The sequence below is a fragment of the Ranitomeya imitator genome, chromosome 5 (assembly GCF_032444005.1).
Source record: "Ranitomeya imitator isolate aRanImi1 chromosome 5, aRanImi1.pri, whole genome shotgun sequence".
In the NCBI taxonomy this organism is placed as follows: domain Eukaryota; kingdom Metazoa; phylum Chordata; class Amphibia; order Anura; family Dendrobatidae; genus Ranitomeya; species Ranitomeya imitator.
In genome coordinates, this window is record NC_091286.1 from 346,614,268 (window position 1) to 346,902,625 (window position 288,358).

The following is a 288,358-nucleotide window of genomic DNA, read 5'->3' on the forward strand; positions in this document are numbered from 1 at the left end:
TGCCTTTCCTGAGCTTCGATCTTCCGGCTCTCGTTTAGTAGTTGTTGGAAACTACGCTGCATTAGGCCTACAAATTGGGTATGGGGTGTAGAGAGATGGTGTGTTACACTCCAAGGTGTTCTCCAGGTTGCCTTTCCTGAACTTCTATCTTCAGGCTCTCATTAAATTGTGGTTAAATGGAACAACTGCATTTGGCGTACTAGTTGGTTTGGGGCCTACTATCGGTGTCTGCCACTCCTTGCTGTTCTCCTGGTTTCCTGTCCTGAAATTCCATTTTCAGGCTCTTGTTAAGTAGTTGTTAATGTTAGACTGCATTTGGCCTACTAGTTGGGTTGGGGCCTACTATCGGTGTCTGCCACTCCTTGCTGTTCTCCTCAACTGAACAAAGCTGGGCCGCCTGTTTACTACGGTTGCCAATTTTGAACTGCATGTCGACTAGTTACTGATTTGGGCCTACTCTCTGTGTGAGCCTCTCATTCCAGTTGTCCTCCACTGCAATGCCCCCTGGTTAGTCCTGTGTTACCAATTTTGAACTGCATTTAGCCCACTTTATTCTTTGGGCCTATATCTGTGTTTCCTCCTCATCCTGCCCATTGCCCAGCCAGTGATAGATTAGTCTGCTGGTACATTGACCCATAACGCAAAATTCCCTGTGCACGCTACACAGCAAGATTGTGACCCTGCTGAAAGTCAGGTTCCTCTTCCCGCATACCATACTACCTTACACGGGGACAAAGAGGAAGGTGCAGATGAAAGTGCAGGTTCCTTCATCAGGTGTGGGGAGGAATACTAGTTGGCGACGTCACTGGCACAGGGCCTCTCATAGTACGTAAAAGTGTTGCTGCCGGTGGGAGGCGCCCCCGCCGTGCAAACACACCACTGTACTTTGAGGGGCCCTGTGCCAGTGCCAATGCCAACGAGTGGGCCCCCCCTGCTTGCTCAGGATCACAGCACTTGCAAAGTTGAAATACTTACCTCTCCCTGCTCCACTGCCGTGACGTGGTCCAGATTTCCTGGGCCCACTAATTACTTGAACCAGCCCTACCCCCCACAACTTTAGCCAAATGACCCCCAATTTCAAATGCCTTCCAATTATTATAAGGTAAATTACGATTGACAAGCTTCTTTAACAAGAATGGATGTTTTTGCCATTAAAATGGGCAGTGTAGGTGTTTTCCTGGCCTCCACTCACTGCCGACTATGCTCCCCCATTGACTTGCATTGGGTTTCGTGTTTCGGGCGATACCCGACTTTTCGCGATAATCGGCAGATTCCACTCGACTCGACTTCTAAGATAGTCGGGTTTCGCGAAACACGGCTCGACTCTAAAAAGGTCAAGGTCGCTCAACCCTACTGGAGACAGTTCGGAGAAAAAAGCACAAGAGACAGACTTCCACAAGGAAGTTCTTTGCAGAAGCATGGCCTCAGCACAGTCTCTCTCCAAGAGAAACTGTTTGTTGGGATTGGGATGATGCAGCACGAGAGCACTAGCGAAGGCATCTTTCAAATGCTGGAGGGCCAACACTGCCAACTCAGACCATTGACCCCTTTCTTGGTTAAGGTGGAGATAGGTGCCATAAGGGACGAGAAATGCTGGATAAATTGATTGCATATAAAAGTTGGTGAAACTCATGAAGTGCTGCATGGCACGCAGACATTGAGGATGAGGCCAGCATACAATAGCAGGTAGAAAGAAATCATCTCAGTATGCAGGACTCCGATCCACAGCATGACTAGCAGCCTGATGAAACAAACAGTTTCTGCAGAGAGTTGTCCATTAAAGGAGGAGTCAGACAGGATGATCCAGCTGTTGTGTAGGGAGATGAAGTCAACGGACTAGATCCAGCTAAGTGAAGTTGCTAGCAGAGCCGGAATCCAGATGAGCAACAGCAGCTGACTGAAGGGTCAGAGGCATGGGTACATGGTACAGAAGTGCAAAGATGTTGTCAGACATTCTGAGGTGTAGGCAAGCAGCAGAGGTTCAATACATGTAGTGGAGGTCAGGAGCAGAGAGGTCAGACATTAAGAGTGAACGAGCTGGGTCGTTAACTGGAGACAGAATATGGTGGAATGCATAAACTAGGTGTTAGCAAACTAAGAACCAATGCTTTGGCAAGGAGTGGTGGGAGGAGCTGTCTAGTATAAGGCCATTTGGCACGGAATAGGCCGGGGGACCTATTCTCTGCCGGACTCAGCAGTTTTAAATTCCTATAGAGACTGGCCATGCCCCCTGAGGCCAGATGCTGTTGCAGCAGTGCAGAAGAGTGCTGCAAGCGACAAAACTCAGCGAGCCAACCTAATGTAAGGAGAAGTCAAACAGTTACTACGGTGAGTAGGGCGGTGCAGAGGAGGGATGTAAATTAGAACCGTGACAATCTCTTTATTTTATGGGATACTTCAGAAACTGATATCCAAACATTCATCTCCTAGATAATTGGGGTCTGACTTTTTCTCGTACTGTCAGTGATTTTCTCAATCTCACTATTTTCCATACCAATAACCGCATTTTGACAAACCTTTTTTCAAAAAAGTAGATGCCAATTGATATGTCTACTTTAAAGGTGGTCATTACTCTAAATGGTTGATAAATACAGTTGTGCTCAAAAGTTTACATACCCTGGCAGAATTTTTGCTTTCTTTGCCTTTTTTCAGAGAATATGAATGATAACACCAAAACTTTTTCTCCACTCATGGTTAGTGGTTGGAGGAAACCATTAATTGTCAAACTACTGTGTTTTCTCTTTTTAAATCATAATGACAAGTCAAAAAAAAATCCAAATGACCCTGATGAAAAGTTCACATACCCTGGTAATTTTGACCTGATAACATGCACATAAGTTGACACAAATGGGTTTGAATGGCTACTTAATGTATGATCCTAACCTGTGACCTGTTTGCTGGTAATCAGTGTGTGCATAAAAGCTGAGTGAGTTTCTGGGATCCAGACAGACTCTTGCGTCTTTCATCCAGCCATTGACATTTCTGGATTGTGAGTCCTGCGGAAAGTAAAAAAAATGTCAATGAATGTACGGGAAAAAGTAATTGAACTGTATGAAACAGGAAAAGGATACAAAAAGATATCCACGGAATTTATAATGCGAGTCACCAGCGTTCAAACTGTGATTAACAAATGGAAAATCAGGGGTTCTATTAAAACCAAACCACGGTCAAGTAGACCAGCAAAAATGTCATCCACAAATTCCAGGAAAATTGTTAGGGATGCAAAGAAAAACCCACAAATAACATCAGCTGAAATACAGTACTCTCTGAAAACTAGTGGTGTGGCTGTTTCAAGATTCACAATAAACAGGTACTTGAAGAAAAATGGGCTACATGGTTGAGTAGCCAGAATAAAGCCATTACTGTGCAAATGCCACAAAGTATCTCACCTACAATATGCAAAACAGCACCAAGACAAGCCTCAAAATTTCTGGAACAAGGTAATTAGGAGTAATGAGAACAAAATTGAACTTTTTGGCCACAACCATAAACATCACATCTGGAGAGAGATCAACAAGGCCTATGATGAAAGGAACACCATTCCTACTGTGAAGCACGGAGGTGGATTGCTGATGTTTTGTGGATATGTGAGCTACAAAGGCACAGGAAACTTGGTACTTGGTCAAAGTCGAAGGAAAGATGAATACAGCATGTTATAAGCAAATACTGGAGGCAAATTTGCACTCATCAGCCCGGAAGCTGCGCACGGGACGTACTTGGACGTTCTAACGTGACAATGATCCAAAACACAAGGCCAAGTTGACCTGTCACTGGCTACATCAGAACAAAGTGAAGGTTCTGGAGTGGCCATCTCAGTCTCCTGACCTCAATATCATTGAACTGTGGGTTGGATAGCAAAGCTAACAGTCTCACCTGCATATCTGGGCTGGAACCCAAGAGATTGTGGACCAGAGCAGTTCAGGGCACCTGACTGAAGGGGGTGGCTTCGACATAAATAGCAGTTTGAGCGGCAAGATGGGACATTTTTTGGCGGGGACCGAGCTTGTGAGTAGTAAGACGGTTAACTCCCTCTTCAGGGACCCATGCCCAATAGCTGTGCCTATACCCCCAGCTAGCCAGACTTCCAACGCGTCCTACCCTCAGCCAAAAGAGACTTCGTCACCAGGTAATGACCAGGATAGAGTATGGACCTTTGCTCTGCTCACCACCACCACCACAGAGGCACCGCTTAGTCCCATCCTTGCGGTGTCTGCTGAGGACCGGCCCGTGCCCATGGCTATGTCCGCTGGACTGTGTGCTTCTACTGCGACCTTGCTCACTGAACTTTCTGCTTCTTCTGTGCCGCCGACCATCACCCCTGCCTCACCGTGCGCACGGAACAGGAGATCGCATGCCAAAGAACCCAGAGGATTCGTTGTCGCAAGGAGAAAGTGCATCGCTCATCTGCAGGACCGGATCGGAGATATCTCCCGCCGTCGGAGGCATCACCGAGGGATCTTCCAGCCACCTTCCTCCAGCACACAGAGACTGATAAGTTAACCTGTTATATTCATATGCATTTGACTTTCCTCATCCTCCTGTCTTGTACCATTACTGTTCCTATACATAAAGAACTGTTAACGCACCTGCTAGCATCCTACAGAGCCACTCTGGGGAGATCTCAAGTGCACAGTTCATGCTAGACAGCCCAGGAATTTACAGGAACTGGAGGCTTTTTGCCAAGAAGAGTGGGCAGCTTTACCATCTGAGAAATAAAGAACCTCATCCTCGACTACCACAAACGACATCAAGCTGTCATTGATGTTGGAGGGGGCAATACACAGTATTAAGAAATGGGGTATGTGAACTTTTTATCAGGGTCATTTGGATGTTTTGGGTTGTCATTATGATTTAAAAAGAGAAAACACAATAGTTTGACAATAAATGGGTTTACCCAACCACTAACGGTGAATGGAGAAAAAGTTTGGTGTTATCATTCATATTCTCTGAAAAAAGGCAAAGAAAGGAAAAATTCTGCTGGGGTATGTAAACTTTGAGCACAACTGTATAGTCTTTGACCAATATAAAAGAATTAGAAAAAAAATGCATTTTAGATTCTGATTTTAAACCACAAGCAGATATTCTATAATCACGTTTTTCCTAACTCAGCTATCCCAATGAATTAGTACATAGACCATTTTGATAAAGGAAAGATATTTATATCTTGGTACCGTGTTAGCCAGTGGATAGAAAAATATTTAGAATTGAGAGTCCTCAGTGGTTGATACCTTTTAATGGCTAACTGAAAAGATGGTAACAAATTGCAAGCTTTCAAGACTACTCAGGTCTCTTCATCAGGCATAGAATAATAGAAATTCTGAAGAATCACATATTTATGCTCAACACAGCACAGAAAAATGCCATAGATAAGACAGGTGACGTGAAGCAGAACTACCATTATGTGAGTGATAAACAGATATGTCCATAAATATTGAAACAGTTCATAGATAAGGAGTATGAATGTTTTATTGTCCTCTGATTGGGGTCTGGTTCTATGTTATGATGACCCCACATGGTCTGAGGAGAAAATTCCTTAATTGATGTAAAAAGACATAAATCCATGCGAGACATTCATTCCTGCACTGAGTGTGTCAAAGGTCATCATCAGCTTATATTCCCAGACTCTTCTGTCTCTCGTAGATTTGATGTTACCTTTTAATACAAGTAATTTCATGTCCATAATGCTATGATGAGGGAGACAAAAATATATTGCCACAGGTAAATCCATTCTTTTTTCTTGTATGGCGATGAGAGTTCATCCTTGTTGTTACACCCGGTCTGTTTACTGTACCTCCAGGGGGTCTCCATCAGGACTCTCGCTTTGTGCCGGCTTCACGCTGTCTGGACGCAGCCCCCACCCCTCCTTCCTCTCCTGCTTCCTGGCGTGCGGCCAGCGGGTTCCCTGGCAGGGTTCTTAGGTCGCATGCGCGCTCGCTCCCGGTCTCTTAAAGAGACAGTGTGCATTTTCCAAATGTTGCCTCTAACCAATGGCGTGTGTTTGTCTATTATTTATAGCCCTTCCACCATAGGGAGGGCGCCGGAGCAACTAGTATCTACTGTTTCTAACTTCCGGTTCCTGTTGTTCTGCGCTTCTGTTTCTGAAGTATCTGCATGGAACTCCGCTTATTCTGTCTGTTTCCACAGATCTTCTGCTACCAGTTACCCGGCTAATCTGGACTGCCTCCGCAGTATCTACGCTTGACCCGTCTAGTCCTGCCAGTCCTCCAGCCTCACTTCCGGACCACGCCAGTACCACCGGCACCAGCTTCTATACCCGGTATCCTCCAGTCAACTCTGCAATACCCGCTAACCTTGCTGGCCCGTCTTTCCGCTGGGATAGCCGCCACGAGTACGGGGTTTAACTGAAGGTAGCACCCGTGTCCTCCAGGCACTCCATTCTGTCCCTGTTCAAGGGGACTTACTACGCGTGTCTGGGGCTCACGCAGTAATGCCCCCTTCGGAGCCCCCCGGACTGTGGTCTAGTGGTTCCACATCAAACCTTAATAAATACGAATGTGAACTTCTACATCTGTGCCTCCGTTTCCATTCATTACACTTGTTCTCAGTTTCTGCCCTGTCTCCCCTACATACAGACCCCCAGTTGGACATTTAGTACAAATAATTAGGTACACCACATTAGATGTGATGCAGCTGAAAGTTCCTAGGTTCTTGTAGTTCTGATGTGAGTTGGGGATCTTTATCTTGTCCGTGGTCATTATAAACGGACAGGTTTTACATTTTTTCTGGTTGCAAGGAAAGGTTCCTGCAGCTGTTGGAGAGGACAGGGAGCTTCTGACAATTATGCTTCTTAGATTTGGGGGCTGCCTAAAACACAGTAGTGGGGGGTCTGGAAAAAGGGATTGTAAGCGCGCATGTTTTTGTAGTAAAGGTTGTAATTTCCGTGCAGCTCCCCTTAGCACCTCCAGATTTGGATTGTAGGTGACTACTAGAGGCACCCGATTATTTTCTCCTTTAGCTTTGTAATGTAGCAGGTGATTCCTTGATATTCTGGTGGCTCTTGTAATCTGGTTTTCAATTGTTCTTGGATTGTAGCCTTGATTCAAAAAGGTCTTTCTGAGGCAACCAAGGTGTTCATACCTATCCATGGGGTTGGAACATATACGATTGTATCTGATGGCTTGGCTGTAGACAATAGAGTTTTTTATGTGTTTTGGATGGAAACTGTTTTAATTAGATTTAAATATAGTACCAGGGAAGAAAAATCAAAGTGTATATCATGTAATCCCTTTTAAAAATATCTTTAATGAAAAAAGTATTAAAAATACCCTCCCAGTGCAAATCACACAGTATATATATGGTCTAGCATAACCTACAAAAGCCCTAAACTTGCCTGCTATCCCTTCCTATTAGCAGGGTTTGGCGCCCTAAGAGAAACGATTTTTTGGCGCCCCCACTCCTCGGCGGCTGTCCCAAACTAGCCCTAATAATTCCCTAATGTACTATAGGCGGGAAAACAGCAAGCAAATAAAAGAGATGAAGGGATAGTACTTATTATTAAAAAGACATAGGTTATGTGCCATTTGACACCCTTATATATAGATAATGCGTACTAGGTAGCTTATACAGGACCCATATAGCATAGATTCACCTCACGGACCCTTCACAGCTAGTCAGAACCTGCACGCCAAAACCAAGGGGCCATATGTCTAGCCTATCAACACAGTTTATACATAATAAATTTGCCACATTGACTGCAAAAAAGCAAATGGCTATACAATTCGTGGCTATAAAGAACAGATAAAAAAATAAATATACACAGTTGGGGTTTAGCCCAAACTTAGCTTCCAGCCTCGACGCGTTTCCCCGTCATTACGGTTCATCAGGAGGCACACAATGCAGAGCCAGTCAATAGATATGAGGTGTCATGATGAGAGGACAGACCTGATGGAATGGAATGGAAACTATCCCATTTAAGGTATGTTGGATGGTCGATTGGCTTCTGATACAGGGATGTCTCTCTTTCATTGTTCTGCAGCTTAATGATGGTGTCCAAAAAGTTAATTTCAGTGCAGGAGTAGTTCAGTGTTAAGTTGATGGTACGATAAAATTGATTAAACTGATCATGGAACGTCTTTAGCTGTGGCTCAGACTCCGTCCAGATGATTAAAATATCTTCAATATAGCAGTAGTAGGCCAGAGGCCTGATGGGACATGAGGACAAAAAGTCACTTTCAAGCTTGGCCATGAAAAGATTTGCATACTGTGGGGCCACTTTACTTCCCATTGCTGTGCCAATTCGTAATATGATACAGGATCATTGGCATATACTCCTCATGACCCTATTTTAGGTAAATACCATCCCCCCAAAAATGCTATTACTTTTAGAACAGCCCCCTATCATAGGAAATCTAGTAGCTCCTAGTAGGTTGAGATTACTCAATAATAATACTAATAGTACTGTCCCTTTAATATCAAATCGACCTTAAGAGGTTTTCAAATGCAGTACACAAAACTGTTTATGTTGTTTTTCTGTATCTCACAAAAAACACATTTTGTTCCGTTGAAGAAAAAATGCCAATAAAAAGCTGTATGACATGTCTTTTGTTATGCTCTCCAACATACTTTTAACCCTCTAGTTGGAGAATTCAGTGATTTTTCACAAAACCTGAAAAAGTAAAAAAAATCTACTACCCGACCAAGCCAAAAATGGCTTATTTTCAGCTTAAAATTTTTTTTCCCACAAATTCAAAACACACTATACCCCCTCTTTGGGGACTCTTTTGGTATGCTCTCCAACTTTTTTGGTATGCTCTCCAACATATTTTTAACCCTCTAGATGTAGAAGTAGGAGAATTGAGTGATTCTTCACAAAACTTGAAAGTCAAAAAAATCGAATACCCAGCCAAGCCAAAAATGGCTTATTTTCAGCCCAAAACTTTTTCCCACAAATTCAAAACACACTATACCCCCTATTTGGGGACTCTTTTGGTATGCGCTCCAACATATTTTTAACCCTCTAGTTGGAGAATTCAGTGATTTTTCACAAAACCTAAAAAAGTAAAAAAATCTAATACCCAGCCAAGCCAAAAATGGATTATTTTCAGCCAAAATTTTTTTTTCCACAAATTCAAAGCACACTATACCCCCTCTTTGGGGGACTCTTTTGGTATGTTCTCCAACATATTTTTAACCCTCTAGATGTAAAAGTAGAAAAATTAAGTGATTTTTCACAAAACCTGAAAAAGTAAAAAAATGTAATACCCGGCCAAACCAAAAATGGGGCTTATTTTCAGGGGAATTTTTTTTCCACAAATTAAAAACACACTATACCCCCTCTTTGGGGACTCTTTTGGAATGCTCTCCAACATATTTTTAACCCTCTAGATATATAAGTAGGACAATTCAGTGATTTTTCACAAAACCTGAAAAAGTCAAAAAATCTAATACCCGGCCAAGCCAAAAATGGCTTATTTTCAGCCAAAGATTTTTTTCCCACAAATTCAAAGCACACTATACCCCCTCTTTGGGAACTCTTTTGTTATGCTCTCCAACATATTTTTAATCCTCTAGTTGGAGAATTCAGAGATTTTTCACAAAACCTGAAAAACTCAAAAAATCTAATACCAGATCAAGCCAAAAATGGCTTATTTTCATTGAAAAAATGTTTTTCCCACAAATTCAAAACACACTATACCCCCTCTTTGGAGACTCTTTTGGTATGCGCTCCAACATATTTTTAACCCTCGAGATATAGAAGAAGGAGAATGAAGTGATTTTTCACAAAAACAAAACCTGAAAAAGTAAAAAAATCTAATACCCGGCCAAGCCAAAAATGGCTTATTTTCAGCCAAAAAAATGTTTTTCCATAAATTAATTAATTAATTAAGCACAAAATTATACATCTTATTTGCTCTACCCAAGTGCAAGGTGATCGATGGCTTTGGGGAATTAGACGTGGTTGTAAGTATGGTGAAATTAAGAATATTAAAATACTTTTTTCTGGCTGTGTCTTTACTTAACCCTTTCGCTACTATAGGATTGGTAATGGATAGGTGTCTTATTGACGCCTCTCCATTACTAACCGGGCTTAATGTCACCTTACAATCAAAGGTGACATTAACCCCTTATTACCCCTTATGCCACCGCTACAGGGCAGTGGGAAGAGGGAAGCTAAGTGCCGGAATTGGTGCATCTTACAGATGCGCCTTTCTGGGGCACCTGGGAGCTGGTGTTTGTAGCCAGGGGGCAATATCCATGGCCCCTCTCTAGGCTACGAATATCAGCCCGCATCTGTCTACATAGCCTTTCTGGCTATTATTTATAGGGGGACCCCCACGTAAAAAAATGTTGGGGTCCCCTATTTTTAATAGCCAGTAAAGGCTAAATATACAGCTGCGGACTGAGATTCATAGCCTGGAAGATCCTTGGGTATTAACCCCTTTCCAGGCTATAAACATTGGCCCCCGGCCGCCGGTTTTCCCTCTCTGGCGTAGAAAATTGCGTGGGAGCCATTTTTTTTTTTAAATTAAACAGATAATGCGTTTAAGGCCGGGGACACACTTAGTAACATAGTAACATAGTAACATAGTTATTAAGGTTGAAGGAAGACTTTAAGTCCATCTAGTTCAACCCATAGCCTAACCTAACATGCCCTAACATGTTGATCCAGAGGAAGATTTGTGAGAAACTCGCACGGGTCTTGCACCTTGATACTCGTCACTGCTGCCGGCACGCGTGACCGGAACATGTGGCTGCATGTATTTCTATGCAGGTGAACGCTCCGGTCCCAGTGCCGGGTATTGAGGTGCGAAACTCGTGCGAGTTTGTCGCAAGTGTGACCCCGGCCTAACGCAGATTTTATGTGTGTGTGTCTTTATTTAGCTCTTTAGTACATTTTATTATGTTTATTAGTAAACATCGGTCTTGCCATTATCTATCCATATATCTATAGATATACAGTGGGGCACAAAAGTATTTAGTCAGTCAGCAATAGTGCAAGTTCCACCACTTAAAAAGATGAGAGGCGTCTGTAATTTACATCATAGGTAGACCTCAACTATGGGAGACAAACTGAGAAAAAAAAATCCAGAAAATCACATTGTCTGTTTTTTTATCATTTTTTTGCATATTATGGTGGAAAATAAGTATTTGGTCAGAAACAAACAATCAAGATTTCTGGCTCTCACAGACCTGTAACTTCTCCTTTAAGAGTCTCCTCTTTCCTCCACTCATTACCTGTAGTAATGGCACCTGTTTAAACTTGTTATCAGTATAAAAAGACACCTGTGCACACCCTCAAACAGTCTGACTCCAAACTCCACTATGGTGAAGACCAAAGAGCTGTCAAAGGACACCAGAAACAAAATTGTAGCCCTGCACCAGGCTGGGAAGACTGAATCTGCAATAGCCAACCAGCTTGGAGTGAAGAAATCAACAGTGGGAGCAATAATTAGAAAATGGAAGACATACAAGACCACTGATAATCTCCCTCGATCTGGGGCTCCACGCAAAATCCCACCCCGTGGGGTCAGAATGATCACAAGAACGGTGAGCAAAAATCCCAGAACCATGCGGGGGGACCTAGTGAATGAACTGCAGAGAGCTGGGACCAATGTAACAAGGCCTACCATAAGTAACACACTACGCCACCATGGACTCAGATCCTGCAGTGCCAGACGTGTCCCACTGCTTAAGCCAGTACATGTCCGGGCCCGTCTGAAGTTTGCTAGAGAGCATTTGGATGATCCAGAGGAGTTTTGGGAGAATGTCCTATGGTCTGATGAAACCAAACTGGAACTGTTTGGTAGAAACACAACTTGTCATGTTTGGAGGAAAAAGAATACTGAGTTGCATCCATCAAACACCATACCTACTGTAAAGCATGGTGGTGGAAACATCATGCTTTGGGGCTGTTTCTCTGCAAAGGGGCCAGGACGACTGATCCGGGTACATGAAAGAATGAATGGGGCCATGTATCGTGAGATTTTGAGTGCAAACCTCCTTCCATCAGCAAGGGCATTGAAGATGAAACGTGGCTGGGTCTTTCAACATGACAATGATCCAAAGCACACCACCAGGGCAACGAAGGAGTGGCTTCGTAAGAAGCATTTCAAGGTCCTGGAGTGACCTAGCCAGTCTCCAGATCTCAACCCTATAGAAAACCTTTGGAGGGAGTTGAAAGTCCGTGTTGCCAAGCGAAAAGCCAAAAACATCACTGCTCTAGAGGAGATCTGCATGGAGGAATGGGCCAACATACCAACAACAGTGTGTGGCAACCTTGTGAAGACTTACAGAAAACGTTTGACCTCTGTCATTGCCAACAAAGGATATATTACAAAGTATTGAGATGAAATTTTGTTTCTGACCAAATACTTATTTTCCACCATAATATGCAAATAAAATGATAAAAAAACAGACAATGTGATTTTCTGGATTTTTATTTCTCAGTTTGTCTCCCATAGTTGAGGTCTACCTATGATGTAAATTACAGACGCCTCTCATCTTTTTAAGTGGTGGAACTTGCACTATTGCTGACTGACTAAATACTTTTTTGCCCCACTGTATCTATCTATAGATATAAAAAAAAGAAGAAAAATTGGAGCTATTTAATCAGCCCAGAAAGCGATGTTTCGGTCCCAACAGGAACCTTTCTCAAGGTTGGGACAGAAACGTCGCTTTCTGGGCTGATTAAATAGCTCTTTTTCACTACAAAACGGTGTGCTGCCTCCAATTTTTCTTTTTTATAATTGAGGTTTGGCATTTGCCTGGGGGGCTTTGCACTCAGACTCTTTCTTTGTGCTGCTCTAATTCTCTTTTTATCTATAGATATATCTATCCATCTATCTATAGGTATATCTATAGGTATAGTCTTTGAAATAGCTACATGGGCATATACATTGATGCGGACCCCTTACTCACTCCCTATGGAACTTGCGGACATGTGCGGCACTTGAAGTTTTGCACTTGCGGTGAAACAAAAAAAAACACTGCCAGCAGCGTTTTTTTTTTTGCTGTTGCTGCAAGTACCGCATTTGTGGGATCGCGGGAAAACCGCAAGTGCCGCACATGTCTGCAAGTCCCATAGGGAATGAATGAGGCCGAACGCAGTATTGCCATAAGCGATCCGTTATGCGGCAGATGTAGAGAAACTGCCGAATGGCAAAAATCGCCTAAGGCTACTTTCACACATCAGGCTTTTTGTTTCAGGCAGAGTCCGGCTAATGTTTCAAAAAACGGATCCGTTACAAATAGTGTAAAAACTGATGCAACAGATCCATTTTTCTGCCGGATCCAGTTTTAATTTTTAACATGGAGTTTACATTGACTTCCTGAAAAAAAAAAAAACCAGGGAGAGAGGGAGAGAGACCTCAGAACGGAAAATCTGCATGATTTCAATGAGAAATGCTTGGAAAACCGGATTCGGAGGCCGGATTCAATGTTTAACATCTCCATTTCACACGTTTTTGGCCGGTTTTGTCACTGTGCGCTTTTTTTGTCGGACGAAAAAACGTTCATCTGGACGTTTTCTCCATCCGCCGGAAATGACTATTTGGACGGATCCAGAAAAACCGGATGAAACGTGAGGCCATCAGGCGCAATCCGGCGCTAATACAAGACTATGGGAAAAAAACGGATCCGGCGTAACAGAAAAAAAAATTGGATCTGAACCTCAAAACCTAGCATCAGTCTCCTATCAATCCACCAAAAGGCGTCTCAAACTGCTATAACAAGGTGTTATATCTCACCTGGCTAGCAAATTTAAACAAGAAAATTGTTATGATAAAACTTTAGAAAAAAAACTGCTAAAAAGTTTAAGCCAAAAAGGTGATGTTTGCAGTCATAACCATGTGCACAAAAGGTTATTTGTGGGACGTAGCGGTAGTCTACTAACAACTGATCGTACTGTTGCATTAAACAGAAGCTACCACTAGGTGGTGCTCTCACGAGAAGTAATATCGATGCTCCAGCGCCTCACTGTGGGGAGAACAGGAATATGCAATGTAATGAATGCTATAAGCAGAAATGACGTCGAAGGGCAGCTCCGCCTTCAATATCAGGCGTGACCGCCATTATCCCAGTCAGTTCTCGCAACCGAATGTACGTCATCACGTTCTGCCGTCTGTACAGTGTACAGTTGTGGGTGGTGGGAGGGATTAACTTCCGGAATCTAAATTTGGTTTTGATTGGCACTGCAATTGACCAATGAAAGAAGAACTAGTGGGACGTTTCTACCAATAGTCGGAGGAGTAGCATACTTCGTGCCAGACGATTGGTGCTGGGGTTTTGTATATCGTTTCTCACCTAGTTTTAGAGACTAGCAGCAGCCAATGGTGTGGTCGCTTACTGCCGGCGATCTAGAGCTGAGGCTGCCGGCTGCTGTGCTGTGTGTCTGCTCATCATGAAGATCGTATTGTGTGTCGTGTCCCCATCTGCCCCCAGATCTTCAGTCTTCAACTAGCGACCGGTGAGAGGCACCTGCCATATAGTACAGCCTGGTATAGGGGGCGTCATATGCCACACAGGGGTCACCTCATACATGGGACACAGCCTGGTATAGGGGGCGTCACATGCCACACGGGGTCACCTCATACATGGGACACAGCCTGGTATAGGGGGCGTCATATGCCACACAGGGGTCACCTCATACATGGGACACAGCCTGGTATAGGGGGCGTCATCTGCCACACAGGGGTCACCTCATACATGGGACACAGCCTGGTATAGGGGGCGTCACATGCCACACGGGGTCACCTCATACATGGGACACAGCCTGGTATAGGGGGCGTCATATGCCACACAGGGGTCACCTCATACATGGGACACAGCCTGGTATAGGGGGCGTCATATACCACACAGGGGGTCACCTCATACATGGGACACAGCCTGGTATAGGGGGCGTCATATGCCACACAGGGGTCACCTCATACATGGGACACAGCCTAGTATAGGGGGCGTCATATACCACACAGGGGTCACCTCATACATGGGACACAGCCTGGTATAGGGGGCGTCATATACCACACAGGGGTCACCTCATACATGGGACACAGCCTGGTATAGGGGGCGTCATATACCACACAGGGGTCACCTCATACATGGGACACAGCCTGGTATAGGGGGCGTCATATACCACACAGGGGGTCTCCGCATACATGGGACACAGCCTGGTATAGGGGGCGTCATATGCCACACAGGGGTCACCTCATACATGGGACACAGCCTAGTATAGGGGGCGTCATATACCACACAGGGGGTCTCCGCATACATGGGACACAGCCTGGTATAGGGGGCGTCACATGCCACACGGGGTCACCTCATACATGGGACACAGCCTGGTATAGGGGGCGTCATATGCCACACAGGGGGTCTCCGCATACATGGGACACAGCCTGGTATAGGGGGCGTCATATGCCACACAGGGGGTCTCCGCATACATGGGACACAGCCTGGTATAGGGGGCGTCATATGCCACACGGGGTCACCTCATACATGGGACACAGCCTGGTATAGGGGGCGTCACATGCCACACGGGGTCACCTCATACATGGGACACAGCCTGGTATAGGGGGCGTCACATGCCACACGGGGTCACCTCATACATGGGACACAGCCTGGTATAGGGGGCGTCATATGCCACACAGGGGGTCTCCGCATACATGGGACACAGCCTGGTATAGGGGGCGTCATCTGCCACACAGGGGGTCACCTCATACATGGGACACAGCCTAGTATAGGGGGCGTCATCTGCCACACAGGGGTCACCGCATACATGGGACACAGCCTGGTATAGGGGGTGTCATATGCCACACAGGGGGTCACCTCATACATGGGACACAGCCTAGTATAGGGGGCGTCATCTGCCACACAGGGGTCACCGCATACATGGGACACAGCCTAGTATAGGGGGCGTCATCTGCCACATTGGTGGTCACAGTATACATGGGACACAGCCTAGTATAGGGGGCGTCATCAGTAGAGTTGGGCAAATGTACTCGGGTCAGTTGGTAAGCTATAGCGCTAACTGCAGAGGAGCCCTGGATACCTAGAGTGCTCCTGCTGCTCAGCCGGCCGATCAGTGCCGCAGCTGCATATGTGTGCGTCTGTGTGACTGGCATGACACATTCATGCAGATCCCAGCAGGCTCTCCATGCGTTATGCCTGTCACACAGCCGCGAGACATGCAGCTGCAGAGCTGATCAGCAGGAGCACTCCAGGTATCCAGGGATCCTCTGCAGATTAGCGCTATAGCTTACCGAATAAGCGTGGACCCGAGTACATTTGCTCAACTCTAGTCATCAGTTACATAGGTGGTCACCTTCCTACATGGTAGGGATACAGCTTTGTAGACCGGCTGTTAACAGCCACATACAGGTCATTCTCACAAAATTTAGAATATCATCAAAAAGTTATTTTATTTCAGTTCTTCAATACAAAAAGTGAAACTCCTATATTAGAAACACTTGAAATAGATCACTCTGTAATGACTATATAATATGAGTCTCACTTTTTGTATTGAAGAACTGAAATAACTTGCGGTAACTCTTTGATGATCTTCTAATTTTGTGAGAAGCACGTGTAGGTCCTGCAGAGGTGATCAGCTTCCTACATGGCAGGGACAATGTCCTTGGCTTAGAATACTCTAGAGCAGGGGTCCCCAACTCCAGTCCTCAAGGCCCACCAACATGTCATGTTTTCAGGATTTCCTTAGTCTTGCCCAGGTAATAATTGCATCACCTGTGCAATGCAAAGGAAATCCTGAAAACATGACCTGTTGGTGGGCCTTGAGGACTGGAGTTGGGGACCTCTGCTCTAGAGCTTGTGTTCAGATGGGGCGGATATGCTGGCGATTTGTGTATAAACTCTGCCCTATTTGTGATCACTATGAGGACTGATATGGTGGCGCGCGGCTGATGTCATCTTTTTGTCTAGGAGAAATTAACCATATCACGCCTAGGCATACAATTTTTGTGGCATCACTTGGAGTGTTGTGGTTGATTTTTAGTGACTTCAGCCCCCTCACTGACCTGATTGTGCCCAACCACATTTGGTGATATTTCTGTGTCTATAACGCACTGTTTACACCATATTGTGCCCTTATTCTCCTGAAACAGGTCAGCATGGTCTTCAGTTCTGTGACATGAGGATTTATATCTGCACTATGCAAAAAAAGACCCCGACCCGAAACTGTAATGTATGAGACGCTGCAAACCCTACTTTAAATTGTAGGAATATTACCACCCCTGGCCATGTGTTAGCACACGGTGGACGGCATTGTTTTGGTGGACGTTGAACTCCTTGTAGACACCTAATATTCTCCAGTAGGATTGTCCTGGGACATAACTTATCTGGACGTTTTGCAAATGGACAACAATTCAGTTTGCTAACATACCTTTATTATGAGATGGGCACTGATGGAGACGGGGTTAGCCTGTTAGCCAGCCCCCTTCATCACATATCTATTGTCTCAAAGGTAGTGTGAAAGTTGGGTTCCTGGACCTCAGGACGAACTTTGAAATCCAAACAGTAGCGCCGCTTGCATAATCAAAGTTCAATTTTCTTGTTTGAAAACATCCAAATCACTTTCTATGTCCCAGGAATAAATACCCCCTTTAATAATTTCTAATAGGGGGTCTATTATCTCTTTTGATAATCAATTCATCTACTGCAGAACTTCTGTTTGAAGAGTAATGGGCACTTCCTCCATCTTGCTTTAACTGAGTGATATGAACCCCTCTGATTCTTTTCTTAACGAAGTTCTGCAGAAGCTGTATTTTTGTTTTGTAGCAGATGGGGTACAATATCGTTAAAAATTTATTGCAAATGAAGCACAAATCATGATTTTTTTTTTCAAGGGTATTATCATTGTGTGATTTTTAATTTATTTATTTTTATGTTGAATAACTGCCTCAGGCCATGGTTACACGTTCAGTATTTGGTCAGTATTTTACCTCAGATTTGGTCAGTATTTTACCTCAGTATTTATAAGCCAAAACAAGAAGAGGAACCAATCAGGAAAAGTAGAATAGAAACACGTCACCATTTCTCACCCACTCCTGGTTTTGGCTTATAAATACTGAGGTAAAATACTGACCAAATACTGAACATGTGACCGTGGACTAAATGAGCTGCAGATCAGTGGGGTTCCTGAGACCCCCAACAATCACGGAATGCTCACAAATTCTAATTTTTAATAGTTGCAGAACTCCGCTCCTGCATGACCTCACAGACCAAGCGGTGTAGCGGCTGATTAGTGAGTGCTTGCGTGCAATTTTCTGCGAGATCGGGGAAGGCTCTGGACCCTGTCCTCCAAATATCGACAGCTCATTTAGAGAGTTGTAACATGTAAAAAAAAAAAAAATAGGTGCCCTTTGAAGAGAGGGGTAGCATTACATGCCAGTCAATCAGTGATTGGCACAGGAGCAGAAAGTGGTGTGTGATAGAAGGCGGGCATGAGTAGTGCCTCAGTAGTTTGAGACCTCTTACTTTAGATTGTGAAGTGTATACCAATATTTATAGCTATGTCCATATTTAGTTTGTGAATAGACTAGCAGAGGTTTTTTGGAAAGTATATATTATTGCCTTCTGTTACATGGTTTACACCAGGGATCCCCAACCTGTAGCTTGGGAGCCACATGTGGCTCGCGGTCCCATGAACCGTGGCTCGTGGCTGTCTGCCAGCTTGGTGCATTAGCTCCAGTTCTAGCAAACAGATATGAAGAGCACATCTGAAAATGGTGAATTTTGTGAGCAGCCCTGCACAGAAGAGCAGATCTGGATGCACATATAATGGTCTTGGGGTATGTTTCCACGGTCAGGAAACGCTGCGTGTTTGACTCTGCATAGAGCCACAGCATCAAACGCGCAGCGTCCAGATGTTACAGCATAGTGGAGGGGATTTCATGAAATCCCGTCTCCACTATGCATTAAAAGACGCATGCGGCAGACCTGCGAAAACACACATGCAGCGCGTCTTTTAAGAACGCAGCATGTCCTTACAATGCTGAAACAACGCAAGAACAGCGCAGGTGACCTGCCAGTGACCTCAGGTGCAGATTTGGTCAGGATTTTACCTGCGTAAAATCCTGACCAAATCCTGATGCAATCTTGAACGTGGACACATACTCTCAGGGGTTTTGACATGATTTAATTATGGTACACTGGAGACAAGATGACACCACCTGTCAGAGGAGATGTTTGAACCTGGATGTGACAGTGTGTTGGGAGTGCTTTATAGGAGAATACTGAATGGGGGGTATTGTAGGAACCCCTGAATCTCTGCTTTGGGGTGATTGATTTTTGAGGAAAAGCTTTGGTTACCATTATTCCTGTAATGGGGGCTTTAGTTGCCACTATTGTGAGGGGGGCGGGAGCTGAATGTGGCTCGCGACCCTCTCTGAGACAGAGACGTAGCTAGGGTGTTGGTTCAGGGTGGGCGAAGCATTTATGAGTGGGCCCCTAACCAGGTATCCTTGATGACAGCTTGGTGATGCGCTCTAATAGTGGAGGAGAACCTCAGCAGATGACCGCGCTTATTACTAAAGATAATCTCTATACAAAGACCAACATGGATATTGCCGCCATATGGTCAGTGGTAGATACTAGTCCTACAGAGCATAGATTACAGCGCAGTTACAGATAATAACTTACCGCTGATGTTCTTTATGATGGAGTCGTTCACTTTTCCCGTCTCTTCCATCTGGCCCAGACCGACATGACAACTTCTTCCAGCAACGACTTGGCTGCGGAGAATACAACAAAGACACATTTCACTTCTCACATTCCAGCCATCACCATCTATTCCCAACCTGCACAAACTCCTCATCCTGCTGATACCCCAATACTGAGCCACTGCTGCCATATGTGACCCTATTACTGCACCTGCTGTATGGTTCTCTGTGCCCTCTAAATTCTAAAGCACCCCTCTATAATATAGTAATGCCGGGTGCAAGTGCCCTAGAAAACACTGCCCACATTTTGCCCCATAGAAAGTAATATTGCCCTGTGTGCTCCTTTGATAGTCACAGTAACCTGAGTTCCCCTATAACAATAAGTGTCCACTTTACATTTAATAATGTCCAGAGTCTGCCCCCTGTACAGCTACCTTATACACAGTATGATGCTCTTATGCACAGTATACTGACCCCTTAGTAGCCTCCAAACTGTTTGATGGCTCCAACACTAATCCCCACACTGTATGATGCCCCTCTAGATAGCCTCCATATAGTATAATGCACCAGATAATCCTCAATATAGTATAATGCACCAGATAGTCCTCAATATAGTATAATGCACTCCCCATAGGCAGACTCTGTAGTATAAGGCAGCACCCCATAGGCAGACCCTGTTGTATAAAGCAGACCCCCCCCCATAGGCAGACCCTGTAGTATAAGGCAGACCCCTCCCATAGGCAGACCCTGTAGTATTAGGCAGACCCCCCCACAGGCAGACCCTGTAGTATTAGGCAGACTTCCCCACAGGCAGACCCTGTAGTATTAGGCTGAACCTGTAGTATTAGGCAGACCCCCCCAGAGGCAGACCCTATAGTATAAGGCAGACCCCCCCACAGGCAGACCCTGTAGTATTAGGCAGAGCCCCATAGGCAGACCCCCACAGGCAGACCCTGTAGTATTAGGCGGAGCCCCATAGGCAGACCCTGTAGTATTAGGCAGACCCTCCATAGGCAGACCCTATAGTATAAGGCAGACCCTCCCCACAGGCAGACCCTATAGTATAAGGCAGACCCTCCCCACAGGCAGACCCTGTAATATTAGGCAGAGCCCCATAGGCAGACCCTGTAGTATTAGGCAGACCCTGTAGTATTAGGCAGACCCCCCACAGGCAGACCCTGTAGTATAAGGTGCACACCTCCCCGCCCAGAGGCATATTCTGTAGTATTAGGCAGGCCCCCCCCATAGGCAGACACTGTAGTATTAGGCAGACCCCCCACATAGGCAGACCCTGTAGTATAAGACAGAACCCCCCCCATAGGCAGATTCTGTAGTATAAGACAGCACTCCTTAAAAAAATGAATAATCACCTCTCTTCTTCCTGGTTCCTGTGCTGCTCTGAGCTCCCACTTGTCTCCTGACAGCGGGCGCCGGACAGTGACTCATCGCGCCCTCTGTCAGCGTCGCCGACGTCAGACGATGATGGGGGAAGGAGCGTAACGCTCCTTCCCTCATCATTGCGATCAGCTGTATCGGCTAAATGCCGGTACAGCTGACCCTGCGATGACAGGCGGGGGGGCCCACTGCTGGCACCGGGCCCCTCCCGCCTGTTCAGGGGCCCCATAGCGGCAGAGCTATGAGCACCGGTACGGCTGCACCCTCCTCCTTACAGATACACGAACCAGTATCGAGGTTCTCGAACGAGTATAGAGCAGTGCCGAGTATCGCGTGGTGCTCAAATCTCCGTAAGCAGCTCATTTGAATCATCTGAGCTGTGCTCCTCGCTGAAGCGGGGTATTCACATGCGGGGACTCAGGGACTCCTGTGTTAGCCGGACTGTTTGTGAGCTGTAGAACTCGAGAGACCACGTCCTCTGGAAAAATGCTCGAGTTTCACATTGACTTCCATTATACTCGGTACTCGAGTCAAGCGCGTTCAGCGTCTGACCTGCTCGAATCAAGTACCGGACACTCGAGCATTTCCGTGCTCGGTCATCACTAATCTTTACTCGTATGTATGTGTGCTAGTCTGAGCAGGTCGTATTCTGATCCGTGTTTGTGGATCCGAATCGTCTATTCAAATCTATGGAGAAACACACACGTAAATTGGAAGGTTCTGGTTTGTATCCTTGTAACATAGTAACATAGTTAGTAAGGCCGAAAAAAGACATTTGTCCATCCAGTTCAGCCTATATTCCATCATAATAAATCCCCAGATCTACGTCCTTCTACAGAACCTAATAATTGTATGATACAATATTGTTCTGCTCCAGGAAGACATCCAGGCCTCTCTTGAACCCCTCGACTGAGTTCGCCATCACCACCTCCTCAGGCAAGCAATTCCAGATTCTCACTGCCCTAACAGTAAAGAATCCTCTTCTATGTTGGTGGAAAAACCTTCTCTCCTCCAGACGCAAAGAATGCCCCCTTGTGCCCGTCACCTTCCTTGGTATAAACAGATCCTCAGCGAGATATTTGTATTGTCCCCTTATATACTTATACATGGTTATTAGATCGCCCCTCAGTCGTCTTTTTTCTAGACTAAATAATCCTAATTTTGCTAATCTATCTGGGTATTGTAGTTCTCCCATCCCCTTTATTAATTTTGTTGCCCTCCTTTGTACTCTCTCTAGTTCCATTATATCCTTCCTGAGCACCGGTGCCCAAAACTGGACACAGTACTCCATGTGCGGTCTAACTAGGGATTTGTACAGAGGCAGTATAATGCTCTCATCATGTGTATCCAGACCTCTTTTAATGCACCCCATGATCCTGTTTGCCTTGGCAGCTGCTGCCTGGCACTGGCTGCTCCAGGTAAGTTTATCATTAACTAGGATCCCCAAGTCCTTCTCCCTGTCAGATTTACCCAGTGGTTTCCCATTCAGTGTGTAATGGTGACATTGATTCCTTCTTCCCATGTGTATAACCTTACATTTATCATTGTTAAACCTCATCTGCCACCTTTCAGCCCAAGTTTCCAACTTATCCAGATCCATCTGTAGCAGAATACTATCTTCTCTTGTATTAACTGCTTTACATAGTTTTGTATCATCTGCAAACATCGATATTTTACTGTGTAAACCTTCTACCAGATCATTAATGAATATGTTGAAGAGAACAGGTCCCAATACTGACCCCTGCGGTACCCCACTGGTCACAGCGACCCAGTTAGAGACTATACCATTTATAACCACCCTCTGCTTTCTATCACTAAGCCAGTTACTAACCCATTTACACACATTTTCCCCCAGACCAAGCATTCTCATTTTGTGTACCAACCTCTTGTGCGGCACGGTATCAAACGCTTTGGAAAAATCGAGATATACCACGTCCAATGACTCACCGTGGTCCAGCCTATAGCTTACCTCTATATAAAAACTGATTAGATTGGTTTGACAGGAGCGATTTCTCATAAACCCATGCTGATATGGAGTTAAACAGTTATTCTCATTGAGATAATCCAGAATAACATCCCTCAGAAACCCTTCAAATATTTTACCAACAATAGAGGTTAGACTTACTGGCCTATAATTTCCAGGTTCACTTTTAGAGCCCTTTTTGAATATTGGCACCACATTTGCTATGCGCCAGTCCTGCGGAACAGACCCTGTCGCTATAGAGTCACTAAAAATAAGAAATAATGGTTTATCTATTACATTACTTAGTTCTCTTAGTACTCGTGGGTGTATGCCATCCGGACCCGGAGATTTATCTATTTTAATCTTATTTAGCCGGTTTCGCACCTCTTCTTGGGTTAGATTGGTGACCCTTAATATAGGGTTTTCATTGTTTCTTGGGATTTCACCTAGCATTTCATTTTCCACCGTGAATACCGTGGAGAAGAAGGTGTTTAATATGTTAGCTTTTTCCTCGTCATCTACAACCATTCTTTCCTCACTATTTTTTAAGGGGCCTACATTTTCAGTTTTTATTCTTTTACTATTGATATAGTTGAAGAACAGTTTGGGATTAGTTTTACTCTCCTTAGCAATGTGCTTCTCTGTTTCCTTTTTGGCAGCTTTAATTAGTTTTTTAGATAAAGTCTTTTTCTCCCTATAGTTTTTTAGAGCTTCAATGGTGCCATCCTGCTTTAGTAGTGCAAATGCTTTCTTTTTACTGTTAATTGCCTGTCTTACTTCTTTGTTTAGCCACATTGGGTTTTTCCTATTTCTAGTCCTTTTATTCCCACAAGGTATAAATCGCTTACACTGCCTATTTAGGATGTTCTTAAACATTTCCCATTTATTATCTGTATTCTTATTTCTGAGGATATTGTCCCAGTCTACCAGATTAAGGGCATCTCTAAGCTGGTCAAACTTTGCCTTCCTAAAATTCAGTGTTTTTGTGACTCCCTGACAAGTCCCCCTAGTGAAAGACAGGTGAAACTGTACAATATTGTGGTCGCTATTTCCTAGATGCCCGACCACCTGCAGATTTGTTATTCTGTCAGGTCTATTAGATAGTATTAGGTCTAAAAGTGCTGCTCCTCTGGTTGGATTCTGCACCAATTGTGAAAGATAATTTTTCTTGTTTATTAGCAGAAACCTGTTGCCTTTATGGGTTTCACAGGTTTCTGTTTCCCAGTTAATATCCGGGTAGTTAAAGTCCCCCATAACCAGGACCTCATTATGGGTTGCAGCTTCATCTATCTGCTTTAGAAGTAGACTTTCCATGGTTTCTGTTATATTTGGGGGTTTGTAACAGACCCCAATGAGAATTTTGTTACCATTTTTCCCTCCATGAATTTCGACCCATATGGACTCGACATCCTCATTTCCTTCGCTAATATCCTCCCTTAAAGTGGACTTTAGACAAGACTTTACATAGAGACAAACCCCTCCTCCTCTCCGATTTTTACGATCCTTTCTAAACAGACTGTAACCCTGTAAGTTAACTGCCCAGTCATAGCTTTCATCTAACCATGTCTCGGTTATTCCCACTATGTCAAAGTTACCTGTAGATATTTCTGCTTCTAGTTCTTCCATCTTGTTTGTCAGGCTTCTGGCGTTTGCGAGCATGCAGTTTAGAGGATTTTGTTTTGTTCCAATCTCCTCGCTGTGGATTGTTTTAGAAATGTTCTTACCTCCCTTCTGAGTATGTTTTCCTGGATCTTCTTTGTTCAAGTCTAATGTTTTTCTTCCCGTCCCCTCTTCTTCTAGTTTAACGCCCTCCTGATGAGTGTAGCGAGTCTTCTGGCGAATGTGTGTTTCCCAGGTTTGTTGAGGTGTAGTCCGTCTCTGGCGAGGAGTCCATCGTACAAGTAATTCACACCGTGGTCCAGGAATCCGAATCCTTGTTGTCTGCACCATCGTCTTAGCCAGTTGTTTGCATCAAGGATCCTGTTCCATCTCCTGGTGCCATGCCCGTCTACTGGAAGGATAGAAGAAAAAACTACCTGTGCATCCAGTTCCTTTACTTTCTTCCCCAACTCTTCAAAGTCTTTGCAGATTGTCGGTAGGTCCTTCCTTGCCGTGTCATTGGTGCCAACATGTATCAGAAGAAATGGGTGGACGTCCTTGGAGCTGAAGAGCTTTGGTATCCTATCGGTCACATCCTTGATCATCGCACCTGGAAGGCAGCATACTTCTCTTGCAGTTATGTCCGGTCTGCAGATGGCTGCTTCTGTGCCTCTCAGTAGTGAGTCTCCCACCACCACCACTCTTCGTTGCTTCTTGGCTGTACTTTTTGCTGTCACTTGTTGCTGTGTGCCCTTTTCTTTTTTGCTTGCTGGTATTGCTTCATCCTTAGGTGTGCCATCTTCATCCTCTACAAAGATTTGATATCGGTTCTTCAGTTGTGTGGTTGGTGATTTCTCCATGGTCTTCTTGCTTCTTTTGGTCACATGCTTCCACTCATCTGCTTTTGGAGGTTCTCTGACACTTTTTTCACCTTCTGTGACCAGTAGAGATGCTTCTGTCTAGAAAGTCTTCATTCTCTTTGATGAGTTTCAAAGTTGCTATTCTTTCTTCCAAACCCCGCACCTTTTCTTCTAAAAGGGCCACTAGTCTACACTTCTGACAGGTGAAATTTGATTCTTCTTCTGGTCGGTCTGTGAACATGTAGCACATGCTGCAGCTCACCATGTAGGTTGTCACATCTGCCATGTTGCTCCTAGATCCTGCTGACTTGCTGTGTGTTTTCCTTCTTGTGTAATCTACTCAGCCAAGCTCTCTTGCATTAATGTCCTACAGGCAAAAATTTACGGCGCGCGGTTTGGTGATTCTTTCCAAGCAGCTGGTCCCGGCTGTACCCAACGATCTTCTAGCTTAGGGAGACTCTTCGCTTTTCCCAGAAAATTGTCTCACAATTTGAATGAAAAAATGATGTTCCAGGGTCTCTACTTTTTTTTTTTTTTTATTATTTTTTTTTTTACATTCCTTCAGTGAAAAAAGCCGCATTCCCCCACACATAGCCAATATAGGTGACACATGAGAGAAGAACGGTCTTTTTCATGGATGGTAAAACTCACACATGTGTGAAGGTAGCCTAAAGTTGGCCAGAAATATTAGATTGCTGCTGTGTAATCGATTCTTCGGCTGCTCGTTTTGCCGAACATCATCTCCGCTCATTCATGGAAGCGTTCCCTCAGCCGAGACGCCTATATTCGCAGTGAGAAACTGCCAACTAACACTTTGGTGGGTGGGTTATCTCAGGGAGAAAAATGCGATAGGCGGTCCGAAATAAGACATGTCGACATTTCTCCTGACCAACAGTCAGATGGCACCCCTACGTACATTAGACTGTCCATCAACCCTGTCCATATCGGCGCTTGCAGACAGCATTACACTAATGTGTATGGGGCCTTTTGGTTCCATACACATTGGCTGTGTTATGGCTTCTGGCATGAATCGCAAATTGGGTGACCATGACCATTGGGCATCAGATCTTAGATTACAAAGTATTCAGCGCTGATGGTGGATTTACACTGCACAATTACCTGAACAAGCACCCATAGCAACTTTTGCGTCATGACAACCTTGCAATCGAAATGGGTTGACAATAACTCGACCAAAATGCTCAATCGTTGAGTGAAATGACCTTTAGCGCTGCACAAAAGCTCCTCATTCTTAGCAGCGTATCGTCCTGTGTAAACAGACTATGGCAGTTTCTACAGACTGGAGAATCTTTTGCATATCATCCGGTACACATCTGAAGCACGGTCTGCCTGTGTAAACCGGCTAGTAAATGGCCACTAACCGACTAACATGTACCCAATTGGTGGTCATATAGTACAGTGCCTCGCGCTGTATAATGGCCTATGAGGCTCTAGACAGCCTGTGCATGAGCTCTCGGTGTCCTTTGCTAGTGATGTAGCTTATTTTAGTCTTGTAATGAACCTGCATCAATACTTACTAATTATTTGTGTCTCTTTCTCCCACACAGGGGGACCCTGCAATCATGGAAATTTAAAGGACGTTCTTCTCGGAGTGGGGGGGTGGACCCCCTCCCTCTGCCCTATCTGCCTTCTCTCCCTTGCTGCGGGACTAATGGCAGGAACTTAATAAAGGACTATATTACAGAGATCTATTTTTGTATACACGTGGGCTCGGGGACAATTTATATGGATATTTATAATTAACATTATAGTGCCAAAGGAGTTTCAGCCCTCACAAGGGAAACCTTTTGTTGTCCGCCCGAGGCTCACTTTTTTGATTTTTGTTTATTTTTTTTTCCGGTACCTTGTGAAGGAATTCTCAGTATTGACGTGCACTAAGTATGGATGTGGTATGGCCAGAATGTACCACGCGCTGCCGCTCACTTCAGCACGCGCTGGATGTCATCTCTGTGGTCACGAGAGGAAGTGAGCAGCAAATCAAGGCCTTCCTCTCGTCTTATTGCTGCAACGCTACGACCCTGAAGGATGATTTGGGGCGCAATGTGGGTCATATTTCCGCATCCTGTGGGAAGAAAGCCGTCCTGGATTGGCTCGTTGCCAAAGGAGTAGATCTGTCTGTCAAGGACAAAGAATCTGGATGGACGGCATTACATAGAAGTGTTTTCTATGGCCATATCGATTGTGCGCTGACACTGTTAAAGGTAAGCCTATCAGGGTGGAAATGGTATTCTGGCTCAACCATAGATCACGTCCTCTCTTCAGGTCCACTGTGTCACTGTCTTTGGCAGTGAAATCTTGGACATGTGGCATACGTTCTTCGGCAGGCATATTCGTGCTTTTTGCACTGCCCATTGCTTTCAATGGGTGAAAAATGCAGCAGAAACGCTGAAAGAAGTGACATGCTGCATTTTGCCAAAAACAAGCTCTTTGACAAAACAGTCTGGGGAAAAAAAACCCAAGTTGTGTGCATGGGATTTCGGAAATTTTCTGGTACTATGAAAATTTTCATAAAAAATGCAGGTAGCTGTTTTTTTGGTGCCAAAACCTAATGAAGTTGAATGAGTTTTCTTTTTTTTTTTTTTTTTTAAAGCACTTAACTTCATCAGCATGGGCAAGTGACAAATGTACCCTGAGAAAAAAGCACCAAAAGCTAAGGGAAAAAACACAGCAAAAACTATACAAAACCTGCTTCTTGTATGCAGCTGAAACACAGCTTAAACTTGGTATAAAAAAAAGCAAGGTGTGAACATAGCCTAAGTGTACCGCAGTCATCACTAGGGCTTTAAAGGCAACATTCAAGGGACATAGCCACTCATACTGTGTGTACTCTAATGCAGAGTATGGACCATGTGCATTAAGCGGCCAATGACCCAGATGAAGTTCGGGTCCATAGACTTGCAGGGAGTGCGTGTATTGTGGTCCGCACTCGGAGGTCTGAATGAGGCCCTATACTGGATTCACACAGTGCTTTATTTCTGGCTTTTGCTGGGGTGTTTTTAACTGACTTTTTGCGGGCTGTTTTTTCCCCCCCAAAATTCAGCATTCTGTAGGATTGGCATTTTTTTTATCTGATATTGTACCTATAGGCTTCTCTATAAGACTTGAAATACACAAATACATGTAGAAACGCTGGGATTACATTAGGTGAAGCCCTCGCGGTCCGTCCATTCTCGCTATGGCATTCATTGTGCAAATATGGCGGATATGGCAGACATGGCATCATCCTCCACTGTAAATTTCAATCCCACTAGTGCTACTAAATGTAGCACAATCTTTTCTACAATGCTGCTGTTGCCACGCGTAACTCCACCGCAGAGAATCTGCCATGTGTGGCCAGTGGGAAGAAAACACTTGGGGTACATTCACTCACGGCAAATTTGTGTGACCCTCGGAGTAGAAAAGTTGCTGCAATTTTTGTGTGAGTTCCCCATTAAACGTTTCCCCAACATGCTGGCAGCATCCCACAGTGGGAGGTTTGTGCTAATTTGAGAATTCTGCTGGATTCCTGTCACCAGAGAGCAGTGCATTGTGGGTACTCCAAGTGTTCGGCTGAGCTGTGTATACAGATAAGCTGTATACAGGTGATATTGTCAAAATTACTGTTACTGTGAACAGGTAAGCAAGTTGAAAATAAGATATCTTAAAGATTACACATTTCCTTTGTATTTTGGGCAAAAAATAATACATTTTCATCTTTTAAATTTTAAAAATTACAAAAGGGAAAATGGGCTGATAAAAAAAGTTTGGGCACCCTGCATGGTTAGTACCTATTAACACCTCATTTTTGAAGCGTCACAGCTTGTAAATTCTTTTTGTAGCCAGACAAGAATCTTTCAATTCTTGTTTGAGGGATTTTCATCCATTCTTCCTTGTAAAATTCTTCCAGGTCTGTGAGATTCCAGTGTCATCCTGCGTGCACTTAGAATTTGAGATCTAGCCACGGTTTTTCAATAATGTTCAGATCAGGGGACTGAGAGCCATTTCAATATGATCGCTTGCTCAGTGCTCCTTGGGATGTTTTAAAGTTTTGGAAATCATTTTGTATCCAAATCCGTCTTTAAACTTCTCCACAACAGTATCACGGACCTGCCTGTTGTGTTCCTTGGTCTTCATGGTGCTCTCTGTGCTTCAAACAGAACCCTGAGACTATCACAGAGCAGGTGCATTTATACGGAGACTTGATTACACACAGGTGGATTATATTTATCATCATTAGGCATTTAGGACAACATTGGATCATTCAGAGATCCACAATGAACTTCTGGAGTGAGATTGCTGCACTGAAAGTAAAGGGGCCAAATAATATTGCACTCCCCACTTTTCAGTTTTTGAATTTCCACAAACATTTAAAATAACCAATAAATTTTGTTCATCTTCACAATTGTGTTCCACTTGTTGATTCTTCACCAAAAATGTACATTTGGTATCTTTATGTTTGAAGCATGATATGTGGGAAAAGGTTGAAAAGTTCCAGGGAGCCGAATACTTTCGCAAGGCAATATATACCCTCCCTCTCTTCATTTTTTGGAGCTTTACGCAACAATGATGATCGCTTTTTCATCTTCTGTTTTTCTTTAAGCATGGAAGTAATTTCCACATCCAAGATAAAGATGGATTCACTGCACTGGACCTCATAATGAAAGACCGTCCTTCTTATGTTGTTTTCCAAGCAAGTGGTAAGCGTACCTATCTAATCTATCTATCTTTTTCTTCAAAATTTGACTGCTTAGGTAACAACTTAGTGATTGTGGTTCAATTTATTAAATTGTTAGAGTAACCTTTGTCGTAGTTTTTATTTCAGAAATTACAAGTCTATGAACATAAGAAACTTTGGAATATATTTTAGTAGAGAAATCTGCTTCTTTCTCCTCCTGTACTGATCTTTCCCTCTCAATTTATAGATAAAATCTGTGTTCAGTGAAAACAAAGTTTTTCTCATTATTTACATGACAGTTGGTGCTCATAAAGTTCTATAGAGAAAGAGGGAGGAGCTAGATGCAGACAAGTAATTCCACTGCAAATTCTCCATAAACGACAGGTGCAGTTCTCCATAGAACTTTATGAGCACTAATTGTCATCTCCTTTCTCAGTAATGGGTACATAAGTGTTGGCTAATTATAGATTTTTCCCTTGAATTGAGAATTCTAAGAATGAGTAATCGATCTAGGATGTTTGGCCTAAATGGGGCATAATTGGGATCTGGAATCTGGATGGTATTGGGGGTGGCTGACAGGTTCCCTTTACAGATGTTTGTGAATGAATAAACTTACTGTATTACACAAACGTAATAAATACTTTTAGGATTTGTCTTTTTTATTGCCTTAAAGTTCTACATACGGTAGTATATTCTCTCTACATATATACTAGTTTATTAAGTTATTCTTTAAAATGCTTTGCTGCAAACAATAAATGTGTGTGTAGCATCCATAAAACATGATTTTTTTTTTGTTTGTTTTTTTTCTTTTCAGATCCCACTGAACTTTACACCTGGGGAAATAATATTAATTTTACCTTGGGGCATGGCAACCAGCAAAGCAAACATCATCCTGAACTGGTTGATATGTTTCCTCGCTGTGGCATATATATAAAACAGGTAAAATCACTGCTTATAAATGAGTGGGAAAGGGTGCAACCGATAATAGTTAAAGTTAAATATGACTTCTTTTTTTTTTTTCTTTATATGTAGATGGTACTATGTAAATTTCACTCAGTCTTCTTGTCTCAGAAAGGCCAGGTCTACACTTGTGGCCATGGTCAAGGGGGTCGGCTTGGTCACGGAGATGAACTTACATGTCTGGTATGTTTATACTCCATGTTGTCATTTGTAAGTGTATATGTAGCCTAAATCTAATGTCCCCACCCGTCCATTCACGTAGAGTAAACTAAGACCTCTGAGGAGGAGCTGTCCTGCGGAAAGATAGAAAGTTCTTCCCTTGAGCCCCACATCCTGTCTCCAGCAAAGCCATTCCTGTTGGTTATATGTGCATTGGTCGTTGTTGCTGCCAAAACCAGGATGATTGACACTAGCTCCATGCCTGAGACTTTCCGTCTGCCGATCACTAGAGCCGTGCAGGAGAGCTCTCCACCTCCGGTATATCTGGCCTCCTTGTAACCATGAAGAGCCGTTTCCAAGTCGAAGCTCTACCGTGGGAGATCCTTGTGCCCATTTTGTATTAGACAGGACACAAGTGAGACAAATGTTTGTATCAGTAACGGCAGGTATAACAGAAGCCTCAATCAGAATATGCATTTCAATGCTATTGCTTACAAATATGTGGTAGGCATGTCTCATTTAAAGTAATTTAATTTAAGGGTCCCTTTTGCTTTTCTAAACATGGCAGATGGTTTCTGGGTTCGTACAAGCAGGATGGCTTCCAAGTCTTGTGCATACCTCGTGTAGTTCCAGTGTACTCTGTATGGCACCCTACTGGTGGCTGAGCCTGGAGAACAGGATAGTGTAATGTAACTGTCACGATTCCACTGCTTATGGGGTCTTGGACGCAGTGACTGACAGCTTAGTCGTCCAATCTACTGCAGGGGTGTGCTAAGCTGTTAATGTTTTCATTGGCAGCTCTGCCGTCCAATCTGAGACTGAGATGTTCTGAGCTTCCTTCAGGTGTTCCCTGTTCCAAGTGATTACCCAGCTACTTAATTAGGCTGTCAGTCCCAGATAGCTGCTAGTCTTAGCATTCAGCTCAGTGTCGTCTGTACTCTGTGCTCTGAATTCAGACATTGTGATCTTCTGTTGCCGGACCCTTAATTTGCCTGTTGACTACATGTTTGTATTGCCCCTTTTGCCTCGACAAACTCTTACCTTGGAATTCTGACTCTGGCATAGTATGACCTGACTACTCTTTTGTCTCTTCCCTCTGTTTATGACGCACCCTCCTGGCTCTTGACCTCGGGCTCCTTGACTACCCTGACTCATGGCTAGTCCGTGAGAAGTGACTCGGTGTCACAGCATGGCCACAGTAGCAAGTACTGCTAGATTACAATGTAAAGTGTGCCTAGTTTTGATGATTTCTTTTTCACTTTGAATTTAATAGGTCCCAAGATTGGTGGAAAGTTTGACTACCCATTCATGTAGTCAAGTGGCTGCTGCCAAGGACCATACCGTGGTACTAACAGAAGATGGATATGTTTACACTTTTGGCTTAAACACATTTCATCAACTGGGCATCCTCCCTCCTCTGTCAAATTATAACGTTCCAAGACAGGTCTGTGTTAACCGCCACATGGTGTTGTATCTAACGTATTATAGGATTATTCACAGAATGTTAGGGGCTGGGATGAAACAATGTACAGTCATGGCCAAAATTTTTGAGAATGACACCAAAATTTATATTTTCACATGATCTGTTGCCCTCTGGTTTTTATTAGTGTTTATCTGATGTTTATATCACATACAGAAATATAATTGCAATCATATTATGAGTACCAATAGGTTATATTGACAGTTAGAATGAGTTAATGCAGCAAGTCAATATTTGCAGTGTTAACCCTTCTTCTTCAAGACCTCTGCATTTCTCCCTGGCATGCTCTCAATCAACTTCTGGACCAAATCCTAACTGATAGAAGTCCATTCTTGCATAATCAATGCTTGCATTTTGCCAGAATTTGTTGGTTTTTGTTTGTCCACCTGTCTCTTGATGATTGACCACAAGTTCTCAATGGGATTAAGATCTGGGAAGTTTCCAGGCCATGGACCCAAAATCTCTGTTTTGTTCCATGAGCCATTTAGTTATCACCTTTGCTTTATGGCAAGGTGCTCCATCATGCTGGAAAAGGCATTGTTGGGCGCCAAACTGCTCTTGGACGGTTGGGAGAATTTGCTCTTGGAGGACATTCTGGTACCATTCTTTATTCATGGCTGTGTTTTTAGGCAAGACTGTGAGTGAGCCGATTCCCTTGGCTGAGAAGCAACCCCACACATGAATGGTTTCAGGATGCTTTAGAGTTGGCATGAGACAAGACTGGTGGTAGTGCTCACCTCTTCTTCTCCGAATAAGCTGTTTTCCAGATGTCCCAAACAATCGAAAAGGGGATTCATCAGAGAAAATGACTTTGCCCCAGTCCTCAGCAGTCCACTCCCTGTACCTTTTGCAGAATATCAGTCGGTCCCTGATGTTTTTTCTGGAGAGAAGTGGCTTCTTTGCTGCCCTCCTTGAACCAGGCCTTCCTCAAAGAGTCTCCGCCTCACAGTGCGCGCACAAGCACTCACACCAGCCTGCTGCCATTCCTGAGCAAGCTCGGCACTGCTGGTAGTCCAATCCCGCAGCTGAAACAGTTTTAAGATACGGTCCTGGCGCTTGCTGGTTTTTCTTGGGCGCCCTGGAGCCTTTTTGACAACAATGGAAGCTCTCTCCTTGAAGTTCTTGATGATGCGATAGATTGCTGACTGAGGTGCAATCTTTGCAGCTGCGATACTCTTCCCTGTTAGGCCATTTTTGTGCAATGATGGCTGCACGTGTTTCTTTAGAGATAACCATGGTTAACTGAAGAGAAACAATGATACCAAGCACCAGCCTCCTTGTAAAGTGTCCAGTGATGTCATTCTTACTTAATCATGACTGACTGATCGCCAGCCCTGTCCTCATCAACACCCACACCTGTGTTAATGGATCAATCACTAAAACAATGTTAGCTGCTCCTTTTAAGGCAGGACTGCAATGATGTTGAAATGTGTTTTGGGGGTTAAAGTTCATTTTCTGGGCAAATATTGACTTTGCAAGTACAGTAATTGCTGTTAAGCTGATCACTCTGACATTCAGGTGTATATGCAAATTGCCATTAGAAAAAATGAAGCAGTAGACTTTGGAAAAATTAATATTTGTCTCATTCTCAAAATTTTTATCCATGACTGTTGTGTTGGGTGCTACTCATTAAATGAATGTAAGAGAGGGTTCCAAAGAAAATAATTATTTAATACAAAAAAAATAGAAACAACGTGTTTCAGTGCAGGATTTTCAAATCCTTCACTAAAATACAAGGTTTTATATTCTTTTTCAAGACATTTTTTTGGAGGAATTTGCATTCAATAACGGAGCAGAACCACAAGGCTTTTACCATATTTCCCAGCCATCGACCTTCATTCACTTTCAGACCAGAGGATTTCAGTCGAATGGAGCAGCAGCTCACACCTACTGGGAGGTATTCTAAGTCCCAGCCAAACACATAGAATTGTGCCTATAATGTACACAGCTCTATAAGGTTAATAATCTTTAAAGAGGTTGTTCACTACTTTAACAGTGATGGGCTATTCTTAGGATAGGTTTCCTATGTCTTATTGGTGAAGGTGCGACACCTGAAACGCCCACGTATCCGCTGTCCTCAGTGTCAGCGGCAGCCGGAAGTGCTCAGTTACTAGCTACTCAATCTACTGATAGTGGCCGCCGCGTCCGGTGCTGCACATCCGCTCCTATTCAAATCAATTGGAGGCAGATGTGCAGTACCTGGCTGCTAATACTATCAGTAGACAGAGCATCTTCGTAAGAGAGAACAGGTGATCGGCGAGGGTAGTTAATGTCATTTTAATGACTAACTATCACCGTGATTTATAAAACCTTTTTTTCCCTAACAGGTTCAGGCCAAAACATTGAAAGGCAAGTCTGTTATGGGGGTGGCTGCTGGACGGTTTCACACAGTGCTGTGGACTAAAGATGCTGTTTATACAATGGGACTTAATGGTGGTCAGTTAGGTACGTACCTGTTGGAAGTCTCCCTATGTCCTCCATTATGAGATCCTTGTGGTCATTTTGTGTTTTGTTTTAGGGTATTTGCTAGATCCTAATGGAGAAAAGCACGTCAGTTGTCCTCGCCAAGTGTCTGCGCTGCATCATAAAGATATTAATATATCTCTGGTATCTGCGAGTGATGGAGCTACAGTTTGTGTCACTGAACGTGGCGACATTTACCTCCTAACCGAATACCAATGCAAAAAGCTTGCATCAAAGTAAGAGGAACATGTTCCTTCCATTCTCAGAAAATTTCCATTAGTTGCCATATTGCTGTTAATTGCTCATTTTGTTCTATATAATTTTTTTTGTGACTTAGGCAATTGAACCTTAAGAAGGTTCTCGTATCTGGAGGAGTTCTGGATTACAAGACAGATCCACAAAATCTGAAAGAAAGTGGTGGCCAGCCCGTTCGGTTTCTGGCCTTGGATCGAGCTGGAAGAGTAAGTGTATAATATTAGGTTAGCATTGCCTTAGTGAATTCTGTGCAGACTAATGAATCATTGTCTTGGTTTAAGGTTTTTTGCTGGAAGTCCACCTCCACCTCCATGAAACAGTGCCGCTGGGTGTACGGACGTCAAGTGTTTGTGTCTGACTTTGCCCTAAATAAGAATGAAATGCTGTTCATCACCCAAGATGGTGAAGGATTTAGTGGAAAGTGGATGCCTGAAAAGAAATTCTCCCCAGATAAAAAGGGTATTTTTCTTTTTCTTGTAAATGCATGCCATTTAAACTTGAGAAGTTGTAATTTGCTGGTATAATGATAGAAGTTTTAGCCTTTCCAACATTAGAACAACATTGAATCTTGTGAAATCCATATATCCATGGTTTGCCGCCATCTTTCAAATTGCAGTATTCACATTGCTTAATTCGTGGATGTTTTATGTAATTATTGCTGAAGTGGTCCCATTAGGATAAGTTAGAAAAAGACTGGCCCGGCACTCGTCTATTAACAAAACGCCACCATGGACCACCGCCTCACATAAACACCACCTAACCTTGGAAAAAGAACCGGCGAATAAGCTTGTTTGTGTATATTTTTTCTTTTTTTTCATTACAATGCTTCGGTCACATTTTTTTTTTCTCTCCGCAGACCACTCAGTATCTGATTCGGTTCTCTCCAATACCCATAATGTGTATGAGAGGATCGGCCTGCAGAAGCTAACCTTCATCCACAGGGCGGTTGGTGTCGCATCAGATCCTAATGGATGTAACTTTGCAGTTTTGCAGTCAGATCCTAAAAGCAGGTGACATGTATTGTTTTTTTAATCTTTTTTAATTATTTTATTTTTCATACTGTGCGATCTTCATTTGGTGGCCTTATTGTAGAAAAATACTGTAGAGTGTTTTGCTACATAAATGTGAATAAGATTTGTAAATCTCTTTGGCACTGTGTAATAGAAGTAATCTTACCCATATAGACCAGGTTCATTTCTGTTGGGCCAGGCTCAAACGGGCATATTTCATGGTCCCAATACGCCGTGCTTGTCCACAGGTCTCCCAAACTGATCCTCCAGCCTCATAGACTTATTTGGCCTTCTGAATCCGGCCTTCCTATGTGAGCGTTGTGAGTTTTAGCAGTGGCCTGGACGGCGTGTTCCATGATTAACCCATTGGGTTGGCTCCATTCAGAGGTTTCACAACGGGAATAAGTATGTACCACGTGATGCATCAGAAGGTCCCATGCTCTTAGTTTGAAGTAGATCTTTGATGGTAATAGATTGTCTACAGCTTCCTAACCTCAGTGTTGAAATGCCAATAAGAACCCAATACGTTTAGTGCGATTTCATTATTTTAACACTTTAATGTTTGTTTTTTTTGCCTGATAGCCTATTTGAAATCCCAGTTGTGTCGTCATCCATTTTTGTAGAAGCTTTTGAGAAGCTATTGAAAGAAGTAGATGAGATGGACTCCATCCACGACGTGACCTTCTTGCTAGGTTCCCAAGCTTTCCCCGCACATAGGTACATACTGGCTCTGAAATGTGACTTCTTCCGGAAGCTGTTTCTTTCAGCAGACAGTAACCAAGCTGACTTTACAGCTATATACCAAAGTGGTGAGGATTCGGCTGGATGTGACATGTTTGTCATGGAAAAGGTTTCGCCAGTTCTCTTCTCCTACATCTTACAATTTCTCTACACTGACACATGCGATATGCTAGTCCATGGTCACAAGCCAAGATGTATTCAAAAAGAAAAAACAGAAGAAAATCAAGATGCCGTCATTTCTGATTTTCAGAAGATAAGTTTTCATGAAGATGTTAAAGGCAAGTCTGCCTACGAGGTATATAGGAACAACCAGATCTGTGCAGACAATAAGAAGAAAGGCAAGATGAAGCCTCCCAAGAAAAGCAAATGTGTGAGCGAAGAGAGTAGCCCTGTTAAAATGCTGCAAAATCTGGCCAAGAAATTTGGCATGAGTACTCTGAGTGCAAGGTTTGTTAAGTTCTCTTCTTTCATTATTAAATCCAGTACATTGTTAACCATTTCTCTCCTTTGACGAGTCGTAGAGGGACGTTAGGAAACCGTATTGGTGACTGTGTAACAGTAGGACAGCTACAGCCAAAAAGTACCAGACTGTTGCACAACTCTTAGGGTAAACAGTAGAAATAGCTAGAAGAGCATAACCCAATAGAATAAAACATAACTTTTACTGATAATGTTAAAAAGTGGACAAAACTATACAGAAAGAAATAAACAAGTGCTCACGCCGAAAACTGTGCTCAGATAAAAAAATGGTTTGATCTCACCAATCATGGACAAAGGGTCCCACTGCCAATGCTGAAGGTCCCTATAAGGTTCCAGTAGTTGTGGGCTAGAGAGATGGGGGGGGACGGGGGGCCTGTTCCCTAAACCACTGTCGTGCCCCAGTAATAACTCCTGTCCTCACAAGGACAGGCCCAAATCAGTCCCACTACGGACACCCTCCAAAAAGTGTTAGTTGCAGTAATAAATAGCGTCTCCCAACGCGTTTCTTCTCCGATCACAGAGATTCATCAGGGGAGTATTTCATGGCCAACCGGCCCAGATACAGCTAACAAGTCCGTAGGAAAATGAATAGTCCAAACGAGCAGAGCCCATACGCAGTGGCTGTATGGCTTCCCAAATACAGGCAGACCTGTGTGCTGTCTGCCGGCAATGGACGAGTGAGTCAGCTACACATGGCGTCTGCTGTTTCCTTATAAGCCAGAAGTCCCTCCCCCCTGACCAGCTGTAATAATCAACAGACACCCCCACTAACCTCTCACAGAGTCCCTAGTTGGAACAGGGTCCCAGCCGCACTCCCTTCATACAGCACACGTGCAGATTTCCCCATGTCCACAAGCCGCTACTTACGGCGAAACCGGAAGTGTCCGCGCCATATTCAGAATCCGGCTTCCGGTGTACCGCTGGTGTCCTGCGCTCCACCGCCGGAACACAAGCCAGGGCCGCTCAGAACGGCGAAGCCGGAAGTGTCGGCGCCATATTGAAAATCCGACTTCCGGTGCGCCACCAGTGTACTGCGCTCCACAGCTGGAACGCAAGCGCCGGGCGCCTGGATATGACCTCGGCGCACCCAAAAGTAGTGCCAAAATACGGCGCTACTCAGAACACCCACCCTGAGCATTCAAATCCGTACCCGAATAGCGGTGCGCCATAACTAAAGAGCGCTCCAGCGTACACAAGACTGGAGAAGGTTAACCCATATACGGCCAACAAAAGAGCACTTAAAAGTAATGTTGGTACACGGGGTAACACTTATCATTAGAGGGGGGGGAAGAGGACTATAAGAACCCTGGTTCCTTATATCTAATGCACCAATATAGGATAGGTAAAAGCGGGGAGATAGTAATAACAAAAGGTGCCTCCACTAAAATGCCTGCTCCACTACAAGAAGCATAATGTAATATCAGCGGATGTCACTACCATATGCAGATTATCATGGGGATGCTTCCCGGAAGTGTCCGGACTAGAAGACCCCTATAATACATTCACAGCAGTAATAATTAAAGGGTATATAAGAACCTATAAAAACCTTGGTTCCTAATATCTAATGCATCAATATAGGATAGGTAGAAGCGGGGAAATAATAATAACAAACGGTGCCTCCACTAAAATGCCTGCTCCACTACAAAAAGCATAATATAATATCAGCAGATGTAATTACCATATGCAGATTGATAGGGGGATGCTTACCGGAAGTGTCCGGACTAGAAGACCCCTATAGTACATTCACAGCAGTAATAATTAAGGGGTATATGTATCTGCTGACAATCACTGGAAGTGTCCAGAAATTATAAAAGAAAAAGAAAAGGGAATAATGGCCGGAAATGTCCAGACCAGAAAACCTCCCAGGTGAATTCCCAGCCATGATTGCTTAAAGGGAGGAGCAAAGTATATGTATATGCCAACTATAATAAAATTCAAATCCAGCTGGAAAATCATTGATGCAACATAATATACCCATGAGATCCCCATATATAATAAGATCTATATAGATTATCAAAGAGATATCTGCTGGAAATATTCAGATGAAAAAACTAGGGTGCAATAGGGACAATGGTGGATAAAGAAAGGGAACGAGGTATAGTGGAGGGGGCCGGAAAGGCCTAGCGGAGGAGAAGATAACGCTAGTCTAAATGCAAAAAATGCTATCGCCAGTTGGCGACAATTACAGACGCCATGAAATAAAAACGCTGTAAAGATTGCCCACTTAAGGCCAAGGTACCCCTTCCTTCCTGAAAATTCCATCAGAGAGAAAAAGATTCCCAAAATATGATGTCAGGAGGAGATCATAAGGGGTACACCGTTACAGGGTAGTGACCCTATAGCGACATTTTGCAATTGTTTTGTTTATTATGGCTGTTTCTAGCACAGAGGAACCGAGCACCGACTTGTAATACATACTATATAGGAAGAAGCCCAGATAGACAATAAAGGTGATCTGAGGGAATAACCATAGAATGCTGGGACAGTCTACAGGAAACAACTAAAGTTGAGCTGATCGTTTAGACCGTGAGGATGACATGTGTCCAATATAAAAATCCACCTTGTTTCTTTTTGCAACAAGATCTTATCAAAATCCCCTCCTCTCAATGGAGGGGCAACCTTGTCAATCCCCATGAAACTCATGACTCTGGTATTTCCATCATGGCAGGTGTTAACATGTCTCGCAATGGGGGTATCCCTCAAATTCCGGATATCCCCCAAATGCTCGCCCACTCTTCTTCTGAGTTCTCTGATGGTTTTACCAATATATGTCATGCCACAAATACAGGCTGCTCTATATATGACACCTTTTGATTTGCAGTTAATGAATTCTCTTATAGTATAGGTTTTTTGCGTGTGGATATTGTGGAACTCCCTGCCCACCTGTATGCTTTCACACGCTAAACAAGTGCCACATCTGAAGCACCCCTTAGGTCTATTTGGTAGCCAGGTCGTCTTGCTGGGTGTAGTAAGATGGCTATGCACCAACCGATCCCCTAATGTTTTGCATTTTCTGTATGTAATTTGTGGTTGTGTGCCCACAACATCCTTCAAATCATCATCCATAGCGAGTATACCCCAATGTTTCTTGAGAACCGTCCTAACCAATGGAGCCCCATTGTCAAAGGCACAGATCATTCTAATAGTCTTGTCAATCTCTCTCCTCCCCTCTCGTGGTACCAATAGATTATTTCTGGTTTGTCCTCTGGCATGATGGTATGCCTCCCTCAGCACCCGGTCAGGGTAACCCCTATCAAGAAACCTAGATCTCAGGTCCCTTGCCTTGGATTTAAAATCTGTATCATCCGAACAGTTCCTCCTCAAGCGAAGGTATTGCCCTTTCGGGATGCCCTTCCGGAGAGAGTATGGGTGATGACTATCCCATCTTAGTACGGAGTTTGTGGAGGTGGGCTTTCTAAAAATGGTGGTATCCAGGCCATCCCCCCTACTCGTCTTGGAGATCATAATGTCCAGAAATGGTAGACTGTTCTCCTCCATTTCGAAGGTGAACCTCAGACCTATATTATTCTGATTCAATGATGTCATGAATCTCTGAAAGGTCTCTCTCGTACCTCTCCACAAGACAAAAACATCGTCTATGTAACGAACCCATAGGTCGACATAGACGGTGAACTCCTCATTCTTTTCCGAGAAGACGATACTGTCCTCCCACCAGCCCAGGAACAAATTTGCATAACTGGGCGCACAAGGGCTGCCCATAGCAGTGCCCCTGAGCTGGTGGAGGATCCGCCCATCAAAGCAGAAATAGTTATTATTGAGGACAAAGTTCAGCAAATTCAACACAAACTCGTTATGGGGGGCATGTTGCTGACCCTTCGTCCCCAGAAAGTGCCGCACCCCCTGAATGCCATGAACATGAGGAATAGAGGAGTACAGCGACTCTACGTCAATGCTGACGAGCAATGTCCCTGGTTCTAGAGAAATCCCCTCCAATCTCCGCAAGAGATCCATAGTATCCCTGATATAGGAAGGGAGGGAGGTGACGAATGGTCTCAAAATCTGATCGATATAGGTCCCTACATGCTGACAGACGCTCCCTATCCCCGAAACTATGGGCCTTCCTTTTAGGGGGTCAACCCCCTTATGCACCTTTGGAAGGGCATAAAAGGTCGCCATGACCGGGTGCTGGGGGAGGAGAAAAAGAAACTCCTCTTGGCTAATGAGTTTATCACTTCTGGCCTTTTCCAAAATGCCCTCTAGATTTCTCTTACAGCAGACTGTTGGATTATGTGCAACCCGAGTATACGTAGTCTGATCGTTTAATAGGGCCAGGCACATGTCTTTATAGTTCTCCACATCCATAACAACCACATTGCCCCCCTTATCAGAGGGCTTAAAAATTATGGTTTGATCAGTTTCCAGGTTGCGGAGAGCTGTAATCTGTGCTTTACTCAGATTGTGCCTTGATTCTTTCTGTGTAATTTGTTTCATATCCCTCATAGCCAGATTAAGGAAAACATCAATAGCAGAGACATCTCCTCCTACAGGTGCCATTCTTTTACTAGGATTCCTCAACTGCGTGAACGGACCGAGACCCCTCTCTGTCTGTGGTATGGTGTCCAGGTCCGCCAGCAGTCGAACATCCTCTATCATATCAGGAGGAATACCTAGATCAGCTGCAGTCTTTTTGTCCCTCTGCTTGAAGAGCTTATGCCATCTCAGTCTCCTCACAAAGAGGTGCAGATCTTTTACCATGTCAAATAGTGCAAAATCCGTGGTAGGTATGAACGACAGTCCTTTGGATAAGACCGACATTTCTAAAGGGTCCAGTGGTCTCTTAGATAGATTAATAATCTGAGGGGCTATTCCCTGCCGTATATGTTGTGACTCCTCAGCTGGTATGGGCGATCTAAAAAACCAGGCCTGGGGTTCACGGAATGGTATCTACCTCCCCTCTGGTAACCTCTACCTCTCCCCTTTTGTCGTGTCTTGGATGGACCAGCCCTCCCCTCAGTGTCAGACAAATCAGTTTCCGTAGAGGAGAGCTCCACGTCCCTATCCACCCTCTCCTGTCGTTCTCCCACCACTTGATAAATTCTATTGTCCTTAAAGTCCTGTAGGTCTCTAAGGTATTGCTTGTGTTTCCTTTCCTTAAGATTGTACTGGAATTTTTCAATGGTATTTTGCAGCTGACTTTCTTTGACGGAAAAGTCGCTCTCTGTATTGAATTTCTTTGTTATATCAATCTGTTCCTTTAATTTAAGATTCAATCTCTCCAAATTGGCCTTTTCCTCATTCGCCAAAATACGCATAAGTCTAAGAGAACTAGATGTGGCCTCTTTCTCCCATAAACTCAAAAGCTGTGGTGTTCTACAGCGTACTGCTGGTAATAATGAGATACGAAGGCCCCTAGGTACAATGTTGTTAGCTATATAGTTCTCCAAACTCTGCAACTCCCACCACGACACAATTTGTTCTTTATACGTTCTAGTCAGATCTTTAAAGACAGTACTATACGTGGGTGTATACTTTTTCTGCGCAAAGGTCTTTTCAGAAAAAATGTCTCTTGCTTCGGTGAGCCACAAATCCGTATCCGGCCCTGTTGCCAGAAAACCAGCCATACCAAAACTAGATCAATAATAGGACAGCTACAGCCAAAAAGTACCAGACTGTTGCACAACTCTTAGGGTAAACAGTAGAAATAGCTAGAAGAGCATAACCCAATAGAATAAAACATAACTTTTACTGATAATGTTAAAAAGTGGACAAAACTATACAGAAAGAAATAAACAAGTGCTCACGCCGAAAACTGTGCTCAGATAAAAAAATGGTTTGATCTCACCAATCATGGACAAAGGGTCCCACTGCCAATGCTGAAGGTCCCTATAAGGTTCCAGTAGTTGTGGGCTAGAGAGATGGGGGGGGACGGGGGGCCTGTTCCCTAAACCACTGTCGTGCCCCAGTAATAACTCCTGTCCTCACAAGGACAGGCCCAAATCAGTCCCACTACGGACACCCTCCAAAAAGTGTTAGTTGCAGTAATAAATAGCGTCTCCCAACGCGTTTCTTCTCCGATCACAGAGATTCATCAGGGGAGTATTTCATGGCCAACCGGCCCAGATACAGCTAACAAGTCCGTAGGAAAATGAATAGTCCAAACGAGCAGAGCCCATACGCAGTGGCTGTATGGCTTCCCAAATACAGGCAGACCTGTGTGCTGTCTGCCGGCAATGGACGAGTGAGTCAGCTACACATGGCGTCTGCTGTTTCCTTATAAGCCAGAAGTCCCTCCCCCCTGACCAGCTGTAATAATCAACAGACACCCCCACTAACCTCTCACAGAGTCCCTAGTTGGAACAGGGTCCCAGCCGCACTCCCTTCATACAGCACACGTGCAGATTTCCCCATGTCCACAAGCCGCTACTTACGGCGAAACCGGAAGTGTCCGCGCCATATTCAGAATCCGGCTTCCGGTGTACCGCTGGTGTCCTGCGCTCCACCGCCGGAACACAAGCCAGGGCCGCTCAGAACGGCGAAGCCGGAAGTGTCGGCGCCATATTGAAAATCCGACTTCCGGTGCGCCACCAGTGTACTGCGCTCCACAGCTGGAACGCAAGCGCCGGGCGCCTGGATATGACCTCGGCGCACCCAAAAGTAGTGCCAAAATACGGCGCTACTCAGAACACCCACCCTGAGCATTCAAATCCGTACCCGAATAGCGGTGCGCCATAACTAAAGAGCGCTCCAGCGTACACAAGACTGGAGAAGGTTAACCCATATACGGCCAGCAAAAGAGCACTTAAAAGTAATGTTGGTACACGGGGTAACACTTATCATTAGAGGGGGGGGAAGAGGACTATAAGAACCCTGGTTCCTTATATCTAATGCACCAATATAGGATAGGTAAAAGCGGGGAGATAGTAATAACAAAAGGTGCCTCCACTAAAATGCCTGCTCCACTACAAGAAGCATAATGTAATATCAGCGGATGTCACTACCATATGCAGATTATCATGGGGATGCTTCCCGGAAGTGTCCGGACTAGAAGACCCCTATAATACATTCACAGCAGTAATAATTAAAGGGTATATAAGAACCTATAAAAACCTTGGTTCCTAATATCTAATGCATCAATATAGGATAGGTAGAAGCGGGGAAATAATAATAACAAACGGTGCCTCCACTAAAATGCCTGCTCCACTACAAAAAGCATAATATAATATCAGCAGATGTAATTACCATATGCAGATTGATAGGGGGATGCTTACCGGAAGTGTCCGGACTAGAAGACCCCTATAGTACATTCACAGCAGTAATAATTAAGGGGTATATGTATCTGCTGACAATCACTGGAAGTGTCCAGAAATTATAAAAGAAAAAGAAAAGGGAATAATGGCCGGAAATGTCCAGACCAGAAAACCTCCCAGGTGAATTCCCAGCCATGATTGCTTAAAGGGAGGAGCAAAGTATATGTATATGCCAACTATAATAAAATTCAAATCCAGCTGGAAAATCATTGATGCAACATAATATACCCATGAGATCCCCATATATAATAAGATCTATATAGATTATCAAAGAGATATCTGCTGGAAATATTCAGATGAAAAAACTAGGGTGCAATAGGGACAATGGTGGATAAAGAAAGGGAACGAGGTATAGTGGAGGGGGCCGGAAAGGCCTAGCGGAGGAGAAGATAACGCTAGTCTAAATGCAAAAAATGCTATCGCCAGTTGGCGACAATTACAGACGCCATGAAATAAAAACGCTGTAAAGATTGCCCACTTAAGGCCAAGGTACCCCTTCCTTCCTGAAAATTCCATCAGAGAGAAAAAGATTCCCAAAATATGATGTCAGGAGGAGATCATAAGGGGTACACCGTTACAGGGTAGTGACCCTATAGCGACATTTTGCAATTGTTTTGTTTATTATGGCTGTTTCTAGCACAGAGGAACCGAGCACCGACTTGTAATACATACTATATAGGAAGAAGCCCAGATAGACAATAAAGGTGATCTGAGGGAATAACCATAGAATGCTGGGACAGTCTACAGGAAACAACTAAAGTTGAGCTGATCGTTTAGACCGTGAGGATGACATGTGTCCAATATAAAAATCCACCTTGTTTCTTTTTGCAACAAGATCTTATCAAAATCCCCTCCTCTCAATGGAGGGGCAACCTTGTCAATCCCCATGAAACTCATGACTCTGGTATTTCCATCATGGCAGGTGTTAACATGTCTCGCAATGGGGGTATCCCTCAAATTCCGGATATCCCCCAAATGCTCGCCCACTCTTCTTCTGAGTTCTCTGATGGTTTTACCAATATATGTCATGCCACAAATACAGGCTGCTCTATATATGACACCTTTTGATTTGCAGTTAATGAATTCTCTTATAGTATAGGTTTTTTGCGTGTGGATATTGTGGAACTCCCTGCCCACCTGTATGCTTTCACACGCTAAACAAGTGCCACATCTGAAGCACCCCTTAGGTCTATTTGGTAGCCAGGTCGTCTTGCTGGGTGTAGTAAGATGGCTATGCACCAACCGATCCCCTAATGTTTTGCATTTTCTGTATGTAATTTGTGGTTGTGTGCCCACAACATCCTTCAAATCATCATCCATAGCGAGTATACCCCAATGTTTCTTGAGAACCGTCCTAACCAATGGAGCCCCATTGTCAAAGGCACAGATCATTCTAATAGTCTTGTCAATCTCTCTCCTCCCCTCTCGTGGTACCAATAGATTATTTCTGGTTTGTCCTCTGGCATGATGGTATGCCTCCCTCAGCACCCGGTCAGGGTAACCCCTATCAAGAAACCTAGATCTCAGGTCCCTTGCCTTGGATTTAAAATCTGTATCATCCGAACAGTTCCTCCTCAAGCGAAGGTATTGCCCTTTCGGGATGCCCTTCCGGAGAGAGTATGGGTGATGACTATCCCATCTTAGTACGGAGTTTGTGGAGGTGGGCTTTCTAAAAATGGTGGTATCCAGGCCATCCCCCCTACTCGTCTTGGAGATCATAATGTCCAGAAATGGTAGACTGTTCTCCTCCATTTCGAAGGTGAACCTCAGACCTATATTATTCTGATTCAATGATGTCATGAATCTCTGAAAGGTCTCTCTCGTACCTCTCCACAAGACAAAAACATCGTCTATGTAACGAACCCATAGGTCGACATAGACGGTGAACTCCTCATTCTTTTCCGAGAAGACGATACTGTCCTCCCACCAGCCCAGGAACAAATTTGCATAACTGGGCGCACAAGGGCTGCCCATAGCAGTGCCCCTGAGCTGGTGGAGGATCCGCCCATCAAAGCAGAAATAGTTATTATTGAGGACAAAGTTCAGCAAATTCAACACAAACTCGTTATGGGGGGCATGTTGCTGACCCTTCGTCCCCAGAAAGTGCCGCACCCCCTGAATGCCATGAACATGAGGAATAGAGGAGTACAGCGACTCTACGTCAATGCTGACGAGCAATGTCCCTGGTTCTAGAGAAATCCCCTCCAATCTCCGCAAGAGATCCATAGTATCCCTGATATAGGAAGGGAGGGAGGTGACGAATGGTCTCAAAATCTGATCGATATAGGTCCCTACATGCTGACAGACGCTCCCTATCCCCGAAACTATGGGCCTTCCTTTTAGGGGGTCAACCCCCTTATGCACCTTTGGAAGGGCATAAAAGGTCGCCATGACCGGGTGCTGGGGGAGGAGAAAAAGAAACTCCTCTTGGCTAATGAGTTTATCACTTCTGGCCTTTTCCAAAATGCCCTCTAGATTTCTCTTACAGCAGACTGTTGGATTATGTGCAACCCGAGTATACGTAGTCTGATCGTTTAATAGGGCCAGGCACATGTCTTTATAGTTCTCCACATCCATAACAACCACATTGCCCCCCTTATCAGAGGGCTTAAAAATTATGGTTTGATCAGTTTCCAGGTTGCGGAGAGCTGTAATCTGTGCTTTACTCAGATTGTGCCTTGATTCTTTCTGTGTAATTTGTTTCATATCCCTCATAGCCAGATTAAGGAAAACATCAATAGCAGAGACATCTCCTCCTACAGGTGCCATTCTTTTACTAGGATTCCTCAACTGCGTGAACGGACCGAGACCCCTCTCTGTCTGTGGTATGGTGTCCAGGTCCGCCAGCAGTCGAACATCCTCTATCATATCAGGAGGAATACCTAGATCAGCTGCAGTCTTTTTGTCCCTCTGCTTGAAGAGCTTATGCCATCTCAGTCTCCTCACAAAGAGGTGCAGATCTTTTACCATGTCAAATAGTGCAAAATCCGTGGTAGGTATGAACGACAGTCCTTTGGATAAGACCGACATTTCTAAAGGGTCCAGTGGTCTCTTAGATAGATTAATAATCTGAGGGGCTATTCCCTGCCGTATATGTTGTGACTCCTCAGCTGGTATGGGCGATCTAAAAAACCAGGCCTGGGGTTCACGGAATGGTATCTACCTCCCCTCTGGTAACCTCTACCTCTCCCCTTTTGTCGTGTCTTGGATGGACCAGCCCTCCCCTCAGTGTCAGACAAATCAGTTTCCGTAGAGGAGAGCTCCACGTCCCTATCCACCCTCTCCTGTCGTTCTCCCACCACTTGATAAATTCTATTGTCCTTAAAGTCCTGTAGGTCTCTAAGGTATTGCTTGTGTTTCCTTTCCTTAAGATTGTACTGGAATTTTTCAATGGTATTTTGCAGCTGACTTTCTTTGACGGAAAAGTCGCTCTCTGTATTGAATTTCTTTGTTATATCAATCTGTTCCTTTAATTTAAGATTCAATCTCTCCAAATTGGCCTTTTCCTCATTCGCCAAAATACGCATAAGTCTAAGAGAACTAGATGTGGCCTCTTTCTCCCATAAACTCAAAAGCTGTGGTGTTCTACAGCGTACTGCTGGTAATAATGAGATACGAAGGCCCCTAGGTACAATGTTGTTAGCTATATAGTTCTCCAAACTCTGCAACTCCCACCACGACACAATTTGTTCTTTATACGTTCTAGTCAGATCTTTAAAGACAGTACTATACGTGGGTGTATACTTTTTCTGCGCAAAGGTCTTTTCAGAAAAAATGTCTCTTGCTTCGGTGAGCCACAAATCCGTATCCGGCCCTGTTGCCAGAAAACCAGCCATACCAAAACTAGATCAATAATAGGACAGCTACAGCCAAAAAGTACCAGACTGTTGCACAACTCTTAGGGTAAACAGTAGAAATAGCTAGAAGAGCATAACCCAATAGAATAAAACATAACTTTTACTGATAATGTTAAAAAGTGGACAAAACTATACAGAAAGAAATAAACAAGTGCTCACGCCGAAAACTGTGCTCAGATAAAAAAATGGTTTGATCTCACCAATCATGGACAAAGGGTCCCACTGCCAATGCTGAAGGTCCCTATAAGGTTCCAGTAGTTGTGGGCTAGAGAGATGGGGGGGGACGGGGGGCCTGTTCCCTAAACCACTGTCGTGCCCCAGTAATAACTCCTGTCCTCACAAGGACAGGCCCAAATCAGTCCCACTACGGACACCCTCCAAAAAGTGTTAGTTGCAGTAATAAATAGCGTCTCCCAACGCGTTTCTTCTCCGATCACAGAGATTCATCAGGGGAGTATTTCATGGCCAACCGGCCCAGATACAGCTAACAAGTCCGTAGGAAAATGAATAGTCCAAACGAGCAGAGCCCATACGCAGTGGCTGTATGGCTTCCCAAATACAGGCAGACCTGTGTGCTGTCTGCCGGCAATGGACGAGTGAGTCAGCTACACATGGCGTCTGCTGTTTCCTTATAAGCCAGAAGTCCCTCCCCCCTGACCAGCTGTAATAATCAACAGACACCCCCACTAACCTCTCACAGAGTCCCTAGTTGGAACAGGGTCCCAGCCGCACTCCCTTCATACAGCACACGTGCAGATTTCCCCATGTCCACAAGCCGCTACTTACGGCGAAACCGGAAGTGTCCGCGCCATATTCAGAATCCGGCTTCCGGTGTACCGCTGGTGTCCTGCGCTCCACCGCCGGAACACTGGACATTTCCGGCCATTATTCCCTTTTCTTTTTCTTTTATAATTTCTGGACACTTCCAGTGATTGTCAGCAGATACATATACCCCTTAATTATTACTGCTGTGAATGTACTATAGGGGTCTTCTAGTCCGGACACTTCCGGTAAGCATCCCCCTATCAATCTGCATATGGTAATTACATCTGCTGATATTATATTATGCTTTTTGTAGTGGAGCAGGCATTTTAGTGGAGGCACCGTTTGTTATTATTATTTCCCCGCTTCTACCTATCCTATATTGATGCATTAGATATTAGGAACCAAGGTTTTTATAGGTTCTTATATACCCTTTAATTATTACTGCTGTGAATGTATTATAGGGGTCTTCTAGTCCGGACACTTCCGGGAAGCATCCCCATGATAATCTGCATATGGTAGTGACATCCGCTGATATTACATTATGCTTCTTGTAGTGGAGCAGGCATTTTAGTGGAGGCACCTTTTGTTATTACTATCTCCCCGCTTTTACCTATCCTATATTGGTGCATTAGATATAAGGAACCAGGGTTCTTATAGTCCTCTTCCCCCCCCTCTAATGATAAGTGTTACCCCGTGTACCAACATTACTTTTAAGTGCTCTTTTGCTGGCCGTATATGGGTTAACCTTCTCCAGTCTTGTGTACGCTGGAGCGCTCTTTAGTTATGGCGCACCGCTATTCGGGTACGGATTTGAATGCTCAGGGTGGGTGTTCTGAGTAGCGCCGTATTTTGGCACTACTTTTGGGTGCGCCGAGGTCATATCCAGGCGCCCGGCGCTTGCGTTCCAGCTGTGGAGCGCAGTACACTGGTGGCGCACCGGAAGTCGGATTTTCAATATGGCGCCGACACTTCCGGCTTCGCCGTTCTGAGCGGCCCTGGCTTGTGTTCCGGCGGTGGAGCGCAGGACACCAGCGGTACACCGGAAGCCGGATTCTGAATATGGCGCGGACACTTCCGGTTTCGCCGTAAGTAGCGGCTTGTGGACATGGGGAAATCTGCACGTGTGCTGTATGAAGGGAGTGCGGCTGGGACCCTGTTCCAACTAGGGACTCTGTGAGAGGTTAGTGGGGGTGTCTGTTGATTATTACAGCTGGTCAGGGGGGAGGGACTTCTGGCTTATAAGGAAACAGCAGACGCCATGTGTAGCTGACTCACTCGTCCATTGCCGGCAGACAGCACACAGGTCTGCCTGTATTTGGGAAGCCATACAGCCACTGCGTATGGGCTCTGCTCGTTTGGACTATTCATTTTCCTACGGACTTGTTAGCTGTATCTGGGCCGGTTGGCCATGAAATACTCCCCTGATGAATCTCTGTGATCGGAGAAGAAACGCGTTGGGAGACGCTATTTATTACTGCAACTAACACTTTTTGGAGGGTGTCCGTAGTGGGACTGATTTGGGCCTGTCCTTGTGAGGACAGGAGTTATTACTGGGGCACGACAGTGGTTTAGGGAACAGGCCCCCCGTCCCCCCCCATCTCTCTAGCCCACAACTACTGGAACCTTATAGGGACCTTCAGCATTGGCAGTGGGACCCTTTGTCCATGATTGGTGAGATCAAACCATTTTTTTATCTGAGCACAGTTTTCGGCGTGAGCACTTGTTTATTTCTTTCTGTATAGTTTTGTCCACTTTTTAACATTATCAGTAAAAGTTATGTTTTATTCTATTGGGTTATGCTCTTCTAGCTATTTCTACTGTTTACCCTAAGAGTTGTGCAACAGTCTGGTACTTTTTGGCTGTAGCTGTCCTATTATTGATCTAGTTTTGGTATGGCTGGTTTTCTGGCAACAGGGCCGGATACGGATTTGTGGCTCACCGAAGCAAGAGACATTTTTTCTGAAAAGACCTTTGCGCAGAAAAAGTATACACCCACGTATAGTACTGTCTTTAAAGATCTGACTAGAACGTATAAAGAACAAATTGTGTCGTGGTGGGAGTTGCAGAGTTTGGAGAACTATATAGCTAACAACATTGTACCTAGGGGCCTTCGTATCTCATTATTACCAGCAGTACGCTGTAGAACACCACAGCTTTTGAGTTTATGGGAGAAAGAGGCCACATCTAGTTCTCTTAGACTTATGCGTATTTTGGCGAATGAGGAAAAGGCCAATTTGGAGAGATTGAATCTTAAATTAAAGGAACAGATTGATATAACAAAGAAATTCAATACAGAGAGCGACTTTTCCGTCAAAGAAAGTCAGCTGCAAAATACCATTGAAAAATTCCAGTACAATCTTAAGGAAAGGAAACACAAGCAATACCTTAGAGACCTACAGGACTTTAAGGACAATAGAATTTATCAAGTGGTGGGAGAACGACAGGAGAGGGTGGATAGGGACGTGGAGCTCTCCTCTACGGAAACTGATTTGTCTGACACTGAGGGGAGGGCTGGTCCATCCAAGACACGACAAAAGGGGAGAGGTAGAGGTTACCAGAGGGGAGGTAGATACCATTCCGTGAACCCCAGGCCTGGTTTTTTAGATCGCCCATACCAGCTGAGGAGTCACAACATATACGGCAGGGAATAGCCCCTCAGATTATTAATCTATCTAAGAGACCACTGGACCCTTTAGAAATGTCGGTCTTATCCAAAGGACTGTCGTTCATACCTACCACGGATTTTGCACTATTTGACATGGTAAAAGATCTGCACCTCTTTGTGAGGAGACTGAGATGGCATAAGCTCTTCAAGCAGAGGGACAAAAAGACTGCAGCTGATCTAGGTATTCCTCCTGATATGATAGAGGATGTTCGACTGCTGGCGGACCTGGACACCATACCACAGACAGAGAGGGGTCTCGGTCCGTTCACGCAGTTGAGGAATCCTAGTAAAAGAATGGCACCTGTAGGAGGAGATGTCTCTGCTATTGATGTTTTCCTTAATCTGGCTATGAGGGATATGAAACAAATTACACAGAAAGAATCAAGGCACAATCTGAGTAAAGCACAGATTACAGCTCTCCGCAACCTGGAAACTGATCAAACCATAATTTTTAAGCCCTCTGATAAGGGGGGCAATGTGGTTGTTATGGATGTGGAGAACTATAAAGACATGTGCCTGGCCCTATTAAACGATCAGACTACGTATACTCGGGTTGCACATAATCCAACAGTCTGCTGTAAGAGAAATCTAGAGGGCATTTTGGAAAAGGCCAGAAGTGATAAACTCATTAGCCAAGAGGAGTTTCTTTTTCTCCTCCCCCAGCACCCGGTCATGGCGACCTTTTATGCCCTTCCAAAGGTGCATAAGGGGGTTGACCCCCTAAAAGGAAGGCCCATAGTTTCGGGGATAGGGAGCGTCTGTCAGCATGTAGGGACCTATATCGATCAGATTTTGAGACCATTCGTCACCTCCCTCCCTTCCTATATCAGGGATACTATGGATCTCTTGCGGAGATTGGAGGGGATTTCTCTAGAACCAGGGACATTGCTCGTCAGCATTGACGTAGAGTCGCTGTACTCCTCTATTCCTCATGTTCATGGCATTCAGGGGGTGCGGCACTTTCTGGGGACGAAGGGTCAGCAACATGCCCCCCATAACGAGTTTGTGTTGAATTTGCTGAACTTTGTCCTCAATAATAACTATTTCTGCTTTGATGGGCGGATCCTCCACCAGCTCAGGGGCACTGCTATGGGCAGCCCTTGTGCGCCCAGTTATGCAAATTTGTTCCTGGGCTGGTGGGAGGACAGTATCGTCTTCTCGGAAAAGAATGAGGAGTTCACCGTCTATGTCGACCTATGGGTTCGTTACATAGACGATGTTTTTGTCTTGTGGAGAGGTACGAGAGAGACCTTTCAGAGATTCATGACATCATTGAATCAGAATAATATAGGTCTGAGGTTCACCTTCGAAATGGAGGAGAACAGTCTACCATTTCTGGACATTATGATCTCCAAGACGAGTAGGGGGGATGGCCTGGATACCACCATTTTTAGAAAGCCCACCTCCACAAACTCCGTACTAAGATGGGATAGTCATCACCCATACTCTCTCCGGAAGGGCATCCCGAAAGGGCAATACCTTCGCTTGAGGAGGAACTGTTCGGATGATACAGATTTTAAATCCAAGGCAAGGGACCTGAGATCTAGGTTTCTTGATAGGGGTTACCCTGACCGGGTGCTGAGGGAGGCATACCATCATGCCAGAGGACAAACCAGAAATAATCTATTGGTACCACGAGAGGGGAGGAGAGAGATTGACAAGACTATTAGAATGATCTGTGCCTTTGACAATGGGGCTCCATTGGTTAGGACGGTTCTCAAGAAACATTGGGGTATACTCGCTATGGATGATGATTTGAAGGATGTTGTGGGCACACAACCACAAATTACATACAGAAAATGCAAAACATTAGGGGATCGGTTGGTGCATAGCCATCTTACTACACCCAGCAAGACGACCTGGCTACCAAATAGACCTAAGGGGTGCTTCAGATGTGGCACTTGTTTAGCGTGTGAAAGCATACAGGTGGGCAGGGAGTTCCACAATATCCACACGCAAAAAACCTATACTATAAGAGAATTCATTAACTGCAAATCAAAAGGTGTCATATATAGAGCAGCCTGTATTTGTGGCATGACATATATTGGTAAAACCATCAGAGAACTCAGAAGAAGAGTGGGCGAGCATTTGGGGGATATCCGGAATTTGAGGGATACCCCCATTGCGAGACATGTTAACACCTGCCATGATGGAAATACCAGAGTCATGAGTTTCATGGGGATTGACAAGGTTGCCCCTCCATTGAGAGGAGGGGATTTTGATAAGATCTTGTTGCAAAAAGAAACAAGGTGGATTTTTATATTGGACACATGTCATCCTCACGGTCTAAACGATCAGCTCAACTTTAGTTGTTTCCTGTAGACTGTCCCAGCATTCTATGGTTATTCCCTCAGATCACCTTTATTGTCTATCTGGGCTTCTTCCTATATAGTATGTATTACAAGTCGGTGCTCGGTTCCTCTGTGCTAGAAACAGCCATAATAAACAAAACAATTGCAAAATGTCGCTATAGGGTCACTACCCTGTAACGGTGTACCCCTTATGATCTCCTCCTGACATCATATTTTGGGAATCTTTTTCTCTCTGATGGAATTTTCAGGAAGGAAGGGGTACCTTGGCCTTAAGTGGGCAATCTTTACAGCGTTTTTATTTCATGGCGTCTGTAATTGTCGCCAACTGGCGATAGCATTTTTTGCATTTAGACTAGCGTTATCTTCTCCTCCGCTAGGCCTTTCCGGCCCCCTCCACTATACCTCGTTCCCTTTCTTTATCCACCATTGTCCCTATTGCACCCTAGTTTTTTCATCTGAATATTTCCAGCAGATATCTCTTTGATAATCTATATAGATCTTATTATATATGGGGATCTCATGGGTATATTATGTTGCATCAATGATTTTCCAGCTGGATTTGAATTTTATTATAGTTGGCATATACATACACTTTGCTCCTCCCTTTAAGCAATCATGGCTGGGAATTCACCTGGGAGGTTTTCTGGTCTGGACATTTCCGGCCATTATTCCCTTTTCTTTTTCTTTTATAATTTCTGGACACTTCCAGTGATTGTCAGCAGATACATATACCCCTTAATTATTACTGCTGTGAATGTACTATAGGGGTCTTCTAGTCCGGACACTTCCGGTAAGCATCCCCCTATCAATCTGCATATGGTAATTACATCTGCTGATATTATATTATGCTTTTTGTAGTGGAGCAGGCATTTTAGTGGAGGCACCGTTTGTTATTATTATTTCCCCGCTTCTACCTATCCTATATTGATGCATTAGATATTAGGAACCAAGGTTTTTATAGGTTCTTATATACCCTTTAATTATTACTGCTGTGAATGTATTATAGGGGTCTTCTAGTCCGGACACTTCCGGGAAGCATCCCCATGATAATCTGCATATGGTAGTGACATCCGCTGATATTACATTATGCTTCTTGTAGTGGAGCAGGCATTTTAGTGGAGGCACCTTTTGTTATTACTATCTCCCCGCTTTTACCTATCCTATATTGGTGCATTAGATATAAGGAACCAGGGTTCTTATAGTCCTCTTCCCCCCCCTCTAATGATAAGTGTTACCCCGTGTACCAACATTACTTTTAAGTGCTCTTTTGCTGGCCGTATATGGGTTAACCTTCTCCAGTCTTGTGTACGCTGGAGCGCTCTTTAGTTATGGCGCACCGCTATTCGGGTACGGATTTGAATGCTCAGGGTGGGTGTTCTGAGTAGCGCCGTATTTTGGCACTACTTTTGGGTGCGCCGAGGTCATATCCAGGCGCCCGGCGCTTGCGTTCCAGCTGTGGAGCGCAGTACACTGGTGGCGCACCGGAAGTCGGATTTTCAATATGGCGCCGACACTTCCGGCTTCGCCGTTCTGAGCGGCCCTGGCTTGTGTTCCGGCGGTGGAGCGCAGGACACCAGCGGTACACCGGAAGCCGGATTCTGAATATGGCGCGGACACTTCCGGTTTCGCCGTAAGTAGCGGCTTGTGGACATGGGGAAATCTGCACGTGTGCTGTATGAAGGGAGTGCGGCTGGGACCCTGTTCCAACTAGGGACTCTGTGAGAGGTTAGTGGGGGTGTCTGTTGATTATTACAGCTGGTCAGGGGGGAGGGACTTCTGGCTTATAAGGAAACAGCAGACGCCATGTGTAGCTGACTCACTCGTCCATTGCCGGCAGACAGCACACAGGTCTGCCTGTATTTGGGAAGCCATACAGCCACTGCGTATGGGCTCTGCTCGTTTGGACTATTCATTTTCCTACGGACTTGTTAGCTGTATCTGGGCCGGTTGGCCATGAAATACTCCCCTGATGAATCTCTGTGATCGGAGAAGAAACGCGTTGGGAGACGCTATTTATTACTGCAACTAACACTTTTTGGAGGGTGTCCGTAGTGGGACTGATTTGGGCCTGTCCTTGTGAGGACAGGAGTTATTACTGGGGCACGACAGTGGTTTAGGGAACAGGCCCCCCGTCCCCCCCCATCTCTCTAGCCCACAACTACTGGAACCTTATAGGGACCTTCAGCATTGGCAGTGGGACCCTTTGTCCATGATTGGTGAGATCAAACCATTTTTTTATCTGAGCACAGTTTTCGGCGTGAGCACTTGTTTATTTCTTTCTGTATAGTTTTGTCCACTTTTTAACATTATCAGTAAAAGTTATGTTTTATTCTATTGGGTTATGCTCTTCTAGCTATTTCTGACTGTGTAACAGACAGTAGAACATAATCCTACGGCCTCATAGAGATGGCCATCAATACACCAATGCCGCTGCTGAATTTTAGCATGCACATAATGTCCACAAATCCCGGACTCCCAGGAACTACCCATCCCTATGGTTTATTTGTCTCCCTGGGGTTCAGTAGTCAGTGGTGTTGGATGAATGACTTTACATTTCTGAACTCCAAGGCCTGTATGAGCTCAGCGATCACGGTGCTCTGAAAAGCAGACCACGATTGCTGCAGTAATCAGTATTCGCCTCTGACCTGTACCTTCACTGATATATCACCATGAGACATTTCTGGAAAGCCATGTTGATACCGGGTCCTGCCTTTATAGTGTTAGTGCACAACCTAAGGCTAAAGGCTGTTGAGTTAAGGCAAATATATGGGCTAACCAATGAGAGAGTTGTGTATTCGTGCCTGTTTGTCAAAGGATTGTCCAGGACTAATACATAATCTATCTATAGGATTGGTAATCCATATCTGATTAGTGGTGGGCTGCTACCGCTCAGCTATTATCGCCCCAGCAGAAGCTGGAACAGCACAGCGCCATACGATCTAGTGGCCACTGTGGGTACTGCAGATCAGTTCCCATTCACTAGAATAGGAGCTAATCTGCAGAACCTGGCAGCCACCACTCTATTGTATGGTGCTGTACTGTTCAGGCTGTGTACAGTTTATACAATCAGAATGACCAGTATGCTTTAAAGGGGTGTTGCCATCTCCAAGATCCTATCCCAGTATGTAGTAGGTGTAATAATATTAGCAAATACTTAATGATGGACGTTTGGGTAGATCGGAGTGGTTCTTGTTAGGTCTCTAGAGGTGGGGGTGAGGGGAGGGGAGGGAGGCTGGTTTGGGGTTAAAAAGTTTTTCTCCTTCGCCTCATTGGGGGACACAGACCATGGACACAGACCATGGGTGTATGCTGCTGCCACCAGGAGGCTGACACTAAGTAATACAAAAAAGGTTAGCTCCTCCCCTGCAGTATACACCCTCCTGCTGGCTCCCAGCTAACCAGTTCTTGCTTAGTGTCCGTAGGAGGCACACGGACGGGTCTGCTATTCAGACCCAAAGAACTTTTTTACCGTTTTTTACTTTTTACTACGGTCGAATGGGGCGACGGATTCTTTCATGTTCCGATCTCCTCGAAACAACAGGCGAGCACGGGAGTTTTACCTCTCCGTATCCTCTCCTGCGACGTGGGAAGCCACTGCCTGAGCTGATTCTAGGGGTGACGGGCCCCTTCAAGGGCACCGATCTCCCCCCTCCCTTATCAGACGAGCACTGGAGTTTCACCTTCAGTATCCTCTTCTGCAGCCAGGCCTATTGCCGGACATTCAGCCCTGTCCACCAGGTTTTACCCTCGGCTGTACAGAGGCACCTTCCAGCGTGGCGTCCGAGCAGCCCCCACTGCATCACCACTGAAAAAGCGGATGATGGAAGGAGGCAGACGGTTCCTCTCCACCCCCCTTCTGCAGGGATGGTGTATGGAGGCTCCCCAACCCCGCACCGTCCTATCTACCCGGGCACAGCTCTGACCTGCAGCATCTGCCATCCCCTTCATATTGGGGTAAGTGCTCCGTGAGTTTTGGGTTTTTCCGGCGGTCAGAGGAGGGCTCCATAGCGGCAGGGTCCCCACAGAGCTTCGCGGCCTTTTCCCTTTAGTCTGCGGGTGCGCGCCGGCCGAAGCCATAAATTTAGTCCCCGGCTTCGGCCCTGTTTAGGCCGCATCCTGGGAAGCCCCGCCCACCGCTTGCATCATTCTAGCGGCTCCGCCCCCCTATTCAGGCGCTTCTCATTCCAGACGAGATCTCGGCGGCCATCTTCCTCCTCCATTTGCCGGTCATTAGTTTTTCTAAAAGGGGCTGCCGCCGGCGGTTTTTCAGCGCTGAAGTCAGCGGTATTCCAGACGGGGGACTCAGAACCAGGGCCGGCGTCAGCACCCGGCGCACCTGGGCAAATGCCGGGGCCCTAGAGAGAGAGGGGGGCCCACTCACGCTGTCATAGATACAGCTGGGAGAGCAGAGCAGGAGAACATGCTCTCTCCGCCCACAAAGTCACTGCTGGCTGCGTTCTCTTAACCCCTATGTGCCAGCTCTGACACAACCATCTTCTCACTCAGTCAGTGCAGCCAGGCAGGCACACATAGGGGTTAAGAGAATGCAGCCAGTGTGACATTGTTTGTGGGCGGAGAGAGCATGTTCTCCTGCTCTGCTCTCCGCCCCTGGCTGGCTGCACTGCTGCTGAACTTATGAGGCAGATTCCGGAGGAGCTCCTACCAGTGCCTGAGTGAGTGCTATGGTATCCAGCAGTGATTGCAGTTGGACTTGTGGCTCAGTCTGCTGCTGTCTGTCTCCGCTGCCTAAAAATGTGGGTGATGTCTGGAGGAGCAGCTGGTGGGGTGCAGCCTGCAACCACCCAGCTCACCCAGAATACATGCATGCCCCACCCGAACCTGCACCAGTGGGGTAGGAAGAAGCTTAACCCCTTCCCATCTGTATGAAGGTTATTGCTGAACCTTAAAGATAACAATCCGACCCGCATAATTGGGGTTAACCAGATGCCAGGAGGAAGGGGAGCTGCTGCCATGGATAAAACTGAGCTGTGGGCTGTACGTTGGGGCCCTGTGGCCCCAGGCTGGTGACTGGAGGGACTCTGCCCAGTGCTGGCATGTGGGTGATTTCTGCTCCGGAGTGTCAGCTTCTCTCCTACACATCACACTGTGCAGTCAAAGCAACATTGGTTGTCTCTGTCCAGGTCCCAGCAGCTGCCACTGCTCCCACCACGGACATGGCATCACTTAACCCTTCCCCTGCGGCCACCGGCAACAAATCCACATTATTCCTTGATTAAATCAGGTTCCAACCCAATAGAGGAGCAGACTTTTCCTGCTGCCATTAGGGTCCGGGAGGGGGTGACATTGGCTGCCCTGCTACTCTGTAGTGGGGGGTGACAAGTAGGGTTGAGTGACTTTTATTTTTATAGGATCGGGTCGGGTTTCACTAAACCCGACTTTCTCAAAAGTCGGGTGAAATCGGCCGATCCTATAAAAAAGTCGGGGTCGGCCGAAACACGAAACCCAATGCAGTGCAATGGGATACTATGGTTCCCAGGGTCTGAAGGAGAGGAAACTCTCCTTCAGGCCCTGGGATCCATATTAATGTGTAAAATAAAGAATCAAAATAAAAAATATTGATATACTCACCCTCGGACGCGCCCTGGTACTAACCGGCAGCCTTCCTTCCTAAGAATGAGCGCGTGAAGGACCTGCGGTGACGTCGCGGCTTGTGATTGGTCACGTGAGCGGTCACATGGGCGGTCACGCGACCAATCACAAGCCGCGACGTCACCGCAGGTCCTTCACGCGCTCATTCTTAGGAAGGAAGGCTGCCGGTTAGTACCAGGGCGCGTCCGAGGGTGAGTATATCAATATTTTTTATTTTGATTCTTTATTTTATACTTAAATATGGATTCCGATACCGATTCCCAAAATCGCAAACATATCGGAACTCGGTATCGGAATTCCGATACCAGATTCAGAAGATCGCCGACCTCATGGCCGACCCCGCACAGGGGTCGGGTCGGGTTTCATGAAACCCGACTTTGCCAAAAGTCGGCGACTTCTGAAAATGGCCGACCCGTTTCACTCAACCCTAGTGACAAGTGTAACATGGGTTAACGATGATGGAGAAATGCACAGGATAATAGTGAGCGCGACAGAGGGCAGTGTATGGTATGGAGCAATCAGGGGGTGGGCTGCAGGATCCCCCCATACTGTACATGACTGCTCGGGACAGGGAGGCGCTTAATGAGCTTCTAATGACGGGGCACTGTTATGTTTGCTAATGACAGGTGTTATGAAGGCAATCCAGAAACACAGTGTGCTTAGCGATCAGAGCGCACACAGTGATCTGACAAATACCCAAAAATACAAGAACGAGCTCTGAGACGTGGAAACTCTGTAGACTGCACACCTGATCCTATCCTAAACACAACTAAAAGCGGCTGTGGATTGCGCCTAACTACCTAGGCAACTCGGCACAGCCTAAGAAACTAGCTAGCCTGAAGATAGAAAAATAGGCCTGACTTGCCCCAGAGAAATTCCCCAAAGGAAAAGGCAGCCCCCCACATATGACTGTGAGTAAGATGAAAAGACAAAACGTAGGGATGAAATAGATTCAGCAAAGTGGGGCCCGATATTCTAGGACAGAGCGAGGACAGTAAAGCGAACTTTGCAGTCTACAAAAAACCCTAAAGCAAAACCACGCAAAGGGGGCAAAAAAAAACCCACCATGCCGAACTAACGGCACGGCGGTACACCCTTTGCGTCTCAGAGCTTCCAGCAAAACAAAAGACAAGCTGGACAGAAAAAAAGCAACAAAAAAAAGCAAAAAGCACTTAGCTATACAGAGCAGCAGGTCACAGGAACAATCAGGAGAAGCTCAGATCCAACACTGAAACATTGACAAGGAGCAAGGATAGCAGCATCAGGCGGAGTTAAGTAATGAAGCAGTTAACGAGCTCACCAGAACACCTGAGGGAGGAAGCTCAGAAGCTGCAGTACCACTTGTGACCACAGGAGTGAATTCAGCCACAGAATTCACAACAGTACCCCCCCCTTGAGGAGGGGTCACCGAACCCTCACCAGAGCCCCCAGGCCGACCAGGATGAGCCGCATGAAAGGCACGAACAAGATCGGAAGCATGAACATCAGAGGCAAAAACCCAGGAATTATCTTCCTGAGCATAACCCTTCCATTTAACCAGATACTGGAGTTTCCGTCTAGAAACACGAGAATCCAAAATCTTCTCCACAATATACTCCAATTCCCCCTCCACCAAAACCGGGGCAGGAGGCTCAACAGATGGAACCATAGGTGCCACGTATCTCCGCAACAACGACCTATGGAATACATTATGTATGGAAAAGGAGTCTGGGAGGGTCAAACGAAAAGACACAGGATTGAGAACCTCAGAAATCCTATACGGACCAATAAAACGAGGTTTAAATTTAGGAGAGGAAACCTTCATAGGAATATGACGAGAAGATAACCAAACCAGATCCCCAACACGAAGTCGGGGACCCACACGGCGTCTGCGATTAGCGAAAAGTTGAGCTTTCTCCTGGGACAAGATCAAATTGTCCACTACCTGAGTCCAGATCTGCTGCAACCTATCCACCACAGAATCCACACCAGGACAGTCCGAAGACTCAACCTGTCCAGGAGAGAAACGAGGATGGAACCCAGAATTGCAAAAAAATGGAGAAACCAAGGTAGCCGAGCTGGCCCGATTATTAAGGGCGAACTCAGCCAACGGTAAAAAGGACACCCAATCATCCTGGTCTGCAGAAACAAAACATCTCAGATATGTTTCCAAGGTCTGATTGGTTCGTTCGGTCTGGCCATTAGTCTGAGGATGGAAAGCCGAGGAAAAGGATAGGTCAATGCCCATCCTACCACAAAAGGCTCGCCAAAACCTTGAAACAAACTGGGAACCTCTGTCAGAAACAATATTCTCAGGAATGCCATGCAACCGAACCACATGCTGAAAGAACAAAGGTACCAAATCAGAGGAGGAAGGCAATTTAGCCAAGGGCACCAGATGGACCATTTTAGAAAAGCGATCACAGACCACCCAAATGACTGACATCTTTTGAGAAACGGGAAGGTCAGAAATGAAATCCATCGAAATATGTGTCCAAGGCCTCTTTGGGACCGGCAAGGGCAAAAGCAACCCACTGGCACGAGAACAGCAGGGCTTAGCCCTAGCACAAATCCCACAGGACTGCACAAAAGTACTTACATCCCGTGACAGAGATGGCCACCAGAAGGATCTAGCCACTAAGTCTCTGGTACCAAAGATTCCAGGATGACCAGCCAACACCGAACAATGAAGTTCAGAGATAAGTTTATTAGTCCACCTATCAGGGACGAACAGTTTCTCTGCTGGACAACGATCAGGTTTATTCGCCTGAAATTTTTGCAGCACCCGCCGCAAATCAGGGGAGATGGCAGACACAATGACTCCTTCCTTGAGGATACCCGCTGGCTCAGATAAACCCGGAGAGTCGGGCACAAAACTCCTAGACAGAGCATCCGCCTTCACATTTTTAGAGCCCGGAAGGTACGAAATCACAAAGTCGAAGCGGGCAAAAAATAACGACCAACGGGCCTGTCTAGGATTCAAGCGCTTGGCAGACTCGAGATAAGTCAAGTTCTTATGATCAGTCAATACCACCACGCGATGTTTAGCTCCTTCAAGCCAATGACGCCACTCCTCGAATGCCCACTTCATGGCCAGCAACTCTCGATTGCCCACATCATAATTACGCTCAGCGGGCGAAAACTTCCTGGAAAAGAAAGCACATGGTTTCATCACTGAGCAATCAGAACCTCTCTGTGACAAAACCGCCCCTGCACCAATCTCAGAAGCATCAACCTCGACCTGGAACGGAAGAGAAACATCTGGCTGACACAACACAGGGGCAGAACAAAAACGACGCTTCAACTCCTGAAAAGCTTCCACAGCAGCAGAAGACCAATTAACCAAATCAGCACCCTTCTTGGTCAAATCGGTCAATGGTTTGGCAATGCTAGAAAAATTACAGATGAAGCGACGATAAAAATTAGCAAAGCCCAGGAACTTTTGCAGACTTTTCAGAGATGTCGGCTGAATCCAATCCTGGATGGCTTGGACCTTAACTGGATCCATCTCGATAGTAGAAGGGGTAAAGATGAACCCCAAAAATGAAACTTTCTGCACACCGAAGAGACACTTTGATCCCTTCACAAACAAAGAGTTAGCACGCAGGACCTGAAAAACCATTCTGACCTGCTTCACATGAGACTCCCAATCATCTGAGAAGATCAAAATGTCATCCAAGTAAACAATCAGGAATTTATCCAGATACTCACGGAAGATGTCATGCATAAAAGACTGAAACACAGATGGAGCATTGGCAAGTCCGAACGGCATCACTAGATACTCAAAATGACCCTCGGGCGTATTGAATGCAGTTTTCCATTCATCTCCTTGCCTGATTCTCACCAGATTATACGCACCACGAAGATCTATCTTAGTGAACCAACTAGCCCCCTTAATCCGAGCAAACAAGTCAGATAACAATGGCAAGGGATACTGAAATTTAACAGTGATCTTATTAAGAAGGCGGTAATCAATACACGGTCTCAGCGAACCATCCTTCTTGGCTACAAAGAAGAACCCTGCTCCCAGTGGTGATGACGATGGGCGAATATGTCCCTTCTCCAGGGACTCCTTCACATAACTGCGCATAGCGGCGTGTTCGGGCACGGATAAATTAAATAATCGACCTTTAGGGAATTTACTACCAGGAATCAAATTGATAGCACAATCACAATCCCTATGCGGAGGTAGAGCATCGGACTTGGGCTCTTCAAATACATCCTGATAATCAGACAAGAACTCTGGGACCTCAGAAGGGGTGGATGACGAAATCGACAAAAATGGAACATCACCATGTACCCCCTGACAACCCCAGCTGGATACCGACATGGAATTCCAATCCAATACTGGATTATGGGTTTGTAGCCATGGCAACCCCAACACGACCACATCATGCAGATTATGCAACACCAGAAAGCGAATAACTTCCTGATGTGCAGGAGCCATGCACATGGTCAGCTGGGCCCAGTATTGAGGTTTATTCTTGGCCAAAGGTGTAGCATCAATTCCTCTCAATGGAATAGGACACCGCAAAGGCTCCAAGAAAAACCCACAACGTTTAGCATAATCCAAATCCATCAGATTCAGGGCAGCGCCCGAATCCACAAACGCCATGACAGAAAACGACGACAAAGAGCATATCAAGGTAATGGACAGAAGGAATTTGGACTGTACAGTACCAATGACGGCAGACCTAGCGGACCGCTTAGTGCGCTTAGGACAATCAGAAATAGCATGAGTGGAATCACCACAGTAGAAACACAGACCATTCAGACGTCTGTATTCCTGCCGTTCAACTCTAGTCATAGTCCTATTGCACTGCATAGGCTCAGGTTTAACCTCAGGCAGTACCGCCAAATGGTGCACAGATTTACGCTCGCGCAAGCGTCGACCGATCTGAATGGCCAAAGACAAAGACTCATTCAAACCAGCAGGCATAGGAAATCCCACCATGACATCCTTAAGAGCCTCAGAGAGACCCTTTCTGAACAAAGCTGCCAGCGCAGATTCATTCCACTGAGTGAGTACTGACCATTTCCTAAATTTCTGACAATATACTTCTATATCATCCTGACCCTGGCACAAAGCCAGCAAATTTTTCTCAGCCTGATCCACTGAATTAGGCTCATCGTACAGCAATCCGAGCGCCAGGAAAAACGCATCGACACTACTCAATGCAGGGTCTCCTGGCGCAAGAGAAAATGCCCAGTCTTGAGGGTCGCCGCGCAAAAAAGAAATAATAATCAAAACCTGTTGAATGAGGTTTCAAGGCCAGAAATAGCTTACAATTATTTTTGAAACTTAGAAACTTAGTTCTATCTCCAAAAAACAAATCAGGAATAGGAATTCTTGGTTCTAACATAGATTTCTGATCAATAGTATCTTGATTTTTTTTGTACATTTATAACGAGATTATCCATTGAAGAGCACAGACCCTGAATATCCACGTCCACACCTGTGTCCAGAATCACCCAAATGTCTAGGGGAAAAAAAAAAGTGAACACAGAGCAGAAAAAAAAAAAAAAAATGATGTCAGAACTTTTTCTTTCCCTCTATTGAGAATCATTAGTTTGGTCTCCTTGTACTGTTATGTTTGCTAATGACAGGTGTTATGAAGGCAATCCAGAAACACAGTGTGCTTAGCGATCAGAGCGCACACAGTGATCTGACAAATACCCAAAAATACAAGAACGAGCTCTGAGACGTGGAAACTCTGTAGACTGCACACCTGATCCTATCCTAAACACAACTAAAAGCGGCTGTGGATTGCGCCTAACTACCTAGGCAACTCGGCACAGCCTAAGAAACTAGCTAGCCTGAAGATAGAAAAATAGGCCTGACTTGCCCCAGAGAAATTCCCCAAGGGAAAAGGCAGCCCCCCACATATAATGACTGTGAGTAAGATGAAAAGACAAAACGTAGGGATGAAATAGATTCAGCAAAGTGGGGCCCGATATTCTAGGACAGAGCGAGGACAGTAAAGCGAACTTTGCAGTCTACAAAAAACCCTAAAGCAAAACCACGCAAAGGGGGCAAAAAAAACCCCACTGTGCCGAACTAACGGCACGGCGGTACACCCTTTGCGTCTCAGAGCTTCCAGCAAAACAAAAGACAAGCTGGACAGAAAAAAAACAACAAAAAAAAGCAAAAAGCACTTAGCTATACAGAGCAGCAGGTCACAGGAACAATCAGGAGAAGCTCAGATCCAACACTGAAACATTGACAAGGAGCAAGGATAGCAGCATCAGGCGGAGTTAAGTAATGAAGCAGTTAACGAGCTCACCAGAACACCTGAGGGAGGAAGCTCAGAAGCTGCAGTACCACTTGTGACCACAGGAGTGAATTCAGCCACAGAATTCACAACAGGGCACTAATTGGGTCATTAGGGTTTGTGGAAAGGATTCAGCATCAGGTCCCTCATTAATGCCCGAGCCGCCTGTTACTTTGTAGCACATATCTGTCGGGGCCGCAAAACCAAACAACGTTGTTTATGTAGAAAAGTCTTTGTTTCATAGAAAAACTCAAAACAGAAAAGCACCTCTCCTGTATATATACACTGCACAGCACCTTTCCTCCTGTATATATACACTGCACAGCACCTCTCCTGTATATATACACTGCACAGCACCTTTCCTCCTGTGTATATATACACTGCACAGCACCTTTCCTCCTGTGTATATATACACTGCACAGCACCTCTCCTGTATATATACACTGCACAGCACCTTTCCTCCTGTATATATACACTGCAGAATTTACAATAGCTGTCCCTCATGTAAGAAGTGAAATCTGGCATTGTACTCTACATTTCTCTGCCGTATCTGTGCATCATAAATCGGGGTATGTGATAAAGGGGGGGGCCCACTGAGACTCTTTCGCCCAAGGCCCTCGAAAACCTGGAGCCGGCCCTGCTCAGAACCTCGGTAAGGTGAATCACCCCCCCCACCCCGCACGCACCCCGGCAGCATTAAGGGACTATCTTTCCCTGTTTTTTATATACTTAAGGCCTGCAATCTCTGGCTCTCCTGCAAGCTCCGGTCTTAAAGGCACGGGTCTTAAGGGTACATACCTCATTCCCTGGTATTTAAGACTCATGCCCAGTAGTCGCTGGGCCCATAGCTGCATCCCCAGCTTTCCATGCCTTTTTATTAAACTCATGACCAGCATTCCCTGGTCTTAAGGGTTCCCTAGTTTAAAAGGGGCACATCTCCAGCATTCTCTGCTCTGCCAGAAGCCGGTCTTTTTTCCCATAGTTCTTAATCAAATGAGCTCAGGAGCCCCCGCTGCCGCCGATCCCGGCTCTTCCCGTTTCCCTCAGGGGGCTCCACCTTTCCCTGGCCTTACGCTCATGGCCAGTATGCCTTGGTCTTAAGGCACATGGCCAGTATACCCTGGTCTTAAACGCATATGACCAGCATGCCCTGGTTTCAAGGGCACATGACCTGTATGTCCTGGACTTAAGGGTTCATGTCAAGTATTTCCTGGTTAAGGGCTCATGACCAGTAGGCCCTGGTTCTTGAAGGCACATGTCCAGCATGCCCTGCTTTTAAAGGCACATGAGCAGTACGTCTCTTACTAAGGCACAAGACCAGTATTCCCTGGTCTTAAAGGCTCATGACCAGTACTCCCTAGTCTTAAAGGCGCATGACCAGTATTTACTGGTCTTAAGGGCACATCATCTATCCTAAGCTGGTCACCCTAACTGAGCTCCGGAGCACTCTACATGCTCCCTCTCCTACTATGGGAGCCGTCGGCTAGCAGGGGCCGCAAGTATTCTAGAAAAACGTACAGGTTCTAGAAAATCTCCATCAAATTGACGGGGGATGCACTGGACAGAAACCTTTAAGTAGGATGCCATACCTGGTCGGATTTTTATGGGCGACGGGTCCTTTATAGGGCACCGATTTCCCCCCACACCTTCAACAGACGAGCACACGGAGTGTCCCCTCCATGTAACCTCTTCTGCATCCAGGCCTATCGCCAGACAACCTGTCCTGTCCACTCGGAACTCTGGGCATGTCCGGAGGCACACATTTGTGGCGTCCTAACAAGGAGGGTTTCCCCCCCCTTTGTATCAGATGCAAGAAAGCGGACGATTCCTCTCCACGTCCCTGTTAAGAAGAGGGTGGATCGAGGGTTCCTTATTTTCTACTCTGCACGACAATGGCAGAGACCTGCTGGTTGCAGTCCCGCATTCTGCCACTGGGCAGACTATCCGGGTAGAATTTCTTGTGGTATACCTACCAGTATCCTGGCCGGTGTATCATCAATTAAGATACCACAGATGGTCGGATAGCAAATCTAGTCCCTTCCGTCTTGTTTTCGGGTTCAGCGCTCTACCCTTCCTTAGCCGCCACATGGGTTGCTTGACCAATAGTCTCCTGGTCGGAGACCTTAACTACTTCGTTTTCAACAGTATAGCTGGCCAATCAAATCTTCTGAGCGGGAGACTAGCAGGGGATCGTATCTCCTCTACAGACCCAACCAGCAGTGGAAGCATTGTCCAGGACAATCTAGATCTAAGGAATCTTGGTTCCAAAAAGGAGGGAATGAAAAGTGTCACCATTCCTGGACCTCAAACTTCTAACAACCTTTGACAAGGTCCTCCTTTTTTCGGATGGAGTTCCCCCGCTCAGCCATTACTTCAACAGAAAGAGGTGGACTTTTCTGGCATCCATCGACATTCGGGATTCTTACCCTCACATGTCTATTTCTCTTCTCTACAATAATCTCTTCGCCTTTCCATTCGCGAACAGCTTTTTCAAGTCACGACCTTGCCCTCCGGCCTGGCTACCACACCAGAGTGGTCGCAAGGGTCATGACGGTTGTCATGTGCTTCTTGCACCCTAGAAGCATGATCGTCCTGCCCTATTTGGTCGACTTTGTAGCCGCTCTTCTAGGTCTACGCTGAGTCGTCTATATGACTTGCAATACCCTCTCAACTGGTCTAACAGCTAAACTTAGACAAGTTTTTTTCCTCATGCCCTGTCCAGCAGATCCTCTTTGAGGACGATCCGGCCCAAGAAGGATGGTTATTCTCTCTCGAGTCAAGGTCGTGGCCCTTCAACAGAGAGCTTGTGCACTTGATCACTCATTCCCTCGGTTCATTCAAATTCGCTAGGGTTTTAAAAAAAAAAAAGGACAATGGAAGCGTTTTCCTTCGCTGCGCTCGTTTTCTGCAAGTCAATCAGGCTTTCAAAGGGTAGTCTCTGAGCTCCTTCCTCGTCCAGAGCCTTCTCCTGGTCCAATGGTTATTAGGGAATACCAATGCCAGTCTTCTTCTCCCGATCATTTCTCTGGAGATCTGAACGGTACGACTAATCCTACAGCAGGTCCACTGCCTTTTGGCGGGTCTTCAGTTGGATAATGCCACGGCTGTGCCACATGTTAACCATCTAGCGAGTACCCAAAGTCAAGCGCCATGGCCAAGGTACCTCGCACTATCTGATGAGCCGAGATCTATCATTCGGTGATCTCAACAGTACATATCCCTGGAGTAGGACACTGGGCGGCAGACATATTCAACCGTCAGGTTTTCTCCTCAAGTGAGTGGGAACTTCACTCGGAAGTCTTCCATCGGATCTGCCTTCACTGGAGTACTCCAGATGTAGGTCAGATGGCGTCCAAGCTGAACGCCAATGTACTCCGTTCATGGTCTGGCCTCGCTCCAAGACCATCGCAGTGCATGCTCTGTTCTTCCATGGTACCAATTTCTATAATCCCTCTTCCACTACGTCTGAGATCTTTTCGGAAGCAGGAAGGGCCCCAGTGATCCCGGGAGACCCGCACTGACCATGTCAGGTTTTCTCGCTTATGGTTCTAGTTTTTTTTTTTTTTTCTGTCTTATTGCGACAAAACTGGAATTATGGACTTTCTCGCAGGGAGCCTTAACCTGTAGTTCTTCCCTACCGCGTACCGTTAGATCCGTGGGACCTTAATGGTCCTGGGCATCTTACAGTGGACTCCTTTTTTGATCCGGACAGACTTTACTATCAGGGAAGGTCTCTTCCCTTCTTTCTCTGCGTTCTTGTCCTCCTGACGAGTCTTCAGAACTCGTCGTTCTGTTCTTTGTCTTTTTTCCTTATTACCATCAGGGCAGGGTTGCCCTCAAGCCATCCCCTTCCCTCGTTGCCAAGGCGGTATTGTATTCCCACTGTTGCAGGGGCATCGTCCTCTCATCTCCTTCGGTTCCAGTCCACAAAACGGAATGGGATCTCCATAATCTGGAAGAGGTGAGTGCTCCGAGTGGGTACGTATCGAGGACGGCGTCCTTCCAAAGGTTGGACACTTTACTTGGGTTTCTCGATGGTAAGTAGGCTTCCTGACGGTCGCAGGAAGGGTTTAGCCGTTTCTTCGGCCATGTTAGCCTGGTGGATTCTTTTCTCCATCCAGGAGTCCTTCCGGGCTAGATGTCAGCCTATTTCCCTGTCTGAGGGCTCTAGGCACCAGACGTCGGCAAGCACGACCGCAAGCTTGCGAATTCCTCCAGTCCGCATGCATTCTTGAAGCACTATTATTCACATACTTCCTCAGATGTGAGTCTGGGCAGGCAGACTTTGCAGGCCGCGGTGGCGCACTTGTAAGTAGCGGTTACACGGCCTGATCTGATGTTGTCCCCGCCCAGGGACTGCTTTGGGACGTCCCATGGTCTGTCCCCCCCAATGAGGCGAAGGAGAAATAGGGATTTTTGTGTACTCACCGTAAAATCCTTTTCTCCGAGCCATTCATTGGGGGACACAGCTCCCACCCTGTTATTAGCTTATGCTTTGTTTTTTATCTTTTCATCTGTTACACTCTCATATATAATGTGACATGTTTTACGCTTATATGTCGTTATTGATCTCCTACTGCTTTTGCACCGAACTGGTTAGCTGGGAGCCAGCAGGAGGGTGTATACTGCAGGGGAGGAGCTAACCTTTTTTGTATTACTTAGTGTCAGCCTCCTGGTGGCAGCAGCATACACCCATGGTCTGTGTCCATGGTCTGTGTCCCCCAATGAATGGCTCGGAGAAAAGGATTTTACGGTGAGTACACAAAAATCCCTATATTGAAAATGTAAAACATATATATGTATTGTTTGCAGCAATGTAATCTGCATTTATTTTTCTTATTGTTTAATAAAAACATTTGATTAAAAAAAAAATATTAGCAAATACTTTTAATTAGAAATGTGGTATAGTTAATCTGATTCACTATGTCACTTACTCCATGTAGGGCATTGCAGAAGCCTTGGCATCTATGGCTTAAACCACTCATATGGTGACAGCTAGCGATTAGTGGTCGTAACCATGGATACTTAAGCTACTGCAATGGTATGGGGTAGGTGACACAGCAAATCAGAAGAACTATACTACATTTCTTTTTGAAGCTATTAGCAAATATTATACCTACTACATATTGGGACAGGATCTTGGAGATGGGAATACTCCTTTAAGGGTCCGATGCGTGAAAATCGGTGTTGTCACGCCGGTCTTGATGAGTAGATTTGCTGTAGTCATACACTCCTGATTCATATGCCTCTTCATGAGTCAGGGGCATCGGACGAGTACTATCCTCCTCTGTGCACACCTTGCTACAAATCCTGTTCCAGTGTCTGCTGGAGTAAAATTTGTGGCATAGTGAACGCCACCATTCATTGTGAATTTTGCAAGCGGCGATCACCAAACCCCTGTCGCGCCACAGCTTCGTCCACTTTGACAGAGCTGGGCGAAAATGGCGCGCGGACAATGAAAGTTGCATTATCTTAGTTCTGCCACCAGTTCCGCCAGAGTTATGTGACTTTTCAAAGCTTTTTATGCCAAAACAATGATGTAAAACCTTTGATGAATCGGGCGCAATGTGTCTCAGACGCCTGCTGCTAGCATCCACATCTTGGGTATTCGGAAGTGAAGTGCTTTATTGTACAGTAGAGATCATGGTTGGTTTGGTGTTCGGATTTACCTTTTTCATTGTATTTGTTTTTTATGTTGAAGACTAGATGGAGTCAGATATGAAAATGGCACGATTAATGTAATTGCCAAGAAAAGTGGAAACTGGCCAAAGTTCAGTATGAATGAATGGTATGTACCAGGAAATACGAATGAGGAAATTCATGGGGATATTGTATGCATTAGTCATGGCAAAAAACTGAAACGAACAAGCCGCCATCATGCTTTATTTTCATTGCAGAACAAACACTGTACCCCAAGTCTTTAAGCCGTTCTCACCAGAAATCGGCCATAACACTGTTTGAAATGTCACACCATTTTTGTAAAACTCAAAAAATGTGCGATATTTTGTGTTTTTAACCAGTTCTGGCCATCTTTTTAAAAAGCTTGTTGGAGCTTGGGCAGTGCAGGGCATGACCAAGCACACTCAACAAATTCATCATAATTCACGCCACAAAAATGCAATTCTACCCGATAAAAAAACTGAAAAATGTCCATTCAACAATATACAGAATTGTAATGTTAGGTTTTCTTATTTCAAAGTTTCTACCAGCGAATGGGTTCACAACTCACCAGATATTCCAGTAAAATCATAAAGTAAGAAACCCAGAAAGAACATTGCACAGCTCGGAATTTGACCACAGTGTGTGATCTATTCCTAATTTATTTTTGAGCACTTTGACCATAATAACAAAATGTTTTGGTCTTTTAAACTGTTGGTGTAAACCAAAATCTGCAGTCCATCCAAACAGGAATAGCTATGGAGGATATCCACTAAGTTAAAACATATGTTTTAACTTAGTGGATATCCTCCATAGCAATTCCTGCATTTTCCCTGAGGGTACAGACGTGGCTAGTTCTTGTATAGGCCTTAGCTATCTCTATGTCCATCCAAACAGCAAAATGTAGAGTCCCCATAATTGTAACCAATAGCTTTTGCCTTAAGGTTTCTGAAGTGTAAAATGAATGCAGCAAAATACAGCACAGTTTTGGATGAAAGCTCGCTGCAATCAGCAAGAGAACTGCTGAATATTACTTCTTGAGAAAGACAAACTATTATAACAGATATAGAGTTGGACGCGTGTTTATGTCTTTTTTTCATTTTCTTTTCAGCTCTTCACTTTGTGATGTAACCTTAAGGTCTGAAGATGGAAAAGAATTCCCTTGCCATAAATGTGTCTTGTGTGCAAGACTTGGTATGTGTTTCTTTCTTTCAGGCTTTTGTTATCTTTTTTGCTACTCATGTACAGTACAGACCAAAAGTTTGGACACACCTTCTCATTTAAAGATTTTTCTGTATTTTCATGACTATGAAAATTGTACATTCACACTGAAGGCATCAAAACTATGAATTAACACATGCGGAATTATATACTTAACAAAAAAGTGTGAAACAACTGAAATTATGTCTTATATTCTAGGTTCTTCAAAGTGGCCACCTTTTGCTTTGATGACTTCTTTGTACACTCTTGGCATTCTCTTGATGAGCTTCAAGAGGTAGTCACCGGGAATGGTTTTTACTTCACAGGTGTGCCCTGTCAGGTTTAATAAGTGGGATTTCTTGCCTTATAAATGGGGTTGGGACCATCAGTTGTGTTGTGCAGAAGTCTGGTGGATACACAGCTGATAGTCCTACTGAACAGACTGTTAGAATTTATATTATGGCAAGAAAAAAGCAGCTAAGTAAAGAAAAAAACGAGTGGCCATCATTACTTTAAGAAATGAAGGTCAGTCAGTCTGAAAAATTGGGAAAACTTTGAAAGTGTCCCCATGTGCAGTGGAAAAAACCATCAAGCGCTACAAAGAAACTGGCTCACTTGAGGACCGCCCCAGCCCCAGGAAAGAGGAAGACCAAGAGTCCCCTCTGCTTCTGAGGATAAGTTTATTCGAGTCACCAGCTTCAGAAATCGCAGGTTAACAGCAGCTCAGATTAGAGACCAGTTCTAGCAGCAGACACATCTCTACAACAACTGTTAAGAGGAGACTATGTGCAGCAAGCCTTCATGGTAAAATAGCTGCTAGAAAGCCACTTCTAAGGATAGGCAACAAGCAGAAGAGACCTTGTTTGGGCTAAAGAACACAAGGAATGGACATTAGATCAGTGGAAATCTGTGCTTTGGTCTGATGAGTCCAAATTTGAGATCTTTGGTTCCAACCACCGTGTCTTTGTGCAACGCAGAAAAGGTGAACGGATGGACTCTACATGCCTGGTTCCCACCGTGAAGCATGGAGGAGGAGGTGTGATGGTGTGGGGGTGCTTTGCTGGTGACACGGTTGGGGATTTATTCAAAATTGAAGGCATACTGAACTAGCATGGCTACCACAGCATCTTGCAGCGGCATGCTATTCCATCCGGCTTGCGCTTATTTGGACCATCATTTATTTTTAAACAGGACAATGACCCCAAACACACCTCCAGGCTGTGTAAGGGCTATTTGACCAAGAAGGAGAGTGATGGGGTGCTACGCCAGATGACCTGGCCTCCACAGTCACCACACCTGAACCCAATCGAGATGGTTTGGGGTGAGGTGGATCGCAGAGTGAAGGCAAAAGGGTCAACAAGTGCTAAGCATCTCTGGGAACTCCTTCAAGATTGTTGGAAGACCATTCCCGGTGACTACCTCTTGAAGCTCATCAAGAGAATGCCAAGAGTGTACAAAGCAGTCATCAAAGCAAAAGGTGGCTACTTTGAAGAACCTAGAATATAAGACATATTTTCAGTTGCTTCACACTTTTTTTAAGTATATAATTCCACATGTGTTAATTCATAGTTTTGATGTCTTCAGTGTGAATGTACAATTTTCATAGTAATGAAAATACAGAAAAATCTTTAAATGAGAAGGTGTCCAAACTTTTGGTCTGTACTGTGTGTACAGTGGGGCAAAAAAGTATTTAGTCAGTCAGCAATAGTGCAAGTTCCACCACTTAAAAAGATGAGAGGCGTCTGTAATTTACATCATAGGTAGACCTCAACTATGGGAGACAAACTGAGAAAAAAAAAATCCAGAAAATCACAGTCTGTTTTTTTAACATTTTATTTGCATATTATGGTGGAAAATAAGTATTTGGTCAGAAACAAACAATCAAGATTTCTGGCTCTCACAGACCTGTAACTTCTTCTTTAAGAGTCTCCTCTTTCCTCCACTCATTACCTGTAGTAATGGCACCTGTTTAAACTTGTTATCAGTATAAAAAGACACCTGTGCACACCCTCAAACAGTCTGACTCCAAACTCCACTATGGTGAAGACCAAAGAGCTGTCAAAGGACACCAGAAACAAAATTGTAGCCCTGCACCAGGCTGGGAAGACTGAATCTGCAATAGCCAACCAGCTTGGAGTGAAGAAATCAACAGTGGGAGCAATAATTAGAAAATGGAAGACATACAAGACCACTGATAATCTCCCTCGATCTGGGGCTCCACGCAAAATCCCACCCCGTGGGGTCAGAATGATCACAAGAACGGTGAGCAAAAATCCCAGAACCACGCGGGGGGACCTAGTGAATGAACTGCAGAGAGCTGGGACCAATGTAACAAGGCCTACCATAAGTAACACACTACGCCACCATGGACTCAGATCCTGCAGTGCCAGACGTGTCCCACTGCTTAAGCCAGTACATGTCCGGGCCCGTCTGAAGTTTGCTAGAGAGCATTTGGATGATCCAGAGGAGTTTTGGGAGAATGTCCTATGATCTGATGAAACCAAACTGGAACTGTTTAGTAGAAACACAACTTGTCGTGTTTGGAGGAAAAAGAATGCTGAGTTGCATCCATCAAACACCATACCTACTGTAAAGCATGGTGGTGGAAACATCATGCTTTGGGGCTGTTTCTCTGCAAAGGGGCCAGGACGACTGATCCGGGTACATGAAAGAATGAATGGGGCCATGTATCGTGAGATTTTGAGTGCAAACCTCCTTCCATCAGCAAGGGCATTGAAGATGAAACGTGGCTGGGTCTTTCAACATGACAATGATCCAAAGCACACCGCCAGGGCAACGAAGGAGTGGCTTCGTAAGAAGCATTTCAAGGTCCTGGAGTGGCCTAGCCAGTCTCCAGATCTCAACCCTATAGAAAACCTTTGGAGGGAGTTGAAAGTCCGTGTTGCCAAGCGAAAAGCCAAAAACATCACTGCTCTAGAGGAGATCTGCATGGAGGAATGGGCCAACATACCAACAACAGTGTGTGGCAACCTTGTGAAGACTTACAGAAAACGTTTGACCTCTGTCATTGCCAACAAAGGATATATTACAAAGTATTGAGATGAAATTTTGTTTCTGACCAAATACTTATTTTCCACCATAATATGCAAATAAAATGTTAATAAAACAGACAATGTGATTTTCTGGATTTTTTTTTTCTCAGTTTGTCTCCCATAGTTGAGATCTGCCTATGATGTAAATTACAGACGCCTCTCATCTTTTTAAGTGGTGGAACTTGCACTATTGCTGACTGACTAAATACTTTTTTGCCCCACTGTATGTATAGCATTCATTGTAGAGGTTCTGTCTCTCTGGTAGGCACTAGGCTTTATGTAGCGTTCACACAGGCAATGCAGTTTTGGTCCAAACACGTGCAGTTTGTGTTGCTTTCCAGAGGTTGCACAGAACCAAAACAAGCTCAAACATAAATACCTAGGCTAGTCCATCTAAGCAGAACAGACCCTTGCTGCTCATTCACGGCTGAGCTAGCCCGAGCTCTGTTAACCAAAACAAATATTGTACATAGCAGCCACTGATACTTCTGGTACTCTGTACACGGCCTGTGCAGACTCTTCTCAGAGGGGTGTTCTGCCCTGTCTCTCTTCATATCAGACACATCCAGTCTTGTCAGCTTCCCTGAACTGATTGCCGTAGATGAACACCTAGCCTGTTTATATGCAGAGCTAACCAGTTGTACAATTAAAAGCCTGCAGAGCTAGGTTTAACCATAGCCTACCTGGCGTTGCTATATACCCTCACCTTCTGCACAAAACTGAGGCCTGAGCACCATCTGCCAAACTTTACCAAAACTGACTTTGAGAGGGGCTGTGGTGAGTTCTGTTTTGCCTTCTCTGAGACTACTTGCCTCCCTGTGACCCTCGGGAATTCTACAGGGCTTTAAATTGACCCAAGCGGGAGACTCATGTATGTCACAAGTGTGACCTAGTAACTTCAAGAACCTGCCTCTATTATTTGGGTGCCAATTCCGGCTGTGTTTTCTTTGGGAAGGTGACAAATTTCCTGTTACTCTGTCATCCAGAAGGTTGGCTTCGGACCCCAGCAAGGGGTTTCCATAATATATTGGAAAGGCCTGCCTTTTCCCTTGTCGGTTTACTTTACAGTTGACCTCTCCCACCTTTTCCACCACTTGATAGGGCCCCATCCACTGGGTAAGGAACTTGCTTACCCCATGTGGACACTTACACAAGTACCCGAGCCCCAGACTTAAATTATCTCTTTCTCAAGCTGACTAATTATATCCTGTGGACTTTTCCTCTTGGGCTTAGAAGAGGCTCTGTTTTAGCTGTCCCTTCACTTTGGTCTCATGACCAATCTGATCATTATGGCTGGCCCCTTGCGGAAACTGATTATCGAATCCCGTCTCCTGGGGAACCCCTTTTAACACACATTTTCCAGAGTACAATTTACTGTTAAGTCCCTGAACTAGGCAGTCCCATAGTTGTCCTGGAACTCCTCCAGGTCAAGGATATTGGTTCAGTAAATGCCTCTTCCTCCTTTCTAGCCAATTCAGTGAATAGAAATTCACTGTTTGTATCATGTGACTTTACCATAGCCAACTCCTGGCAGCATACAGGACTACTGGATGCAACAGCTTTACCCCATAAATCCCAGAACAAAGGAAAATCTCAACTGATAACAATAGCATGCAACAAGTCCTTCACCTCTACCACTTAAGGTACCGTCACACTTAGCGACGCTGCAGCGATACCGACAACGATCCGGATCGCTGCAGCGTCGCTGTTTGGTCGCTGGAGAGCTGTCACACAGACCGCTCTCCAGCGACCAACGATGCCGGTAACCAGGGTAAACATCGGGTAACTAAGCGCAGGGCCGCACTTAGTAACCCGATGTTTACCCTGGTTACCATCCTAAAAGTAAAAAAAAACAAACACTACATACTTACCTACAGCTGTCTGTCCTCCAGCGCTGTGCTCTGCACTCCTCCTGTACTGTCTGTGTGAGCACAGCGGCCGGAAAGCAGAGCGGTGACGTCACCGCTCTGCTTTCCGGCTGACCGACGCTCACAGCCAGAACAGGAGGAGTGCAGAGCACAGCGCTGGGGACAGACAGCTGTAGGTAAGTATGTAGTGTTTGTTTTTTTTTACTTTTAGGATGGTAACCAGGGTAAACATCGGGTTACTAAGCGCGGCCCTGCGCTTAGTTACCCGATGTTTACCCTGGTTACCAGTGAAGACATCGCTGAATCGGTGTCACACACGCCGATTCAGCGATGTCTGCGGGGAGTCCAGCGACCAAATAAAGTTCTGGACTTTCTTCCCCGACCAGCGACAGCACAGCAGGGGCCTGATCGCTGCTGCCTGTCACACTGGACGATATCGCTAGCGAGGACGCTGCAACGTCACGGATCGCTAGCGATATCGTCTAGTGTGACGGTACCTTTAGTGGGACATGGAACTACAATCTGTGCATATAATAACCAGGGCCATGAGATAGTTCTTGGTGTCTCCATGGATAAAACGTACCCCCATCCCCTTCCCAGGGACTAGCACATACTGAAGTGTGGCCCATACCAGGGTCATCAAACTCCCTGAGTTCAGAAGACCCTTCACTTAGATACTATTCACAGTCACCTCGCATTCCTGAGGCCCCTAGCCAGGATGAGGAACAGCAGTGTAGGCAGGGTAGGCAAAGTGGGGGTAGCACCGACCTATGCTGCAGTCTATTGGTCCGAGGTCAAGGGACAAATGGCTGATATATGACCTGGGCTCAACACCTCCAACGGATGATAGTACAAGATGTAATCTTTGAACCCGGCTCTTACCCCTCCTTGGTTTTTGTGTACCACTCAGATGTGGACTTGAACCCTTTCTTTTTCTTACCCCAGAAATGTGACCTCAAGCTCTGTAGTGAGTGGATAAATCGCTCCACTACCACTTTTTACACCATCTGTGATGGAGAGCAGGTCTCGGACTGCAGCCATTTTTGCACTAGGTGTAAGTAGTGATGAGCGAGTATACTCGTTGCTCGGGTGATCTCCAAGTATTTGTTAGTGCTCGGAGATTTTGTTTTCCTTGCCGCAGCTGCATGATTTACAGGTGATAGACAGCTTGATTACATGTGGGGATTCCCTAGCAACCAGGCAGCCCCCACATGTGCTCTGGCTGGCTAGCAGCCATAAATCATGCAGCTGCGGCAAGGAAAACTAAATCTCTGATCATATCTCCGAGCACATCCAAATACTAGGAGGCCACCCGAGCGTGCTCTGGAAAACCCGCGCAACAAAATTACTCATTCATCACTAGGTGTAAGAGGTCGAACACCTGTGAGTGGGGAGGTTTGTCCCTTTGATAACACCAGAGGTGCACCCCTTATGCTCGGACTGACAGTGTGACTCCCAAACGTGCCTTAATCTCTGTCTTCCACTTGTATGCATTAGCGTTCTGCAGGGCCAGGTCGTATTATGCTTCTGTGGTTCCCCAGTAAGGTTTGGAGCTAGGACCTCTGCCCATTTCTTTAGGGGCAGTTGCTCTCTGTCTGCTACCCTTTCGAATACATTCAGGAAAGCCTTGATGTCATCCTCCAGAGTCCTCTTCTGTAGGGCCTCCTGGACTTTATCTCTCTGTCCCTATCGATCTTGCCCGCGCTCTCTATCTCTCCTTCTCATGCCCCATCTCCCTCTCTTTCTAGAAGTTTCCACTCTCATTGATATTTGTTGTAATTTAGATGGATATATAAGTGGTGTCTTATGAATACAGTTAGTCATTTTTGATCTTTTTGTCTTCTGGTTGACACTTCTGTTTTACTTTTTTATAGAATACTTTCACATCATGCTTAGCAGCTCTTGGATTGAGGTAAGACAGATTTGGAAGATGCCAGTAGTACATCCGGCTTAACCCCTTTACCCCCAAGGGTGGTTTGCACGTTAATGACCGGGCCAATTTTTACAATTCTGACCACTGTCCCTTTGTGAGGTTATAACTCTGGAACGCTTCAACGGATCCCAGTGATTCTGACATTGTTTTCTCGTGACATATTGTACTTCATGACAATGGTAAAAATTCTTTGATCGTACCTGCGTTTATTTGTGAAAAAAACGGAAATTTGGCGAAAATTATGAAAATTTCGCAATTTTCCAACTTTGAATTTTTATGCAATTAAATCACAGATATGTCACACAAAATACTTAATAAGTAACATTTCCCACATGTCTACTTTACATCAGCACAATTTTGGAACCAAAATTTTTTTTTGTTAGGGAGTTATAAGGGTTAAAAGTTGACCAGCAATTTCTCATTTCTACAACACCATTTTTTTTAGGGACCACATCTCATTTGAAGTCATTTTGAGGGGTCTATATGATAGAAAATACCCAAGTCTGACACCATTCTAAAAACTACACCCCTCAAGGTGCTCAAAACCATATTCAAGAAGTTTATTAACCCTTCTGGTGCTTCACAGGATTTTTTTGAATGTTTAAATAAAAATGAACATTTAACTTTTTTTCACAAAAAATTTAATTCAGCGCCAATTTGTTTTATTTTACCAAGGGTAACAGGAGAAAATGGACCCCAATCATTGTTGTACAATTTGTCCTGAGTACGCCAATACCCCACATGTGGGGGTAAACCACTGTTTGGGCGCATGGCAGAGCTCAGAAGCGAAGGAGCGCCATTTGACTTTTCAATGCAAAATTGACTGGAATTGAGATGGGGCGCCATGTTTCGTTTGGAGAGCCCCTGATGATCCTAAACATTGAAACCCCCCACAAGTGACACCATTTTGGAAAGTAGACCCCCTAAGGAACTTATCTAGAGGTGTGGTGAGCACTTTGACCCACCAAGTGCTTCACAGAAGTTTATAATGCAGAACCGTAAAAATAAAACAAAAAATTTTTCCCACAAAAATTATTTTTTTAGCCCCCAGTTTTTTGTATTTTCCCGAGGGTAAGAGGAGAAATTTGACCCCAAAAGTTGTTGTCCAATTTGTCCTGAGTACGCTGATACCCCATATGTTGGGGGGAACCACCGTTTGGGCGCATGGGAGGGCTCGGAAGGGAAGGAGTGCCATTTGGAATGCAGACTTAGATGGAATGGTCTGCAGGCGTCACATTGCGTTTGCAGAACCCCTAATGTACCTAAACAGTAGAAATCCCCCACAAGTGACCCCATATTGGAAACTAGACCCCCCATGGAACTTATCTAGATGTGTTGTGAGAACTTTGAACCCCCAAGTGTTTCACTACAGTTTATAACGCAGAGCCGTGAAAATAAAAAATCTTTTTTTTTCCCACAAAAATTATTTTTTAGCCCCCAGTTTTGTATTTTCCCAAGGGTAACAGGAGAAATTGGACCCCAAAAGTTGTTGTCCTATTTGTCCTGAGTACACTGATACCCCATATGTTGGGGTAAACCCCTGTTTGGGCACACGGGAGAGCTCGGAAGGGAAGAAGCACTGTTTTACTTTTTCAACGCAGAATTGGCTGGAATTGAGATCGGACGCCATGTCGCGTTTGGAGAGCCCCTGATGTGCCTAAACAGTGGAAACCCCCCAATTATAACTGAAACCCTAATCCAAACACACCCCTAACCCTAATCCCAACCCTATTCCCAACTGTAAATGTAATCTAAACCGTAACTTTAACCCCAACCCTAACTGTAGCCTTAACCCTAGCCCTAACCCTAGCCCTAACCCTAACCCTAGCCCTAACCCTATCCCTATCCCTAGCCCTATCCCTAGCCCTAACCCTATCCCTAGCCCTATCCCTAACCCTAGCCCTATCCCTAACCCTAGCCCTATCCCTAACCCTAGCCCTAACCCTAACCTTAGCCCTATCCCTAGCCCTAACCCTAGCCCTAATGGAAAAATGGAAATAAATACATTTTTTTAATTTTTCCCTAACTAAGGGGGTGATGAAGGGGGGTTTAATTTACTTTTATAGCGGGTTTTTTAGCGGATTTTTATGATTGGCAGCCATCACACACTGAAAGACGCTTTTTATTGCAAAAAATATTTTTTGCGTTGCCACATTTTGAGAGCTATCATTTTTCCATATTTTGGTTCACAGAGTCATGTGAGGTCTTGTTTTTTGCGGGACGAGTTGACGTTTTTATTGGTAACATTTTCGGGCACGTTACATTTTTTGATCGCTTTTTATTCCGATTTCTGTGAGGCAGAATGACCAAAAACCAGCTATTCATGAATTTCTTTTGGGGGAGGCGTTTATACCGTTCCGCGTTTGGTAAAATTGATAAATCAGTTTTATTCTTCGGGTCAGTACGATTACAGCGACACCTCGTTTATATCATTTTTTTATGTTTTGGCGCTTTTATACGATAAAAACTATTTTATAGAAAAAATAATTATTTTTGCATCGCTTTATTCTCAGGACTATAACTTTTTTATTTTTTTGCTGATGATGCTGTATGGCGGCTCGTTCTTTGCGGGACAAGATGACGCTTTCAGCGGTATAATAGTTATTTATATCTGTCTTTTTGATCGCGTGTTATTCCACTTTTTGTTCGGCGGTATGATAATAAAGCGTTGTTTTTTGCCTCGTTTTTTTTTTTTTTTTCTTACGGTGTTTACTGAAGGGGTTAACTAGTGCGCCAGTTTTATAGGTCGGGCCGTTACGGACGCGGCGATACTAAATATGTGTACTTTTCTTGTTTTTTTTTTTATTTAGATAAAGAAATGTATTTATGGGAATAATATATATATATATATATATATATATATATATATATATATATATATATATATATATATATATATATATATATAATTTTTTTTTTTTTTTTTTTCATTATTTAGGAATATTTTTTTTTATTTTTTTTTACATTTTGAATTTTTTTTTTTTTTACTTTTTTACATTGTCCCAGGGGGGGACATCACAGATCAGTGATCTGACAGTGTGCACAGCACTCTGTCAGATCACTGATCTGACATGCAGCACTGCAGGCTTCACAGTGCCTGCTCTGAGCAGGCTCTGTGAAGCCACCTCCCTCCCTGCAGGACCCAGATCCGCGGCCATCTTGGATCCGGGTCTGGAGCAGGCAGGGAGGGAGGTAAGACCCTCGCAGCAACGCGATCACATCGCGTTGCTGCGGGGGGGCTCAGGGAAGCCATCAGGGAGCCCCCTCCCTGCACGATGCTTCCCTGCACCGCCGGCACATCGCGATCATGTTTGATCGCGGTGTGCCAGGGGTTAATGTGCCGGGAGCGGTCCGTGACCGCTCCTGGCACATAGTGCCGGATGTCAGCTGCGATAGGCAGCTGACACCCGGCCGCGATCGGCCGCGCTCCCCCCGTGAGCGCCGCCGATCGCGTTGGACGTACTATCCCGTCCGTGGTCATAGGGGCCCACCCCACCTCGACGGGATAGTACGTTCGATGTCAGAAAGGGGTTAAAGGGAGTCTGTCACAAAATGACTGTTCAAGCCAAAACTTGGTGCTCTTGGCGTGGAAAAAAAAATTGTGTCGCTTCTCAATTACTGGTCTTCTATCTTTGCTGCCTCTCCTCTTATTTAATTGACAGATCTGGCCTTAAATGAGCCAAAGAAGGGTCGGGATATATGGAAGTCAAGTAGTTGGAAAAGCGCATCAAACTGTTTGACCGCGGCAAAGGTGCACCGAACACCTATTCTTGGTTTGAAGAGTCATTTTGTACTGACAGACCTCTCTTTAAAGGGAACCTGTAACCAAGTTTTTACTACCACACTTGAGAGCAGGGTAATGAAAGGGCAGTTACCCTGATTCCTGTGATATGTCACTTACTATCAGTTTTTTATAAAATTCCTGTTTTTATCTGCTGCAGATCTACCAGTTCCCTGAATGCTGAGCTCTGTATGGGGTTATACAGAGCTCAGCATTCAGGGAACTGGTAGATCTGCAGCAGATAAAAACAGGAATTTTATAAAAAACTAATTGGCAGCTTTCTGCCCATGTACAGTGTGCACAGAAATCTGCCAATCGGGCGGGGTTAGATAGAGCTCATGAATATGCTTGACTACTTGGTAGCAGATTTACTAGTCCTCTCATAAGTTCACTGTTTTATTAGCTGGATATTATCAAAACTAAAGCTAACCTCCTAATAATTGACACATCTCTGCAATCAGGATCTCTGCCCTTACATTTGGCTGCTCTCAGATAAGGTGGTAGAAGCCTGATGACATTTTCCCTTTTAAGTGAATCTGTCACCAGTACAACCATGCCCTTATAATGTGAAAACAGTGTCAAGTTCAAACGTTAGTTACAATTCTCTACAGAAATAGGCAAATCTATTTCTCTATCGCCTTTCATTGGGGGACACAGGAACCATGGGTGTATGCTGCTGCCACTAGGAGGCTGACACTATGCAAATAAAAAAGTTAGCTCCTCCTCTGCAGTGTACACCCCACCGACAGGAAGTAGGATATTCAGTTTAGCTTCGTGTCAGTAGGAGGTGGACACGGGTCTTTCTTTAGACCCTTATCTACCTCAATGTGCGTCGTTTCCTTTCAGGTTTTTCCGGAGCGATACAGGGTGAACAGTCACACCTGTAGTCCCACTATGCGGACTATGAGTACGGCGTGTACTGCCACCCCGTATCCTCATAGATCCCTCTCCAGGACCAAGATCCTAGCACACAAGCGTGCTTAGAAGTCCGGTCCTGGCTCCGTCCCCCACCCACTCGCCCACCAGAGCCTGTCGGTCGGAGGAGACGAGGACGTCCATCAGCTCCGTGGACGTCTCCTTCCTTCCAGGTTAGTACCGGCGGGGGATGTTTAGGTGAGTATTTTCCCTCCCCAACCTGTGGCTTTCCTTGATCCCCAAAAAAAACAAAAAAAAAAAAAAAAAAAGGGGGGTTCCTATTTAAGGGGTTTTCTGATGCGAATCGCATCTCTTTTCAGCCGCGCCACTTCCGTGGATACGGCCTCCCTGTCCCCTGTTCCGGCGCGGCTGCCTTTACGGACCACCGCGCCGCTTCTTGTCCAGGCACGCTATCTGCGTGGCCTTGCTCAGGGGGGGGGGACATTTCCGCCTCGGGTCCTGCAGGCTTCCCAGCCCCAGCTTCAGCGCGGCGGCTTCGGCCCTCAGTGGCTCCCCTGCTCCGGCCGCTGTTTGCGGCGGTTCATTTCTTTTCTGCGTGGTGGCTTTGCCAGCCGTCGCATCGCTCTGGCCGCTGTATGCGGCCGTTCATTCCAGCGCGGCGGCTTCCCAGCCGCCACATCGCTTCGGCCCTCTCTGGCTTCCCTGCTCCGGCCGCTGTATGCGGCCGTTCATTTCTTTTCAGCGCGGCGGCTTTGCCGGCCGCCGCATCGCTTCGGGCCCCCTGCAGCTGCGTCCCTCTGGCCGCTTACAGTGCCGCTCATCCTCCCTCAGTGCGGCGGCTTGCCAGACCGCCACACCGCTTTGGACCTGCGTCTGCGCTACTCCCGCCGCTGTAGGCGGCCGCTCACCCATCGCCTTCTGCGGCGCACTGTTCTCCGCTGCGGCCCTTCCATGCCGGTCACCGATCACTAATTTAGGCCCCGGCTTCTGCCTGGGCCTACTTCCGGTGCCGGACTCCGCCCCCTTTCCTTGTTCATCGGGCGGGCTTTTCTCCCGCCCGACAATTTCACTGAGAACCGCCTTTTCTCCTCCCACCGGCGCCATCTTGGGACTCCTGAACCACGAGTCCCCTCCTCCGGAACAAGAGAGTGATATAGTACACTGGTAAGGTGTGCAGGCTTGCAAACAGAGGGCTGTGAGTTCGAACCCCAGCAATGAAAGTTAATTTTAAGCAACGCAGATCGATCAAGATTACGGCAGCAGGCCTTACCACCCTCCTGCCTAAGGGTCTATTTCTCGCCGGAGGTCCATACCATCTAGCCGGACAGCTTCCTCCGGGTTTCGTCTGCCGTAAGTAGCTCTGCACCGCAGACTGACACTCCGCTATGTCTGTCCTGCAGCAACCCGATTGTTCCCACCGCCCAGGATCCCCCAGCCGATCCGCCCCAGAGTGATACCCATCCCAGGCTGGGCATCCTCTCTGTCTCAATCGGTGGCCAATTTAACATGGGTGTCTCAAACCCTGGTTTCCGTGCTGGATCGGTTACCCCTGCAGACCCCCGCAGTAGCCACCGGGTCGCAGGAAGCTCCATCCAAGCCCTCCAAGGCTAGCTGCAAAAGGTCCAGACAGGAACGCCGGTCTGAGTCCTCTTCTCGCTCCATCTCGCCACTCGGTCCTCCTCTGCGGTCGGCGTCCTCCCGATCCTCCTCCGCTGAGTCAGGCGAGGCTTTCTCTGATGCGCCTTCGGAGGATAATTTGGGGCCGGATTCGAACCAAATCGCTAACATGAGGGATATGGTTCAAAGCCTCATTGGAGCGACCAATCAGACCTGTGGCATCGAAGATTCCTCTACGAAACCCGCAGATCAGTCGGTTTCGTTTAGACGGTCTAAACTACCTCCCAAGGTATTTGCTCCTCATCCTGAATTCGAGGAGCTTCTGGCCAGAGAGAGCGAATTCGACCAGACGTTTTCAAAGAGACAAGCGTCTTGGAGTCTCATATCTCTTTCCTCCGGATCTCATTGCCAACCGGAATGAGAGGCGTTAGAGAACGACCTCTCCCCCTGTGGATCCGTCGGCTGCTAGACTTGCCGCCAACACAGTCCTTACGCTGTCCGGTGGGCGGCTCTGAAAGATTCCATCGATAGGATCATGGAATCCTTCGTGAAGTCGGCTTTCGAAACTGCCGCATCATCCCAATGCCCGGCTTTGGCTTCCACTTGGGTTTCGAAGTCTGTATCTGAGGGGCTAAACAACTCCGTTGGGGCATTCAAGCTGGAGCTCCGTCAGGCCGGCTGGCGGAACTTGCCACCCAGATTACTCATGCCGGGGAATAATTTGTTCCCGGGACGTCGCGTCTTCTGCCGCACAGGCGCCCAGTAATGTTGTTGCCAGCTGTCGCACTGTTTGGCTCAAGAGTCATCGAAGAAGTCCCTCACTAGCCTGCCTTTTCAAGGTTCACGTCCTTTCCGTTCCAAGCTGGACCAAATTATTAAGGACGCCACTGGTGGCACCAGTCCCCTTCTCCAGACCTCACCTACTTCCCCTTAGGCGGCTACTTTGGTCTTTTCGACCTTTTTCGTAGTTTTGCGGCATCAGATCCTTCTTCGCAACTGCAGAGGCCACAGGCACGTTAAGAGAAGAAGGTATTCTTCGGCTCACTCTTTCCTGGCGTGCCCGCTACTCCTACGGTAGATTCTCCAGGTCCAGGACTGGAAGTTCCACCTAGGCATGACCCACGACTAGACCCCAGCCCGTTTCTCAGACTGGGCAACCGTCTCCTGTTCCTCAGGGACGTCTGGGTCTCCTCAGCAGAGGTCGCATGGGCCAGGGCACTTGTCCCCTCTAGATACAAAATCTTCATTTCACGGTCCTGGGATCATTTTCTTCAAATCCCAACCTACAAGAGACCCCGCTCTAGTCCCGGGTTTTCTTTACTGCCATTGTTTCCCTCCTTAAATCCGGAGTAATCGTTCCCGTCCCAGAACAGGAACGGTTCACAGGCTTCTCTTCGAATCTTTTTGTACTGACAGAGAACGACAAGGTTCGTCCCAGTCCGGATCTCAATTTGCTGAACAAGAAGTTTTCGTCGGAGACACTTCAGGACGATATTCCCTCGTTCAGTAATCGCTTCCATGGAGGCTCAGGAATTTCGGTTTCAGGCTCCCGAAAGTCTATCCATCTTTCCCGACATTCTAACCGTTGCGGGTGGCTCGTCAACAGGAAGAAGTTCCGTCTTGTTCAGCGCCTCATATCTCCGGGCATGTTCTTCGACACTTGTCGGACCAGAATCTTCCTTCCCGAAGACAAGATATCCCTCCTTTGTCAGGAAGTTCGCTTGCTCCAGGGTTCTCGGCTCCCCTCCTTTCCGATGGGCCTTAAAGGCCCTAAGGAGGTTGGTTGCAACATCGGAAGCAATTTTCCCTTCGCCCGTTTCATTCAAGACTTCTTCAGCAGGCTATTCTATCACAGGGGACAGGTCTGTCTTCTCCCTGCATCGTCCGATCCGGTTTTCTCCCGGGTCAAATGGTTCCTCGACTGGTGGCCGAGGTCACTTCTCTTATCCCAGAGTAGATCCTTCTCAGCATATCCTTCCTTCCAGTTCCCTGGCAGGTGGTGACGACGGACGCCAGCCCGCTCGGTGGAGGCGCGGGGCTTTGTCTCCTGTTCTTTCAGGGTTGTTGGTCGGCGCAGGAGTCCTCTTTGCCGATCAATGTTCTCGAGTTCCGGATCATCTTTCTGTCTTGCCTTCACTGGGTAAGGATTCTCAGCAGCCTGCCAATTCGAACCCAGACAGACAATGACACAGCAGTGGCATACGTCTACCACCAGGGGTGGACTCGGCGTTCTCTGGCCTCGGCCGAGATTCCAGGATCCTCCTTCGGACAGAGGCAACGGTCCTGGTGAGCTCCGCAGTGCATGTCCCCGGCGTGGACATTTAGGCCGCCGACTTCCTCGGCTTCGAGGGCCTCGTGGCAGGGGAATGGTACTTCAGGAGGTTTCCTGTCGGATTGCTCTTCAATGGGGGACTCCAGAGGTGGACCTCATGGCGTCCCGATTGAACAGGAGGTCCCTCGGGTCGGCCCAGGGTCCCGTGATCCTCTCACAGTGGTGTTGACATTTTGGCCATTCCTTGGTCGCAGTTCCTGCTCCCCTATCAGTTCCCACCCCTTCCCTTGCTTTCCAAGCTGTCGAAAAAGATCAAGGCGGGATGGGTGCCGGTCATTCTGATCGTCCCGGATTGGCCCAGGAGGTCTTGGTTTGCAGACATCGTCAATCTTCTCGCGGACACCCCTGGTGCCTTCCAAACAGACCCGATCTGCTGTCTCAGGGTCTGATCTGCCACCTGAATTATCGGTCGCTCAGTTTAACGGCGTGGCTGTGGACTCCACTGTTTTAAGAGCGTCCGGCCTTTCGGCCCGGATGAGTCACACTATAATCCAGGCTAGGAAGCCTTCGTCTTCTTCCAGGATCTACTATTGTACCTGGAAGGCTTACTTTCGTTGATGCGAGTCCAACCGCTTTTCACCTATGTCCTTTTTCCCTGTCTTCCATTTGGTTTTTCTTCAGGCAGGACTGGATTTGGGCTTCGCTCTCAGTTCCCAAAAGGGCCAGGTTCCTGCGCTCTTCTTCCCTTTAAGAAGACTTTATCTTCTCAGCCACAGGTTAAGACCTTCCTTCAAGGAGTAGTCCACGCTGTCCCTCCGTTCAGGGCCTCTGTGGATTCATGGGATTTAAAGGTTGTGTTGGTTGTTCTTAGGGGTTCCCCCCTTTGAGCCTCTCAGGGAGTTTTCCCTGTCAGTTCTATCTCGGAAGGTGGCTTTTCTCAGGTCCATCTCTTCGATCCACCGCGTTTTTGAGTTGACGGCCATTTCCTGCCGACCTCCTTTCCTGATTTTCCACCAGGATAAGGTGGTCCCAGGCCTCCGCCTTTCTTCCTTTCTCGAGGTGGTTTTCATCTTCCCACCTCAACGAGGACTTCGTTCTACCTTCCTTTTGTCCAGCTCCGACTCATCCTCTGGAGTGATCGTTGAACAGGCTGGACCTCGTCAGGGCAGTGAGGATCTCCCTGGCTAGCATGGCCGCTTTCCGAAAGATGGATTCTCTTTTCGCCATCCCTGATGGCGTGCGTAGAGGCCTGCCGGCTTCCAAGGCGACGATTGCTCGCTCGATCAGGATGGCAATTTTGGAAGCTTACCGGGTCAAGCACAGAGGACCCCCTCCTGAGATGAAGGCTCACTCTACCCGGGCAGTCGGCGCTTCCAGTGCGGTACGTCACAGGGCTTTCGCCCTGTAATCATCCAATAATGTAATCATCCAATAATTTTAGCTATCATTCAAACATGGGACCAATTGGCTAATCCCTCTGGAAAAAAGGATAAACATGCATTTGGGAGAAAACATTCCAATTTCACTAATAACCTCAATGTTCGGACATCAAATACCAGACTTATGGGAACAAAAAGGCATAAAAAAATTAGGAGATCTGCTTGCAAATAACAAATTATTAAATTTTTCAGAAATCAAACAAAAATATAACATTCCTTCATCAGAATTCATTCATTATTGTATTAAAGAGTGTCTTCAAGATTTTGTCTCTAAGGTTCCCCCCAAAACAGAATCAACTTTTCTCCTTCGCCTCATTGGGGGACACAGACCATGGGTGTATGCTGCTGCCACCAGGAGGCTGACACTAAGTAATACAAAGAAAGTTAGCTCCTCCCCTGCAGTATACACCCTCCTGCTGGCCCCCAGCTAACCAGTTCTTGCTTAGTGTCCGTAGGAGGCACACGGACGGGTCTGCTATTCAGACCCAAAGAACTCTTTTTACTTTAACCTTTTACAGCGGACGAAGGGGGCGACGGATTCTTTCATGTTCCGATCTCCCCCGAACCAACAACAGGCGAGCACGGGAGTTTTACCTCTCCGTATCCTCTCCTGCGACGTGGGAAGCCACTGCCTGAGCTGATTCTAGGGGCGACGGGCCCCTTCTAGGGCACCGATCTCCCCCCTCCCTTATCAGACGAGCACTGGAGTTTCACCTTCAGTATCCTCTTCTGCAGCCAGGTCTATTGCCGGACATTCAGCCCTGTCCACCAGGTTTTACCCTCGGCTGTACAGAGGCACCTTTCAGCGTGGCGTCCGAGCAGCCCCCACTGCACCACCACTATTAAGAGTGGATGGTACACGGAGGCGGACGGTTCCTCTCCACCTCCCTGCTTAAGAAACGATGGATTGAGGACTTTTCTTACCCCTGCACCGTCCAAACAGCAGCAACAGCACAGGATCTTTTCTCTACCTCTGACCTGCTGAACAAAGCTGCATACTGGGGTAAGTGCTGGGACTCGAGCGGTTGGAGGGCTCTGCGCATTTGGCGGTTTATTCCCTCGTTCGGCGCCGGCTGGCTTCAAAAATTTAGCCCCCGGCTTCGGGTTTGGTGTAGGCCGCAACCCGGAACTCTTCAGGCTCCGCCCCCCTATTCAGGCGCCTCTCATTCTGGACGAGAGCTCTATTCTCGGCGGCCATCTTCTTCCTCCTGCCATTTCCGGACACGAGCTCATCCGGAAGTGGCTGCTGCATCGCTCCGGCGGTACTCAGCGCTGAACTCAGCGCTATTCCAGACGGGGGACTCAGTATGTCGGTAAGGAGAATCCTCCCTCCGCACCCCTCCCCCGCGCGCACCCCGGCAGCATAAAGGGACTAGAGTCCCCTCTTTTTAATACTTAACACCTGCAATCTCTGGTTGTCCAGCAGCCACATTCCCTGGCCTTAAAGACACATGCCCCTTATAGGTACATGTCCAGCTTTCCCTGGCTTTAACTCATGACCAGCATCCCCTGGTCTTCAAGGTTCCCTAGTTTTTAAAAAGGGGCACATTACCAGCATTCTCTGCTCTTTAAGTCATGACCAGCCAGGAGCCGGTCACCTTCCACAGAGTACTTAGTTCAAATGAGCTCAGGAGCCCTCCGCCGCCGATCCCGGCTCTTCCCAGAGTACCTGGTTCCCCTCAAGGGGCTTCACCTCTGGCATAATCTTTGAAAAATGCCCCGGTGTTAAAGGCACATGACCAGTATTCCTGGTCTTAAAGGCACGTGACCAGTATTCCTGGTCTTAAAGGCACATGACCAGTATGCCCTAGTTTTAAGGGCACATGACCAGTATGCCCTGGTCTTAAAGGAACAGGACCAGTATGCCCTGGTCTTAAAGGCACACGGCCAGTATGCCCTGGTCTTAAAGACACATGACCAGTATGCTCTGGTTTTAAAGGCTCATGACCAGTATGCCCTGGTCTTAAAGGCATGTGACCAATATTCCCTGGTCTTAAGGGCACATGACCAGTATGCCCTGGTCGTAAAAGCACATGACCAGTATGCCCTGGTCTTAAAGGCACATGACCAGTATGCCCTGGTTTTAAAGGATCATGACTAGTATGCCCTGGTCTTAAAGGCACGTGACCAATATCCCCTTGTCTTAAGGGCACATGACCAGTATGCCCTGGTCGTAAAAGCACATGACCAGTATGCCCTGGTCTTAAAGGCACATGACCAGTATGCCCCGGTCTTCAAGGCACACGACCAGTATTCCCTAGTCTTAAAGGCGCATGACCAGTATTTACTGGTCTCAAGAGAACATCATCAATCCGAGGCTGGTCACCCTAACTGGGCTCTGGAGCCTTCCGCCGCTCATCCCCTAACCACAACCCATGGTTTCTCTGACAAGAGATGGAATCCCTCTGTGACCCCTCTGTGGCTCGGAGTGCTCGCAGGACGGATATACATGGTCTCTCTCCTACATGGGAGCCATCGGCTAGCAGGGGCCGCAAGTGTTCTAGGAATTCGTACAGGCGTCTAGAAAACGGAAGTTTTCTCTTCCTGATCTCTCCCCTATGATTTGTTGAGTACAACGCTGAATATGGATCGCATATTGCCTTGGATTGCCAGAGCTTCAGCAAAAGAGAGACTCTCCTATTTATACCGTCAACAAATTGACGAGTGATTCACTGGACAGAAGCCTCTAAGTAGGTTGCCATACCTGGTCTGTTTTTTATGGGCGACGGGTCCTTTAAAAGGCACCGATTTCCCCCCCCCCCACATCTTCAACACACGAACACATGCAGTGTCGCCTCCATGTATCCTCTTCTGCATCCAGGCCTAACGCCAGACAACCTGCTCTGCCCACCCGGGGACCTCAACTCTGGGGATGTACAGAGGCACATATTTTTGGAGTCCGAGCACCCTCCTTTGTATCACCACTACTTAGCGGATGATGCAAGAAAGCGGACGCTCCCTCTCCACGTCCCTGTTAAGAGGATGATGGATCGAGGGTTCCTAATTTTCTACTCTGCACGACGATGGCAAGAGACCTGCTGGTTGCAGCACCGCTTTTTGCCACTTGGCAGACTAATCGGGTAGTATTTCTGGTGGTATACCTACCAGTATCTCCGCCCGATGTATCATCAATTAAAATACCACAGACGGTCGGATAGCAAATCTGGTGCGTTCCATCTTGTGGTTTCGGGTTCAGCGCTCTCCACCACTTGGGTTGCTTGACCAATAGTCTCCTGGTCAGAGACCTTAACTACTTCGACTCAAATCAAATCTTCTGAGCGGGAGACTAACAAGGGATCGTGTCTTTTCTTCAGACCCATCCAGCAGTGGAAGCGTTGTCAGGACAGTCTAGATCTAAGGAATCTTGGTTTCAAAAAGGAGGCAACGAAAAGTAATATCATTCCTGGTCCTCAAACTTCTAACAACCTTTCACAGGGTCCTCCTTTTTCAGATGGAGTTCCTCCGCTCAGCCATTGACATTCGGGATTCTTACCCTCACATGCCTATTTTTTCCCCTCTACAATAATCTCTTCGCCATTCCATTCGCGAACAGCATTTTCAAGTCATGATCTTGCCCTTCGGCCTGGCTACCGCACCAGAGTGGTCGCAAGGGTCATAGCGGTGGTCATGTGCTTCTTGCATCCTAGAAGCATAGTCGTCCTGCCCTACTTGGTCGACTTTCTAGCCGCTCTTCAGGGACCACGCTGAGTCGTCTATATCACTTGCAATACCCTCTCACTTGGGCTAGCAGCTAAACTCAGTTTTTTTCCTCATTCCCAGCCCAGCAGATCCTCTTCGAGGATGATCCTGCACAAGAAGGATGTTGATTCTCTCTCGAGTCAAGGTCGTGGCCCTTCAACAGGAAGCTTGTGCACTTGATCACTCATTCCCTCGGTTCATTCAATTCGCTAGGAGGGTTCTGAGGAAAAAGTCGACAATGGGAGAAGTATCTTTCGCTCCTCTCGTTTGCAGCAAGTGAATCAGGCTTTCAAAGTTAGTCTCTAAGCTCCATCCTCTTCCAGAGCCTTCTCCTGGTCCAATGGTTATTAGGGAATACCGATGCCAGTCTCCTCTCCCGATCATTTCTCTGGACATCCGAACGGTACGGCTAATCCTACAGCAGGTCCACTGCCTTTAGATGGATCCGTATTCAATTGGATAATGCCACGGCTGTACCATATGTCAATCATCTAGCAGGTACCCACAGTCGAGCGCCATGGCCGGGGTACCTCGCACTCTCTGATGGGCCGAGATCTATCATTCGGTGATCTCAACAGTACATATCCCTGGAGTAGAACTCTGGGCAGCGGACATATTCAGCCATCAGGGTTTCTCCTCAAGTGAGTGGGAACTTCACTCGGAAGTCTTCCTTCAGATCTGCCTTCACTGGAGTACTCCAGTAGTAGGTCGGATGGCGTCCAAGCTGAACGCCAATGTACTCCAGTTCATGGGTTGGCCTCGAGATCGGAGACCATCGCAGTGCATGCTCTGTTCTTCCATGGTACCAATTTCCATAACCCCTCTTCCTTTTGGAAGCAGAAGGGGCCCCAGTGATCCCGGGAGACCCGCACTGACCATGTCAGGTTTTCTCTCTTGCGGTGCTAGTATTTTTTCCGTCTTAGTTCGACAAAACTGGAAATATGGTCTCTCTCGCAGGGAGCCTTCACCTGTAGTTCTTCCCTACCGCGTACCGTTAGATCTGTGGGACCTTAATGGTCCTGGGGATCTTACAGTAGACTCCTTTTTCGATCCAGAAAGACTTTACTATCAGGGAAGGTCACTCCCCTTTTTTCTCTGCGTTCTGGTCATCCGGATGAGTCTTCAGAGCTCGCCGCTCTGTTTTTCTTTCAGTCTCTTTTTCTTATTACCATCAAAGCATGGTTGCCCTCAAGCCATCCCCTTCCCTCGTTGCCAAGGTGGTTTTGTATTCCCACTGTTGCAGGAGCATCGTCTCCTCATCTCCTTCGGCTTCAGTCCACAAGACGGAAGGGGTTTTCCATATTCTGGAAGAAGTAAGTGCTCCGAGCGGGTACGTATCGAGGACGGCGTCCTTCCAAAGGTTGGACACTTTACTTGGGCTTCTCGATGGTAAGTAGGCTTCCTGACGGTCTCAGGAAGTGTTTAACCGTTTCATCGGCCATGTTAGCCTGGTGGATTCTTTTCACCATCCAGGAGTCCTTCCGTGCTAGATGTCAGCCTATCTCCCTGTCTAGGGCTCTAGGCTCCAGACGTCGGAAGCACGACCGCAAGCTTACGAATTCCTCCAGTCTGCAGGCATTCTTGCAGCACTATAATTCACACACTTCCACAGATGTGAGTCTGGGCAGGTGGACTTTGCAGGCTGCGGTGGCGCACTTGTCAGTATCTGTTACACGGTCTGATCTGATGTTGTCCCCACCCAGGGACTGCTTTGGGACATCCCATGGCCTGTGTCCCCCAATGAGGCGAAGGAGAAATAGGGATTTTTGTGTACTCACCGTAAAATCCTTTTCTCCGAGCCATTCATTGGGGGACACAGCTCCCTCCCTATTGGTAGTTTGTACTTGTTTTTATCATTTGATATGTTATACTCTCCTATATATTGTGACATGCTATACGCTTATATGTTCTAATTGATCTCCTACTGCTTTTGCACCGAACTGGTTAGCTGGGGGCCAGCAGGAGGGTGTATACTGCAGGGGAGGAGCTAACTTTCTTTGTATTACTTAGTGTCAGCCTCCTGGTGGCAGCAGCATACACCCATGGTCTGTGTCCCCCAATGAATGGCTCGGAGAAAAGGATTTTACGGTGAGTACACAAAAATCCCTATATTTACTAATTAAAATACTAATCACAAGGTATTTTGGAGTACAAAGTATCTATACAATATCTTTAATAAAGACTACAAATTTCAAAAAAACAAATATATGATAAAATGGGGGAAATCATTAAAACTAAATATAAGCAAGGACCAATGGGAAGATGCAATCAAAAACACCTACTCCTCTAACATTTCCCTACAATTACACGAAACATATTATAAGCTACTAACAAGGTGGTACCTTACACCGAACAGAATTTCTCACTTCGGAGGAAACTCCTCGCCTTTGTGTTGGAGGGGATGTAGAATCAAAGGAGACTTGTTTCATATCTTTTGGTCCTGCCCAAAAATTACAAATCTGTGGAACCAAGTATCCAGATACATAGGAACACTTCTAAACAGGGACTATGTCCTTACACCTCAAACAGCACTCCTTTCCATAGATATTGAAAAACTGCATTATTCAATAAGGTTTGCTACAATTCACCTCTTGTTGATAGTTAAGAACAAAATTGCAGCTATGTGGAAGAGATCAGAAGTTCCGAGTTTCTCTAACATTGTGGACAATCTAAATTTACACAATTCATTAGACTTTAAATTCTCAATAGCGAATGGATATTTACACAAATACAATAAAAAATGGAACATTAAATTCCAAAACCAACAGAATAATCAATAGACTGCAGGAGCTGTTGACGACTTAAATAACTTGATAAATATTAGTTTATAATTACAGTTAAATAAATTTTTTGGGGCTCTCAATTATTTAATCTGTTTTACATATTTAGGTCAGTGGCCCAAAATTCAAGGTTTACATTTATGGTTTCTTCTGGGTATGGTATTTACATACCTATTTTTCTCTTCCTCTCCCAGCACCTCTTCCTCACCCCTCCCTTCCTATTCCCTCCCCAATTTTCCTCAGATATGAAGCATATTACAATCTACTGAAAAATGCTTTGTTAAAGAATTTCAAAATGTTAATAAAATATTTGAAAAACATCTGGATGACTGAAGGTCTTTGTATCCTGCAGGCGAGATGCTGTTCTGCTTTAGAAATACCTGTGCACTCGGAAGTCTTACAAGCTATTCTTGATTATATCTACACAGACGAGGCTCCTGCTGTGAAAGGTAGGTTTAGATCTGAGGAGGCTTTCTTGTCCTTAATGAAGGGACACACTTTGGGCAGGGAAAAGGCCCCCTTTTACGTGAGACGATAAGGGTAAGTTCACACAGGACTTTTTTGCTGCGTATTTTTGCTGCTTTTTTATGCTAATTTTGGTGCGTTTTTTTTTTTTTTTCCAGGCTAATGTCCTTGGATTTTCAGCAGCAAATAATGATACCTGCGTTTTTGCTGCGTTTTTTTCAACACCCATTCAAGTCAATGGGTGAAAAAACACAGCAAAAACGCTGAAAGAAGTGACATGCTCAATGTCAAAAAAACGCAGCAAAGCACAAAATACTGATCAAACAAAAAAACAATGTGTGTGCATGAGATTTCTGAAATCTCATAGGCTTTGCTGGTACTGTAAAAAGCAGCTGAAAATTAGCATAAAAAAACGCAGCAAAAATACGCAGCAAAAAAGTCCTGTGTGAACTTACCCTAATTGGCCAAATTGTTTATTACTGACCACTGTGCAATGTAAACGTGGCAGCTGATGAATGAGCAAATGTAGCTAGTCTGTGGCCAAAAGAAGAAAGAATCCCAGTCAGCAGCATATCTCCCCATATAAACGGGATGTGCTCATGGAAATATGCAAAATGTACAGTACAGACCTAAAGTTTGGACACACCTTCTCATTTAAAGACTTTCCTGTATTTTCATGACTATGAAAATTGTACATTCACACTGAAGGCATCAAAACTATGAATTAACACATGTGGAATTATATACTTAACAAAAAAGTGTGAAACAACTGAAAATATGTCTTATATTCTGGGTTCTTCAAAGTAGCCACCTTTTGCTTTGATGACTGCTTTGCACATTCTTGGCATTCTCTTGATGAGCTTCAAGAGCTAGTCACTGGGAATGGTTTTCACTTCACAGGTGTGCCCTGTCAGGTTTAATAAGTGGGGTTTCTTTCCTTATAAATGGTGTTGGGACCATCAATTGTGTTGTGCAGAAGTCTGGTGGATACCCAGCTGATAGTCCTACTGAATAGACTGTTAGAATTTGTATTATGGCAAAAAAAAAAGCAGCTAAGAAAACGAGTGGCCATCATTACTTTAAGAAATGAAGGTCAGTCAGTCCAAAAAATTGGGCAAACTTTGAAAGTGTCCCCAAGTGAAGTGGCAAAAACCATGAAGCGCTACAAAGAAACTGGCTCACATGAGGACCGCCCCAGGAAAGGAAGACCAAGAGTCACCTCTGCTTCTGAGGATAAGTTTATCTGAGTCACCAGCCTCAGAAATCCCAGGTTAACAGCAGCTCAGATTAGAGACCAGGTCAAAGCCACACAGAGTTCTAGCAGCAGACACATCTCTACAACAACTGTTAAGATGAGACTTTGTGCAGCATGCCTTTATGGTAAAATAGCTGCTAGGAATCCACTGCTAAGGACGGGCAACAAGCAGAAGAGACTTGTTTGGGCTAAAGAACAGAAGGAATGGACATTAGACCAGTGGAAATCTGTGCTTTGGTCTGATGAGTCCAAATTTGAGATCTTTGGTTCCAACCACTGTGTCTTTGTGCAACGCAGAAAAGGTGAACGGGTGGACTCTACATGCCTGGTTCCCACCGTGAAGCATGGTGGAAGAGGCGTGATGGTGTGGAGGTGCTTTGCTGGTAACACTGTTGGGGATTTATTCAAAATTGAAGGCATACTGAACCAGCATGGCTTCCACAGCATCTTGCAGCGGCATGCTATTCCATCCGGTTTGCGTTTAGTTGGACCATCATTTATTTTTCAACAGGACAATGATCCCAAACACACCTCCAGGCTGTGTAAGGGCTATTTGACCAAGAAGGAGAGTGATGGGGTGCTACACCAGATGACCTGGCCTCCACAGTCACCAGACCTGAACCCAGTCGAGATGGTTTGGGGTGAGCTGGACCGCAGAGTGAAGGCAAAAGGGCCAACAAGTGCTAAGCGTCTCTGAGAACTCCTTCAAGATTGTTGGAAGACCATTCCCGGTGACTACCTCTTGAAGCTCGTCAAGAGAATTCCAAGAGTGTGCAAAGCAGTCATCAAAGCAAAAGGTGGCTACTTTGAAGAACCTAGAATATAAGACATAATTTCAGTTGTTTCACACTTTTTTTTAAGTATATAATTCCACATGTGTTAATTCATAGTTTTGATGCCTTCAGTTTGAATATACAATTTTCATAGTCATGAACATACAGAAAAATCTTTAAATGAGAAGGTGTGTCCAAACTTTTTGTCTGTACTGTATGTATGTATAGCATTCATTGTAGAGGTTCTGTTTCTCTGGTAGGCACTAGGCCTTATGTAGCGTTCACACAGGCAATGCAGTTTTGGTCCAAACACGTGCAGTTTGTATTGCTTTCCAGAGGTTGCACAGAACCAAAACAAGCTCCAACATAAATACCTAGGCTAGTCCATCTAAGCAGAACAGACCCTTGCTGCTCATTCACGGCTGAGCTGTACTGTACGAGGAAAAATATGACTGCTCATCTCTATGCAGTTTCCTTTGACATTTGTAATAGAGTTTGTAATTGAATGCCAATTAGTGTTACATTGGAGAATGGTGCTTGTTTTGTGCAGAGATTTGCGTAAAGACCCCTAAAAGAAATGGGATGATCCCCAGCCCACCCTGGAAGACGTAGCCAGCAAACCTCGGCTCCTTTGAGAATCCACTCCTGCTAGATGGTAATAATAAGAATGAAGTTAGAGATATCCATCCGTTTTTTGAAAAGAAAAATGCAATAACTTTATTTGTAGACTGAATAAAGGAGGACATTCCCAGTACTATAAAAGTATATGAGCGCTTTTCCTATGCTTTTCGAGCTGAAATTCAGTCTTTACCCAAGAGTAAAGACTGAAATTCAGTTCGAAACGCGTAGCAAAGTTCCCACATTCTTTTTATAGTACTGGGAATGTCCTATTTTATCCAAGTCTACAAATAGTTATCCATTTGTTTTTGAAAAAAAAAATGCAATAGCTCTAGCTTCATTCTTATTGTTACCACATACCAGGAGTTGTTTTTAACAGAGCCAAGGATTGCTGGCTGAGCTTCATTTCGAAACGCACAGGAAAGCTCACATTCTTATTATAGTAGTGGAAATGTTCTCTTTTACACAAGTCTACAAATAAAGTTATTGCATTTTTTTTATCCAAAAAAGGCTCTATATTTCTACCTTCAATCTAACTGGACCCTTCGGGTACGTTCCCACATTCAGGAGTTGCTGCAGGTTGGACGCTGCATATTTATGCACTTTCAGACGGTACAGCATAGAGGATGGGATCCCATGAAACCCCATGTCCACTATGCATCCACAGACGCCCGCGGAAACTGACATTCGGCGCATCTTTAAAGACCACAGCATGCCAATTGCATCAATAGAATGTATTGAACGCGATGAATCGGCACGGTTTAGTCATCACATGCAGATTCACCTGCTTCAACAGAAGGCAGTGTTTTGGATGCCGCGAGCATACTGTTTCCAAAGCGTTGCTACATCCGGAACGTGGGCACATAGCTTGTAGACTGTGAAGAGCATGGACACATCTGCTTATCATTGGGTCTACTGTGTACGCTTGTCGGCAGCCCATAAACTGTGAATGCCATTTTTTTCCTTGTGGTGTGAAAAGGATTATGATTCCGATTTTCCAATATTTCATTAAATATTTTTGTGCAATAGTAAATGTTTCTAGTGGTTGGAAAAAAAACCATTGTGTGATTTCAGTGTTTGTGATAACTGCCAGGTTGTTGGTATTTGATAATGGCTTGTCACCATCCCCCAGATCTCCTGGTTCTTTCTTTTTCTGGTCGGTATTGGTGGCTGATTTGCCAAGGCTAAAAATGACTACAATGTAAGTAGTTTTGGCTGAGATCATGACTTGCTTCTCATGAATATTGGCTGACATGCATCGGGAATATCAATCAATAAGCCCATCATGATCTCCCTTGTAACGTGATGACGGGTTCAAATGTAATAATTCTCATGTTACAACATTTGTTTTCTCTCAGAGTCGGCAAATGTGGAATTTATTTGTAATGTCCTGGTGATGGCAGATCAGTTACTCATTGTCCGGCTAAAGGAGATCTGTGAAGTCACACTTACCGAAAGACGTGAGTAGGCGAGAAAGTATTTCTGAGAATGTGTTATGTGCGCAATTGTGTTTATCAAAGAACGGTTACTGAAATGGAAAGTTGTGTATATAAATAAGATGACATAAAGGCTCCCTGACATCTGTGATCCATTACTACACAAGTCAGAAGTCAAACTGAAGAAAAAAAAATCCACTTTTTCTACTGGATAAAAAGATTCTTTTTTCATAATCGCTGGTGCTCTTATCCTAAAACGGCTAAAAACTTCTAATGGGATGTTTTTCTTTTTCTGCTCAAGGCTTTAACCTTTTTTCCTACCAGGCCATTTTATGCACTTTTCACAAACCTAAATGAAAGCGTTTTGGAAATTGCCACCAGGCAGCGAGTCTTGGGCGCCTAAACACATTTTTGCATCAAAGTGTAAGTTTTTGGAAGAACTGCATACAACTTTAATTTAATACTTTTAACTAAAAGTGTCATCCAAACAGAACCTGAGATGCTCATAACAGTCTAAAAATGTGTGATGGGCATAGTTCACTAGTTCATACATGTCACTCATGCCCAGAGCTGTGAAGTCAGTCATGGAGTCTGTAGCCATTCTGGTGGAATCGGAGTCGGTATAAAATGAACTGACTCCGACTCCTAAAATATATAATAAATTGGGTACAATACAGGATGTGCTGAAAATTTTTCATAATAATTTGTGAAAGTTATAAAGTGTCCTATAAGACTATACGCACACGTCCGGAAAGTATGCAGAAATTTCCTGAGAAAATCCTGAGGTTTTCCGCAGGAATTCTTCACGCGTTTTTATTGCGTATTTTGCGCGTTTTATGTGCGGATTTTTCGCGTCTTTTTCCGGAGTTTCCCAATGCAGTAATATAGTGGGAAATCTGCTTAAAATCCGCAAAATTAATGAACATGCTGCATATTTTTCTGAATGCGTTTTTTTTTTCACGAAAAAATATGCAACATGTGCACAAAAACTGCGGAAACCATTATAAATGATTGGATGCATATGTATGTGTTTTTTAAGCGTTTTGGTGCACACAGCCTCAATGTCTGTTCTGTTCCAGATCTAAGGATCTGTGCTACACTTTATGTACATGCTCAGCAGTGAAGAATATATGAGGGAGTCTGAGTGAGAAGTCAGGGAAATTGAGGAGTCAGAGGTTTGGCTTACCGACTCCACAGCCCTGCTTGTGCCAATGTTTACATGCACCTATCGCATACTTGAAAATCTCTATTCTCCAAATACAATGTACACCCATGTTATCAAGTGGCCAAATTAGCTTCAAGGGTAGATCCGATGCGCAACTGCTCACTTTTTTACTTCTTTAGTTGAAAATACCTCTGTCATGAGGAGAGTGATGTTCCTTCCACCTGGGGTCACTGGAGGCTTGTGCATGGAAAGTGGTGACAGGAACAGGTTGTGAATATTTTTTTCTTCTGCTGCAGTCACTCCTAAATACTCCCTCCGACTTCTCCCTTAACCGTTTCTCACAAATTCTGATTTCTCCTTCGCCTCATTGGGGGACACAGGACCATGGACCATGGGTTATGCTGCTGTCACTAGGAGGCTGACACTAAGCTGAGACAAAAAAAGGTTAGCTCCTCCCCTGCAGTATACACCCTCATACTGGCTTCCAGAGACCCAGTTCAAGCTTAGTGTCCGTAGGAGGCACACTGTTTTTTAATTCTACCCGGACGAAGGGGACGACGGATTCTTTCATGGTCCGATCTCCCCCGAACCAACAACAGGCGAGCACGGGAGTTTCACCTCACCGTATCCTCTCCTGCGACGTGGGAGCCACTGCCTGAGCTGACCTTTTTTTGGGCGACGGTCCCTTTCCCGGGCGCCGATCTCCCCACTTTGTACAGACGAGCACTGGTGTTTTACCTCCAGTATCCTCTTCTGCAGCCAGGCCTTTTTATTGCCGGACATCTGCCCTGTCCACCAGGTTCTTCCTCGGCTGTACAGAGGCACTATTCCCGTGGCGTCCGTGCAGACCACACTGCATCACCACTGTCTATGCGTGATTCAGGTGGTGGACGGTTCCTCTCCACCCCCCTGTCTGGGGCTGGTGGATGGAGGCTTCCCAACTCCTGCACCGTCCCTGCCATTCCAAGGCACTCCTCACCTCATCGGGGTCAGTGTCTCCTGGGGGATGGGGGGGGGGGGGTCGCCGGTTTTGCGGTCCGGAGGGCTCCTCCTAAGTAGCGGCACATCGGTTGCTCTGGGCCCCTTATTTTCGGCACTTTGCGGCCGCGCGCCGGGCCGAAGCCGCAAATTTAGCCCCCGGCTTCGGCCTAGCCGCAGGACGCTGCCGATAGGCTCCGCCCATTCTTTCGCGTCATTTGGTGGCGCCGCCCCCCGGTCCTGGCGCTTCTCGCCGCCTCCGAGATCTCTCTCCTGATCTCGGCGGCCATCTTGGTTCCTCACTGCACGCCGCAGCTCCAGCTCTGCCGCAGCTTCTAGGCGACACAGCGCCCACGTGCAGCGTTTTTATCCAGCCTTCTCTTCGTCTTCTCAGGCGTCACAGCGGGACACAGGACCTGGGTAAGGAGACTTCGTCAGCCTCTCCTCTGCAGTGCCGCCCTCTGCTTCCCTAGCTCATAGACCCTGTGGTCTATTTTTTTTGCATTAGGTACATCATGTCCCAGTCAAGGTCTAAAAAATCCTCTAAGGTGCATACGACCTTTTTTTCTGCGTGTACCACCTGCCAGGCCCCACTTCCTCGGCCTCAAAGTTCCCCCCTCTGCTCTGCCTGCGATGCTCCATGTGCCCAGGAGCCCTCCACCGCCACCGACTTCGGCGTACCTAGTCCCCCCCCCCCCCCCCCATGGGTCGCTTCACTTTCGCAGTCCGTGGATTTTTTAGCCAACGCCATCAAATCCATTCAAAACCCTCCCGGGGAACGGGGCAATCCGTTACAGGTCCTAAGAGATCCCTCCGTAACGGGAATCGTCGGCCAGCAGGGGCCGCTCTCTCCATAAAGAGGCACGGTCATCCAGAAAACGGATCCGCACTACCTCTCCTGAGCGCTCACCTCGCCACTCAGACTCTGGCAGCTCCACCTCTCGCTCACCCTCTTTGGGGGCTCGCAGCGTTCACGACTCTGAACATGAGTCTGAAGTATCATTAGACCCGGAGGCTCCGGAGTTTAGAGCTACGGTTGACTCCCTCATTGTAGCAGTCAATCACGCACTTAAGGTGGACGATGACTCTAATTCCGCCCCGGAACACGGTCTCTTTTACCAGAACCAAGCGTTCTCACAAAACTTTTGCCTCTCACCCAGATTTTCTGGATATAGTCAGGCGACACAGGGAGCGTCCGGATAAGCGTTTCACGGGAAAGAAGGACCTGGTTTCGAAGTATCCCTTTTCAGCAGATCTCGTGAAGGACTGGACGGATCCCCCTATAGTAGATCCTCCGGTCTCGCGCCTTGCTTCTAAAACGCTCCTTTCCGTTCCGGACGGCGCTTCAATTAAGAGTCCCACTGAACGCCAGCTAGACTCTCTAGCTCGCTCAGTGTACGAAGCCTCAGGTTCTTCCCTATCCCCCTCCTTCGCCGCGGCATGGGTGGCCAAGGCAATAGTTTCCTGGGCGGATGCTCTAGCGAAATCCATTCATGAACAGGATCTCCCGTCTGAGATGGCGGACCTGGCTAAACAGATAGTCATGGCTAGTGATTACGTGATGTACGCATCTCTCGATGCAGCGAATTGCGCAGCATCGGCGGCTTCTAACGCCATCTCTATCAGAAGGGCTCTTTGGCTCAGAGAGTGGCGCGCAGATTCCTCCTCTAAAAAATCTCTGATCTCACTCCCCTTTCAGAGCGGGCGCCTTTTCGGTGAAAAGCTTGACCAGCTTATTTCCGACGCCACAGGGGGAAAGAGCAAGTTCCTTCCCCAACAGAGGCCCAAGGCGGTCTTCCAGCGCCAGCCTTACTTTCGCTTTCGTACCAGCCCAGCCTGGTCCAATCCTACCGGTTTTTCCAGATCGGACCGATCCGCTCGCACAGACAGAGACGTTCGTCCCTCCTTCAAGCCGAATCCGTCCTGGCGAGGAAAGCCGAGGCAGTCCAGACCCAGAGGTTCTAGACCCCCCAGATTCCCGTCTCAATGACTCGGGAACGGCGCCAGTCGATACCACCAGAGTAGGCGGACGTCTACTCCTTTTTTCAGCAAGCCTGGCTCTCTGTCATTCACGACGAATGGGTCAGGGATCTGGTATCGTCTGGCTACAAAATAGAGTTCTCCGCTCCTCCTCCAACTCGGTTTTTTCCCTCTCATCTCCCCAGTTCGGGAGCTCAGTCTCGCACCCTCCTTTGCGCCATTCACTCCCTCCGCAAGAGCGGGGTCATTGTTCCGGTTCCGGAACACGAAAGGTTCAAAGGTTTCTACTCAAACCTCTTCGTCGTGCCAAAGAAGGACGGAAAAGTGCACCCCATTTTGGATCTGAAGCTCCTGAACAAGTGCGTAAGAGTACGGCACTTCAGGATGGAATCGCTCAGGTCGGTCATCTCTTCGATGGAAAGAGGGGAATTCTTGGCATCGACAGACATCAAGGATGCCTATCTTCACATTCCGATATTCCCGCCGCATCAGAGGTTCCTCCGCTTTGCCGTTCTAGAGGACCACTTCCAGTTCACGGCCTTACCCTTCGGTCTTGCCACGGCGCCCAGGGTATTCACGAAGGTCATGGCGGCGGTCATGGCCATTCTTCATTCTCGAGGAGTCGTCGTGTTACCTTACTTAGACGATCTCCTCATAAAGGGTCCGTCTTTTCAGGCCTGCGAGTCAAGCGTCCACATTACCCTGGATTCTCTTTCGCGCCTGGGCTGGTTGATCAACTTGGACAAGTCCTCTCCCGTTCCTGCCCGTCGGATCTCCTTTCTGGGAATGATCCTGGACACTTCAAGGGGTCTGGTCTTGCTTCCTCGGTCCAAGGCCCAAGCGCTTCAGCAGGGAGCCCGAACGCTCTGCCATTCTCGCCCGCGAACCATTCGGTTCGCCATGAAGATCCTGGGAAAGATGGTTGCAGCAATCGAAGCGGTTCCTTTCGCTCAACTCCATCTCCGCCCCTTGCAACAGGCTTTGCTGGACAACTGGGACAGGAGTCTCCCATCTCTCGACCGTCCTTGCCCGCTGTCCCCGCGGGTCAGACAATCACTCGTATGGTGGACCCTGAGTCCATCTCTTCTTCAGGGGAAGTCCTTTCTCCCGATCCGCTGGTTAGTGGTAACTACCGACGCCAGTCTCCTCGGCTGGGGGGCGGTGTTCCTTCACCACTCTGCCCAGGGCCGTTGGACAGTTCGGGAATCGAGACTCCCCATCAACATCCTGGAGATTCGTGCTATCAGACTTGCCCTGAGTCGCTTTCATCCCCTGCTCGCGGGTCACCCAATACGAGTCCAACCGGACAACGTCACGGCGGTGGCTTACATCAACCACCAGGGGGGTACCCGCAGCAGGGCGGCGATGCAGGAAGTCTCTCACATCCTTCGTTGGGCTGAAACCAACCATTCCACCATTTCTGCGGTGCACATTCCGGGAGTCGAGAACTGGGTGGCGGACTTTCTGAGCCGCCAGGGCCTTGCCTCAGGGGAGTGGGAACTCCACCCAGAGGTTTTTCGACAGATCTGTCTTCGCTGGGGGACCCCGGACGTGGATCTGATGGCGTCCAGATTGAACGCCAAGGTCCACAACTTCATTGCGCGTTCTCGGGATCCCCAGGCCATAGGAGTAGACGCGCTGATTTCACCGTGGCATCAGTTTCATCTCCCATACGTGTTTCCTCCCCTTCCTTTACTGCCGAAGGTGATCCGAAAGATCAAGATGGAGGGAGTTCCGGTCTTTCTGGTCGCCCCAGACTGGCCACGCCGCGCTTGGTACGTGGAACTCGTTCAGCTCGTAGCCGACGTTCCCTGGCGGTTACCAGACCGTCCAGACCTGCTTCGCCAAGGACCGATCTACCACCAGAGCTCAGGGGCCCTACGTTTAACGGCGTGGCTGTTGAAACCTGGATTCTAACTCGAGCCGGTTTCTCTCAGCAGGTCATTCCCACCATGTTAAGTGCTCGCAAGGCGTCTTCCGCCTCCATTTACCACCGCGTCTGGAAAGCTTTCTTCTCATGGTGCAGGCTCCGAGGTCACCCTTCGCTCGTTTTCTCTATCCCTTGCATCTTGAATTTCCTTCAGTCCGGTTTGGACTCCGGCTTGGCACTGAGTTACCTCAAAGGCCAGATCTCAGCGTTATCCGTGCTGTTCCAGCGCAGGATCGCCGCCAACCTTCAGGTCAAGACCTTCATTCAGGGAGTCTCCCATGTGGTTCCCCCCTACAGGATGCCGTTAGAGATCTGGGATCTCAACTTGGTCCTGGGGGTTCTTCAGGAACCCCCGTTCGAACCCCTTCAGGACGTTCCGCTCTCTGTCCTCTCATGGAAGGTTGCCTTCCTGGTAGCTGTGACGTCCATCAGAAGGGTTTCAGAGTTGGCTGCTTTATCCTGCCGGGCTCCTTTCCTTGCCTTTCATCAGGACAAAGTAGTCCTACGTCCTTCCCCGGCTTTTCTTCCGAAGGTGGTCTCATCCTTTCATCTTAACGAGGACATCATTCTTCCCTCCTTTTGTCCGCAGCCCAAACATAGGGTTGAGAAGGCTCTCCATACCCTGGACGTGGTACGGGCCCTCAGGAGGTACATTTCCAGAACGGCTCATTTCAGAAAATCGGACGCCCTTTTCGTGCTCCCGGAGGGTCACAGAAAGGGTTTGGCTGCGTCTAAAGCCACGATAGCCAGATGGATTCGTTCTGCTATCCAGGAATCCTATCGGGTCAGGGGCAGCCCTATCCCGGCGGGGATTAGAGCACATTCCACTCGGTCGATGGGTGCTTCCTGGGCCATCCGGCACCAGGCAACAGCGGGGCAGGTTTGCAAGGCCGCAACGTGGTCCAGCCTGCATACTTTCACAAAGCATTACAATGTCCACATTCACTCCTCTGCGGACGCGGCCCTTGGCAGGCGTATCCTGCAAGTGGCCGTTGCGCATTTGTAGTCAGATGGTACACGGAGTTATTTGGTTGTATTGTTTCCCTCCCAGGGACTGCTTTGGGACGTCCCATGGTCCTGTGTCCCCCAATGAGGCGGAGGAGAAATAGGGATTTTTGTGTGTACTCACCGTAAAATCCTTTTCTCCGAGCCACTCATTGGGGGACACAGCACCCACCCTGGTAGCCTTATGGCTCGTTACCTTTTTTTGGTTTTTGACTGTTTGGTTTTTGACTGTTTGGTTGACATGTTATACTCTAATGTTACTTGATATATTGTGTTATTATCCTACTGCTTTTGCACTGAACTGGGTCTCTGGAAGCCAGTATGAGGGTGTATACTGCAGGGGAGGAGCTAACCTTTTTTTGTCTCAGCTTAGTGTCAGCCTCCTAGTGACAGCAGCATAACCCATGGTCCTGTGTCCCCCAATGAGTGGCTCGGAGAAAAGGATTTTACGGTGAGTACACACAAAAATCCCTATTTCCTCCAATTAAGTCTACATTTCCATCTGATGAATGGCACCCACATCAGGAGCCGATGGTTTCACACAGCCAGACTCCTGTTGCAAATGCTGAGACTGGGCATCTCTCATATGCTATTGTCACTAGTGAGGAATCTGACGGGGAGATCACTCCTATTGTCAGCCAACCAGCACACTCCTGCAGCTCAATCACGGAGTGCCACTGGTTGCTATGGGAGGCTTGACAATGGCCGCCTTGTCTGCCATACAGCTCAACTAATCAGCTATTGCCGGGAGTGGTGCCTGACAATGAAAATAATGCACTACAGTACATATAGTCATGGCCGAAAGTGCTGACACCCTTAAGATTGTTCCAGACAATGAAGATTTTCTCCCAGAAAATTATTGCAATTGCACATGTTTTGTTATACACGTTTATTTCCTTTGTGTGTACTGGAACAACACAAAAAAAACATAGAAAAAAGGGCAAAATGGACATAATTTCACACAAAACCTCAAAAATTGTCCAGACAAAATTGTTTGCACCCTCAGCTCTATATTTGGTTGCACGCCCTTTGTAATGAATAACTGCAATCAGTCGCTTCCTATAACAATCAACAGACTTCTTACACCTCTCAACTGGGATTTTGGACCATTCTTTTTTGAAAACTTCTCCAGATCCCTCATATTTGAAGGGGCCTTCTCCCAACAACAATTTTAAAATCTCTCTTCAATGGGATTTAGATCCAGACTAATTGCTAGCCACTTCAGAACTCTCCAGCACTTTGTCTCCAGCGATTTCTGGGCGCTTCTTGAAGTATGTTTCGGTCATTGTCCTGCTGGAAGACCCATTACCTAGGATGCAAACCCAGCTTTCTGTCACTGGGCACTACATTGCGACCCAAAATCCTTTGGTAAGATTCAGATTTCATGAAGCCTTGCACATAGCCAAGGCATCCAGTGCCAGAGGCAGCAAAACAAACCCAAAACCTCTTTGGACCTCCACTATATTTGACTGTAGGTTCGGTGTTCTTTTCTTTGACGCCTCATTTAGTGTTAAGTAAACAGTAGAATGATGAATCTTGGTCTCATATATCTTAGTCTCATCTGTCAGCAAGACACTTTCTCAGGAGGACTTTGAGTTCCTCGCGTACATTTTTGCAAACTGCAGTCTACTTTTACTATGTGTCTTTGTTAGCAGTGGGGTCTTCCTGGGTCTCCCTCATAGCGTTTCATTCAGATGTTGATGGATATTTTGTGCTGACACTGATGCACCCTGATTCTGCAGAACAGGTTAAATTTCGTTGGAACTTGATTGTGGCTGCTTATACACCGTCCAGACTATCCTGATTTCCAACTTCTCATCAATTTTTCTCTGCCATCCACAGCCAAGATGATTATCTATATTGCCTTTTTGTTTCTGTTGCGCACTTTAGACAAACATCAAGATCTTTAGAGCTGGACTTGTAAACTTGAGCATTTTTCAACAATTTGGTCCTCAGATCCTCAGACAGTTCTCTTCTCTTTCTGTTCTCCATGCTTAGTGTTGCACACACAGACACGCAATGCAAAGATTAAGTCAATGTATCCCCTATTTATCTGGTTTCAGGTGTGATTTCCATATTGCCCACACCTGTTACTTGCCACAGGTGAGTTTCAACAAACATTATGTTCTTGAAACAAAGTTGTTTTCCCCCAATTTTGCTTAGGTGCCAATAATTTTGTTTTGCCCATTTATGCCAATACTTTCGGCAATGACTTGTATGTACTACAATGTATTATTTAAAAAGCACAAAATATGAACGGCACTAGGTGTTATCGCAGCAGGCGGTGTAGCCGCAGCCTGAGGATTCCACTGCAAGACTCCTATAGCACGTATATAGTCTGCAATGTTCGGGTGGTGCTCAGCATAAAAAGCAGTGAACAAATATCCAAGGAGAAAAAGGAAAATGCGGCACTCACCCAGGTAGATTGCGAATCAAAGTCCTTTATTCATCGTATCGTAACAACGGACATAGTAAGGAGAGGCGGCTGGGAGAGATCAGCGGTGCGGGGAGAAAACAGGACTACGATCGTTTCGCGCTTGTGCGCTTCCACGGGTCCATAAATGTATTATTTACTTGATCAAAGGATTGCATTTCCAAGTCCCGTTGAAGGAGTGTAAAAAGATTAAAAAAAATGTTTTAAATGTTACAAAAAAAATAAAAATCATAAAATCAGTTTTATTGATAAAACATTTTTTTATCTTTAAAACCAACCAAATAAAAATACCTTTGCAACAACCACTCATGTTTGGTTTTTCCGTGTCAGCAACAGCTGTTGGGCTTTCCATGTGTGTGTTGTGACTGCAGCCGCAGAGCTGAACAGCTGATTATTGGGAGCGCTCCAGGTATCCGGGTAACTATTCAGATAAGCTCTTACACGAAGCTATTCAATCATCCCTAGTAACAACCCAAAGTATGAAACTATATCAATTTTCATCTTCATTTGGTGAATGGGAGAAAAAAAATTAAAAACTGACATATTTGTTATTTTTGTTATTCTTATCCAAAATAAATAAAAAGTGATCAAAAAGTAATTTGTATTACAAAATGGTACCAATAAAAATTACAGCTCGCTAAGCATAAAACAAGCTATAATTCAGTACTATAAACAGAAAAATTTAAAAAGTTACGGCACTCTGATAATGTGTTATATTTTTTCTTTAGGTGATTTTTCTTGTGAAAAAGTAGTAAAACGTTAAAGTTATAAATTAGGCCTCTTTCACACTTCAGTTGTTTGGCGTCAGTCACTACCGACATAGTGACGGATTGACGGATCCGTCACAATTGTTGAGAAAACGGTTCTAACGGATCCGTTTTTTTGACTGATCCGTTAATTGGGGGTTGTCTGGGAAAAGTATCTACTTTTTGGAGCATGCGCAATTGAAAAAACGGATTGGGGCGACGGATCCGCCGAAAAAACGGTTGCGGCGGATCCGTCGCCCATAGGCGGCCATTCTATGGAATGGCGGACGCGACGGATCCGTCGCGATCCGCCATTTCGGCGTTGACAAAAAACGTTTCAATGTCCGTCTATTTTCAGAAAACGTCCGCCATCCGTCGCATGACGGATGGAACGGACGACCATCCGTCACAATCCGTCGCTAATGCAAGTCTATGGGAAAATAACGGATCCGTCAAAAAAATTTGACGGATCCGTTATTTGAGGAAAATGGCGGTTTTAGACTGACGCCAAATAACTGAAGTGTGAAAGAGGCCTTAGGCATCAATGTAATTGTATGGCCCTGCAGGATAACATTGACTTGCTAATTACACGTCAGGAAAGAATAGAATTTGAAAGAACTTCCAGATTCAATGTTTTTGTATATGCCTACTACTACAAAAGAGCCACAAAAACCAGTGGTCAAAAAATGTCCCAAAAACCGGTACCAGTAAAATCTGCAGATTGTCCCACAAAAACAAACCTTGATATAGCTCCTTCTACAGAAAAATGAAAAAGTTAGGGGTGTCAGAATATTGTGCCAAAAAATGCACTTGGCCATGCAAGTCATATCAGCTGCTGGCCGCCCCTTTGTGATTACCGATTAAAGATGTCCCAGATGTGTTTGATGGAAGACAAGTCTGAAGATGCTGCTGGCAGTGGAAACATGTTTAGGGCACTTACGCTGTTCAAAGTAGCATGAGCACCGTGTGGCCGGGCATTATCGTGTGGAAAACCGGCTGCTAGGACACTTTGGAGAAATGGTGTCACAACCAAATCAACTTAACAGCGAGCTGTTAGTGTACCTGGAGTGAAGACTAGAAGGTTCCGTCCACCTTACACCATAATCCCAGGAGTGAGAGCGGAGTAATGCTCCCTCGTGATGGCATTTTTATGGCATTGCTTACATGATCTCCAGATGGGATTAGAGGCTGAAATGGAGGTCTGTCCTCTTCATTGATGAGTCCTTCATTAGACTTGGATGCAATTTAAGCCAGCCATTAGTCTGGTTACCGCATGGTCATAGTAATGAAGAGGCCTTTATGAGAGCTGTAAATATCAACAGCATCTGAGTGTTCACCTCAAGTAGGCCTACACGCCCAAAAATGATGCACAACAGAGCTTATGTTTGCTCTGTCGGCACCATTATAGTGTATGGCCCCATCAGCACATACACTCAAATCCCATTTTGCAGGTGGGGGAGGGGGTTGGACGTAAGCCCCAACAGAGCCACTGAATAGGTGCTTAAACGCAGTATTGAGAGCACCCTTACATGAAGAGACAGATGGATTTACACAAGCCTACATTCACAAAAGATCTGTGGTTAGTTTTCCAAGATGTTTCGAACAAACTCTTTGCCAAGTTCCTTCAAAGACTGTTCATAGCTAGAAGAATTGATGCTGTGTTGAGGACAAAAGGTGGTCATACCAAATATTTGATGCTATTCACACTTGAATTTTTGAAAGCATTATATACAAAAAGAATTAGCTGATACAAGCCACCTTGCAGCAATTGCTGCGTACAACCAGTGTTTGATTAATGATACACAATCCATCTCAGTCCTTAATATAACCATACCACAAGTTGGATTTTTCCAAACCCAGCTTCAGTTGTAGTGACCTCTATAAGAACACCTCCCATATATGAATACTATATACTGCTCAGCTGCTAGGAAATGTGATCATGGATGACTTTTCTGCTGTTAGTTTATTCTGCAATGCTCGGCAAATAGGAATACTCCAAGATCCACATAGATAAGCCATAAGTAAATGAACTTCTATTTGTCTTCTTCATGACATTTACTATTGGGGAGAAAAACATGTTATGTGATTACAGAGACGCACTATAATATATTGTAATAGACTGTTGACTTCTACTGGTTTACTTGTGAACTCAGATTATGGTGTTTAATGTAAGGGTGTCCTCCCGGATTAGCAAAATGTGTGGTATAAAAGAATATATGGTACTCTATGAAATATATGTGTAAAGGTGTCCATTCACATTAAATGAACGTTTGATACACCTGCTGGCTTTAACACGACCAGCTTGCCATCTAATGTGGGACTTCTCCATCTACTTCTGACACCTCACCACCACTCTATGCTAACATCGAGTAATTCTCAATTGGTGAACGAAAGATTGTGGCATCCATAAAAAGGACTATGCAGCAAATGATAATTTCCATATATAAACCTATAAGAGTGAATAGCCACAAGAAAATATATGTATAAACATTATTTTATTGATACATACAAATATTAAAATCTGCATTAAAAACAACTCCTTGAGAAAGCCATGGCAAACGTACGTCGGAGTTCTGGGGTATGTGTGTGTATGTATGTATGTATATATATATATATATATATATATATATATATATATATATATATATATATATATATATATATATATATATATATATATATATATATTCGTTGTGTGTACTTAAATGATCACTTTTGCAATAATAAAGTCCCCATGCCGCTGTCAATCATTGATGGTGGGATTTAACATACGCAAACCTCATGCGCATCATTGATCCCGCCCATCAGCGCGCCTGTCACATGATAGCAGGGCGCCAGTGGGTTGTCATGACACTGAGATCTACTGATTACCCACGTGCCTTTCATCGCTATCCTCCTGTCAACAGTGGCATTCATAGGAGATTGTAGCTTTTGCTATACATAACAGTGCAGCTGCTATGTAACTGAGGCGATCAGACTATCACAGATTCAAGTCTCTTAAGCAGACTATTAAATGCAGCAAAAAGTTTTAAATCTTAAAAACAAAAAGAGCATGTTTAAATCACCCCCCTTCTGCTCTATTAAAAATAAAACGGTACAAAAAGGAAAAAATACTCATTTTATATCGTCGCATTCAGAATTGTCCAGTGTCTCACAATATATAAAGTACAGTAAATTAATCTGATAAGTAAACGGCATAACGAGAAAAAAAAATCAAATGCCAGAATTATGTTTTCTCTATTGCCCCTCATTGGGGGACACAGGAACCATGGGTGTATGCTGTTGCCACTAGGAGGCTGACACTGTGCACAAAAAAAGTTAGCTCCTCCTCTGCAGTGTACACCCCACTGACTGGCATTATGCACTTCAGTTTAGCTTAGTGTCAGTAGGAGGTGGACACGGGTCTTTCATTAGACCCTTATCTACCTCAATGTGCATCGTTTCTTTTCAGGTTTTTCTGGAAGGGATACAGGGTGAACAGTCACACCTGTATTCCCACAAGGCGGACTATGAGTACGGCGTGTACTGCCACCCCGTATCCTCATAGATCCCTCTCGAGGACCAAGAGCCTAGCACACAAGCGTGCTCAGAAGTCAGGTCCTGGCTCCGTCCCTCACCCACTCGCCCACCAGAGCCTGTCGGTTGGAGGAGACGAGGATGTCCATCACCAGCTTCCATGGACGTCTGATACCTTTCCCAAGGTTTGAGGTTAGTAACGGACGACTTGGGATGTTTTTAGGTGAGTATTCCTCTAGTCCCACAGTGTTCCAGGCCACTTTTTGGCCTGGTTGGCGAGGGGTCCCAGGAATCGGCAGGGGTCTTCGCTGCATTTGCAGCACTCTCTTCCCTGCGCGGTGGTCCTGTCTGGCGCGGCGGCCTTACAGGCAGCCGTGTTACCTTTTCCTGCGACCGTGAGCACAGCGCCGTTTTTCCTAATTTAGGCCCCGGCTTCCCCCAGGGCCTACTTCCGGCGACACGCTAACCTACGGCAGCGCTTCCCCCTTCTATGTGGTGGCCTTGCAGGCTGCTGCGCCGCTCACCTTCCAGCCGGGCAGCGCCGGCACCGCAGTTTTCTCTGGCGGTTGCCGGCTTCTAATTTAGGCGCCGTTTTTTCCCGGGGCCTACGTCCGGCGACGCTGCTCCGCCCACTTCCCCCCTTTTTACTCGGGCGGGCTTTTTTCCCGCCGAGCATCCCCACCTCGGCATGAAGCGTTGCTCCGCCCACCGGCGCCATCTTAGTACTCCTGGCCACGCACGTCCCTTATATCCGTGTGCTGCAGGGGATGACTAGGGTTTCATATTCCCCTGGCTGGACTGCTGCAGATTTGCATCCCTTCGGGACTACAACCTGGGCTGCGTCTTCTGTCTGGAATTTCGTCGGCCGTGAGTAGCTCTGCACTGCAGACTGACACCCCCCTCTACTCCCCTGTCCCCTAACCCTCTGGCATTTTCTTCAGGGACCTCTTCAAAATGTCTACCTCTAAAGGGGGCTGCTCTTGTTCTCCTACTTCTTCCTCTTCTGCCTTAGTCAAGCACTTTGCGTGTTCGTCCTGTAACTGCAAACTTCCCTCAGGTCAGTCCTCTCCGCTCTGTCAGGCCTGCAGCAGCCCGATTGTTCCCACCTCCCAGGATACCCCGGCCGATCCGCCCGAGATTGATACCCCCATCCCTGGCTGGGCTTCCTCTCTGTCACAATCGGTGGCCGATCTAACACGTGTGTCTCAAACTCTGGTGTCCGTGCTGGATCGATTACTTCTGCAGACCCCCGCAGTAGCCAGCGGGTCGCAGGAGCCTCCGTCCGAGCCCTCTATGATAAGCAGCAAAAGGTCCAGACAGGAACGACGGTCTGAGTCCTCTTCTCGCTCCATCTCACCACACGGTCCTCCTCTGCTGTCGGCGTCCTCCCGATCCTCCTCCCCTGAGTCAGGCGAGGCGTTCTCTGATGCGCCCTCGGAGGATATTTCGGAGCTGGATTCTAACCAAATCGCAACCATGAGGGATATGGTCCAGAATCTCATTGGAGCTATAAACCAAACCTATGGCATCAAGGATCCCTCTACGGAACCTGCAGATCAGGCGGTTTCGTTTAGACGGGCTAAACCACCTTCCAAGTTTTTCGCTCCGCATCCTGAATTTGAGGAAATCATGAACAGAGAAAGAGAGAACCCGACCAGACGTTTTCAGAGGGGAAAACGCCTTGGTGTTTTATATTCTTTTTCTCCAGAACTTACCACCAATTGGACGGTCTCTTCCTCGGTGGATCCCCCTGTTTCCAGGCTGTCCACCAACACGGTGCTTCCACTGTCCGGCGGAGCATCTCTGAAGGACTGCTTTGGGATGTCCCATGGTTCCTGTGTCCCCCAATGAGAGGCGATAGAGAAAACAGGATTTTTGGTTGCTTACCGTAAAATCTGCTTCTCGGAGCCTCCATTGTGGGACACAGCACCCTCCCAATGTTTCTCAGTTTCTGTTGTTCTATGTTCTATAACTGTTCTCACGTTTACAGTTTTCATGTTTGTGGTTATGGTTTTCAACCTTGTTATTTATCTCCTACTGCTTTCTCACTAAACTGAAGTTCATAATGCCAGTCGGTGGGGTGTACACTGCAGAGGAGGAGCTAACTTTTTTTGTGCATAGGGTCAGCCTCCTAGTGGCAGCAGCATATACACCCATGGTTCCTGTGTCCCCCAATGGAGGCTCCGAGAAAGAGATTTTACGGTAAGCAACCAAAAATCCTGTTTTTTCGTCACTGCAACATTGCAATAAAATGTAATAGGGAATCAAAACATATCTACCTCCAAAATAATATCAATAAATTGTCAGCTCAGGGCACAAAATGTAAACCCTCACCCAGTCCCATATCCCAAAAAATGAGCATGTTGCAAGTCTCGGAAAATGTCTACAAAAGCGAAAACATTTTGACACCTTTCTGAATTTATTTTGTCCCTACTTACATTTTTCTTTTTTTTTTTCTTTTTCTTTTTTTTTTTTTTTTGTTTTATATTTGGCATCTGCATACTCTTACTGACCTGGGGAATTATACTGCCTGGTCAGTTTTCCCATATATTGAACATAGTAAATAAAAAAAATAATCATAGTCATTTTCACGACACATGGATATTTTTTCCCATCTTCTAAATACACTATGTGGCAGATTGAATAGTGTCATTCAAAAGTACAGCTCATCCTGCAAAGAACAATCTCTCTTCCGGCTGTATGGCTGGAAGCGTAAAAAAAGATATGGCTCTTGGAAAAAGGGGAGGAGAAAGCGGAAAATTGCCCTGGGTAAAGGCGATGAGCCGCTGCCGGAGAACACATGCACTCTGAGCGTATATGTGTATGGTGGTCGGTTCGCTCTACTGTTGGCCAAACGATCATTGGCTTCTTTTTCTTTCATCCTCTTTTTAAACTATTTTTAGGAAAAGGATGATCTGTCTGTAATGTGACCCTTTGAAGATTTGTTCAGTGATTGGTTCCCCTCACTAAAGTGTATGGCTAGATTTAAACTCATCCTCTGTATTTGCCTCTCATGTACATGGGACTAGACATAAGAATGAGACCACTGGTGGCCAAACCCTTTCCAATAATTTTGGCGTGGCTCATTCAAGTGTAGGTGTTTTTTTTCCAAAGTGAAGTGGAAATAAACTGTTGTCAAACCCCTTTTGTAGCAGCCTATATCCTGTGCGATATCTTAAAATCCGGTATATTCAGTTCGTCTGGTTCCTCTACACTTTATCGTTAATTTCCAGATTTTATCATAGTCAGGCCAACTGAGAGATTGCCATATGTATGAGGTCGTCCCAAGTGTTTTCTGAAGGCACATGGAGACCAAAAACGTATTTCTAGATTATTTAGCTAAAAAGTCTAATTTATTCTCCTCTCTATTCCAGTGACTTTGAAAAATGCTGCTGAATTGTTGGAACTTGCCGCGTTATATAATGCCGACCAGCTTAAAGTTTCCTGTTTCCAGTTCATTGGACTAAATATGGCCGCTTTATTGGAGGCCAGGTATGAATAGTGCGTCGTTTTGTTCCATTCTTGTATGTCGTGTCTGGCAGAGGTCCTCACTAACGCACTTCTTTCTGTGCTCAGATCTAGTCCTTGGATTGGTTTGTAGTCTCTTATGCCATCATATTTCACATTTATTATGTCGTTTGGTTGTTTCTAAGGAAGGTAAAAAAAAATGAGGTCAACATGCTGGAGCTTAGTTGGCCATAAGGAATAAAGGGGCTGTTTCTTGTGGACCATCCTGTGTTTATGTGACCTATTAGAGCATGTTGATATCTTACATAGGGTTCTCCCATTCTAGACTCCTCTCTTGATTTAAAGGGAACCTGTCATCTGAATTTGGCGGGACTGGTTTTGGGTCATATGGGCGGAGTTTTCGGGTGTTTGATTCACCCTTTCCTTACCTGCTGGCTGCATGCTGGCTGCAATATTGGATTGAAGGTCATTCTCTGTCCTCCATAGTACACACCTGCACAAGGCAAGATTGCTTTGCGCAGGCGTGTACTATGGAGGACAGAGAATGAACTTCAATCCAATATTGCAGCCAGCATGCAGTCAGCGGGTAAGGAAAGGGTGAATCAAACACCCAAAACCTCCGCCCATATGACCCAAAACCAGTCCCGCCAAATTCAGGTGACAGAGTCCCTTTAAATAAAGATACCTAAACAGTAATGTATGCTAGTAACTGTCTAGGCCGCCCGGCTACCGGTGTAAATCATATGTATCTACCCAGGGCTTCCACTAGAAATTTTGGGGCCCCATACTGGCAAAATTTTCGGGGCCCCCTTGAGACTCCGCCCAGGCTCCACCCCAGCCCCGCCTCCGGGCTCCACCCCTCGAACTGTCCACAGTCCCACCGCTCTCTCTTGGAAAATCTCCACTTCTCACCTATCACACATTGACAGTTCCCATCACCAGATCACTCATATAGATCACTTTTGTTTTGGCCAAAAGATTTTTTAAGCCGCCACCATAACATGGTAGACACTTTTGGCCGGGCCCTACTCTGCTGTAACCTATTAAACATTTGTTAAAATATGCAATACAATTTAGGTATATTTTTATTTATTTTTCAATTTTTAAAATGACCTATAATACTACATACAAGGAACAAATACCACAGCACTATGACCAGATGACATATTACCACCACAGTGATCGAATAATATAAAATACAAGGAACAAATACCACCACATCATGACCAGACCACATATTACCACCACATAGTGACTGAATACTACAATACTGATCAGTAATAAAAAAAAACGCACAATACTATCACCATCAGTGCCATTATACGCAGGAGATCTGTAATTAGTAAGCAGTGTCTACAGGTAATACAGTGATCACCGGTGACATTATACACAGGAGCTCTGTATATAATGTATAGGTAATACAGTGATCACTGGTGACATTGTACACAGGACCTCTGTATATAGTATACAGTGTATAGTGTCAGTGTATAGGTAACACTGACTCACCAGTGACGTCTCTAGGTGAAGTCCTTCATCTTTCATCCAGCACAGACCGCCATCACTTCATCCAGCCAGGACTCGTCTCTGCAGGAAATAACAGTTATCTCGAGTTCCGCTTATAGAACACATTGCTTAATTTTGCCTGCCTCTACATTACACCACATGAAGAAGGCGACTGTTGTGAATTCTGTGGCAGAGCTCCCTCCTGTGGTCACAAGTGGTACTTCGGCTGATTCTCTCTGTGAGCTTCCGTTGGTGGAGGAAAGTGGTACTGCGGCTTCTGAGTTTTCTTCCTCAGGTGATGTGGTGAAGTCGTTAGGTGCTGCTCTATTTAACTCCACCTAGTGCTTTGATCCTGGCCTCCAGTCAATGTTCTAGTATTGGACCCGTTTCCTCCTGGATCGTTCCTGTGGCCTGCTGCTCTGCATAGCTAAGTTCTGCTTTGCTATTTTGTTTGCTGTTTTTTTTCTGTCCAGCTTGTCTATTTGTTTTTTCCTGCTTGCTGGAAGCTCTGGGACGCAGAGGGTGCACCTCCGTGCCGTTAGTTCGGTACGGAGGGTCTTTTTGCCCCCTTTGCGTGGTTTTTATAGGGTTTTGTGTTGACCGCAAAGTTACCTTTCCTATCCTCGCTCTGTTCAGAAAGTCGGGCCTCACTTTGCTAAATCTATTTCATCTCTACGTTTGTCTTTTCATCTTAACTCACAGTCATTATATGTGGGGGCTGCCTTTTCCTTTGGGGTATTTCTCTGAGGCAAGGTAGGCTTATTTTCTATCTTCAGGCTAGCTAGTTTCTCAGGCTGTGCCGAGTTGCATAGGGAGCGTTAGGCGCAATCCACGGCTGCCTCTAGTGTGGTTGGAGAGAATTAGGGATTGCGGTCAGCAGAGTTCCCACGTCTCAGAGCTCGTTCTATGTTTTTGGGTTATTGTCAGGTCACTGTATGTGCTCTGACCTCTATGTCCATTGTGGTACTGAATTACCTTATCATAACAGGCGACATAGTATCACTCTACAAAGTAACAGGACCGCCCCCCATTTAAAACAGTATACTCAAAAAATAAAATAAATACATCACTGCAATAATAATATCCCTTAATTAGCCCCTATGGTAATATTCGCCATCCTAGCCCCCGTGTGTCTCATTCCAGGCTCCAGCCATATGATCTCCCCATCTGTCTCCATCGTATCCATCCTGCCCCATCTGTCTCCAATCCTGCCCCATCTGTCTCCATTCTGCCCCATCTGGTTCCAATCCTGCCCCATCTGTGTCCAGCACTCTGCCCCATCTGTTTCCAATCCTGCCCCATCTGTGTCCAGCACTCTGCCCCATCTGTGTCCAATCCTGCCCCATCTGTGTCCAGCACTCTGCCCCATCTGTGTCCAATCCTGCCCCATCTGTGTCCAGCACTCTGCCCCATCTGTTTCCAATCCTGCCCCATCTGTGTCCAGCACTCTGCCCCATCTGTGTCCAGCACTCTGCCCCATCTGTGTCCAGCACTCTGCCCCATCTGTGTCCAGCACTCTGCCCCATCTGTGTCCAGCACTCTGCCCCATCTGTGTCCAGCACTCTGCCCCATCTGTGTCCAGCACTCTGCCCCATCTGTGTCCAGCACTCTGCCCCATCTGTGTCCAGCACTCTGCCCCATCTGTGTCCAGCACTCTGCCCCATCTGTGTCCAGCACTCTGCCCCATCTGTGTCCAGCACTCTGCCCCATCTGTGTCCAATCCTGCCCCATCTGTGTCCAGCACTCTGCCCCATCTGTCCAGCACTCTGCCCCATCTGTGTCCAGCACTCTGCCCCATCTGTGTCCAGCACTCTGCCCCATCTGTTTCCAATCCTGCCCCATCTGTGTCCAGCACTCTGCCCCATCTGTTTCCAATCCTGCCCCATCTGTGTCCAGCACTCTGCCCCATCTGTGTCCAATCCTGCCCCATCTGTGTCCAGCACTCTTCCCCATCTGTTTCCAATCCTGCCCCATCTGTGTCCAGCACTCTTCCCCATCTGTTTCCAATCCTGCCCCATCTGTGTCCAGCACTCTGCCCCATCTGTGTCCAATCCTGCCCCATCTGTGTCCAGCACTCTTCCCCATCTGTTTCCAATCCTGCCCCATCTGTGTCCAGCACTCTGCCCCATCTGTGTCCAGCACTCTGCCCCATCTGTGTCCAGCACTCTGCCCCATCTGTGTCCAGCACTCTGCCCCATCTGTGTCCAGCACTCTGCCCCATCTGTGTCCAGCACTCTGCCCCATCTGTGTCCAGCACTCTGCCCCATCTGTGTCCAGCGTTTTGCCCCTGTGTCCAGCACTCTGCCCCATCTGTGTCCAGCGTTTTGCCCCTGTGTCCAGCATTTTTCTCTGGGCCCCCCGGATCGCCGCTCTCAAGAAAAAAAAAAAAAAAAAAGTTCTTCTTACCTGGCCGTGCTCCTGCGGCGGGCGAAGTTCTCGGTCTCCACGCAGCTGCAGCGTGCACTCGCCGGCGACTGACAATGATGTCAGACGCCGGCGACATGCACGCGCGCTGCGGCTGACGTCAGCTGCCAGCCTCAGATTGGCTAGCGGCTGTTAACTATTGACGTGCGGGCCCGCACGTCAATAGCTTTAAACAGCTGCAGCGTCGGCGCTAAGGGCCCGGTTAGCCTGCGGCTGCCGGTAGGGGCCCGGTGAGCAGATGAGACGGGGCCCGATGCGGGCCCCCTCTGCCCACCGGGCCCCATACGCCAGTCACGGCCGTCATGCCCTGATGGCGGCCCTGTATCTACCTCACAATCTACCTCACGCAACGGTATGTAATGTTTGTCCAATGTAGACACCCATCTTCATGCCACCCGCCACAGTTTGGGCTCTTGTGGGCCTGGGGATGTCATGGTTGATTGTGACTCGGACAGATTAAGTCGATCACTCGTACAGTAGTACTCAGGTTTTTCTGCACTGTTGTCAGTGTGCTACTGGCGTGTGTATCTGGTGTCACACTGGCGGCATTTTTCAACCACTTCTGCACTTAATGTAATGATTGCCGCAGCAGCGCTTTGTGTTTGTTGGGATAGGATGAATGGCAATTGATTATGGTGAAATATACATCTATTTATACTATAAGGGTGCACTATGTGGGGGATGTGATTATATTACGGGGTGGGAGGTGATTCATTATTATCCTATAGGAGGAGGTGTGATTATAATCTGTGGGGGAGAGGGAAATGATTATTGCACACGGTCTGTTACAATCATGGTTGGGTGTTACTTATTATACTACAAGGGGTTTGCATATTGTGTGTATGGTGGGGCAGGGGCTCATGCTAAAATTTGGTGAGGAATTAATTTTACTACATGGGGTGATCACGGTAAGGGGGGATGAGATTATAATCGTGATGGGGAACGGTTTTTCTTGGGAGGATTTTTACTGCAAAGAGGTAAGTGATTGTTATAGGGGTTGGGAAGACGGACAATTGAAATTACAGCATTTTTCACAATATAATTTGAAATTAAGTGCAGATAGTTTCTTGTTTGCTAATAATGGCAGCCTGGTTTTGCAGTACGATCTCAGTTATTGGCAATAATAATAATGCATTTGTTATACATTTCTACTGCCGCAACTCAGGCATGCAGTACACACACTGAGCACTATGTGAGCCTTAAGACCCCCCATACACAAACTTTTACGAGTCCCACCACTCACAGCAATACTCGACTTGGCCAAGTCTACTGATGTTCTCTGAGAGACCTGAGCCAGACTCCTGCGATAGCGGCTTATCTCCCAGAGAGCAAAATAATCGTCTGTCTGCAATCCCGCAACATAATCTATTGGATGAAAATTGGGCGCCCCAACACACATTACCCTGGTATTCCCAGGGATGGATGCTTTGCGGCAATGACCTCTGATGACGTAGCGGTCTTCTTGCCGGAAGGTGAGAATATCACGATTTATTTTTTAAATTATTTTTAACATTAGATCTTTTTACTATTGCTGCTGCATAGGCAGCATCAATAGTAAAAAGTTGGTCACACTTGTCCAACACAACTTGTCAATCAGTTTTCCAAGCAATGCTACAGATCGCTTGGAAAACGCTAGCATTTTGCAAGCTAATTTCGCTTGTAAAACGCTCTTGTTTAGCGGGAAAACGCATGCCAATTCCGCATGCATTTAACCTGCGGAATTGCCGTGGAAATTTCCACGGCAATTCCGGACATGTGCACATAGCCTAGGTTTCCCAAGCGGTAACAGCCATCATCTGGGGTCAGAGAAGCCAGATCTGCAGCAATCATCTGATCTTTAGTGGTTGTCTTTATGAGTAAAGATACGTTTCATTTTGTTTCTCATTTTATGCATTTTTTTTTATCTTAACTTTTTTGCTATGTAGGTCTTTGGATGTTTTGAGTCAAGAAGTGCTGAAGGAACTGGCAAGTTATTATAGAAAAATGGTAAATATTACTGTATATGGGAAAATCTAGTGTATAATGTACAAAAATGGCAGAGTGAATACATCTTGGATGCCTCCAAGCATATTGCTTATCCAGGTAGTTATGTGCCACTTCTGATGACTATAAAAGCCTGTGTGAGTAGGGGGTATTCTCATGTGAAGCTTTTATGGCCAGCACAATCTCTACAAACACTAGTTTAAGATCCCCGAGTATTTATGATTTGCATAGCTCCGCCTACTGCAAAGGATTCTGGGAAAACCTGCTATTCTTTGTATTATGCTGCTTACAAGTACTTTCCGTTTCAGGAAAGCATCCACTATGTATTTCCTTTAAGTAGAGGGCTTTTCGGTCTCTTTCGTCCCGCTACATTTAGCCCAACTTGGGTCTCTCCCTAAGGTGGCTAGCATGTATGTATCGCTTGCTCACCGAGCCCCACTCCATACAGCCAACCAATTCCAGCCCTGTGCTGATGAGGGCCTAAAGCCCGAAACACGTGTCCACAGGTAGGAATTGGTTGGCTGTGTAAATTTAGAAACTAATCCGCAGCATTGCACGCTTGGCAGTTCCAAGCGCTGTGGATTAGACTGGGGTGGAAAGAGATGATTTGCATAGCTCCGCCTACTGCAAAGGATTCTGGGTAAACCAGCTATTCTTTGTATTATGCTGCTTGCAAGTACTTTCCGTTTCAGGAAAGCATCCACTATGTATTTCCTTTAAGTAGAGGTCTTTTCGGTCTCTTTCGTCCCGCTACATTTAGCCCAACTTGGGTCTCTCCCTAAGGTGGCTAGCATATATATATCGCTTGCTCACCGAGCCCCACTCCATACAGCCAACCAATTCCAGCCCTGTGCTGATGAGGGCCTAAAGCCCGAAACACGTGTCCACAGGTAGGAATTGGTTGGCTGTGTAAATTTAGAAACTAATCCGCAGGATTGCACGCTTGGCGGTTCCAAGCGCTGTGGATTAGACTGGGGTGGACAGAGATGATTTGCATAGCTCCGCCTACTGCAAAGGATTCTGGGTAAACCTGCTATTCTTTGTATTATGCTGCTTGCAAGTACTTTCCGTTTCAGGAAAGCATCCACTATGTATTTCCTTTAAGTAGAGGGCTTTTCGGTCTCTTTCGTCCCGCTACATTTAGCCCAACTTGGGTCTCTCCCTAAGGTGGCTAGCATATATATATCGCTTGCTCACCGAGCCCCACTCCATACAGCCAACCAATTCCAGCCCTGTGCTGATGAGGGCCTAAAGCCCGAAACACGTGTCCACAGGTAGGAATTGGTTGGCTGTGTAAATTTAGAAACTAATCCGCAGGATTGCACGCTTGGCGGTTCCAAGCGCTGTGGATTAGACTGGGGTGGACAGAGATGATTTGCATAGCTCCGCCTACTGCAAAGGATTCTGGGTAAACCTGCTATTCTTTGTATTATGCTGCTTGCAAGTACTTTCCGTTTCAGGAAAGCATCCACTATGTATTTCCTTTAAGTAGAGGGCTTTTCGGTCTCTTTCGTCCCGCTACATTTAGCCCAACTTGGGTCTCTCCCTAAGGTGGCTAGCATGTGTGTATGGCATACCCTAAGCACCTACTGTAAGTGCTTCACACAAGAAGACTCTTTTTAACCATTACACAAGAAGACTCTTTTTAACCATTACTGCTTCCCCAAGACGTTACATGACTACAATGTTTTATGATTAAATGACAGATTCCCGCCATGGACAAAAGACTGATCACCCCATACTTGGATGGACCAGACATCAGCACCTTAGAGTATGAAGATGGTGAAACTTTCATGTCGACTAAAGATGACTGTTTTTCTGAACAATTAACTCCGTAAGTCTAAGATATAAAAAGGGAATTGTTAGACTTCTGTGTTCGCGTCCAATTTCTTATGATCATGATTAGATTGATTACCGACTGCAGTTAGTGTATGGATATAATGTAGTATTGAAAAGTTACACAGCGATGACTTTCTCCACTTTATGGTGCAGAATAGTGTACATATTATTAGGCCACATTCACACGTTCCTTTTTGTCCCGTGGGTTTTCCCGCAGCGGATTTGATAAATCGTGGTTTGTCCTGCGGGTTCCGCTGTGGGATTTTACCCCTACTATTGATGCTGCATATGCATCTGGCAGTAATTTGTGGTTTTATGGGCAGGACTTTTTTAAGAACTGGGTCGGTAAATAGAACACTCCAGTGTTTTTCTATAACCTCCTGAAACTGATGCCATTTATTATGGTAGGTGGTGATCATTCTGATTTGATCATCTGCCTTTTTACTGCCAACCTGCCCAGCTGTGCCGTATAATAGATCGACCCTTGATTTTTGGTTTGCTCTCACATATCCCCTTCTAATGCTTCTTCTGCTGTAGCCTCTTTGTTGAAAGCGTTCAGCGAGGTCTCTGGATTGTTCCAGAAAATCCTCTGATTTGGTGCATATCCTTTTGGCTCTCAAAAATTGTCCCACTGGAATACCCCTAATTGTTGCCTGTGGGTGGGACGATGTAGCATGCAGAAATGAGTTTGAAGCAGTGGGTTTCCTATAAAGATTGGTGTAAAGATATCCTCTTTCATCAACACCAATAGTGAGATCAATAGTCAATTTTTCTGCCGTATTGAAAGGTAAGTTTGATGTTATTATTATTATTATTTATTTATATAGCACCATTGATTCCATGGTGCTGTACATGAGAAGGGGTTACATACAAGTTACAAATATCACATACAGTAAACAAACTAACAATGACAGACTGATACAGAGGGGCGAGGACCCTGCCCTTGCGGGCTTACATTCTACTGTCGTTGTTATTTAACTCGTTCATGAATGAACCCAGGTCCTCAATCGGACCGTCCCATATGAACCAAATGTCGTCAATATACCTCATCCAGCCAGAAACCTGGCTGGAATGAGGTATCGGTTCACATTGATACGCTAATTGACTGAATGTCTTGCTTCAGGCTGACCTAGAGATTTATCATTCAAGCAACAACAACCAGGAATAAGTTATTTATATTTACCATACAGTACCCAAGAGGGGTTGTTGTTTAGCTTATATGCACCGCACTTTAAACCAGACATTGGTTCGGAGGTATTTTTTCCACATTTATGAGATTGTATTATATGGATGTTTTTATTGCTTTTTTGTATAAATAAAATATATTTTTTGAACTATACATTGTTTGTGGTCTGGTTATATCATCTGGCAGGCCCTGTGTGTTTATCATTGTGCTCAATGTGTTCAGCTAAATAAATTGGACTAATATGTATAAATATGCAGCAATATGCAGCATCAATAGTAGTGTTAAAAATAATAAAATCATGGTATACTCACCCTCTGACGTCCCGATCTCCTCGGCGCTGCATGCGGCCGTCCGGTCTCAGGTTTGCTGTGCGACCAGGACCTTCGGTGACGTCACGGTCATGTGACCGCGACGTCACCGCAGGTCCTGGTCGCATGGCAAACCTGAGACCGGACGGCCGCGTGCAGCGCTGAGACTTCAGAGGTGAGTATAGCTTATTTTTTATTTTAATTCTTTTTTTTTTAATACAAATATGGTTCCCGGGGCCTGGAGGAGAGTCTCCTCTCCTCCACCCCGGGTATAACCCCCACATTATCCGCATTACTTCCCGCATGGTGGGCACAGCCCCATGCGGGAAGTAAGCGGATCAATGCATTTCTATGGGTGCAGAATCGCTGCGATTCTGCACAAAGAAGTGACATGGTCCTTCTTTTTTTCCGCAGCAATTCATCGCGGTTTTTTTCGGGTTTTTCCGCATCATGTGCACTGCGGTTTCTGTTTTCCATAGGGTAACATTGTACCCTGCATGGAAAACAGCTGCGGACCCGCAGCGGCAAAATCGCCGCGGTTCCGCAGTAAAAACCGCATAGTGTGAACATGGCCTTATGGTAAGGGCTGTTGCCAAACCTAATCACTATATGTCTGCTCTATGCTGTCCCCCTTCTAGAGCCCCGGTGTATATGGAGAACGTATTCCACCCATATTCAGTTTGGCTATTTTCATAACTCTTATAACAGTGAATGGAGAATACCATGCACAGCCACCCGGATGCAGGGCCAGCGGCTGCCCTATTACGCTGATATGGTGTCGGGAAACCTCGTTCTCCACTAATTTATAATGTCCAAGTTGCAACGAACCCTGTACATTAAGCAGTGGCAAATAAAGGACATTTATTTTAATTGTTCCTGAAATATAATGTTGGTAGAGAAATTTAAATGCTGTTTAGAGTTTATACAGTGACCTCTTTAGTGGCTTTATACTTTCTTCTGAGTCAAGCAAAGAAAACATAAGTACAGTTGCATTCAGGGGCTGAATTTGAGTCCACCTACCCAGCTGCAGCTTGTACTGAGCACTAGAAAACCTATTTACCAAAATTTAAATAGTAAAGTATGCACAATCGATATAAAATATATGATCTACAGAAAAGATGTGTCATATATATATAAAATCAGGGAAATGCATAACAAGCGAAAATGAAAACCATTGGTTTGGGGTAGTCAACAACTATAGTATGTGTGTGTGTATATATATATTCTCTCCAATCAAGAATGCCAAATAAATCGTCATATACATATAATGGTATGTACCAAAGGCAAATTTACATTAAATTTACAATATGTTTGAAGCATGATATGTGGGAAAAGGTTGAAAAGTTCCAGGGATCCAAATACTTTCGCAAGGCACTGTATACAGCCATTCTGACATGGGTACACCTTTTAAACGGCTGTCACTTGCCATGTGAATTGCCTCTTCTGAGAGGAAGAGGACATGAACTCTAACGCCACCTATTGGAAGCAGCAATCCTAAAAGTCAATATCGACCCATTATCGAGCCTTGTCACATGACTTAGGATAAAAGCCAAACCAGAATATAATTTTGCAGACAATGTTTCAGGGTGTTGCCTCTCGTTAGTGCAATGTGTGAGATCTGATTTGGCTAGCTGAGAGGAGAGGCTTGTCACTTACCATGAATATGTAATATTTTAACATGGGCTCTTGCTTTTTGCACCTGGTATGTAAATGTAGTCTTGTGAAGCAAGTGGGTCTGATCCTCAACTCTTCTCTATGGGCTTATTCATGGGGATCTCACCCCCCTGGCTAAGACTGGAGCTACATCGGAGGTGCAAAAAGGAAGAGGGGTCATATCTGAGGAATGGAGAGGTGTAAGCAAAGAAAAGAAAGTTTTACTTAGATCAGATAAGTAAAGTGCATATTTATGGTAAGTGACAGGTCATCTTTAACACCAAAGAGCCTATAGATTTGAATGCTTTTGAGATGTTACCTATAGGCCATAATTCTTAGATTTGCTTTTTTTTTTTTTTTCCAGGGAAGCACTCTTCAAGAAAGCCAAAACGAAAGCGAAAAGGAAGCCTAGAAAGCGTTCTGATAGTTCTGGAGGATACAACCTTTCGGACATTATTCAGAGCCCACAGTCATCAGGTATAGGATGTATTTAGCTTGTGTCTTCTTGCCATCATTTTGCTAATTTGTCCTGAAATACTACCAATTTGGCATTTACAAGGCAGAATACAAGCACTTGACGTAATGTGAATATTCTTCCTGACGAATGTTCAGTGCCGTCTAACTGAGAATAGGTGGTAGAAGAAATAACACGTTCTTGAGTTTTTCAGATATATTTTTGCCTGCATTTTTACCCTTATTTCACTGTCCTGTTGTCTGCACACAGCTTTACTTGTTGGTCTAAATGTCACACCCTTTATTTATAGGATTTTTTAAATCTGAGAAAAACAATTCGGTGGAGTCCCTTCAGGAGTTGTTAACTTCGGACTCAGAAGGAAGCTTCGCAGGGGCAAGCAGCCCCAGAGATTTACAGTCACCTGACTTTACAGCCACCTTCAGGCTCCAAAGAAATGAGGTTTGTTAGTATTCCTGATCCCTTTCTTGTTGTTTCACTTCCATTATGCTTTTTGCTACATACAATTTGTATACTGATAGCATATTAATCATCTGGAGTAAAATATTCTAACTAATTCTTCTAACTGTTAGGGGCCCAGTGTGATCTTCAGTAGCCACAGATCATGACATACAGTATTTGGGTATGCTCGATACTGCTGAGCCACAGATTGAATAGCACTAGGATCACCAGGTGTTCCTGCCTGCTCATCCTTCCAGCTTACGCTTTAATAATACAGAGGGATGTTGTGAATAGGATAAATAAGAAGGAGTAGTCTGGATTATGCAATTATGATGACATACTTTCTCTGGACTCTTTTATCTCCTTTCCCCCTCTCTTGGGACATGGTGCAGCTTGTAGGCCAATGTCTCAGCCCTTTGGCTGTCTCGGTCCACATGCCAAACTGGAAGAGCCAGAGCCCCCACATAGCCTCCTGTATACAGTATGAGCCCCCACATAGACTCCCATGTACAGTATGAGCTTCATATAGCATCCATGTACAATATGAGCCCCACATAACCTCCCGTGTACAGCATGTCCCAATGTAGCCTCTGATGTACAGTACTTGCCCAGTGGCCTCTGACGTACAGCATGTGCCCCATGTAGTCTCTGATATACAGCTTATGCACCAAGTAACCCCCTATGTACATGTGCCCCAACTAGCTCCCTACAGCATAAGCCTCCACTTAGCATCTTATATAGATCATGTGCCTTACATAGCCCCTATGTACAGTATGAGCCCCACATATCCTTTCATATATAGCATGAGCCCCACATATCCTTTTATATATAGCATGAGCCCCACATATCCTTTTATATAGCATGAGCCCCACATATCCTTTCATATATAGCATGAGCCCCACATATCCTTTCATATATAGCATGAGCCCCACATATCCTTTCATATATAGCATGAGCCCCACATATCCTTTCATATATAGCATGAGCCCCACATATCCTTTCATATATAGCATGAGCCCCACATATCCTTTCATATATAGCATGAGCCCCACATATCCTTTCATATATAGCATGAGCCCCACATATCCTTTTATATATAGCATGAGCCCCACATATCCTTTTATATATAGCATGAGCCCCACATAGCTCCCTATATGCAGTATGAGCTCCATATACAATGAGCCACACAGAGCCCCCTATATACATACAAGTATCCCATACACATGAAAAAATAATTAACACATACTCCTCTCACTCCCGTTTCCCCAGCACTCTGTCAGCTCTCTCCCATGCACTGACTCTCCGCTGTGCACAACTGACGCGATAAAATGACCTCATCGCAACTGCTAGCTCACACTCTGATTGGTGGAAGAAGCCAGCGGTGCCATCATCCAATGTCACCACTGTCTGCATCCAGAGGACGCAGAAATCGGTGGCAGGTGGACACTCGGCAGGGAGGGCATGATGCGGCCCGTGGCCACTGTTTCAGAAAGCCCTTTTGCTGTCCTGTCTATGTGCCGGACTGGAACAGCCTGAAGCGCTGGATTTGACCCACATGCCGCACTTTGCAGAGGTCTGCTTTACAGCATCATCCCAAGGCCCTTCTTCCTTTTGGGTCATCTTCTTTGCTGTGTGTTGCACTTATCCACTTCTGAGTGCAAATCTGTTCCTCTGAGATTTAGGCTATGTGCACACGTCAGGATTTCTTGCAGAAATTTCCTGAACAAAACCGGACATTTTCTGCAAGAAATCCGCATGCGTTTTTCTCGCGTTTTTTTTGGCGTTTTTTTCTGGAGGTTCTCAATGTAATAATATAGTGGGAAATCTGCAAAAAATCCGCAAAATTAATGAACATGCTGCGTTTTTTACCGCATGTTTTTTTTAGCGGAAAAAAACGCAACATATGCACAAAAATTGCGGAATGCATTATAAATGATGGGATGCATATGTACGCGTTTTTTTAAGCGTTTTTATCGTGTTTTTAAAGCGAAAATACGCGACAAAATGCAGAACGTGTGCACACAGCCTTAATCTTCATCCATGCTAAGTAATTCCAATTTCTCCCCCTGTCAGTATGTACCCTTGGTTCTTGGCCAGTCCCTGAGGCCAATCCTTCTCTCATTTCATGGTACAGGTTGCCAGTCTTCATAGCTGGAGAGGATTCTTTGTAGTATAGGATACCTGTTCACCTGGGAAAACCCAGTGCCTCCAACCAAGACTGAGCCCACGTCCTGACAGGTCATCCCATCAGAGTAAGGCTATGTGCACACGTAGGAAGGGTCCCTGCGGGTTGAGAAATCTGCAGGGCAAAACCGCTGCGGTTATCCCTGCAGATTTATCACGGTTTGTCTTGCGGTTTCCGCTGCGGGTTTTACTCCTGCCCTTGTTTTACTATTGATGCTGCATATGCAGCATCAATAGTAATGTTAAAAATAATTTTAAAAAATCGTTATTCTCGCCCTCTGACGTCTCGATCTCCTCGGGGCTGCACGCGTCGGTCCGGTTCCAAAGATGCTGTGCGAGAAGGACCTTCGTGACGTCACGGTCATGTGACTGACGTCATCCCAGGCCCTGCTCGCATAGCAACCCTGAGACCGGACGGCCGCGTGCAGCGCTGAGAGGTGAGTATATCATTATTTTTTATTTTAATTCTTTTTTTTTTTTACACAAATATGGTTCCCAGGGCCTGGAGGAGCGTCTCCTCTCCTCCACCCCGGGTACCACCCGCACATTATCCGCTTACTTCCCACATGGTGTGCACAGCCCCATACGGGAAGTAAGCGGATCAATGCATTTCTATGTGTGCAGAATCGCTGCGATTCTGCACAAAAGAAGTGACATGCTGCAGATTGTAAACCGCTGCGTTTCTGCGCGGTTTTTCCCGCAGCATGTGCACAGCGGTTTGCGGTTTCCCATAGGTTTACAGCGATCAAAATCGCTGCGGTTCCGCGGTAAAAACCGCAACGTGTGCACATAGCTTAAGCATACCACACATTGTGGATTTACTTTTTGCAAACGTATTTCCAACTATATCAATTTGCTCCTGAAAGTGACCAAGGTGGGCATCTGTCAGCATCTACACCTACAATAGCCACCAATTTCAATCAGCTATTGGAGAAGGCATACCAGTAAAAAGGCAAGAAGTGCCCCCTTTGGAAGATGGTAGTTCAGCTCTGAGCTTGTGCTCTCCAGGTGTTAGGCCACTACTTGGTCCTTTCTCCCCACATAGTGTCCTACAGAGTGCGTAGCTTTGCACCCACAAATGCCTCTCTCTGTCCTAGGAGTCTGCACTTAACAGTACACTATCCACATATTTTTTTTTTGCTACTCATTGCAAATACTTTGAGTCTTGTAAATTAGGCAACACAGCATCTTAAAGAAAAAATGTCCAGCTTCACCGAATCCGTGAAAAAAGTTTTCTTTATTCACAAACTTAAACATGGAGGATACAAACTTCAGCACAAACCATATGGGTACGAATCTAAACGCATTTCTGGAGACTTAAGCTCCCTTAATCATGAAATCTTGCCATGATTAAGGGAGCTTAGTCTCCAGAAACGCAATGAGATTCGTACCCACATGGTGTTTGCTGAAGTTTGTATCCTCCATGTTTAAGTTTGTGAATAAAGAAAACTTTTTTTCACGGATTCGGTAAAGCTGGACATTCTCTTCTCTTGGATTCTACACGCCTGGACACAGTGGGTCCGTGCTCCCGAAACTCAGCTTATGCATCACGGGTGAGCTGGTTTATATTCCTTCTCAACACAGCAATTTGCAGCTATTTTTTCCCAATGGAGGATTGTCTTCCTTGGGTTCACAGATGACTTTTGTATTTTTCTCTTTTAGCCTTGTCTTTGCCCCGATGCCATTCCTACTGCTTAGGTGCAGAATAGATATAGCAAAATGACGGAGAGGTAAAGCTGGTCGGAGGAGATGACACTTTTTGCTCAATGTCCAGCTCCTAGTTGCAGCACCTATACCCGGGGTTATTTATTTGTGTCCTCCAAATGTACATGAGATGAGGAGGATTGTACAGCAAGTAACATGCAAATTGTCTTCATTGTCTGAAGAGACAATTTGCATATTTAATTTCTCAGAGGAGCATGCATGGCTTTTAAGTCTTCTCACTTTGACATACCAAGCTTGACATGTCACGCCCCACAAGAAGAAATGTTACCCCTTAGACCACCACAGCAAGTAGCCAAAATCCAGTTATTTGAGGCTTGGAGATTGCTTTAATGAAACGCCAGCAGGTTCTGCTCTTTTGGTCAGTGAGTTACTATTGTAATCTATCATTCAACAGCAATGAGCTCATATATATATATATATATTCCTGCTGAGTCTTCTGGTTTTTAAGACTATGATCATCCTGAAAGGATCGGGGCTACTAGTACATAAACTTAGGTTTCATCACATTCCTTACAAGTTCAGGAAAAACAAGAGACTATTCTACAGTGGTCCTTCTACAAATGGTTGCATGTGCTGTACTGACAAGTTCTTGATTCATTGCTGTGTTGTTGTAGATACTTGTGGTTGCGGAGGAATTGTAGAGTCTGTTCTTTGTATTTAATAGGAAAGTAGTAAAGTTTACAGTGCAAGTTCCATCACCTCCTCACCAGCAGTGACTGGATCTACTGGTACTAAGATGCCACAGAACATGGCTTCTTCTCCAAAAGCTATTCCAAACTCAAGGGCTTCTCCCGCTTCATCTCCGAATTGGGTTGCTGTGGCATTCAGGTAGGGATGTATTTCAACGTAGTCAATGTGTTGCCGTTGGAAAATATATAATGGTTTTTACTTTGTGAATCATGGAATAATTGTAGCAGTCACCTAAATACAGAGGAAATGGCGAGCAAGTCAGAGATTCTCTACAATGCTAATAGTCTTTTTAAGATTATTTTCTTTTTCTGGAAACTGATGTTTTCTACTTCTTTCTCTTGTTTTCCAGTCCTGTTAGTCCTCCCGCGATGGACCTAAGAACAATCATGGAAATAGAGGAAAATATACAAAAATGTGGAGCTACACCAAAACTTGTGACTGGGTTAGTACCATTATTATTATTATTTATTATTATTATAACGCCATTTATGCCATGGCGCTTTACATGTGAGGAGGGGTATACATAATAAAAACAAGTACAATAATCTTGAACAATACAAGTCTCAACTGGTACAGTAGGAGTGAGGACCCTGTCCGCGAAGGCTCACAATCTACAAGGGATGGGTGAGAATACAGTAGGCGAGGGCAGAGATGGTCATGCAGCGGTTTGGTCGCTCGGTGGTTACTGCAGGTTGTAGGCTTGTTGGAAGAGGTGGGTCTTCAGGCTCTTTTTGAAGGTTTCGATGGTAGGCGAGAGTCTGATGTGTTGTGGTAGAGGGTTTCAGAGTAGGGGTGATGCACAAGAGAAATCTTGTATACGATTGTGGGAAGAGGAGATAAGAGGGGAGTAGAGAAGGAGATCTTGTGAGGATCGGAGGTTGCGTGTAGGTAAGTACCGGGAGATGAGGTCACAGATGTATGGAGGAGACAGGTTGTGGATGGCTTTGTACGTCATGGTTAGGGTTTTGTACTGGAGTCTCTGGGCAATGGGGAGCCAGTGAAGGGATTGAGAGAGGGGAGAGGCCGGGGAATAGCGGGGGGACAGGTGGATTAGTCGGGCAGCCGAGTCTAGAATAGATTAGAGGGGTGCGAGAGTGTTCGAGGGGAGGCCACAGAGCAGGAGGTTGCAGTAGTCAAGGTGGAAGTGTATCAGATAAGGTTGTCTCAGACCTCTGCTAACAGAAGCATGTTACTCAAGGGCTTGTATTTGAGCCCCCTGATTGGTGGCTACAATGAGAAGAGAAAAGCTCAGTTAAGGCTTTCTGTTCAGAGGCTACAGACTGACTTCTAGAGATTTTATTGAACCAGTCTTCAGTATTTGTGGAAAACAACACTTTCTTGATCTTTTTTTTGTGTTTTTTGCACTTTTAGGGGTCGTAAAACTTCTGTCTCGACATATCAGAATTTTTGAAATGATGTCACTTCATCTGTCTTTCATTGTGACTGAAAAATGTATTTTGGGTTTTAACAAGAATTATATATTTATATGTGTGATGGATCATTCAATGGATTTCTCCATTTTAGACATTTTAAGACCCTAAAATCTTGATAGGTGCAGGTCTTTTGTCCCATGGAAATTCCTACTATCTGTCAGTGAATGATGCTTCCGGTGTGGGCACCAATATGTGGATTATGGCACTGTCAAGCTGATTTTGTAGACTATACAATAATGCTTGGATATAATCTTTTTACAGAGCACAGAAGCCTGCTGCTCATGGGATTAAGCTGTCTCAAAAGCAGAGGAAAATGATGGCCATGTCCTGTAAAGAGACTAGTGGCAGCACAGAAAGTGTTACAGATACAAGTACCCCAGCTGCAAGTATCAAGAGCCCACCGAAGACCTGGTAAATAGAACTGGTGGTGTTATAGGCCTCTATTCACTGGACACTTGTTTTCTATTTCCTCTCTTGCTTTAGTCTAAGGGTATATCCACACGTTCAGGATTATTTGCGTTTTTTTGCGATAAAAACACGATAAACGCATTCATATGCATCCTATCATTTAGAATGCATTCTGCAATTTTTGTGCACATGATGTGTTTTTTCCGCGAAAAAAACGCATCGCGGTAAAAAAAAAAGCAGCATGTTCATTAATTTTGCGGAGTTTTTCCTGCTATTTAATGCATTGGGAAAAAACGTGAAAAAAAACGCGGATTTCTGGCAGAATGTCCGTGTTTTTGTCAGGAAATTTCTGCAAGAAATCCTGAACGTGTGCACATACCCTTAGGATAGAAGGAGCGGTACTTATTGCACAGTGTGAACATGCACGTTCATAAATGTAAGACTTATAGAAGTGTAGACATAAGTTTACATGCTCACAAGAGTTCCCAGATGACACTTCATTTTGACAGGTGTGAAAAAGACCAAAAGTATGCAAGAAGAGTCTTTCTGCTATATAGGGTATTACAGCAATCTTAAAAACAGTGAAAAAGAAATTACTGACAAGTATAGTCAGCAAGAGTATCCTGCAAAAGAGAATATATAACACTGACAAGCCTCTGCCTATACACGCACATAGGCAGAGGCTTGTCAGTCATTGTCAGCTGCCGGGGACCTGCCTGTACAACTAGTCACCCGCGTGGCTCGGTCCCTGGCAGCTATTAAAAGTAGGCTTTTCTTTGTTTCAGATACAAATCTGCATGGCTGGGATCATACAGCCAGTGGCTGATACATGCCATCCACAATTTGGGCACCATGTGTCACCTGACAGGTTCCCTTTAAGAATGCTATAATCCTGTTTATATAGCTGAAAGACTCTTTCGTCCATACTTTTGGCCATTGAAGTCTTTGATCTTTGTGTGCGAGAATGTACTCCCTGTCACACATTTAGTCCTAATATCACTTAAAGGGGTTTTCCTCTTTCAGAAAATCTTCATCCTCGGCTGCTGTTTGCTCCTGATCCCCGGTCCAGCACTTAGTCTCTCCCGCTGCTCTCAGTGTCCGCTATTGCCTGCAGCTCTGCAGGCGGTGCTGTCGACATGACTCCGGTCAGTAAGCTTGGCATCTTTGACAGTGTTCTTTCTAACCTGGGTAGAGATAGTGAGCTCACTGATTGAGGGCTGCAGCCACTAACAGATACTGGGAGCAGTGCCATAGACTCGGCGCTTGATCCGTAAAGGGTAAGTAAAAAGCAGTCTATTTTATAACAAACTAGCTCTGGATGAAGATTTTCTGAAAGGGGGACAATCATCTGAAGGTCTTTTGTTTTTGTATTTTTTTAATTCATGGGTACGTACAGTTTTTAACTCCTTTACATGTGCTTCTCATAGGGTTAATTAAAATTTTCTGTAATGGAGAGGTTGAATGTTGGGGAGGTGTGCAGCAATATTAGGGAGGTGTGCAGCAATATTAGGGTCTCAGGAGTCATTATCTCATTAGGGTTCATTACTTCTGCCGCACAGTATCATTTATACCGAGCCTCTCCTGGTGTACCGTAACGTTCCTCGTTGTCTTCTTAAGTTGCCATTGACACAAAGCATTTACCGTTTCAGCTGTGTTTTAGTTTTTAATGTTTATTGTAATTTTACAACATTTTTTAAGCAGAACCGTGAAAAGTAAAGTGGCATTTAACACTTTTTAGTGACATGCTAATTTCCCAACATCTGAAAATTCTATCCACCTGTTTCAGATAAAATCTTGGCACGAGTCTGTCAGCACTCTCCAAAATTAGAAGTACAATCCCCTTGTAAACTGCAGCAGAGTGTACTGTTGTGTCAGGCAATTATTTAGCCTGACATTCTTTATAAATAGCGTTGGCTTTCTGTGCAGATTATCTGCACTATATTCTCTCGCTGCGCATATCCTGTTTTTTTCGTACGTGCATTAACAATCAATGAATTACTCTGGCAGGGACGGTTGGTTTCCATTCATAACTTAAGTGGTGTGCAACTTGTGAAATCCATTGAAATGAAATACTTGCTCTGGAAATCCAGCAGTATTTCTGGCGCTGTTGTGTGCCAGACGGGTGGGAACTTCAGAAGAGTAAGGACTAAGAATACCTCAGACTTCCCATTCCAGAAAAAACCTCTGTTTTTCTTCCATCTTTTAAGCTATGAAATAAATTCTTCTACAGCTCGTTAGCCACAGATAAGTCATCTTAGGTGAATCTGTCAAATTTCTGTTTCCGAGTGGGTTGCAGGATATAACTCAGAAGATTAAAGTGTATTTATAGGGCCTAAAGTATTTTTCTAGTCCCGGTGATCCAGTTTAATATGTACTTAAAGGGAACCTGTCAAATTTAAAAATGTAGGTCCTGATTCAGTAACACTAGTGGTTTGTGTGCCAGCCTTAATGAGGGGCGTGAAGGAATAAGATGCTGAAATTCATTAATTGGCGCATGCCATTTAGTTAATTTGGCACATCTTATAGGCTTGCACCTATCCAGAAATCTTAGAAGCGCATTTCCACCGGCTCCTATCCGTCACATACAGCGCTTCTTCTCTGGGATCTACTTATCCTAATGATCACTCCGTGATTGCGTCCCATTACCGTTATCATAATCCGTCTGCTGAAGGTCAATGGAAGGACCGAAACGTCATATAATTTTGGATTATGTTCCTCAAATAAATTGTTTTGAATAGCATTAATCTTTCTGAGTGCCGGACTCTTTTGAATTTATCCAGAAATGTTACGCCAGACAGCAACTGGAGAAACATTTCTAGTGTACGAAACTCCACCACTTTCCCAGAGTTAGATGTGAGTGGGAGTAGCCACTCCTCATCCCGCCCTGGTTTGTCCCCAGCCCCGCCCTGGCTTGTCCCCAGCCCCGCCCTGGCTTGTCCCCAGCCCCGCCCTGGCTTGTCCCCAGCCCCGCCCTGGCTTGTCCCCAGCCCCGTGACAATCACCCTATGATTTGTTAGAAGGTTGATTTAGACATAGAAAAGGGTTATTTACAGTTAAAGCAGTCATATTTTGGAATGTTCTGCAAGAAGATAGTACTAGTACAGATACTATTACCGCATTCAAAACGGGTAAATACATATCCACTGACATTGGAGGGTACAGTTAATCAAGCAATAAATGATGCACAATTAATTTAAGGAAATTTTCTAAAATGTATGATGGAATGTTAGCCAGAAAATTTCAGTTTTTTTGTCTTGGTCTGAATAAGAAAATACATTTGCAACAAAGATCAGATTTTCTCACAATAACCTTGCAACTGCATGGTTAGGCCGGTTTCACATTAGTGTTTTGAGGAGCTGCGGACTTCCTCCGTGAAGCCTCGCCCTCGGCCGCACCTTGTCCACTAGCTCCGCCTACTTCTGCATGCGTCCTGCGTACCTATCTTTAACATTAGGTATGAAGGTCGTGCGGCTGTATGCGGATGCTTACGCATGCGTCGTTTTGACGATGCGGCGACCAGCGTAGGACGCAGCTGGTAGCAATTTCTTTTTTTCTCCGCATGCAGAAGTAGGCGGAGCTAGCGGCGGAGCTGCGGCCCAGGGCGGGGCTTCACGGAGGAAGTCTGCAGCCCTCCGCAGCTCCTCAAAACGCTAGTGTGAAACTAGCCTTAGAGATGTAGTTCTCATCCGTGACTGCAATTACTAATTACTTCTTACACTCATCTCCTGCAGGGCAACCTCTTTACATCACGATGGAGAACCAAAGTCATTCCGTGACGTCATTCGACAAGAGCAAAAATGTGTTGTTTTAAGTACACTGGGAAATACTGGAAAAAAATCCACCCATGCTGCTGAATCCAAGCCTCAAAAATCTGCAAGGTGAGAGTATAGGGCATATTGATGATTTGGAATCTGTCATCTGTGCATGTGCCAGATTAGAAATATGTTGTACAACAGAGTCCAGATTTGGCAGATTATTTACACTACTGGCTTGTTGTTACATGTAAATTTTGCAGTGGATTTCCCACCCATTTCTTTAATATAAAAGGGTGAAATACAGACATGATCAAAATTGTTGGTACCTTTCTCTTAAAGTAAGAAAAACATGGTCACTGAAATAACTTTAAACTGACAAAGTAGTTTTTAATATAAATTTACTGAATATCAACTAATGTAACTCAGACACTGCTTTTGAATTGTGGTTCAACAGAAAAATAAAAAACAAACTAATCAAAAAGGCCTGGACAAAAAAGTGATGGTACCCCTAGAAAATAATGAAAAAAATGACCATAATGATATGTTAAACTAAAGTATGTTCTGTAATTTGCATCATATTGTCTATAAACTTGTAATCAGTCAGTGTGACTATTTGAAGGGTGAAAAGTAGTCACTGTGCTGTTTGGTATCTTGGTGTGTACCACACTGAACATGCACCAAAGAAAGCTAAGGAAAGAGTGGTCTCAGGATATTAGAATATTATAGATAAACCTGTTAAAGGGTGCAAGACCATCTCCGAGCAGCTTGATGTTCCTGTGACTATAGTTGCACATATTATTGACATTTAAAGTCTATTGGACTGTAGCCAACCTCCCTAGACGTGGCCACAAGAGGAAAATTGCTGTCAAATTGAAGAAACAGTTAATACAAATGGTAACCAAAGAGCCCACAACAATTTCCAATGAGATTAGAGGTGAACACCAAGGTCGAGGTACATCAGTTTCAGGTTGCATCATCTATGGCCAAAATGAACTTCAAGAAAGATGACCAAGGAGGAAACCACTGTTAAAAGCAAATAAAAAAATAAAAATGAGACTGGAATTTGTCGAAAAGTGAATCTTGACAAGCTACAAAGCTTCTTGGAGAATGTCATGTTGACTGATCAGAAAAAATTGCAGTTTTCTTTGGCAACTCACATCACCTCTATGTCCACAGGCACAAAAATAAAGCATGCAAAGAGAATATTGTACCTATTGTGAAACATGGAGGAGGGTCAGTTATGTTTTGCTGCATCTGGAAAAGGGTGTCCTTTAATCTAAGGATGTACAAAGATATCTCAACACTATCTAGACATTCTAGAGCCAAAATCCTTTAACAGGATATTGACCAAAGACACACAGATAAAAACATCCTAGAATGACTAAGAGTAAAGCACTGTAACATTCTGAAGTGGTCTTCTAAGAACCCTTATTGTGGAAGGAGCTGAAACATGCAGTCTGAAGGCATCCTTCACACCTGAGCAGTTTGTTCACAAGGAGTAGGCCAACAGAGCTACGAACAGGTGCAGAAGTCTCATTGAGAAGTACAGAAATTTGTTTGCAGCGTTTGCCTCAAAGGGTTGTGCAACAATATATTAAAGGAGTTTTCCACTACAGGGACAACCCCTTCTCGATCTGAATGTTTGCCCCTGTTAAAATACTGATTCTCTCCTCCCGTGTTGGCACTCGCGGTCCCAGGGCTCATGTGAGGTTGTTACGTCATGTGAGTCCAGCGCCCAATCACAGTCCCAGCCGTCAGACGTACAAGTAATCAGATGGAAGTGAGCGCACATATGCCCCGGGAACATGAGTGCCGACACCGCTGGAAAGGCACTGGCACGGGAGGAGAGTACTATTGTTTGATTTTAACAGGGACAAACATTCAGATCGAGAAGGGGCTGTCTTAGTAGTGGACAACCCATTTAAGTTAAGAGTACCATCATTTTTGGCCAGGCCATTTTCATTTGTGTGTTTTTTGTATTTTTTTTGTAGATCTACAAATAGTATACATCTAAACTCTACATCTAGCAAGGGACTTGGTGAGACTGTGTGCATTGCCGGTGGCACCCGGTTATATAGTTGTCCATTTCATGGTCATTCTCCTAGATGGTTTCCATAAATCTGTGTTCTCCCTAGGGCTGGTATGGTAATGGGCTGTTCAGACAATGGCACGGTAGTTAGTAAACTGGATTAGTAAATGTCACCAGTTTATAGAGGAGTTCTGGTGCAGATTTGTGTAAATGTTTACTGCCATAGCTCCAGAATGACATTTTCAGACTTTAGAGGAGTAGTTTGCGATTAGCCCATTGCTACGGGACTTCATGACCGGCAGAACTTTTTATAGTACCTAAATAATTTTTTAGAAAGAGGATTATTCATTGCCATAGCCTCTTCATATCTTGAGTTTTTCTGACTCTTCCCTTCTGTCCTGAAGAACCAGTATAATTGCTATTTTACTTCAAATATTTATTGAGCAGGAACTGAAGCTTTGTTTGTGTGAGCTGAGAAAATGTAGAAAAGCCTATTTTCAAGTCTGTGTATTTTTGCTCCGTGTTTGTATAGTGAATGCGCTTACATACTGGAAGGGTATTGCTGCGGTCTGGGTGTAGTTTTCCATTCTTCACACTAAACACCAGAGAGGAATAAAGTGAAAATGCCAAGAATATTGTACACAGTCCTGGCACATGGAAGATTCAAGATTGGCTAGAACTAGGGATGAGCGAGTGTACTCGTTGCTCGGGTGGTCTCCGAGCATTTGTGACTGCTCAGAGATTTAGTTTTTGTTGACGGCAGATGCATGATTTACTGCTGCTAGCCAGCCTGAGTACATGTGGGGGTTGCCTGGTTGCTAGGGAATCCCCACATGTATTCAAGCTGTCTAGTAGCCGCAAATCATGCAGCTGCGTCTACAAAAATTAAATCTCTGAGCACTAACAAATACTCGGAGACCACCCGAGCAACGAGTACACTTGCTCATCCCTAGCTAGAACATATCTAAATGTTGGAGCTGCAGTGATCAGAAGCAGGTCACATCATGGAGCTGTTGCTGTACGATACGTCACTAGGACCATACACTTGTGGGAACATGTCTACTTCTACTGTAACCCCAACTAAGCAAGGAATATTGTGCTGTTTGACCAATGGCATCTAATGAAGAATACAGCAAACTCTTAGAAACGGGTCTACTGTGTTCATGGGGGAAGCGCTGCCACTGGTCAGCAGTGAGTGACAGACTACATGTAGATACAGTGGCCATCAGTCACTGCTTGGTGGATACAGGGTGAGTACGCCTCAAAAATACTGTGAACTAATACTAGCTGCTATATATGGTCATTGTCATTTTAACACACTTTAAATAAATTAGTATTTGATTTTAAAAGAAACTTTTTTCTTATCAGAGAAATCTGCTTCTTTATCCATTTATGAGCCACTTCTTCCCCTGCCTTCTGAGCTCACCATCTATTCTGAGAAGCTTATTTATCCATTTATGAGCCACTTCTTCCCCTGCCTTCTGAGCTCACCATCCATTCTGAGAAGCAGCTAAAAATCTATCGAGATCAGGTTACAGCTGGGTTATTTAAAGCCTATGGAGGAGGAGTGAGAAAAAAAAACATTTTCAGAAACAGGCAATTTATGCTACAGCTTCTTATAAGTGATTTAGTTTATCTCAGATCTGGATTCACAGCTACATAGCTCAGTACTGCTGTATAATGTCTTCTGTGCTGCTGCTGTTATCTGTGTGCTACACAGGTAAAGAAAAGAGCAGTAATCCATCTCTCTTTGTGTGGTCTTCTATAGTGGACATTATAGCAGATACTAGCACATACAGAACTGGAAATTAGAGAGAGCCTTCAGGGAAAACCTATTGAAAATTGCAGAATATGCTTCAATATGTGGGATATAAGTCATATAATGGCCAGATATAGAGTTAATTATCGTGAACACATGCAAGACAAATTGATGGTGCATTTTAAAATCTGAATAATAAGATTTCTAGGTAAGGGTGCAATTCCTCATAATTATTCAGGAGCCATCATTAAACTGCAGCTGTCCTGAATTTTGGTGAATTTTGTTGTTGCTTTTCAAATATATATACCGTATATCAATTCAAAGTGTACTGACAACTTCAATACATGGTAATGATTGAATATGACCACTAGGGTGCACTGTGGTACCACTTACTACTATTACCTCTTGGAACTCCTGCAGTAATAGCGTAGTTTATCCATTTGCCACTGCTCTCGGATTTAATATGTCTGCTGCTGTCAATAATGTTGTCCTGGTAGTGTTTAACCAGAGCATATATTACAAATTGTAGTATTGGCAGGAAATGGTACAAACAAGATGCTATTCCTACAATCATTTGTAATCTGTGGCATATACCGTAAGTAGCCTGTATAGTAGGGAGAACCACAAATAGCCGGGGAAGGAAATTGATTCTAAATTCTGTACATTCCTAAAAGGACCCGTGACCCCACTAGTTATTTGGCCATTAAAACCTGTATTGTTATGATTAAAAATATATGCCATGAGTGGATCAAGAAAGATTGTGTTTGACACCCTACTCTGTGCCCGCGCATCATCTATGATTGTACTATATAGTATATTGAGCGGTCATTAAAACTACTATTCCACTGTTGTTATGGACTTGAGATCGGAATTAGCAATTCATCTAAAAAAAATGGTAGATCTGCTACAGAGACTGGGTGTGTTTAAAATTTAGATGTGCTCATCTAGTGGCATCCCTCACCCCTGACATGGTCTACTACATTTTTGGCGTCATCAGGGATCTAGGACACAGATAATAAATCTTCTTATCTACTGTAGAATTGCAAAACAAGCTTAAAAATGTAGGGCTACTGCCTCAGGAGGGATTGCCCCACTGGTTGGAACCACTGCCTCTGCTTTATGTCTGCTATGTAGAATTACAGATATGTAACCTACAATGACACATGAGCCCTCCAGCTCTGGAACAGTCATTTATGTATTAGATTTCTCCTGAGGCGGCCATGCTTTTATTTCGTTGGTAGAACAACCTATATGCAGGATGAATCCAGCCTTTGTTCACATGGTGAAATGTTCCTCAGACTGATCAATCCCCTTTCTATGTCCCACAGAAATGATCTGGGATTAATGTCTCATTTCCTCATCACAATATAACTTGGAAAATGGTATAAACATGAATGTGGCAGCTTTAATGATAGCCAAAAAAGTTGTTCTCTGCCATTATATGATAGCCAAGCGCTATCTGCTGCACTCCATTTACGCTTCATGGTCAGGAAATTTAATCAGATGCTGTACTGTTCACTTCTGGCATAACAGGTCTTTGGTTGCGATGAGGGAAAGCTGCGGAGACCAGAGAAGCTGTGGACAGCAGTGAAGATCGTGGACCGGAGGAGCATGGCAGTGACTTCATCCATTGGTAAGTATCAGGGCTGCGGCGGTGTCAGTATCAGAGCTGTGGCGGTGAAGGGCCAGGCATGGTGGTTTTATGCAGAGGTAAAAATGGGAAGGGGAGATAAAGACTTAGAATATCAAGGGGGCAGAGACATGGAATGTGAGGAGGGGGGAGCAGAGACATGGAATGTGAGGAGGGGGGGCAGAGACATGGAATGTGAGGAGGGGGGGCAGAGACATGGAATGTGAGGAGGGGGGGCAGAGACATGGAATGTGAGGAGGGGGGGGCAGAGACATGGAATGTGAGGAGGGTGGGCAGAGACATGGAATGTGAGGAGGGGGGGCAGAGACATGGAATGTGAGGAGGGGGGCAGAGACATGGAATGTGAGGAGGGGGGGCAGAGACATGGAATGTGAGGAGGGGGGGCAGAGACATGGAATGTGAGGAGGGGGGGCAGAGACATGGAATGTGAGGAGGGGGGGCAGAGACATGGAATGTGAGGAGGGGGGGCAGAGACATGGAATGTGAGGAGGGGGGGCAGAGACATGGAATGTGAGGAGGGGGGGCAGAGACATGGAATGTGAGGAGGGGGGGCAGAGACATGGAATGTGAGGAGGGGGGGCAGAGACATGGAATGTGAGGAGGGGGGGCAGAGACATGGAATGTGAGGAGGGGGGGCAGAGACATGGAATGTGAGGAGGGGGGGTAGAGACATGGAATGTGAGGAGGGGGGGCAGAGACATGGAATGTGAGGAGGGGGGGCAGAGACATGTGAGTGGAGAGAGAGGGAGACATTGAATGTGAGGGGAGCGGGAGACATTGAATGTGAGGGGAGCGGGAGACATGGAATGTAAGAGGGGAGAAAGACATGGAATGTAAGAGAGGGGAGAAAGACATGGAATGTAAGGGAGGGGAGAGAGACATGGAATGTAAGGGAGGGGAGAGAGACATGGAATGTGAGGGACGGGAGAGAGACATGGAATGTGAGGGACGGGAGAGAGACATGGAATGTGAGGTGGAGAGCGAGACATGGAATGTGAGGTGGAGAGCGAGACATGGAATGTGAGGTGGAGAGAGAGACATGGAATGTGAGGTGGAGAGAGAGACATGGAATGTGAGGGGGGAGAGAGACATGGAATGTGAGGGGGGAGAGAGACATGGAATGTGAGGTGGAGAGCGAGACATGGAATGTGAGGTGGAGAGCGAGACATGGAATGTGAGGGGGGAGAGAGACATGGAATGTGAGGTGGAGAGAGAGACATGGAATGTGAGGGGGGAGAGAGAAATGGAATGTGAGGGGGGAGAGAGACATGGAATGTGAGGGGGGAGAGAGACATGGAATGTGAGGTGGAGAGCGAGACATGGAATGTGAGGTGGAGAGCGAGACATGGAATGTGAGGTGGAGAGAGAGACATGGAATGTGAGGGGGGAGAGAGACATGGAATGTGAGGGGGGAGAGAGACATGGAATGTGAGGGGGGAGAGAGACATGGAATGTGAGGTGGAGAGCGAGACATGGAATGTGAGGTGGAGAGCGAGACATGGAATGTGAGGGGGGAGAGAGACATGGAATGTGAGGTGGAGAGAGAGACATGGAATGTGAGGGGGGAGAGAGAAATGGAATGTGAGGGGGGAGAGAGACATGGAATGTAAGGGAGGGGAGAAAGACATGGAATGTGAGTGGGGGAGAGATATGCAATGTAAGGGGGGAGAGACATGGAATATGAGGGGGAGAGACATGGAATATGAGGGGAAGAGACATGGAATGTGAGGGGGAGAGACATGGAATATGAGAGGAAGAGACATGGAATGTGAGGGGGGAGAGGGACATGAAATATGAGGGAGGGGAGAGAGAGACATGGAATATCATGGGGAGAGACATGAAATGTGATCGGGGAGAGAGACATGTAATATGAGGGGGGGAGAGGGAAATTAAATATGAGGGGGAGACATGAATTATGAGGGGGGGGAGAGATACATGGAATGTGAGGGGCGGAGAGAGAGACATGGAATGTGATGGGGGAGAGAAACATGAAATATGAGGGGGAGACATGAATTGTGAGGGGGGAGAGAGACATGGAATGTGAGTGGGGAGAAAGACATGGAATATGATGGGGAGAGATCTGAAATGTGATGGGGGAGAGAGAAATGGAATGTGTTAGGTGGACATTGAATATGAGGGAAGAGAAAAACATGGGGGGTAGACATATTCTCATATTCCATGTCTTTCCCTGCATCAATTTCCATGTCTTATTGCCCCCTCATGTTCCATGTCTCTCACCCCATATTCCATGCATATCTGCCCCCAGCCTCCACAATATTCCATGTCTACCCTTCCCCCTCTTAGTTTTGCCTTTGCACAAAAGAACCATGCCTGGCCCTTCACCGCTGCAGCCCTGATGCTCACAAATGGATGAAGTCACCACCACCACAATCCTGTCATCGCAGCTCCTATGATCCACGCTGATCTACTGTCCACGTCGCTTTCGCTGTCTATTCTGCTTGATGCTCCTTGTAGCACGTGTAGATCACGGTGCAGTCACCAACCAAATGACGCTGCACTGTGATTTTATTTTATAAAGAGTACAAGTCCCCTCTATAATTTGTAAAGCGCTGCGGAATATGTTGGCGCTATATAAATAAAATTATTATTATTATTGTAAGAGCACTATATTGGACTTTTAGACTGTATGGTGCACTATATGGGGCCCATTGTGTTATGGAAAGGAAAGTGGGGCACATTGTACTATATGGGGAATCTAGGATCAATTGGACAAAAATCACTTTGTATGGGCCCTCTCCGTCCACTTCTATGGGAGCAGTGGTGTAAAGCGTGACCGTGCTCCGACCGCTTGTTTGTGTGCAGAAATGTAAAGCATGACCCCGCTTCCTCCACTTCTGTATGAGCAGTAGTGTAAAGCGTGACCCCGCCTCATCCACTGCTATGGGAGTAGTAATATAGTGTTTGAGGTCACATACATTGGATGCTGTGTATCTAATCCCATCCTGCGTGATACACTCTGAGCTCAATATCTAATCCAACCATGTAATGCACTACACTGATCCCTGTATCTAATCCCACCGTGTGATCCTCTAATTGCATGTAATTGCGTATGCGATACACTCCACGCATCTAACTCCAGCTTATGTTACAGCGAGCAGCACCAACGAACAGGATGGATGCTGCCATCCGTTCTCTGTGACACTGTACTTGTCAGTATCACTGGCAGTCATCAACAAAATGGCTCAGTACTGTGATCCTAAATTTCATCCTTTTTTCTCTTTTTTCCAACACCCAGAAGCCTCTTCTGGGTGACGTCACGTCAGCAGTGACGTCACACACGTGATCAGACCATAACCACATTTACTGCAGTCGTAATGTGAGCTAGTTGTACACTAGGTTTTAATGGCAAATGTCACCAGCTGCTGCCCCTAGTGTTTAATAGTGGAAATATCAAACCTTTTAAAATTATTTTTCATATTTTACAGAATTACAAGCAAATGATATATTTTTTTTAAATATTAAATCATTAATACTTTACATTTTTGCAATTGCTTTTTTTTCTTTATGGCACCTTCCCTTGAAAAAAATGGCTGAATAGGAGGTGGTGTAAATCAGATGTCAGGAAACCATAGATAGTAATGAGGTAGATGAATGGATACTTGGACTGCAATACATTGGTGGAGAAAATATGTGTATGTCTGTCTATCCTGACTGTCCTATTAGATGAATAATTGTTTGTGTGTAACATATTTATAATATACTATGACTCCTAGCTTTTATTATACACCGAGTGCTCTAATTTTAATAACCCTGCCGTTTGTTTTAATGGTTGGTTGAGGAAGAGGTTTTAGAAATGTCTCAGATTGTGCAGATTATCTTAAGTGCAAGCGCTCCAAACCACAGTCAGCCTGGCCTCATCATTAAACATTTTCCGCATAGAGGAGAAAATATTATGCCTCAACTGTTAAAAGAAAGTAACACACAAATCAGAGCAAAAATGCAAGAGTGTAACATATGAAGAGGGTACAAAATAACATTCGGCCTTTTTAATCAGCGTGTTGTTAATCACTGATCATTAAGGGATGTTAGTTTCAACTCTCATAAGATATGATACTATATTGCTCATAAGAATGCTTTCAAATTGCCATCATTTTGTAAAGACAGTCACTTAAAGGGGTTTTCTGGGACTCTGATGTTCAATATCTTATTGGTGGGTATCTGGTTCCCCGAGCGGTCCGCTACATGAACACAACACTCTTTGAGGCAACTGATTGGCACAGGTACAGGAGGCCCCGTATTGTTTAGACAGCCACACGAGTGTCACGAAAGATATTCTAATCAATAGTACCTTGGCAACTATGCAGGTGACAGAGCTGTGCTGTGCAGCTCCACAACTGTGCACATCCTGTAGACAGCAGGAACAGCTGATTGGCAGGGTGCTGGATATCGTCCTGCCACCCATCAGATTTTATTAACCTATCCTAAGAATAGGTTATCAATGTAAAAGTCCTGGACAACCCCTTTAACAATTGTGGTTGTGCCTGACATTGCAATTCGGAGCATATCAATCCTGTTCAAAATGGAACTGTACGTTTAACAGACTTTACATAAACCAATAGTAAATGTAAATCTAAGAAACTTTTTGTAATATATTAGATAAAAAATCATTCCTTTCCCCACTTATCAATTACTTCTTCCTCATCCCCTGCCTTCTGAATTTGCAAGCCACTTTGAAGAAAAAAAAAAACCAGATCAAATCTGTCTTTCCTAGACAAGACGTCCTGCTATCTCCTTGCGTTATCATTACAGCCCATTACACTCTATGGAAAGGGATGGGAGGAAAGAGGAGCAGGGAGTGGAAATGGGCAGCAGAAATGTAAAGTTTGTGGTGAGTTGTCTGAAAAGTCATTTATCTCATCTGAGAGCTGATGTACTACCAGACAGCTCAGCTCTGCTCAATACTGTCCTCCAGACTGCTACACATTGTGTGCTAAAAATACATTAGCAGGAATCCCTCTCTGTGTGCTGTGCTTTGAATGGGAGAGATCATACCAGATGGTTTCCCATCACTGGCTTCCATTGGATTGCAAATTTTCAGTTTTTTGGAAGCACAATTACCCTTTATGCCGAAGTACCAGGCACCGCTAACACTAGATGTACCGCCCTGTGAAGTAGATGTGACGCTACACATCAGCTTGCATGGAGAGAGTTGGACCGTTATCTTTCAAATCTTAATAACCTTACCTTAGGATAGACTCCAAAAACATCTTGATCCATACAATTCTGCTGATTCTTTTCTCCAGATACTGCATTTGTTTTAATATAGTAGACTAGTGAGAAGCCATAATATATATAGATATAGTCTGTTACTCGCCTTACTTAACTTCTTTTCCCATTCTAACACATTGTTTCACTTTTTTTTTGTCTCAGAAGACCATCTGAAGCTATAACTCACGAATCCCAGTGGAAGAGTAACATGCCACAACCCGAGTCTTCCAAGTAATGTTCCATATTTACTGTTACATTTCATAAATATATTCAAGTAAAGATGAATTGGTTATGGATTATTATTATTATTATTATACATTTTTATAGCGCCATTTATTCCATGGCGCTTTACATGTGAATACGGGGCAAATATAGACAAATACATTAAACATGAGCAGATAACAAGGCACACGAGTACATAAGGAGGGAGGACCCTGCCCGCGAGGGCTCACAGTCTGCAGGGGGTGGGTGAGGATACACTAGGAGAGGGAAGAGCTGGCTGTACGGCTGTTCAGTAGGTTGAGGATCACTGCAGGCTGTAGGCTTGTCGGAAGAGATGAGTCTTCAGGTTCTTTTTGAAGGTTTCTATGGTAGGCGCAAGTCTGATGTGTTGGGGTAGAGAGTTCCAGAGTATGGGGGAAGCACGGGAGAAGTCTTGGATGCGGTTATGGGAAGAAGAGATGAGAGGGGAGTAGAGAAGGAGGTCTTGGGAGGATCGGAGGTCGCGTGTAGGTAGGTACCGGGAGACCATGTCACAGATGTATGGAGGAGACAGGTTGTGGATGGCTTTGTATGTCAGTGTGAGGGTTTTGAACTGGAGTCTCTGGGCGATAGGAAGCCAGTGAAGGGCTTGACACAGGGGAGAGGCTGGGGAATAGCGGGGGGACAGGTGGATTAGTCGGGCAGCAGAGTGTAGGATGGATTGGAGTGGTGCCAGAGTGCTAGAGGGGAGTCCAGAGAGTAGGAGGTTGCAGTAGTCGAGGCGGGAGATGATAAGGGCATGCACTAGCGTTTTTGCAGTGTTGCGGTCAAGGAAAGCACGGATCGGATTCTTATGTGAACTTATGCTTCTGAAATGAGTTACCCAATATTTAGTTATCTGCATTCCTACCTATGGCAAGCCACCAATAATAAATCCTGACTATATAATGACAAACTCGACAGTATCCCCCTTAGTTCAATAGTTTGGTGGTTAGATATATAGATTATCTGGTTGACTTCAACAGCTGCGCCAGCCCCCTCCACACACACAGCACAAATCATGCACTGACACTGGAAACTCTCATGTGGGACAAAAGCTGAAAGTGTTACATTTATGAAAAGCCACAATATCAGTAATATTAGCGTTTTGGATGCAACGTATTTTCTCTGCTTCCCTAACGCTGCATTGTGCAGTACAAGCACAGTGGATGGGATTAATAAAAATCTCATGCCCACTGTTCTTTAAACTGCATAAAATGACCTATGGTGCGGGTTTCCGGGCTGCAGCTTGTCAATTTCTCTTGTTTGAGCGCTCAGTCTTCTGTCCAGAATTTCCTTATAGACTTGCATTAGATGAGGAAAATTCACGGTTAAAAAAGTTCATGCTTTGTAAGTGTGTTTACGCAGGTGTTCTTATCCTGATTTAACCTTAATAAATCTAAAAAATGACGTAATGGCCCCCTATTTTTGATAACCAGCCAAGGTAAAGCAGACAGCTGCTGACTTGTATTATTAGGCTGGAAAGCTCCATGGTTATTGAGCCCTACCCCGCCTAAAAATCCAAGTCTGCAGCTGCCCCAGAATTGGCGCTTCAAACTAGATGCTTTTCCCGACTCTTCCCAATTGACCTGGTGCGGTGGCAATCAGTGTAATGGTAGTTGAGGCCAATGACAACTGTGATTTGTCAAAAAAAAAAAATCCCACCCAGGTCTGAAGAAATCCACCAAATCCGAAGTAGTCCAGAAAAGGATACCTGAAAGACATAAAAAGAAGGAAATAAAAACAAGAGACAATCTTGTTCACCAAATTATTACCCAAATAGTGTTTTTTTCTTAGTGTGTTTTTTATTTTTTTAATACCGGTTTAGTAATTGGAAACAGGAGGTTTGGACTGCCGATTTGAGCAGAAGAAGCAGTGGGAGGCAAACAGGGCACCAGGTTAGGTTTTATTGAAACCTTTTCCATTCTTTGCTGCCTGGCATATTCCTGATGTGTACGTTTTCCGCTGTGCTTGCCTTTTAACAATTTACATTTGTATCCTTTTGCAGCCCGTGGCTTTCAACCTTAAGTAAATGTAAGCCATTCGTGGCCCCAGTGACTTTTACTACAATCGTTGAAGAAGAGAAGAAGCAGGAGGCTGCCTTAATTAGGAGCCGAGAGAAACCACTGGCACTCATCCAGGTAAGCAGAGGAACATTTTGGCTGAGGCTATTGCATGTTTTGAGATTTGAGTATGGTTGTTTTCTTCTTTTTAAGCCTACGCACAATATTATGCCGGTCTACAAATGACTATCAGAATATTTTTGCCTTCTATTTCTTAGATTGAAGAGCGAGCAATTCAGGATCTGCTGGTCCATTACCAAGCAGTGGACAACCCAGAGGAATACATAACCATTGAGCGATCAGCACAAGGGCCCATGGCAACGCCAATGTGGAACAAGCATTGACTATGACTTGGCTGTATTGTGCATCACATACATGTGGATATGTTGTTGTTCTGTTTTGGATCGTGTTTGCGGGTAGTGAAGGCACAAGCATGACTTATAGAGTTTGGTCTGAATTTGCTAGTCAGTGGTAAATGCACTAATTTCTTCCTGCCAGCCATATACACATACTTATTGCTCATGGACATTTTATATTCTCAGTTTGGGCTATATTAATAATGATATATTGTTTATTATAGAATATTTAATATTGGGGAGCAGTATTCTGTTTACAACATATTAAATTTCTGTTGCAAATAAAAGTGTGCAATTATAATTTTGTTTCTTTTTTTTTTCTCCCTCTTAGAAACTCTGAACAACTTTGACATAGAAAAATGCTCTTGTTACTATGCATTAAAATTACACTAGGGGCCAATTCATGAAGACTGGTGTTGTGAATGCCAGTCTTAAAGGGAACCTCTCAGTAGGATCAACCCTCCTAAGCCATCTATATGGGTAAGTAGGTCATAGGAAGCTGAATAAAATACCTTGATATCTGCGATCCGATGTCTCGCTAGAGACATTGTTTTTCTAAATATGTAAATGAGCTGTTAAGCACTATGGGCCGTACACAGATCTAAATCTGCCCCCAGAGCTTATTTTAAATGAAAGAGGGCTTTACCCCTGTGAGACATGCAGATCGGTAAAGCAGACTGTCAGTCATTACATGTCTCACACTGGTAATGCCTCTTTCATTAAAATAAACTCTGGGGGCAAATTCTCAGGGAGGTCTGTGTCGAGCCCATAGTCCTGAACAGCTCATTTACATATGAAGAAAACTGTGGATTTCTCTTGATTAAGATATCTGATTGCAGATATCAAGGCATCATTTATTCAACTTTCTATGACCTACAAGCCCATATAGACAGCTTAGGAGGGTTGATCCTAATGACTGATTCCCTTTAATGAGGACTCGCTGGAATACAATGATTCAATTCCCCTAATTCATTAAGAAGCACCACTTAATGCATTAGGAGCATCTGTTAACTCGTATGCCAGAAATGTACTCCAGTCAATGTATTCTGCTTTTTGTTATCCCAAATGTTTTCAGAAAATCTTTTCTGCCTTATTAGAGCAAGCATTGAGTGATACAGCATAGTGACATGCTTGGACATGTCGGCTGCTGCAACTTGTTCATTTAAATTAATTGATATACTGGCTGTAAAAACTGATGAGAATCACAAGACTGGTATTCAGTCAAATTGCAGTCCTAATGGCCTGGAAATCCTGCAGACTCGTTATACAATAAAGATAGTAGTTACCTGACACTGTAGCACTACATAGTATCTGTAGGAAGGACTGGTTAGGCTCCAGAATGTTTTCTTATTCCACAGGACATCATGTATATTTTGAGATACCGGCATACATATGTGTAGGTATACCTATGTACAGTTATATAGTTAAGCTGTCAGGTACGACTATAGTCTATTTCCAAGGACATCCAGCACAATTTTGGATGCAGGTAAATATTATGGTGGAAAACGACATGAAATAACTGGAGTGCAGAAAGAAAACAGCAAAGTATTAGCAAACTACTCAACTTTTTCCATTTTGCTTTGATTTCTGAATGTTTTCTCCTTGTTACCTTAAAGGGAACCTGTCATGTAAAAAAATGCTATTAACCATCAAATATTGTGTAATCTTAAGCTTAATGGCGTTCTGAAGCTACCCAGCTCTCTGAGAGCCCCTATGATGGGACGAAATGAACAATAAAGTCTGGCAGCCTCAGGCTTTCAGTCATAGGGGTGTGGTCGTCACTGCTCAGTGCATAGTGAATGGTGGCTGTAACTGCGTCCCTGGCACTGACTGACAGCAGCTCCTCATTAGAACACCCAATTGAATAGTCTAGTTATACCTTTTTTAAGTCTAATTTATATGTGCTCACCTGTCTTGTGGTGTTGTTTTTTTTGTTTTTCGCTTTGTGAGTTTAGCGAGTCCAGATGTTTTCAGCCAATTCAGCAGTTGCGACTTTATAAAAAGTCACCAAATTTGGCACTACTCTGCTTTAGACTACCCCGAATGTATTTTTGAGTACATATTGGTACCATTTTTGTGCCACTTTGCAAAACGCACAACTTTTTTTTTTCTTCAGCAGTGTGATTAACAACAGCACCACTTCCTGAAAACGATTCATTTGAGGCCGGTGATAGAAGCAGAATGATGACAGCAGCGCCGGCCCACAGCTTCTATTACCGTACCCTGATCATTTGTTTCCGGGAAAGCAACTGCGGTGTTAGGAGAAGTGACTGTGACGACAGCAACGACTTAAGCTGTGGTCACTTACAATCACTTCTACTAAACCAGGAAATCATCAGGGAGTGGTGTTGATATAAACTGTGGTAAGTGAACACAGCAGTGCCCCCTGATGATGTCCTGTTCCAGAGAAGTGAGTGCAGCCCCAGCCTCCCGTCACATCCTGTTTGAGACTCCTCAATCAAAATGGAACAGGAAGTAAAGTAAAAACACATGTAGGAAATAGCAGGATAGGGAGAAGCATAGAGATATTAATAATTAAGCTAATTACAAAAGTGGTTGCAGATTAAAGAGAGGTATTTATAACAAGCTTTCTAGGTATCGGAACACCCCTTTTAATGATGACTTATCAAGGGACGATTGCAATGTTGCTCCACACTGCTACTAGTCAGCTTGAAGAGGAAGGAATAGATAAAGGGCCTTTATGAATGACTCCTCTTGATCAGGAAAACCAAGGAGATACAGCCAAGTCAACTGAGGCAGGACTCTCATAGCAAGCATATAAAAGATAACGTCTAAATATAGTGGTTGTAAAGTAATAAAAATGTTGGGAAACCTCACGTACTGTACAGTTATGTAATATAACAGATGAACTTTGTATGTCAGCTGGAGTTCACCTTAAGCAATCGCTGAAATTGGTTATGCTAGCTTCACGCCATGTACAATTTGCCACTTGTTTGATTCATTTAAGTCTTTACTGTTCAAGAATAACCCATACATTTTAGAAACTTTTGATAAACTTCTGCTTTTTTTTTAGCACAAATCCTTTTTTGTTTTGTTTCATTTCCTTGTTGCTTCTTTGCTTTCATTGTAGTGCAAGTGGGTTTGGTGAGAGAGGACCGTGATTTTAGGCCTACTGGTTGATGGGAATACACCTATCACATGGACTGTCGTGTTGCATCACTCAACAATGCGTTTCTATGATTACTCATTAGAAATCAAGCTAGGGTTTCCACTGTAATTGTAAAAATTTTAATCAACTACACTGCATAGTAGAACCATTATTTTACATTTAAAAAAAAGAACCTGGCTGTAGGAGGAAGACATGGGCTGAGAAATGGAGATCATTTGAAGCCAGCTGGGGAAGCTCAATTAGAGGTTTTGACCATTGCCTCAATGCTTCTAGTATTGGAATGTCAGCCTAGTGCTATGTCCTTTGGGACAGGCATGGACATTCATTGGTGCCCAGTATTGGAATGTCAGGCTAGTGATATATCCTGTGGGAGAGGGGTGGACATTCATTGGTGCCCAATATTGGAATGTCAGGCTTGCGCTATATCCTGTGGGACAGAGGTGAACATTCATTGGTGCCCAGTATTGGAATGCCAGGCTAGTGATATATCCTGTAGAAGAGAGCTGGACATTCATTGGTGCCCAATATTGGAATGTCAGGCTTGTGCTATATCCCGTGGGACAAGGGTTGACATTCATTGGTGCCCAGTATTGGAATGCCAGGCTAGTGATACATCCTGTAGAAGAGAGCTGGACATTCATTGGTGCCCAATATTGGAATGTCAGGCTTGTGCTATATCCCGTGGGACAAGGGTTGACATTCATTGATGCCCAGTATTGGAATGTCAGGCTAGCGCTATATCCTGTGGGACAGGGGTGGATATTCATTGGTGCCCAGTATTGGAATGCAGGCTAGTGCTATATCCTGTGGGACAGGGGTGGACCTTCATCAGTGCCCAGTATTGGAATGTCAGGCTAGTGCTATATCCTGTGGGACAGGGGTGGACATTCTTTGGTGTCCAGTATTGGAATGTCAGGCAAGTGATATATCCTGTGGGACAGGGGTGGACATTCATCAGTGCCCAGTATTGGAATGTCAGGCTAGTGCTATATCCTGTGGGACAGGGGTGGACATTCATTGGTGTCCAGTATTGGAATGTCAGGCAAGTGATATATCCTGTGGGACAGGGGTGGACATTCATCAGTGCCCAGTATTGGAATGTCAGGCTAGTGCTATATCCTGTGGGACAGGGGTGGACATTCATTGGTGTCCAGTATTGGAATGTCAGGCAAGTGATATATCCTGTGGGACAGGGGTGGACATTCATCAGTGCCCAGTATTGGAATGTCAGGCTAATGATATATCCTGTGGGACAGGGGTGGACATTCATTGGTGCCCAGTCTTGGAATGTCAGGGGTGGACATTCATTTGTGCCCAGTATTGGAATGTCAGGCTAGTGCTATATCCTGTGGGACAGAGGTGGACATTCATCGGTGCCCAGTATTGGAATGTCAGGCATGTGCTATATCCTGTGGGACATGGGTGGACATTCATTGGTGCAGTCACACGGGCCCAAAAGGTAAGGGCATTCTCTTCCACCTCCAATGTAGGTGGAATTGTGCATTGAGCTATAGGGCTCATATAGGGCTGCAAAAGGCCCATATATTGTTATTTCGTAAGGGCCCGCTTCTGTCTGTCTGCTCCTGTCGTGATGGCCTTGTCAGGGTGTGTGAGGACCGAGTCTTCTACACCTTACATAAATGGAAAACATTTTGTATGACTTTGTGAAGGTCTCACCAACAAGCCACTTTCCAAACACTGGATTCTTAAAACACCCTGATTTATTAACAGGTCTACTGAATATGAAGGTGCATCACTTTGACAAGGTTTCAGAATTTGAACTTCAGAACAACATACAGGTCCTTCTCAAAAAATTAGCATATAGTGTTAAATTTCATTATTTACCATAATGTAATGATTACAATTAAACTTTCATATATTATAGATTCATTATCCACCAACTGAAATTTGTCAGGTCTTTTATTGTTTTAATACTGATGATTTTGGCATACAACTCCTGATAACCCAAAAAACATGTCTCAATAAATTAGCATATTTCACCCATCCAATCAAATAAAAGTGTTTTTTAATAACAAACAAAAAAACCATCAAATAATAATGTTCAGTTATGCACTCAATACTTGGTCGGGAATCCTTTGGCAGAAATGACTGCTTCAATGCGGCGTGGCATGGAGGCAATCAGCCTGTGACACTGCTGAGATGTTATGGAGGCCCAGGATGCTTCAATAGCGGCCTTAAGCTCATCCAGAGTGTTGGGTCTTGCGTCTCTCAACTTTCTCTTCACAATATCCCACAGATTCTCTATGGGGTTCAGGTCAGGAGAGTTGGCAGGCCAATTGAGCACAGTAATACCATGGTCAGTAAACCATTTACCAGTGGTTTTGGCACTGTGAGCAGGTGCCAGGTCGTGCTGAAAAATGAAATCTTCATCTCCATAAAGCATTTCAGCCGATGGAAGCATGAAGTGCTCCAAAATCTCCTGATAGCTAGCTGCATTGACCCTGCCCTTGATGAAACACAGTGGACCAACACCAGCAGCTGACATGGCACCCCACACCATCACTGACTGTGGGTACTTGACACTGGACTTCAGGCATTTTGGCATTTCCTTCTCCCCAGTCTTCCTCCAGACTCTGGCACCTTGATTTCCGAATGACAAGCAAAATTTGCTTTCATCAGAAAAAAGTACTTGGGACCACTTAGCAACAGTCCAGTGCTGCTTCTCTGTAGCCCAGGTCAGGCGCCTCTGCCGCTGTTTATGGTTCAAAAGTGGCTTTACCTGGGGAATGCGGCACCTGTAGCCCATTTCCTGCACACGCCTGTGCACGGTGGCTCTGGATGTTTCCACACCAGACTCAGTCCACTGCTTCCTCAGGTTCCCCAAGGTCTGGAATCGGTCCTTCTCCACAATCTTCCTCAGGGTCCGGTCTCCTCTTCTCGTTGTACAGCGTTTTCTGCCACATTGTTTCCTTCCAACAGACTTACCATTGAGGTGCCTTGATACAGCACTCTGGGAACAGCCTATTTGTTGAGAAATTTCTTTCTGGGTCTTACCCTCTTGCTTGAGGGTGTCAATGATGGCCTTCTTGACATCTGTCAGGTCGCTAGTCTTACCCATGATGGGGGTTTTGAGTAATGAACCAGGCAGGGAGTTTATAAAAGCCTCAGGTATCTTTTGCATGTGTTTAGAGTTAATTAGTTGATTCAGAAGATTAGGGTAATAGGTCGTTTAGAGAACCTTTTCTTGATATGCTAATTTATTGAGACAGGTTTTTTGGGTTATCAGGAGTTGTATGCCAAAATCATCAGTATTAAAATAATAAAAGACCTGACAAATTTCAGTTGGTGGATAATGAATCTATAATATATGAAAGTTTAATTGTAATCATTACATTATGGTAAATAATGAAATTTAACACTATATGCTAATTTTTTGAGAAGGACCTGTATTTGAGGCCTTCTTCTGCTTCGCGATCTGTGTTGTTTTTGAGTTGTTTTTATTACGGTGGTCACACACTTTCAGCCCTCTTCCTCATTACGGTGGTCACACACTTTCAGCCCTCTTCCTCTCAATGAAGCCCACTCTCACATCCATTACTTCTCTGGCAGTTTTACTCCACTTGCATCTCCTGGCAGTCCCAATAGAATCATAGAATGGCAGAGTTGGAAGGGCCCTCCTGGGTCTTCTGGTCCAACTCCCCGGTCAAAGCAGGATTCACTACATCATCCCAATAGGCCATCACCCACTCTGTTTCAGGGTGTTCCAATAAAATAATCCCAAACACTATACACTGTGGGAGCTCCAGCCTGCTCTTCTGTACCTCTTTACTGTGGCAACTCACTACCGTATCCCTTTCTTTAAACAGGGGTGCGCGATTCTCTGATCTTATGGACTACTTCAGCTCAACCCTTAACTGTTCAGGGACCTGCTGTCTCCTATTTTCCAGTACATTAATATCTTGGCCAGAAATAAGAGCATTTTTGTCATGCAGATTTACATGGGGTATGATTCTGATGGGGGTTTTTTTGGGGGTTATGCTGGGTTGTTTGGTGCATATTCAGTACCATCATATTTATGCATTCATTGTTTTTATATTGTATTGATCCTCACTTACAGTTTGTCCAGAGCTTCCTTCAATATTCTGAGCCTTAAAGGGAACCTGTCATGTCCCAAAACATTATTAACCTGTAGATATGGGGTTATTCTGGTTAATTACCTTCTAAAACTGTGCGGCCACTGTACTGAAAGCCATGCGATGGGGAGGAAATGAGCTTTATTCCGGCGGCCTCTGGCTTTCAGTCATAGAGAAGTGGCTGGCGCGGCTTCAGTCACCGCTCAGTACATAGTAACTGGCGGCTGTAAGCACGCATTAGAACAATGTTAGCCTGCAGATTAACCCCATATCTGAAGGGTAATACCGTTGTGGACATGACAGGTTCCCTTTAAGAAGTAAAATCTTCCATCTTTCTTTGCTAGCTCTATATCTGCACAGCGTACTCCACAGATTTGCATTCTAGAAAGTAAAGTATAGTAATCGGATGTTGGAAAGACAAACTCCTGAGTAAATTGCTGCTTCCAGTGACAGTTGTGGACATAATGGAAATAAGTAATAAAATATCTGTACTTTTTGTCTTTTTCTGTTGATTTATAATTATATTTTCAGTGTCGAGACACAATTGTCAAGCAGAAGAATAAAGGCACCATGATCTATGACTCAAAAGCTTAAGGACTTTGCGCTACCCGCTTGATAGTTTGCCGTCGGCTCATCGCAATGTAAGGCGCTTTTCTGATACTGTTGTTTTTTATGGAGCCGTAAAACGCAGTGACAGAATTCTACCTTTAATGTAAAGATTTACAATTAAACTAAGCAAAAAAGGAGAAATACCCAAGACTCCTAAAATAAGAATTTCCAGTTTGGAGTGCATTCTTTGCTGTGTGGTTTAGACTATGTGTATAGCTGTAGGGTATAATCATACTTGAGTGACAAAATCTCTTCAGCAAACAAGTGAAAATGCTTATAAATGTTAGATTTAAAGAGTCTATTGCGAAAATGAATGACCTACATTATCTAATGCTGAGAGATAGTGTGCAGCAAGGCCCCAGGACTGGGTTTAAGGATCAGTCTGGTAAGCCAGCAACAGGTAATGCTTTTGAGCTGTGCTTGTTGGGTTACTACAGGTCAGTCACATACGCAAGCTGTGTATTTCTTGCTGGCTAAGTAGCCTTAAGCAGATCTAATGGTGATGTTGACAATTTATGAACCCTGAGACTATAGTTAAGAGACATACAAAGGAATGTGACGTACGACTTCCTCACTGTTTACCCGTCTCAATAAACTCTTTAGTGCTTCTCAGTGGGTTCACTGCTTTTACTGATTGAATCAAGCCCAGAAGCACAGTGAAGCTTTGTCTGAAGAACCTATTGAGACATACAGATTTTCCTCATTACTTCCTCCTAAAAACACAATAACAGTACGGCTATTAGAGACCAGCGCAGGCACCCAGTTTTTGCGTTTGCTCCACCACTAGGGTCTTTTACTCTAAACAGTCATTGTGTGCACATGTCTTTACTCTGTTTTCTTCTCTGATGTAAATTGCACTACTGGACAACTTAATTTTAATCAAATCAGGACTCTAATTAAAATAAAAACCGTTTATATTCCTCTCCTGCGCTGTTCCAGTGATGTCAGCGCTGCTATTCCTGTAATGATGATAGACGAGCTGCAATCACTGAGCGACTGCTGTTTGCGACTCATCAATATTCGGATGGCAGACAGCCATTCTAATGAAACATTAAAAAGAGCAACGCCCATTGGCTGCAGCCTGCATGTGACTCAACAGTGTTACGTCACCGCGAGGGCCTCCCCTTTGAGCAAGGAGCTAATCCTAAGGGTACCGTCACACAGTGCAATTTTGATCGCTACGACGGCACGATTTGTGACGTTACATCGTCGCTTAATTATCGCTCCACTGCGGTCACACTTCACGATGTACGGCGCTGGAGCGATAATTTCATGACGTATTTGCGATGTAGAAGTCGTATGGGACAGTCGTACGGTCGTGTCACACAAGACGATTCAGAGCAAATTTTGCATAATCTGTGCGTGACGTTGTTCACTAGGGGGCGTGTCGAGCTGCTAGCTATGTGCTGATAGGCCACAGGTTCTGTGCACACAATTGGTTGGAAAATTTGTCACCTGAGCGCTATTGTTTCCAAGCCACCTCACCGGTTTCAAAATTTCCTTTCTTCACTTTGTACTTGGACACTTGTTGGACTAGGACATCGGATTCAGTATTTCACAGAATATTCCACGCTTTGCACCGCAGCTTCGAGGTATGTTACACCACTTGGGCATAGTGGATGGAACGATGTACTGTCGTCATGAGCGCTTCGTTCCGTCGCTGAAGCGATGCGGATGGTACGCTGTTGTGACTGGTGGGCTAGAGCGTGGTAGATGGAACGCTGTTTGGTCGGCATGACCGCTTCGTTCCGCCGCTGAAGCGATGCGGATGGTACGCTGTTGTGACTGGTTGTGACTGGTTGTGTCTGGTGAGCTACAGCGTGGCAGATGGTACAATGTATGGTCACCATGAGCGCTTTGTGTGGCTGCTGTATGGAAGCGGGCGGTACACTGTTCTGGGTTATGGTGGCCTATGGCGTGGCAGATGAAACAAGCGATGCGGATGTTACGCTGTTGTGACTGGTTGTGACTGGTGGGCTAGAGCGTGGTAGATGGAACGCTGTTTGGTCGGCATGACCGCTTCGTTCCGCCGCTGAAGCGATGCGGATGGTACGCTGTTGTGACTGGTTGTGTCTGGTGAGCTACAGCGTGGCAGATGGTACAATGTATGGTCACCATGAGCGCTTTGTGTGGCTGCTGTATGGAAGCGGGCGGTACACTGTTCTGGGTTATGGTGGCCTATGGCGTGGCAGATGAAACAAGCGATGCGGATGTTACGCTGTTGTGACTGGTTGTGACTGGTTGTGGTAGATGGAACGCTGTTTGGTCGGCATGACCGCTTCGTTCCGCCGCTGAAGCGATGCGGATGGTACGCTGTTGTGACTGGTTGTGACTGGTGGGCTAGAGCGTGGTAGATGGAACGCTGTTTGGTCGGCATGACCGCTTCGTTCCGCCGCTGAAGCGATGCGGATGGTACGCTGTTGTGACTGGTTGTGTCTGGTGAGCTACAGCGTGGCAGATGGTACAATGTATGGTCACCATGAGCGATTTGTGTGGCTGCTGTAGTGAAGCAGGCGGTACACTGTTTTGGGTTATGGTGGCCTATGGCGTGGCAGATGGAACAATGGATGGTAGGCATGAGCTCTTTGTGTGGCTGTTGTTGTTAAGCGTTTGGCACACTGGCAAAAGTATTGTTTAAAGGACTCTTTGTCAACCGTGTAATTTTTTTTTTTTTATAATTATTTTTCAGATGTCAAATCGTGTGGAATTCATCAGGGAATTCATCGAAATATACCAGTCTTTTCCCTGCCTCTGGAAAATCAAATCTCCAGAGTATTGTAACAGGGAAAAGAGGCAGGAGGGTTATTTAAAGCTCATTGAGCTTTACAATCGTCATGCACCAGAAGAGCCAGCAAACGAAGCGGTTATTAAAAAGAAAATTCAGGCGCTCCGCACGGTGTGGAGGAAGGAGCTTAACAAGGTTCTTCACACTACAAAGTCCGGGGCTTCCACCGAAGATGTTTATGTGCCAAAGCTTTGGTATTTTGAACATCTGAATTTTCTGAGGGACCAAGAGGTGCCACGGACTTCCACGTGTTTTCGCTTGTTGGCACCTGTGGAACAAATTGTTTCGGAGAACCACGCCGAGCAGGAGTCACAAGGGCAACAAGTAAGTAGCTCTTTGGACGAAAGTTCACCAATGTGTCCTATAATTACATAATTTTTCTCTGCATTTTATGTTTTATACTTCTGATTATCACATCAGTTTGAAGTTATTACAAAAACATGTCCACATAAGTAACCCTGTCGCAGTAAAGTATTATATGGGGAACATAATATATATGAAATGGCGATATTTCTAAACCATACCATCTAAGCAATATAGAAAATAGTATCGCTTCAAGCTGCCGATGTACTCTTGTTGAGACTATTTAGACTATAAAATATTCATCAGGTTCCCCTAGCAGTCAGAACAGTGTAGTTAAAAGTATTAAATAAATGGGAAGGTTAAAGAATATTACTAAACTTAAAATATATTGCAACCTTTTTTTACCTACTACGAATATATAGTTTGGATGCGGTTATGGTGGTCAAACTTTTTGTTGCCAGGTTCGTAACTTGTTTTTTTTTTTTTTCCCCCAGGATGACAGTGCGCAGGACAGTACACTGGACTGTTCACAGGACTGCACGACAACAGATTTAGTGGAGGCGGCACCTGCCAGGACTCAATCGAGGCAAGGTCCAAGGAAACGGAAAGCCACCTCAGACGTTTCACATGAACTGTTGAGCCTTGCAAAAAAGGTGTTAACAAACAATGTTAGCCCTGCGTTGCAGGGGTTTGGACACTATGTTGTTGACAAACTGGCCAAAATGGACGACAGCCAAAGAACACTAGCGGAGCGTCTAATATTGGAAGCAGTAAACAAGGGTACAGATGGCGATTTGGACAAGCACACTCGTTTGGTCTATTCCCGGCCAATGCAGCGGACAGAGCCCTCATATTACAATGGTTGGTCACAGTGTCAGACACCAATGCGACACAATGTTCCCGTTTCCCACTTCGGCCAGCCACCCCCTAACCACTCCTACACGCCAATACCTTCACATATGGCTTCGCCCGTCAGGCACCAAAGTTATCAGCCGGAAGAATCGTCGTATCACAATTTGTGATTTCCTAACTTCTTTTACATTACTTTTTATTTTATTGTCTTGTTAAAATAATGTTTCAAATAAAAGCTATTATTAGAAATTCTATCACGACTGTTTGATTGGTGTGTCTCGATCACAGCACTGTATGAGGGCACAAATTAACGTAACAAATTCAGAACATCCTAAATAGGCAGTGTAAGCGGTTTATACCTTGTGGGAATAAAAGGACTAGAAATAGGAAAAACCCAATGTGGCTAAACAAAGAAGTAAGACAGGCAATTAACAGTAAAAAGAAAGCATTTGCACTACTAAAGCAGGATGGCACCATTGAAGCTCTAAAAAACTATAGGGAGAAAAATACTTTATCTAAAAAACTAATTAAAGCTGCCAAAAAGGAAACAGAGAAGCACATTGCTAAGGAGAGTAAAACTAATCCCAAACTGTTCTTCAACTATATCAATAGTAAAAGAATAAAAACTGAAAATGTAGGCCCCTTAAAAAATAGTGAGGAAAGAATGGTTGTAGATGACGAGGAAAAAGCTAACATATTAAACACCTTCTTCTCCACGGTATTCACGGTGGAAAATGAAATGCTAGGTGAAATCCCAAGAAACAATGAAAACCCTATATTAAGGGTCACCAATCTAACCCAAGAAGAGGTGCGAAACCGGCTAAATAAGATTAAAATAGATAAATCTCCGGGTCCGGATGGCATACACCCACGAGTACTAAGAGAACTAAGTAATGTAATAAATAAACCATTATTTCTTATTTTTAGGGACTCTATAGCGACAGGGTCTGTTCCGCAGGATTGGCGCATAGCAAATGTGGTGTCAATATTCAAAAAGGGCTCTAAAAGTGAACCTGGAAATTATAGGCCAGTAAGTCTAACCTCTATTGTTGGTAAAATATTTGAAGGGTTTCTGAGGGATGTTATTCTGGATTATCTCAATGAGAATAACTGTTTAACTCCATATCAGCATGGGTTTATGAGAAATCGCTCCTGTCAAACCAATCTAATCAGTTTTTATGAAGAGGTAAGCTATAGGCTGGACCACGGTGAGTCATTGGACGTGGTATATCTCGATTTTTCCAAAGCGTTTGATACCGTGCCGCACAAGAGGTTGGTACACAAAATGACAATGCTTGGTCTGGGGGAAATTGTGTGTAAATGGGTTAGTAACTGGCTTAGTGATAGAAAGCAGAGGGTGGTTATAAATGGTATAGTCTCTAACTGGGTCGCTGTGACCAGTGGGGTACCGCAGGGGTCAGTATTGGGACCTGTTCTCTTCAACATATTCATTAATGATCTGGTAGAAGGTTTACACAGTAAAATATCGATATTTGCAGATGATACAAAACTATGTAAAGCAGTTAATACAAGAGAAGATAGTATTCTGCTACAGATGGATCTGGATAAGTTGGAAACTTGGGCTGAAAGGTGGCAGATGAGGTTTAACAATGATAAATGTAAGGTTATACACATGGGAAGAAGGAATCAATGTCACCATTACACACTGAATGGGAAACCACTGGGTAAATCTGACAGGGAGAAGGACTTGGGGATCCTAGTTAATGATAAACTTACCTGGAGCAGCCAGTGCCAGGCAGCAGCTGCCAAGGCAAACAGGATCATGGGGTGCATTAAAAGAGGTCTGGATACACGTGATGAGAGCATTATACTGCCTCTGTACAAATCCCTAGTTAGACCGCACATGGAGTACTGTGTCCAGTTTTGGGCACCGGTGCTCAGGAAGGATATAATGGAACTAGAGAGAGTACAAAGGAGGGCAACAAAATTAATAAAGGGGATGGGAGAACTACAATACCCAGATAGATTAGCGAAATTAGGATTATTTAGTCTAGAAAAAAGACGACTGAGGGGCGATCTAATAACCATGTATAAGTATATAAGGGGACAATACAAATATCTCGCTGAGGATCTGTTTATACCAAGGAAGGTGATGGGCACAAGGGGGCATTCTTTGCGTCTGGAGGAGAGAAGGTTTTTCCACCAACATAGAAGAGGATTCTTTACTGTTAGGGCAGTGAGAATCTGGAATTGCTTGCCTGAGGAGGTGGTGATGGCGAACTCAGTCGAGGGGTTCAAGAGAGGCCTGGATGTCTTCCTGGAGCAGAACAATATTGTATCATACAATTAGGTTCTGTAGAAGGACGTAGATCTGGGAATTTATTATGATGGAAAATATAGGCTGAACTGGATGGACAAATGTCTTTTTTCGGCCTTACTAACTATGTTACTATGTTACATGTACAGTTAACTAATACAAAAAAAATGGAATCATAGTTTAACTAAATATTTTTAATGTAACAACCAAAAATGTATTATTGGCCCGCCTCCAACTGCTGGCACATGTCCCGAAGCTTCTGCAGCTCCTCCATTGCCACATTGTGCTGCTCCTGAATCCGCGCCATAGTGTGGATAAGCCTTTCTATGCCGGCTTCAAGATCCTCCTTGTTCACACTGACGACAGCTGTGGGTCAAAAAACATAACATTAATAACACTGTAGTCTCCCGATGTGTCTTTGCTTCTGTGAAGGAAAAAAGAAAAAAAAACAGTCAGCATCTAAGGCAATACTGACTTGGGGGGGTGGTGTTTGGGTTGGGGGTGAAAGAGTGGGCCTGCCACAAAATCAAAATAACTTTATTGTGGGAACCTACTAGGATGTTGAGGCACGGAGGGCACTTCAGGATCAGAGTCCATGTTGAATGCCTCGTGCTGTCGGCGGCGGCGCTGTCTCTTTGCCTCTGGGAAGGGAAAAAAAAAAAAAAAAAGGTCTGTTAGCATATATGGCAACACTGGCTGCCGGGGGAGGGGGGGGGAAGAGGGGACCTGCAACTGAATCCAAATCACATAATTGTGGGAACCTACTAGGATCTGGAGGAGTTGACCCGGAGGGCACAGATCCAGAAGAGGCTGTGCGGGATGCCTCGTGGCGGCGGTGGTGCTGTGTCTTTGCCTCTGTGAAGGAAAAAAAAAAAAATTGTAAAAAAAAAGGTCTGTTAGCATATATGGCAACACTGGCTGCCGGGGGAGGGGGGGGGGGGAGAGGGGACCTGCAACTGAATCCAAATCACATAATTGTGGGAACCTACTAGGATCTGGAGGAGTTGACCCGGAGGGCACAGATCCAGAAGAGGCTGTGCGGGATGCCTCGTGGCGGCGGTGGTGCTGTGTCTTTGCCTCTGTGAAGGAAAAAAATAAATTAAAAAAAAAAGGTCTGTTAGCATATATGGCAACACTGGCTGCCGGGGGAGGGGGGGGGGGGGAAGAGGGGACCTGCAACTGAATCCAAATCACATAATTGTGGGAACCTACTAGGATCTGGAGGAGTTGACCCGGAGGGCACAGATCCAGAAGAGGCTGTGCGGGATGCCTCGTGGCGGCGGTGGTGCTGTGTCTTTGCCTCTGTGAAGGAAAAAAAAAAATTTTTTTTTTAAAAAGGTCTGTTAGCATATATGGCAACACTGGCTGCCGGGGGAGGGGGGGGGGAAGAGGGGACCTGCAACTGAATCCAAATCACATAATTGTGGGAACCTACTAGGATCTGGAGGAGTTGACCCGGAGGGCACAGATCCAGAAGAGGCTGTGCGGGATGCCTCGTGGCGGCGGCGGTGCTGTCTCTTTGCCTCTGTGAAGGAAAAAAAAAAGGTAGGTCTGCTGTTAGCTGTGCCACATAGTACTTTTCACCGTTCATACTGTCCCATAGCTGTGGCACATAGTGGCTCTGCAACGTTCAAGCTGTGGCACATAGTGGCTCTGCAACGTTCATACTGACCCATAGCTGTGGCACATAGTGGCTCTGCAACGTTCAAACTGTCCCATAGCTGTGCCGCATAGTGGCTCTGCAACGTTCATACTGCCCCATAGCTGTGGCACATAGTGGCTCTGCAACGTTCAAACTGTCCCATAGCTGTGCCACATAGTGGCTCTGCAACGTTCAAGCTGTGGCACATAGTGGCTCTGCAACGTTCAAACTGTCCCATAGCTGTGCCACATAGTGGCTCTGCAACGTTCAAACTGCCCCATAGCTGTGCCACATACTTTTGGGTACCTGCGTACTGACCTCTGCGAATCTCCTTGCGAAGCTCCTGCAGGCGCTCTGGGCTTTTGGACTTGAGATCGCCCCATTTTTTCACAATCTGGGCCTTGCTGCGAGTTATCCCAAACCGCTTCCTGAGGCCCTCAGACACCACACGGACAACTTCATCCTTGTGCTGGTTGCGGTGCAGCACCAGCCCTGTGGTTTCGTACTGCATCCGATCCATTGTTCCAATAAGGAACTTGAGCTCTGGGATGCCCATAGTAGGATCACGGCGACTGGCAGCCATTATCAAGATGTCAGGGAACCAAAACAAGCTAGCGCAGGCACGCCGGAACGCTGTAACGTCATCACGCCGTCATAGACCACGAGCGTACATTACGTGACGCTCCGGCGTTAAATAACCATCCTTCGAACGGCATTTACTATGTGCGTTCATTCCGTACCGCTCAGCCGTCACAAATGTGACGCTGTCCATAAACGGCAACGCTATTGCGATGCCGATCTGGCGGCAGGACGGCGGAGTACAGCTCCTCCTCTGGGCGTTGCTGTTCAGGGTCATTCCATCTAAAATGGCGGCGAGAATGCGATCTGCTCCTCTGGGGCAGCCAGAGCTCCTTTTTTTTATTAGACAGATGGATGCCCTGGATTATGAGGGTCTGGAGAGCCGCCCTGCCCACCCACACATCCACAAGCGGGAAGTGCTTGGCCACATAGCCAGAATGATGGAGAGGAGGTTTGGCGTCTGCCGCAGTCAGCTTCAGCTGCGTAAAAAATGGGCTGACCTCCGCTATAAAACGCCACAAATGTTTGCTGAGTTGCGTGCGGAGGCAAGGCGAGGCAAGTACTAGTATGGGGGGATTGGGAGATGCACGCTGTCAGGAGGGGGGTGGTTTGGGAGGGAGGCTTGCGCTCATGGTCGCCAACGTGACCTCAAATGCATTAAAACACATGCCCCGTTTTTGTAAAATTTAGTTATTTTCCAAGCAGAATATGCGTTGTCCGTGAGAAAACTTGTCGGGTTCCCTAATCTCAACCACCATCTTGAAATTATTATGATGTCCATTATTTTTAGTTTCTCAATTTCCCAAAAATATTAACGGAGGAGGTTGGCCTACTGATGAAATAATACGTTTTCCAAAGACAGGAAGACCATTGAACACCAGAGCCCACATACATGTCTGAGTATCGCACCCCTGTAAAGTGTGATCTCTATTTTATGTTTGAGTATATTGTAAGCTTTGATCTGCAGCACTCAACATTTGTGTGTAAACATTGTGATTCTTTACTTTAGGTGTAGAGAGACAGCGGCGGCAAGTGAGACCCACCATTGCCACCAGTACCCCATCTTCAGACACCAGTGGGAGCCCACAGTCTGGGACATCACGTAAGTTCACAATCATTGATTGCATTTTTTTTAACATCACACGGGACATAACAGGGTAGCTGAAATATTTGAAGACATTACAGACGCAATAATGACCCAGCGGCCTACTACGCCTCCACCATCTGTTGCGACCATGCACCCTCGCACCCCTGTGAAGTGTGATATAAATTTTATGTTTCAGTATATTGTTAGCTTTGATCTGCAGCACTCTACATGTGTTTTTAAAGATTGCGTTTGTTAACTTTATGTGTAGAGAGACAGCGGCGGCAACAGGTACCTGCCATTGCCAGCAGCACCACAGCATCCACCACCAGCGGGAGCCCACAGTCCATGACGTCACGTAAGTTAACAATCATAGATTACAGTTTTTCAACTGCATACGGGACATAAGAGGGTAGCGGAAATATTTGAATACATTACAGACGCAGTAATGACCCAGCGGCCTACCACGCCACCACCAGACAGCAGACGGCCTCGCACCCCTACACCACCCTCAACACCTCCCTTCCGACACTCCTCTTCCTCCCCCGGGTCGGCGGCATTCTCCCCAGAACATAACATACGTAAGTGACCAAAACAGCGAGCGCTTCCCAACGGCGTGTTCCATAGTTAACCAGATCTGTTATTATTTCCTTTAAGATGCTGCAGCAGTGGCCAGATCGCTGGGGTGGGAAATTAGCAGCTCTGGTTCTGGCAATGAGGAACCGGCGTCCCTTCTCCGTAAGTATCAAGATAATACGAGTGGTTTTCTGCTGGATGTCACAATAGACAACTAAAACTGTAAAATGTAATAAAATTTACATCGCCCTGTGGTGCCAGACCAAATAGAAATTTACAACACACAAAATTTGGTCCTGCCCCAGAGGTCGAGATGTATTTTCAGCGGAATCAACGTTGGTTCTCCAACCTCTTCTATCCACAGAACCGCCCACCGTAAGAGAGCTCCTGGCGAGACAATTGCGCCTGGAGCGGACAGCAGCGCTCCTGCAGCAGACAGCAGCGCTCCTCCAGACTCAAGTAGAGCAGCAGGGCGTGACGCTGCGACACCTCTTGGGCCGTGGAAGGAGATAATTTTTTTTGGGGGGGGTTTATGTTATATTTTGTTGTTTAATAATTTAAAACCAAGAAATTGTTACAAAAAAAACCAAAAATCTTCGCATTCTTTCTTTAATGTTTACCAAGCTATAAGGGTTAACAGCACCATTTTATAGGCATCACATTTAAAGTTATTTAGAGAGGTTTATATGACAGCAAAGCAAAAAAAAATATTTTTTTATACGGAGCGATCCTGCCAGGGTACAGCTCCAGAACCATTAAAGTACTGACAGTATTTTTCGCGACAGTCCCTTGCATCGTCTGCCTGTCTGCCAGATCCAAGTGCTTGAAGAGCTGTAAAATTATCCGGTTGTGTACGCCATTCCCCGGGCACAATATCTCCGGTTCTTGCGTCCACTGCATCAATAAACGAAGGAGGAGAATAGGAGCTCGTATCATGACGTCTCAGGAAATTATGGAGCACACAGCATGCCAAAACCACAAAGTCTATAGACGGCAGCTTCAAGTTGATAGCTGTGTGGAACACTCTAAACCGATTTGCCATAATCCCAAAGGCATTTTCAACCACACGACGGGCCCTCGACAACCGGTAATTAAAGATTCTGCGCTCCGGTGTGAGTGTTCTCTGTGCAAATGGCTTCAGCAAATGTGGATGAAGAGGGAAAGCTTCATCAGCGATGAAGACAAAATTTAGGTTTGCTTTTGTGTCTTCATTTAGTGGCAACAGCAGTTCATTGTTCCTCAAGCTTTCCCCAAATGAAGTGTGTTCAAAAACACCACCGTCGGAGACTCGACCATTCATGCCAACATCCACATCGACAAACTCATAGTTCGCATTGACAAGGGCCATGAGGATCACACTGAAATATCCTTTGTAGTTGAAAAAAAAGGATCCAGAGTTGGCTGGTTGCGTGATGCGCACATGCTTTCCATCTAATGCACCACCGCAGTTTGGAAACTGCCACAGCTCATCAAAATCGGAAGCAATCCTCTTCCAGTCATCCGCCGTCTTGGGAAACTGCAAGATGAGAAGGAAACATGTACAAATTAGGTCAAATATATTATGCACATACACTCTCATGTGGACATCCTACAGTGATTGAGGCGCAGTATGGATTAGTATAACAAAGTCAACAACCCTGAGTATGCAGGCAGCGATTTTTTCAGATGGCTTCGGTGACTCAGAGGGGGTGCTAAACAATATATCTAAATTATATAATCAATAAAATTACGTTGGGAGCAGCAAATAAAAGAAGGGTGGCGCAGGGTTGGAGCAGCACATATCAGAATGGAGACGCAAAATGGTAGCAGCACATGTCAGACTGGAGGCGCAGGATCACAGCAGCACATGTCTGAATGGGGGCGCAGGATGGGAGCAGCACATGATAGGATGTAGAACATATACCAATAGAAATGCTCGCCATCAGGGCGTAGAACGGGTTCAATAGCTAGTATAATATATCGACATAACACAGCAGCCAAAAAAAATATAGTAGTACCTCCATATAATGCCTTAAGCTCTGCACAATGGCCTCGCATGTCTCCGGAATCACAACGCTCAGGAAAGGTCTGGAAACAGCGGCGGAAAACTGCAAATCCTGAAGAGACCTTCCTGTTGCCAGGAACCGCAGTGTCACCGCCAACCTTTCCTCCACGGGCACGGCTGCACGCATCGGCGTATCACGCCTTTGTATGAGTGGCGTAACAGCAGACAGTATTATTTTGAAGGATTCCTCGGACATCCGAAGGTAGTTTTGGAAATCATGAGGGTTATTGTCACGTAACTCTCTTATGAGACCCATGTGTGACAATGTGGATCTTTTCTGCAGCCAGCTCCAGGTCCACATGCGACGTTTTCGTTTAGGACGTCTCTCCTCTTGGAGACGTGCTGCCTCAAACACCAGGGCAGCAGCAACAACAGAACTCTCATCGGAAGTGAGCATAGTTCCTAAAAAGAAAACAAACGTACAATAAATACACGTGCTTACAAAACAATGTTCTGACCATTGATCTAATAACTATATATGTTCCTACTGGTATTAAATGGGGCAGTCAACCATCTCGATCTGTAAAAGGATTAATTGGGCCACGCTACAGCTGTGTACCTGAGGTTCTCAGGGCTACCCTACTCAAAGGAACAATCGACCACACTCCAGCGTTTATCCCCGTTGAAGCGCAACATATGCTACGCTGTAGCGTTATACATACCTTTTGCGGTAAAAGTCTAGTAGTTAAAAGTCCAGGGAATCCAGCGAATTTAGGAGTTCTGTTTACAGCACGTGCTACAGAGAGAAATGAATAGCGCGCTCGAGAGCTCCGGTTTTATCCGCTGGGAACAATAGTCCTTTGTCGAATGAGCGCACAGTATTGTACCGCCCAATCAGCACACGGGAGGTGGAGAATTCAGCGCTCCTACGTAGCCAGCTCCTCCGCCCTTTACATCGTATACAATATCGTGCACACCTTTGTTACACCATGCGATCATGCCGCCACAGCGGGACACTAGACGACGAAAGAAAGTTTCAAACGATGTGCTACGACGTACGATTCACAGCGGGGTCCCTGATCGCAGGAGCGTGTCACACACTGCGATATCGTACCTATATCGCTCGAACGTCACAAATCGTGCCGTCGTAGCGATCAAAATTGCACTGTGTGACGGTACCCTAAGGGTAAGTTCATACAGGGCATTTTTGCTGCTTTTTTTCTGCAGCCAAACCTGATTTCTTAACAGGAAAGAAGCTGCGTCAAAAACTCAGGTTTAGGTGCGTTTTTTTCATGCATTTTTTTTTTCGTCTTTGTGCATGCCAATAAAGTTGAGTGCCCCCAGAGAAAAAAAAATACTTCCTGTAGATAGAATGAATAGATAGGATGGATGGATAGATAGATGATAGAATAGGAAGGATAGATTACCTGCAGTAACCTCTTCACTGGCATTTTCCCACGGTCCAGAGGTTACCTCAGGTTAGGCTGTGAGGGAGCGCAGGCTCAGTGACGTCACCCTCGGTCTCTAAAGCAAGCGCCGGCAGCATCTCCTAATACATCAGTGGTTTGCAGCCTGGGGTGGTCACATTAGCACCGCTCCCGGTTGTAAACTTATCTCCCCCAAATATGGATTACTGCGTGGGACACTCGTTATATTGGACTGTGTCGGATCAGGGAGTATTTGTGTTGGTTTATTATTTTTATTACAGGAGATCAATGGCGTTGCATGGATTACCTGAATCATAAAATGGTAAAACTGTGTTTTGTGTTTTATCTCATTAAAATACTTTATTCTGGCTGTGTCTTTATTTAACATGTAACAGCTATAGGATTAGTAATGGATAGGTGTCTTTTATAGTTGCTTCTCCATTACTACGCCGTGGGCTTAATGTCACTGGTGATATTAACCCCACAAATATTACCCCACTTGCCACCGCTACAGGGCAAGTGGGAAGAGCCTGGCAAAGCGCCAGAATTGGTGCATCTAATAGATGCGCCTTTTCTGGGCAACTGCGGGCTGCTGTTTTTAGGCTGGGGGGTCAATATCCAAGGCCCCTTGCCAACCTGAGAATACCAGCCCCCAGCAGTGAGCTTTAGCAAGGCTGGTTGTCAAAAATTGGGGTGACCCCATGCGGTTTCTTTAAATTATTTAAATTACAAAAAAAAGCGTGATGACCCCTCTTTTCTTGATAGTTAGCCTTGCTGACAGCTGAGGGTTGCAGCCCCAAGCTGTGAGTTTTGTCTGGTTGGTTGTCAAATAATAGGGGGGAACCCATGCCATTTTTTTTTAATTATAGCGCAGGAGCAGCAGATGAAAACTCCCATCCACTGCTCCTGCTGTCACTTTAATTAGAGGTGGCAGGTGTCAGATGATGGGATCAGTAGTCCCATCAGCTGACACCAGTGACCGAAGGTAAAGTTTATACCTCCAATCACAGCTGAGCACACCCCGCTGTCCTTTGACAGGGTGGGAACCGCTGCTCTCTGACCGCAGCGGTGTTTGCCACGCTGTCATGCATATGACAGCGTGTCAGACCATGTAATGTCGGACCCCCCATTCAAGTAAGTGGGGTTCGGGTCCGCTCTGCTGGATGACAGGCTGCATGGACGCATCATGCAGCCTGCCATCTAGATATAGTAGAGCAGAGTGTGCCTTGCACAAAATCCTGATGACAAAAAAAAACAATGTGTATATGACATTTCTGAAATCTCATAGGCTTTGCTGGTAATGGAAAAAGCAGCTGAAAACTAGCATTAAAAAAAAGCAGCATAAAAAACACGCCCTGTGTAAACTTACCCTAATTCTTTGTTATAATTTGATAGTTTTCCTGTTAAAGCAAGATGTTATATAAGGGTTCATCTGGGATTACTATTTGTTTTTTTGATTTCTCCTTGACCATAGTCGGAAATGACCAGAAGTGCCCACAGTGGTGATTCACCTCAGCCAGGGTATATTTTGGACAATTGATACAAGATCAGACGTTGGAGACCAGTGGGGACCAGGTGAGCATTGGGACAAAAGCTGTGGAGGATAGGTGAGGGGTGAGTATTGGCACTTTCACTTCTTAGTACCAAACTAAACCCTTTTAAAAAGCTTTTTTTTCGCTGGACAACTCCTTTATCTAGATATGTTTTAATTCATGAATCTGAGAAAACAGAACAAATGAATCCTATTTATCTCTGGCGGAACTTTCAGGTTGATCACCTCCCATAAAAGTAACATTTCCTAAATAGGTAGCACAGGTGACTTTTTCCTGACATATCTCCACACTGCTATGGCTTCCACGGTATTACAGTACTTTCATTTGTATACTTTATGCTTAAAGATAAGCAGTTTGGAGCTGAAAACGCCCAGTTTGTTTGCAGAAAAACTAGCATAGCATGTCTGCAGGGAATTCTGGAGCTCATGTCACGAAAAATCTGTTTGCCTTGAGCACTGAACAGAAGGTTTTTATGCCGACATAGCACTTATCTGACGTTGTTAGGTGGATTAGTGTTTGCCCAGGATTTCCAAAGTTCGTAAGACGTTTCAGTTCTGTGAAACAGCTTGTGTTTTTTGAGAATTTTACTGTTTGTCAGACAGAAAGCACGACTACCAGAAGGATATATATATATATGTATATATATATATATATATATATATATGAAAAGTAACAGAAAACAATCTGGTCACAATGAATTTAATGTATTTTAATTCCATGAAAAGCTTATATTTAAAAATGTTGTAAACCTTACATACTGCCATGATAAATCCATTGTCTATAAAGGACACACTCAAAAGTATTAGAAAATACAGTGCGTAATTATTCATATTTATTGAACCGTAAACATAAAATACAAAAATCGTACGAAAGCATCAGAAAAAGATCTTACAAGCAAGATTTTACAATACTTTGACTATTAGACAGTATTTTATAACTATAACCAATTTCCCCTCCCCCCCCCTTCCCAGGGCACACATCCGCATTTTCAGAAAATAACTTTAATCCAACTTAACCGGAGTTCTGCCATCCATCTGCTCTAATATGTACCAATCTGTTAATTGGAAGCAGTCACGAATCGCCTGACATATAGATTGTGTCTGAGTATTAATAAAAGACAATGTAAGAAGAAAATGTTTAGTGTGTTTTTCTTTATTCAATATGGACTCTATCCAGTCCATCCTGAAAAGATAGGCCACCTTTGAAGAAATGAAGATCAAAGAGGGGGTACTATCCTGTGCCCATAGATGCATTATACCAGGGGTGTCAAACTGCATTCCTCGAGGGCCGCAAACCATGCGTGTTTTCAAGATTTCCTTAGCTTTGCACAAGGTGCTGTAATCATTATGTGTGTAGGTGATTAAATTATCACCTGTGCAGTACAAGGAAATCCTGAAAACATGACCTGTTTGCAGCCCTTGAGGAATGCAGTTTGACACCCCTGCATTATACTTTTGTGAGTAGCTGCCGCCCACACAAATAGAATACCACATTGCTGAACAGAAAGCCTCACCAATAGATCTCGTGGGAGAATGTTGAATATGGCCCACTCCGGAGAAAGAGAAATATTTATACCAAAAGTATTAGTGAGATAGTGTAGCCCAAACCTCCCTTATTTTTGGACAATCCCAGAGACAATGAAATATATCAAAATATCAGCTGGAGACTGTAAGCATTTAGGGCAAGGAAAATCACCTGAGGGGGACATTATGGATTTAATCTCTGGGGAGATATATGCTCTATGAAATATCATGAGTCACGGTTATGTAACTATCATACTGCAACATAGAGTTAATACGTAATGTGGCTTTCAAAAGGTCTTTTACCTGACTGTTAGTTGGGATACCCACCTCCCCGAGCCCGGTGCGGAGTCTGACCACTGTATGAAAGATTGTATTGATTTATAAATAAGACTCTAATGGAGATTAAGTTTAGAGGGTGTGTTCTACCGTCATCTGGTATATCCCGCAAAATCGAGCCTACATAATGTCTAATTTGGACGATAGTAAAATTATCTCCCACCAAGACTGGGTATTTTAACCCCTTACCAACCTCTGCCTTATTATTACTGTGGAGGTCGGAACCCCCGCTTTGATGCGGGCTGTGGCGGTGAGCCTGCATCAAAGCTGGGACATGTCAGCTGTTTTGAACAGCTGACATGTGCCCGCAATAGCAGCGGGTGGATTCGCGATTCACCCACCGCTATTAGCTAGTTAAATGCCGCTGTCAAACGCTGACAGCGGCATTTAACTACCACTTCCGGCCATCGGGCCAGAAAGGAGCGCATCGCCGACCCCCGTCACATGATCGGGGGTCAGCGATGCGTTGGCATAACAACCAGAGGTCTCCTTGAGACCTCTATGGTTGTTGATGCCTGATTGCTGTGAGCAATAGGAAGCCTGTAATTCAGCTACATAGGAGTGATCTATGCATCGCTCCAATGTAGCTGAGCCGATCGAGTTGTGCAAGCTTCTAGCCTACCATCGAGGCTATTGAAGCATGGTAAAAAAAAAAAAAAAAAAGTTTAATTTTTTTTTAAAAAATATAAGTTTAAATCACCCCCCTTTCGCCCCATTCAAAATAAAACAAGAAAAAAAATCAAACCTACACATATTTGGTATCACCGCGTTCAGAATCGCCCAATCTATCAATAAAAAAAAAAAAGCATTAACCTGATCGCTAAACAGCGTAGCAAAAAAAAAAATTGAAATGCTAGAATTACTTTTTTTGGTCGCCGCAACATTGCATTAAAATGCAATAACGTGCGGTCAAAAGAACGTATCTGTACCAAAATGTAATCAATAAAAACATCAGCTCGGCACACAAAAAAATAAGCCCTCACCTGACACCAGATCACGAAAAATGGAGACACTACGGGTATTGGAAAATTGCGCTTTTTTTTTTAAATTTTTTTTTAAGCAAAGTTGGGAATTTTTTTTTCCACTTATATAAAACGTAGCCGAGACATTTTTGGTGTCCATGAACTCGTAATGACCTGGAGAATCAAAATGGCAGGTCAGTTTTAGCATTTAGTGAACCTAGCAAAAAAGCCAAACAAAAAACAAGTGTGGGATTGCATTTCATTTTTTTTTTTTGCAATTTCACCGCACTTGGAATTTTTTCCCGTTTTGTAGTACACAACATGCTAAAACCAATGATGTTGTTTAAAAGTGCAACTTGTCCCGCAAAAAACAAGTGCTCACATGGCCATATTGACTGAAAAATAAAAAAGTTATGGCTCTGGTAAGGAGGGGAGCGAAAAACGAGAACGCAAAAATGGAAAAGGGCAAGGTCTTGAAGGGGTTAAAACAGTGTCTTTCAAAGTGAGGGGACATTGTCTGCTAACATGTCATGAATCAGACGACAAACATTATGTTCAAGCACACGATAGATGGGAGGTGGCCTGCCCTGTAGAAAGGAGGGATTGCCTCGGAAGGGAAGAAACACCGAAATATGGGGGGTTGAGTCCACTAATTCGTCTAGCATGACGCCATCCCAAGATTACTGACCACAGTAAGGGATTATCCCTAATCTCCACTGGGATTTCAGCCTGGCGTAAGTGAAGTAACGCAGAAAGACTAAAAGGGTTTACACATCGCCTCATCTATTGGAGTGTTAGTAAAGCGGGTAAAAGCATAGATCCAGTCCAGGGAATGACGAAAGACAGCCGCTATATTATATTATTATTATATATTTATATAGCGCCATTTATTCCATGGTGCCTTACATGTGAAAAGGGGGCAAATATAGACAAATATATTAAACATGAACAAAAAACAAGGCACACAGGTACTTAAGGAGGGAGGACCCTGCCCGCGAGGGCTCACAGTCTGTAGGGGATGGGTGAGGATACACTAGGACAGGGTAGAGCTGGGTGTGCGGCGGTTAAGTAGGTTGAGGATCACTGCAGGCTGTAGGCTTGTCGGAAGAGGTGAGTCTTCAGGTTCCTTTTGAAGGTTTCTATGGTAGGCAAGAGTCTGATTGTTGGGGTAGAGAGTTCCAGAGTATGGGGGAAGCATGGGAGAAGTCTTGGATGCGGTTATGGGAAGAATAGATGAGAGGGGAGTAGAGAAGGAGATCTTGAGAGGATCGGAGGTTGCGTGTCAGTAAGTACCGGGAGACCATGTCACAGATGTTTGGAGGAGACAGGTTGTGGATGGCTTTGTATGTCATTGTAAGGGTTTAGCACTGGAGTCTGGGCGATAGGAAGCTAGTGAAGTGCTTAGCATAGGGGAGAGGCTGGGGAATAGCAGGGAGACAGGAAGATCAGTCAGGCAGCAGAGTGTAGGATGGATTGGAGTGGTGCCAGAGTGCTAGAGGGGAGGCCAGAGAGTAGGAGGTTGTAGTAGTCAAGGCGGGAGATAAGGGCATGCACTAGTGTTTTTGTGGTGTCGCGGTCAAGGAATGCGCGGATCCGGGAAATATTTTTGAGTTTGAGACAGCAGGAGGCAAGGGCTTGGATATGTGGCTTGAAAGAGAGGGCCGAGCCGAGGATCACCCTGAGGCACTGGGCATTTTTGGACTGGGGAAAGTGAGCAGCCGTTAACATTGAGTGATAGGTCTGGTGGAGGGGTAGAGTGAGATTGGGGAAAGATGATTAATTCTGTTCTGTTCATGTTCAGTTCTAGAAAGCGAGCAGAAAAGAAGGCCGAGATAGCAGACAGACCGTGTGGGATTTTGGTAAGTAAGGAGGTGAGGTCAGGTCCGGATAGGTAGACCTGCGTGTCATTCGCGTAGACATGGTAGTGCATACCGTGGGATTCTATGAGCTGTGCCAGGCCAAAGGTGTAGATGGAGAAGAGTAGGGGTCCTAGAACAGAGCCTTGAGGCACACCAACAGACAAGGCGTGAAGTGAGGAGGTGGTGTGGTGAAGGGAGACACTGAATGTTTGGTCTGTCAGATATGACAAGATCCAGGATAGGACCAAGTCTGTGATGCCAAGAGATGAGAAGATCTGTAGCAGAACGGAGTGGTCCACAGTGTTAAAAGCAGAAGACAGGTCTAGGAGAAGGAGGACAGAGTAGTGTCGCTTGCTCTTGGCAGTTACGTCATTGGTGACTTTAGTTAGGGCAGTTTCGGTTGAGTGATGGGGTCGGAAGCCAGATTGTAACCGGTCAAAGAGGGAGCAGGAGGAGAGGTGGGAGGACAGTTCAAGGTGGATGTGTTGTTCCAGTAATTTGGAAGCGTAAGGGAAAAGAGATATCGGGCGCCAAGCTAGACACAGAGGATGGGTCGAGGGAGGGCTTTTTGAGGATGGGTGAGATATTAGCATGCTTGAAGGATGAGGGGAAGACACCTGTTGTGAGTGAGAGGTTGAAGAGGTGCGTTAGGGTTGGGATGAAGAGCGTGGCAAGGTTAGGGATGAGGTGGGAAGGTAGCGGGTTAAGCGTACAAGTGGTGAGGTGTGATCTTGATAGGAGGGTGGAGAGCTGATCTTCTGTCATGGTGGAGAAGCTGGTTTGGGGGGGAACAGGGTTGAGCAGCTAAGAGGGTCATTGGGCGCTGTGGGCCAAAGCTTTCTCTGATCATTTCGATCTTCTGTTTAAAGAAAGAGGCAAAGTCTTCAGCAGAAATGTGAGGGGATGGAGGAGGTACAGGGGGACGGAGTAGAGAAATGAAAGTGGTGAAAAGCTGTTTAGGGTTGTGAGACAGGGAGGATATGAAAGATGAGAAGTAAGTTTGTTTTGCGGCAGTGAGCGTGGACTTGAAGCTGGCGAGGGACTGCTTGTATGCAGTGAAGTGGTCGGCAGAGCGGGATCGCTTCCATCTCCTCTCAGCGATCCTGGAAGCCCATTTCAGTTCTTTGGTCAGGCTGGTCAGCCAGGGTTGCCTGTTGAGTGTATGAGTTTTGCTATGCATGAGGGGGGCAGTCAAATCGAGTGTGGCTGTTATTGTGATGTTATAAAAAGTGGCAGCAGCATCGGTCTCATGAAGGGAGGCTATGTCTGTAAGAGGGAGAAGGGACTCCGAGAGTGATTGTAAGTTGAGGTGTTTGAGATTTCTGCGAGGGTGAGTGAGTTTGTGGAGTGGGGGTTGCACACTAGGAGAGGAGAGAAAAGAATGTCAGTAGGTTGTGGTCAGATGGGGAGGGAAGAATTAGTGAGATTAGTAAGGGAGCAGAGGCGGGTGAAGATGAGGTCCAGCGTGTGGCCATCTTTGTGAGTGGCATCAGAGAACCATTGAGTGAGGCCAAAGGAGGCAGTCAGTGATAAAAGTTTAGGGGCAGCTGAGGTGGAAGTGTCAATGGGGATGTTGAAGTCACCCATGATGATAGTGGGGATGTCAGCAGAGAGGAAATTAAGAAGCCAGGTGGTGAAGTGGTCGAGAAAGGTGGAGATGGCTAGTTCTGGGGGGGAGGTAGATGACAGCCAGCTGGAGGGGGAATAGATGCGGACAGAGTGCACCTCAAATGAGGGAAGAGCAGCGGAGGGTGGTAGATGGATTGGAGTAAAGGAGCAGGTGTCGGACAGGAGCAAGCCAACTCCTCCACCACATTTGTTGCTGGGGCGAGGGGTGTGAGAGAGGTGGAATCCGCCATAGGAAAGCGCAGCCTATATATAGACGTATATTAGGGAGATTAAGACCACCCAAGGATTTAGTTTGTTGCAACTTAAAAATACTAATTTTAGAGCTTCAACTCGAATCCCAAATAAATTGACGAAAAAATTTTGTCAAAACGCTGTCATCAGCTTGCGATAATAGAACCGGCAGCGTCTGTAAGGGATATAGTATTTTAGGGAAAGAGATCATTTTTATCAGATGGGCCTTACCTACGAAGTATAATTTAAAGGGACTCTGTTACCTCAAATTGGCGGGATATTTAAATTACATTTTACTTGTCCGATGGGCGTTTATCTTCATTTCTCCACCCCGTCTGTCCCTGTTGTCCGCAATATGTTAGTGAATTAGAGTACTTGTGCTCCAAGTAAGCAGTATGCTTTGCCCAACTGCGGGCAAAACCGAAAAGCATTACTGCACATGCGCCCGCGCACTATGTCCCGGAAGTATTTCGCTGTGTTACGGGACATAGTGCGTGGGTGCATGCACAGTAATGCTTTTTGACTTTGCCCGCAGTTGGGCAAAGCATACTGCGCATGCGTGGCCGAAGATTGTGCACGCGCCAACTATGGAGCACAAGTACTCTAATTCACTAACATATTGTGGTCAACAGGGACGGATGGGGTGGAGAAATGAAGATGAGAAACAGCCCATCGGACAGGTAAAAAGTCATTTAAATATCCCGCCAATTTGAGGTGACAGAGTCCCTTTAAGAGACTTCCAAGATTGTATTTCCTGCACAACCGCTGAAATGAGGGGTCGAACATTTAGTTTATAAATGTCATGGGGGTTTGAGGGTAAATATACCCCAAGATAACGAAAGGACTCCTACTGAAACGGGAAAGGGAACGACCACCGTTTCGGGGCAGATTTGAAGACAACCAAAGCATGAGATTTATCATAATTTATACGGAATCCCAAACTGCTTCAAACTCGTTAAAGGCATCCATTATAAAAGGAATGGATTCCTTAGAATTGGCTTTCATAAGTAAAATATCAGAAAATGCCAATGCTTTAAGCTTGTGGTGGCCAACCTCAATACCCCCAAAGGAAGGGATCATCTCCAGATATCTCAGCAAAGGATCCAGAGCGATATTAAATAATAAAGGTGACAGGGGACATCCCTGCCTTGTACCCCCGAAAATGGGCAAAGAAGAGGATTGAATACCATTAAGCCAAATCGAAGATTGGGGGCTAGTATAAATTGTCCTTACAAAATTAAAGAAAGTAAAGCCAAGCAATCTGTACTTAAGGGTTCGAATGAGACTTATGGTACCTTCACACTAAATGATATCGCTAGCGATCTGTGACGTTGCAGCGTCCTGGCTAGCGATATCGTTCAGTTTGACACGCAGCAGCGATCAGAATCCTGCTGTGATGTCGTTGGTCGGGGCTAGAAGGCCAGAACTTTATTTGGTCGCTGGCTCTCCCGTTGACATCGCTGAATCGGCGTGTGTGACGCCGATTCAGCGATGTCTTCGCTGGTAACCAGGGTTAAAATATCGAGTTACTAAGCGCAGGGCCGCGCTTAGTAACCCGATGTTTACCCTGGTTACCATCCTAAAAGTAAAAAAAACAAACGCTTCATACTTACCTTCCGCTGTCTGTCCCCGGCGCTGTGCTTTCCTGCACTCACTGTGAGCACAGTGGCCGGAAAGCAGAGCGGTGACGTCACCGCTCTGCTTTCCAGCCGCTGTGCTCACAGCCAGTACAGAGAAGCAGAGCGCCGGGGACAGACAGCGGAAGGTAAGTATGAAGCGTTTGTTTTTTTTACTTTTAGGATGGTAACCAGGGTAAACATCGGGTTACTAAGCGTGGCCCTGCGCTTAGTAACCCGATGTTTACCCTGGTTACCGGCATCGTTGGTCGCTGGAGAGCGGTCTGTGTGACAGCTCTCCAGTGACCAAACAGCGACGCTGCAGCGATCCGGATCGTTGTCTGGATCGCTGCAGCGTCGTTTAGTGTGAAGGTACCTTAAGAAACTCGATCAAAAGCCTTATCAGCATCAAGGCTAACTAGTATATGCTGTTTGGCCTTAGCCTGGTAACTATGTGTAATGGCAGCTAGTGCCGTCCTAATATTATAAGTGATAGACCGGCCATGAACAAAACCCGTTTGAGATGAGGTGAGAATATCGGGAAGCATAGACTGAAATCTATAACAATAAATAATAATAATCTATTAGCCATGATTTTGGTAAGCAATTTAAAATTGACATTAAGGAGGGAGATTGGATGGTACGAGGCACAGAGAAGCAAGTCTTTGCCTGGCTTTAGCAACAAAGATAAACAAGCCTCATTGAATCGGTCAGGCATAGAACCTGAATCAAGAATATGATTAAAAAGAGAGGTTAGGTGGGAAGTGAGTAAAGGTTGTAGCATTTTATAAAATTCCACCGGAAACCCATCTGGGCCAGGTGCTTTGAGCAGCTTTGAAGATCATGACTGATCCCACCTCCCCAGGAGAAATCAGCTAATTTAAAGTTTCCCTTTGGGATGTAGAAAGTTTTGGCGGATTAGCAAAAAAGTCTCTAAAAACTGCACAGATTTGAATTGGGTCATGCGTAATAGAACCATCGGGTGATATAATATTAGGGATTCTAGTGGCCGATTTGAATGGTCTCGTGAGGGATACCAAAAGACAACCTGTTTATTTCCCCACCGAAAATATCGGTTATGTTGATGAGCTAACTGATTGTGTGCCTGTTCATGCAGTAGGGTGTCTAAGTTTTGTTTAGCCTTAAAGGTAAGCTTCCCTAAAAGAGGGAGTGTTAAGTAACTTAAAATCCCTCTATGCCTGAGTAAGCTGGTCTAAGAGAGGCCGCAGGGAGGACAACAGTTTTTTGGGGAGGGATACGTAAGAGATATGTCCCTTAAGCACCTTCTTAGCAGTGGCCCAAAATAAATTGATATCTTCCAAGTGTTCCAAGCTGTCCTCCATTAAAGTCTCCCACCAACCAATTAAAGAATGTTTAAAGTCATCCAAAGTGTAGAGATATGAGGAAAAGCGCCAACAAAAAGATACAGCTCTATTAGTGAGGAGTTCTAAAGTAAGTAAAACCGGGGAGTGGTCTGAAATAACCGATGGGAGGATATCAGCTGTTTTTAAGAAGGGAAGAAGAGTGGCAGAGAACAACCAATAATCTATACGAGTATGAACGTCATGTTCTCTAGAATAGATGGTGTACTCTCTCTCCGTGGAGCGGCAGCATCTCCAAGCATCAACAAGATCAAGCCTATCTAGTAGGGTAGAAATTGCTCCAGTTGGAGAATGAGATACAGGCATGAATGTAGATCTATCAAGGAAGGTGTAATGAAGAGTATTTAAATCCCCACCCAACAAGATATAAGTGGGATGCCAGCCATGGACAACTTCCACTAGTTTAGCAAAAAAAGGATTGGCAGAGTTAGGTGCATAAACATTAACGAGACAATATTCCCACTGTTCAATAAGAACGCTGACTAGTAAATATCGTCCCGCCTTATCTTTCACCACATCTTGTACAGAGTAATCGAGATTTTTATGAAACAAGATAGCCACCTCATGCTTCTTCCGTGAAAAAGAAGCCTCCAAGCACTCCAAATAATGTCTATTACGGAGCGCAGGGTGACCCCTGCAAAGCCAGTAGGTTTCTTGTAGGAAGACGATATGCGGGCATAGGCAGGTAATATGATCTAACACCTTCCTGCTCTTTACTGCTGAGTTCAGACCAGCTACATTCCAAGATAAAAGTTTGAGAGAATTGTTGATACAGGAAAGAAATACAGTGGGGCAAAAAAGTATTTAGTCAGTCAGCAATAGTGCAAGTTCCACCACTTTAAAAGATGAGAGGCGTCTGTAATTTACATCATGGGTAGACCTCAACTATGGGAGACAAACTGAGAAAAAAAAATCCAGAAAATCACATTGTCTGTTTTTTTAACAATTTATTTGCATATTATGGTGGAAAATAAGTATTTGGTCAGAAACAATCAATCAAGATTTCTGGCTCTCACAGACCTGTAACTTCTTCTTTAAGAGTCTCCTCTTTTCTCCACTCATTACCTGTAGTAATGGCACCTGTTTAAACTTGTTATCAGTATAAAAAGACACCTGTGCACACCCTCAAACAGTCTGACTCCAAACTCCACTATGGTGAAGACCAAAGAGCTGTCAAAGGACACCAGAAACAAAATTGTAGCCCTGCACCAGGCTGGGAAGACTGAATCTGCAAAAGCCAACCAGCTTGGAGTGAAGAAATCAACAGTGGGAGCAATAATTAGAAAATGGAAGACATACAAGACCACTGATAATCTCCCTCGATCTGGGGCTCCATGCAAAATCCCACCCCGTGGGGTCAGAATAATCACAAGAACGGTGAGCAAAAATCCCAGAACCACGCGGGGGGACCTAGTGAATGAACTGCAGAGAGCTGGGACCAATGTAACAAGGCCTACCATAAGTAACACACTACGCCACCATGGACTCAGATCCTGCAGTGCCAGATGTGTCCCACTGCTTAAGCCAGTACATGTCCAGGCCCGTCTGAAGTCTGCTAGAGAGCATTTGGATGATCCAGAGGAGTTTTGGGAGAATTTCCTATGGTCTGATGAAACCAAACTGGAACTGTTTGGTAGAAACACAACTTGTCGTGTTTGGAGGAAAAAGAATACTGAGTTGCATCCATCAAACACCATACCTACTGTGAAGCATGGTGGTGGAAACATCATGCTTTGGGGCTGTTTCTCTGCAAAGGGGCCAGGACGACTGATCCGGGTACATGAAAGAATGAATGGGGCCATGTATCGTGAGATTTTGAGTGCAAACCTCCTTCCATCAGCAAGGGCATTGAAGATGAAACGTGGCTGGGTCTTTCAACATGACAATGATCCAAAGCACATCGCCAGGGCAATGAAGGAGTGGCTTCGTAAGAAGCATTTCAAGGTCCTGGAGTGGCCTAGCCAGTCTCCAGATCTCAACCCTATAGAAAACCTTTGGAGGGAGTTGAAAGTCCGTGTTGCCAAGCGTAAAGCCAAAAACATCACTGCTCTAGAGGAGATCTGCATGGAGGAATGGGCCAACATACCAACAACAGTGTGTGGCAACCTTGTGAAGACTTACAGAAAACGTTTGACCTCTGTCATTGCCAACAAAGGATATATTACAAAGTACTGAGATGAAATTTTGTTTCTGACCAAATACTTATTTTCCACCATAATATGCAAATAAATTGTTAAAAAAACAGACAATGTGATTTTCAGGATTTTTTTTTCTCAGTTTGTCTCCCATAGTTGAGGTCTACCTATGATGTAAATTACAGACGCCTCTCATCTTTTTAAGTGGTGGAACTTGCACTATTGCTGACTGACTAAATACTTTTTTGCCCCACTGTATGTTGGACGGTCGATTGGCTTCTGATACAGGGATGTCTCTATTTTATTGTTCTGCAGCTTAATGATGGTGTCCAAAAAGTTAATTTCAGTGCAGGAGTAGTTGAGTGTCAAGTTGATGGTAGGATGAAATTGATTAAACTGTTCATGGAACGTCTTTAGCTGTGGCTCAGACTCCATCCAGATGATTAAAATGTCATCAATGCAGCGGTAGTAGGCCAGAGGCCTGATGGGACATGAGGACAAAAAGTCGCATTCAAGCTTGGCCATGAAAAGATTTGCATACTATGGGGCCATTTTACTTCCCATTGCTGTGCCTGTCTCCTGTTGTTAGATCTTCTTGTCAAACTCAAAGTAATTCAAACAATTCCTTTTGTCCTCATGTCCCATCAGCAAACATTGTGCAAGCGAACAAAAAAAGACCTAGGTAATTTTTATATAATGGGATCACATCATCACCTAGATCCTAATACTTAAAGGAAATAAAACATATGACCAGAAATCAAAGTTAAGTAACTGGAGAAGGTGCCCGGGAGGAGCACTCCACCTCTCTCGAGGCTGCATCAGGATAATCAAAAAACACCGGCTTTCCGTGAAGCACTACCCGAAGGCGTGCAGGGTATAAAAGGGCAAACATTTTACAAACTGGTGAAAAAGCATGGCGCTTGGCTGCTACTAAAGTGGAGAAATCTTGGCACATAAGAAGGGAATGCCCCTCATACTTTAATGTGGAGACGGCTCAAAACGCCCAAAGCAGTTGCAATTTGTCCTGATAATTAAGAAACTTAAAAATAACAGGGCATGGCGAGCTTTTGGATCAGAACGTTCGGGTCCAGTTGTGTGAGCCCACTCTACTACCATGGAGCCAGGCAGGTCAGGCAAGTTGAGTGCCCGTGGAAGCCATGCGGAGGTAAAGTGAAGAAGTTCTTTCACTGACTCAGGGATGCCAATAATCAGAAGATTGTTTCAAAGACTCAGATTTTCTAAGTCATCGAGTTTTTCCTGGAGCTGCTGTATTGCATGATCTCTGTCCTTTATTTGAGCAGTGTAGGATTGTAAAGTATCCTCTAAATTGGAGATCCGCTGCTCTGCCGCTGAGATTTTATCGGTGTGATCAGTTAACTGAGATGTGATTGTTTCCAATGAGGATTGAAAAGAATGAAGTCTGGCGTCAATTGCCGGCATGAGCTTCAATGTGATAAAAGTGGCGATGGCTTGTAATGATTCTTCAGACATGGCGATAAAAGAGTCCGATATTTTAGGAGATTTGACAACCTGTGCTCTGGTTTTAACAGATTTAGAACTACCAGTGTTCACAAATTTTTCCATGGGTGATGACGTGGAGTATATTGTCACAAGGTATGCATGTAACAGAGGAGGGGGATAATATGGCAAGGTCTTAGCTGAAGCAATTTACATGACAGTAAGTAGGGTTAAGTAACAAGTAGGCACCAGTTTGTCCCAGAAGGGGCGGGGTCAACCGCAATATTGAAGGCGAGCCCCAATAGGAAGGGGGCTTTATCCGTTATCTATCCCAGCACATATAGGTGGGCGCCGTTATAAAAGCGCCGTAATCATTGCTCAGCATTGACCTCCGGAAATAGCAGGCACAAAGTTCACATCAGCAGTAGACTGTGTACTTGAAGGGAGAAGTTGAATTTGTATTTTTGATGATTAATTTTATTATGTAACAACTACAGTGCTATCGGTCAATCCAAAAGGTGAAAAAATCTGAAACCTGAATATTTAACCCCTTTCTGACCTTAGACGTACTATCCCGTCGAAGTGCCCTGGACCTATCTGACCCTCGACGGGATAGTACGTCATATGCGATTGGCAGCGCTCACGGGGGGAGCGCCGCCGATCGCGGCCGGGTGTCAGCTGCCTATCGCAGCTGACATCCGGCACTATGTGCCAGGAGCGGTCACGGACCGCCCCCGGCACATTAACCCCCGGCACACCGCGATCAAACATGATCACGATGTGCCGGTGGTATAGGGAAGCATCGCGCAGGGAGGGGGCTCCCTGCGGGCTTCCCTGAGACCCCCGCAGCAACGCGACGTTATCGCGTTGCTGCGAGGGTCTCCTACCTCCTTCCTCGCTGCAGGCCCCGGATCCAAGATGGTCGCGGCATCCGGGTCCTGCAGGGTGTTGGCTTCACAGAGCCTGCTCAGAGCAGGGACTGTGAAGCCTGCAGTGCTGCATGTCAGATCGGTGATCTGACAGAGTGCTGTGCAAACTGTCAGATCATCGATCTGTGATGTCCCCCCCTGGGACAAAATAAAAAAAAAAATTTCCAAATGTGTAAAGAAAATTAAAAAAAATATTCCTAAATAATGGAAAAAAATATATATTATTCCCATAAATACATTTCTTTATCTCAATAATAAAAAAAACAATAAAAGTACACATATTTAGTATCGCCGCGTCCGTAACGACCCCACCTATAAAACTGGCCCACTAGTTAACCCCTTCAGTAAACACCGTAAGAAAAAAAAAAAACGAGGCAAAAAACAACGCTTTATTATCATACCGCCGAACAAAAAGTGGAATAACACGCGATCAAAAAGACAGATATAAATAACCATGATACCGCTGAAAACATCATCTTGTCCTGCAAAAAACGAGCCGCCATACAGCATCATCAGCGAAAAAATAAAAAAGTTATAGTCCTGAGAATAAAGTGATGCAAAAATAATTAGGCCATGTTCACACGTTCCTGATTTCCATCCTTTTTTTTCTGCACTAAAAACCGCAGCTCTTGGCAGAAAACGCAGGTCCTTTTTTTGGTGCGTTTTTTGATGCGTTTTTGGTGCATTTTTTTATGCAGTTTTCTATGCAGAGTCTGTGTGTTTTCTAGGGAGTTTTTTAGGGTTAAAATGGCTGAAAATACCCTAACCCCACCCCTAATCCTAACCCTACCCCTAACCCTACCCCTAACCCTACCCCTAACCCTATTCTAACCTTAGTGGAAAAAAAAAAATTCTTTATTTTTTTATTGTCCCTACCTATGGGGGTGACAAAGGGGGGGGGTCATTTACTATTTTTTTTATTTTGATCACTGAGATAGGTTATATCTCAGTGATCAAAATGCACTTTGGAACGAATCGGCCGGCCGGCAGATTCGGCGGGAGCACTGCGCATGCGCCCGCCATTTTGGAAGATGGCGGCGCCCAGGGAGAAGACGGACGGACGGAAGGACACCGGGAGGCCGGGTAAGTATAAGGGGGGGAGATGAGGGCACGAGGGGGCGTCGGAGCACAGGGGGGTGGCATCGGAGCATGGGGGGGTGGGATTGGGGCACGGGGGACAGCCACACTGCAGCGGTTCTGCACCACAAACCGCAGTAAAACCCGCAGATATATTTTTCATCTGCGGGTTTTACTGCGGGTTTGACCTCACAATGAAGGTCAATGGGTGCAGAACCGCTGCAGTTTTGCAAAAAGAAGTGACATGGTACTTCTTTTTTACCGCAGCTATTCAGCGCGGCTTTTTTTCCCGATTCCCGCATCATGTGCACAGTGGTTCCTGTTTTCCATAGGGTACAGTGTACTGTACCCTGCATGGAAAACAGCTGCGGAGCCGCAGCGGCAAAATCACAGCGGTTCCGCAGTAAAAAACGCACTGTGTGAACATGGCCTTATTTTTTCTATAAAATAGTTTTTATCGTATAAAAGCGCCAAAACATAAAAAAATAATATAAATGAGGTATCGCTGTAATCGTACTGACCCGAAGACTAAAACTGCTTTATCAATTTTACTAAACGCGGAACGGTATAAACGCCTCCCCCAAAAGAAATTCATGAATAGCTGGTTTTTGGTCATTCTGCCTCACAAAAATCGTAATAAAAAGCGATCAAAAAATGTCACGTGCCCGAAAATGTTACCAATAAAAACGTCAACTAGTCGCGCAAAAAACAAGACCTCACATGACTTTGTGGACCAAAATATGGAAAAATTATAGCTCACAAAATGTGGTAACGCAAAAAATATTTTTTGCAATAAAAAGCGTCTTTCAGTGTGTGACGGCTGCCAATCATAAAAATCTGCTAAAAAACCCGCTATAAAAGTAAATCAAACCCCCCTTCATCACCCCCTTAGTTAGGGAAAAATTAAAAAAATGTATTTATTTTCATTTTCCCATTAGGGCTAGGGTTGGGGCTACAGTTAGGGTTGGGGCTAAAGTTAGGGTTAGGGTTGGGGCTAAAGTTACGGTTAGGGTTTAGATTACATTTACAGTTGGGAATAGGGTTAGGGTTGTGTCAGGGTTAGAGGTGTGGTTAGGGTTACTGTTGGGATTAGGGTTAGGGGTGTGTTTGGATTAGGTTTTCAGTTATAATTGGGGGTTTCCACTGTTTAGGCACATCAGGGGCTCTCCAAACGCGACATGGTGTCCGATCTCAATTCCAGCCAATTCTGCGTTGAAAAAGTAAAACAGTGCTCCTTCCCTTCCGAGCTCTCCCGAGTGCCCAAACTGGGGTTTACCCCAACATATGGGGTATCAGCGTACTCAGGACAAATAGGACAACAACTTTTGGGGTCCAATTTCTCCTGTTACCCTTGGGAAAATACAAAACTGGGGGCTAAAAAATAATTTTTGTGGGAAAAAAATATTTTTTATTTTCACGGCTCTGCGTTATAAACTGTAGTGAAACACTTAGGGGTTCAAAATTTTCACAACACATCTAGATGAGTTCCCTGGGGGGTCTAGTTTCCAATATGGTGTCACTTGTGGGGGGTTTCTACGGTTTAGGTACATTAGGGGCTCTGCAAACGCAATGTGACACCTGCAGACCATTCCATCTAAGTCTGCATTCCAAATGGCGCTCCTTCCCTTCCGAGCCCTCCCATGCGGCCAAACAGTGGTTCCCACCCACATATGGGGTATCGGCGCACTCAGGACAAATTGTACAACAAATTTTGGTGTCCAATTTCTCCTGTTACCCTCGGGAAAATACAAAACTGGGGACTAAAAAATAATTTTTGTGGGAAAAGATTTTTGTTTTATTTTTATGGCTCTGCATTATAAACTTCTGTGAAGCACTTGGTGGGTCAAAGTGCTCACCACACCTCTAGATAAGTTCCTTAGGGGGTCTACTTTCCAAAATGGTGTCACTTGTGGGGGTTTCAATATTTATGCACATCAGTGGCTCTCCAAACGCAACATGGTGTCCCATCTCAATTCCTGTCAATTTTGCATTGAAAAGTCAAACGGCGCTCCTTCCCTTCCGAGCTCTCCCATTCGCCCAAACAGTGGTTTACCCCCACATATGGGGTATCAGCATACTCAGGACAAATTGTACAACAACTTTTGGGGTCCAATTTCTTCTCTAACCCTTGGGAAAATATAAAAATGGGGGCGAAAAGATAATTTTTGTGAAAAAATATGATTTTTTATTTTTACGGTTCTGCATTATAAACTTCTGTGAAGCACTCAGTGGGTCAAAGTGCTCACCACATCTCTAGATAAGTTCCTTAGGGGGTCTACTTTCCAAAATGGTGTCACTTGTGGGGGGTTTCAATGTTTAGGCACATCAGTGGCCCTCCAAAACGCAACATGGTGTCCCATCTCAATTCCTGTCAATTTTGCATTGAAAAGTCAAACGGCGCTCCTTCCCTTCCGAGCTCTCCCATTCGCCCACACAGTGGTTTACCCCCACATATGGGGTATCAGCGTACTCAGGACAAATTGTACAACAACTTTTGGTGGTCCATTTTCTCCTGTTACCCTTGGTAAAATAAAACAAATTGGAGCTGAAGTAAATTTTTTGTGAAAAAAAGTTAAATGTTCATTTTTATTTAAACATTCTAAAAATTCCTGTGAAGCACCAGAAGGGTTAATAAACTTCTTGAATATGGTTTTGAGCACCTTGAGGGGTGCAGTTTTTAGAATGGTGTCACACTTGGGTATTTTCTATCATATAGACCCCTCAAAATGACTTCAAATGAGATGTGGTCTCTTAAAAAAATGGTGTTGTAAAAATGAGAAATGGCTGGTCAACTTTTAACCCTTATAACTCCCTAACAAAAAAATATTTTGGTTCCAAAATTGTGCTGATGTAAAGTAAACATGTGGGAAATGTTACTTATTAAGTATTTTGTGTGACATATCTCTGTGATTTAATTGCATAAAAATTCAAAGTTGGAAAATTGCAAAATTTTCATTATTTTCGCTAAATTTCCGTTTTTTTCACAAATAACCGCAGGTACTATCAAAGAATTTTTACCACTATCATGAAGTACAATATGTCCCGAGAAAACAGTGTCAGAATCACTGGGATCCGTTGAAGCGTTCCAGAGTTATAACCTCATAAAGGGACATTGTTCAGAATTGTAAAAATTGGCCTGGTCATTAACGTGCAAACCACCCTTGGGGGTAAAGGGGTTAAGGAACCACTCACATCAAAATTTTTATCCTCTTAATATATTACAATCCTCACATTATATAGCATTGCGTACTTATAATTGCTCAATTACCCTTCTACCCAGGTAATTTTTCTCTTTTCCATTAGGTTTACCCCCACATATGGGGTATCAGCGTACTCAGGACAAATTGTCCTGAACTGAACTGGACTGAACTGAACTGGATGGATAAATGTCTTTTTTTCGGCCTTACTAACTATGTTACTATTTAGGTTCTGTAGAAGGACGTAGATCTGGGGATTTATTATGATGGAATATAGGCTGAACTGGATGGACAAATGTCTTTTTTCGGCCTTACTAACTATGTTACTATGTTAGGTCTATGACATCACGTGATTTAAAACGGACTAGGTGAATCCTTCTAAGTTCTATGTGGAAACAGGAGGTCAATTTTCCCTGCATGAGCCATGAGGCACTACAAAAGTCCCTGGTGAGGGGAGGAGGAAGAAGCTGGGTCAGGAGGTGAAGAAGGGAATGATTTCTGCAGGGACAAGAAACTTCCTGTTTCTACATAGAGCAGAAAAAAAGAGAAGAATTTACTGGGTGGAAGGGCAAAATGAGCAATTATAAGTACACAGTGCTATATACTATGATGAATGCAATATATTAAGAGGATAAAAGCTTTGATGGGAGGGCTTCTATAAGAAAGTAAAAGTGAGGTTTTATCTTTTGTAGGAAAATATCTATGTGTGCCTAATTATTTGACAACTAAATGAAAACATTAAATTTTTCCATCTCAGTTGTTTATTTTTACCTCATCTCAAAACAACTCATAATTTACAACAATACATTTCTAACATAAAAAAATTATAAATGACAAATATATCCATACGTAATTTCAATACCAGTTATAATAAGCTTTCCATCCATGGAGTCTGTGAGTTTCTTAGTCCATTGACAATCAACTTTATCCATTTACGATCAATTGTGATTTTGCAGCACGAACCGCAGCCTCCCAAACACTGTTCGTAGAAGTGACGAATCTTCCATTTAAGAAGGGCCAACAAGTTCTCACTAGGTCTTAGGTCAGGTGAAGAAGGGGCCATGTCATTATTCTTTCATCTTTAAGCCATTACTGGATATCTGAGAATTGGATAGTTCAATACATGCGATGAAGTATTGTTCTGTATTAAAATCGCGATTTACTTGAAATATGTAGACTTTTTCCTGCTCCACTGCTTGAAGAAAGTGTCTTCTAAAAACTGGCAGTAATTTTAAGAGTTGATTTTTTTTATCAATCTTCAACCTGAAAAAGGTCCAACTAACTCATGTTTAGTAATATTATCTCATAGCAGTACCCTGTCTCCACCATGCTGGTCTTTGAGTCTAAGTGGAAGCTTGTGCCCATCCAGCCATGGGCCCATACATCTGGTCCGATCAGAGTCATCTGCATCTCATCAGTCCATAAACGCTTGGAAAAATCAGTCTTCAGATATTTCTTGGCCCAGTCTTGACATTTCAACTTCTGTGTCTGTGTTAAGTGGTGGTCGGGTGTCAGCCTCCCTTACCTTGGCCATGTCTTTGAGCTATGATCACTTTGTACTTTTGGGCACTCCATGGAGGTTGCAGTTCTGGAATATAACAGCAATGGAGGATAATGGGCTCCTGGTTGCTTCACAAAATCTTTGGCTGGTAATGTGTGTTTTTTTTTCTCAAAATGTTTTTGTGACCCTGTTGACTATTTGCAACAAAAATTTTAAGGGTTCTGTGATTCCACTTAATATCTTCACAATTTCAACTTCATCTCTCTGTAAGAATTGTAACGATAACTTTTCAGAGTCCGTTAAATCTCGTTTTGTCTCATTTTGCCTGAGGAAAACAAGTTGCTTCATCCAATAAGCATTCAAAAGCATTCAAGCTCATAAGCTTGGAGTTGAAAACTATGCATAAAAATTATGTTATGCTCAAAATACTCACTTGCCTAATAATTATGCACAGAGTGCAGCTTAATGCAGAAAACTAGTGACCAGAACAGAATTTCCTAAAAAGGTGTACCATATTAGTTTATTTTGCTGATTGAGATATTTACATTTCACCGTTTTGTTGTTGTAAGAGGGTGGTGCTGTTATGGACAATAAAAAACACGCTATCACTTTAAGAGGCTGCATCCCCTTGTCTGGTGTGATGGTATGTTCTGCTTTTCTCCCCTACTCTTATGGGTGTTATGAGCTGGTCGGTGCTGTGTGCAGGGAGCTGAAGCAGCGTGGAGGGAGGAAGTTTCTAGAGAGGACTGAGAGAACTTTGTGCTGTTCTGGCCGGAAGAAGGAACTTTGGCTGCAAGAAAGATTACACAGCTTGAGACGAACTGCGTTTGCTAAATAGACTTTCCTGGTTACAGCAAAGGGTGGCTGTTCTGTGCCGGTTTGTGAAGCCACGAAGATACGGAGAAGGGGACTTACAGTTTCCAGGAGCAAGGAGAAGACCACGCTTTGCAGAGCTGACAGGAATCCGTGCGCACCACCGTTTTGGACTTCGGGGGCCCCCTGGGACTGGACCTGTGTCCCCAACATCACCGTGAGTTTGTTCCTGTATGGTGCACCAGTGAGGGCCTAGTGCAGGCTTCAGTAGTGTGAGCAGGGTAGCTGTTGTGAATTCTGCTCTTGGGCTCCCTCCGGTGGTTATGAGTGGTAGTGCTGCGGTAGTTGGATCGCAGCATTTATCAGGTGTATCCATTTTTTGCAATTTGGGCTGGGCTATTTAAGTCCTGCTTTATCCTTTAGTCAGTGCCAGTTGTCCATTGTTTTTGGAGGATTCACATCCATACTTGGTCTCTCCTGGTCTGCTGTTCATTTCTTCAAAGATAAGTTCTGGCCTTGTTTTTGCTGTCCACCTGCTGTGGACCTTCTAGTCTGTGCATTTTCTTGTTTTGTTTTGTCCAGCCTAGCTTTGTCTCTGGAGATGCAGATATACCCTCCATGTCCATGTCTTTAGTCAGATGTGGTGTTTTGTATTTTCTGTGGTGGATATTTTCTAGTGTTTTAATACTGACCGCATAGTACTCTGTCCTATTCTTCCTTTTTAGCTAGTATGGCCTCCTATGCTAAATCCTGATTTCATGTCTGCGTATGTTATTTCCCTCTCCTTTCACAGTCAATATTTGTGGGCGGCTGTCTATCCTTTGGGGATTTTCTCTGAGGCAAGATAGTTTTCCCATTTCTGTCTTTAGGGGTAGTTAGTTCTTAGGCTGTGTCGAGGGGTCTAGGGAGTGTTAGGTACCCCCCACGGCTACTTCTAGTTGCGCTGCTAGTTCAGGGTTTGCGGTCAGTAAAGGTACCACCTTCTCCAGAGTACGTCTCATGCTGCTCCTAGGCCACCAGATCATAACAGTACAACTGGCCAACAATGAGTTAAATGCATCTCAGAAGAAGGGAAGGAAGCTCTCGAGCCATTTTTTTTTCTCCAATCTATTCTGTGTTCTCTTCCCTCTTAATCTCTGGGTGGCTACGGAACCTAGTTTTAACATGAATGTTCAGGAGTTAGTTTCTCGGGTGGATCAGCTTGCTGCTAGGGTACAGGGTATTTCAGATTTTATTATTCAGACTCCTGCCTTAGAACCTAAGATTCCCACTCCTGATTTATTTTTTGGTGACAGATCCAAATTTTTGAGTTTCAAAAATAATTGTAAACTGTTTTTTGCATTGAGACCCCGTTCTTCTAGTGATCCCATTCAGCAGGTTAAAATCATCATATCCTTGCTGCGTGGTGACCCACAGGATTGGGCATTTTTCCTGGAATCTGGCAATCCTGCTTTGCTTAATGTTGATTCTTTCTTTCAAGCATTGGGGTTATTGTATGATGAGCCTAATTCTGTGGATCAAGCTGAGAAGATCTTGTTGGCCCTGTGTCAGGGTCAAGAAGCGGCAGAATCGTATTGCCAGAAATTTAGAAAATGGTCTGTACTGACTAAATGGAATGAGGATGCCTTGGCAGCAATTTTCAGAAAGGGTCTTTCAAAATCCGTTTAAGATGTTATGGTGGGGTTCCCCACGCCTGCTGGTCTGAGTGATTCTATGTCTCTGGCCATTCAGATTGATCGGCGCTTGCGCGAGCGCAGAGTTGTGCACACTGTGGCGTCGTCCTCCGAGAGGAGCCCTGAGCCTATGCAGTGTGATAGGATTTTGTCTAGAGCTGAACGACAAGGATTTAGGCGTCAGAATAGGTTGTGTTTTTACTGCGGCGATTCTGCTCATGTTATTTCTGATTGCCCTAAGCGTACAAAGAGAATCGCTAGTTTTGTTACCATCAGTACTGTACAACCAAAATTTCTGTTATCTGTGACCTTGATCTGCTCATTATCGTCATTTTCTGTCATGGCATTTGTGGATTCAGGCGCCGCTCTGAATTTAATGGACTTAGAATTTGCCAGACGTTGTGGTTTCCCCTTGCAGCCTTTGCACAACCCTATTCCTTTAAGGGGGATTGATGCTACACCGTTGGCTAAAAATAAACCTCAGTTTTGGACACAGCTGACCATGCGCATGGCACCAGCCCATCAGGAAGATTGTCGTTTTCTGGTATTGCATAATTTGCATGATGATATTGTGCTGGGTTTTCCATGGTTACAGCTACATAATCCGGTGTTAGATTGGAAATCGATGTCTGTGACTAGTTGGGGTTGTCAGGGGGTTCATGATCACGTTCCTTTGATGTCGATTTCCTCTTCCCCCTCTTCTGAAATTCCTGAGTTTTTGTCAGATTTCCAGGATGTATTCGATGAGCCTAAATCCAGTTCCCTTCCACCACATAGGGACTATGATTGTGCTATTGACTTGATTCCAGGTTGTAAGTTCCCTAAGGGTCGACTTTTCAACCTGTCTGTGCCAGAACATGCCGCCATGCGGAGCTATATTAAGGAGTCTTTGGAGAAGGGGCATATTCGGTCATCTTCTTCACCATTGGGAGCAGGTTTTTTTTTTGCTGCCAAGAAGGATGGCTCCTTGAGACCGTGTATTGATTATTGCCTCTTGAATAAGATCACGGTCAAATTTCAATACCCTTTGCCTTTGCTTACTCATTTGTTTGCTAGGATTAAGGGGGCTAGCTGGTTTACTAAGATTGACCTTCGAGGGGCATATAATCTTATTCGTATTAAACAGGGTGACGAGTGGAAAACTGCATTTAATACGCCCGAAGGCCATTTTGAATACCTAGTGATGCCATTCGGACTCTCTAATGCCCCATCTGTGTTCCAGTCCTTCATGCATGATATCTTTTGGAGTCATCTTGATAAGTTCATGGTTGTATATTTGGATGATATTTTGATTTTTTCCGATGATTGGGAGTCTCATGTGAAACAGGTCAGGATGGTATTTCAGATCCTCCGTGATAATGCTTTGTTTGTGATGGGGTCGAAGTGCCTCTTTGGAGTGCAGAAGGTTTCTTTTTTGGGCTTCATTTTTTCTCCCTCATCTATAGAAATGGATCCGGTTAAGGTTCAGGCCATTCATGATTGGATTCAGCCCACATCTGTGAAAAGCCTTCAGAAATTCTTGGGCTTTGATAATTTTTATCGTCGTTTCATTGCCAACTTCTCCAGTGTGGTTAAACCTCTGACCGATTTGACGAAGAAAGGCGCTGATGTGACGAATTGGTCCTCTGCGGCTGTTTCTGCCTTTCAGGAGCTTAAACGCCTATTTACTTATGCCCCTGTGTTGCGTCAGCCGGATGTTTCTCTTCCATTTCAGGTTGAGGTTGACGCGTCTGAGATTGGGGCAGGGGCCGTTTTGTCTCAGAGGAATTCAGATGGTTCCTTGATGAGACCGTGTGCCTTCTTTTCTCGGAAGTTTTCGCCTGCGGAACGCAATTATGATGTCGGCAATCGGGAGTTGTTGGCTATGAAGTGGGCATTTGAGGAGTGGCGTCATTGGCTTGAGGGGGCCAAGCACCATATTGTGGTCTTAACCAATCATAAGAATCTGATTTACCTCGAGTCTGCCAAACAACTGAATCCTAGACAGGCTCGATGGTCCCTGTTTTTCTCCCGTTTTGATTTTGTGGTCTCGTACCTTCCTGGTACTAAGAATGTTAAGGCGGATGCTGTTGTGAATTCTGTGGTCAAGCTCCCTCCTGTGGTCATGAGTGGTACTTCGGCTGGTTCTGTCTATGAGCTTCCGCTGGTGGATGTGAGTGGGGCTGCGGCTTCTGAGTTTCCTTCCTCAGGTGACGAGGTTAAGTCGTTAGGTGCTGCTCTATTTAACTCCACCTAGTTCTTTGTTCCTGGCCTCCAGTCAATGTTCCAGTATTGGTCTGGCTCTCTCCTGGATCGTTCTTGTGGCCTGTCTGCCCTGCATAAGCTAAGTTCTGCTTGTGTTACTTTTGTTTGCTATATTTTCTGTCCAGCTTGCTATATTGGTTTTTCTTGCTTGCTGGAAGCTCTGAGACGCAGAGGGAGCACCTCCGTACCGTTAGTCGGTGCGGAGGGTCTTTTTGCCCCTCTGCATGGTTGTTTGTAGGTTTTTGTGTTGACCGCAAAGCTATCTTTCCTATCCTCGGTCTATTCAGTAAGTCGGGCCTCACTTTGCTAAATCTATTTCATCTCTGTGTTTGTATTTTCATCTTACTCACAGTCATTATATGTGGGGGGCTGCCTTTTCCTTTGGGGAATTTCTCTGAGGCAAGGTAGGCTTATTTTTCTATCTTCAGGGTTAGTTAGTTTCTCAGGCTGTGCCGAGTTGCATAGGGAGCGTTGGGCACAATCCACGGCTACCTCTAGTGTGGTTTGATAGGATTAGGGATTGCGGTCAGCAGAGTTCCCACGTCTCAGAGCTCGTCCTATGTTAGTAACTATCAGGTCACTTTGTGTGCTCTTAACCACTAAGTTCATTGTGGTTCTGAATCACCTGTTCATAACAGGATGCCCTCTCTAGGAGTTTTTTTCCTGATTCCCTTGGGGTTCTTGAGCCGGTCGGCATTCTGAAGGAAGGGGTGATTTTTTCTGCCATCTCCCCTGATTTACGACGGGTTCTTCAGGAATTTCAGGCTGATAAACCTGACCACTGTCCAGTGGGGAAACTGTTTGTTCCTGATAGATGGACTAGTAAAGTGATTTCTGAGATTCATTGTTCTGTGTTGGCTGGCCGTCCTGAGATTTTTGGTACCAGAGATTTGGTTGGTAGGCCCTTTTGGTGGCCTTCTTTGTCGCGGGATGTGCGTTCTTTTGTGCAGTCCTGTGGGATTTGTGCGCAGGCTAAGCCTTGCTGTTCCCGCACTAGTGGGTTGCTTCTGCCTTTGCCGGTCCCTGAGAGACCTTGGACGCATATTTCTATGGATTTTATTTCAGATCTTCCGGTTTCCCAGAGGATGTCGGTTATCTGGGTGGTTTGTGACCGGTTTTCTAAGATGGTGCATTTGGTACCTTTGCCTAAATTGCCTTCCTCTTCTGATTTGGTTCCGTTGTTTTTTCAGCATGTGGTTCATTTGCATGGCATCCCGGAGAATATTGTGTCCGATAGAGGTTCCAAGTTTGTTTATAGGTTTTGGCGGGCCTTTTGTGCTAGGCTGGGCATTGATTTGTCTTTTTCTTCCGCATTTCATCCTCAGACAAATGGCCAGACGGAGCGAACTAATCAGACTTTGGAAACTTATTTGAGATGCTTTGTGTCTGCTGATCAGGATGATTGGGTGGCGTTCTTGCCATTGGCCGAGTTTGCCCTTAATAATCGGGCTAGTTCTGCTACCTTGGTTTCGCCTTTTTTTTGTAATTTTGGTTTTCATCCTCGTTTTTCTTCAGGGCAGGTTGAGCCTTCTGATTGTCCTGGTTGTTGTGAATTCTGTGGCCAAGCTCCCTCCTGTGGTCGAGAGTGGTAATTCGGCTGGTTCTGTCTGTGAGCTTCCTTTGGTGGATGAGAGTGGTACTGCGGCTTCTGAGTTTCCTTCCTCAGGTGATGAGGTTAAGTCGTTAGGTGCTGCTCTATTTAACTCCACCTGGTGCTTTGATCCTGGCCTCCAGTCAATGTTCTAGTATTGGTCTTGCTTCCTCCTGGATCGTTCCTGTGGCCTGTCTATCCTGCATAAGCTAAGTTTTGCTTGTGTTATTTTTTGCTATTTTTTCTGTCCAGCTTGCTATATTGGTTTTTCTTGCTTGCTGGAAGCTCTGAGACGCAGAGGGAGCACCTCCGTACCGTTAGTCGGTGCGGAGGGTCTTTTTGCCCCTCTGCGTGGTTGTTTGTAGGTTTTTGTGTTGACCGCAAAGCTATCTTTCCTATCCTCGGTCTATTCAGTAAGTCGGGCCTCACTTTGCTAAATCTATTTCATCTCTGTGTTTGTATTTTCATCTTACTCACAGTCATTATATGTGGGGGGCTGCCTTTTCCTTTGGGGAATTTCTCTGAGGCAAGGTAGGCTTATTTTTCTATCTTCAGGGCTAGTTAGTTTCTCAGGCTGTGCCGAGTTGCATAGGGAGCGTTAGGCGCAATCCACGGCTACCTCTAGTGTGGTGTGATAGGATTAGGGATTGCGGTCAGCAGAGTTTCCACGTCTCAGAGCTCGTCTTATGTTTTTGGTAAATGTCAGGTCACTTTGTGTGCTCTGAAGTTCTATGTCCATTGTGGTTCTGAATTACCTGTTCATAACAGTGTTGGAGGCCCAAAGTACTAATGCTTCTCAATAGAGGGAAAAGAGAAGTTCTGAGACCATTTTTTTTTTCTTTGCACTGTGTTCTGTCTTTCTTTTCCCCTTTACATCAGGGTGGTTCAGAACACAGGTGTGGACATGGACATTCAAGGTCTGTTCTCTTTGATGGATAATCTCGCTATAAATATACAGAATATTCAAGATTTAGTGGTTCAGAATCCTATGTTAGAACCTAAAATTCCTATTCCTGAGTTATTTTCTGGAGATAGAGCTAAGTTTTTGAATTTTAAAAATAATTGTAAACTATTTCTGGCTTTGAAACCCCGCTCCTCTGGTGACCCAGTTCAACAAGTTAAGATCATTATTTCTTTATTACGTGGCGACCCTCAAGACTGGGCATTTTCCCTTGCGCCAGGAGATCCTGCATTATGTAATATTGATGCGTTTTTTCTCGCGCTCGGATTGCTGTACGACGAACCTAATTCAGTGGATCAGGCAGAGAAAAATTTGCTGGCTCTGTGTCAGGGTCAGGATGAGATAGAGATTTATTGTCAGAAGTTTAGAAAGTGGTGGAATGAATGTGCGCTGGCAGCTATTTTCAGAAAGGGTCTCTCTGAAGCCCTTAAGGATGTCATGGTGGGATTTCCTATGCCTGCTGGTCTGAATGAGTCTATGTCTTTGGCCATTCAGATCGGTCGACGCTTGCGCGAGCGTAAATCTGTGCACCATTTGGCGGTATTATCTGAGCATAAACCTGAGCCTATGCAGTGCGATAGGACTTTGACCAGAGCTGAAAGGCAAGAACACAGACGTCAGAATGGGCTGTGTTTCTACTGTGGTGATTCCACTCATGCTATCTCCGATTGTCCTAAGCGCACTAAGCGGTTCGCTAGGTCTGCCACCATTGGTACGGTACAGTCGAAATTTCTTTTGTCCGTTACTTTGATCTGCTCTTTGTCTTCCTATTCTGTCATGGCATTTGTGGATTCAGGCGCTGCCCTGAATTTGATGGACTTGGAGTTTGCTAGGCGCTGTGGGTTTGTCTTGGAGCCCTTGCAGTGTCCTATTCCTTTGAGAGGAATTGATGCTACGCCTTTGGCCAAGAATAAGCCTCAGTATTGGACCCAGCTGACCATGTGCATGGCTCCTGCGCACCAGAAGGATATTCGCTTTCTGGTGTTGCATAATCTGCATGATGTGGTCGTGTTGGGGTTGCCATGGCTACAAGTCCATAACCCAGTATTAGATTGGAAATCAATGTCTGTGTCCAGCTGTGGTTGTCAGGGGGTACATGGTGATGTTCCATGTCTGTCTATCTCATCATCCACCCCTTCTGAGGTCCCAGAGTTCTTGTCTGATTACCGGGATGTATTCGATGAGCCCAAGTCCAATGCCCTACCTCCGCATAGGGATTGTGATTGTGCTATCGATTTGATTCCTGGTAGTAAGTTTCCTAAGGGTCGACTGTTTAATTTATCTATACCTGAGCACGCCGCTATGCGGAGTTACGTGAAGGAGTCTTTGGAGAAGGGTCATATTCGCCCGTCATCGTCGCCATTGGGAGCGGGTTTCTTTTTTGTGGCCAAGAAGGATGGTTCGCTGAGACCTTGTATTGATTACCGCCTTCTAAATAAAATTACGGTCAAATTTCAGTACCCCTTGCCGCTGCTGTCTGATTTGTTTGCTCGGATTAAGGGGGCTAGTTGGTTCACCAAGATAGATCTTCGTGGTGCGTATAATCTTGTGCGTATCAAATGGGGCGATGAATGGAAAACAGCATTTAATACGCCCGAAGGCCATTTTGAGTACCTGGTTATGCCATTCGGACTTTCTAATGCTCCATCAGTGTTTCAGTCCTTTATGCATGACATCTTCCGAGATTACCTGGATAAATTCCTGATTGTATACTTGGATGATATTTTGGTCTTCTCGGATGATTGGGAGTCTCATGTGAAGCAGGTCAGAATGGTGTTCCAGGTCCTGCGTGCTAATTCTTTGTTTGTGAAGGGGTCAAAGTGTCTCTTTGGTGTTCAGAAGATTTCATTTTTGGGGTTCATTTTTTCTCCTTCTACTATCAAGATGGACCCTGTTAAAGTTCAGGCCATTTATGATTGGACTCAGCCAACATCTCTGAAGAGTCTGCAGAAGTTCCTGGGCTTTGCTAATTTTTATCGTCGCTTCATCGCTAATTTTTCTAGCATTGCTAAACCGTTGACTGATTTAACCAAGAAGGGTGCTGATGTGGTCAATTGGTCTTCTGCTGCTGTGGAAGCTTTTCAGGAGTTGAAGCGTCGTTTTTCTTCTGCCCCTGTGTTGTGCCAACCAGATGTTTCGCTTCCGTTCCAGGTCGAGGTTGATGCTTCCGAAATTGGAGCAGGGGCTGTTTTGTCGCAGAGAAGTTCTGATTGCTCGTTGATGAAACCATGCGCCTTCTTTTCCAGGAAATTTTCACCTGCTGAGCGAAATTATGATGTTGGCAATCGAGAGTTGCTAGCCATGAAGTGGGCATTCGAGGAGTGGCGTCATTGGCTTGAAGGAGCTAAGCATCGCGTGGTGGTCTTGACTGATCACAAAAACTTGACTTATCTCGAGTCCGCCAGGCTCGTTGGTCGCTGTTTTTCTCCCGTTTTGACTTTGTGGTTTCGTACCTTCCGGGTCCTAAAAATGTGAAGGCGGATGCCCTGTCTAGGAGTTTTGTGCCCGATTCTCCGGGTTTGCCTGAGCCGGTGGGTATTCTCAAAGAGGGGGTAATTTTGTCTGCCATCTCCCCTGATTTGCGGCGGGTGCTGCAAAAATTTCAGGCTAATAGACCTGACCGTTGCCCAGCGGAGAAACTGTTTGTCCCTGATAGGTGGACGAATAAAGTTATCTCTGAGGTTCATTGTTCTGTGTTGGCTGGTCATCCTGGAATCTTTGGTACCAGAGATTTGGTGGCTAGATCCTTTTGGTGGCCGTCTCTGTCGCGGGATGTGCGTTCTTTTGTGCAGTCCTGTGGGATTTGTGCTCGGGCTAAGCCCTGCTGTTCTCGTGCCAGTGGGTTGCTTTTGCCCTTGCCGGTCCCGAAGAGGCCTTGGACACATATCTCTATGGATTTTATTTCGGATCTCCCCGTCTCTCAAAGAATGTCGGTCATTTGGGTGGTTTGTGATTGCTTCTCTAAGATGGTCCATTTGGTGCCCTTGTCTAAATTGCCTTCCTCCTCTGATTTGGTGCCGTTGTTTTTCCAGCATGTGGTTCGTTTACATGGCATTCCAGAGAACATCGTTTCTGACAGAGGTTCCCAGTTTGTTTCGAGGTTTTGGCGAGCCTTTTGTGCTAGGATGGGCATTGATTTGTCTTTTTCCTCGGCTTTCCATCCTCAGACAAATGGCCAGACTGAACGAACCAATCAGACCTTGGAAACATATCTGAGATGTTTTGTTTCTGCTGATCAGGATGATTGGGTGTCCTTTTTGCCTTTGGCTGAGTTCGCCCTTAATAATCGGGCCAGCTCGGCTACTTTGGTTTTGCCGTTTTTCTGCAATTCTGGGTTCCACCCTCGTTTCTCTTCAGGGCAGGTTGAGTCTTCGGACTGTCCTGGTGTGGATACTGTGGTGGATAGGTTGCAGCAGATTTGGACTCATGTAGTGGACAATCTGACTTTGTCCCAGGAGAAGGCTCAACGTTTCGCTAACCGCAGGTGCTGTGTGGGTCCCCGACTTCGTGTTGGGGATTTGGTTTGGTTATCATCTCGTTATATTCCTATGAAGGTTTCCTCTCCTAAATTTAAGCCTCGTTTCATTGGTCCATATAGGATTTCTGAGGTTCTTAATCCTGTGTCTTTTCGTTTGACTCTTCCAGCTTCTTTTTCCATCCATAACGTGCTCCATAGGTCATTGTTGCGGAGATACGTGGCACCTGTGGTTCCATCTATTGATCCTCCTGCTCCGGTTTTGGTTGAAGGGGAATTGGAGTATATAGTGGAGAAGATTTTGGATTCTCGTGTTTCGAGACGGAAACTCCAGTATCTGGTTAAGTGGAAAGGTTATGGTCAGGAAGATAATTCCTGGGTCTTTGCCTCTGATGTCCATGCTGCCGATCTGGTTCGTGCCTTTCATGTGGCTCATCCTGGTCGGCCTGGGGGCTCTGGTGAGGGTTCGGTGACCCCTCCTCAAGGGGGGGGTACTGTTGTGAATTCTGTGGCCAAGCTCCCTCCTGTGGTCGAGAGTGGTACTTCGGCTGGTTCTGTCTGTGAGCTTCCTTTGGTGGATGAGAGTGGTACTGCGGCTTCTGAGTTTCCTTCCTCAGGTGATGAGGTTAAGTCGTTAGGTGCGGCTCTATTTAACTCCACCTGGTGCTTTGATCCTGGCCTCCAGTCAATGTTCTAGTATTGGTCTTGCTTCCTCCTGGATCGTTCCTGTGGCCTGTCTATCCTGCATAAGCTAAGTTTTGCTTGTGTTATTTTTTGCTATTTTTTCTGCACAGCTTGCTATATTGGTTTTTCTTGCTTGCTGGAAGCTCTGAGACGCAGAGGGAGCACCTCCGTACCGTTAGTCGGGGCGGAGGGTCTTTTTGCCCCTCTGCATGGTTGTTTGTAGGTTTTTGTGTTGACCGCAAAGCTATCTTTCCTATCCTCGGTCTATTCAGTAAGTCGGGCCTCACTTTGCTAAATCTATTTCATCTCTGTGTTTGTATTTTCATCTTACTCACAGTCATTATATGTGCGGGGCTGCCTTTTCCTTTGGGGAATTTCTCTGAGGCAAGGTAGGCTTATTTTTCTATCTTCAGGGCTTGTTAGTTTCTCAGGCTGTGCCGAGTTGCATAGGGAGCGTTAGGCGCAATCCACGGCTACCTCTAGTGTGGTGTGATAGGATTAGGGATTGCGGTCAGCAGAGTTTCCACGTCTCAGAGCTCGTCTTATGTTTTTGGTAAATGTCAGGTCACTTTGTGTGCTCTGAACTTCTATGTCCATTGTGGTTCTGAATTACCTGTTCATAACACCTGGTGTGGATTCAGTGGCTGACAGGCTGCAACGGATTTGGGCTCATGTGGTGGACAATTTGGTGTTGTCTCAGGAGGTGGCTCAGCGTTTTGCTAACCGTCGTCGGTGTGTTGGTTCCCGGATTCGGGTTGGGGATTTGGTCTGGTTGTCTTCTCGTCATGTTCCTATGAAGGTTTCTTCCCCTAAGTTCAAGCCTCGGTTTATTGGTCCTTATAGGATTTCTGAGATTATCAATCCGGTGTCTTTTCGTTTGGCCCTTCCAGCCTCTTTTTCCATCCATAATGTGTTCCATAGATCTTTGTTGCGGAAGTATGTGGTGCCCGTTGTTCCCTCTGCTGATCCTCCGGCCCCGGTGTTGATTGATGGGGAGTTGGAGTATGTGGTTGAGAAGATTTTGGATTCTCGTTTTTTGAGGCGGAAGCTTCAGTATCTGGTCAAATGGAAGGGTTATGGCCAGGAGGATAATTCTTGGGTTGTTGCCTCCGATGTTCATGCTGACGATTTGGTTCGTGCCTTTCATTTGGCTCGTCCTGATCGGCCTGGGGGCTCTGGTGAGGGTTCGGTGACCCCTCCTCAAGGGGGGGTACTGTTGTGAATTCTGCTCTTGGGCTATGAGTGGTAGTGCTGCGGTAGTGGTGGTCCCCCGGCCATCGCTTCAAGTGACCCTGCTCGCAGCGCCACTTGAAGCGATGGCCGGGGGACCACCACGGTGCAGGAAGACTACTGTACACAAGATGAGGTGCAAACAACAAAGGATAGATTTATTGGAAGACAGGGAATGGAAGGGACAAGGAAGGTGCAAACAGGGGTTTACAATAACAAAAGATAATGCACATGAGTTATCTTGTCTGTAAAATAGCACCATGCTTCAACAATTACAAACTCAGAATCTGTCTCAAAAGCAACTTTACACAACAAAACAAATATAAATGCTACTCTGCATATAACCTCCCTGGCCTTTACTACGCAGGCCGCACGGCCACCGTGCTCTAACTACTGAAGCCTGCACTAGGCCCTCACTGGTGCACCATACAGGAACAAACTCACGGTGATGTTGGAGACACAGGTCCAGTCCCAGGGGGCCCCCGAAGTCCAAAACGGTGGTGCGCACGGATACCTGTCAGCTCTGCAAAGCGTGGTCTTCTTCTTGCTCCTGGAAACTGTAAGTCCCCTTCTCAGTATCTTCGTGGCTTCACAAACCGGCACAGAACAGCCACCCTTTGCTGTAACCGGGAAAGTCTATTTAGCAAACGCAGTTCGTCTCAAGCTGTGTAATCTTTCTTGCAGCCAAAGTTCCTTCTTCCGGCCAGAACAGCACAAAGTTCTCTCAGTCCTCTCTAGAAACTTCCTCCCTCCACGCTGCTTCAGCTCCCTGCATACAGCACCGACCAGCTCATAACACCCATAAGAGTAGGGGAGAAAAGCAGAACATACCATCACACCAGACAAGGGGATGCAGCCTCTTAAAGTGATAGCGTGTTTCTTATTGTCCATAACAGCACCACCCTTTTACATTGTAGTGGCAAGTGTAAATTCTACCATTTTAGACTCATCACCATTGCAGTAGCTTCTCAGTTTTTGAACTCGTGTTCTCACCCAGCACCTGACCAGCGCTCTGATCTGCCTTGTTGTACACTTACAGCTCTACTGTTTGTGCCTATTGCTGTGAGTCTCCACCTGACTATAGGCAGGTGCGGCTAAACTGTGCAGGAATTTGTATTCACTCTGTCCTGCAGAGATCTGCTTCTCCGGCCTATCAGCTGCCAGTAGGTGATATATCCGGCAACTCCACTCGCAACTCCTTGCCTGAGCTTAGGTTCCTAGTAGCTCTGTTTCTAATTTTCTGTATTGGCCTATTCTTCTTTTGTCTCCCCTGTTATCAACCCGGCTTGCCTTTTCGTTTATTCTGGTCTCTTAGCTCCTTACCTCTGCTACGTGTATTGAATCTCTGCTGCCCAACCTGACCTCGGACTGTCTAACCACATTTTTTACTTCATCCACCTGTACCACAAACTCGTGTTTCTATCTCTCTGGTACCTGGTGTCCACCAGTGGCCAAGCCTATCCTCACCATGACAGGCTCTAGTGGATACCCAGCAGACACTTAGTCACATCCCTCCAGGGTAAGCCCAGCCCGTGGCGCAGTGGGTCCACACTCACCAGCTTTACAGTCACTTTACTTAAATGGGGATATATTTTGGGTGGAAATCATCTTCAACCAAACAATTTGTCAATTAGGAAAACTAAACTGGAATCATGTAAAAAGGGTCGACGATGACTAAACAGTGCAGTATAAAGGTTTGATGAGCATCTGGTCATGCTTGATCAATTAAAAATGGTCTGATTTTAATTAGAATTTAAAGGAGCCTTATAGCTGTATGTAGGAGGGCAACATTTAGAAATATTTGTCATTTTGATTTTCCCTGATATGGTTTACCTAAGTTCTTTATTAGTGAAGAAAACAATAAAAATAACAAAATAAAAATAAGACATTGTGTTCCATATTTGACAAGAAATGGCTTCTAACATAAAGTAATAGTAGGCAAATAAAAAAATATAGGGCCTAATTCATTAAGACTTGGCATTGTGCACACCATTTTTAATGCAGGAAGCGCTGGAGACAAATGCACCTAATTCAGTAAGATAAGCACGCTTTTTAACACCTTCACGACATATGACATATATTTACGTTATGTCATGTGCCTGACTTTGATGTAGGCTCCAACGCTAAACCGGCATCTTTCCCCGCATGCAACAGCTGATTTAATCCTGCAGCTGTTAACCAGTTAAATCCAGCTGTCAACCTGTGACAGTGTGATTTAACACGCATGGGCCGGAAGTGCATCATTCTGGTCACCCATTGGTACTCCTTGAAAAAGTTCTTTGGACCAAAACGTTGCCACAGGAGGCAGAATAAAATGTAAGATTTAATCTTCACTACAGTTTGAGGTGCTGTTTTTTGATTTATCTCTATATGGAACACGTTCTGGGATGGATTGCCTGGTTTTGACGTGCGCCTCTTGGTCTTTAAAGAGTTGGACACTTAAGGGTTTTTTTTTTCCATTGGCACCCCTGTCACGTGATCATGGGGTGCTGATGCGCTGTGATAATAGCCGGAGGTCTGCAGAAGACCCCAGTGCCTGTCTTTACGATACTCCTATGAACGTGATTTCTGCTATAGAAAGCAGTGCTGAAACACTACTATGTACAGCACAGGAGATTGAGCTATCACAGATTTAAGTTTTCTAAGGGGACTATTAAAGTAAAAAGTGAAAAATGTTTTTTTAAAAATATGACAAAATAAAACAAACAACACAAGTTCAAATCACACCTTTTTCCCCCAAATAAAATCGCTGAAAATAAAAGTTAAAAAAAATACACATTTTGCATCGCTGCATTCAGAAATATCCAATCTATCAAAATATAAACCAAGTGAATCCAATGAGAAGAGTTCTTATTGGCCAATGTATTCCCCAATGGATTCATTAGGATTTCCAATTCAATGAACAAGTGGACCTGAGGATTACATTCTATCAAACTAAAATATCGAGACTGACTGTTAACCCTACAGACCACTTTTAACCAGTAAAATACATAAATGATCTATTTAACCTTTTTATCCCATGTGCACTATTGAGCCCTTTTCATTTGCTTCTAGTGTAGTATACTCGCCTGGCGGTCGGTAGATTCCCATAATCTGTTTTCTGCAGTGTATCGGTGATCCATATTCGGTACAGGAGCGCAATGTGACATTTCACTTAAAGGAGAAAGAATCTAAACTATGCATGACTTCCATGCAGGTTACAAAATGCCTAAGGAAGCCAAAATATCAAACGAACGAGACACGAGTCAACTAAGTCCATAAGTGTAAAACAGTACAATATGCAAACTAAATGTATATTGCAAACATTTATTTTTGCATCGCTATATTATATTTAACACAAGTTGGAAAAACTTAGTGTGACAATAATCCAAGGTAAATGGGTTAATATTGACCTATGCAATAGATTTAAATGTAAAGCCTTTATAATACACATAAAGTTCGGCTAACAAACCAGTGGATAATGGCAAGAAAGTAAAAAATACTGTGGTATGAGCTGGCCAGACAAGTAATGCTGTAGCAAATATTCATCCTTAATATTCAACATGTTATGTTTGACCTTCTTAACACTGGCTACAATATTATTAGGCTCCACATATATTATTGATATCTTAAAGGGGTATTGTAATCTCCGTGATCGTATCATAATATGTAGTTTGTATAATCATAATTATAATAAGCATAATATTAACAAATACCTCCAATAAGAAATGTAGTGTAGTTTTTCTGATTCACTATGTCTCTTTCCTCATGTGCATGACCTTAGGTATCCGGTTAAGACATATGTCATATAGTGACAGTTAGTTAGTTGCTAGTGGTCATAACCATGGATACCTAAGGCTAGGTTCACATTGCGTTATGTGAACCCATTAAACGGACTACGTTACAACGTAGTCCGTTAACGCCGCCATTACTTGTAATGGCGAGTGCATCGCTAGCGCACGCCCACATTGGGCGTGCACTAGCGATGTGCCGTCATTTGAGTGACGGACCTCGAACGCTGCTTGCAGCGTTCGCGGTCCGTTCCTCGCTAGCGCAGATCGAGCATCTGCGCTAGCTGGATCGGCAAACACGATCCTTTTTGGACATTGCGTTAGCGCAGTCCGTAGTGCTATGCGCTAAACGGACTGCCCTAACACCATGTGAACCTAGCCTAAGTTCCTGCAATGTCTGCACATGAGAAAAGAGACAAAGTAAATCAGAAAATATATACTACATTTCTAATTGGAGGTATTTGCTAATATTATTATTATTAGCGTATTTTTCGCTTTGTAAGATGCTCCGGATTATAAGAAGCATCCCAAATTTTGGTGAGAAAAATAGGAAAAAAAAGTTTTTTAATAAAATGGTGGTGCTTATAATCCATGCGTCTCATTGCTTACTGGGGGTGGTGGCTGTGGTGAAGTGGGGTCCCAGGGTCGCTGCTGGAGGATGCAGGAGTGAAGCGTTGTTGCAGGCCACAAGCTGGGATGAGGGGGTGTGCAGGTGTCCTGTGCTGCGGGGGATTCCTGTGCTGCGGGGAGCTTCTGTGCTGTGGGGGGCACCTGTGCTGCAGTGATGCTGGCATATCCGGTGCTGCGGGGGGCTCTGCTAACATTTTGTGAAAGGTCAGAGCCCCCCGGCAGCTCGTCCATGATTTCCTGTGCGGTGGACTTCGGGAAAATGTCCACCGGGAGGTGGCACATGCGCAGATAGAGATCTCGGCACCAAGATCTCGGGAGATGAGAACTGCCAGGGGGCTCTGACCTTTCACGAAAAGCCGGCAGAGCCTCCCGCAGCAGCGGATACCCTGGGCAGCGGCAGTGGCGGCGGACAACCCCTCATCCCAGCATGCAACGATACTGGTAAGCGATATGTCCGCATTGTAAGTAGCACCCCCATTTCCCCCCAATATTTGGGGAAAAAAAGGGCATCTTACAAAGCAAAAAATACAGTATTCTAATTTACTGAGATTATGACTTTTGGGTTTTCATTGGCTGTAAGCCATAATCATCAATATTAACAGAAATAAACACTTGAAATAGATCACTCTGTTTGTAATGACTCTATATAATATATGAGTTTCACTTTTTGTATTGAAGAACTGAAATAAATTAACTTTTTGATGATATTCTAATTTTGTGAGAAGCATTTTTATTGGGATAGGATATTGGAGATGGGAATAACCCTTTAAAGGAACCTGCCCTCAGATTTGTATATCCCAAACTAATGCCATCTACTAAAAGACACTGCAATGCTGATTACATTCATTTATTTCAAGATCTGTGTTTACATTTTAGAGAAATTTATTTTTGAATTTTTATGCAAATGAACCATAGATTGCACCGGACACTTTTAGTCTTCCTCACTCCTGCTGCTCATTCCTGCGCTGGTCATTCTACTGAAAAGGACTGTTAGTGTCTGTTGCAATCTGCAAATAAGGACAGTACTTGCACTAGATCTCTGGCAGGAGAGGCATGTCACTGAAAGTTGAGTGACCTGTCAGTCACAGACAAGAGAAAAGTGGCAGGCAAGAAAGAGGGAAGAGAGGCAGCATAGCTGTAAGTACAGTCCCCGCTCACTGCACTTGTGGCTCATTTGCATAACAATTTAATACCTTAAATTTCTGAAATAAAGGTATGGATGTAATTAGCATTACTATTCCTTGTAATAGATGGAATTAATTTGGAGGTTTAAAGACCTGATGACAGGTTCCCTTTAAAGTGTTATTTCCATAAGGGCATTATTTTTCACAAAGCACAGTAAATGCATACTTATTTTTAATATACAGACCAAATACAACATACAGATTTGTTCTTGTACCTATGAGTCTTTTTTTCTTCTTCAGCAACATCTATGTGCATCCAGCTTCATGTAGCAACGTGTTTTTGCAGTCCGTCGGGACAAAAAAAGTTGCTTGCAACGTTTTTTTGTCCGTCGGGTCCACTTTTTCCGACCGCACATGCGCGGCAGGAACTCCGCCCCCTCCTCACCGGACCTTACAATGGGGCAGCGGATGCGTTGTAAAACTGCATCCGCTGCCCCCGTTGTGCTTTTACTTCACAGCATGCATCGGTACGTCGGCCCGACGCACTGCGACGGGCCCGTACCGACGCTAGTGTGAAAGTAGCCTTACACAGCTATGACTAGCTATGACTGCTCTTCTCAGTGCTGCAGTCTCCTCTCTCTCTCCTGTGTGCTCCAGTCTAGCCTCAGCTGAGTTGTTGGCTCACAACTGTGCTGAAAGCAGTGGAACTACAGCCAGATAGATGCTTTGCTATGCCTCAATCAAGTATATTTAGCTCATTCTCAAGCTAATCTGTTTAGAATACACTCTGTGCTTCTGAACACTGCACATAACTTTGCCAGACCCATTTTATCTTCTGACACATACATAAGTATAGCTGCATGAGTATTTTTACATAATTGATCTGTTATCTGGTTTCCAGCAGAGCTCAAGTGCTCTGAACTGTGCTCTGCTGTCCCTCCACAGCAGAGCTTTAAAGAACCATTCTTGAGCAGAGCAGATCTGTGCCTGCTGCAGACAGATCATTGATGCAAAACTGCTAATGTTGCTCTGTTGATGCCTATAACAGATAATAATCTTCTGCCATGTGTATTAACAGAGCATCATTTGCAGTTCACATAATTGATTTGTGTAGAGCAGGCTAGTCTCAGCTTTGCTCGGATTTCATAAAGGTACCGTTACACTAAACGACTTACCAATGATCACGACCAGCGATACGACCTGGCCGTGATCGTTGGTAAGTCGTTGTGTGGTCGCTGGGGAGCTGTCACATAGACAGCTCTCCAGCGACCAACGATCAGGGGAACGACTTCGGCATCGTTGAAACTGTCTTCAATGATGCCAAAGTCCCCGGGTAACCAGGGTAAATATCGGGTTACTAAGCGCAGGGCCACGCTTAGTAACTTGATATTTACCCTGGTTACCATTGTAAAAGTTTAAAAAAAAAAAAAGTACATACTCACATTCCGATGTCTGTCACGTCCCCCGACGTCAGCTTCCCGCACTGACTGTGTCAGCGCCGGCCGGCCGTAAAGCAGAGCACAGCGGTGACGTCTCCGCTGCACTCTGCTTTACAGCCGACGCTGACAGTCAGTGCAGGGAAGCTAACGGCGGGGGACGTGACAGACATCGGAATGTGAGTATGTACTTTTTTTTTTTTTAAACTTTTACAATCGTAACCAGGGTAAATATCGGGTTACTAAGCGCGGCCCTAATTACCAGTGAACACATCGCTGGATCGGCGTCACACACGCCGATTCAGCGATGACAGCGGGTGATCAGCGACCAAAAAAAGGTCCTGATCATTCCCAGCGACCAACGATCTCCCAGCAGGGGCTTGATCGTTGGTCGCTGTCACACATAACGATTTCGTTAACGATATCATTGCTACGTCACAAAAAGCACCGATATCGTTAACGAAATCGTTATGTGTGAAGGTACCTTTATGGTTGAAATAAGCTCCATTCTGCAGGTAGAATAGATTGCAAAGGGTGGTAATATCAAATACTGATCTGATTCAGAGTTAGCTTTAATCTAATCATTTCCATGTTGCAATTGACAAATTTACACTATTAACACTTCATTTTTTAAAGCATTCTTACTGTGTATATATGCTATATACAGTGGGGAAATAAGTATTTGATCCCTTGATGATTTTGTAAGTTTGCCCACTGACAATGACATGAACAGTCTATAATTTTAATTTTAACACTGAGAGATAGAATATGAAAAGTAAAATCCAGAAAATCACATTGTATAAATTATATACATTTATTTGAGAGAAATATGTATTTGATCCCTCTGGCAAACAAGACTTAATATTTGGTGGCAAAACCCTTGTTGGCAAGCACAGCAGTCAGACTTTTTTGTAGTTGATGATGAGGTTTGCACACATGTCAGGAGGAATTTTGGTCTTTGGTCCACTCCTCTTGGCAGATCATTTCTAAATCATTAAGATTTTGAGGCTGTCACTTGGCAACTTGGAGCTTCAACTCTCTCGATAAGTTTTTTTTTATGGGATTAAGGTTATAGAGTGACACAGCTCTGGCAAAAATTAAGAGACCACCACATCAAAACCCTGTCATGGGCAGCCCAATCTCCAGACCTAAACCCCATTGAAAACCTCTAGAATGTAATCAAGAGGATGATGGATAGTCACAAGCCATCAAACAAAGAAAAACTGCTTACATTTATGTGCCAGAAGCAGTGTGAAAGACTGGTGGAAAGCATGCCAAGACGCATGAAAGCTGTGATTAAAAGTCATGGTTATTCCACAAAATATTGATTTCTGAACTCCTACTGAGTTAAAACACTAGTATTGTTGTTTCTAAATGATTATGAACTTGCTTTCTTTGCATTATTTGAGGTCTGAAAGCACTGTTTTTTATTTTAACCATTTCTCCTTTTCTGAAAAAAGTACCAAATCTATTGCTTGGAAATTCGGAGACATGTTTTCAGAAGTTTATAGAATAAAAGAACAATTTACATTTTACTCAAAAATATATCAATAAAGAGAAAAATCAGACAAACTGAAAATTTTGCAGTGGGCTCTTAATTTTTGCCAGAGCTGTGTATATAAGGTTATATGAAAAAGTTTGGGCACCCCTATATTAACCCCTTTACCCCCAAGGGTGGTTTGCACGTTAATGACCGGGCCAATTTTTACAATTCTGACCACTGTCCCTTTATGAGGTTATAACTCTGGAACGCTTCAATGGATCCTGGTGATTCTGACATTGTTTTCTCGTGACATATTGTACTTCATGACAATGGTAAAAATTATTTGATAGTACCTGCGTTTATTTGTGAAAAAAACGGAAATTTGGCGAAAATTATGAAAATTTCGCAATTTTCCAACTTTGAATTTTTATGCAATTAAATCACAGAGATATGTCACACAAAATACTTAATAAGTAACATTTCCCACATGTCTACTTTACATCAGCACAATTTTGGAACCAAAATTTTTTTTTGTTAGGGAGTTATAAGGGTTAAAAGTTGACCAGCAATTTCTCATTTCTACAACACCATTTTATTTTAGGGACCACATCTCATTTGAAGTCATTTTGAGGGGTCTATATGATAGAAAATACCCAAGTGTGACACCATTCTAAAAACTACACCCCTCAAGGTGCTCAAAACCATATTCAAGAAGTTTATTAACCCTTCTGGTGCTTCACAGGAATTTTTTGAATGTTTAAATAAAAATGAACATTTAACTTTTTTTCACAAAAAATTTAATTCAGCTCCAATTTGTTTTATTTTACCAAGGGTAACAGGAGAAAATGGACCCCAAACATTGTTGTACAATTTGTCCTGAGTATGCCAATACCCCACATGTGGGGGTAAACCACTGTTTGGGCGCATGGCAGAGCTCGGAAGCGAAGGAGTGCCATTTGACTTTTCAATGCAAAATTGACTGGAATTGAGATGGGACGCCATGTTTCGTTTGGAGAGCCCCTGATGTGGCTAAACATTGAAACCCCCCACAAGTGACACCATTTTGGAAAGTAGACCCCCTAAGGAACTTATCTAGAGGTGTGGTGAGCACTTTGACCCAACAAGTGCTTCACAGAAGTTTATAATGTAGAACCGTAAAAATAAAAAATCATATTTTTTCACAAAAATTATCTTTTCGCCCCCAATTTTTTATTTTCCCAAGGGTAAGAGAAGAAATTGGACCCCAAAAGTTGTTGTACAATTTGTCCTGAGTACGCTGATAGCCCATATGTGGGGGTAAACCACTGTTTGGGCGGATGGGAGAGCTCGGAAGGGAAGGAGCGCCGTTTGACTTTTCAATGCAAAATTGACAGGAATTGAGATGGGACGCCATGTTGCGTTTGAAGAGCCACTGATGTGCCTAAACATTGAAACCCCCCACAAATGACACCATTTTGGAAAGTAGACCCCCTAAGGAACTTATCTAGAGGTGTGGTGAGCACTTTGACCCACCAAGTGCTTCACAGAAGTTTATAATGCAGAGCCGTAAAAATAAAACAAAATTTTTTTCCCACAAAAATTATTTTTTTAGCCCCCAGTTTTGTATTTTCCTGAGGGTAACAGGAGAAATTGGACCCCAAAATTTGTTGCCCAATTTGTCCTGAGTGCGATGATACACCATATGTGGGGGGAACCACTGTTTGGGCACATGGGAGGGCTCAGAAGGGAAGGAGTGCCATTTGAATGCAGACTTAGATGGAATGGTCTGCAGGTGTCACATTGCGTTTGCAGAGCCCCTAATGTACCTAAACAGTAGAAACCCCCCACAAGTGACACCATTTTGGAAAGTAGACCCCCTTAGGAACTTATCTAGATGTGTGCTGAGCGCTTTGACCCACCAAGGGCTTCACAGAAGTTTATAATGGAGAGCCGTAAAAATAAAACAAAAATTTTTTCCCACAAAAATTATTTTTTAGCCCCCAGTTTTGTATTTTCCCGAGGGTAACAGGAGAAATTCGACCCCACAATTTGTTGTCCAATTTGTCCTGAGTGCGCTGATACCCCATATGTGGGGGGGAACCACTGTTTGGGCGCATGGGAGGGCTCGGAAGGGAAGGAGCTCCATTTGGAATGAGGACTTAGATGGAATGGTCTGCAGGTGTCACATTGCATTTGCAGAGCCCCTAATGTACCTAAACAGTAGAAACCTCCCACAAGTGACACCATTTTGGAAACTAGACCCCCTAAGGAACTCATCTAGATGTGTTGTGATAGCTTTGAACCCCCAAGTGTTTCACTACAGTTTGTAACGCAGAGCCGTGAAAATTAAAAAAAAAATCTTTCCCCCCAAAATTATTTTTTAGCCCCCAGTTTTGTATTTTCTCGAGGGTAAGAGGAGAAATTCGACCCCAAAAGTTGTTGTCCAATTTGTCCTGAGTACGCTGATACCCCGTATGTTGGGGGAAACCAACGTTTGAGCGCATGGCAGAGCTCGGAAGGGAAGGAGCGCCATTTGGAATGCAGACTTAGATGGAATGGTCTGCAGACGTCACATTGCGTTTGCAGAACCCCTAATGTACCTAAACAGTAGAAACCCCCCACAAGTGACCCCATATTGGAAACTAGACCCCCCAGGGAACTAATCTAGATGTGTTGTGAGAACTTTGAACCCCCAAGTGTTTCACTACAGTTTATAACGCAGAGCCGTGAAAATAAAAAATCTTTTTTTTTCCCACAAAAAATATGTTTTAGCCCCGAGTTTTGTATTTTCCCAAGGGTAGCAGGAGAAATTGGACCCCAAAAGTTGTTGTCCTATTTGTCCTGAGTACGCTGATACCCCATATGTTGGAGTAAACCCCTGTTTGGGCACACGGGAGAGCTCGGAAGGGAAGAAGCACTGTTTTACTTTTTCAACGCAGAATTGGCTGGAATTGAGATCGGACGCCATGTCGCGTTTGGAGAGCCCCTGATGTGCCTAAACAGTGGAAACCCCCCAATTATAACTGAAACCCTAATCCAAACACATCCCTAACCCTAATCCCAACAGTAACCCTAACCACACCTCTAACCCTGACACACCCCTAACCCTAATCCCAACCCTATTCCCAACCGTAAATGTAATCTAAACCCTAACTGTAACTTTAGCCCCAACCCAAACTGTAGCCCTAGCCCTAACCCTAACCCTAGCCCTAACCCTAGCCCTAACCCTAGCCCTAACCCTAGCCCTAACCCTAGCCCTAGCCCTAGCCCTAGCCCTAACCCTAGCCCTAACCCTAACCCTAGCCCTAACCCTAGCCCTAACCCTAGCCCTAGCCCTAACCTTAACCCTAGCCCTAACCCTAGCCCTAACCCTAGCCCTAACCCTAGCCCTAACCCTAGCCCTAACTCTAACCCTAGCCCTAATGGGAAAATGGAAATAAATACATTTTTTTAATTTTTCCCTAACTAAGGGGGTGATGAAGGGGGGTTTGATTTACTTTTATAGCGGGTTTTTTAGCGGATTTTTATGATTGGCAGCCGTCACACACTGAAAGACGCTTTTTATTGCAAAAAATATTTTTTGCGTTACCACATTTTGAGAGCTATAATTTTTCTATATTTTGGTCCACAGAGTCATGTGAGGTCTTGTTTTTTGCGGGACGAGTTGATGTTTTTATTGGTAACATTTTCGGGCACGTGACATTTTTTGATCGCTTTTTATTCCGATTTTTGTGAGGCAGAATGACCAAAAACCAGCTATTCATGAATTTCTTTTGGGGGAGGCGTTTATACCGTTCCGCGTTTGGTAAAATTGATGAAGCAGTTTTATTCTTCGGGTCAGTACGATTACAGCGACACCTCATTTATATAATTTTTTTATGTTTTGGCGCTTTTATACGATAAAAACTATTTTATAGAAAAAATAATTATTTTTGCATTGCTTTATTCTCAGGACTATAACTTTTTTATTTTTTTGCTGATGATGCTATATGGCAGCTCGTTTTTTGCGGGACAAGATGACGTTTTCAGAGGTACCATGGTTAGTTATATCTGTCTTTTTGATCGCGTGTTATTCCACTTTTTGTTCGGCGGTATGATAATAAAGCGTTGTTTTTTGCCTCGTGTTTTTTTTTTTTTTTTTTCTTACGGTGTTTACTGAAGGGGTTAACTAGTGGGCCAGTTTTATAGGTCGGGCCGTTACGGACGCGGCGATACTAAATATGTGTACTTTTATTGTTTGTTTTTTTTTATTTAGATAAAGAAATGTATTTATGGGAATAATATTTTTATTTTTTTTTTCATTATTTTGGAATATTTTTTTTTATTTTTTTTTACACATTTGAAATTTTTTTTTTTTACTTTTTTACTTTGTCCCAGGGGGAAACATCACAGATCAGTGATCTGACAGTTTGCACAGCACTCTGTCAGATCACTGATCTGACATGCAGCGCTGCAGCCTTCACAGTGCCTGCTCTGAGCAGGCTCTGTGAAGCCACCTCCCTCCCTGCAGGACCCGGATCCGCGGCCATCTTGGATCCGGGGCTGGAGGGAGCAGGGAGGGAGGTGAGACCCTCGCAGCAACGCGATCACATCGCGTTGCTGCGGGGGGCTCAGGGAAGCCCGCAGGGAGCCCCCTCCCTGCGCGGTGCTTCCCTGTACCGCCGGCACATCGCGATCATCTTTGATCGCGGTGTGCCGGGGGTTAATGTGCCGGGGGCGGTCCGTGACCGCTCCTGGCACATAGTGCCGGATGTCAGCTGCGATAAACAGCTGACACCCGGCCGCGATTGGCGGCGCTCCCCCCGTGAGTGCTGCCGATCGCATATGACGTACTATTGCGTCCTTGGGAAGTAAAGCCCACCCCACATGGACGCAATAGTACGTCTAATGGCAGAAAGGGGTTAATATTAAGCTTAATGTTTTATAAAAAAAATTGGTTTTATTGCAACAGCTATTTCAGTTTCATATATCTAATAACTGTTGGACACAGTAATGTTTCTGCCTTGAAATGAGGTTTATTGTACTAACAGAAAATGTACAATCTGCATTCAAACAAAATTTGACAGGTGCATAAGTATGGGCACCCTTATCATTTTCTTGTTTTAAATACTCCTACCTACTTTTTACTGACTTACTAAAGCACTTTTTTGGTTTTCTAACCTCATTGAGCTTTGAACTTCATAGCCAGGTGTATGCAATCATGAGAAAAGCTACTTAAAGTGGCCACTTGCAAGTTGTTCTCCTGTTTGAATCTCCTCTGAAGAGTGGAATCATGGGCTCCTCAAAACAACTGTCTAATGATCTGAAAACAAAGATTATTCAAATAGTTGTTCAGGGGAAGGATACAAAAAGCTGTCTCAGAGATTTAACCTGTCAATTTCCACTGTGAGGAACATAGTAAGGAAATGGAAGAACACAGGTACAGTTTTTGTTAAGGCCAGAAGTGGCAGGCCAAGAAAAACATCAGAAAGGCAGAGAAGAAGAATAGTGAGATCAGTCAAGGACAATCCTCAGACCACCTCCAGAGAGCTGTAGCATCAACTTGCTGCAGATGGTGTCACTGTGCATCGGTCAACTATACAACGCACTTTGCACAAGGAGAAGCTGTATGGGAGAGTAATGCGAAAGAAGCCGTTTCTGCAAGCACGCCACAAACAGAGTCAGCAAAAGCACAGGTATGCAAAAGCACATTTGGAGAAGCCAATTTCTTTTTGGAAGAAGGTCTTGACTAGGACTGATGAATCCAAGATTGAGTTGTTTGGTCATACAAAAAGGCGTTATGCATGGCGGCCAAAAAACACAGCATTCCAAGAAAAACACTTGCTACCCACAGTAAAATTTGGTGGAGGTTCCATCATGCTTTGGGGCTGTGTGGCCAATGCCGGCACCGGGAATCTTGTTCAAGTTGAGTGACACAAGGATTCCTCTCAGTATCAGCAGATTCTTGACAATAATGTTCATGAATCTGTGACAAAGTTGAAGTTACGCAGGGGATGGATCTTTCAGCAAGACAATGATCCAAAACACAGCTCCAAATCTACTCAGGCATTCATGCAGAGGAACAATTACACTGTTCTGGAATGGCCATCCCAGTCCCCAGGCCTGAATATCATTGAACATCTGTGGATCATTTGAAGAGGGCTGTGCATGCTCGGCGACAATCAAACTTAACTGAACTGGAATTGTTTTGTAAAGAGGAATGGTCAAAAATACCTTCATCCAGGATCCAGGAACTCATTAAAAGCTACAGGAAGCGACTGGAGGCTGTTATTTTTGCAAAAGGAGGATCTACTAAATATTAATGTCACTTTTCTGATGGGGTGCCCATACTTATGCACCTGTCAAATTTTGTTTGAATGCAGATTGCACAATTTCTGTTAGTACAATAAACCTCATTTCAAGGCAGAAACATTACTGTGTCCAACAGTTATTAGATATATGAAACTGAAATAGCTGTTGCAAAAAAAAAACTATTTTTATAAAACTGAACAGTCTTAGTTTGGCTCAACATTCCCTATAGCATGTCCCAAGTGCCATATACAAAAGCGCTAAAAAATACCTTAATATATAGTGAAGTCAGTCTCCACGGTAGCGGTGTGGTCCCAGCCGTCCGGGACTACACTCCTGAAGAAATACTTTCCCTTGTACTTCACAATCCTCCCGGACAACGGCTGGGACCACACCGCTACCGTGGAGACCCACGTGCCTGTATGACCTCCCTACAACGCCTTGGCATGCTACTGATGAGGTGGCGGATGGTCTCCTGAGGGATCTCCTTCCAGACCTGGACTAAAGCATCCGCCAACTTCTGGACAGTCTGTGGTGCAACGTGATGTTGGTGGATGGTGCGAGACATGATGTCCCTGATGTGTTCAATTGGATTCAGGTCTGGGGAATGGACGAGCCAGTCCATAGCTTCAATGCCTTCATATTGCAGGAATTGCTGACACACTCCAGTCACATGAGGTCTAGCAGTGTCCTGCATTAGGAGGAACCCAGGGTCAACCGCACCAGTATATATTCTCACAAGGGGTCTGAGGATCTCATCTCGGTACCTAATGGCAGTCAGGCTACCTCTGGGTTGCACATGGAGGGCTGTGCGGTGCTCCAAAGAAATGCCACCCCATACCATTACTGACCCACTGCCAAACTGATCATGCTGAAGCATGTTGCAGGCAGCAGATCGCTCTCCACGGCGTCTCCAAACTCTGTCACGTCTGTCACATGTGCTCAGTGTGAACCTGCTTTCATCTGTGAAGAGCACAGGGCGCCAGTGGTAAATTTGCCAATCCTGCTGTTCTGTGGCAAATGCCAAGCGTCCTGCACGGTGCTGGGCTGTAAGCACAACCCTCATCTGTGGATGTTGGGCACTCAGACCATCCTCATGGAGTCGGTTTCTAACCATTTGTGCAGATACATGCACGTTTGTGGCCTGCTGGAGGTCATTTTGCAGGGCTCTGGCAGTGCTCCTCCTGTTGCTCCTTGCACCAAGGCTGAGGTAGCAGTCCTGCTGCTGGGTTGTTGCCCTCCTACAGTCCCCTCCACATCTCCTGGTGTACTGGCCTGTCTCCTGGTAGCGCCTCCAGCCTCTGGACACTACGCTGACAGACACAGCAAACCTTCTTGCCACAGCTCGCATTGATGTGCCATCCTGGATGAGCTGCACTACCTGAGCCAATTGTGTGGGTTGTAGTGTCCGTCTCATGCTACCACGAGTGTGAATGCACAATCAACATTCAAAAGTAACCACAACATCAGCCAGAAAGCATTGGTACTGAAACGTGGTCTGTGGTCCCCACCTGCAGAACCACTCCTTTATTGAGGGTGTCTTGATAACTGCCAATAATTTCCATCTGTTATCTATTACATTTTCACAACAGCATGTGAAATTGATTGTCAAACAGTGTTTCTTCCTAAGTGGACAGTTTGATTTCACAGAAATTTGATTTATTTGAAGTTATATTCTGTTGTTTGTGTCCCCTTTATTTTTTTGAGCAGTATATATATATATATATATATATATATATATATACACACTGTGTATATACTGTCTGCATATTAATATAGAATTTCTTCCATATCAGTGTACAACACATTACATCAGTCCTTACGTTTCATATCCTTTACTTGATGCAAACACATATCATTCTATAACCTTGCTAAAAACCGCAATGACCAGCATGTATTATATCTTTTTAAGTTTTACCATAGGTCTCCAGTTGATGGTCTCCCACAGCTATTTTTAATATGAGCTGTTAGTAGTTATGGTCTGGAGTGATGTGTGCAATCAAGATTCCAGACTATACGGTAATGTTATAGAAGGAAAAGGAGTACAATCATTAGATGGTCAACTTGAAAGAAACTGTTTGAGGAAATCACATATCAGCTAGACAGTTTCTTCCCTATCAAAACATCCACATTCTAAGAATACAAAGTATTTCATGATCTTGTTCCTTGAGCTTACAATATAAAAAAGCTAAAATGTTGCCACTACGCTGGGTTGCATCTGAGCTCTTTACATTCTCTAAGGGGCAGCGATGGCGCACAGTCTTCTTGTGCAGAGCGCCAAATCTACCAGGAGCAAGAGGGAAGACGGGATTATAAACTTTCTCAGGGGCGGCGGTGTGGCGCTGATAGCTCTCCTTCACATGTGCACATTGGCTAGGCTACTGGCATTGTGTTCTTTGTGGGATGAGCCTGTAAGACTCCCTTATTTTTCAAAGCTTTTGGCCTCATCCCTGAGCTCCCTCCAACCCGTTCTTACTTCCTGATGACACAGTGCAGTCAGAGTATGAGTAACAACACAGGCCAGTGTGTTTGATTACTGTCCAGTTAGGACTGTGTGGTAAGTGACTGAAGCAGTAAGAGACCGTCAGACAGAAACTGTATAATATTCATTACATTTAGTAGCTGAAATAACATGATATACGTTCTGTAGGGATCGATGAATAGCTCTTCCAGAAAATATATCAGTTACAGAGTACATATCATGCCCTACAGTGGGCACTCGGGCACACAGAAGTCAGCCCTTCATGTTAGTCAGCATGATATGACCTCTGTAGGGGCTATAAGCTATGTAAGAGCTGATCAAATTACTTACTATTATATGATCCATGATGGACAACCTTGGGAGTATGTGTGGAGTGCCCCTGTGGGCCGTGGGGAACTCGGTACCGGGTCCTTCGGTTCTCAGTGGGGATGTCACGGTGGCTGACCTGGTCCGTAGCCCTCGGGAAGCCCGTTGAAGAAATGGTGTGGGAAAGGTCATTAAAGGGATAATGTTCGTGACGCCACCTGTGGTATTCGGTCAGGGTGACCGACGCTGCTTAGGAGTCCGCTGGGGTGATGTTATGGCAGCTAGATGGTATACCTTCCCACAGGTGAAGTATGTCCCCAGGGCTTCCCAGAGTGTAGATGATGAATGGTGAATGTTGTGAGGCACAGTGAATAATGAGGACACAAGGGTGCAGTCTCTTTACCTTTACAGAAGGCTTCAGCATCCACAGTCCAGAGCACCAGATCACGGGGCAGGCAGAGTCCAGTCGGTCTGAAGGCAAATCCAGAGTCCCCTTATCCAGGTGGAATTCAATAGCCTTCCTCTAGCGCCTGGGCGTTGTAGTACCTCCCTGCTGAGCAACTCGGTAAGGTCCTCACAACTATTGTAGATGTTAAGTCTCTTCTCTCTGTCCCCCTGATGGATAGGACAAACCCGTATGACGGGTGGCCTGAGGCTTTTTATAGGGACCCTAGTGATGCCCCGGCCCCCACAAGTTGCCACCCTGCCTCCTGGGTAAATGGTTGGGCAGCTAACCTGGAATTAACTGTCCTGCCAGTCTCTGAAGTAACGGCATAGAGCTCTTTACTCCCTCGGTGTTCTGGCTACCGTTCCTGCGCTTCAGAAAGAGGCAGCTTGCTTCTAACTGGTCTCCCTCTGATGTTTCACTCCTGTTGCTATGACTTCATTGCTCACTCACTGCAACACAATTCCTTTTGTGTCCTTTCTTAGGATGCTGCCGCACATGGGGCAGGCGCAGCTCCGTGTACCTTCCTTCCATAGGCCACAGTCTGGAGCTGGCTGGAACCCAACCCAGCCAGCCTCTGCCAAAATCAGTCAGGACCCATTGACTATCTCCTTCTCCCTCCAGTCAGCTTCTGTTCCTTTCTCTGACTCTTTCTGACTAACTTCCTCCCCAACCCACCAGTTTTACCCAAGTGTGAGGAGTGCCCTAATAGATAAAAGCATGGCTTCCCCTGTTGGACTGGAGTGTGAAGTGTGTGTAGTGGTTGTGATACCTGGACAGAAGATCTCCTTCATTGCCTTCAGACGTAACATCGCTCCCCCTGGTGGAAGAATAACATTACTGCAACGAACCAGGACTCTGGGGCGCTGCATGTGAACATGGGTCACATCTATTGTGGGAACGGCAGCGCCATTTAATTTTCACTGCAGATTTTCTCATCAGTGTGCAGTTGACAACACACAGCAAGTTTCCATTGTGAAAAATCAGATGGAAACTTCTTTGCATATGCGTCCTGTGTGGAAATACCCATATAACCTGAATAATAGGATGTACTGTAACATAAATGTCTGATACATGTTAAGTGCAGGCCCTGAGGGGACACTTTCTGAAGGATGTACTGTGAACAAATCTGCTTAGTTTTTTGGGGAATAATTGGAACAATTATCACTTTTAAAGGCACAGTATGTGAAAATATGATAGCCATATAAAGCCACACAGTGTTTCATGTTTATATGGATCCGGTTTAATTACAGTACTTCTGGTATATCAGGGGTACCATCAGTGCATTACTGTCCTTAGTGGTGTATGGGGGCAAGTGAGCAGAAGGGAGGCCCAGATCAGGCCCCTCGTCTCTCTGCTTCTGCTCACTGGGCTCCAGCAGCAGGATCATGCCAGTTCAGTAACTGAACATGCTTCTTCGGACGCATGTTCAGTTGAAATCCATTGCTGTACAGGAAGCCAGTGGCTTCCTTCCAGCATGGCAATAGTTAACAGCAGCCAGCCAATCACATACTGGCAGCTGATGCGCCTCAGATGGATTAGGGAGAGGACGCCACTGGATCGCGGCCAGGTAAACAGAAACTTTTACTCTTTTGTAAAGCCACACTGTGGGGGCAGGGTGGGAGAGCATATGGGACAGAATGGAGACAACATGGGGGCAGAATGGAGATGACATGTGGGCAGAATTGAGACAAAATGTGGCAGAATGGAGACAACATGAGGGCGGAATGGAGCCAATATGAGGCAGAATGGAGACAAATGGGGACAGAATGGTGACAACACGGGGGCAGAATGATGACAAGTGTGGGGAGAATGGAAATACATTGGGGCCACCATGGAGACAAATGGGGGCAGTACGAAGTCACATGGGGCCAGAAATGAGACATGTGGGGTCCAGAATGGAGCAAGATGTGGGACATTATTCCTGTAGGGGCTAATTAAGGGATATTATTACTGCTGTGATGTATTTTATTTTTGAGATTACTATTTTCAATGAGGGGAGAGGTCCTGTTACTGTGCAGGGCGACACTGTCGCTTTTTTTCTTCATCTGGTGTAGTGGAGAAGTTGAGGAAAAAATTGTGGAATGTGCTTTGGAAGCAGTGCTCTAGATAACTGTGTTATTTTCTGCAGAGACGAGTCCTGGCTTGAAGAAGCGATGGCAGTCTGTGCTGAATGAAGAAGAAAAGCAAAGATGACGTACTTCAACTAGAGATGTCACTGGTGAGTCAAAGTCTTACCGCTACACTGACACTATACACTATGTACAGAGCTCCTGTGTATAATGTCACTGGTATTCACTGCATTATCTGTATGCTGACACTATACACTGTATAATATGTACAGAGCTTTGATGGCACTTTGATATTATTCAGTCACTATATGGTGGTAATATGTAGTCTGATCATGGTGTGGTGGTATTTGTTGCATGTATGTAGTATTATTTGGTCACTATGTGGTGGTAATATGTGGTCCGGCCATGGTATGGCAATATTTGTCCCTTGTATGTTGTATTATTCTGTTACTATGTGGGGGTAGTATTTGCTCCTTCTATATGGTGTTATTGGTCATATTAGAAAATGTATGTGACACATTCCCTTAAAGAAAAATAAGTAAAATTATACCCTAAAAGAGTATTGGATATTTTAAGAAATATTTTATAGGTTTGAGTAGGGCCCTGCCAAAAGAGTCGTGGTGGCAGTCTTAAAAAAATCTTTTGGCCAAAACCAATGAACTGGGGTGGAGCCTGGGCGGAGACTCAAGGGGGTCTCAAAATTTTGCCAGTATGGGGCCCTGAAATTCCTTGTGGCAGCCCTATGGTATATTTGTGTATTGCTTATTCGCTGCTAATAAATATTCATATGTACACCTTATTCATTGCTGGTGTATATGTTACTGTTTAACTCAATGCTGGTATATAGTGTTGTTTAGTTGCTGCTGCTGTATTTTTTTGTTGTTGTTGCAAATGAGCAGCATTTTAGAAAAGCTAGAATTTGTCCTGCCACTAGGTACATTTTCCTAAACAAAAAATGAAAACTAAAGCAAATTATTGTTATTGATGACTAACATCAGAGCTGTAGCTATGCTTTTGTCTACCTGGTCCAAAACTGATATAAACACCTATAGATAAAGGCTACACACAAGAATAACCATAATAAAACCAATATTTTATTTTAACAAGTAAAAACAAGACCAGTAAAATTGGTAATAAGACAACAATGAGAAATACAGGTGAGGACCAAATGAACAGGAAAAAGAAGGTGGAAACGCCTGGGAACAATAATACATTGCCAATCAAGCACAGAATAGACTATGCCAGATAATGATTTAAAGTCAACTACTCACATACGGACATAGTATAAATCAGCATAATGCTGTATATAATACAGGAAAATAAATTCAATACAGCAGGAACACACTGATCCGATAAGCCTGTGTATGCAGAGACAATTCAGGCATACAAATACGTATAGAGGCCGACAAGGGTCCTGCGTGGTCAATCAAGTCCATATAACATGCATGTGAGAGATAGAAAGCTTTTTAAACATTCATTACCAATTCGAGTAAAAGGGGTCCAGGTGTCCACCACACCCGACGCACGTTTCGCAATGAAATGCTTCATCCAGGGGTGGATTGACGCTGGTACGGTACCTTTTTATATTGCAAATGGCCAATAGAATGAAAGGAACGGAGATAAACAAAGGGGCATGCGCTAAAGGAAGGGGTCATGATTATTCCATTATCATAATAAAGTAATAGTAATAACACAATAAAGCAAGAAAAAAACCAGGGGGAGTTAGAACCTGCAAGCGGCACAGTAGTTAAAAAAAAGACAGCAAGATTAGAAATGGAGCGCCATGTCTCTGTTCCGTCTAGTCAAATAAATAGGGCAGCACACTGCAGCGCCAAAACATGCAAACTTGAAAACACGAAATTTGAACTGCATTACTGCACTAGAAATATGAAAAATGAGAGCTTTTAGCGCACAAAAATGGCCAATTTTATGTGTACCTCGTAGCCACTTTACGGCATCTCTCTTATACGAGGTCCTACGCTTGACCTACCTCACTGAGAATAAACGTCTCCATCTGAATGGGTACATGTGAAACCTCTTCTTGGACTCATTTTTCATATTTCTAGTGCAGTAATGCAGTTCAAATTTCGTGTTTTCAAGTTTGCATGTTTTGGCGCTGCAGTGTGCTGCCCTATTTATTTAACTAAATACGAGTTGGCGACTCTGGGTTCAGCACCTGTTCACACTCAGTCTATGTTTGGATGTGCAGGTCAGGTTTTTGAAATGTATTCTCTAGCCTTCTGATCGTGCACTCCCCGCCTCCTAGCTTCAGGTGTTTTAATTATAGTAGGTCCAATACCCCTCCACAGAGAGAGAGAATTTGAGTCCAAGAAGAGGTTTCACATGTACCCATTCAGATGGAGACGTTTATTCTCAGTGAGGTAGGTCAAGCGTAGGACCTCGTATAAGAGAGATGCCGTAAAGTGGCTACGAGGTACACATAAAATTGGCCATTTTTGTGCGCTAAAAGCTCTCATTTTTCATATTTCTAGTGCAGTAATGCAGTTCAAATTTCGTGTTTTCAAGTTTGCATGTTTTGGCGCTGCAGTGTGCTGCCCTATTTATTTAACTAAATACGAGTTGGCGACTCTGGGTTCAGCACCTGTTCACACTCAGTCTATGTTTGGATGTGCAGGTCAGGTTTTTGAAATGTTCCGTCTAGTCGTCATGGAGACGCCGCAGATACAACTTCCGGGAGCACAGCCGCAAATGAAGATACTCACATGATGTTACCGCGCGATCAGGTCACGCAATCGTAAAGTGAGCGTCATAAAAACTGTCATGGCAACGGATACGCTATCTCGGAAAAGTGCTGCCGAGGTAATAAATAAGGGAGAACACAGAGAGGAGGAAATTAAGGGCAACGGGTTAAGAGGTAATGCATAATAAGACCCCACACCACACCCTCCAACAGAAATGACGTAAGATACAATAAATCACTAAAATAAAAGTGGAGTTGAATCTCCACTAACCACATATGTGCAGAATACATATAAAAGTGACGATCTAAAAGTGAAAAAATATTAAATATAATACGGACAAGTGTAATTGTAAAAATGGTGTATCCTAATAAATATAATAAATACCATCATTAATATACAATAATATTAGATATATAGGTGAAAAAATATATAATATACTTCATTAATCTCTAATAACAAAGTCCATATATATATGTATATAAAATATATATATAAGAACAGAAAGTGCCAAGTGCTTCAAAAGACGTCATTCTGGATGAAGGGTGAATACAAAACGCCAACAGGAACAAAATCTAAATAAGTAAAGAGAAATAAGGTTAAAACACAAATACTCCGTAAAGCATAAGAACCAACGACTAACATACTACAGCTCAATTAAAATAGAAAGGGAATAAAACCATTAAAAATACATTTTAAATATATTTTATTCAATAGAAAACATTTCACGAGGAACTAATAGGAGAAATTAACGTAAAAAAGCATATTATTGGACTATAAAGGATGGCAATTAGAGAAATGGTTGGAAACTATTATGATCATTCAATCCATATGGAGAAATGGTATTTAGTTTAAAGGGAACCTGTCACCTGAATTTGTCGGGACCAGTTTTCGGTCATATGGGCGGAGTTTTCAGGTGTCTGATTCACCCTTTCCTTACCCTCTGGCTGCATGCTGGCCGCAATATTGGATTGAAGATCATTCTCTGTCCTCCGTAGTACACGCCTGATTTCATGGCTCTTATTTAGGATATATATACATAGGTGTTTTGTTTTTCTGGTCCAAAACTGATAATATTTTGCCTTAATCTGTACGTAAATTCCCTTTGCTACCCCAACCCTCCCCCTCGTTCTCCAGCACTGTCCTTGACCAATATAAATCCCACTAGATGGTGGCCCGATTCTAACACATCGGGTATTCTAGAATATGTATGTATATAGCAGCCACATAGTATATAGCACAGGCCACGTAGTATATAGGAGCCATGTAGTACATAGCATACAAATAGTACGTGGCCTGTGCTATATAGTATGTGGCTGCTATATACATACATATTGTAGAATACCCGATGCGTTGTATATAACGCAGCCCGAGCAGTATCTAACACAGGCCACGTAGTATACAGCAGCCATGTAGTATATAACACTGCCCACGTAGTATATAGTAGCCATGTAGTTTATAGTACTGTCCAAGTACTATATAGCAGTCATGTAGTATATAGTACTGCCCACGTAGTATATAGCAGCCATGTAGTATATAGTACTGCCCACGTAGTATATAGCAGCCATGTTGCATACAGTACTGCCCACGTAGTATATAGCAGCCATGTAGTATACAATACTGTCCACGTAGTATACAGCAGCCATGTAGCATATAGTACTGTCCACGTAGTATATAGCAGCCATGTAGTATATAGTACTGTCCACGTAGTATATAGCAGCCATGTAGTATGCAGTACTGCCCACGTAGTATATAGCAGCCATGTAGTATATAGTACTGTCCACGTAGTATATAGCAGCCATGTAGTATATAGTACTGCCCACGTAGTATATAGCAGCCATGTAGTATATAGTACTACCCACGTAGTATATAGCAGCCATGTTGCATACAGTACTGCCCACGTAGTATATAGCAGCCATGTAGTATACAATACTGTCCACGTAGTATACAGCAGCCATGTAGCATATAGTACTGTCCACGTAGTATATAGCAGCCATGTAGTATATAGTACTGTCCACGTAGTATATAGCAGCCATGTAGTATGCAGTACTGCCCACGTAGTATATAGCAGCCATGTAGTATATAGTACTGTCCACGTAGTATATAGCAGCCATGTAGTATATAGTACTGCCCACGTAGTATATAGCAGCCATGTAGTATATAGTACTACCCACGTAGTATATAGCAGCCATGTAGTATATAGTACTACCCACGTTGTATATAGCAGCCATGTAGTATATAGTACTGTCCACGTAGTATATAGCAGCCATGTAGTATATAGTACTGTCCACGTAGTATATAGCAGCAATGTAGTATATAGTACTACCCACGTAGTATATAGCAGCCATGTAGTATATAGTACTACCCACGTTGTATATAGCAGCCATGTAGTATGTAGTACTGTCCACGTAGTATATAGCAGCCATGTAGTATATAGTATTGTCCACGTAGTATATATCAGCCATGTAGTATATAGTACTGTCCACGTAGTATATAGCATCCATGTAGTATATAGTACTGCCCACGTAGTATATAGCAGCCATGTAGTATATAGTACTGTCCACGTAGTATATAGCAGCCATGTAGTATATAGTACTGCCCATGTAGTACATAGCAGCCATGTAGCCCATGCAGTATTTAGCAGTGTGGGCACCATATCCCTGTTAAAAAAAAAGTTAAAATAAAAAATAGTTACATACTCACCCCCTGGGATCCAACGGTGCTGTGGCGATGGGCGCGCGGCTGCCGCCATCTTCCGTTCCCAGGATGCATTGCGAAATTACCCAGAAGACTTAGCAGTCTCGCAAGACCGCTAAGTCTTCTGGGTAATTTTGCAATGCATCTCTGGGACCGGAAGCTGGCGGAAGGTGCAAGCGCATCGTCGGACTGCGGAGGGTGAGTATAGCAGGTTTTTTTTTTATTATTATTTTTAACATTAGACTTTTTTACTATTGGTGCCGCATAGGCAGCATCAATAGTAAAACGTTGGGGACACACAGGGTTAACAGCAGTGGTAACTGTTGTGAATTCTGTGGCAGAGCTCCCTCCTGTGGTCACAAGTGGTACTTCAGCTGATTCTCTCTGTGAGCTTCCGTTGGTGGAGGAAAGTGGTACTGCGGCTTCTGAGTTTCCTTCCTCAGGTGATGTGGGGAAGTCGTTAGGTGCTGCTCTATTTAACTCCACCTAGTGCTTTGATCCTGGCCTCCAGTCAATGTTCCAGTATTGGACCTGTTTCCTCCTGGATCTTTCCTGTGGCATGCTGCTCTGCATAGCTAAGTTCCACTTTTGCTATTTTGATTGCTGTTTTTTCTGTCCAGCTTGTCTATTTGTTTTTTCCTGCTTGCTGGAAGCTCTGGGACGCAGAGGGTGTACCTCCGTGCCGTTAGTTCGGTACGGAGGGTCTTTTTGCCCCCTTTGCGTGGTTTTTGTAGGGTTTTGTGTTGACCGCAAAGTTACCTTTCCTATCCTCGCTCTGTTCAGAAAGTTGGGCCTCACTTTGCTAAATCTATTTCATCTCTACGTTTGTCTTTTCATCTTAACTCACAGTCATTATATGTGGGGGCTGCCTTTTCCTTTGGGGTATTTCTCTGAGGCAAGGTAGGCTTATTTTCTATCTTCAGGCTAGCTAGTTTCTCAGGCCGTGCCGAGTTGCATAGGGAGCGTTAGGCGCAATCCACGGCTGCATTTAGTGTGTTGGAGAGTAGAGTTGAGCGACCTTGACCATTTTAGAGTCGAGCCGGGTTTCGCGAAACCCGACTATCTCAAAAGTCGGGTCGAGTGAAATCGGCCGATTATGACGTAAAGTTGGGATCGACCGAAACACGAAACCCAATGCAAGTCAATGGGGCAGCATAGTCGGCAGTGAGTGGGGGCCAGGAAAACACCTAGAGTGCCCATTTTAATGTCAAAACCATCCATTCTTCTTAATGAAGCTTGTCAAGCGTAATTTACCTTATAATAATTGGAAGGCATTTGAAATTGGGGGTCATTTGGCTAAAGTTGTGGTGGGTAGGGCTGGTTCAAGTAATTAGTGGGCCCAGGAAATCTGGACCACGTCACGGCAGTGGAGCAGGGAGAGGTAAGTATTTCAACTTTGCAAGTGCTGTGAACCTGAGCAAGCAGGGGGGGCCCACTCGTTGGCATTGGCACTGGCACAGGGCCCCTCAAAGTACAGCGGTGTGTTTGCACGGTGGGGGCGCCTCCCACCGGCAGCAACACTTTTGCGTACCATGAGAGGCCCTGTGCCAGTGACGTCGCCAACTAGTATTCCTCCCCCCACCTGATGAAGGAACCTGCACTTTCATCTGCACCTTCCTGTTTGTCCCCGTGTAAGGTGGTATGGTATGCGGGAAGGGGGACCTGACTTTCAGCAGGGTCACAATCTTGCAGTGTAGCGTGCACGGGAAATGATGCGTTATGGGTCAATGTACCAGCAGACTCATCTATCACTGGCTGGGCAATGGGCAGGATGAGGAGGAAACACAGATATAGGCCCAAAGAATAAAGTGGGCTAAATGCAGTTCAAAATTGGTAACACAGGACTAATCAGGGGGCATTGCAGTGGAGGACAACTGGAATGAGAGGCTGACACAGAGAGTAGGCCCAAATCAGTAAGTAGTCGAAATGCAGTTCAAAATTGGCAACAGTAGTAAACAGGTGGCACAGCTTTGTTCAGTGGAGGAGAACAGCAAGGAGTGGCAGACACCGATAGTAGGCCCCAACCCAACTAGTAGGCCAAATGCAGTCTAACATTAACAACTACTTAACGAGCGCCTGAAAACGGAATTTCAGGACAGGCAACCAGGAGAACAGCAAGGAGCGGCAGACACCGATAGTAGGCCCCAAACCAACTAGTACGCCAAATGCAGTTGTTCCGTTTAACCACAATTTAATGAGAGCCTGAAGATAGAAGTTCAGGAAAGGCAACCTGGAGAACACCTTGGAGTGGAACACACCATCTCTCTACACCCCATACCCAATTTGTAGGCCTAATGCAGCGTAGTTTCCAACAACTACTAAACGAGAGCATGATGATCGAAGCATTGGCGAGGAAACCTGGGGAACACCTTGGAGTGGAACACACCATCTCTCTACACCCCATACCCAATTTGTAGGCCTAATGCAGCGTAGTTTCCAACAACTACTAAACGAGAGCATGATGATCGAAGCATTGGCGAGGAAACCTGGGGAACACCTTGGAGTGGAACACACCATCTCTCTACACCCCATACCCAATTTGTAGGCCTAATGCAGCGTAGTTTCCAACAACTACTAAACGAGAGCCGGAAGATCGAAGCTCAGGAAAGGCAACCTGGAGAACACCTTGGAGTGGAACACACCATCTCTCTACACCCCATACCAATTTGTAGGCCCAATGCAGCGTAGTTTCCAACAACTACTAAACGAGAGCCGGAAGATCGAAGCAATGGAGAGGAAACCTGGGGAACACCTTGGAGTGTAACACACCATCTCTCTACACCCCATACCCAATTTGTAGGCCTAATGCAGCGTAGTTTCCAACAACTACTAAACGAGAGCCGGAAGATCGAAGCAATGGAGAGGAAACCTGGGGAACACCTTGGAGTGTAACACACCATCTCTCTACACCCCATACCCAATTTGTAGGCCTAATGCAGCGTAGTTTCCAACAACTACTAAACGAGAGCCGGAAGATCGAAGCAATGGAGAGGAAACCTGGGGAACACCTTGGAGTGTAACACACCATCTCTCTACACCCCATACCCAATTTGTAGACCTAATGCAGCGTAGTTTCCAACAACTACTAAAAGAGAGCATGAAGATCGAAGCAATGGAGAGGAAACCTGGGGAACACCTTGGAGTGGAACACACCATCTCTCTACACCCCATACCCAATTTGTAGGCCTAATGCAGTGTAGTTTCCAACATCTACTAAACGAGAGCATGATGATCGAAGCATTGGCGAGGAAACCTGGGGAACACCTTGGAGTGGAACACACCATCTCTCTACAGTGGAACACACCATCTCTCTACACCCCATACCCAATTTCTAGGCCTAATGCAGCGTAGTTTCCAAAAACTACTAAACGAGAGCCGGAAGATCGAAGCTCAGGAAAGGCAACCTGGGGAACACCTTGGAGTGGAACACACCATCTCTCTACACCCCATACCCAATTTGTAGGCCTAATGCAGCGTAGTTTCCAACAACTACTAAACGAGAGCCGGAAGATCGAAGCAATGGAGAGGAAACCTGGGGAACACCTTGGAGTGTAACACACTATCTCTCTACACACCATACCCAATTTGTAGGCCTAATGCAGCGTAGTTTCCAACAACTACTAAACGAGAGCCGGAAGATCGAAGCAATGGAGAGGAAACCTGGGGAACACCTTGGAGTGTAACACACCATCTCTCTACACCCCATACCCAATTTGTAGGCCTAATGCAGCGTAGTTTCCAACAACTACTAAACGAGAGCTGGAAGATCGAAGCAATGGAGAGGAAACCTGGGGAACACCTTGGAGTGTAACACACCATCTCTCTACACCCCATACCCAATTTGTAGGCCTAATGCAGCGTAGTTTCCAACAACTACTAAACGAGAGCCGGAAGATCGAAGCAATGGAGAGGAAACCTGGGGAACACCTTGGAGTGTAACACACCATCTCTCTACACCCCATACCCAATTTGTAGGCCTAATGCAGCGTAGTTTCCAACAACTACTAAACGAGAGCATGAAGATCGAAGCAATGGAGAGGAAACCTGGGGAACACCTTGGAGTGGAACACACCATCTCTCTACACCCCATACCCAATTTGTAGGCCTAATGCAGCGTAGTTTCCAACAACTACTAAACGAGAGCATGATGATCGAAGCATTGGCGAGGAAACCTGGGGAACACCTTGGAGTGGAACACACCATCTCTCTACAGTGGAACACACCATCTCTCTACACTCCATACCCAATTTGTAGGCCTAATGCAGCGTAGTTTCCAACAACTACTAAACGAGAGCCGGAAGATCGAAGCTCAGGAAAGGCAACCTGGGGAACACCTTGGAGTGGAACACACCATCTCTCTACACCCCATACCCAATTTGTAGGCCCAATGCAGCGTAGTTTCCAACAACTACTAAACGAGAGCCGGAAGATCGAAGCTCAGGAAAGGCAACCTGGAGAACACCTTGGAGTGTAACAAACCCTCTCTCTACACCACGGAAGGGCTGATTCTTAGGAAGGAAGGTTGTCGGAAAGAAGCAGGGCGCGTCCGAGGGTGATTATATTTTTATTAGGTATATACTCACCCTCGGACGCACCCTGCTTCTTTATTTGTAATGAATGTTTATTTGCAAAGTGGTTTTGACTTACTCTATTTTTTTGGTAAATAATGATTTTATTATTTTCATTGTTTTGCATCTTCTTGGCAATAATATAAAGAAGACGCGACAGGACAACACTCGGTGGATGCCATATCTGTGTTTAAAATTGAAAAAACCTTTCAGTGAACTACTTGCAGGAGAAAGTTATTGTAGCTGGTGGCCATTTTTAGTACTGTACCAGATTTTTGTTGTATGTGTTTGTTTTTAATGTTAAAATGTCTGCATTTGATATCTCTCCAGTATTTTCTTTTTTATAAGCAAAATACTTATTTTTATATTTTCTGATGTTGGTTCCAGGGGTACACGGGCAGCAGTGGTGTGGTCAGTGGAGGCCTAGTGGAAGGAGTGACCGCAGACAGGCATCGAAGGCCTAAAATAATAACACATGGCTGTAGGCAATTTTTAATTGGTTACAGGGGTACACGGGCAGCAGTGATGTGGTCAGTGGAGGCCTAGTGGAAGGAGTCACCGCAGACAGGCATCGAAGGCCTAAAATAATAACACATGGCTGTAGGCAATTTTAAATTGGTTACAGGGGTACACGGGCAGCAGTGGTGTGGTCAGTGGAGGCCTAGTGGAAGGAGTGACCGCAGACAGGCATCGAAGGCCTAAAATAATAACACATGGCTGTAGGCAATTTTAAATTGGTTACAGGGGTACACGGGCAGCAGTGGTGTGGTCAGTGGAGGCCTAGTGGAAGGAGTGACCGCAGACAGGCATCGAAGGCCTAAAATAATAACACATGGCTGTAGGCAATTTTAAATTGGTTCCAGGGGTACACGGGCAGCAGTGGTGTGGTCAGTGGAGGCCTAGTGGAAGGAGTGACCGCAGACAGGCATCGAAGGCCTAAAATAATAACACATGGCTGTAGGCAATTTTAAATTGGTTACAGGGGTACACGGGCAGCAGTGGTGTGGTCAGTGGAGGCCTAGTGGAAGGAGTCACCGCAGACAGGCATCGAAGGCCTAAAATAATAACACATGGCTGTAGGCAATTTTAAATTGGTTACAGGGGTACACGGGCAGCAGTGGTGTGGTCAGTGGAGGCCTAGTGGAAGGAGTGACCGCAGACAGGCATCGAAGGCCTAAAATAATAACACATGGCTGTAGGCAATTTTAAATTGGTTACAGGGGTACACGGGCAGCAGTGGTGTGGTCAGTGGAGGCCTAGTGGAAGGAGTGACCGCAGACAGGCATCGAAGGCCTAAAATAGTAACACATGGCTGTAGGCAATTTTAAATTGGTTCCAGGGGTACACGGGCAGCAGTGGTGTGGTCAGTGGAGGCCTAGTGGAAGGAGTCACCGCAGACAGGCATCGAAGGCCTAAAATAATAACACATGGCTGTAGGCAATTTTAAATTGGTTACAGGGGTACACGGGCAGCAGTGGTGTGGTCAGTGGAGGCCTAGTGGAAGGAGTGACCACAGACAGGCATCGAAGGCCTAACATAACAAAAATGTCAATACAATGGTATTGTCAGTGGCAGGCATTGAAGGATGTCAGCGCATAGACTAAACATTGGTGGAGCTGTGAGATAATTTTGCAAGTGGTAGAGCACTGTTTGAGCTGGGGTGGGGGGAAACTGTCTTGTGGCCGGCGGTACAGGCCCAGGGCCCCTCATATTACAACGGTGTGTCTGACGTTGGGTGCGCACCACCACCGCCAGAGACACTTTATTGTACTAGGAGGGACCCAGTGGCAGTGCCGTCGACCAAAAGCGGGCTCACCCACCTCTTCAGACAAACTGCACTCTCACGGGTGCTGTCGCCAAGTGTCGATACCACGGCCCCGTGTGGGGAGTTTGGCCATTTAGTGAGGTGTAAACATGTCGTATGCTGGACAATCAGGTGCAGAAAATTACGAGATTGGAAAAGGCATTCAGAATAGTCCACAGGCAAGACCTTTTCATAGGAAAGCTAGGTGTCAGCCGGGCAAGGTGGGGCAAAAGATTTCGAAATCCAGTTGTGGTTCATTTTAATGAAGGTTAGATCATCTACATTTTGGGTAGCCAGACGAGTCCTTTTTTCTGTTAGTATTGAACCTGCAGCACTGAATACTCTTTCTGATAGGACACTAGCTGCCGGGCAAGCAAGCTCCTGCAATGCATATTCTGCCAATTCTGGCCAGGTGTCTAATTTTGATGCCCAGTAATCAAATGGGAATGACGGTTGAGGGAGAACATCGATAAGGGATGAAAAATAGTTTGTAACCATACTGGACAAATGTTGTCTCCTGTCACTTTGAATTGATGCTGCAGTACCTGTCCTGTCTGCGGTCATAGCAAAATCACTCCACAACCTGGTCAGAAAACCCCTCTGGCCAACGCCACTTCTGATTTCTGCCCCTCTAACTCCTCTGGTCTGCTGGCCCCTGCAGCTCGTGTGAGAACGATCACGGGCGCTGTGTGCAGGGAATGCCAGAAGCAAACGGTCAACAAGAGTTGATTGTTTGGTTGCTAATATTAGTTCCAAGTTCTCATGTGGCATTATATTTTGCAATTTGCCTTTATAGCGAGGATCAAGGAGGCAGGCCAACCAGTAATCGTCATCATTCATCATTTTAGTTATGCGTGTGTCCCTTTTGAGGATACGTAAGGCATAATCCGCCATGTGGGCCAAAGTTCCAGTTCTCAAATCTGCGGTTGTGCTTGGTTGAGGGGCAGTTTCAGGCAAATCCACGTCACTTGTGTCCCTCAAAAAACCAGAACCCGGCCTTGCCGCGCCACCAATTTCCAGTGGCCCCGGAAAAGCTTCCTCATTAAAAATATAATCATCCCCATCATCCTCCTCGTCCTCCTCCTCCTCTTCGCCTGCTACCTCGTCCTGTACACTGCCCTGGCCAGACAATGGCTGACTGTCATCAAGGCTTTCCTCTTCCTCAGCTGCAGACGCCTGATCCTTTATGTGCGTCAAACTTTGCATCAGCAGACGCATTAGGGGGATGCTCATGCTTATTATGGCGTTGTCTGCACTAACCAGCCGTGTGCATTCCTCAAAACACTGAAGGACTTGACACATGTCTTGAATCTTCGACCACTGCACACCTGACAACTCCATGTCTGCCATCCTACTGCCTGCCCGTGTATGTGTATCCTCCCACAAAAACATAACAGCCCGCCTCTGTTCGCACAGTCTCTGAAGCATGTGCAGTGTTGAGTTCCACCTTGTTGCAACGTCTATGATTAGGCGATGCTGGGGAAGGTTCAAAGAACGCTGATAGGTCTGCATACGGCTGGAGTGTACGGGCGAACGGCAGATATGTGAGCAAAGTCCACGCACTTTGAGGAGCAGGTCGGATAACCCCGGATAACTTTTCAGGAAGCACTGCACCACCAGGTTTAAGGTGTGAGCCAGGCAAGGAATGTGTTTCAGTTGGGAAAGGGAGATGGCAGCCATGAAATTCCTTCCGTTATCACTCACTACCTTGCCTGCCTCAAGATCTACAGTGCCCAGCCACGACTGCGTTTCTTTCTGCAAGAACTCGGACAGAACTTCCGCGGTGTGTCTGTTGTCGCCCAAACACTTCATAGCCAATACAGCCTGCTGACGTTTGCCAGTAGCTGCCCCATAATGGGAGACCTGGTGTGCAACAGTGGCAGCTGCGGATGGAGTGGTTGTGCGACTGCGGTCTGTGGACGAGCTCTCGCTTCTGCAGGAGGACGAAGAGGAGGAGGAGGGGGTGCGAACGGCTACAGCCAATTGTTTCCTAGACCGTGGGCTAAGCAGAACTGTCCCAAACTTGCTGTCCCCTGTGGACCCTGCATCCACCACATTTACCCAGTGTGCCGTGATGGACACGTAACGTCGCTGGCCATGCCTACTGGTCCATGCATCTGTTGTCAGGTGCACCTTTGTGCTCACAGATTGCCTGAGTGCATGGACGATGCGCTCTTTAACATGCTGGTGGAGGGCTGGGATGGCTTTTCTGGAAAAAAAGTGTCGACTGGGTATCTCGTAGCGTGGTACAGCGTAGTCCATCAGGGCTTTGAAAGCTTCGCTTTCAACTAACCGGTAGGGCATCATCTCTAACGAGATTAGTCTAGCTATGTGTGCGTTCAAACCCTGTGTACGCGAATGCGAGGCTAAGTACTTCCTTTTTCTAACCATAGTCTCATGTAGGGTGAGCTGGACTGGAGAGCTGGAGATCGTGGAACTAGCGGGGGTGCCGGTGGACATGGCAGACTGAGAGACGGTGGGAGATGGTATTGTTGCCACCGGTGCCCTAGATGCAGTGTTTCCTACTACGAAACTGGTGATTCCCTGACCCTGACTGCTTTGGCCTGGCAAAGAAACCTGCACAGATACTGCAGGTGGTGCGGAAAATGGTGGCCCTACACTGCCGGAAGGGATGTTGCGTTGCTGACTAGCTTCATTGGCCGAGGGTGCTACAACCTTAAGGGACGTTTGGTAGTTAGTCCAGGCTTGCAAATGCATGGTGGTTAAATGTCTATGCATGCAACTTGTATTGAGACTTTTCAGATTCTGTCCTCTGCTTAAGGTAGTTGAACATTTTTGACAGATGACTTTGCGCTGATCAATTGGATGTTGTTTAAAAAAATGCCAGACTGCACTCTTTCTAGCATCGGATACCTTTTCAGGCATTGCAGACTGAGCTTTAACCGGATGGCCACGCTGTCCTCCAACAGGTTTTGGCTTTGCCACGCGTTTTGGGCAAGATACGGGCCCGGCAGATGGAACCTGTTGCGATGTTGATGCCTGCTGCGGCCCCTCCTCCTCCGCTTCAGAACTGCTGCCGCCTGCACCCTGTTCCCCCAATGGCTGCCAATCGGGGTCAAGAACTGGGTCATCTATTACCTCTTCTTGTAGCTCGTGTGCAACTTCGTCTGTGTCACCGTGTCGGTCGGTGGTATAGCGTTCGTGATGGGGCAACATAGTCTCATCAGGGTCTGATTCTTGATCAGCACCCTGCGAGGGCAATGTTGTGGTCTGAGTCAAAGGACCAGCATAGTAGTCTGGCTGTGGCTGTGCATCAGTGCACTCCATGTCAGATTCAACTTGTAATGGGCATGGACTGTTAACTGCTTCACTTTCTAAGCCAGGGACGGTATGTGTAAAGAGCTCCATGGAGTAACCCGTTGTGTCGCCTGCTGCATTCTTCTCTGTTGTTGTTTTTGCTGAAGAGGACAAGGAAGCGACTTGTCCCTGACCGTGAACATCCACTAACGACGCGCTGCTTTGACATTTACCAGTTTCACGAGAGGAGGCAAAAGAGCTAGAGGCTGAGTCAGCAAGATAAGCCAAAACTTGCTCTTGCTGCTCCGGCTTTAAAAGCGGTTTTCCTACTCCCAGAAAAGGGAGCGTTCGAGGCCTTGTGTAGCCAGACGACGAACCTGGCTCCACAGCTCCAGACTTAGGTGCAATATTTTTTTTCCCACGACCAGCTGATGCTCCACCACTACCACTACCCTCATTACCAGCTGACAATGAACGCCCCCGGCCACGACCTCTTCCACCATACTTCCTCATTGTTTTAAAAACGTAAACAAACTAACGGTATTTGTTGCTGTCACACAAATTACACGGTGAGCTATAACTTCAGTATGATTTAGCTACCCCTTTACAGGTGAGTGAGACCACAACAAAAATCAGGCACAATGTTACACACTCTGTTGTTGGTGGCAACAAATGAGAGAGATGCCACACACGCAGGACTGTCACTGAAGCACAAATGTAAATATTAATCTCCCACTGATTTGATTTTTTTTTTTTAAGGGAGACTTTAGGAAAAAAAAATAATAGAATAAAATGATTTTTTCAGGAAGAATTTAGAAACCAAATAAAATAAAATGATTTTTTTCAGGGAGAATTTAGAAAACAAAACAAAAAAAGGCTTTCTATGGCCCACTGAGTGAGAGATGACGCACACAGGAGTCAGGAGTGGCACACAAGCCCAGAGGCCAATATTTATCTCCCACTGATTGATGTAGTGATTTTTTCAGGTAGATTTTGGAACCCAAATCAAGCTAAAAAAAATAATAGGCTTTCTATGGCCCACAATTGGAGAGATAGAGAGAGATGGCACACCCAGGAGTCAAGACTGGCACACAAGCAGAAAGGGCAATATTAATCTCCCACTGATTTGTTTTTTTTTGTTTTTTTTTCAGGGAGACTATAGGAAAAAAAAATAGAATAAAATGATTTTTTCAGGAAGAATTTAGAAACCAAATAAAATAAAATGATTTTTTCAGGGAGAATTTAGAAAACAAATAAAACAAAAAAAGGCTTTCTATGGCCCACTGAGTGAGAGATGACGCACACAGGAGTCAGGAGTGGCACACAAGCCCAGAGGCCAATATTTATCTCCCACTGATTGATGTAGTGATTTTTTCAGGTAGATTTTGGAACCCAAATCAAGCTAAAAAAATAATAGGCTTTCTATGGCCCACAATTGGAGAGAGAGAGAGAGATGGCACACCCAGGAGTCAAGACTGGCACACAAGCAGAAAGGGCAATATTAATCTCCCACTGATTTGGTTTTTTTTTGTTTTTTTTTCAGGGAGACTTTAGGAAAAAAAAAAATAGAATAAAATGATTTTTTCAGGAAGAATTTAGAAACCAAAGAAAATAAAATGATTTTTTCAGGGAGAATTTAGAAAACAAATAAAACAAACAAAGGCTTTCTATGGCCCACTGAGTGAGAGATGACGCACACAGGAGTCAGGAGTGGCACACAAGCCCAGAGGCCAATATTTATCTCCCACTTTTTTTTTTTTGTTCCAGGGAAAATTTATAAACCCAATAAAAAAAATAATAAATAGGCTTTCTATGGCCCACTATCTGAGAGACAGAGAGAGATGGCACGCTTAGGACTGGCACACAAGCCCAAAGGCCAATATTAATCTCCCTTTTTTTTTTAAGGGAGAATTTATAAAACCAAAAAAAAAAAATAAATAGGCTTTCTATGGCCCACTATTTGTGAGAGAGATGGCACGCTCAGGACTGGCACACAAGCCCAGAGGCCAATATTAATCTCCCACTTTTTTTTTTTTTTCCAGGGAAAATTTATAAACCCAATAAAAAAAAAAATAAATAAATAGGCTTTCTATGGCCCACTATCTGAGAGAGAGAGATGGCACGCTTAGGACTGGCACACAAGCCCAAAGGCCAATATTAATCTCCCACTGATTGATTTATTGATTTTTTCAGGTAGAATTTAGAACCCAAATAAAGCAAAAAAAAAAAAAAAAGGGCTTTCTATGGCCCACTGAGTGAGTGATGATGCACACAGGAGTCAGGAGTGGCACACAAGCCCTGAGGCCAATATTTTTCTCCCACTGATTGATGTAGTGATTTTTTCAGGTAGATTTTAGAACCCAAATCAAGCAAAAAAATAAATAGGCTTTCTATGGCCCACTGAGTGAGAGATGACACAGACAGGGATGGCACTCTAGCAGAAATGTCAATCTTAATCTCCCACAAAAAAAAAAAAAAAAAACAGGGAGTGTCCTTCAATTACTATCTCCCTGCAGTAATCTCAGCCAGGTATGGCAGGCAGCAATAAGGAGTGGACTGATGCACAAATTAAATAAAAAGTGTGTACAAACCAAAAAGATAGCTGTGCAGAAAGGAAGGAACAAGAGGATTTGTGCTTTGAAAAAAGCAGTTGGTTTGCACAGCGGCGTACACACAGCAATGCAGCTATCAGGGAGCCTTCTAGGGCAGCCCAATGAGCTACAGCGCTGAGGGGGAAAAAAAAAAATGTAGCTTCCACTGTCCCTGCACACCGAAGGTGGTGTTGGGCAGTGGAAATCGCTACAGCACAAGCGGTTTGGTGGTTAATGGACCCTGCCTAACGCTATCCCTGCTTCTGACGAAGCGGCAGCAACCTCTCCCTAAGCTCAGATCAGCAGCAGTAACATGGCGGTCGGCGGGAACTCCCCTTTATAGCCCCTGTGACGCCGCAGACAGCAAGCCAATCACTGCAATGCCCTTCTCTAAGATGGTGGGGACCAGGACCTATGTCATCATGCTGCCCACACTCTGCGTTTACCTTCATTGGCTGAGAAATGGCGCTTTTCGCGTCATTGAAACACGACTTTGGCGCGAAAGTCGCGTACCGCATGGCCGACCCCGCACAGGGGTCGGATCGGGTTTCATGAAACCCGACTTTGCCAAAAGTCGGCGACTTTTGAAAATGAACGACCCGTTTCGCTCAACCCTATTGGAGAGGATTAGGGATTGCGGTCAACAAAGTTCCCACGTCTCAGAGCTCGTTCTTGTTTTTTGGGTTATTGCCAGGTCACTGTATGTGCGCTGACCTCTATGTCCATTGTGGTACTGAATTACCTTTCATAACAGTACTGGAGGCCAAAAGTACTAATGATTCTCAATAGAGGGAAAAAAGAAGTTCTGAGACCATTTTTTTTCTTTGCACTGTGTTTTGCCTTTTTTTTCCCCTAGACATTTGGGTGGTTCAGGACACATGTGTAGCAATGGACATTAAAGGTCTGTCTTCATGTGTGGATCAGCTCACGGCAAGAGTACAAAGTATTCAAGACTTTGTGGTTCAGAATTCTATGTTAGAACCGAAAATTCCTATTCCTGATTTGTTTTTTGGAGATAGAACTAAATTTCTGAGTTTCAAAAATAATTGTAAACTATTTCTGGCTTTGAAACCTCGTTCCTCTGGTGACCCAGTTCAACAAGTTAGGATCGTTATTTCTTTTTTTGCGTGGCGACCCTCAGGACTGGGCATTTTCTCTTGCGTCAGGAGATCCTGCATTAAGTAATATCGATGCGTTTTTCCTGGCGCTCGGATTGCTGTACGATGAGCCTAATTCTGTGGATCAGGCAGAGAAGAATTTGCTGGCTCTGTGTCAGGGTCAGGATGAAATAGAGGTATATTGTCAGAAATTTAGAAAGTGGTCCGTACTCACTCAGTGGAATGAAGGTGCGCTCGCAGCTATTTTCAGAAAAGGTCTCTCTGAAGCCCTTAAGGATGTCATGGTGGGATTTCCTATGCCTGCTGGTCTGAATGAGTCTATGTCTTTGGCCATTCAGATCGGTCGACGCTTGCGCGAGCGTAAATCTGTGCACCATTTGGTGGTATTACCTGAGCTTAAACCTGAGCCTATGCAGTGCGATAGGACTTTGACCAGAGTTGAACGGCAAGAACACAGACGTCTGAATGGGCTGTGTTTCTACTGTGGTGATTCCACTCATGCTATCTCTGATTGTCCTAAGCGCACTAAGCGGTTCGCTAGGTCTGCCACCATTGGTACTGTACAGTCAAAATTTCTTCTGTCCGTTACCTTGATCTGCTCTTTGTCATCATATTCTGTCATGGCATTTGAGGACTCAGGCGCTGCTCTGAATTTGCAGGATTGGAAATCCATGTCTGTGTCCAGCTGGGGTTGTCAGGGGGTACATGGTGATGTCCCATTTCTGACTATTTCGTCATCCATCCCTTCTGAGGTTCCTGAATTCTTGTCTGATTACCGGGATTTATTTGATGAGCCCAAGTCCGATACCCTACCTCCTCATAGGGATTGTGATTGTGCTATCGATTTTGATTCCTGGTAATAAATTCCCAAAAAGTCGACTGTTTAATTTATCTGTGCCTGAGCACGCCGCTATGCGGAGTTATGTGAAGGAGTCTTTGGAGAAGGGGCATATTCGCCCGTCATCGTCGCCATTAGGAGCAGGGTTCTTTTTTGTAGCCAAGAAGGATGGTTCACTGAGACCTTGTATAGATTACCGCCTTCTAAATAAGATCACGGTTAAATTTCAGTACCCCTTGACATTGTTATCTGATTTGTTTGCTCGGATTAAGGGGGCTAGTTGGTTCACCAAGATAGACCTTCGTGGTGCGTATAATCTTGTGCGTATTAAGCGAGTCGATGAGTGGAAAACTGCATTTAATACGCCCGAGGGCCATTTTGAGTATCTAGTAATGCCATTCGGACTTGCCAATGCTCCATCAGTGTTTCAGTCCTTTATGCATGACATCTTCCGAGAGTACCTGGATAAATTCCTGATTGTGTACTTAGATGACATTTTGATCTTCTCGGATGATTGGGAGTCTCATGTGAAGCAGGTCAGAACGGTGTTTCAGGTCCTGCGTGCTAATTCTTTGTTTGTGAAGGGATCAAAGTGTCTCTTTGGTGTTCAGAAGGTTTCATTTTTGGGGTTCATCTTTTCCCCTTCTACTATCGAGATGGACCCTGTTAAGGTCCAAGCCATCCATAATTGGACTCAGCCGACATCTCTGAAAAGTCTGCAAAAGTTCCTGGGCTTTGCTAATTTTTATCGTCGCTTCATCTGCAATTTTTCTAGTATTGCTAAACCATTGACCGATTTGACCAAGAAAGGTGCTGATGTGGTCAATTGGTCTTCTGCTGCTGTGGAAGCTTTTCAAGAGTTGAAGCGTCGTTTTTCTTCTGCCCCTGTGTTGTGTCAACCAGATGTTTCGCTTCCGTTCCAGGTCGAGGTTGATGCTTCTGAGATTGGAGCAGGGGCTGTTTTGTCGCAGAGAAGTTCTGATTGCTCGGTGATGAAACCATGCGCCTTCTTTTCCAGGAAGTTTTCGCCTGCTGAGCGAAATTATGATGTGGGCAATCGAGAGTTGCTGGCCATGAAGTGGGCATTCGAGGAGTGGCGTCATTGGCTTGAAGGAGCTAAGCATCGCGTGGTGGTCTTGACTGATCATAAGAACTTTACTTATCTCGAGTCTGCCAAGCGGTTGAATCCTAGACAAGCTCGTTGGTCGTTGTTTTTTGCCCGTTTTGACTTTGTGATTTCATACCTTCCAGGCTCTAAAAATGTGAAGGCGGATGCTCTGTCTAGGAGTTTTGTGCCCGACTCTCCGGGTGTATCTGAGCCGGCGGGTATCCTCAAAGAGGGAGTAATTGTGTCTGCCATCTCCCCTGATTTGCGGCGGGTGCTGCAGAAATTTCAGGTTAATAAACTTGATCGTTGCCCAGCGGAGAAACTGTTTGTCCCTGATAGGTGGACGAATAAAGTTATCTCTGAGGTTCATTGTTCGGTGTTGGCTGGTCATCCTGGAATCTTTGGTACCAGAGAGTTAGTGGCTAGATCCTTTTGGTGGCCATCTCTGTCGCGGGATGTGTGTACTTTTGTGCAGTCCTGTGGGATTTGTGCTCGGCCTAAGCCCTGCTGTTCTCGTGCCAGTGGGTTGCTTTTGCCCTTGCCGGTCCCGAAGAGGCCTTGGACACATATCTCTATGGATTTTATTTCAGATCTTCCCGTCTCTCAAAAGATGTCAGTCATTTGGGTGGTCTGTGATCGCTTCTCTAAGATGGTCCATTTGGTACCCTTGTCTAAATTGCCTTCCTCCTCTGATTTGGTGCCATTGTTTTTCCAGCATGTGGTTCGTTTACATGGCATTCCAGAGAATATCGTTTCTGACAGAGGTTCCCAGTTTGTTTCGAGGTTTTGGCGAGCCTTTTGTGGTAGGATGGGCATTGACTTGTCTTTTTCCTCGGCTTTCCATCCTCAGACTAATGGCCAGACCGAACGAACCAATCAGACCTTGGAAACATATCTGAGATGCTTTGTTTCTGCTGATCAGGATGACTGGGTGTCCTTTTTGCCTTTGGCTGAGTTCGCCCTTAATAATCGGGCCAGCTCGGCTACCTTGGTTTCACCGTTTTTCTGCAACTCTGGGTTCCATCCTCGTTTCTCTTCAGGGCAGGTTGAGTCTTCGGACTGTCCTGGTGTGGATACTGTGGTGGACAGGTTGCAGCAGATTTGGACTCATGTGGTGGACAATTTGACTTTGTCCCAGGAGAAGGCTCAACGTTTCGCTAATCGCAGATGCTGTGTGGGTCCCCGACTTCGGGTTGGGGACTTGGTTTGGTTATCTTCTCGTCATATTCCTATGAAGGTTTCCTCTCCTAAGTTTAAACCTCGTTTTATTGGTCTGTATAGGATTTTTGAGGTTCTTAATCCTGTGTCTTTTTGTCTGACCCTTCCAGATTCTTTTTCCATACATAACGTATTCCATAGGTCGTTGTTGCGGATATACGTGGCACCTATGGTTCCATCTGTTGATCCTCCTGCCCCGGTTTTGGTGGAGGGGGAGTTGGAGTATATTGTGGAGAAGATTTTGGATTCTCGAGTTTCAAGGCGGAAACTCCAGTATCTGGTTAAGTGGAAGGGTTATGCTCAGGAAGATAATTCCTGGGTCTTTGCCTCTGATGTCCATGCTCCCGATCTTGTTCGTGCCTTTCATATGGCTTATCCTGGTCGTCCTGGGAGCTCTGGTGAGGGTTCGGTGACCCCTCCTCAAGGGGGGGGTACTGTTGTGAATTCTGTGGCAGAGCTCCCTCCTGTGGTCACAAGTGGTACTTCGGCTGATTCTCTCTGTGAGCTTCCGTTGGTGGAGGAAAGTGGTACTGCGGCTTCTGAGTTTCCTTCCTCAGGTGATGTGGGGAAGTCGTTAGGTGCTGCTCTATTTAACTCCACCTAGTGCTTTGATCCTGGCCTCCAGTCAATGTTCCAGTATTGGACCTGTTTCCTCCTGGATCTTTCCTGTGGCCTGCTGCTCTGCATAGCTAAGTTCCACTTTTGCTATTTTGATTGCTGTTTTTTCTGTCCAGCTTGTCTATTTGTTTTTTCCTGCTTGCTGGAAGCTCTGGGACGCAGAGGGTGTACCTCCGTGCCGTTAGTTCGGTACGGAGGGTTTTTTTGCCCCCTTTGCGTGGTTTTTGTAGGGTTTTGTGTTGACCGCAAAGTTACCTTTCCTATCCTCGCTCTGTTCAGAAAGTTGGGCCTCACTTTGCTAAATCTATTTCATCTCTACGTTTGTCTTTTCATCTTAACTCACAGTCATTATATGTGGGGGCTGCCTTTTCCTTTGGGGTATTTCTCTGAGGCAAGGTAGGCTTATTTTCTATCTTCAGGCTAGCTAGTTTCTCAGGCCGTGCCGAGTTGCATAGGGAGCGTTAGGCGCAATCCACGGCTGCCTTTAGTGTGTTGGAGAGGATTAGGGATTGCGGTCAACAGAGTTCCCACGTCTCAGAGCTCGTTCTTGTTTTTTGGGTTATTGCCAGGTCACTGTATCTGCGCTGACCTCTATGTCCATTGTGGTACTGAATTACCTTTCATAACAGGTAACGGAGTGCGTAATCCGTGGCATAACTTGGTCCTTCACCGCTGGCATTAACCCTGTGTGAGCGGTCCCAGAGTGCATGATTTAAATCCCGATTCCCTGTTTGGTCGCGCCCAGCCAGGGATTTAAAACCCGCTTCTCTGATTGGTCGTGCCCAGCTGGCGCGACTAATCAGCGACATTGGCGTGGGATTTAAATCACGAAGCGCGATTTAAATCCCGTGGCAATGGCGCTGATTGGTCACGCCGGCTGGGTGCGACCAATCAGCGAAGCGGCATTTAATCCCCGTGGCAATGTCGCTGATTGGTTGCGCCGGCTGGGCGAGACCAATCATGAAGCGGGTTTAAATTCCGCGACAATGTCGCTGATTGGTCGCGCAGGCTGGGCGCGACCAATCAGCGAAGCATGATTTAAATCCCGTGCTTTATGCCGCGGTGTAACGCAGTCAGTTTAACGGACTGTTACAATGATATGTGGGTGGCGGACGCTGACTGGGGGGAGTATGGAGGAGGCACTGACTGCAGGGGAGTAAGGAGTGGCCGGACTGTGCCGGTCACTCCCAAGAGTGCATTGCGGTCTTTTGCAAGATGATGACGTAGCGGTCTCGCGAGACCGCACGTCATCATCTCGCGAGACCGCAATGCATGGACCCGAGCATTGCGAAGAGCGGGAAAGGCCTGGGCTGCATCCGGGGGCCGACGGATGGTGAGTATATAAAGATTTTTATTTTTTTTTATTGTTTTTAACATTGGATCTTTTTACTACTGATGCTGCATAGGCAGCATCAATAGTAAAAAAGATGGTCACACAGGGTTAATAGCAGCGTTAATGGAGTGCGTTACACCGTGGCATAATGCAGTCCATTAGCGCTGCCATTAACCCTGTGTGAGCGCTGACTGGAGGGGAGTATGGAGCGGGCACTGACTGCAGAGAAGAAGGAGCGGCCATGTTGCTGTAGGACTGCGCCCGTCGCTGATTGGTCGTGGCTGTTTTGCCGCGCCCAGTCAGCGACTTGGGATATCCGTGACAGACAGAAGGACAGACAGACGGAAGTGACCCTAAATGTACCGTCACACTCAGCGGTGCTGCAGCGATATAGAAAATGAGCCGATTGCTGGAGCGTCGCTGTTTAGGTCGCTGTAGAGATGTCAAACACAATTACTCCAGAACGATGCAGGAGCGATCCAGTGACGTAACGGCGACTCACTTATCGTTCTCGCTGGTTGTTAGCTCCATGTAAAACATTGCTGGCATCGTTGCTTTTGCTGTCAAACATGACGATACACGCCGTCCTGATGACGAAATAAAGTTCTGGACCTCTAGCTCCAACCAGCGATGGCACAGTGGGATCCAGATCGCTGCTGCATGTCAAACACAACGAGATCGCTATCCAGGATGCTGCAACGTCACAGATCGTTGTCGTTCTCGTTGTAAAGTTGCTGAGTGTGAAGGTACCTTTAGACAATTATATAGTAGACTAGATTGTGGCCCGATTCTAACGCATCGGGTATTCTAGAATATGCATGTCCCCGTAGTATATGGACAATGATGATTCCAGAATTCGCGGCAGACTGTGCCCGTCTCTGATTGGTCGAGGCAACCTTTATGACATCATCATCGCCATGGCAACCATTATGACATCTACGTCGATACTGTGCCCGTCGCTGATTAATTGAATCAGAGACGCGGGATGTCTACGTCCTTTATGACATCATCGTCGCTGTGCCCGTCGCTGGCGGCCTCGACCAATCAGAGACGTGGGATTTCTACGTCGATACTGTGCCCATCGCTGATTGGTCGAGGCGAATTCGCGGCAGACTGTGCCCGTCGCTGATTGGTCGAGGCAACCTTTATGACATCATCGTCGCCATGCTGTGCCCGTCGGTATTCTAGAATATGCATGTCCCCGTATTATATGGACAATGATGATTCCAGAATTCGCTGCAGACTGTGCCCGTCGCTGATTGGTCGAGGCAGCCTTTATGCCATCATCGTCGCCATGGCAACTATTATGACATCTACGTCGATACTGTGCCCGTCGCTGAATCAGAAACGTGGGATTTCTACGTCCTTTATGACATCATCGTCGCTGTGCCCGTTGCTGATTGGTCGAGGCCTGGTGGCCTCGACCAATCAGAGACGCAGGATGTCTACGTCCTTTATGACATCGTCGTCGTTGTGCCCGTCGCTGATTGGTCGAGGCCTGGCGGCCTCGACCAATCAGAGACGCGGGATTTCTACGTCGATACTGTGCCTGGCGGCCTCGACCAATCAGAGACGCGGGATTTCCAGGACAGACAGACAGACGGAAAAACCCTTAGACAATTATATATATAGATGAGTGTGCGTATGGCACTTGCCAAACATGATGTGCAAGCCGTACTGGTATGCAAATTGCCTCTGAAGAGAGGAAGAGGACTAGAACTCCATAGCGCCACTTTTTGGAAGCAGCAATCCTAAAAGTCACTTTAGATTTTTTATGGGCCTTGCAATATGACTTAGGATTAGTGATGGGCGAACACCTGGATGTTAAAGTCCGGTGGGTTCAGCCGAACTGTTAAAAAAAAAAAGTTTGGTTTGGATACCAGAATAGTTCTCGAACCTGTACCCCATTCAGATGACTGGGGGACCTCAACATCCATTGTTTGCAACACTGTCATCTGCATGACAGCATTGCAAATGCTGGCTCTGATCGGTGGTAAGATCATTACTGCCAGTCAGAGAGCGGCGGCTCTCATGCTGTCAGATGACAGCATGAGCTAACAGCTGTGGCTGGAGGTAAAAAGTGCCACTCTGGTCACAGGCATCGGCTGATACGAATACTACTCCCATCATTAAAGTATTCCTCAGCCGGTGCCTGCACTATAAATGAATACATTTTGTTTTAAAATGGCGTGGGTTCCCCTTTATTTTTGATACCCAGCATTGCAAAACTGTCTGCTGAGGGCAGCAACACTCAGCTGTCAGCTGTATCATGGCCGGCTAGCAAGAATAAAGAGGTCCTTACACTGTTTTTCAATTACTTAAGTGAATAATTTAAAAAAACTGCTTGGGTCCCCCCATTTTTTACATTCAGTCCAGCTAAAGTAGACAGCTGGGGGGTTGGTATTCTCAGTCTTGTTAGGAGCCATGGATGTTGGCCCCCCAGCCTAAAAATAGTGGCCCACAGCCGCTGCAGAAAAGGCACATCTATTAGATGCACCAATTCTGGTGCTTTGCCGGTTTTCTCACGGTTAACTGCGGTGAACTCACTGAGATCAGTGCTGCACTGTGACACTTTTTCTCACAGTGCTAGCAATGATCTCACTGAGGTCGCTGCAGTTCATCTGACCAGCTCACAGCGAAGTGAGCTGGGAATGCAGCTTCAGAGATCTGCGGTAACCTTGAAGACTTCACCGCTATTTACTGATGAAAACGCTTGCAGCAGCTCATTTTCCCATGGTTTTCAGCCTGAATAGTTGCATCTTGGCACATAATCCCATCAGCCGCCACCTTCTCTCTCTGTTATTAGCAACAGCAGGCATAGGCTGATGGGAGTATTACTCCCATCAGCCGACACTTGTGACCAGAGGTAAACTTTTTACCACCGGTCACAGCTGCTGGCTCACGCTGTCATCTGTCTGCTTGGGAACTGCAGCACTCTGACCAGTGGTAATAATCTTGCCGCCAGTGTTTCTCATGCTGATCCCGAACAGCAACATGGACTTCCTGGAGAAATCCATATTCGGGGTCCATGCTCGAACAATAGGTGTTTGGTACGGACCCCAAACTTTACTGTTGGGTTTGCCTATCTCTACTTAGAATCAAAGCCAAACCTGAATCTTAATTTGCAAACAAAGTGTTTTGGGTTATTGCCCCTCATCAGTGCAAAGTATGAAATCTGATTTGACTGAGTGAGAAGCTCTAGACTGAGGTCTAAGGGGTAACTTTTCTCCTTGTTGAGAGTAAGATGTCGGCCATGGCATGACATTGTAAGTAGACGTATAGGCCATGCATGATTCTCTGGGAAATTAAATATGCAAGTTGCCATACCGCTTGACTTCATTACACTGGTATATTTTTTGTTGTTTTAATACATGGACATATATTTTGTTGTGCCAACCCTTAAAAATCTGCCAATTCTTATGGTTTCCTGAGTAATCTCTTACATTATCCAAATCATAGCATACTAATACCAATTGGGGAAGGATGTTACTGCAGATTTCTCTCTGTAGCTTTGCCTTCCAATTATTACAAACTGTCAATCAACAATAGCAGTAACCCAAAAGGCAAATCTGCTTGTTTTGTACAATGGACCAGCCATCTTTTTGAAAAATGAGGTATTTTCCATAAAAATACATGAGCTAGTGAGCCAGCCAGTACGCACACATACAAAATGCATTTGAATGCAGGGAATGTCAGTGATCCTGTTAAAATAAAGGTCAACAGTTCTGAGAAATAATCTAGAAGGGAAAATAGACAGGAGTTAGATTAAGCAATATGATAGGCCTGCTTATAAATTATATGTTTTCCGGTTATGTTTAAAAGTGTTGAGAATTATTCTGATTGTTCTGGGTAGTGCAAATCAGAAATCTGGGGCAGCACAAGAAACGTGGAGGAGATATAGAGCAGAGCATAACTGTGAAGAGCTTAAATTATATTCTAAGGGGAATGGGCAGCCAGTGCAAATACTCAAAGAGGCCACATCCAGTCCACTTAAAATAATTATATAGGCACTAGATGGTGGCCCGATTCTAACGCATCAGGTATTCTAGAATATGTATGTAGTTTAATTATGAAGTTTTCAGAATAATGCAATTTATACACAGGATTCGGCTGCCCGGCCGTGACCAATTAGCGAAGCGTGGTTCAAATTCCACGCCAATTCACGGGCGGACTGCGCCTGTCGCTGATTGTTCGCAGCCGGTCGTGACCAATCAATGAAGCCAGGGCTGGCTCCAGGTTTTTGAGGGCCCCAGGCAAAAGAGTCTCAGTGGGCCCCCCTCTTTAACACATACCATGATTCATGATGCACAGATACAGCAGAGAAATATAGCACAGCCAAGTAGTGTACAGCCCACGTAGTATATAACACATCCACGTAGTATATACACAGCCACGTAGTATATAGCACAGCCCATGTAGTATATAGCAGAGCCATTAGTATATTGCACAGCCCACGTAGTAAATAGCACAGACACGTAGTATATTGCCCAGCCACGTAGTAGATTGCCCAGCCACGTAGTATATTGCCCAGCCACATAGTATATAGCACAGACGCACAGTATATAGCATAGCCACGTAGTATATTGCCCAGCCACATAGTGTATTGCCCAGCCTACGTAGTACATTGCTCAGCCACATAGTATATAGCACAGACCCCTAGTATATTGCCCAGCCACGTAATATATTGCACAGCCACGTAATATATTGCACAGCCACGGAATATATAGCACAGCCATGTAGTATGTAGCATGGAGACGTAGTATATAACACTGCCCATGCAGTATATAACACAGGCCACGTAGTATAGAGCACAGCGATGTAGTATATTGCCCAGCCACGTAATATATACCACAGCCACATAGTAGCTAGCACAGCCCACATAGTATATAGCACCGAGATGTAGTATATAGCACAGCCCACGTAGTATATAACACAGCCCATGTAGTATATAGCAATGTGGACACCATATCCCTGTTAAAAAAAGAATTAAAATAAAAAATAGTTATATAGTCACCTTCCGTCGGCCCCTGCATCCAGCCCAGGCGTTTACCGATGCTCCTCGTGACGCTCTGGTCCCAAGAGTGCCTTGCGGTCTCACGAGATGATGACGTAGCAGTCTCGCGAGACCGCTACGTCATCATCTCACGAGACCGCAATGCATGGACCGGTCACCAGAGGAGCGTGAAAGGCAACTGAATGTGAGAATATAATGATTTTATTATTTTTAACATTAGATTTTTTAACTATTGGTGCTACATAGGCAGCATCAATAGTAAAAAGTTGGTCACACAGGGTTAATAGCAGCGTTAACGGAGTGCGTTACACCGCGGCATAATGCGGTCCATTAACGCTGCCATTAACCCTGTGTGAGCGCTGACTGGGGGGAGTATGGAGTGGGCACTGACGACAGGGGAGTAGGGAGCGGCCATTTTGCCGCCAGACTGTGACCGTCGCTGATCGGTCGTGGCCGTTTTGCTGCGACCAATCAGCGACTTGGGCTTTCCGTTACAGACAGAAAGACAGACAGATAGAAAGACGAAAGTGACCCTTAGACAATTATATAGTAGATATTCAATCCAAATTTGATCCGAATGTATGGCTTTTTATCCTGGTCATGTCTAACGTTCACAATGGTTTTGTTTTTGTTATTGTGGCCGTGTGTTAAAAGTCTATTTCCTTTCTTGAAGAAAAAGTAAATTTATTAAATAAGAGTTTACATAGTACCGTATATATTTTTCAAATGCAGTCTGTCCTTAGCAATATATGCTCTCAAGATCACTACTTAAAGGGGTTTTCCACTTTTAGAAAAGTGTACCCCAAATGTTTCTAGGAATGGGGACCGAAGAGCATGACCAGTAATAAAATTGAACAATATCAGATAGTACTCGCCCTCCCCACGTCCAGCATCGTCTCTCAGCCGCTACAGTCTTAGTGTTTTAGCTGCTGTGGTGTCATTTCAACAGCTTACATCACCGCTGCAGACAATCACTGAGCTCAGCATCTCATGCCATCTACACAAAGTGAGTTCTGTCTGCTTTTCCTTATTTTACATTACATTGAATGTTTGGGATTCACTTTTCTAAGTGTGGAAAATCCCTTTTATTTAAAATTTTAATTTAAAATATCTCCAGTCCTTACAAATACATTTACATGCATGTGTGTGACCCAAGGCTTTGGTAACTAGCAAATAATGTCTATAACAATCAGTCATAATAATATTCATGTTTGGCTCTTCAAATCTGTATTCATATGGTTTGTTTCAATGAGCTGACACATGCCTTGTATATAATAAGAAAATATATGTAATGTATGGTAATTCTATTCCTAGGTTCTTTGAAAAAAGTTTAATTCATTTTCAATTTGTTGGCAAATTCTAACCTTTTTATATCACCATCTGTTTTTTTTTTATCAATGTGTTCACTTTTCTGCCAGAATGAATCGTTTTATATGTTTGCAAATTATGTTTCTCAAGTTACTGGAAAGAACTGTATCGGGAATTCCTGCGCCTGTGAATATTTTCATGTTAGCAAGTGTCCTGTGACAAAAGAAATAAAGAGGGTTGAAAACTTCCTTTCCTAAGCATTGTAGAGGTTTTGTGTTAACATCTTTATTGCCTTTATCATTTCAGCATAAAGCTCAACGATCGTCTCAATTGTCTATAGAAGGATCAAGTTGCCTTCAAAATCATGTCGATGAGTCAATAATTGTCAAAGGTGCATTAAAAAATATGCTCATTCCCGATTATCCACTTTTTAACTGTGATGATGACCACATGACAAGTGAGAAAGGCATTAACTCCTGGTGATCGGATCATTTATACTAGCCAAAATACCATTGGTATCAGCAATGTTATCATTAGTATCAGCATCACGTCACCCCGTGTAAACAGGCAGTACATCACCTTGTGTAAACAGACAATATTATTTTTTTGGTATTGGCAGAATATCATACCGTATAAACCGGCAATGCTATCATTGGAGTCGGCAGCACATAACCCTGTGTAAACAGGCAATGTTATCTTTGTTGTCGGCAGCACATTACTCAGTGTAAACAGGCAATATTATCAGTGGTATTGGCAGCACATCACCCTGTTTAAGCATGTAATGTTATAATTGGTATCGGCAGCACATCAACCCATGTAAACAAGCAATGTTATGATTAGTATCAGCAGCATATAACCCCATGTAAACAGGCATTGTTATCATTGATATCGGCAGCACATCACCTCATGTAAACAGGCAATGTGCTCCCAATAACTTATTGTATACGGGGGCAGAAAATTTGAACATGTGATCTTTCTGTCCCAATCATTGTTTGTTGGCCTGCGTAAACAGGTAGGTAAGTGAGGGCAGAGCTAGTTGTTATATAGTGTGACAATGTCACTGATAAAGTACTGTATGAGAGATATGTATCAATCAGGTTGTTTGTTTCAGTTATATGAACCTAGAGAAAATGCTCACACTAGCACACTAAATGCTGAGACGGGTTAATCATCCATTTTAAAGGCTAGGTTTTTTGTGAACAGCTAAAAAGTGGGTGGTAGGCTGTTCACCATATCTCCAACCCAGGGTATAGTTTAGGAGGTAGTCAACCTTCTGAGTCTTTCAGTGTGGGGTGTGGCTGGAGGCGAGCTTTATGTTAAAACTGAGCTGAATTTGGTTTGCCAGAAAGGCCGTGTTTATTTTGATGAACTTTGCACTGGTTTATGCCGTAGATTGGTTTATGCAGAATATTCAAATGAGAAATTTACCTGTGTCTACCTCTGTGAGCAGCCGAGTGAGACGATTTACCACAAGTCTTTGAACACTTGTTAAGGTGCATTGATGGGCTCAGATCTGAACAACTACATGTTCCGTAAGTCAACCTCAATTTATTTCATGGTTTTAGTTTTCCTCACACTAGTCAGCCAGTAAGGCTCCATATAGATAGGAATATCATTTATATTTCGTACATGGCTGGTTAAGAGAGGGGAAAAAAATCATTTGTAAGTCCCTCAGTAATCTCGCGCCTCATTGCACTCCGAAAAATGAATCCCCATTGCAATCCAAATTACCTCTAGGTGCACACAGTTGTTTTGTGTTATTACCCCTTGGCAGATACTTTTGGCCTGTGATATAGACTAGACTTACCGTAAAAAACAGTTCCAGTCCCCAATTCGTCAATGTTGTTCTTATCAAGCATTGCTTCTAGTAACATTATCCTTCTCTGTTAGATTATGGTCATTCTGTTTTTTAACATTTGTTATATGCAGGGCTTCTGTTCCATGATTTATACTGTCACATCTTAGTAGATATTTGAAGAATCCAGCCGAAATGGTGGAAGCCGACTAGCAAAATTGTCATGTATTTAGAATATACTTTCTGTTATAAAAACAAAACTATGTAATTATGTAGACTAACGGCGAAATCTTGAGTATTTGGCAGTGGTGTCTAGCAATTCTATTTCTCAAAGAGCAGGAAGAATTACGGGTTTACTGTGGTTTTGTAGTTTATTTTTGAAAGACAAACACAAAGCTTCACATGTAATATTTATTGTGCAAATCAATACAGTTATTATATTTTTTTAGACTACAACTATGCTGTTCTTTTACTTTTAAAGAAAATTGTACAAACGCCATTCAGTTAATAGACCGATTGATTTCACTTACATTTTTCTGAAGGCAAAACCATCAGTTTCTTTTTTTTTGTGAACAGAATATTGTAGTCTGCAACATTGTTCCTTGAGATAAAAACACAGATCAATAAGTAACAGATCTTAATGAAAGATGTACCGTATATACTTGTGTACTGTATAAGCCGAGTTTTACAGCACTTTTTTTTGTGCTGAAAATACCACCCTCGACTTATACACGAGTCATTGTCCCAGAAAGACGGTGGGGGAGGGGAAGTGGTGGAGCAGCAGGTCACAGAGGCAGGAGCTGGTGGCTGTGGCTGTAACTGTGCCTGCTGCTAAAGAGAAATGAATATTCACTGCCCTGGCCAGTGAATATTCATTTCTCTATAGCGCGCACAGTTAAATCCGCAGCCACCGGCTTCCAGCACACATCCTACTTACCTTCCCTACGCGCCCTCGCTGCATCTCCTTCCGTTGCTAGTATTCCGGCCGAGCGATCACGTGTCCCCCTCGCTCATTGACCCCTTTCTGACCTTGGACAAGATAGTACGTTCTGCAGTACAGAGAAGCATCGCGCAGGGAGGGGCTCACTGCGTGCTTCCTGCGTCCTTCCCTGAAACCCTCGTAGCAACGCGATGTGATCCTACCTTCTTCTCCCTGCAGGCCCCGGATCCAAAATGGCCACGGGGCTGCATCCGAGTCCTGCAGGGAGGTGGCTTACCAGCGCCTGCTCAGAGCAAGTGCTGGTAAGCCTGCAGCCCTGCATGTCAGATCACTGATCTGGCACAGTGCTGTGCAAAGTGTCAGATCAGCGATCTGACCCTATAACATGATGCCTCCCCTGGCGCAATGTTGTAAAGTAAAAAATTAAATATTCACATGTGTAAAAAAAAAAAAAAAATTCCTAAATAAAGAAAAAAAAATATTGTTCCCATAAATACATTTCTTTACCTAAATAATAAAAAAACAATAAAAGTACACATATTTAGTATCGCCGCATCCGTAACGACCCCACCTATAAAACTGTCCCGCTAGTTAACCCCTTCAATGAACGCAGTAAAAAAAAAAACGAGGCAAAAAGCAATGCTTTATTATCATACCGCCAAACAAAAAGTGGAATAACACATGATCAAAAAGACAGATCTAAATAACCATGGTACTCCTGAAAATGTCATCTTGTCCTGCAAAAAATGAGCTGCCATACAGCGTCATCAGCAAAAAAATACAAAAGTTATAGTCCTCTGAATGAAGCGATGCAAAAATAATTATTTTTTCTGTAAAATAGTTTTTATCATATAAAAGCGCCAAAACATAAAAAAATGATATAAATGAGGTATCGCTGTAATCGTACTGACCCAAACAATAAAACGGCTTTATCAGTTTGACCAAACGTGGAATGGTATAAACCCCCCAAAAAGAAATTCATGAACAGCTGGTTTTTGGTCATTCTGCCTCACAAAAATTGGAATAAAAAGCGATCAAAAAATGTCACGTACCCGAAAATGTTACCAATAAAAACGTCAACTCGTCCCACAAAAAAAAAAGACCTCACATGACTCTGTGGACCAAAATATGGAAAAATTATAGCTCTCAAAATGTAGAGTTGCAAAAACTATTTTTTGCAATAAAAAGCGTCTTTTAGTGTGTGACAGCTGTCAATCATAAAAATCCGCTAAAAAACCCGCTATAAAAGTAAATCAAACCCCCCTTCATCATCCCCCTCTGTTAGGGAAAACCAATAAAATTAAAAAATGTATTTATTTCCATTTTTCCATTAGGGTTAGGGCTAGGGCTAGAGTTAGGATTAAAGCTAGAGTTAGGATTAAGGCTAGGGTTAGGGCTAGGGTTAGGGCTAGGATTAGGTGTAGGGTTAGGGGTAGGGTTAAGGCAAGGGTTAGAGCTAGGGTTAGGTATAGGGCTAGGGTTAGGTTTAGGGCCAGGGTTAGGTTTAGAGCTAGAGTTAGTGTTGGGGCTAGGATTAGGGTTTCAGTTAGAATTGGGGGTTTCCACTGTTTAGGCACATCAGGGGCTCTCCAAACGCGACATGGCGTCCGTTCTCAATTCCAGCCAATTCTGCGTTGAAAAAGTAAAACAGTGCTCCTTCCCTTCCGCGCTCTCCCGTGCGTCCAAACAAGGGTTTACCCCAACATATGGGGTATCAGCCTACTCAGGACAAATTGGACAACAACTTTTGGGATCCAATTTCTCTTGTAACCCTTGGGAAAATAAAAATTTGGGGGGCTAAAATAACATTTTTGTGGAAAAAAATATATTTTTTATTTTCACGGCTCTGCGTTATAAACTGTAGTGAAACACTTGGGGGTTCAAAGTTCTCACAAGACATCTAGACAAGTTCCTTGGGGGGTCTAGTTTCCAATATGGGGTCACTTGTGGGGGGTTTCTACTGTTTAGGTACATTAGGGGCTCTTCAAACGCAATGTGACGCCTGCAGACCATTCCATCTAAGTCTGCATTCCAAATGGCACTCCTTCCCTTCCGAGCTCTGCCATGCGCCCAAACGGTGGTTCCCCCCCACATATGGGGTATCAGCTTACTCAGGACAAATTGGACAACAACTTTTGGGGTCCAATTTCTCCTGTTACCCTTGGAAAAATTCAAAACTAATTTTTGTGGGAAAATTTTTATTTTTTATTTTCATGGCTCTGTGTTATAAACTGTAGTGAAACACTTGGGGGTTCAAAACTCTCAGAACACATCTAGATAAGTTCCTTAGGGGGTCTACTTTCCAAAATGGTGTCACTTGTGGGGGGGGGTTCAATGTTTAGGCACATCAGGGGCTCTCCAAGCGCAACATGGCGTCCCATCTCAATTCCAGTCAATTTTGCATTGAAAAGTAAAATAGCGCTCCTTCCCTTCCGAGCTCTGCCATGCGCCCAAACAGTGGTTTACCCCCACATATGGGGTATCGGTGTACTCAGGACAAATTGTAAAATATATTTTGGTGTCCATTTTCTCCTGTTACCCTTGGTAGAGTAAATCAAATTGGAGCTGAATTAAATTTTGTGTGAAAAAAGTTAAATGTTCATTTTTATTTAAACATTCCAAAAATTCCTGTGAAACACCTGAAGGGTTAATAAACTTTTTGAATGTGGTTTTGAGCACCTTGAGGGGTGCAGTTTTTAGAATGGTGTCACACTTGGTTATTTTCTATTATATAGACCCCTCAAAATGACTTCAAATGAGATGTGGTCCCTAAAAAAATGGTGTTGTAAAAATGAGAAATTGCTGGCCAACTTTTAACCCTTACAACTCCCTAACAAAAAAAATTTTGTTTCCAAAATTGTGCTGATGTATAGTAGACATGTGGGAAATGTTACTTATTAAGTATTTTGTGTGACATATCTCTGTGATTTAAGGACATAAAAATTTGGAAAATTGTGAAATTTTCACAGAATTTCCATTTTTTTAACAAATAAACGCAAGTCTTATCGAAGACATTTTACCACTCAAAGTACAATATGTCATGAGAAAACAGTGTTAGAATCATCAGGATTCGTGGAAGCATTCCAGAGTTATAACCTCATAAAGGGACAGTGGTCAGAATTTAACGTGCAAACAATTCTTGGGGCTTAAGGGGTTAATGAGCTGGGGATGTGATCACTAGGCATGAAGAGCTGCTGGTGCCAGAACGAGATGCAGCAAGGGCACACAGGGAAGATCAGAAGGATGTGTTTTCTTTTTATAGGGACCATGCAAACAAGGATAGGGGATAAGGAGCTATGCATACAATGATGGGAACAGGGAGGCATACATACAAGGATGGGGATGGTGAGCCATGCATACACCATGTTCCAAATTATTATGCAAATTGGATTTAAGTGTCATAAAGATTTGATTGTTTTGTTTTTCAGATAAACTCATGGATGGTATTGTGTTTCAGAGCTCAATGGGTCACTGAAATCAATCTTAAACACATGTGATAATTAGTTTTCCAGGTGATTCTAATTAAAGAAAAACTACTTTAAAATGATGTTCCACATTATTAAGCAGGCCACAGTTTTCAAGTAACATGGGAAAGAAAAAGGATCACTCTGCTGCCGAAAAGCATCAAAGAGTGCAATGCCTTGGTCAAGGGATGAAAACATTACATTTTTCACGAAAACTTAAGAGTGATCATCATACTGTGAAGAGATTTATGACTGAAACAGAGCACAGACAGAGTTCATGCTGATAAAGGCATAATGGGGAAGGTTTCTGCCAGACAAATTCATTGGATTAAGAGAGCAGCTGCCAAAATGCCATTACAAAGCAGCAAACAGATATTTGAAGCTGCTGGTGGATCTGGAGTCCCTCGAACCTCAAGGTATAAGATCCTTCAGAGGCTTGCTGTGGTGCATAAACCTACTATTCGGCCACCCCTAAACAGTGTTCACAAGCAGAAATGTTTGCAGTTGACCCAGACATACATGAAGACTAATTTTCGAACAGTCTTGTTTACTGATGATTGTCGAGCAACCCTGGATGGTCCAGATGGATGGAGTAGTGGATGGTTGGTGGATGGCCACCATGTCCCAACAAGTCTGCAATGTCAGCAAGGAGGTGGAGGAGTCATGTTTTGGGCCGGAATCATGGGGAAACAGCTGGTAGGGCCCTTTAAGGTTCCTGAAGGTGTGAAAATGACATCTGCAAAGTATATAGAGTTTCTGAGTGACAACTTTCTTCCATGGTATAAAAAGCAGAAACATGCCTTCTGGAGCAAAATCATCTTCATGCATGACAATGCCCCATCTCATGCTGCAAAGAATATCTCTGAGTCATTGGCTGCTATGGGCATAAAAGGAGATAAACTCATGGTGTGGCCACCATCTTCCCCTGACCTCAACCCTATGGAGAACCTTTGGAGTATCATCAAGCAAAAGATCTATAAGGGTAGGAGGCAGTTCACATCAAAACAGCAGCTCTGGGAGGCTATTCTGACTTCATGCAAAGAAATACAAGCAGAAACTCTCCAAAAACTCACAAGTTCAATGGATGCAAGAATTGTGAAGGTGATATCAAAGAGGAAGTCCTATGTTAACATGTGGCTTGACCTGCTAGGATGTTTTGGAGTTAAATAGCTTTTTTGTTCAGTGAATGTGACCTCCTAAAGCTGCAAATTCCACAAATGAGCATTTTCAGTTCTTTAAAACATATCAAATGTTTAGAAATTCTACTGTGTTTAATAATTTGGAACAGTGCATTTTGAGTTTTCATTCATTTTGGAGATTATACTGTTATCGTTGGGAGGTTTCTTCAATAAAATTCAATGTATACTCTAACGGTAATGACTTTTATTAGACTGACTGTCATTTGCACCGACCATTTAGGAAAATCTGAGAAAAATATAATTTGCATAATAATTTGGAACACGGTGTAAAAGGACAGGGATGTGGAGCCATGCATACCAGAATTGGGATGAGAGGAAAATGCATACCCGGGTTATTCTTTCCCAGTTTTTTATGGCAAAATTAGGTGCCTCAGCTAGCTTATACTTGGGTCGACTTATACTCGAGTATATACGGTATATTGCATTCTGCTAAGGTCTATAGTACATTATATTTTAACTCATAGCCATAAGCAAAGAGTTATACAGGTACGTCTCACAAAATTAGAATATCATAAAAAGCTAATTTATTTCAGTTCATCAATGCAAAAGGTGAAACTCATATATTATATATAGCCATTACAAACAGAGTGATCTTTTTAATGTGTTTATTTCTGCTAATATTGATGATTATGGCTTATAGCCAATGAAAACCCAAAAGACATTATCTCAGTAAATTACAATACTTTATAACACCAGCTTGAAAAATGATTTTAAAATCTGAAATGTTGGCCTACTGAAATATATGTCCCGAAAATGCACTCAATACTTGGTCAGGGCTCCTTTTGCATCAATTACTGCATCAATACTGCTTGGCATGGAGGTGTTCAGACGGCAGCACTGCTGAGGTGTTATGGAAGCCCAGGTTACTTTGATAGTAGCCTTCAGCTTGTCTGCATTGTTGGGTCTGGTGTCTCTAATCTTCCTCTTGATAATACACCATGGATTCTTTATGGGGTTAAGCTCAGGCGAGTTTTCTGGCCAATCAAGTACAGTGATACTGTTGTTTTTAAACCAGGTATTGGTACTTTTGGAAGTGTCGACAGGTGCCAAGTCGTGCTGGTGTATTAAATTTCCATCTCCATAAAGCTTGTTGGCAGAGGGAAGCATGAAGTGCTCCAAAATGTCCTGGTAGACGGCTGCATTGTCTTTGGTCTTGATAAAACACAGTGGATCTATACCAGCAGATGACATGGCTCCCCAAAAGATAACTGATTGTGGAAACTTGACACTAGACCTCAAGCAGCTTGGATTGTGGCCTCTCCACTCTTCCTCCAGACCCTGGGACCATGATTTCCAAATGAAATTCAAAATTTACTTTCATCTGAAAACAACACCTTGGACCACTGAGCAACAGTCCAGTTCTTTTTCTCCTTGGCCCAGCTAAGATGCTTTGGCGTTTTCTATTGGTCATGAGTGGTTTGACACAAGGAATGCGACACCTGTAGCCCATGTCATGGATACGTCTGTGTGTGGTGGCTCTTAAAGCAATGACTCCAGCAGTGGTCCACTCCTTATGAATCTCTCCCAAATTTTTCTTAACAATCCTTTAGAGGCTGCGGTTATCCAGGTTGCTTGTGCACCTTTTTCTACCACACTTTTTCCTTCCACTCAACTTTCCATTAATATGCTTGGTTACAGCACTCTGTGAACAGCCAGCTTCTTTAGCAATGACCTATTGTGGCTTACCCTCCTTGTGGAGTGTCTCAATAACTGCCTTCTCGACATGTCAAGACAGCAGTCTTACCCATGATTGTGGAGCCTACTGAACAGATTAAGGGACCTTTTTAAACATTTAGGAAGCCTTTCCAGGTGTTTTTTGTTATTTATTCTAATTTACTGAGGTAATGACTTTCGGGTTTTCATTGAGTGTAAGCCATAATTATCAACATTAACAGAAATAAACGCTTGAAATAGGTCACTCTGTTTGTAATGACTATATAATATATGTGTTTCACTTTTTGTATTGAAGAACTGAAATTAACTTTTTGATGATATTCTAATTTTGTGAGCAGCACCTGTGTGTGTTGATTTCCTGTATTTTTACTTAGAATCTATTATACATATGTTACAATATTTTTTGTGCCATTTGGTATAAAAATGGATGCGGAAGAATAAAATTATGAAATTAAATGGGCATGTCGGATTTTATGACAAGTCAACCAGGATCAATTCAGACCTTGCCTTTGTTATGTAAAATTTTGGTAACTGCTAAAGATGAGCAAATTTATTTGATGCAAATTGAATTTGTTTAGCATATTAGGAAATTTCCAGTACCCGTCAAATTCTAACAACGTTCCATTCAGTTTGCAGAAATCGACTAAAAAATTCTGCCATCATTTTACACATTGCTACAGCCACAGAAGATTTACGTGACCTCAGGTTTCCCCATAATGCCTTGCAGTTACATGAAATGGCATAGTGCAGTCAATTAGGAGGAACTATCTGTATAAAAGCCAAAGCAAGGAATGCAGCAGCTATTGTACAGCGATTTTGCATAGTGAGAGGATATCACAGCTCAATAATTCAGGTGGGTAGAAAAAGCTTTAAAACAATGGACAAATATTCCATACAACAATGTGCTGGATGACGGCAGCAGTGAAGATGATAACTGAGTGAACAAGTATGAGAATAATACAATGATTCAGCTGATTGCGTAAGAGAGAGATAGGAGAGGTGAGAGCAGCCATTCCAGACTCTGTGTTATTGATTAATAAAATGGTGTAGATGGCATAGGTCCTGCTGCATTTGAATTACCAGGCAATTACACATTTCTTTTTCTTTGGTCTTAATGCACTAGATAACATCAGCAAGGTAAGTGGTAAGGTGGATCAGTTAAGCTTCAAATACGAGTGGGCACATGGACCCCGAGTGTTAAGGCAACAGGCATTAAGGAGGGAGAACATGGCATACTCCAGAATCTAAGGGCCAGTAGTACAGAGGAAGTGGAACCTCGCGAGGAAGAATGTCAGATGAAGAGGGTCCAGCAATATATTATTTGATTTCTGTAACCAAATGGTGAATCCAGAGATAGCAGAGTGAGTGTATCCATGCTGAGCTGAAATTATACAAGATCAGAGAAGGTTTGCAAGATGAATAACATATGGTGGCACATACCAAACACAGAACACTAGAGTCTTAATCCTAAAACACAAGCCTGTGTCTTAGTCATCCTTAAATATGCCTAGGAAATGATGTCATTGGGCCATGCAACTCGCAAAACCCGACGTGGAGCACGACAGAGGACAGCAGATTTTGTGATACCTGGGACAGGTGCATAACAGTACACCCTCTCTCTTACGGCCCCTCCCAGACGACCCAGTGAGCACAGAAAGAGAATGCTTAACATGAAATCACCTGAGCATAATTGGAGTATTTGTGTCCTTTTTGTGCACCTGGCATCCCGCATCTGGACCATATCCCCTCCAGTCTGTCAAGTAGAAAACATTCCCACAAACCTTCTTACAGTCCAGAATTTGATTGATTTCATATTCAGTGTCTGGATCAGAGGCAGAAGCAGGAACAATCTTCACCATAGGAGAGAATATATCGAGGACCAGTGCACAAGGTAAAGAAACATGAAAGTCATAAGGGATTTTTAGAGTAGGAGATACTTTAAGTTAAGAGGTGACCAGGTTTATTTGATAAATAATTCGGAATGCGCCAATTTACTTAGAAGCCAGTTTTCTGCAACAGGTCTTCAATTGGATGTTTTAGTGGAAAGCCATTGAATAGGCAGATTTTCCAGAAGACAGACAAGATAGTTGTGGAGAAATTCTGTCCACTGAAGTACATATCTGGCCAATTACAGAATGTTTGGTAAAATAAAATGTGGCGAGCGCAAGGATAAATCATACCACGGCTAAGAATATGGGAGCCGCTAGCAGCAGCAAAAGCCACCACTACTAGCACCAGCCACACCGCAGTTGTACTACTAGATACAGGTCTAAATTGGCCTAATTTGCCGCCAGCAAGTGAATTAATGGGGAAGAATCGGAGGCAGTTATGAAATGTATGGTACATCACATCTCAGCCACAGCAAGATGACACCTCTAACAACAGCATGGTCATGTTTAGCCAGTATTCTGCTCAGAATAGCCTGACTGATTACAGATGACTAAATAAGGTAATATTTGGAATGTTTTTCATTTAAAAAAACATGAAAAGACTTTGTTTACTTTGTTATTAAAGGGAACCTGTCACCCCTTTTCAGTCCTACCAGCTAAAAATATCATTTTATTCAGTGTCAGCTGTGCATTCCCTAAATACTTACAGTATCTAACCCCCTGACTCCACATGTATCACCCATAAAAACCTTTTATATTTGTCCCGCGATATATGCTAATAGGGTTCGTCCGGTCTGATGGGTGTGGCTTCGGTTCACTCACTCCACCCCTCTCCTCGGCTGCTGCACACAGTCCTTGATGTAGATGACGCAGATCACTGTGAGGGAAAGCTCCCGCACAGTCAAATGGATTCTCACATGTGCGCAGCATGTTTTGCCCAACTGCGGGCAAAGCTGAAAAGCAGAAGTGCGCATGCGCAAGAAACCATTAGACTGTGCAGGTGCGATATCTCACAGCGATCTGCATTATCCACATCAAGGACTGTGTGCAGCAGCCGAGGAGAGGGGTGCAGTGAGTGAACCGAAGCCACGCCCACTGTACCAGATGGACCCTATTAACATACATCGCAGGAGAAATATAAAAGGTTTTCATGGGTGATACATGGGGAGTCAGGGGGTTACATAAGTATTTAGGGAATGCATAGATAACACTGAATAAAATTATATTTGTAACTGGTAGGACAGAAAAGTGGTGACAGGTTCCCTTTAAATTGGCTGCTGGTTACTACCGGGTTACCATGCGCTTCTATGATGAGGTCAATTTTACATTACCAAGCCTGTGTTTGTAACAAAAAAATGAACTGAGCTGGACTATAAGCTGGTATGCGTGAAAAGCTTAACAGCATATTCACACTGTGGCCATTTCACAGACAAAAAGCAATGAATGAAAAAAATAAGGATATACCCTAGAACAAATAAATGAGTAAATTGTCATAATACACGTAAATAACATAGGGTACTTGGTTAACGCTATTTGATTAAAAAAAAAGCATAAAGTGATTTCACCACGGTAAAGTGTACCCATTGGAACGGTCCTAGCTTGTCACTAGTATTAACCCCTTTACCCCCAAGGGTGCTTTGCACGTTAATGACTTGGCCAATTTTTACAATTCTGACCACTGTCCCTTTGTGAGGTTATAACTCTGGAACGCTTCAACGGATCCCAGTGATTCTGACATTGTTTTCTCGTGACATATTGTACTTCATGACAATGGTAAAAATTCTTTGATAGTACCTGCGTTTATTTGTGAAAAAAACGGAAATTTGGCAAAAATTATGAAAATTTCGCAATTTTCCAACTTTGAATTTTTATGCAATTAAATCACAGAGATATGTCACACAAAATACTTAATAAGTAACATTTCCCACATGTCTACTTTACATCAGCACAATTTTGGAACCAACATTTTTTTTGTTAGGGAGTTATAAGGGTTAAATTTGACCAGCAATTTCTCATTTCTACAACACCATTTTTTTTTTAGGGACCACATCTCATTTGAAGTCATTTTGAGGGGTCTATATGATAGAAAATACCCAAGTGTGACACCATTCTAAAAACTACACCCCTCAAGGTGCTCAAAACCATATTCAAGAAGTTTATTAACCCTTCTGGTGCTTCACAGGAATTTTTTGAATGTTTAAATAAAAATGAACATTTAACTTTTTTTCACAAAAAATTTAATTCAGCTCCAATTTGTTTTATTTTACCAAGGGTAACAGGAGAAAATGGACCCGAATCATTGTTGTACAATTTGTCCTGAGTACGCCAATACCCCACATGTGGGGGTAAACCACTGTTTGGGCGCATGGCAGAGCTCGGAAGCGAAGGAGCGCCGTTTGACTTTTCAATGCAAAATTGACAGGAATGGAGATGGGACGCCATGTTGCGTTTGGAGAGCCCCTGATGTGCCTAAACATTGAAACCCCCACATGTGACACCATTTTGGAAAGTAGACCCCCTAAGGAACTTATCTAGAGGTGTGGTGAGCACTTTGACCCACCAAGTGCTTCACAGAAGTTTATAATGTAGAACCGTAAAAATAAAAAATCATATTTTTTCACAAAAATTATCTTTTCGCCCCCAATTTTTTATTTTCCCAAGGGTAAGAGAAGAAATTGGACCCCAAAAGTTGTTGTACAATCTGTCCTGAGTATGCTGATACCCCATATGTGCGGGTAAACCACTGTTTGGGCGGATGGGAGAGCTCGGAAGGGAAGGAGCGCCGTTTGACTTTTCAATGCAAAATTGACAGGAATTGAGATGGGACGCCATGTTGCGTTTGGAGAGCCACTGATGTGCCTAAACATTGAAACCCCCCACAAGTGACACCATTTTGGAAAGTAGACCCTCTAAGGAACTTATCTAGAGGTGTGGTGAGCACTTTGACCCACAAAGTGCTTCACGGAAGTTTATAATGCAGAGCCGTAAAAATAAAACAAAAAATTTTTCCCACAAAAATTATTTTTTTAGCCCCCAGTTTTGTATTTTCCCGAGGGTAACAGGAGAAAGTGGACCCCAAAATTTGTTGCCCAATTTGTCCTGAGTGCGATGATACACCATATGTGGGGGGAACCACTGTTTGGGCGCATGGGAGGGGTCGGAAGGGAAGGAGTGCCATTTGAATGCAGACTTAGATGGAATGGTCTGCAGGTGTCACATTGCGTTTGCAGAGCCCCTAATGTACCTAAACAGTAGAAACCCCCCACAAGTGACACCATTTTGGAAAGTAGACCCCCTAAGGAACTTACCTACATGTGTCGTGAGCGCTTTAACCCAACAAGGGCTTCACAGAAGTTTATAATGGAGAGCCGTAAAAATAAAACAAAATTTTTTTCCCACAAAAATTATTTTTTAGCCCCCAGTTTTGTATTTTCCCGAGGGTAACAGGAGAAATTGGACCCCAAAATTTGTTGTCCAATTTGTCCTGAGTGCGCTGATACCCCATATGTGGGGGGGAACCACTGTTTGGGCGCATGGGAGGGCTCGGAAGGGAAGGAGTGCCATTTGGAATGCAAACTTAGATGGAATGGTCTGCAGGCGTCACATTGCGTTTGCAGAACCCCTAATGTACCTAAACAGTAGAAATCCCCCACAAATGACCCCATATTGGAAACTAGACCCCCCATGGAACTTATTTAGATGTGTTGTGAGAACTTTGAACCCCCAAGTGTTTCACTACAGTTTATAACGCAGAGCCGTGAAAATAAAAAATCTTTTTTTTTCCCACAAAAATTATTTTTTAGCCTCCAGTTTTGTATTTTCCCAAGGGTAACAGGAGAAATTGGACCCCAAAAGTTGTTGTCCTATTTGTCCTGAGTACACTGATACCCCATATGTTGGGGTAAACCCCTGTTTGGGCACACGGGAGAGCTCGGAAGGGAAGAAGCACTGTTTTACTTTTCAACGCAGAATTGGCTGGAATTGAGATCGGACGCCATGTCGCGTTTGGAGAGCCCCTGATGTGCCTAAACAGTGGAAACCCCCCAATTATAACTGAAACCCTAATCCAAACACACCCCTAACCCTAATCCCAACAGTAACCCTAACCACACCTCTAACCCTGACACACCCCTAACCCTAATCCCAACCCTATTCCCAACTGTAAATGTAATCTAAACCCTAACCGTAACTTTAGCCCCAACCCTAACTGTAGCCTTAACCCTAGCCTCAACCCTAGCCCTAACCCTAGCCCTAACCCTAGCCCTAACTCTAACCCTAGCCCTAACCCTAGCCCTAACCCTAGCCCTAACCCTAGCCCTAACCCTAGCCCTAACCCTAACCCTAGCCCTAACCCTAGCCCTAACCCTAGCCCTAATGGAAAAATGGAAATAAATACATTTTTTTTATTTTTCCCTAACTAAGGGGGTGATGAAGGGGGGTTTGATTTACTTTTATAGCGGGTTTTTTAGCGGATTTTTATGATTGGCAGCCGTCACACACTGAAAGACGCTTTTTATTGCAAAAAATATTTTTTGCGTTACCACATTTTGAGAGCTATAATTTTTCCATATTTTTTTTTTAATTTATTTTTCCATATAATTTTTTTATGTTTTGGCACTTTTATACGAATTTTATAGAAAAAATAATTATTTTTGCATCGCTTTATTCTCAGGACTATAACTTTTTTTTTTTTTTGCTGATGATGCTGTATGGCGGCTCGTTTTTTGCGGGTCAAGATGACGCTTTCAGCGGTATCATGGTTATTTATATCTGTCTTTTTGATAGCGTGTTATTCCACTTTTTATTCGGCGGTATGATAATAAAGCGTTGTTTTTTGCCTCGTTTTTTTTTTCTTACGGTGTTTACTGAAGGGGTTAACTAGTGGGCCAGTTTTATAGGTCGGGCCGTTACGGACGCGGCGATACTAAATATGTGTACTTTTATTGTTTTTTTTTATTTAGATAAAGAAATGTATTTAGGGGAATAATTTTTTTTTTTTTTCATTATTTAGGAACATTTTTTTTTATTTTTTTTTACACATTTTGAAAATTTTTTTTTTACTTTTTTACATTGTCCCAGGGGGGACATCACAGATCGGTGATCTGACAGTTTGCACAGCACTCTGTCAGATCACCGATCTGAGAGCAGTGCAGGCTGCTTCACAGTGCCTGCTCTGAGCAGGCTCTGTGAAGCCACCTCCCTCCCTGCAGGACCCGGATCCGCGGCCATCTTGGATCCGGGCCTGGAACAAGCAGGGAGGGAGGTAAGACCCTCGCAGCAACGCGATCACATTGCGTTGCTGCGGGGGGCTCAGGGAAGCCCGCAGGGAGCCCCCTCCCTGCGCGATGCTTCCCTGCACCGCCGGCACATCGCGATCATGTTTGATCGCGGTGTGCCAGGGGTTAATGTGCCGGGAGCGGTCTGTGACCACTCCTGGCACATAGTGCCGGATGTCAGCTGCGATAGGCAGCTGACACCCGGCCGCGATCAGCCGCGCTCCCCCCGTGAGCGCTGCCGATCGCGCTGGACGTACTATCCCGTCGGTGGTCATAGGGGCCCACCCCACCTCGACAGGATAGTACGTCCGATGTCAGAAAGGGGTTAAAACCTTACTATATGTCAAACAAGTCAATGTGAATCCATGGGAAGCTATACCCTATGAAATGAATGTCCACAGAAAGGTGACCAATGCCCCCAGTTTGTAAAAGGAAAAAAAACACTAGCGATTAAAGCAAAACAAAAAAATGGAACTGGACTATAAGCTGGTATACGTGCAAAGTGTAGGAGCACGTTCACACTATGGTCATTTCACAGACAAAACCCAAGAGAACAAAAATCAGCATATAACCTATAGCAAATAAATGAGTAAATAGTAATAGCACCTTTAAATAATAGGTTACTTAGTTAATGCTATTTTTATTTAAAAAAAAAAAAGCATAAGAGCCATCCCACCACATCAAGGTGTACCCATCAGGGCGGTCCTAACTTGTCTCTATTATTAAAACCTTATCATGTAAGGTTATCAAAAACCTAAAGAAATGAATTGGAATATTAGTCGTATACACGCAACGTGTAGGCGCATGTTCACACTGGCTACTAAACAGACAAAACCTAAGATGAAAACAAAATGAGGAAATACGCTGCAGCAAATAAATATCAAGAGTGCATGAAAATAACATAGGGTACTTGGTTAACATAATTTTGATCAAAAAATCATAAAAGTCATCCCACCTTGTCAAGGTGACCCTGTTCAGGATGGTCATAAAGTCTCTAGTATTAAAACTTTATCATATGTCACAAATTACGTAAATGTGAATAGGGTCACCTTGACCTGGTGGGATGGCTTTTATGTTTTTTTTTATCAACATTATATTAACTAAGTACCCTATATTATTTTCATGCACTCTTGCTATTCATGTAAGGTTATTTTTTACATGTACCATGTATCAAATACTGTATGTAGTCCAACTCTTTTTTTATTTTCAATTTTAAAGTTTTATTGAGTTTTCAACATTCAGAATGGAAAATCAGCAAGTCAACAAGCTTTTTAGAAAAGGCATACAAAACTCTTGTTTCATCCTGTTGGTAGGGGATGTGTTGTGAATTCAGCTTTTGGTCTCCCTCCGGTGGTTGTAGAGGGTAATGCAGTTGTGCCTGAACTGCAGGAGTGGACAGGTGTATCTACTGATTGCAAAACTGACTGGGGTATATAGCTTTGCAAGATCCTTTAGTCAGTGCCAGTTGTCCATTGTTCTGGAAGGATTCACTTCCCTGCTGGTCTCTCCAGTTTGCTGTGCTTTTCTACAAAGATAAGTCCTGGCTTTGTTTTTGCTGTCCACCTGCAGTGGACCTTATAGTTCTGTGCTTTTTCATGTTTTTGTCTTGTCCAGCTTAGTCTGTGAAGGATTTTTTGCAGCCTAGCTATTTCTCTGGAGATGCAGATATACCCCCCATGTTTTTAGTCAGATGTGGTGATCCGTATTTTCTGCGGTGGATATTTTCTAGTGTTTTTATACTGACCGCATAGTACTCTGTTCTTTTCTTTCTTTTTAGCTAGTATGGCCTCCTATGCTAAAATCTGATTTCTTATCTGCGTATGTTATTTCCCTCTCCTCTCACAGTCAATATTTGTGGGGGGCTATCTATCCTTTGGGGATTTTCTCTGAGGCAAGATAGGTTTCCTGTTTCTGTCTTTAGGGGTAGTTAGATCTTAGACTTGCCGAGGGGTCTAGGGAGAGTTAGGTACCCCCCACGGCTACTTCTAGTTGCGCTGCTAGGTTCAGGGTTTGCGGTCAGTACAGGGACCACCTTCTCCAGAGTCCGTCTCATGCTGCTCCTAGGCCACCAGATCATGACAGGGATGCATGTCAATTTTGGGCCAACCCCATTAGATAACTCTTCATGGCAGACTAGATGTCGAGAGTACTAGACAATCACTCAGTAAGCTTAGTCTCTGACATCATAAGTCACCGCAAAGGGCAAATAGAAAGCAACCCCATTTCCGACTGACTTTCTATTGTCAGTGGAGAGGCATCTTATATAATATAACCATTCAGAATCTGAAAATATTTTGGGTAGTTCTATCTCATTTACAAACTCTTTGATGACCCTTAGATTTCTAATTTATATTACGTTTACAATATTACCTTTTCTAGTCTGTGCCTTTTTCTTTGGAAATCTTGAATAAAATCCATAATTTTTAGCTTATTTCACCTGATCTATAAATAATTGAAGGTTATGTTAATTTAAGAGGATATCTGGATATACTGTGCTCATATAAATGGAAAGACTTCTAAGCATGATACTTACTAACCAGCATGAAACCACAATGGAAAAAACAGACATTGTAAATAGTTTTATATTGTACTTCTGCTGTATAGTCATTTCCTAATGTCACTTGAGTATCCTGAGTAAGGTTTTCAGTACATAATGTACTCTTCTTATTATTGGAAGTGACAAAGGGGTGTGTTGTATTACACTTCTGTTATTTGATGAAGCATTACCATTTACTTGATTTACCCAGCCTGTAATTTCTGTTTGTGTATCACATTTCGTAGTTAATTATGTGTAAAGGTTTTATAAAATGTGTCTTCATGCGTAAATTAGAATATAGATGAAAATGGTTTTCCATGAGGTCAGCAGTGTTCCCAGACACACATACATATTCCACTGCGTGTGTGGGCAATTATGGGCACTAGAACATGGTATTATTACATTTACAAAATGTCATGAATGTACTTTTTCTAGAAAATGTCATTTTTCAGGTTTCACACCATTAAAATTCAACAGAAACCTATTGGGTTCTACTGAACTTCATGTCCTTTATTAGACACCATTGTATGAAGTTATTTGTCCCCCAGTATCAATACTTCTAGTTGAGATCATCTTTGAAATATGGTGCTATACAGAAGCATCATATGGCAGCACATGAAGTGTATATGGCTTAGTATTACAGGTTTTTGGCATGTGGTTCTGTTGCATTCATGATGCCTTTAAAGGCATCTTAAAGGGAATATGTCAGCAGGATTGTGAACAGTAACCTGGAGACACTGTCAGGTCGGTGCCGTAATACTGAATAAAATGATACCTTGGTTGATGAAATCCGTCTTGTGGTTGTTGTGTAATCTTTATTTTCAGTTTTGAGTTAATGATATGTGTTATGATGAGGCAATTCAGTACCACAATGGACATAGAAGTCAGAGCACATACAGTGATCTGACAATAACCCAAAAACATAGAACGAGCTCTGAGACGTGGGAACTCTGCTGACCGCAATCCCTAATCCTCTCCAACCACACTAGAGGCAGCCGTGGATTGCGCCTAACGCTCCCTATGCAACTCGGCACAGCCTGAGAAACTAGCTAGCCTGAAGATGGAAAATAAGCCTACCTTGCCTCAGAGAAATACCCCAAAGGAAAAGGCAGCCCCCACATATAATGACTGTGAGTAAGATGAAAAGACAAATGTAGAGATGAAATAGATTTAGCAAAGTGAGGCCCGACTTACTAAACAGAGCAAGGATATGAAAGATTACTTTGCGGTCAACACAAAACCCTACAAACAACCACGCAAAGGGGGCAAAAAGACCCTCCGTACCGAACTAACGGCACGGAGGTACACCCTCTGCGTCCCAGAGCTTCCAGCAAGCAAGAAAAAACAAATAGACAAGCTGGACAGGAAAAAAACAGCAAACAAAATAGCAAAGCAGAACTTAGCTATGCAGAGCAGCAGGCCACAGGAACGATCCAGGAGGAAACAGGTCCAATACTAGAACATTGACTGGAGGCCAGGATCAAAGCACTAGGTGGAGTTAAATAGAGCAGCACCTAACGACTTCACCACATCACCAGAGGAAGGAAACTCAGAAGCCGCAGTACCACTCTCCTCCACCAACGGAAGCTCACAGAGAGAATCAGCCGAAGTACCACTTGTGTCCACAGGAGGGAGCTCTGCCACAGAATTCACAACAGTACCCCCCCCTTGAGGAGGGGTCACCGAACCCTCACCAGAGCCCCCAGGACGACCAGGATGAGCCATATGAAAGGCACGAATAAGATCGGGAGCATGGACATCAGAGGCAAAGACCCAGGAATTATCTTCCTGAGCATAACCCTTCCACTTAACCAGATACTGGAGTTTCCGTCTTGAAAGACGAGAATCCAAAATCTTCTCCACAATATACTCCAACTCCCCCTCCACCAAAACCGGGGCAGGAGGATCAACAGATGGAACCATAAGTGCCACGTATCTCCGCAACAATGACCTATGGAATACGTTATGTATGGAAAAAGAATCTGGAAGGGTCAGACGAAAAGACACAGGATTAAGAACCTCAGAAATCCTATACGGACCAATGAAACAAGGTTTAAACTTAGGAGAGGAAACCTTCATAGGAATATGACGAGAAGATAACCAAACCAAATCCCCAACACGAAGTCGGGGACCCACACAGCGTCTGCGATTAGCGAAACGTTGAGCCTTCTCCTGGGACAAGGTCAAATTGTCCACTACATGAGTCCAAATCTGCTGCAACCTGTCCACCACAGTATCCACACCAGGACAGTCCGAAGACTCAACCGGCCCTGAAGAGAAACGAGGATGGAACCCAGAGTTGCAGAAAAACGGAGAAACCAAGGTAGCCGAGCTGGCCCGATTATTAAGGGCGAACTCAGCCAAAGGCAAAAAGGACACCCAGTCATCCTGATCAGCGGAAACAAAGCATCTCAGATATGTTTCCAAGGTCTGATTGGTTCGTTCGGTCTGGCCATTAGTCTGAGGATGGAAAGCCGAGGAAAAAGACAAGTCAATGCCCATCCTACCACAAAAGGCTCGCCAAAACCTCGAGACAAACTGGGAACCTCTGTCAGAAACGATATTCTCTGGAATGCCATGTAAACGAACCACATGCTGGAAGAACAATGGCACCAAATCAGAGGAGGAAGGTAATGTAGACAAGGGTACCAAATGGACCATCTTAGAGAAGCGATCACAGACCACCCAAATGACTGACATCTTTTGAGAGACGGGAAGATCTGAAATAAAATCCATAGAGATATGTGTCCAAGGCCTCTTCGGGACCGGCAAGGGCAAAAGCAACCCACTGGCACGAGAACAGCAGGGCTTAGCCCGAGCACAAATGCCACAGGACTGCACAAAAGAACGCACATCCCGCGACAGAGACGGCCACCAAAAGGATCTAGCCACCAAATCTCTAGTACCAAAGATTCCAAGATGACCAGCCAACACCGAACAATGAACCTCAGAGATAACTTTATTCGTCCACCTATCAGGGACAAACAGTTTCTCCGCTGGCAACGATCAGGTTTATTAGCCTGAAATTTTTGCAGCACCCGCCGCAAATCAGGGGAGATGGCAGACACAATTACTCCCTCTTTGAGGATACCCGCTGGCTCAGATAAACCCGGAGAGTCGGGCACAAAACTCCTAGACAGAGCATCCGCCTTCACATTTTTAGAGCCCGGAAGGTACGAAATCACAAAGTCAAAACGGGCAAAAAACAGCGACCAACGAGCCTGTCTAGGATTCAACCGCTTGGCAGACTCGAGATAAGTCAAGTTCTTATGATCAGTCAAGACCACCACGCGATACTTAGCTCCTTCAAGCCAATGACGCCACTCCTCGAATGTCCACTTCATGGCCAGCAACTCTCGATTGCCCACATCATAATTTCGCTCAGCAGGCGAAAACTTCCTGGAAAAGAAGGCGCATGGTTTCATCACCGAGCAATCAGAACTTCTCTGCGACAAAACAGCCCCTGCTCCAATCTCAGAAGCATCAACCTCGACCTGGAATGGAAGCGAAACATCTGGTTGACACAACACAGGGGCAGAAGAAAAACGACGCTTCAACTCTTGAAAAGCTTCCACAGCAGCAGAAGACCAATTGACCACATCAGCACCCTTCTTGGTCAAATCGGTCAATGGTTTAGCAATACTAGAAAAATTGCAGATGAAGCGACGATAAAAATTAGCAAAGCCCAGGAACTTTTGCAGACTTTTCAGAGATGTCGGCTGAGTCCAATCATGGATGGCTTGGACCTTAACAGGGTCCATCTCGATAGTAGAAGGGGAAAAGATGAACCCCAAAAATGAAACCTTCTGAACACCAAAGAGACACTTTGATCCCTTCACAAACAAAGAATTAGCACGCAGGACCTGAAACACCGTTCTGACCTGCTTCACATGAGACTCCCAATCATCCGAGAAGATCAAAATGTCATCCAAGTACACAATCAGGAATTTATCCAGGTACTCTCGGAAGATGTCATGCATAAAGGACTGAAACACTGATGGAGCATTGGCAAGTCCGAATGGCATTACTAGATACTCAAAACGGCCCTCGGGCGTATTAAATGCAGTTTTCCATTCATCGCCTCGCTTAATACGCACAAGATTATACGCACCACGAAGATCTATCTTGGTGAACCAACTGGCCCCCTTAATCCGAGCAAACAAATCAGATAACAATGGCAAGGGGAACTGAAATTTAACCGTGATCTTATTTAGAAGGCGGTAATCTATACAAGGTCTCAGCGAACCATCCTTCTTGGCTACAAAAAAGAACCCTGCTCCTAATGGCGACGAAGATGGGCGAATATGCCCCTTCTCCAAGGACTCCTTCACATAACTCCGCATAGCGGCGTGCTCCGGCACAGACAAATTAAACAGGCGACCCTTTGGGAATTTACTACCAGGAATCAAATTGATAGCACAATCACAATCCCTATGCGGAGGTAGGGTATCGGACTTGGGCTCATCAAATACATCCCGGTAATCAGACAAGAACTCTGGAACCTCAGAAGGGGTGTATGACGAAATAGTCAGAAATGGGACATCACCATGTACCCCCTTACAACCCCAGCTGGACACAGACATGGGTTTCCAATCTAATACTGGATTATGGACTTGTAGCCATGGCAACCCCACATCATGCAGATTATGCAACACCAGAAAGCGAATAACCTCCTGATGTGCAGGAGCCATGCACATGGTCAGCTGGGTCCAGTACTGAGGCTTATTCTTGGCCAAAGGCGTAGCATCAATTCCTCTCAATGGAATAGGACACTGCAAGGGCTCCAAGAAAAACCCACAACGCCTAGCATACTCCAAGTCCATCAAATTCAGGGCAGCGCCTGAATCCACAAATGCCATGACAGAATACGATGACAAAGAGCAGATCAAGGTAACGGACAAAAGAAATTTTGACTGCACCGTACCAATGGTGGCAGACCTAGCGAACCGCTTAGTGCGCTTAGGACAATCAGAGATAGCATGAGTGGAATCACCACAGTAGAAACACAGCCCATTCAGATGTCTGTGTTCTTGCCGTTCAACTCTGGTCAAAGTCCTATCGCACTGCATAGGCTCAGGTTTAAGCTCAGGTAATACCGCCAAATGGTGCACAGATTTACGCTCACGCAAGCGTCGACCGATCTGAATAGCCAAAGACATAGACTCATTCAAACCAGCAGGCATAGGAAATCCCACCATGACATCCTTAAGGGCTTCAGAGAGACCCTTTCTGAAAATAGCTGCGAGCGCACCTTCATTCCATTGAGTGAGTACGGACCACTTTCTAAATTTCTGACAATATACCTCTATATCATCCTGAGCCTGACACAGAGCCAGCAAATTCTTCTCTGCCTGATCCACTGAATTAGGTTCATCGTACAGCAATCCGAGCGCCAGGAAAAACGCATCGATATTACTTAATGCAGGATCTCCTGGCGCAAGAGAAAATGCCCAGTACTGAGGGTCGCCACGTAAAAAAGAAATAATGATCCTAACTTGTTGAACTGGGTCACCAGAGGAGCGAGGTTTCAAGGCCAGAAATAGTTTACAATTATTTTTGAAACTCAGAAATTTAGTTCTATCTCCAAAAAACAAATCAGGAATAGGAATTCTTGGTTCTAACATAGATTTCTGATCAATAGTGTCTTGAATCTTTTGTACTCTTGCCGAGAGCTGATCCACACATGAAGACAGACCTTTAATGTCCATCGCTACACCTGTGTACTGAACCACCCAAATGTCTAGGGGAAAAAAAAGGCAAAACACAGTGCAGAGAAAAAAAATGGTCTCAGAACTTCTTTTTTCCCTCTATTGAGAATCATTAGTACTTTGGGCCTCCAGTACTGTTGTGATGAGGTAATTCAGTACCACAATGGACATAGAAGTCAGAGCACATACAGTGATCTGACAATAACCCAAAAACATAGAACGAGCTCTGAGACGTGGGAACTCTGCTGACCGCAATCCCTAATCCTCTCCAACCACACTAGAGGCAGCCGTGGATTGCGCCTAACGCTCCCTATGCAACTCGGCACAGCCTGAGAAACTAGCTAGCCTGAAGATAGAAAATAAGCCTACCTTGCCTCAGAGAAATACCCCAAAGGAAAAGGCAGCCCCCACATATAATGACTGTGAGTAAGATGAAAAGACAAATGTAGAGATGAAATAGATTTAGCAAAGTGAGGCCCGACTTACTAAACAGAGCGAGGATAGGAAAGATTACTTTGCGGTCAACACAAAACCCTACAAACAACCACGCAAAGGGGGCAAAAAGACCCTCCGTACCGAACTAACGGCACGGAGGTACACCCTCTGCGTCCCAGAGCTTCCAGCAAGCAAGAAAAAACAAATAGACAAGCTGGACAGAAAAAAACAGCAAACAAAATAGCAAAGCAGAACTTAGCTATGCAGAGCAGCAGGCCACAGGAACGATCCAGGAGGAAACAGGTCCAATACTAGAACATTGACTGGAGGCCAGGATCAAAGAACTAGGTGGAGTTAAATAGAGCAGCACCTAACGACTTCACCACATCACCTGAGGAAGGAAACTCAGAAGCCGCAGTACCACTCTCCTCCACCAATGGAAGCTCACAGAGAGAATCAGCTGAAGTACCACTTGTGACAACAGGAGGGAGCTCTGCCACAGAATTCACAACAGATATGCTCATGCTCTGGGGCGGCCTGTGGGGGGTCTTCATGTGGTGCTCTGCTTAGGTATTCATCAGTATGACTTCTGATAGGTCACTGATCCCTCACTGACTGCCCCCTAGTGTACATAATGATTATTATATTTATCTTGGGGGAAAAAAACAAAACCCTTCTGCAGGCAGGCACCAGCGGTGGTGCCTGTGCTGCAGCCTGATGGCATATGTACTGTGTATGTAATTAATCTGTTTGCTGTTCTCCTGATAGTCATAAAAAAATCTGGTGGAAAATGGCACCTGCCGCCCCTGCGCAGTATCACTATCAGTGATCTGATAGCTGCTACTGCGCAGGCACAGGCGGTGCCATCTTGCTAGAGAAAGAAAACATTTCCTCCTCCAAGATGGCGCTTCTTGCACCTGCACAGTAGCACATAACGACGATTGCCGAGAGCTGCTAGTGCGCAGGCGCCATCTTGCTAGAGAAAAAACATTTTCCTCCTACAAGATGGCGCCACCATGATGACGATATGAAGGCTAATTTTGAGCGCAAATACTCTCTACTCGAGTTTGCATCAGGTGCTCGGGTATGCACGGAGTATCGCGGATACCCACATGTTTATTTTTGGGTAGGGGGCACTTGAGCATGTCAGTGAAGCACCCGCGATATTCGATGCATACCCGAGCACCCAATGCAAATGGAGTTTGCATCGGGTGCTCGGGTATGCACGGTGTATCGCATATACCCACATGTTTATTTTTGGGTAGGGGCCACTTGAGCATGTCACTCAAGCACCTGCGATATTCGGTGCATACCAGAGCACCCGATGCAACTGGAGTAGCAAGCACTTGCGCTCAACACTACCTAATGTTATCAAATTCTGTCATACTCGTGGGTTCAAAATTTTAACTTTTCCCCTGGATAAATCTTTTTGGGGTGTAGTTTCCAAAATGGTGTCACTTGTAGGAGGGTTTCCACTGTTTAAGTGCTCTCCAGACGCAACATGGCATCCGCCTTCAATTCCAGCCAATTTTGCATTAAAAAAGTCAAACAGTCCTTCTTCCCTTCCGAGTGCTACTGTGTGCCCAAACAGTAGATTTCCCCCACAACAAATTTAGAGGACCATTTTCTCTTGTTACCTATGTAAAAAAAAGAAGTTTGAGTCTAAATGAAATTTTTTTGAAAACGTTAAGTTAGATTTTTCCTTCCAAATTGCTTCGGTTTTTGTGAAGCAACTGAAGTGTTATTAAACTTTTGAATGTGGCTTTGAACACCTTGAGGGGTGCAGTTTTTAGAATGGTGTCAGTTTTGGGTAATTTCTGTCGTATTGACCCCTCAAAATCACTTCAAATGTGATTTGGCCCTTAAGAAAATGATTTTCTAAATTTAGTTGTAAAAATTGGAAATAACTGGTCAACTTTTAACCCTTTTAACTGGTGACCTGGGACTTAATTCCTACGAAAGTACGTCCAGCGTGATGCGCCGCACTCACGGGGGGAGTGCAGCCGATCGCTGGCGGGTGTCGGCTGACTATCGCAGCTGACATCCGGCACTATATGCCAGGAGCGGTCATGGACCGCCGCTGGCACATTAACCCCTGGCACACTGCGATCAAACATGATCGCTGCGTTCCGGGGGCATAAGGAAGCATCGCGCAGGGAGGGGGCTCCCTGCGGGCTTCCCTGAGACCCTCAGTACAAGGCGATGTGCTCACCTTGTACTGAGCATCTCCTCCCTGCAGGCCCCAGATCCAAAATAGCCACGGGGCTGCATCCTGGTCCTGCAGGGAGGTGGCTTACAATGTCTGCTCAGAGCAGGCGCCGGTAAGAGACATACGGTGGATACCGCGTTTGAAGGCAAGGTTCCTCACCCCACTCCCAGGCTTCTACAGCCTCTACTGTTATGGCTGGCAATCAGGCAACACAGCGTGCAGTAATCAGCGCACATACAGAGATCTGGCAATAACCAAAAACAATAGGACGAGCTCTGAGACGTGGAATCTCTGTAGACTGCAGTACCTGATCTATCCTCACACAACTATAAGCAGCAGTGGATTGCGCCTAACAACTACCTATGCAACTCGGCACTGCCTGAGGAGCTGACTAGCCTGAAGATAGAAATACAAGCCTGACTTACCTCAGAGAAATACCCCAAAGGAATAGGCAGCCCCCCACATATAATGACTGTTAGCAAGATGAAAAGACAAACGTAGGAATGAAATAGATTCAGCAAAGTGAGGCCCGATATTCTAGACAGAGCGAGGATAGCAAAGAGAACTATGCAGTCTACAAAAAACCCTAAAACGAAAACCACGCAAAGGGGCAAAAGACCCACCGTGCCGAACTAACAGCACGGCGGTGCACCCCTCTGCTTCTCAGAGCTTCCAGCAAAAGACAATAGCAAGCTGGACAGAAAAAAACAGAAAACAAACTAGAAGCACTTATCTAGCAGAGCAGCAGGCCCAAGGAAAGATGCAGTAGCTCAGATCCAACACTGGAACATTGACAAGGAGCAAGGAAGACAGACTCAGGTGGAGCTAAATAGCAAGGCAGCCAACGAGCTCACCAAAACACCTGAGGGAGGAAGCCCAGAGACTGCAATACCACTTGTGACCACAGAAGTGAACTCAGCCACAGAATTCACAACAGTACCCCCCCTTGAGGAGGGGTCACCGAACCCTCACCAGAACCCCCAGGCCGACCAGAATGAGCCACATGAAAGGCACGAACAAGATCTGGGGCATGGACATCAGAGGCAAAAACCCAGGAATTATCTTCCTGAGCATAACCCTTCCATTTGACCAGATACTGGAGTTTCCGTCTAGAGACACGAGAATCCAAAATCTTCTCCACAATATACTCCAATTCCCCCTCCACCAAAACAGGGGCAGGAGGCTCCACAGATGGAACCATAGGTGCCACGTATCTCCTCAACAACGACCTATGGAATACATTATGTATGGAAAAGGAGTCTGGGAGGGTCAGACGAAAAGACACCGGATTGAGAATCTCAGAAATCCTATACGGACCAATAAAACGAGGTTTAAATTTAGGAGAGGAAACCTTCATAGGAATATGACGAGAAGATAACCAAACCAAATCCCCAACACGAAGTCGGGGTCCCACACGGCGTCTGCGATTAGCGAAAAGCTGAGCCTTCTCCTGGGACAAGGTCAAATTGTCCACTACCTGAGTCCAGATCTGCTGCAACCTGTCCACCACAGAATCCACACCAGGACAGTCCGAAGACTCAACCTGTCCTGAAGAGAAACGAGGATGGAACCCAGAATTGCAAAAAAATGGAGAGACCAAGGTAGCCGAGCTGGCCCGATTATTAAGGGCGAACTCAGCCAACGGCAAAAATGACACCCAATCATCCTGGTCAGCGGAAACAAAACATCTCAGATATGTTTCCAAGGTCTGATTGGTTCGTTCGGTCTGGCCATTAGTCTGAGGATGGAAGGCCGAGGAGAAAGATAGGTCAATGCCCATCCTACCACAAAAGGCTCGCCAGAACCTCGAGACAAACTGGGAACCTCTGTCAGAAACAATATTCTCAGGAATGCCATGTAAACGAACCACATGCTGGAAGAACAAAGGCACCAAATCAGAGGAGGAAGGCAATTTAACCAAGGGCACCAGATGGACCATTTTAGAAAAGCGATCACAGACCACCCAAATGACCGA

The 288,358-nt window shown here is 44.8% G+C and overlaps 3 protein-coding genes and 1 long non-coding RNA gene across 5 annotated transcripts; 2 read left to right on the forward strand and 2 right to left on the reverse strand.

The window, feature by feature from the left end:
- The first annotated feature begins 14,197 nt into the window (after positions 1-14,197).
- IBTK (inhibitor of Bruton tyrosine kinase) lies at positions 14,198-153,970 on the forward strand. Of its 2 annotated transcripts, XM_069726446.1 has the most exons (29): positions 14,213-14,425; positions 27,011-27,664; positions 30,043-30,139; positions 30,932-31,056; positions 31,150-31,260; positions 32,510-32,680; positions 35,044-35,161; positions 35,235-35,415; positions 35,517-35,640; positions 35,716-35,893; positions 36,291-36,444; positions 37,027-37,632; positions 72,095-72,181; positions 73,163-73,245; positions 80,047-80,084; positions 96,922-97,018; positions 101,039-101,140; positions 118,245-118,362; positions 124,191-124,251; positions 125,955-126,082; positions 129,599-129,711; positions 129,999-130,147; positions 134,721-134,884; positions 135,096-135,188; positions 136,441-136,590; positions 140,319-140,465; positions 151,173-151,241; positions 153,259-153,391; positions 153,532-153,970. In XM_069726446.1, exons 2-29 carry the CDS (start codon positions 27,344-27,346, stop codon positions 153,655-153,657), a joined length of 4,044 nt encoding a protein of 1,347 aa, XP_069582547.1. In that variant the 5' UTR covers positions 14,213-14,425; positions 27,011-27,343; the 3' UTR covers positions 153,658-153,970. The 2 variants fall into 2 exon arrangements, with proteins under 2 accessions (XP_069582549.1, XP_069582547.1); XM_069726448.1 differs by lacking the exons at positions 151,173-151,241; positions 153,259-153,391; positions 153,532-153,970 and adding an exon at positions 145,664-145,775 and having other exon boundaries at positions 14,198-14,425.
- A 7,046-nt stretch (positions 153,971-161,016) lies between these two features.
- Positions 161,017-165,694, forward strand: LOC138637616 (uncharacterized). Its single transcript, XM_069726449.1, has 2 exons — positions 161,017-164,611; positions 165,085-165,694. The coding sequence occupies exons 1-2, from the start codon at positions 164,192-164,194 to the stop codon at positions 165,610-165,612; spliced, it is 948 nt and encodes a 315-aa protein (XP_069582550.1). The 5' UTR covers positions 161,017-164,191; the 3' UTR covers positions 165,613-165,694.
- A 2,199-nt stretch (positions 165,695-167,893) lies between these two features.
- LOC138680716 (uncharacterized) lies at positions 167,894-168,540 on the reverse strand. The gene is made up of 3 exons (XR_011321745.1): positions 168,486-168,540; positions 168,275-168,361; positions 167,894-168,086 (listed from the first exon to the last, which is right to left on the reverse strand). It is a non-coding gene; the product is annotated as an uncharacterized lncRNA (long non-coding RNA).
- A 3,711-nt stretch (positions 168,541-172,251) lies between these two features.
- On the reverse strand, positions 172,252-173,984 carry LOC138680717 (uncharacterized). The gene is made up of 2 exons (XM_069768004.1): positions 173,599-173,984; positions 172,252-173,117 (listed from the first exon to the last, which is right to left on the reverse strand). The coding sequence occupies exons 1-2, from the start codon at positions 173,944-173,946 to the stop codon at positions 172,317-172,319; spliced, it is 1,149 nt and encodes a 382-aa protein (XP_069624105.1). The 5' UTR covers positions 173,947-173,984; the 3' UTR covers positions 172,252-172,316.
- Positions 173,985-288,358: the final 114,374 nt, after the last annotated feature.

Coding starts and splice junctions, on each gene's coding strand:
- IBTK (XM_069726446.1), top strand. CDS start 27,344: ATGGATGTGGTATGGCCAGAATGTACCACGCGCTGCCGCTCACTTCAG. Junction 31,057..31,149: donor GTGGCATATATATAAAACAG/GTAAAATCACTG, acceptor CTTTATATGTAG/ATGGTACTATGTAAATTTCA. Junction 36,445..37,026: donor CAGTCAGATCCTAAAAGCAG/GTGACATGTATT, acceptor TTTGCCTGATAG/CCTATTTGAAATCCCAGTTG.
- LOC138637616 (XM_069726449.1), top strand. CDS start 164,192: ATGTCAAATCGTGTGGAATTCATCAGGGAATTCATCGAAATATACCAG. Junction 164,612..165,084: donor AGGAGTCACAAGGGCAACAA/GTAAGTAGCTCT, acceptor TTTTTCCCCCAG/GATGACAGTGCGCAGGACAG.
- LOC138680717 (XM_069768004.1), bottom strand. CDS start 173,946: ATGTGGACCTGGAGCTGGCTGCAGAAAAGATCCACATTGTCACACATG. Junction 173,118..173,598: donor GCTTAAGGCATTATATGGAG/GTACTACTATAT, acceptor CTCATCTTGCAG/TTTCCCAAGACGGCGGATGA.